Raw genomic sequence first — 288,358 nt, 5'->3', positions numbered from 1 at the left:
ATGTGTGTCATCCGACACTGTGCCCATTCTATGTGTGTTCAACATGGGTGTGCCTCAGTGGCCTTGGTCCCTGCCATACTTTGCATTTATCATGTGTTAGCTACATCTGCACACTGTCCATGGATACATGATTTAGCTTGTGCATACTCACACTGGGCATTGCCTGTGTGCCTATTCTCAAGAATATGTTGCTGATTGTTTGTGACTAATATGGATTGCCAGCCACAGGATTTGACCTTGCTGTATATTTTCAAAAGTTGCTGCCCAGTTTTTAATACCCTGATTCTGATGTTTAACTTATTGAGCGTTTTCAAACACATTAATGGAGTGATGGGGATCTTGTGCAGGAGAGGTGTGATGGACCTGCTGGTTTGGCCTTGTCAGTTCTGAACTCTGGATGTCATTTGTGAGTTAGAGTTATTACCATGCCCTTCCCCTGTGATGCTGGACAGTGCTGTCATTGGGAGCTTTACAGGCTATGTTGTTTGCTTACAGAGATGATAGTGCCTCAAAGTTTTTTGCAACATGTATGTAGGTGCAGTGTTACTCTGTTTTGTCCTAGTACACACACTATAGTACTGACATTTCCCCCATGTGGTTAAGGGTGTATCTTTCTAAGCAGCAATGATTTTGATCTTCGCAATTGCAGGCACATTATCTTAAGCATTGTCCTAATTTTGGACATGTGTGCCAATACACATGACAGCCAGTGTGTGTTATTGGCCAACAACTATATGATCTGGTGATAGATGCCCCTGTGAGGAGTGACACATTTGAAGTGATGTCACATTGATGGATGTCCCTAGACACTCCCAGCACTTGTTGAGAGTTCATAATGTTTGGAATGTGTTCATATGACAAAATGTGTAGGTTACACTTATGTGTCTGCATTATAGTTGTCCCACAAGGTAGTGCACACCACACAACATGTGCAATGTTTTAGAATGAGCAGGCAGGTTTAGAATGAGGCCAGTGTTAGTGGTTAATGGTGTGGCTTGATGTCCATAGACATGTCCCCACAGTGGTCTTGAGTGCTTGACACTCCATTGCTGCCAATTGTACAGACTGATGTGTGGCAATCCATCAAGACCTCCGTTGGAGCATGTATACGGTATATGGTCCTCGCCATTTATTTCTAACAGTGTTTTATCTTGAAGTGTGCAAACTCTCTCAATAAATGTGTCTATGTTGTTTGTGTGGATTTCCTTGTGATAGATCTTTCATGCAGGCACATACGTGTTATGTTCACAAGATGGATATTTTGCTGATGCTAAACAAGTTGATTATTTGAAGTATGCAGAGTCCGGAGATGCCAAGATTTGATGCCATTACTTCTCACCAAACACTACTTCCTGGGCTCTGGGAGTGTTGTAACCTTGTGTAGTGAGGTGTCTTACTTTGCCCTGAGGGGAAACACAACTGTGTATTTCTTTGTGAACTTGAGGTGGCATAACTTCATTGTATAGATCAGCTTTCATGTGAACAACCAGAACCTCCTCAGTGTGACTCTCACTCAAGTTTTAGGCTGGTCTGTTGTTTGGGTCCTTGTGTTCAAGTAGCATTGTGTCTATACCAACTGTGCAGTACTAGTCTTAAATATGTGCTGACTTATGTTGCTGTTACTCATGATGCATGCCATGGTTTGCAATGTGCCCAAATTATTATTGTTCATGTGTCAGATGTGTACAGGTGACTGATGCATTTTTGTTTCTTCTCCTTGCCAACAGCATCATCAACCGACACAGGAGGAGACATAAGCACAGACCAGGAAGGGGGGACACAGCTGCAGTGCCACCAGTGCTGAGGAGTTGGAGGGAGCCAGTAGCCGGAGGGTGAGGGGAGTCAGCCGGCCGCACCTTTTGAAGGCGACACTTTGCATCATGCGGACGGCTCGGCTTCTGACTCCCAGAAGTAGGGGGAATATGCAGCAACAGCTTCTTCCACCACTGTGTCTGTCGCCACCTCCTCCAGACCAATCTCCACCCTCCCAGTTGGTAGGGTCCGTGCTGCCCCCCATGTCTCCTTCATCCCCGGCACTGCAGCCCCTGCCCCTGTCTCCCCTGCTGCCCTCAGTGCCGAGTCTGTGGACCTACTCCAGCAGATTCATGTTGGTCAGACATCAATGCTGACTGTCCTCCATGGCTAAACTCAGATTTTCAAATGGTAATGAGGCGGACCATGGAATCTGTGTGCCATCACAAAGTAGCAGCTAATTATCTTGATTTGTGTGTGTTTAGTTTGCCTACAGACATTGTCCAGAAGAGTGTACATTCCGCAGTGACACATGAGATCGTCAGTACAGTTGCACAATTGTTGTGGTGACGTTTGTGCACATTTTTTTTTAAACATTCCCTTCAACGATGGCCATGCCTGCTCACAAATGAGTTTTGCTCATTAGTCTGTGCCTTCCATGCTACTCACTGTACTTGTGTTTGTAGTATGTAGTAATTCCTTCATGAACACCATCAGCCTTTTGCAAACTATGCAAATGTATGATCACAGCCTTACCCTTATGTTTGGTTTTGTCATGCGGTGTATTTGTGCACACGACTCACAATTCAGTGCTTTGTATCTAAGGGGTCTCAACCCTGTTCCTTCCATGAGAGAGTACATGTTTCACCACCTGGACATTGATATCAGGCCCGGAATATACATGACTGTGTGTTTTTGATTTATGATCTAATTCTTTGGTGTGCGGTTACATGACTATACACTGTTGAGTAAGGATGGGAGGGTGTGTAGGTTTGCTGCAAACTCCATGGCTGGATATGCATGTGGGATCTGACATCACACCCACAGATGGTCTGTCTCGCAGTGTGTGACAGAAATCTGTCCTCCATGGTGTGGGACACTGCTGTAAAGTGATGTGTTGCTATAGCACTATCAGGACTGTCACAGGTTAGGGATGTAAACATACACACATGTAGTTGTTGTATGGTGCGGATAATGCCCTCTCCTATAACTGCACACTGCCAGGAGTCCTATGCACACCCCCTCCTATGTCAGGGTACTGCTGGGAATCACATACAGCCACCCCTCCTATGTCTGGGCACTGCTGGGAGACCTCTGCATTCACCCCTCCTATGTATGGGCACTGCTGGGAGTCATGTCCAGCCACCCCTCCTATGTCTGGGCACTGCTGGGGGTCCTCTGTACTCACACATCTTATGTCGGGGCACTGCTAGGAGTAATATCCACATCCCCCTCCTATGTCTGGGCACTGCTGGGAGTCATATCCGCACCCCCCTCCTATGTCCGGGCACTGCTGGGAGTCATATCCACACCCTGATCCTATGTGTGGGCATTGCTGGGAGTCATATCCACACCCCCTCCTATGTCTGGGTAATGCTGTGAGTCATATACAGCCACCCTTCCTATGTCTGGGCACTGCTGGGAGTCATATCCATACATCCCTCCTATGTCTGGGCACTGCTAGGAGTCATATCCACACACCCGTCCTATGTCTGGCCACTGCAGGGAGTCATATCCAAACCCCCATCCTATGTCTGGGCACTGCTGGGAGTCATATCCGCACTCCCCTCCTATGTCTGGGCACTGCTGGGAGTCATATCCGCACCCCCTCATATGTCTTAGCACTGCTGGGAGTCCCCTGCACTCACCCCTCCTATGTCTGGGCACTGCTGGGAGTCATATCCACACACACCTCCTATGTCTGGGCACTGCTGGGAGTCATATTCACACCCCCCTCCTATGTCTGGGCACTGCTGGGAGTCATATCCGCACTCCCCTCCTATGTCTGGGCACTGCTGGGAGTCATATCTGCACCCCCTCCTATGTCTGGGCACTGCTGGGAGTCATATCCACACCACTCTCCTATGTCCGGGCACTGCTGGGAGTCATATCCACACCCCCTCCTATGTCTGGGCACTGCTGGAAGTCCTCTGCACTCACACCTCCTATGTCTGGGCACTGCTGGGAGTCATATCCAGCCACCCATTCGATGTCTGGGCACTGCTGGGAGTCATATCCAGCCACCCCTCCTATGTCTGGGCACTGCTGGGAGTCATATCCACACCCCCCATCTATGTCTGGGCACTGCTGGGAGACCTCTGCACTCACACCTCCTATGTCTGGGCACTGCTGGGAGCCCTCTGCACTCACACCTCCAATGTCTGGGACTGCTGGGAGTCATATCCAGCCACCCCTCCAATGTCTGGGCACTGCTGGGAGTCATATCCACAACCCCTCCTATGTCTGGGCACTGCTGGGAGTCCTCTGCACTCACCCCTCATATGTCTGGGCACTGCTGGGAGTCATATCCAGCCACCCCTCCAATGTCTGGGCACTGCTGGGAGTCATATCCACATCCCCTCCTATGTCTGGGCACTGCTGGGAGTCATATCAACGCCCACCTCCTACATCTGGGCACTGCTGGGAGTCATATCCACACCCCTCCTATGTCTGGGCACTGCTGTGAGTCATATCCAGCCATCCCTCCTATGTTTGGGCACTGCTGGGAGTCATATCCGCACCCCTATCCTATGTCTGGGCACTGCTGGGAATCACATCCTGCCACCGCTCCTATGTCTGGGCGCTGCTGGGAGTCCTATGCACTCACCCCTCCTATGTCTGAGCACTGCTGGGAGTCATATCCACAATCCCCTCCTATGTCTGGGCACTGCTGGGAGTCATGTCCACACACCCTCCTATGTCTGGGCACTGCTGGGAGTCATATACACATCCCCTCCTATGTATGGGCACTGCTGGGAGTCGTATTGGCACCCCTCTCCTATGTCTGGGCACTGCTGGGAGTCACATCCACACCCCCTCCTATGTCTGGGCACTGCTGGGAGTCCTCTGCACTCACACCTTCTATGTCTGGGCACTGCTGGAAGTTATATCCAGCTCCCCTCCTATGTCAAGAGAAGGCCCTGGCCTGGACCACATCCTTCCTCTCCGGCAGAACCCAGAGCATCCGCCTCCCACCCTTCCGCTCGAAACCCACCAAGATCTTCTGCGGCGTCCCACAGAGATATTCCCTCAGCCCGACGCTGTTCAATATCTACATGGCAGTCCCCGGGATCTGGAAAACCACAGCCGATGGAAGATCCTGCTCCTACCTCGCCGCCAAGACCTGGAACACTCTCCCAACCAACCTACGACAGACTCAGGACCTGCTGGCCTTTAGAAGACTCCTCAAGACCCGGCTCTTCGATCAGTAGTGCCCCCCCCCAGCGCCTTGAGACCCTCACAGGTATGTAGCGTGCTTTATAAATGTAATGATTGATTGATTGATGTCTGGGCACTGCTGGGAGTCATATCCAGCCACCCCTCCTATGTCTGGGCACTGCTGGGAGTCATATCCACACCCACCTCCAATGTCTGGGCACTGCTGGGAGTCCTCTGCACTCACACCTCCTATGTCTGGGCACTGCTAGCCTATGTCTGGGCACTGCTGGGAGTCCTCTACACTCACATCTCCTATGTCTGGGCACTGCTGGGAGTCATATCCAATAATAAAGTACAATTGTCCCTAAAGGAATTATTTTTACTGTCTTGTTGTTTTGAAATTACGTCACAAACGTGATCATTAATGAACATGTAGGAAAGGAATATCTGAATGTAAACAAAATAATCCAATGCATCAAAACATTATATTTATTTTCATTTGTATTCTAGTTTTTCTATCAACTTCTTTCAAAGTTTTTTGGCAACCATCACAAAGCTGATAATTTAGATTCGTATTAACAGCAATGCAAAAACACCATATACTCAAATAATGGATAGTTAAAACACCATTACAGATGATAATTCACCAGACTGTTTCATCTAGTACATCAACTCATAAATCAGAAGAATACCAAAACGGTGCTAGGTGTCAACGTTTCGGTCCCTCGTTGGTCTAGTCGATCCGTAGGACCATCATCAGGACGATGACGTTGCACAAATATACAATAATTTCTAAAAAACATAAAATACTCCTTTACTCCTACAAAAGAAGGTATCGTGTGTTTACACACAAAGAAAACAAATAATGGAACCACATACTTGGTGAAAAATGTGCTACCCAAAACCACAAATAGTGCCATATCAAAGGCATGCCACCATCCATTAGTGTGAAGGACACCATTTAAACAAAACAACACAGGAAAACTAAACTAAAAGACAACACTTTAAAACAATGTGCCACTTACATATCAGTATGAAAATTACTAGGGAGTGTCCTTTATATCGAGCAATGTCAATCTGCCCAAGTTCTGGAAAAAGCATAGAAAATCGAATTTATAGACTTATGTCCTCTGTATGCTGTTAGCAGAGATCCTGTATAGGACAACAAAATACTCACATAGTCTTAATTTATTTTCACTTCCCAACTGCAAAATGAGAGGAAAGAAGAAAGAAGAACAAACTCCTTAACTAAATGTAAAACAAGTTAAAGCCCATCCGACACCAACACACGTGTCTACTGACTTACTTCGTATTTCAAATCAGTCTCTCATCACCTGTATAATAAGCAAAGTCTCAATCTAAAATCAATAGACTCACAGAGCCCAACAACGATTCTGGAGCTTTCCACAGCGTGACTGACTTACTTATTTCGAAAACTGCCAGATCCGTGTCATTCAATCCGTGATCTTCAGCTAACCGAGTCCGAGTGCGGAACCATGCGTCTCGTTTACGTTAAGGTTAAGCAGTGGAACCTCCTAGTAGATGACGTCATAGGGCTGCAAATAAGCGCCGCCATCTTGTAATGGACTAAATGTTTCGGAAAGCGAGTAGCACTTATTGTATGGTCATTAGTTATGTCTCGCTATAGTCAACTGGATACCTATACAATAAGATCTGACAGCCCCCTTTGTGTATAAAATACGAGAATATTCGAACGAATTCGAGTTCATGGATGGCAGCAAGTTAATAAAAAGATTGAAAAACAAATCAAAGCCAGTAATGAAGGTGAACTAAATAGTCCATCACCGCCACAATAATTGATAATACTGCTGCAAACGGCTCAAACCATGACAACAGCATAAAAAAGTCGGAAATCGAATTAAGTGGTCATATTCTAATGTGGTCATATATATAGTATCTGGATCGATCCTATACGTTAAAATAGCTGCCAAAACTGAAACAGAATAACCAGGGGTAAGCCCATCTACAGGTTATAGTCGAAAATCAGCACACCTATTGGATCCAAGGGTCCCTGCATTCAAGCTGCTCAGAGCACAATTATAGAGTCGCTAGAGTATGCCATTCAACAAATGAATTTAAATCATTCTGAACTGTATTACATGTCCATATGAATTTGTTTTCTTTTTGAGTCAACAAACGATCAACATTAGTGTTCCTCCTATTGTTCTTTACAACATCCAGAACAAACCATTGCATTTGTGTAGGCATATGAGACATCAGTTGGTAATGTTCTACCAACGGTGCATTCAACACATTACAGCGAATGCGCGACGGATGCTGTACAATACGTTTTTTTACTTCCTGGGTTGTTTTTCCAATGTATGATAAAGAACATGGACACTGCATACAGTCCTTAGTCGTGACAGTGGTGGCACAAGCAGTACAATTGCCACAAGGGAAATGTCCTACCACTGGGGGAAGACCCCAGATATTTTGTATTGTCATGGGTACTGGTTCATTATAGGCCCTTACCAGGTGGTCGCAAAGATTTCTCGCCCTTTTGAAGGCGAACGGGCGTAGACTTAAATGTGCTTCAAACTTTTTAATAAGGTGCCAGTTCTTTCTTATTATCTTGGTGATAGCATTAGAATCTGTGCCAAAGGTAGTTAAACATGTTATGGGTTGCGTAACCTCAATCTCATCATGTCTGTTCTCCTCTTTGTGCACCAATGCCTGCCTATCATAGTACCATGCCCTTTTCATAGCTTTCTTTACCAGCCGGTATGGATACGACCTCAAAACCAATTTTGTGGACAGTAACTTAGCCTCCCTGAAAAAGTCTTCCCTTTTGGTGCTATTGCGTCTTATTCTTAAAAATTGACCAAAAGGGAGATTATCCCGGAGATTCCGAGGATGATGGCTATTATACTTTAGCAGAGTATTTCTGGCCGTTGGTTTTGTGTATAGGCTCATGGACAGATAGCCCTCGTCATTCTTAATTGTTAAATCTAGAAAGCTAATGGAATCTGCATTACTTTCTAATGTAAATTGTAAATGTTGATTCTGCGCATTAAGCCAAAGATGAAAATTATTAAGTTCAACTTGTTAGCCCTCCCATACAATACACACGTTATCTATGTATCTTAGATATTGGTTGAGGTTGGCAATATAAGGGGTGTTGTTAAAAATCGCCTTTTCTTCGAACGCAGCTACAAAAAGATTGGCTATATCCGGCGCAACAATTGCGCCCATTGCCACCCCTTTAACTTGACCATAGAAGTCGTTGTTAAACAAAAAGTAATTCTCCTCAAGGGCTATCTGTGCACAGTCTAAGATAAAATTGGTTGGGACCTGATGTGGACGAATCCGCTGGTTCAAGACCTCTTCAATGACCATTAAAACTTGATCTTGTGGAATGTTTGAATACAGGCTTTCAATATCCATTGTTGCCAAAATATTCACATTCTGATTATATTCCTTGCCTTCTAGTTTACAGATCACATCTCTGCTATCTTGTGTATAGGATTATGTCTTTGGGACAAAAGGTTTTAGAAAATAATCAACATATTCAGCTAGTGGTTGTAGCACTGACTGATATCCTGCCACTATGGGCCTTCCTGGTTTTTTTTTTGCTGCACTTATGAATTTTCGGCAGTGTATAAAAAGCCGGTATACTGTAGTCTTTTTTGTTCATATAATCAAACTCCTTTTTGCTTAGCCATAACCCTTCCAAACCCATGGTTGTTAGTCTTAAAATAGATTTTTTAATTCTAGCTGTGGGATCTGTCAGACGTTTTTTATAGTGTGTGGAATTACTTAGTTGTCTCAGTGCTTCTTGGTCATAGTCAGTCTTATTTTGTACAATTATCCCTCCCCTTTTATCCACCGGTTTGATGATTAGATCGTTGCGGTTGGAAAGGGATTTCAGTATGCTTTGTTCTTCTTTAGAGAAATTGAACTTAGTGTATTTTCTCTCATTGGAGTATTTTGTTTAAATTCAGATATTCCTTTCCTTCATGTTCATTAATGATCACGTTTGTGACGTAATTTCAAAACAACAAGACAGTAAAAATAATTCCTTTAGGGACAATTGTACTTTGTTATTGAATATACCCAGTCCCTACGGGATTATTGGGTGGCTCTATGGTATTTAGATTGTAATCGCAGGCGTCAGTCTGCAAGGGCCCTTTTTCATTAAAGTGGTTTGTTATATGTATACGTATCGTTAGTTCACTTGTAGATTTATTTGTTATATTTTTTTATTTGTGGTGTTGAATATTATGTTGTAAAAGTATATTACTTAAATATACTATTGTGTCCTGATGTCTGAACAAGAGACTCTGACTTATACTGATGATTATATAGCTAAAATTGCTGGGGGCCCTCACTGTTAGGTCCCCAGACCAGCATCTCAGGTCTAAATACACAACAAAGCATAGTATGAAATAATCTGGAAAGACTACACAAAAAACTCATCAGAACAGAATTACATGCAAAATTCTTGACTGACTGCCTTAATAATAACATCATCCCTATTGGGCTTCAAGTACGGAACATTCCGGTGATTTTTGTGGAAGACGAAGACTATAAAATTGGCTTTAGTTTTGTCTCCAACAAATGCTCTAGGAGTTGGATGGTCCTAAGCATAGAAACTGCATTAAAACATATTGAGAAGTTAAAACTTAAAATCGCTGAACTAGAGAAACAAATCCGTGAAGGCCCTGTAGCAACAGATACAGAGGATTTCTTAAAGAAATTATATACAGTGATAACTGACTACCAGAGAAATAATATCTTAAAGAAAACTGAGAAATTACAAAAAGACATTAAGAACTATCACAGGGAACGTACTTACCCATTCCTGAAAAATGATTTTTTTCCAACAGACTAACAGCTATAGAATTGGGTGCCTAAACACACCACTTTTTCTGATACAGGTTCCTCTAGCTCTGAGGATAGCAATCACCGAGGTGGAAATCCAAATTGTAGACCAACACGAGGTCATAACCCTTCTAGTGCCTCATCTTCTTCCCCTTTTTTATCAAGGGGCCAACAACCTCCGAGAGGGCGAGCTCGGAACCCCAGGAGAGGCTGGTATCGCAACCAGTACACCCCGGGGTTCCGACAGACTCGCAACAACTATTATGAGTGGTAGATACTTTGCCTGAGGTCATTCTGACCAATACTGGTAATGTGAATATGGAGGTAGTTCCTATTTTCAATTTGTCTACATATGAATTGAGTAGAAAAGAAATAGAGGTACTTAGCCATGGACTATCTTTTGTCCCTCCCAACAGAAATGATGTTTTCACTACAATGGTAGAAATGTATAAATTTTTCAGAACTATACGTTTAAAACATTTCTTTTCTAAATCACCAATGATTACCCCTAACACTAACATTACTGGGCTTAGATGTCCATCAACTTTCTTTCCAGCTACCAGTTTAATGCCCAAAGAAATCATCACGTTTGAAAATGTGATCCTTACGGAAATAGAACAAATGTTTCAAGAGAGAAAATACACTAAGTTCAATTTCTCTAAAGAAGAACAAAGCATACTGAAATCCCTTTCCAACCGCAACGATCTAATCATCAAACCGGCGGATAAAGGGGGAGGGATAATTGTACAAAATAAGACTGACTATGACCAGGAAGACTGAGACAACTAAGTAATTCCACACACTATAAAAAACTTCTGACAGATCCCACTGCTAGAATTCAAAAATCTATTTTAAGACTAACAACCATGGGTTTGAAAGGGTTATGGCTAAGCAAAAAGCAGTTTGATTATATGAACAAAAAAGACTACAGTATACCGGCTTTTTATACACTGCCGAAAATTCATAAGTGCAGCAAAAAAAAAACAGGAAGGCCCATAGTGGCAGGATGTCAGTCAGTGCTACAACCACTAGCTGAATATGTTGATTATTTTCTAAAACCTTTTGTCCCAAAGACAAAATCCTATACACAAGACAGCAGAGATGTGATCTGTAAACTGGAAGGCAAGGAATATAATCCGAATGTGAATATTTTGGCAACAATGGACATTGAAAGCCTGTATTCAAACATTCCACAAGATCAAGCTTTAATGGTCATTGAAGAGGTCTTGAACCAGCGGATTCGTCCACATCAGGTCCCAACCAATTTTATCTTAGACTGTGCACGGATAGCCCTTGAGGAGAATTACTTTTTGTTTAACAACGACTTCTATGGTCAAGTTAAAGGGGTGGCAATGGGCGCAATTGTTGCGCCGGATATAGCCAATCTTTTTGTAGCTGCGTTCGAAGAAAAGGCGATTTTTAACAACACCCCTTATATTGCCAACCTCAACCAATATCTAAGATACATAGATTACGTGTGTATTGTATGGGAGGGCTCACAAGTTGAACTTAATAATTTTCATCTTTGGCTTAACGCGCAGAATCAACATTTACAATTTACATTAGAAAGTAATACAGATTCCATTAGCTTTCTAGATTTAACAATAAAGTACGACGAGGGGTATCTGTCCATGAGCCTATACACAAAACCAACGGCCAGAAATACTCTGCTAAAGTATAATAGCCATCATCCTCGGAATCTACGGGATAATCTCCCTTTTGGTCAATTTTTAAGAATAGGACGCAATAGCACCAAAAGGGAAGACTATTTCAGGGAGGCTAAGTTACTGTCCACAAAATTGGTTATGAGGTCGTATCCATACCGGCTGGTAAAGAAAGCTATGAAAAGGGCATGGTACTATGATAGGGAGGCATTGGTGCACAAAGAGGAGAACAGACATGATGAGATTGAGGTTACGCAACCCATAACATGTGTAACTACCTTTGGCACAGAATCTAATGCTATCACCAAGATAATAAGAAAGAACTGGCACCTTATTAAAAAGGTTGAACCACATTTAAGTCTACCTCGGTTCGCCTTCAAAAGGGCGAGAAATCTTCACGACCAGCTGGTAAGGGCTTATAATGAACCAGTACCCATGACAATACAAAATATCTGGGGTCTTCCCCCGGTGGTAGGACATTTGCCTTGTGGCAATTGTACTGCTTGTGCCACCACTGTCACAACTAAGGGGCTGTAATTTGAATGGAAAAGAATTTGTGTTTCGTCATCATTCCAATTGTCTAACAAAAAACGTGATATACTGTATACAGTGTGCATGTTCTTTATCATACATTGGAAAAACAACCCAGGAAGTAAAAAAACGTATTGTGCAGTACCAGTCTCGCATTCGCTGTAATGTGTTGAACATTACCAACTGATGTCTCATATGCCTCCACAAATGCAATGGTTTGTTCTGGATGTTGTAAAGAACAATAGGAGGAACACTAATGTTGATCGTTTGTTGACTCAAAAAGAAAACAAATTCATATGGACATGTAATACAGTTCAGAATGGTTTAAATTCATTTGTTGAATGGCATACTCTAGCAACTCTATAATTGTGCTCTGAGCAGATTGAATGCAGGGACCCTTGGATCTAATAGGTGTGCTGATTTTCGACCATAACCTGTAGATCGGCTTAACCCTGGTGATTCTGTGTTAGTTTTGGCAGCTTTATTAACATACAGGATCGATCTAGATACTATATTTATGACCACATAAGAATATGACCACTTAATTCGATTTTCGACTTTTTTATGCTGTTGTCATGGTTTGAGCCGTTGGCACCAGTATTATCAATTATTGTGGCGGTGATGGACTATTTAGTTCACCTTCATTACTGGCTTTGATTAGTTTTTCGATCTTTTTATTAACTTGCTGCCATCCATGAACTCGAATTTGTTCAAATATTCTCGTATTTTATACACAACAGGGATGTCAGATCTTATTGTATAGGTATCCAGTTGAATATAGCGAGACATAACTAATGACCATACAATAAGTGCTACTCACTTTCCGAAACATTTAGTCCATTACAAGATGGCCGCGCTTATTTGCAACCCTATGACGTCATCTACTAGGAGATTCCACGGCTTAACCTTAACGTAAACGAGACGCGTGGTTCCGCACTCGGGCTCGGTTAGCTGAAGATCACGGATTGAACGGCACGGATCTGGCAGTTTTCGAAATAAGTAAGTCAGTCACGTTATGGAAAGCTCCAAAATCGTTGTTGGACTCTGTGAGTCTATTGATTTTAGATTGAGACTTTGCTTATTTTACAGATGATGAGAGACTGATTTGAAATATGAAGTAAGTCAGTAGACACGTGTGTTGGTGTCGGATGGGCTTTAACTTGTTTTACATTTATTTATGGAGTTGGACTAAGTAGTTTGTTCTTCTTTCTTCTTTCCTCTCGTTTTGCAGTTGGGAAGTGAAAATAAATTAAGACTATGTGAGTATTTTGTAGTCCTATACAGGACCTCTGCTAACAGCATACAGAGGACATAAGTCTATAAATTCGATTTTCTGTGCTTTTTCTAGAACTTGGGCAGATTGACATTGCTCTATATAAAGGACACTCCCTAGTAAATTTTCATACTGATATGTAAGTGGCACGTTGTTTTAAAGTGTTGTCTTTTAGTTTAGTTTTCTAGTGTTGTTTTGTTTAAATGGTGTCCTTCACACTAATGGATGATGGCATGCCTTTGATATGGCACTATTTGTGGTTTTGGGTAGCACATTTTTCACCAAGGATGTGGTTCCATTATTTGTTTTCTTTGTGTGTAAACAAACGATACCTTCTTTTGTAGGAGTAAAGGAGTATTTTATGTTTTTTAGAAATTATTGTATATTTGTGCAAAGTCATCGTCCTGATGATGGTCCTTCTGATTCTTTTGATTTATGAGTTGATGTACTAGATGAAACAGTCTGGTGAATTATCACCTGTAATGGTGTTTTAACTATCCATTATTTGAGCAAAAGGTGTTTTTGCATTGCTGTTATTAAGAATCTAAATTTTCAGCTTCGTGATGGTTGCCAAAAAACTTTGAAAGAAGTTGATAGAAAAACTTGAATACAAATGAAAATAAATATAATGTTTTGATACATTGGAGTATTTTGTTTAAATTCAGATATTCCTTTCCTACATGTTCATTAATGATCACGTTTGTGACGTAATTTCAAAACAACAAGACAGTAAAAATAATTCCTTTAGGGACAATTGTACTTTGTTATTGAATATACCCAGTCCCTAGGGGATTATTGGGTGTCTCTATGGTGTTTAGGGAGTCATATTCAGCCACCCCTCCTATGTCTGGGCACTGCTGGGAGTCCTCTGCACTCACCCCTCCTATGTCTGGGCACTGCTGGGAGTCCTCTGCACTCACACCGCCTATGTCTGGGCACTGCTGGGAGTCCTCTGCACTCACACCTCCTATGTCTGGGCACTGCTGGGAGTCATATCCACAACCCCCTCCTATGTATGGGCACTGCTGGGAGTCCTCTGCACCCACCCCTCCTACGTCTGGGCACTGCTGGGAGTCATATCCACATTCCCCTCCTATGTCTGGGCACTGCTGGGAGTCATATCCACACCCCTCCCATGTCTGGGCACTGCTGGGAGTCATATCCACACCCCAATCCTATGTCTGGCCACTGCTGGGAGTCATATCCAGCCACCCCTCCTATGTCTGGGCACTGCTGGGAGTCATATCCACACACCCCTCCGATGTGATGCACCGTAGCACAACATAAATGGCGTGTGTGCGGGTCGTATCACAATTGCAATGGTGATATACGCTAGCGTGAGATGCACCGTACCCCAACATTAATGGCGTGTGTGCGGGTCGTATCACTATTGCAATGGTGATATACGCGAGCGTGTGACGCACCGTACCACACCGTTAACGGCATGTGTGCGGGTCGTATCACTATTGCAATGGTGATATACGCGAGTGTGTGACGCACCGTACATGCACACTTCCGTTGTTGAGGTACGTTGTTCTCACCGTATGCGCCGTCGTTGGTTTCTATGCACCAGGTCGTAGGCGTACAGGACTGGGATGACACGATTGATGGGGTTCATGGCGTGTCTGTCCCGTACCTGGATGCGGTTCAGGCCGAACTCCGCTTTTACAGAAGTTTTCAGCTCCCGTAGCAATAGGGTCGTACGGAGGCTCGCCGAGACGAATCGTACTTGCTGGTCCGGAAACTGCTGCCTGTTTACGTACGGACGGCGCGTACAGCGTGACCCGGATATGAATCGTATGTATTTTTGGTTCGTATGGTGTTTGGTACAATTCGTACGGAGATATGCTTTGGGTTAGAATCGTACTTCAGCGTACGTACGGGTACGTTGTAGGTGTACGAATCGTATGGGAAAAACGAACCGTCCTGCGATTCGTGGGGGATTTTACTAGATCGGAATTGACCCCATAATGTTAGCCATAATTTCTGTACATCAGAACTCTATATACATTGACCTTGTCAAATATATACATTGCTTATCCAAACTACCCTATAGCAACCAGACTTCTGCTACCAAGAAAACTGATTCAGCGCTGCTCTCAAACAATCTTCAAAACCATCACCAAAATCCTCAGGAGCTATCACACTTCACTTGTCTATGAGGCCCATAGCACCGCAAGTTACTCATTCACGCAAATCACACTGCTCCCAAGATCAGTGAAGCCAGAGGACGAGCTGCTGGATAGCGGAGTGCCCTACTTCATTTATTAATTTAAATTCTATACATTATGTACATATGCATTTTCCTCAATTTTACCATGGTATTTAAATCTCATAAACTGCATTTAAGGTACCCCGCTGTTTGGTCAATGGATCAGCAAGTAAGAGTTGGTTTATGGACAACAAGACCCGCTTAATTCTCCATTTATTAATTTTATTTCTCTTTATGTCTTCTTCCTTCATGACCTTACGCTTAGAATTTTAATCTTTATTCAGAAAATTAGTCTAAGCATTTCTCTAATCACTTCAAGTAAAAGGATAAAATAAGTTCAATTATTTTACATTTATTAGCAGAATAGTTTAGAAATTAGAAAATTCAAAGACCTATTACCCATCTTCTTAGTCATAGAGGAAAGAACAGGATTAAACAACAAAGTTCCCAAAAACAGCCTCTCTATCTTCCTTGATGTTCATCTCCCATCAGGACTCCGACCCCATCAAAAGTTAAAGTCAGGAAAAATGTTTAAAGTCTTAACACCCAGAAAATTGATCAGTCCGGCAGAGTGTTGTGTTGCAAAAATAATTCAAAAGCAAGCTTTTTTCTCTCTTCCAAATGGCCTCTTTTTTTGTAACATTTTATTTAGCAGTTTCGTTATGGTTACAAAAGTGCGCTGGGATCAGATGAGCATAAAAACAAAAATACAAAGCAGAGTGACAAGCACGCACGGACACAAATATACATTTCCCATTAAGAAAATAACATTAACTTGGTGTACAAATGCCGCCCTGGAGAGAGTTTCTCAAATCACCCACATTCTACTATGCAATCCAGTACAATCACATTTTTAACTGAGGAGTGAAGCAAATACAATAGTGAAGCAGATCATAGCTGTGGCAACATGCCTAATACCCCGTCAGAGAATGGATTGCATCAAACGCAGTGTGCAAATTTAGCCCACACCGGTGAGTACTATTCCATTATCTGCTTGTGTGGGGGAGGTCAGTTGCCGGGTTTGTATGTATGCTCTCAAGGGCCCCCATATATCCCTAGGTCTAGAGGATGGGGGTAGTGTCATTGCATAAACTTCACCGTTTGTAGAGCAAGTTACCATACTCCTCTTCCACCCCTCCACCAAGGGATTCCTCCTACCACCCCAGTGACGAGCCACCTCCCTGTTGGCCAGAAGCAAACTAATAGCAACAAATCTGTGTGTGACCTGCGGGAACTGTACAACATATCCCAGTAGCGTGATCTCAGGCAATGGAGTTATCGGAACCTTGACCATCTCGCTCACTTTTTCATGCACGGCCACCCAATATTTTTGTACATTCAAACAGGTCCAGGCCAGGTGAGCAAAATCGGTGTTTGGGGCGTTACACCTGGTGCAATGATGTGACCTGTTAGGGTCTATTCTGTGGAGTCTGACCGGGGTTATGTACATTCGATGTAAAAACTTAAAGTGAAGCAATTTGTGCCTGCTGGCGTGGGACACCCTGCTGCTGACAGCACAGCAGGCGGCCCATTGTTCGTCTGAAAATGAGCCACCCAAGTACTCCTCCCAAACCTTGCGTATTTTATCCTCATTAACCGGTACGATAGCAGCGCATGCCTTATAGAGCTGGGACACGATGTGTACCCCTCTTTCACTGCCAATCACAGTAGTAAGCAGGGCAAGGAAGGGGGCTCCAAGGGATAATCAGGATAGATAGCCCGAAGGGCAGAGCGGATTCGAGTGAGGACAAATCTGTCCATGAAGGTGGCGTCGGGAAAGAGGTCTTTATCCTCAGGGTCGAAAGCGTGCCCGTTGGGAAATAGGTCGCCTAACTTTACGATGCCAAATTTGCAGCATGTCTTTTGTATCAACTTTTGGCCAGTGATGGGGATCATTCTAGGATTTGGGAGTGGGAGATCTGAGGAGTAGAGCAGTGGAGTGTGTGTGACGCAACACAATTGGTCCCAAGCCCAACTGTTCGTCGATGCCGGCTGGATATCCGTAGGGTCTTTGGGGAAACCTTCATTAGGATTTCCGCAAGCGGATCTGGTAAGACTAAATCAGATTCCGGCCCAAGGTAAGGGGTTCTGGCATCTGGGTGGTACTAAGCCTGTGCAAAACTGCACTGCGCAGCTAAATAATATAAACAAAGGTCGGGAACCCCGAACCCGCCTCTGTCGCAGGGGAGGGTTATCACTCTCCAGCTGACCCTGGGATGTCCGCCTCCCCATACCAGTTTTATCGAATGGGACTGCAGAATTAAAAATAACTTTTTGGTGAGCGGGATAGGGATGTTTTGGAATAAGTATTAAAATGTAGGTAGCACAATCATTTTAATTAACAATACCCGACCCGCCATGGACAGTGGGAGCTGGAGACACTTCTCAACCTGAGTCTCCAAGTTAGCAACTGCCGACCCGTAATTACGTTGAATGATCTGTTCGGTGCTGAGGTGAATGTGAATACCCAAATACTTGACAGAGTCAGTATTCCATTCCAGGGGGAATTCCAAGTCCCACTGACCGTGCTGACAGTGTGCGGGAAAATTACAGATTTGCTCCAGTTGATTCCCAAGCCAGAATATAAACCAAATCGTAAAATCTCCCGAATGAGGGGGTCTTAGTTAATCTGGGGATTGCGAACATACAACACTGTGTCATCGGCATACAATGAAACTAACAGAGGACCGGTGCTAAATTGCAACCCTCTGTGGAGATGTTTTTTTCTGAAAGTGCCTTATAAGGGGATCCATAGCTAAAATGAACAGCAGTGGTGACAGTGGGCAGCATTGCCTGGTGCCGCGTGAGAGTGTGAATGATGGGGACAATGTGCCGTTCAGTCGAAGCCGGGCAGTCGGTCAACTATATAGTAGAGCAGTGGTGGCTATAAAACCGAACGGCATTCCCATGCGCTGTATGATGGACAGAATGAAAGGCCATTCAAGGGAATCAAAGGCCTTTTCTGTGTCGAGCAGGATGGCCGCAGCAGGGGATTTGGGGTTAATTCTATGTAGGGTATTAAACAATGTGCGTAGATTGAAGGCCGTCGAGCGGTGAGGTATGAAACCAGATTGAGCAGGGGAGATTATGGATTCCATCAGAAAGGACAAATGGCTGGCCAAAGCTTTTGCCAATATTTTATAGTCCAGGTTGAGTAATGACAACGGTCGGTAGGAGCCACACAGCAGCGGGTCTTTACCTGGCTTAGGGAGCAAAATGATGACCGCTTCACTGAGAGTGGGAGGTGAGATTTGCAGTTCAAGGGCCTCTGCATACATGGCAAGGAGCTGGGTAATCAGTAAATCTTTATAGGCCTTATGAAAATCTGCACTAAATCCATCAAGCCCCGGTGCGGATGATCTCCTCAGAGCAGATATCGCCTCATCTATGCTTTCCTCCGTGATGAGGATAGCTAGGAAGTCCTGCATGAACTTTTCAAGAAACACCAGCGCGACCTCAGATAGATAACTCTCTTGATCCCTTGTGTCGGTGCCCAGCTTAGTAGTGTATAGAGCCTTGAAATAGGAAATTAATTCCTCCTGGATATCTAATGGGTCAGTGAGGTGTTGCCCAAGCACAGATTTCCATTCAGGGATGCATGCCTTTCCATAAGTGGGGCGGATAATTTGAGCCAGCAAACGGCCTGGTCGCTCGCACTTGCCGTACACTCTAGCATTATGGTACTTTCCCATATAGAGTATCTCCCTCTCAGCGTTATCTCTAAAGTCTGCCAGGAGGGAAAGTCTACGTTCGTCCAGGCTGGGCCCAGGAGTCCGAAACTGTGCAATGTCCAGCGATCCGAATTCTCGCTCTATCTGGGCAAGCATGGCGTGCAATTCTCGCAGAACTTTAGCATTTTTAGAAATGTACACCCCTCTAATGTAGGCATTAAAGCCTTCCAAAAGCATTGTGGCAGTGTCTACTGAACCAGTGTTTAGGATGAAATGGTCTTCTATCGCCTCCCTCAGATCCTCCCAAAATACCTCATTCTCAAGCGTGCGGTCAGAGAACCTCCACTGTTTTTCTAAACCTTCTGGACACGGTATCGCCAAGGTCAATAAAACTGGGAAGTGGTCTGAGTATGTCCGCGGGATCGTCTTAACTGCTTGGCACCAGTGGACTAAATCAGGTGAGACTAAGCAATAGTCTAGTCTAGTCGACGTATTGTGGCTGCTAGTGTAGTGCGTAAAGTCAGTGCGAAGAGGATTTAGCTTCCTACTAATGTCAATCAGGGGAAACTGGCCGCAAAGGGATTTTAGTGCCTTTCTAGCACGTGGTTTAGGGTCTGGAGCAGTGGGTGTGGTGTCACACAATGTATCCTGAATGATGTTAAAATCACCCCCAACCAAATGGGAACTGGGCCTTGCTGCGCCAGCCTAGAGAGCAGGGAATAATAAACGTCAGGAGAATCAACATTGGGACCATATATACAGATCAGGGCTAATTTGCAACCCAACAGGGAGCCCAGGACAATGACGTATCTACCTTCGCTGTCATGTGAAACAGAGCCATTTGTGGATGAGTATGGCTGTGCCCCTAGCGTAGTTGCTGTAATTGTCGAAATATCTATGCATGCCCCAGCCAGCGGCAAATCAGGCCTGGTCCGAGGGGGGCAGGTGTGTCTCTTGCAAGAAGGCCACGTCCACTCTTTGACGAATCAGATATTACGCAATTTGTCTTTTTTTCCTGTTGTTATTCAAGCCTTGAACATTCCAGGTAGCTAGAACAACATCTGAGGGGCCCAGCATTATGTCCCATGTGTGTCATGGGGGAATCTGGAGCGAATATTGAAAGAAAGTTGACCTTACGCACCTATCACAATCTGTAAACCGTACAGTTAGAAAAATCCCAGTGGAACTAAGTGTTGTCCCTCCCACACCCCCCTCCTCCCTCTCAGCCTCCCCGCCCAACCAGAGAGGCCAAACCATTGTTAACGAAGAACAAAGCAGCAATGAGGGTATTACTGTAATAATGGAGATAAAACATAGATAATACTTGCAGAATTCACACAACCATGTTAAGGTGAACACCTTGTGAGGTAGTGGCAATGTCCCACACAATGATGTGGCAACTGACGTATAGCGTAAGGAATGAAAGTACGAAGTCCTTGCAGTTCTCAAGACATCACATGGAGCAACACCAAAAAGCCAAATCAATTATGTCCAGCACCCGAAAAAAGTTCCAAGCTGGCATCCGAACCAGTCTGGGAGGGGGGCAGTCTGTTCTCTTTGGTAGAGGGCTTGGCATTAAGTTTGTACTTGGGGCAAAACTCCTGTACCTCTGTGGGGTTTTCAAACACACGCATTCGTCCACTCACCTCCACACGCAAGCAAGCGGGATAGAGCATGCCATATTTCAGTCCTAGGGGGCATATTACCAAGCAATAGCGATATTTATCGCTATTGCTTGGTTAGAGACAACAATTTACCGCTGAGCTGTGGTGATTTTTATCGCAGATAAACCTTGGTATTACCAAGATTTATCGCAAATGCGATAAAAATCGGCCGCAATGAATGAATATCGCTGAAAAGTCCGCGATATTCATGCATTACCGAGCTAATTCTCTTAGCCATGTTATCCACCTCCCATTGGATAACATGGCTAAGAACTGCTCAGGGCAGGTGTTAGCTTTTGGAGATATTCACGCTTAGCGCGAATATCTCCAAAAGTTGGTAATATGAGATAGCGCTGTTAGCGACTGTTTCCAGTCGATAACATCTTGGCACTCTCACTTTGCATGTCATTAGTGACAAATATCACTGACATGCAAAGTGGGGCCCAAGATGGTTGCTATCTCCTACTAGCTGTCGCTAACTGGTGTTAGCGACAGCTAGGTAATAGGGAGATAATTTTATCTCCGCTTTCTTGGCTTTTAAAGCCAAAAAAGCAGAGATAAACCCCCTTGATAATATGCCCCCAGGTTCCTTAGGGTCGCTTTGACTCCGGTGAATTTTCACCTGGCTTCTTGCACAATGATGGTGAAGTCTGGATAGAGGGATAGTTTGGACCCCTGCCACAATGTTTCGCCCTGCTCTCTAGCCAGTCGTAGCGCCGTGTTGCGGTCTCTAAAGTTCATGATCCGCACTATTATGAGTCTAAGTGGGCATACAGGGTTGTGCCTCAGCCCCAGCGATCTGTGAGAGGTTCGACCACAAAACCAGCAGTAAAGGCCTCTCTCCCAAACAGGTTGATCGGGATCGTTTCCACCAACATGTCCATGCGACCTATGACTGTAGATTCCGGGACACCCAGTATGCGCAGTTATTGCGACGGCTGCGCGCCTCCAAGTCCTCATTGTTTACCGCCACCTACTTGAGAATGCGTTCCATTCGATCGAGTCTTTTCAAGGATTGTGCCGTCCCATCCTCTAAGTCAGATGTGCAGGATTCCACCACGTCCAGCCTTCGGTCGTGAGCTTGTATCTTGGACCCCAGCTCCGCCATATGTTTGTCCAGCATGTCGAACTGTACATCCAGGGCTCGGAATCCAACCCTCATTTCTTGTAGCAATGTACCCAGTTGAGGAACATCCCCTTCCGGAGCGGGAGCTTCTGGCCACCTTCAGCCATGGAATGGGCGGGGTCCTGGGCCGCATCAGAGAAATTTTCAAATGGGGGAAGTCGCTGCTTAGGATTCTTGCGGCCCATTCCGTAGGTTCCACCACAGAGCGCCACGCAGATCCACTATCGGTGTTAATTTCGATCGAGGCCGCAGTAGGGTCGGAGAGGTAAAGGTGAACTGGGCGAGAGCTGGCGTAAATAGAAGGTGAGGATGGGCAAGCTGCAAATCTAAAGGCCCTCGGGACCAGTCAAGGGCCCAGACACGCACAACCGTGCAGTGACTGAGGTAGCGGGACAGTAAGTGTGGGGGCCTCTGAGGGACCAAGATGTAGTACACTGAAGGCGCAATGCAATCTGGTGGCTCAGCGTCTATGTTGCGGTTTCTCCACGTGCGCAGTTCCCACCATTAAAGCACACTGTTTTGTGAAGCCATCACAGGGTAGCCCAGAAGTTGCTGGCAGGCGATCAGGAGTGCAGTCACCTGAGGATCATAGCAGGATCATCGTGGTAGCAGTGGTGGGTGGTGACAGATGTGTAGACCCCGGTCAGGGACCCCTGCGGGCTCCAGGTGCAGTGATGCAACAGTATTGATGGCTGGGCAGCAGGGCCAGGCAGCCGAGCAGGTAGGTGGAGTGGCTTCAACCGCCAGTAGTGAAACATAAACGAAAGGACGCCCGTCTCCCTACATCACCTTAACTATAAATAACAATTTTCCTTTTAGCCATTCATTGTATTGACAAGTAAATGCTTGCCATAACAGATGCGCTAAATAAATTATTCAACCAGGTGCTCAAATCCAATTCGCGTCTCACTACATTTCTGTAGTAGTTATTGCCACTCAAATCCCCCTCATCTACGTTCCCAAAGGCTGCTTTCCTCGTCAGTTACTCCTTTCCGCTTCGCTATTGGTTGAGGTCGAGGATGATGCTTTGTCCCGTGCATCCTGCTCTCACGCAGACCGAGGAGTTCCCGCCACCCCGCCCCCCCACCAGTAGCTCACCTTGAAGTCCCGGAGCCTCTCGAGCTGCTCAGGGCTCAGGGCCCCGGGGTCCCTGGGCTCCAGCGCAGACTCCGTGTCCGCCATGTCCGCTGGAGGTAAGCAGGGGAAAGCGAAGGCCAAAACGCTGTCAGCCTCGCTATGGGAACCGGCCAGTCACAAGACTAAAGCCAGCAGCTCAGACGCATTTGGAGGTGTTTGATTGCTTTCATCCCAGACGTTTCTACACATGCCTAGTGATGTTGAATCATCTTCCTCTAAGCTTTGCATTGAAAATAGGTGGTTTAAGACATCCCAAGGTCAACAAGCGTGTGCGTGCCTCGCGTGGCTGCAGGGAGAGGGGACCGAGGAGGGGGCCTGCACGATTCCCTTGTGGGAGAGAGCAGCAAGGTGCGATAATTGATGATATATGGCCAGCTGCTTGCACCTGCAAGGGAATCGCCAAACGTGCATGCGTTGCCATTGAAGGCAAGGGAGCGCGTGCACGTTTTTGGGTGAAAAAGGGAACCCATGACTAAAGATCTCTTTCCTATCAGCGCATGTGCGCTGCATAGGCGAGACCTAAAAATGCATATAAAATCATACACCAGGATTTCAAGGTTCACCATTGGGATTAAGGTAAGTAGCAAGACCAGGCTCAATGTCCCAACAGTGGATTCTTGGGAGCGTCTCGGTTTCTGCCATGAGCAGGATGCTGATGTAATTGGTAGCTGGTGTGCTAGGAAGAAGGGGTCCACCTAAATGCACACTTCACAAGAGGACTTAAAGTTAAGTCTGATACGCCCCACTTAAAGGAGCAGGTTGTAACAGCCTCAAGACCACGGGAGCACAGTGGGTTAATCGGGGCCCAGGCCGGCAGGGCTGTGTGCAGAGCAGATAGGTCAGCCAGGTGGCACATGTCAGGATGTCCTTGCGGTCAGGAGCAGACAGCTTAGAAAGGTGATTTTGGGACAGCTATACCACTCACAAACTGGGTCTCAGGGGTCTCGATGTCCCTTGATGGGTGCTTGCTTCCTGGGCGGTTGGAGTCCGAATTGGACTCTTTATCTCTGTGACTGCTGTGGAAGGGTCTGTACCCCAGTAATTGGTGCGGCACAGCTCCAGTAGGTCCTGGTGTCTCCAAACTTGGACGGGAGGCAGATTTGATCCTACAGGCTTGGTGTAAAATGTTTGTTTTGAGTGCTGTGTCAGAGTCGTAGGGGAGCAGCAAGTCGGAAAATCGGATTCTGCAGGTTCAGTGCCTGTTGACTGCAGGGAAGTAGTACCTCTTCTCCAATGGAAAACTTTGAAGATTTGTCAAAGGCTAGAGCGGATCTGGGGTTCTAAGAGGCCTACAGTTCCAGGATGAGATAGCACACCATGACTGTCAAGTCCTTAAGGCAGAAGGCAGGGTTTGGCATACATTTTATGCCGCAAGGAGTCAGTCCTAGGGGCAGCAGTTCTTTGTTCTTATCTTCTTTTTATCCAACAAATCTAAGTTACAAAGTCCAGGGTGCCACCGAAATACAACATTACCGGGCATTTGATAGAGGGAGATTTATTACGGGGCAGAAGAGGCCAGGGGGCGGGGCGCAACGGCTCAGAAGCCTGCGCTGGGCTGATCGTGAAAGTGAGCTAGGGACAAAGGCTAAATTTGTACCCGGTTGTGCAGGAACGCTTGCTCTAAAAAATGGAGAAAACAGATATGGGGGCCATGGAAACTGAGGCTGAAAGTTTAACAGATTTTTTAAGAAGATGCAACTTCTAGAAACAATAATATAAAGGCATAAAAATCACATTAGTTCTATATCCAGTGCTCCGCATTCTCTGGTAGCCACATGGATTTAGATTTCAGTACTGAATACAAGCTTTCAAACTGCTAGAGAAAAAGGGTCTAAAACCTTAAAGACACCTTTATCATTTGTGGCAGAAATGCATTCAAGAAGCAAAGTATATTATCTAGGAATACTCACATCTACCTATAAGTGAGAAATCCTGCAATTACAAGTTGTATATTTCAAATGTTATAAGGAAAAAGCAATGTTAAAAGAGAGCATGGCAAATATAACAATGCACATAGCAAAACACAAGATAATACAATACAGCTAATATATATATGTATACTAAATCAATGATCAAGAGCTCTTGGAGACAACTCGCCAACCTGATGCCTACAACAGACCAGGAATTGCCCAACGATATTTCTGCGGACCTCCTTTTTATACTCTTTAAGGTGGTGAGGGGTCTATGGTAACGTCATCTTGCGCCACCTCGTGCTATTTATTCTTCCTGCGTAATTTATGGTCTGATCCGTACCCTTCCCATCCATATGTTCGGAAAGCAGCCTTTTCTCGCAAACATGGCACTTATGCTAGGCTAAAGGTCATGCCTTGTTGACTTGAAGCTTACCGTAAATTAGCTTTAGTTTTAGTTTAACAGAAAAAGCGCTTTATTGCACAAAGGGGGTACATTTTATGTGAGGATGTACCATCTGTACATCCTGTTACCACACCCATCACAGCTGCATGACACCGCTGAGGGGCTAAGTTCCTCTTTTCTCAAATACAGTTTGTGGATGTGGCCTTCAGTTATGTCGAAAGAATTGGATGGAAGTTGACCTTTAGCACACAAGCTGAGTGGGGGCTCTAAAACAGGAGGAGAAGCTTCGCAGACAAGTGGGGCTGGGTGAAGTCTTGGTCAGACCTGCTTTCTGATTTCTTAACACAAAATGGCAGTACTCTAGCCAATCTAACCAAGGCCTATAATGCTGAACAGTAGGGCCTACACAAGGGTTCATGCTAGCTAAGTGATAAGAATGTCCCAGGATATTTATATAGTAAAATCTTTCCCTCTCTCACACCCCCGTCTTGTTCATATTATTGAACATCATTAAACATCATTTGAACCGCATATTTAGCAGGCACCGGGGGGAGTGGCCATGGTGAGTCATGAAGGACCGGCTCCACAGGGCTTTTGTTCAGGACAGCTCCTAAGTCCTCATGTGGTCCCCCTAGTTTGTCACACATTGTCTCATAAGGATGTACCAAATCTCTCCCCGAGAGAAGTGGTGGGCCACTATGCACCTGGGCCTGGTACTGAGTTTCAGAAGAAACTTGTGGTGTGGGAGAGTCAGGGATGGTGAGCTCTACTATGTTTAACATTGCTACTCCTTCCTCGTCCCCTTGTTCCCTACGTATTCCAGTATATAGTCCTGAGTCTGCATAATTCATCCCAACCACTTTTGAGCTGAATCTCTTAACACAATGTATCATAATCTGTGTCCCACAACACAGCAGCAGCATCATGATTAATATTGGCATTAACAATTTCAGTACTGCAGACAGCCATGAAGGCATCCAGTCCAAATTAAACCAATTAGCAAAAAGGTCTGCTTGTGCACCTCCTTCCTCATGCATCTTTTTCCACAAATTGTCCAAGTCCTCGATAGCTTTTGTAAGTGTTCGATTATCCGCATCATTCGCTATTATAAAAGTACAACAGGACTTGCCCACCTTGGCACAGACACCACCATTCATCGCAGTTAACTGGTCTAGAACATAGCGATGTTCCAGTACCATGAGTCTCAAAGGTCGTAGTTCTTCTTTCACAGCATTGAACCCATCACAGGTGTTGTTGACAAGCTGCATCAGCTCGTACCTGGTCACTTGGAGCCAGCGAGCATTGGCCTGGAACAGGGGGATAACGCTCCCGAAGAAAAGTTCAGCATCGTTGAAAAGGCAAAATTCTTGTGGAATCTCATGAAAAGGGCAATCCAAGAAATACTTCTTGACTTCCCTTTTCTGGTGGAGGAGCAGGGTGACATCACCTGTCATCGGGTGGGTGTAAATTTTGGAAATGTTCGCTGATGGAACAACCAGATGCAATTCATGCATCGTGACAATGGAACAAAGTCCTTGTCAGTGGGGAGGCAGTTGCAGATAAATGTGTTCTCCGCTGGCCCAATAGATGTCCAGGAGGCTGGAGGTGCCATACTTAAGGTCCGAATTGAAGACTATACTGCTGCAATTAGTGTTTTGACCCACAGGAACTGTTCTGTTACCTAGGAATCAAAGGATAGAAGACTTTAGCTTGTATGCTCTTTTCGGTTTGTATGTTGTACCCTCATTGAAAGTGTATCTTCTAGTTTCCTGTGCCCATATCTCAGCACACTCCCTCCCAATATCCTTATTGATATAGTGTTTGTGCTCTTGTCCTGCAATTGGGCTACCTAAGGAGGCTGCCTTACATATCAACTCATGTGGGCCATTCCACTTGCTGTTGAAATAAATATTGGCCCGTAGGCTCAGAATTGGTCTCCACTGACAAGGGCATATGTCATGGGTATGGTTGGCCTGTTGATGTATGGGTGAGTGGCATTTTGATGGGGGTGTTGGGAAGGTGAAGTACCCTAGTGTCTTAAAGTTAGACTCCCAAACCTTCATTATGTTGGTATGCCAGGGGGGAGACAGGTAGTAGCCAAAGGCTACCTATCTTTAGGGTGTCTACACCGTTTAAGTGACTACTTCCTGTGGGAAGGGGCATTACCCTGACCCTAATTGGCTAATACACCCTGGCATCAAGATGGTGGGAAATGAAAAGTGGGCTCTGCATCACAAGCCTCACCTTAGGGGTTGTGCTGGCTGAATGGGGACCCACCTCATATTTTAACCAATGTTCCTGCCTGCCCGACAGTCAATTGTGGAGCAGGACAGGGGGGTTGGCATACCCCACTAGCTGGAGCTGCCTGATTTGCATTATGCAACATCGCCTTTGAAAATTCCCACCTCTTCAGATCATTCTGACCTGGGGTATGTGTGAAGCACCTCTGCCCAGAGCAGGCTTTGCTCCTGGCACTGGCTCCCTCCCAATGTGGTACAAAACATGTCTGGTGGAGGCAGGCTGGCTAAAACTAGTCAGAGACCACACCAGTGTTTGATAGGTTTTCAGGGGACCCTCTAAGTCAGAGGTATTCAAACTTTTTGATGCCGAGACCCCCTTGTAAAACCTTTTTAGGCTTAAGGACCCCCTTCCAACAAAAGTTTCTAGAAACTGGTACTCCTCATCATCAACAACTATCGAAAACCCTAAATGCGCCTGTTAGACCTCATCACATCCATCCATCCGTCATTCATCCACCCACACTTTCACACATCCATCCAGCCATCCTTCATCCATCCACCCTTTCATCCTTACATCCATCCTTTACCCATCCACCCTTACATCCATTCATCCATCATTTATCCACCCACCTTTTCACACATCCATCCATCACTCATCCATGCAACCTTTTATTTATCCATCCATACATCCATCCACCCTTTCATCCTTCCATCCATACATCCATCCTTCATCCATCCAGCCTTTCATCCATACATCCATCCTTCATCCATCCAACCTTTCATCCTTCATCGATACATCCATCCTTCATCCATCCACCCTTTCATCCATACATCCATCCTTCATTCACCCACCCTTTCATCCATCCATCCACCCATCATTCATCCAGCCACCATTTCACACATCCATCCATCCATCATCCATGCAACCTTTTATCCATCCATACATCCATTGCTTCATCCATGTACCGTTTCATCCTTCCTTCCATCCATACATACATCCTTCATCTATCCACCCTTTCATCCATCTATTCACCCATCATTCATCCAACCACTTTTCCCACACATCCATCATTCATCCATGCAACCGGTCATCCTTCCATCCATCCAGTCATCATTCATCCACCCACCTTTTCACATATCCATCCATCCACTCTTCATCCACCCTTTCATCCTTACATCCATACATTCATCCTTCACCCGTCCACCCTTCCATCCATCCATCCACTATTCACCCACCCACCTTTTCACACATCCATCCATCATTCATCCATGCAAGCTTTTATTTATCCATCCATACATCCATCCTTCATCCATCCACCCTTTCATCCTTCCATCCGTCCTTCATCCATCCACCCTTTCATCCATACATCCATCCTTCATCCATCCACCCTTTCATTCTTCCATCAATACATCCATCCTTCATCCATCCACCCTTTCATCAATCCATACATCCATCCTTCATTCACCCACCGTTTCATCCATCCATCCATCATTCACTAACCCTTTCATCCATCCACCCATAATTTATCCACCCACCTTTTCACACATCCATCCATCCATCATCCTTTTATCCATCCATACATCCATCCTTCATCCATCTACCGTTTCATCCTTCCTTCCATCCATACATTCATCCGTTCATCTATCCACCCTTTCATCCATCCATTCACCCATCATTCATCCACCCACTTTTTCCACACATCCATCATTCATCCATGCAACCTTTCATCCTTCCATCCATCCATCCTTCATCCATCCTCCCTTTCATCCATCCATCCATCCACTCATCATTCATCCACCCACCATTTCACACATCCATCCATCCATCATCCATGCAACCTTTTATCCATCCATCCTTCATCCATCTAATGTTTCATCCTTCCTTCCATCCATACATACATCCTTCATCCATCCACCCTTTCATCCATCCATTCACCCATCATTCATCCACCCACCTTGTCACACATCCATCCATCATGATCCATGCAACCTTTTATCCATTCACACATCCATCCATTCATCCACCCACCTTTTCTGTGCCCCTCTCATAGGGGGGGAGCGGGGTCAGCATCTCTCTGCGTCTTCTTCTTCTTCTTCTCCCATGGGAGGGCATCACTGTGCCTACCTGCTGGGGGCAGGGGCGGACAGGCTGTAACATCTCACCTGAAGAACAGACTCTCAGGAACATTTCTCCCACACAGGCGCCAGGTATGAGGGTTTGTGCTTTACCGCCTCCTCCCCCAGCCACCCTCCCCTGCCCCCCATCCCTTCCCCTCCTCGTGTATGTGAGCCAGGCTCACAAAGCCGCACCCGAGTACTTCACAGGTCTTTAAAAGACCTTTTACTTGTAAATGAGGCTTTGTTGTTTTTCACCCCTCGGCGTGAATTAGGCCTCCGCCGTGAGCACCCTCATTCAGCCCAACGCCACTAAGGCAAACTGACAATCTGCGACCCCCTTCCCAGGACTCCACGACCCCCCTGGGGGTCGCGCCCCACAGATTGAAGACCCCTGCTCTAAGTCGTCCCCTGTGTGCATTTATTATTGATTCCAACATTTGCATTGTGAGGATTTGTTAGGTAGGACTTTTTGGGCTATTTGTGGTAGTTCACACTAAGGCCCCGATAACCTTTTGTACACATAAGGTATCCATGCCAAATCTGCATCTTTTTTTGTCCAACCTTCTCAAGATTCTAAAGATACCCAGGGTTTGTTGATTCCGATGGAAGGGACCAAGAAATTAGCCAAAATTCAGCTAAATTCTGTTTTTTTGTGAATATAAGGAAATATGTGCTGCTGAAAAAGATGTCTGATTGTTTTCCCTGTAAATGGTATCAATGAAGGGTTTGCGGTGCTAAAATCACCATTTTCCTAACTTTTCGGAACAGGCAGACTTTTGTCAGATAACCAACATTTTCTCCACAGGTTTGGCATTTTACTGGCACTTAGCCTGTTTTTCTATTTTTTTGTGCTTTAAACTCCTGCCAGTTAGTGGTACAAATGGGTATGAAACCAATAATAAATCTTGGAAGGAAAGCTATACATTTCTGAAAAATGGACAACAGTCTGAATTTAGCAAGGGGTCATTTGTGTAGATCCATCAAGGATTTCCCATAGAAAGTAACAGTTGAACTTGTAAAATATTAAAATTGAATGGAAAAAACGCCATTTGTGCCTACATTTTCGACTGTAACTTATTTTAACTATGGCAGATTTTTAAAAGCAATACACTGGACCCTTATGGTTGTGGGGATATATAGGGCTTCTAGGTTCAACCCAAAATCCAAGGTACCCAGAGCCAAACTGCACCTTGCAATTGTTTTTCATTGTGTACCGGATATACAGCAAACTATTTGTTAAACTATAAAGAGTGAAAGATATGTATCAAGGAACGCTATGTATTTATGAAATAGTAACAAGATATGGAGTTTAGAGACAGTGGTTATTTGCTGATCTCTGCTCTGAATTTGTGGGTATCCACACTAGCATGTGAATTAGAGGGTATTTTTCAAAATGTCTTCTTTTTTTACACACTGTCTTACATTTGGAAGGCAGAAATGTATAGAAAGACAGCTGATAATAACACTTGTTCTACCATTTTGTGTTCCCCTAAGTCGTTCAATAAAAACTGTACCTCACTTGGGGTCAAAACGCTACATGGACACATCACATTTTTCCACTGAAAACTAAGCCTTTTTTTTAAATGTGCCTAGCTGTGGGTTTTGAGCTCTAGCTCAACCGGCATTTTGGGAAACCTAGCAAACTTGTACATTTTTGAAAACTAGACACCCAGGGAATTCCAGGATGGGGTGACTTGTGTGGCTCTCAAGGGGATCTGTTACCCAGGGTCCCTTGCAAACCTCAACCTTTGTAAAAAAAAAAAAAGAAACATTTTTCCCAAATATCTGTGATGGAAAGTTTTAGAATCTGTGGGGAGCCACAAACTTCTACCCCCCACAGCATTCTCCCAAGTCTCCTGATAACAATGGTACCTCACTTCTGTCAGGGGGGTCCCCACAAGTACCTGCTTCTTGTGGTGAGTCCTCGCAGAGAGGACACAAACTATCGCCCCCACACACACCCTACCCTGTTCTGGATAGAAAATAAACCAGGAATAGGATGTGAGTGAGGATGGCAGCCAAAAGTCTAGGGCACAAATGCTGGGGGTGTAGGTGGTGGCGGATGTCCCGCACGTGATTAGTCCCAGGGCACCAACTGGACAGGGGGACAAGGGAACACTGATTAACTACTATTCTCTTGCTCGGCAATCACAAACCACAAACACTCATATGGGACACAGCTTGCCTCCTCATATGTATAGCGGCCCTGCTGCCCTCAAGGAAAACGAAATAAGGGTATCCACTAGTACTCCTGGAAATGGACACAAGGAAAATGTCAATGCGCTCCTTAGCGCGGGTGAAAATGAAAGGTAAAGCGCTCCTGCGCTGCTAATAAGGGAAATGTCAATGCGCTCCTTAGCGCGGTGAAATGAAAGGTAAAGCGGTCCTGCGCTGCTAACAAGGGAAATGTCAATGCGCTCCTTAGCGCGGTGAAATGAAAAGCGAAGCGCTCCTGCGCTACCCACTAGGAAAGACAAAGCGCAACAGCGCGGTCAGGATCCGGACATAGGGAACGATGTACGGCTTCAGGAACCGCCGTGAAAAGTACACGAAGCACCGTACTTCGGGGAGTCGCGTCTGATAAGAGACCTCCTCCGGAAGTACTGATGACGCGGCTGCGCTTCCGGCCGTCGACTGCACCGTTGCCTTGCCGAGGCCGGAAGTGAGGATTCTTAAGACCCATACAAGTGTTTGCAACATCCAAACGGACAACAGGCAAGCGGGAAAGGGGGGGGGTGATAGAAGGGTCTAGGAACCATGACAGTGGGTAGGCCTAGTGCCCGCAACAGGAAATGGGCCAAGACACAATGTGGACACACAAATTCTTTTCAGTAAAAATGTACCCTTTTTTCACAACGTGCCAAGCTGTGAATTTGGACCCTAGCTCAGTCAGCACGTAAGGAAATCAGGCAAACCTGCATATTTTTTTTAAATTACACACCCAGGGAAATCCAGGATGGGGTGACTTGTGTGGCTCTCACGGTGTTCTGTTAACCAGAATCCATTGCAAACCTCAAACTTTGTTTAAAACAAAAATTCACATCTTCCTCACCATTCTGTGTTGGAATGTTCTGAAATCTGCATGGAGCCACAAACGTCCACCCAGCCAGCATTCACACAAGTCTCCCGATACAAATGGTACCTCACTTGTGCCGGTGGGCCAAGTACCCGTGACAGGGAAGGGCCCAAAACGTATTGTGGAGACATCAAAATTATCTATCACAAAATGACATGGTTTTGAAAGGGGGCACCTGCGTTGTTGTTTCCAGGTTTGGCAGGCAACTAGAAAAACATACAAAACCCAGACATTTCTAAAAACTAGACACCCGGGGGAGTTCAGGGAGGTGTGGCTTAAGTGGCTCCCCCAACGTTTTCCTATCCAGAATCCCATGCAAACCTCAGGCTTAGCTGAAGAAAATCAAATTTTCCCTACATATCCGTCTGGGATCACCGCAACAGCACAAATTTCCAACCAATGAGCATTCCCTTTGGTCTCCTGATAAAAATGATACCTCACTTGTGTGGGTGTCCAATGCAGACAGCCTAAAAAATGTATATACATAAAGCTTAGGGATCGCTGTGCTATCCCCTCAATTTCTACGTTTTTCCCAGTCGCAGGCCCTTGGCCCACCCACACATGTGAGGTATAATTTTACTCAGGAGACCAAGTGAAATGCTGGGTGGTTAGAAATTTGTTCCAGTGCGATGATCCCAGACAGAAATGCAGCAAAAAAACTTGATTTATTTAGCTAAATTTGAGGTTTGCTAGGGATTCTGGGTAAAACACATTGAGGGAAGCCACACCTCCCTGGACTCCATAGGATGTCTACTTTTCAGAAATGTCTGGGTCTGGTAGATTTCCCTAAATGTCCCCCGATCCTGAGACCAAAACAAAGGTGACCCCCTTGCAAAAACAGATTGTTTTGTGATAGGTAGAGGCACATGCGTTTTTGGTCCCAGGCTAGGTGGTCATCTACCAAACCCAAACATTTCTGAAAACTAGACAACCTCTGGAGTCCAGGAATGTGTGGCTTGCATGGATCTCCCAACCTTGCTTACCCAGAATCCCCTTCAAACCTCAAATTTGTCCAAACAAGTCATATTTTACTCACATTTCTGTGTGTGTAGGTTGTGAGATCACCGTGCCAGCACGCATTTCCCACCATGCAGGGTTCCCCACAGTCTCCCCATAAAATGATACCTTACTTGAATGGGTGCCCAAAGCATAGACAGGTTAAAACCATACGAAAGAAAAACTGCAATTTTGGACCCGCTTTGGTTCTCCCTCAGTTTTTCATTTTATATGTTTAAGGTTCTCTGCTATGGGCACCCACATAAGTGCTGTATCATTTTTATCAGGAGAGCGAGGTGACCGCTGCATGGTGGGAAAATTGTGCTGGTGCAGTGATCCCAAAACTTTTCCACACAGGAAAGTGTGACTTTTTAGATACATTTGAGGTTTGCAGGGGATTCTGGGTAACAAAATGCTGGTGGATCCATGCAAGCCACACCGTCTGCCAAGTGCCATCTATGTAGACGTCCAGCCAAGTGCCATCCATGCACACCATCAGCACACCACCAGCCAAGCGTCAGTCCAAATACACTTCTGGCAAAGTGCCATCCACGCACACTGCAAGCCAAGCGCCATCCACACACACCACCAGCCAAACGTCATCTACACAAACCATCAGCCAAGCGCCATCCATGAACACTGCCATCCAAGCACCATACATGCACACCACCAGCCAAATTCCATCCACACACATCTCCAGCCAAGCAACAGTCCACACACACCACCAGCCAAGAGGCAGTCCATGCACGCCGCCAGCCACACATCAAACACACACACCACCAGCCAAGCGCCATCCATGCACACAGCCAGAAAAGTGCCATCCACGTACATCTCCAGCCAAATGACAGTTAAGCATGGGCGAATTTTGCGAATCTGGCGTTCGAGAATTTGCGAATTTGCGAACTCGCAATCCGCAAAATCTGCGAATTCTCGCGAATTTGCGGATTTTTTTTGTGTGTTCGCAAGGATTTCTGCCAGTTCGCAAGGATTTCTGACAGTTTGCGAGGGTTTTGTAACAGTTCGCAATCGCGAACTTACATGTCGACTCGCAAAGGTCACGATTATGTTGTTTCTACGTCTGGTTCATCATCATAGGTTCCCAGCACCCTCTGTTTCACCCCTGCCACCCTCTGTTTTACCCATGCCACCCTCTGGTACATCAATGCCTTATGCCACCCTCTGGTTCATCATCACTGTAGATTATGGGGGGAAAAAGCAAGCACACCTGCCTGCTTCAACTGACATGAATTAATTTGGGGTTGATTCATTAATTTGTCAATGTTTTAAAATTCCAGTCTGGCACCTGCATCCTTATCTGTAATTTGCTTTCTGTTGCAGTGCAATTTTTTTTCCAGGACCTTTGTGGCCTACTTGTAGCTATTCTATGAGCCTGCTGTGAGGGTCAGAGCAGGGTCATACAATTGTTGCAACTAGCAACTGAACAATTGTTGCAACTAGCAACTGAACTTTGGAGGGGCCCTTGTCAGGAAGCACTACAGGGAACGGTTACTAATGATGAGTTTGAACCTGCTTTCACTTTTGCAAAACTCGTTTTTCTGCAGAGCAGCATTACAGCAACTTTAATGCCCCACCAAGCTTATATGTGAAAGTTGATTTCTAATCCAAAAGTTATCCAAAGAAAATCAAAAGGCCTCAAATCTAAAAAAGTGCAGGCAAATGTCAACCTGAGGAGTTATTCTGATAAAAATAATCATTTTCAGAAGGTCTATGCTGCTTGCTAGTAGATTTCTTGTGCGGAATTGCAATTTTTGTAATTTCGCGAGTGCGAGATTGTTGCTGCCCGCCGCACCTACATGTTCGCAATTGCGAACTTACACCGCAAAGAAAAAAAATCCGCTGCGTGCGAATTTGCGGATTTTGCGGGAAATTCGCAAATCTCGCGGATTGCGAATTTACCGAAAATCCGCAAAATCCGCGAGCGTAACGGATTTTCCGCCCATGCTTAATGACAGTCCATGCACACCTCCAGCCAAGTGACAGTCTACCCACACTGCCAGCCAAGTGCCATCCATGCAGACCATTAGACAAGCGTCAGAACACGCACACTGCCAGCCAACCACTAGTCCACGCACTAACTGACAGCTACACACAAGTCCACACACACCACCAGAAAAATGTAGGTTCACTCACTGTCAGCCAAACGCCAGTACACACAGATCATCAGCCGAACTCCAGTTCACACACACACAGAAACTTTTCCTAGTGTCTAGTGGTTTTCTTCTGCCCTTGGAGGCTGATGAGCCTAGAAATATCGCTGATGTGCCCCCAAGGAGGGCAGTAATGGCCAAAATGTGTGCACAAAAAAAGGGAAGCAATCATTGCCTAAGGGGCCACACACTGACATGCACATGAACATATCTCTGGTGCCTAGTAGGCTTTCTGCCCCCCTGGGAGTCAGATCGGGGAATTTTGACCCATCTGCCCCCAGGGAGGGCAGAACAACCTTGGCTATTTTTTGAGGTGGTGCACTAACATGCCCATTCTGGGCAGCCCCTATACCTAACGTACAAACAAAAAAGTCCCTGGTGCCTAGTGGGCTTTTTGTCCCCCGGGTGTGTAGATCGGGGGCTATTGTCCTCAAATGCCCCCCCCCCCCCCAGGGAGGACAGAACAGCTGTATTATTTTTGAGTGGATGGGGCACTGGCATGCCCATTTTGGCCAGGCCCTACTCTGGCAAACAAAACGTCCTGGTGCTTAGTGGGCTTTCTGCCCTCAAGGGGAGCAGACTGGGGGCTAATGCTGCCATCTGCCTCTCAGGAGGGTAGAAAGACTGTGGCTATTTTTTGGGGAGGTGTTGGGGCATTGGCATCCTCTGTCTGGGCAGCCTCCATCCCTGAACTACTTAAAAATATATATTCCCTGACTTCCTAGTGGCCGTTCTGCCCCCTGGGGCAGCTTCAGGTCTATTGCCCACAAAGTTGGCAGAAAGACTGTCCACTTGTTTTTGAGTGTGATGAGGGGCATTGGCAGGCCCATTCTGGGCAGCCCCCACTCTACTCTAGCTAAAAGAAATACTCCCTGGGACATAGTGGTCTTTCTGCCTTACGGGGTCAGATCATGGGCTATTGAAAACATGTCTCTGAAGGTTGGGGAAGCTCTTTCCCAGCTCCTGAGGCTAAAAAATAAAAAAGTATATCCCTCTGCTGTTAACAGCAGAAGGATTTCTCGGTGATGTGCAGAGGACATAACACTTACGCCCTCGGCAAACCAGCACCACAGCCAAGGGCGTAACTGTTACGTCCTCGGCACAGAAAGGGTTAAGACAAGGTTTTTGGTCCCAAACATTTTAGGGTACAGTGAAGTTATCATGGAGCTAGGAAACTCATGATGACAAGTATCCAGCCCGATGTACTCTCTATGGCTTCCCTGTGCACTTACAATATCTAAGAATAGACTTAGATATTATAGGGTCATATCTGCACATGTGATGGTGTCCGCACATGGGACATAGTGCACCCTGCCCTAGGGCTGAAAGGCCTGCAGTATGGGTAACTTACCTATACATCATGGAATCTCTGTGAGCATGGCACCCAGAGCTGTGTGCCATGTCGACTCTTCAGTTTTCTCTACACCAAGACACGCAGCCTGCAATGACAGTTTGCATGGTCTTGGTGAGGGATCTCTGGGGTGGCACAATTGGTGCAGCAACCACAGTAGACCCTCTTTAGTCCAATGCAGTAGGTACCAGGGTTACCATTTACTAGGAACTTATATGGGTGGTTGAAGTTGTACCTATTTGTGGTACAGTTTTAGGAAAAGAACATTGGTACTGGGAACCTGGTTAGCAGGGTCCCAGTACACCTCAGTCAAAGTTGCATCAAAAACTCGACAAAAAGAAGGGTGTGGGGGTACTGCAACAAGAACCCAGTTCCTCACACAAGGGCTTCCGTTTCTATCTGTGCATATCTTGCCTCTGTCGCTGTGAGTTCTTTACTTGCAAATGCCAGAGGTGCCCATCTCCCTGGCTCCATGTCCTGCGAGAGCACCACTCCAAGGTCTACTAGGCTTGCATCGACCACCAGCTCCATTCTTTTAGTTGGATCAAATTATGCCATTGTTGCCTTATCCAGGAGTGCTGACTTTACCCTCTAAAAAGCTTCTTCCTCACCTGGGCCCAACACCCAATGAGAATCCACTGTGGTCAATGCCCTCATTGGTTCCACAGTGGTTGCCAGTTTGGAAATGAACCATTCACAAATAGTGCACATTTTCAGAAAACTGTGCACCTCGGAGGAATTGCTTGGTGCCTGCTTGATGGCATGTGATTTTCTGAGGTCAACCTGCACCACATCCAGCGTGAAGACATGACTGAAGAATTTGATGGTGGTCTGAAACAATGAACACTTCTACTGATGGAGTGTAACACCTTTTTCGCATAAGCGCTTCAGGGTATCCCACAGGCATTGGTGATGTTCCACCCCTTTTTTAGAGTACATTAAAATTCCATCACTGACATTCATGACACATTACAATCTGGACAATACCTCCCTTATAGCTTTCGGGAACACCTCTGCTATGGTTGAAATGCCAAAGCTTAATCTCTTGTATCTACGCAAAGCCAAGTCTGTGGAGAATGCCATTATGTATCGTCTCTCTTCTTCTAGCTGAAGTTGGTGGTATGCAGCATTTAGGGCCAATTTTGAGAACCATCTGGCCCTATTCAAGTCAGCTATAATGTCGTCCATCATGGGAGTGATGTGCCTCTCCCACTTGATGTCCTTGCTTGGAAGGCACATGTCAATGCACAGCCGTGCATTGCCGGGTTGCTCCATGATCACCATTGGGGAGACCCAGGATATTGCACTAATGCCTTCTTGATCACCCCAAGCTCTCCAGCCTGTCCAGCTCCTGTTCCACCAGAGGCCTCAGATGGAACGGTACATGGTATGGCGTAGGGCCACCGGTTTGACAGATTTATCAACATGTATACTAAATGGTGGGGTTCACAGTAAGCCAAAACCTTTAAACAGCTCCAGGAACTGGTTCAACAGTTCGTATACTTATGCTTGCACTTTCTTGGTGAACAACACTAGACCCACTATATCTGATGTGTGACATCCCAGCAATGTGTCGGACTCTTTGTCAATTACATGGAACGCCACCATGATTAATTGGTCATTGGACTGCACGCATACCTTCATGAGTATGAGGTAGCAGGGTGTGACCCCCGGACATGTAGATCTTCATGTAGGATGTTGACATAATGGGGTTGTCATGCAGACCAGACTGCCTGCAACCACCGTAACCTTTCTCAGCCATTTTTTTTCTTAATTTTTCCCTGTTGTGCCACTGGTATTTTGCCTATCTGTGTCTTGTTCTAATTCCACCACTGTTTGTACTGTCTCGTACCTGCCTGTTCCTTTCGCCGCTGCTGCCTCTGCGGCCCCTCCCCTCCAGCCCCCCGGAATTCCCCCCCCCCCCCCTGGAATTCCCATGCTACTGCCTCCCAGCCTCTCCTGGACCTGGACCAATGCATCCTCCACCCCCGACATCAGCACCTCCATTCCAGACGGATACAAGATCCAGAGGAAAGACCATTCCAACCACCCCAGAGGGGGCCTCGCCATCGCCCACCGGAGCACCCTCCGCCTCACCACCTCCAGTGAAACCTTGCCTTCCTCCGAACACCTGCACTTCCAGATCCAGGCCACACCCAAAGCCACACTCCGAGGAACCGTCCTCTACAGCCCCTTCAGCCCCCGAATACCCTTTGCCACCACCATCACCGACTTCATCACACCACAAGCCATTGCCTCAACAAACTACATACTCATTGGAGACCTGAACATCCACCTAGACAACTCCAGCGACCCCAACTCCACTATCCTTCATGAACACCTCTCCAGCATTGGACGTAAACAACTCGTCAACACACCGACCCACAGAGCAGGACACACCCTCGACCCCATCTTCACGGCAGGAAACAGCGTTCAATTCAGCCACACAACTCAGCCACCATGGACCGACCACCACTGCATACACTTAGCCATCAACAAACCCAAGGCACCCAAACCAGCCCCACCCCCACCAAGAAGGAACTGGAGCAAGGTTACCGACGAGCAACTTAACTCCATCCTCACCCAAGACAACCACACCTGGGCACCCGAAACAAACGACACAGCCAGAGAAATCCACACCTGGATCTCCAACTTCGAAGACGAGCTCGCCCGCTACGCTACCCCAACAGACAACACCCCAGGAAAGCTGCCTGGTTCACCACCCCTCTCCAAGAAGCCAGACGCACCTGCAGACGCCTGGAGAAGAACTGGAGAAACACCAAGACAACTAAAAACCGAACCACCTACAAGGACGCCATGACGGACTACCACAACCAGATCAGAGCCACCAAGAGGTATTTCATCCACAACAAAATCCTGGCCAACTCCACCAACTCCAATGAACTTTTCAGTGTAATTCAAGAATTCACCAACCCACGCAGCAAAGCCACAGACATCACCCCATCCCAAGACCTTTGCGACAAGCTTGGAACCTATTTCAACAGACAGACAGCAGTCACGACTGAAGACACCGCCTTGACAATGAAAAGCATCCACTCTGGCCCCCACGGACCCCTGCCCCCCTCACATCTACCACAGAGCTGCAGCCGCCATCGCACCTGAACTACAACACACCATCAACACCACCTTCAAAACAGGCACCTTCCCAGATGACTAGAAAGGCTCAGAAGTCAGACCCCTGATCAAGAAGCCCACAGCTGAACCCACCGACCTCAAGAACTATCAGCCCATCTCGCTCTTCCCCCTAGCAGCCAAAGTTGCAGAGAAAACAGTCAACATGAAACTGACACGATTCATTGTAGAGAACTCCATCCTCGACCCGTCCCAATCTGGATTCCAAGGCAACAACAGCACAGATACCTCCCTACTCGCCACCACAGATGACATCCGCACCCTCCTGGACCAAGGCCATTCTGCAGTCCTCATCCTACTCGACTTATCAGCGGCCTTCAACACCGTCTCCCACCGCACACTAGTCACCAGACTACACGACGCAGGCATAGAAGGAACAGCCCTAGACTGGATCCGATCATTCCTCACTGGAAGAAGCAGAAAGGATCAGACTCCCACCATTCTTCTCCAACCCCACGAAAATCACTTGAGGAGTCCCACAGGGTTCATCCCTGAGCCCCACCCTCTACAACATCTACATGGCCCCCCTCGCAGCCCTCGTCCTACAACATGGCCTCAACATCGTATCCTACGCCGGCGACACCCAGCTCATCCTCTCCATCACCAAAGACCCCACCACTGCCAAACTCAGCTTCCAGAAAGGAATGCAAGACGTCGCAGTTTGGATGACCAACAGCTGCCTGAAGCTCAACGCCGACAAGACAGAAGTCTTAATCCTTGGTGCCAACCCTTCTGCATGGGACAGCACCTGGTGGCCGACTGCCCAGGAGGCCCGCCTACCCCTTCAGACCACACCAAGAACCTCAGCATCGTACTCAACTCATCACTCAACATTAACTGGCAGGTCAACGCTGTCACCTCCAGCCGCTTCAACACCCTCTGCATCCTCCACAAGATCTTCAAGTGGATTCTGCCTGAGGCAAGGAAAAGAGTCACCCATGCACTCATCACCAGCAGACTGGACAATGGAAACACACTCTACGCCGGCATCAACAAGTCCCTACTCCGCAAAATCCAGACAATACAGAACACTGCCGCCAGACTCGTCCTCGGCATCCCCGACACAAACACATCAGCCAACACCTACGAAGCCTCCACCGACTCCTCGTGGAGAAAAGAGTCACTTTCAAAATCCTCACTCACGCCTGCAAATGCCTACACAACAACGGACCCAAATACCTCAACGACAGAATCAACTTCCACATACCCAAAAGAAACCTCCCATCTTCCAACCTCGTACTGGCCGAAACCCAGCGCATCCACAGAGCCAGAGCAGGCAGAAAATCCTTCTCTCACATTGCAGCCAAGACCTGGAACGTGCTACCGGCAGACATCAGACGCGCCCCCTCCGTGAACACTTCAGGAAGACCCTCAAGACGTGGCTCTTTGGCTAAACAGATCTGTGGACCCCACCCCCTCTGTGCCTTGAGACCCTCACCGGTGAGTAGCACGCTTACAATTCCCTGATTGATTAATTGATTGACTAATGTTTGGTTGTCGCAGTATTTAAGCACCCTGAATTTGTTTGCTGCTTGATTTCCTTCGGCTGATCATTCGCCGTACACGTGCTGCCCAGCTCGCGGAGGCGGGCATAAAAAGTATCAGTGGACTTACCCTCTCATTGACAGGCCTAGCGAAGCTTGAATCTTTTGAAATTTGTATTTAACTGCATGTTAAAATGCATGTAGAGGTCCCTAACCGCTGCATTGTAGTCATCCACTACTACCATGTTAAGAAGAAGTTCAAACAATGTATAGATCTATTCTCCCTCATAGTGTAGCAACAGAGAGCGCTTAAGGGCACCATCATTCTCCAGGGTGGCTATGAACTAATAATTCATTCTCCCCATCCACTTTTTCCACCTAGACGCAGACGTAGCCAGGTCAACAAGTTCACTAAACAGTTGAAGTAGTCCTACCAGTGTGTTCTGCTGGGGGATCTACAGCTGTTGTTACCCATGATTTGGTGCAGCATTGTCCTCAGCTGCCACAGTCCCTGTTTAAAATAGCCCTTTTTAGGTTGCTTTCCCTTGACTATTTGCTTTTGTCCCTCCTGGTTTTCTGTTGATCTACATGCTAGACTTATAACTTTGAGTGCTTTGACACTGCCATTCAGTTCCAATGCTCTGTGCTTATCATATACATACTGGTGATTGGTGTATACATGATTGGCTGATTTGAGTTAGCTGTAAGCCAATTGTCCAGTGGTAATGCATATACCTAGGACATGTACAACAAATCTTCACATGTACCACCGGTTTGACATAATAGCGCCTTTGGGGGCAGGTTACTGTTACTCTGCTTGGCATTTAAAACTACTTTCCAAAGTTCTGCATGTGTCTCGCTACATCTGAGTACTCCCTAGGGGCAGGGTGGAGTGTAGGGTAAAGGTAGGGCATGTGCACATGTGCGCTACATGCCCTAGTGGTGAATACCACTGGATGGTGTGTTCAGTACTGTGAGGTCTGCTTCTCGCATTTATTGACATGGGAGATCTATGGAACAGCTATTGAGCTGTATTTTCTATGTGCAGAAAAGTAGCAGCATGGTGTTTGGAATTGATCAATTAGAAACAGAAAATCCTTTCTTGTGGTGAGAGTGGATTTAACATTACTAATGTGAAAATGCCATTTTGGGAAAGTGGGAATTTTAGCCTGTCTCCTATCTACATCTGGGTGAAGGGGGGACAGCTCCATTAGTGCATTCCTGATAGATGACCATAAACTAGGGGCACTCAAGGGAAACTACAGACATCTGACTCTTAGGGCCTTTCCTTGGGCGGATAAGAGGGGGTGGAATTGGCATCTGCATTCCAAGGGCAGAGCCTTGACCCCACTAAAGATATTGATCAAGCCTCCCAGGGGAGGATGGCAGAGAGGACTAAAGTTAGAGTGGGGCTTTGCATTTCAAAGCTGGCATGTTAAGCCGATCTCATTTTCAAAAGCCATTGTGGTTATAACTACTGGGGCTCTGTCCTCAGGAGTTTAGAGATGCTGTTGGGATTGGAACCGTACTACGCTGTTTCCTGTCTTGCTTCGGTGCATACCAGCTAGCCAGAAACCGCTGGGTCTAACAGTTCCCAAATCTCCAGGTGACCTCCCCACTTTCCTTGGTATCCCACTGTCTTTTGTGGACTCACTGCTCAGCAGCCAGACTTTATTCAGCTTGTCTGGGGCTCTTGGGCGATGTCCACTGATGTTTCTTTTATCCTCTTTTGATTCCTTTTAGGCTATTTTGACCCCCAAGCCGCTCTCAGCACCTGTGCATCAGCCTTTCCACTGGCCTGCGTCCAGAGGCCTTGATTACTTCTTTGCTGGCAATATTGGGTATGGTCATTAATGCTGCAGGCGGATCCGTGCCTTTCCCCAGCGCTGGGCCGATTCCTTCACTTGCAGCGTGCCACTGCCGGTGCAGAGGTGTGCAGCTGAAGCCTCAGCAGGGCCACCGTGAGCTCTCACTTTAACGTGACCTCCTATGCCTCCAGGATGATACTGTTAGAGGCTGTTGCCTCCCAGGACGGGCTGCAGCCCTTGCTCTTCACATCGTAACTCTGCACCTAGATAGTAGGCGGAATCGCCAAACCAGCAGCAAATGGTCTCACAGCTGGCCGATCACAGCAGAGTGTAGCATTTGCTCCAACTGAAGCAGAGTGGCTCCCTTGCCAAGCGGTTGACTCACTCATCATCAATGTGCATGTGAGGCCCAACCACCTGCTCGGACAGACCATGCTGCAAAATTTGCACTGAGTCAGAGTAAACCACACACATTACTGCAGTATGGGCAAAGAACACATGCTGTCTAGTACGCTTTTATTTATAGCCTCCGACCACGGCTGGCTAGAGGATGTAGTATATTGACATCCAGGGCCGAGGGCTACTCCTATAAAGTCCAGGTGACTCACTACAATAGGGAATAGTGTAGTGAAAATTCCTGGGAATGTTCTCAGTTTGCTAGAGATAGCTTGCTAAAGTGAGTAATCACATGCGGTATTACGATGGCGTTTCGAGATGGAGGACAGTGTAAACAAAGCACATGTTACCATAAACTAAATTTATCCCCTTCGCTGCGGCCGCGATTTTACCGCTGTGCGGTAAACAAAAGAACGGGGCGGGGCAGTGACGAACCCCAGCCATCATCAGCACACGCCCATCGCGGGCGTGACGGCTGGGGTTCGTCACCAGCATGGGAGAGGTTAAAATACATTTAAACGAACAAGAAGGAAAAACAGCTCTCACATCCTTGAATGTAGCAACATTTGTATAAATAAATTCAGTGTCTGAAGCGCAACTAGGATGGGAACTACATTATCTGAATATGCAGGATAGTGCTGAACAACGTGCTTTCAGAAACTGTATTGTTCTTTCTTTAGCCTGATTTGTTCAAATTGAGTGTCTTGCACACTTGTATTGAATGTATGATATCATTGTATTTTGACAATCAAAGAAGCTCTTTCTTGAGGATATTGGGCTTACTATACCCTGATCTTCATCAGTAGACAACACTATCTGTCGATCTGAATTCTGATGAAAGGCTTATTTTGTTTTAGCTGAATTGTAAATTGTTCTGCTATTTTATTATTTGAATTTTTATTCTGAGCTACATACTAATATGTGATTTAAATGACTAATGGACTAACTCCTAAACATTTATTTAACTTCTGTAATGAATTGAAAATAAAGCAGACCTATTAGCGTTGCCAATGCTTACTATGTCCACGGTGCGTTTTTAGGTGTCGCCTGTCGAAAGCTGCGCAAGCTGCGCAAGCGAAATCTTTTGTTTACAGTATGTTGGCTTTGTCCCGCCTCGGTCTTCCATTGGCTAGCTCCATAAATGGATGCTAGCCATTGGAAGAGAGAGGCGTCCGTCATTCTGCGAGGCGACTCGTGGGCGTTTCGGCGATTTTTTCTCATCCAGCCCCTTTTAGCACGTCAATGCGGCGGTTGGCGGTGTTTTTTTTTTGTATCGGCATGTTGGTTTCATTTCCAACGTGTGCCTTGCAGGGGTGGGCTGTACGATTTCGAGTTGCTAGCAGGTAAGCGGCATATTTTAATACTTTTATTTATCCCGTTCCCACCCCCCCTCCCGCTGTCCGTGAGCCCATTCACCCGCCCCCCTCTCGCTGTCCGTGAGCCCGTTCACCCGCCCCCCTCCCGCTGTCCGTGTGAACGCCCCCCCTCCCGCTGTCCGTGAGCCCGTTCACCCGCCCCCCCTCCCGCTGTCCATGTTTCTCCACCCTCCCACCCCCCGATGTGCCCCGTTTAGCTTGTGTCTCCCATCCGTGCCCCAGTGTTGTTTGCGCCCCATGTTCATTTCCCCAACCGCTTTAAAATCCCCGCCATGGTCCCCCGTTTTGCTTCCGGCCCTCTTTATCCCTGTTACTTCAGTGCCCTAAGTTGCTCCGGTCCCTTCCAGCTCCCCCCTGTTGCTTCCGCCCCTCATCTTGTGCCCCCGTGTGGCTCCCCTTCAGTTTTTTCCCCTCCACCCGTTTAAAAAAAAATAAAGTATTTTCCTTTTCAGTTACTGATCCAGCTCGGAACGGTAACTGAAAATAATAGAAAATAAGCGACTGAACAAAAACTTTCAAAAAAATTATATAGCCACAAGGCGCAGCATCTGTGATGCTATGCTGCATGGCGCACACACATTGGCGCAAAGTCGATAGGCCCCAAAGGTGCGACCTATTGGCTTTGCCAATGCGTGTTTATTGTTTTAGACAAAGCCTGGAACTGATTGTTGGTGTTCATGACGTATTTGGAGCCGCGGGGCTATGGCCTTCGGCTGCTGACTTCTCACACCTGTAGCTGAAAGTGTTCAGTTTCGGGCTCGTACTTTAGTTGTCCGTCACCTCTGCAAGAAAGGTGGTGGCCAAATTTTCCCCACCTGTTTAACAAGACCACGCAATTTCCGATTTTGTACTTACTGAGGAACTGCTGATTGCTCACGCTATTAAGGCCTTTTGGTCTGATCGGATAATATTATTCACAGTCCGTTAGGAGACCACTTTATTCCATCATGTAGAAAGCTTATTCTTATCCAGGGCTTTCACTGTGGTTTGGAATTTTGTCAATAGTATCACTGAAAACAATTTGCTCATCCTCGGGTCAATTGTCTTTGTTTTATTTATTAGGTTTTCACTTGATTTTCCTCTCTGGGGGTTGGCGTTTATTGTTCCTTTTAAGACTTCCTTTTCAACAGGCATATTACTGTGTACATTTTGATAGCTCTGATTCGGTTACAGTGTCTGCATTTTTTTAATGTCCCAATGTTCCTGATCCCGTTTTTTTTCACAAATCTCTTCTTGTTTGGGATAGCGCAGTCGCTCTGTGGCTGTGTGTGTGTGTGGCTCTGCGTGTGGCTCTGCAGGTATGTATGTGTGTGGGACTCTGTGGGTCTGTGTGTTTGTGTGGCATTTGCGAGAGATTAAGCTATTGGCATTGTAAATGACAGTGCCATTTATTTGTTTTGAAAACCAACACATAAATAACATTTTTGTCATTTACAACATACATGCCAACATTTCAGTAGAGCAAAGTGGGAGATAAAAAGAAAAAAATCAGGAGAATGGGACTTGAATCGGGTTACTGGCATGTATGGGCTTTGGAAGTGTGCTGCTGCAGGATTGGATATTTGAACGGCAAATGCACGTTTTTTTCTTACCTTTCCGAAGCATGGAGCGCAATGGCAGGCAGAGAGAGGGTGATGCATGTGTGCACGGCCTGGCAGGTTGCTAGCAGTGCATTTACCCCCACAACCCCCCGCCCGTGTGGCAGCCCAGGCACACACACAGCCGCCACCCCCCCCAATACTTTACAGGTTTTTAAAAGACCATTCCCTTGTTAATGACGCTTTGTTGGTTTTTCACCCCTTCTAGAGCCCCTGCATCATCACTCGGACTATTGCTGGACGAATTAGCACGTTACACAATACCAAGCCCTGTCAGCTGAACCCCGAGGAATCGGGTTTCTGCATGCAGGAATCGGGAGGCGGGAGACTATTTTTTATTTCTTTATTTATGCATTTTTATATAGCGCAGACTTTACCCGAAGGCGTCAGAGCGCTTCACAATAGGAACAGAGATGAAACATGATGGAAAACATTACACAAGAACAGATTACAAAAGCAGACGTTACGTTACATAAGGTAATAGTGACAATTGTGAGCAAACAAAATACATGAGGTAGTAAAAATTGTGAGCAACCAAAAAATACATGAGGTAGTAAAAAGTGCACAAGAGGAAAAAGTGACAAGTGTGCAGTTACAAGAGAAAACAGAGTATAATTTGAGGTATAATACTGCAATAAGTGCTAGACACTCAGGCACAAGAGCAAGCGTTACGTAGGCAAAGGTGGCACTTGTGCAAGTATCAAAGGTAAAAACATGTGAGAGGTAGCAAACCGTGTGTTACAAGGGCAAAGTGGTGTGTGCATCTTACAAAAGGGCACCAAACACCGTTGCATTGTAAATGCTTGTTTCATATTGTCTTTGGCAGTCCATTCTCTCTGTTCACAGTGCCATATTTTTGTAGTCCCTCATCTATCTTTCTGGCGCCAGTCCGTCTCCTGTGTTTAGAGCGCTAGTTATCGATCGTCTCCTTTCTATGTCTATGGCGCCTCAGTTCGTTATAGCCGTGTGCTGACTACCTCAAGTGGCTCTCTTGTTTTTGAGGGCAGGTTTAGGGAAGTAATAAAAGGGCATAGCACATCTCTAGATTCTTTACTTCCTCGCGCTTGGGAACTCGTCCCCTTCTCCACCTTCCAGGACATCTTCAATATTGTGCAAGTTGTAGAGAAACTTTCGCTGCTGATATAATGCATGGCAGTCTGGGGGTAAGTTGTACCCTTTCTGTGATTAAGGGATGCCTGCAATGGCTAATAACTGGCCAGTATGCAGCAGGGTTTAAGGAGGCATCTTTTGAAAGGGCGTGGCATGGTAAGGGGTGGGGAGTGATTAAAAGAGTATATGAAGTGGGCGAGAGAAACGTGTAAAAGGGGAGGGGAGGCAACCGTCAGCACGGGGGAGCCTTGGTACAACACCGGGGGCTTAAGGTTGTTTAGAGGTAAGAAGTAGAGTCTTATCACAGCTTCAAAGAAAACGATATGCAGTCGCAAAATTACCTTGATTACCTCTTCCCTGTCTAAAGCTTCTGGTGGCTAATTTGCCTCATTTTACTTTATATTTTTTTCGACTGCATGTCATTTTTGAAGCTGTGCTTTTTTGGAACATTAACTCTCATGCGTCACACCTACAGCGCCATGATTGGCGGGCCCTCTGGCACTGCTCCAGACCTTCAGGGGCTCTCGACCCTGCTGTAGTCTCACCCAGCCTGGCATGGGAGGCCAGGTCTCATTGCTCCGCTTCCCAGGGCCCAAAGCTCCAGTGCTCAACTCTGCTTTGCTGGGGCTCGAGCCCGCACCATACCACAATCCTGGATGCCGCTTGCCTTAGGCCTGCTCCATTGCACTGGGACCTGCCTCCTCTTAATATCTGCTGTGAGCACGCGCCGCCTCTCAGGCGTCCTGATCGGTGGCCCCTCCAGCACTGCTCTACACTTCCCGGGGCTTTCGGGTCGGCCTCAGAATCATCCGGCCCAGTGTGGGAGACCGGATCTCACTTGTTATAGTTTATCTTCTTCCCAAACATGACATGAACATGTTCTCCTATTTCTTTAGGGTAAATCTGAGTTGTTCAGTCTGGCCAGGAATATCATTTCTGATTTACTATGCCTGGGAATTATGTGAACTACTTGAAACATCACCAATGTTTTTCTGTTTTAAATGCAGATGTCCACTTTAACTCTGTCGGGTTTCTTCCTTTCATGTTCATGACCAAAAGTTATGATTGTTCGTATTAACCTATACATTTGCTACTTCCTGCTATTTGTACACCTGATACTTCGCCCTAGGACTTGATGACTGGTGCAGCTCACTCTAGGATTTGATTACTTTAACTGGTTGTGTCGGAAACTGTCTAGGGGCTTGTCTGGGGCCCAACAGGTTGTGACAGTAGCTTTCTTAGCACGTGGTGTTTCCAGTGCTTGCAATTAAAAAAAATAAAAGTGCAGTGCTTACTGTCCCACAGTACCTGTTTGTTCTAAGAAGTGACAGCACACTTCCATTAACCACTTGACTACTAGGGCGCCACCCTACTTACTGAATATTTTTTTGTCTCACTCGTACACTATCAGAGATATTTTATTTTCTGGAAGAAACGGAAGAGAGAGAACCCTTCAACCAATCAGGGGAGTAGAGTACTATTGACTAGTAGATATAGAGTTATACTTTGGCAGACAGTTACTTTAAATCAAAGGATTTAAGTATAGTGTTGGATGTAGCACACTCCAAAACTCATACAATAAACCTGTTGCCTGAAAACCTAAGTAGTCCAAATCTGATTTTAAGATGTTACGAGAATTTTTTTTATTTTAAAAACAAAATGATTTTTCTGTTGTACGGTTTGTAATTAAAAACATGTATTTCTATAAAAAGCACAATTTGTAACACAATTAATAATATCCTCTACGTGTATCATAAAAAACAATTCATCACAAAGTGCATAAAAAAAGATTCACATAGCCACGAAGAATATAAATAAATTATTTAAATAAGGAAAGTAATACACACACTAATGCCCCTTGTACCTATCACATACACAACAATAAACAGAGAGACAAACAAAAATAGTTCAATTTGTCATTCTACGACACATCAGGGTCACGGTATTTCTCTAAAGCAATCTTATTTGCATTTATCCTCAGCTTGTATTTAGGAATTGGTTATAGTCCCAAAGGATTGTGTCAAGCAGTGGCATTGACACGTTTCGATAAATTTCTCTTATTGTTCCACCTTTTCAAGAGGGGCATTATGCCTCTCTTGTTAGGCACTGGTTGGTTGCCTGCTAAGGTTGCTCCTGTTGGGGATACATCCTATTAGTTCTCTATTTCAATTGTGATTTAATGTCCTTCAGTTTCTAGCATATCTTTACATTTTTGCATCACATCACATTTATGTCCCAAATTTCTTAAAATATTCTTCCGTGTTGAAGAATAATTAATCAGATCTGGACTGATTTACAACCCAATGGATATTGGATATAGTATTCTATTCTATGAATTCTGAAATTGTGCACATAATTTCGTTATTAAAGGTTGTTCTAATTTTCAACCTCCCCCCATCTTTAATATTAATCATTCTATGTTTGGTGTGTGCTTTTCAGCTTGATTTACAGCAAACAAGAAAAATTAGAGAAAAGAAACGCACACTAACAGGCGATTCATTATTTTGTCTCCAGATTGCAAAATAATCAAACCTCTGCAAATAGCATTTGAATTAACAGGGAAAAGGGCAGAAAAACGTCTAGAAATGTGTACCGTTTACTGTAGGTGGAGGCTCAAAATAATGAGTGGCTGTCTTTGAAAACGAGTTTATAGGATAGCGAATAAGATGATAATGAAAGGTTTCTTCCCACTACAGATAAAATTGGAAAGCATTTTTAACTAAAATAAAACGAATATTCAAATAAGAATTAGACCTAGTAACAAGTGGCAATACAAAATTAAGGTGTTTCCCCATAAAAAGGTGAGAAAAGACATATATTTATATAAAATGGAGCAAGAGAAGATCTAAATGAGATAAATAGGCCATTTAGCGACATTTTAGTTACATCCCACAGAATTGAAAAAAGCCAATAAGAAGAGAATGCCTAATGATAATGGATTGGAACAACGGTTATAATACGTTGTAAGGTAATACATTGATTATTTGCTGTAAACCAAGCTGAAAAGCACACCCCAAGACAGACATAATGCCTGTCTTGAAAAAGATGAAGCAATAAGCAAAAGCCATTGAAACGCGTTGGCGCCACTGCTTGACCCAATCCTTTGAGACTGTAACCGATTCCTAAATACAAGCTATGGATAAATGCAAATATGATTGGTTTAGAGAAATACCGTGACCCTCATGTGTCGGAGAATGACAAATTGAACTGTCTATTTTTTTTGTCTCTGTTTATTGTTTTGTATGTGATGGGTACAAGGGGCATTAGTGTGTGTATTAGTTTCCTCATTTGAATAATTTATTTATATTCTTCGTGGCTATGTGAATCTTGTTTTTTATGCACTTTGTGATGAATTGTTTTTTATGATACACGTAGAGGATATTATTAATTGTGTTATGAATTGTGCTTTTTATAGAAAAACATGTTTTTAATTAAAAACCGTACAACACAAAAAATCATTTAGTGTTTTTTAAATAAAAAATGTTAAATCAGATTTGGACTACTTATGTTTTCAGGCAACAGGTATATTTTATTTTCTGACAGTGTGCTCTGAGGCCACCCGTTACATACAATTGGTTGATTTAATTGTCACATGCCTTTCCTTTCTTCTTAGTGGTCCACTCCATAGGCTTCCTTCTTTTAAGTGTGTTTGTTTGTTCCCTGGAGTACAGACAAATTACTTGTGTTCTTCCATTGTTAATTTTTTTAGGCACTACTTTGTCGTTAAGCACCCTACAAGAGTTCATCTTTTTGAGCTGTCTCCGTTGTGTACTTGCCCCCAGAGCTGTTCATCTGCTTGTCCCAGTAGACCCTCCCACCACTGGCCATCTGTTTCCAGAGACCCTTACTCGCTCGCCCCGTTGTCATAAATTTGTCTCTCACTCCCACGCTCTGATATCTGTATGCTTTCTCACAGAAATGCCCTTCCACCCTCTGTTGTCTGTCACAGCACCCCTCCCCCTTGTCACGTCCTTCCTCCCCCCTCAGTGTTTCCTCCCACCCTTTAGTGAACTAAAACCAGCATTGGCATAGCCAATAGGTCTCGCCTTTAGGATCTTATGAGTGTTTAGTTATCCAGCACAATATCCTTGGTGCAACAACATTAACTATTGCATGGCTAAACATTTATAAGGTCCCAAAGGCGACCTATTAGCTATGCCAATGCTTGTTTTAGGTCAAGCCTAGCAGCGCCTGCGCTGCTCTGCGTGGCATGCTGTAGCTCCTCAAGTAACATTAATTACGCCCCTCACTCCCCATTAGCTCCTTTGTGTGCCTGTCTAAATACCCTTCTGTTCAGTGGCAAATGTTTGCATTTATCCCTCATTTTAGTGGGTGTTTTCTGTCCCTGGCGACTGGCCTTACTACAAGTATTATGCCCCCTCTGCTTATTTTGATGCAGTTTTGCACTTCTTTTTCTGTTTCCGATTGCCTTTGGAACAAAAGCCTTAATCTTATCTCTTTGCCAAGCAGAAGACCGACCCTGGGCTAACTACGGAATGTGTTTGTTATTCTACTCCTTGCAGGAGTCCCTCACTGCATTAAGGTAGCCCGAGGGAAAACAAACAGTGGGCGATGCTATTAAAATAGACCATTTATTTGCTTTCTTATTTAAAAGTGCTGACCTATTTCCTAAGTAACTGACTTTGTATCAACTATACTAGCTCTTTTTATTTAAAAATGATGTTCACAAAATATAGATTTAAAGCATACATTACATAAGCAACTGCATCACTCTTTGTAAACTCTCCCTTACAACACGCAATTACTACATGCATTATATGCCACTGTGCTTTACGCCACTGTGCTTTACGCCACTGTGCTTTACGCCACTGTGCTTTACTCCTCTTTGCTTTACTCCTTTCCACTCTCTTTTACTCCTCTGCTCTTCTCCACACCACTCTACTATACTCCACTCCTTAACGCCACTCGGCTTTACTCCACGCCAATCTGCTTTGCTATATATCACTCTGCTTTTTTCCACGCAACACTGATTACTCCACGCTGCTTTATTCGACTCTGCTTTACTCCACGCCACCCTGCTTTACTCCACGCCACCCTGCTTTACTCCACGCCACCCTGCTTTACTCCACCCTGCTTTACTCCTCTCCACTCTCTTTTACTCCTCTCCACTCTTTTACTCCTCTCTGCTCTACTCCACACCACACCACTCTACTATACTCTGCTCCTTAATGCCGCTCTGCTTTACTCACGCCATTCTGCTTTACTACACGCCACTCTACTTTACTCTGCTCTGCTTTTATCTACGCTGCGCTGCCTTTTCCACGCTACGCTGCCTTACTCTACTCCTCTCAGCTTTACTCCACTCTTCTCTGCTTTACTCCACTCCACGCCGCCCTGCTTTACTCCATGCCACTCTTCTCAATACCACTCTGCTTTATGCCACTCTGCATTACTCTAGTCCACCACTCCGCTCTGCTTGATTCCACGCCGCTCTGTCTTACTCCACGCCGCTCTATCTTACTCCACGCCGCTCTGCCTTACTCCACGCCACTTTGCGTTACTCCACGCTGTAGGAGAGTAGGGTCTGCTTCCTATGGTTACCCCCACTTTTTGCTGGGTTTCACTGGTTTTTCGACTTTAGTCTGGCTGTGGCCCTGCTAATCTGGACCACAGCCTAGCTGCTATCTCTCTAAATTGATACCATGTACTTTAGGTACATACCAGATTGGTTACTGAGTTACCTTGTGACCCCCTAGTATATGGTACCTTAGGTACCAAGGGCATAGGTACCCCAGAGGCCTACCAGGGGCTGAAGCATGTCTTATGCCACCCCGGTAAGCCTTCCAAAATGGACCACAGGTCTGCACTTGCAGCCTGGGTAAGGTGGTGTAAGCACCCCTTACTAAGTTATAGTATACCTATAACTACCTATACATATAGACACATATTAACCTATAAGTCACTCCTATGGCAGGCCTGGACAATCCTGAAGGCAGAGTGCCTGGCTTTGTGTGAGAGGGTGCCCTAGCATGAGCTGAGCCCCTCTGCAGCTTTCGGAAATCCTTCCTTATAGCTGTTCTATGATATCGCCATACCATATACTCTTAAGTGCATTATACTCCTCGCAGTTAATGCTAACTTTGGTTTGGCTTTATTATAACATGTTGTGTTTGGTGTCAAACACTGGGATACTACCCCCTCAGTTCTGGTGGCGGGGGTAGCATTCCACCCTTCTAGAGGAAGAAAATATGTACACACTGGTATATCCGGTTAGAGTTTAAAAGAGCCTCAACATCACAAACTGTCTGACCTCCTGCTGCTGGACGAAACTCCGGCAGGGGAGGCCTGGACAATAGGTTTCATGTCCAGGGAGGTGCCAGCACCTCCCCAGACAGGCTTTAGTGTATTGGGGTAGGGTGGGTTGCATTCAGTGAATGTTTTTCAGACACTGCCTGGTGCACACAAGGTGCTCCATGCATTTCCTAGTTCAAACCGGTTACTGGGGCATGCAGCTCCAGCTCTAGCGTGAAACTGGACAAAGGGGATGGGGTGTAACCACCCCCTCCCATAGTCCTCCCATAGATGGGACCTTAGAGTTAGTCAATCACTTAAACTTAGTATAAGCATAGGACCCCAGTCCCTAGGATTTTAGATTACCCTGGATGAAACTCTGAAACACATCTTGGACCTTCGACATTCCATATCGACTGGAAGATGGAAGAAATCTCCCTTGGGGTCAAGGAGTGACCCCCCTGTTCAAACAGGCACCTAAGAGCATCTTGCCGGTCTGCATTTTCGAGGCTCCTGCCGTATCCCGAAGAATCTGCGACACAGGACATGGACCTCCAGACATCTCTTAGGTCGACACGAGATCCCAGCAAAGCTGAGACCCGCCGCCATCACAAGAGACGTGGGACTGGAACTCCAGGACATCCTGCAATTTTGCAACTGCACCTACTTCCCGAAGTTTCCCGTTGCAGTGCATTGGGCTATTTGTTGCCCTTGCCCAGAGCACCTTTTGCACTGAAGCTGAGAGGCCAGCACTAGTGTCCTGTGAGTCCCCTTTCTTCACCGCAGCTCGAGGCTGCTTCGCGATCTCTAGTCCGTTGGCTAGTGGGTCTCCACTAAGGACAATTCTTTGTTTCTTTGGCTTTCCTGGTTGCTCCAGACGTGACCTGACTCTCCTCCAAAGGGTGAGTCCCTCTGACCTTGCTGGTCTGCACCGAACCCAATCCTGTCGTCTTGCGAGGGTTGCTGTTGCCAAGGCTTGTTGGGTCCAATCCGGATTCTGACGCTGCAGCACATGACATCCTTTGTGGGGCAGCTCGACTTCCGGTAATTGTCAAAAACAACCTGGGTAAAGTGGACAGAATTAAAGAGCACAAAAATGATATTTTCACATCTGCGCTCCAGTGGCCCCGCAGGTGTGGCAAGAGTCATGACCCACCCCCCCCCCTAAATCTAAACTAGAAGCTGTAGTACTAAGCATCATTGAAATGGCTTCCTAAGTAAAACTCAATTCAAGTAAAATAGCTCTGTAAGATGTCGATAAATACTAACAAACAAAACCCATTAAAAGTACCTTCGTTGGCGCCCTTGCGCAACTGCTTGTAGTTGGCAGCCTGTTGTACCAGGTCCAGAAGCGTCTTGGTGAGCTGGGCATCTCCTAAAGGATAGGCCTTGGGGTTCACTTCAGGTTCAGTCTTAAACAAAAGGAGAGAGATACAACAGTAACAGTTACTGGCAATGACAGCACTCTAAATTTGGGAATGACCGCACTCTAAATTTGATTAGAGAATTGGCTAGGTTTCCTTTGATAACCTTGGTCTTTAACTTCTGTAGTAAAGCAATACTATTAGCTTGTTTTTATTACTTTAATGTACCAGCGCACGGTACAAAACAACACCAGTGTGACACGCACAATAACTAGCGGGTGGAATGTTAGTAGAATACAGTGATGGGCGATTGTTAAGTAGGAGCATGAGTTTAAGGATTGCTGGGCCCATGTTAGGTAAACTCACAGAATACGCGAGGACGTCTTCGTTTAAGAAAGTCATTAGTTAATTAGCCTTTGGTAACAGAACAGCAGCACGGAAACACCTCCTCCCGCAAAAGACCCCCTTCGCCTTTCTCCCATTTAACGGCGGTATTGTGTGAATCCCTTCACCTCCGCACCCCTTTGCCGTGACCGTACAACATTTGTATTCTCTGCCCTCCTCACCACAAACTATTGTGTTGCGCTCCCATCATCTGCTTGCAGGCGAGACTGTTGCATTGTAAATGCTTGTTTTTATCTCCTCTACTCCCCCATTTTGTCCCCTCAGATCCATCTGCCAATTCCCTCACTGTCAGTCCGATCCCAAACGACACATTTAATAGGCCCCTGACTTACCCCCTTCCTCGCCTCACTGCTAAGTAAACACCTGAGTGCGACCTCCTAACTACCTTCGACTGTGATTGACGCTCTTTTCAGCCTTCCGCCTTCACTCCTAGAGCTTAACTTTTGCCGGTGTTTGCAGGTGATCCTGACCAGCTCTCACTTGTTTTTCATCATCTGATTTTGATCCAGAGCAACAAAGACAACAGAAATGAGAGAGCGAAGAAGCAGGCAAGAGGAAGATGTGAATTAAGTGTCAAACAGAGAAAGCGAGGATGAAAAAGAACTGCCAGAAGAAAACGTAGGGGTGGAAGAAAGAGGCATGTGGTGGAATCAAGTCTTGGCGACACGGATATCAATCAGGCAACTGTGGAATTCACAAAAATACAATATAAAGGAGGGTCACGTGGAGTAGTTTAATGACTACAGCACACCCATTCCCCAAAAACTATCCAAACAACTGGAAGGGAATGCTCAGTCAGACAAAAAAGGGGGGGAAACTACAATATGTGAATGTTGAAATACTGTACGATCTATTCTGAGAGTTTGCCCATCATCTGGCTAGAATCAAGAATCCGTCAGACCACCCTCACTGGTGGTTCTTCGTCATGTGGAACTCGAGGAGATTGGGATCATGAACCACAGCTTTGGGCATGATTGCCCCACATGGTAACTGACCTCGTGCTCCTAATAGGCTCTCAGCCAAGATGGATGATCAAAGTCGTGTTGACTCTAGTGAAGTGCAGTGCTAAAGTGAGTGAAGTTAAAAATGGCTACTAGGACAAAATATATATTTATTAGGAATTGTCCAAGTGTCATACTAAAAGCAACAGCCTGATAGTGTAGTAATATCAACTATCTCGAGGCTGAGAAATATGGCCATATTTCTCATAGCCTCGAGATAGTCAGTTACCCTGTGGGGCAATCATGCCCAAAGCTGTGGTTCATGATCCCAATCTCCTCGAGTTCCACATGATGAAGAACCCCAGTGAGGGTGGTCTGACGGACTCTTGTTTCTAGCCAGATGATGGGCAAACTCTCAGAATAGATCGTACAGTATTTCAACATTCACATATTGTAGTTCCCCCCCCCCCCCCCCCTTTTTTTTGTCTGACTGAGCATTCCCTTCCAGTTGTTTGAACTGTGGAATTCAGCCATGCTGGCGGGCGGGATCCTATGAAAAACACATTTTAAAAAATTGCAAATTAAACTCTGCTGACTCCGGTTACATAATCACATCCGGTCGGCACCGCACAGCGCCAGTGCAGCAGTCTGGGACAATACTTCGCTTGTGTCATTAAGATACATAAACTTGTGATAGTTATTCTTCCCCATATACTTTTGTGGTTTACATTTATGATACATGATAGGCAGGGCTCGTGGAATTGTGTGGCAAGAAGGACCAATTTGTGCAGCGCTGTTGACAAAATTATGCCCCAAGAAAAGGAAAATAATGCGACGTAATGCAGCACATTTGAGGCTGTGTTCATTCGCAATTTTTGCATTTTAGCATTTGTTACCACTTTATAGGCAAATATTTCACCATATTAATATCAGTTTTCTACCTAAACACAGCAATTAGCAACTGAAAAGCAATCGGCCTCCGCGCTACAAAATGCCTGTCACTATGCAGCAACGTGTGTTTTAGCTTGTTTGGTAACGTTATATCTGGTTGAGCGAGAAGCAAACTTTTTTTTGTTTAAATCTGCATATTGTGCAGACGATGATAGATTTTGTGGAAAGAGTGGCAAATCCATAAGTATGTGGGCAAAGGCGCCGCTGAAAATCCGCATAATTCCAATGGACCTGGAGATGCGGAATTTCAGTCACGGTGCAAGTTCATTTTTGGGGTCGTGCCTCGGGGTGGAGGTCGCAAGGAACGACGCGTTGACAAAGGGCCAGCTTGCGCCCTGACCAGCGAGTCGCCGTAGGTGGGCCAGTCGTGCTGAATAAGCCGGCACGTCAAAGAGGTGTTTCAGGCGCTGTAATAAGGCGACCTCCTTTTGCACTCCCTCCACAGGCGCCATCCCCGTCCCCTCCCTCAGGCATCATTAATGCGAGAAGCCCCCCGGCTGAGTGAGGCTGTCTGAGAGGGGCTGCTGCCAGCAGCTTGGCTTTAATTACAGGACAGGCCCAGTCATTAGCGCGCAGCTGAAGCGCAGGGCACGCGCTGCCGCACTGATGGAGGAGGGGAGGAGGGGGCTCCCGCCAAGGACTTGCATACAGGGACCCTAAGGGCTCCATGAGATGGGAGGCGGGTCACCTCCAGCGCGTGCATCTGCTAGCAGTTTCATCCCGTTACCAACTTGTTCTTTGAGCATTGCTCCGCCATCCCATCTATTGCCACACCAGTCTCTTTCTGCTCCCTGGTGTAAATCCTTCTTCACCTCCAATTTCTGATCCGTGGAGTCCAGTAGCTCATAGCTCCCTGCCTTCCTACCATCACTGCACACTCTTCTGCCCAAGAAACACTCTCCACGTTATCGTAACTTCCTCTTCAGCGATATCCCCGAGCTGAACCCACTACACCTTCACGCCCTCCCACCCAGAACCCTCGTATCCCTACTCACCTTGACTGCAGCACATCCCTCTCGGCCCGACTGGAGCTTCACGGAGGACTATCGTACAGAAGCGCGCTTAACAGTAGGGGAAGTGACGTTACGCCCATGCGACTCCTGGCGAGTCCTCTGTTACACGTGCGAAGCCGGAAGCGTTGTAAAATAAAGACAAGAATGTGACTCTTTTAAAATTATTTACCGGTTTTTGGGAGCGGACTTCCGCGCGAGCCTGTAGGTGCTCAGAGAGACAGCTGCAAAATGGCGGCATCAAGCTTCCGATTTTTCGGAATTGGGCGCGTGGTTTTGCTGTTATGAGTGACAGACAACGTCACGGTCTAAAGAACAGCAAAACTTACGCCCCCAAATCCGAAAAAGTCGGAGCATATTCGGAGGGACTGCTCTCTCCTCCAATGGCTGGCCTCCATTTAGGAAGCCAGCCAATGGAGGGAGAGCCAAAAAGAGGGAGGGATAAAGCAGCCCTTTTACTGACAATACATCTCGGACTTCCGGTCTGCCTTTGGCAGACCGGATATTACCTCGACCTAAAGAAAAATGGCTCCAGCTGAAATACTAAATTCACCTTTCACCTTTGTAGAATCAAACTTCTCTAACTGCCACGCTCGCGTTACCTTGTTTTAATACTGTTAGTTAGGAAGAACTTTATAAACGTGAGCGACTTAAAAGGCTAGTTGAACATGTGAAATGAATGTCTTGCTACTTTACAGTCGGAGGTACCCTTGGATCTGATGCTGTTTTCTGATGTCACTGTTACTAGGGATACTAAACATCTGTTTCCCACGTTTGATTAGGCTGTGGCATGGCGATTTAATAATTTACCCTGGTGCACTACTCGGTCATCGAGGAAGTGTGTCAGTGGTCACCTATGTCCCCTACCCCACCCTCGCTTCTATTCACATACTCTTGCCTTCCAACTGCTAGTTCCAGCCAAGACCATATTCTCCCTAAAGAATTTTGGGCCTTTGTAGCACGAAAAAGGCCATCTGGTTGTCCATAACCCCTCCCTCCGTCCTGGGAATCTGTGAAACCCAGTATGTTAAGTCGCATCTGAACATCCACATCAATCTTCCGATATTTCTCTTTTTGATACAGTGTGTTGTCTAGGCACGTTCGTGAAGAACTTTAGTTCCATCTGTCATAGGCAGCTTTTTAAACAAGATGAACAATTATTCCCCTCCACCGACTGATAGTGTCCCTTATGTTAAGGTAGACACACTGGAGTCAAGCTATCCTGGCTGAAGACGGCTGATATCCAGAAACCGGTCCTAGGATGCTTGATTCCGGTCCAGGAAAGACATGGCTTGGCAGTTCGGGCTGGACTGTTCCATGAGGCAGAGGGTTAAGGTTGATTTGCATATGGCCATGTCTGAACTGGGGTGGTGTGGAGTGCCAAAAAACAATGGATTTAGGCTCAGATCTCTGTACTAGGGTGAATGTATGACATTGTTCTGCATTCTGTCCATCAACTGTTGTTTTGCAAGGTAGATGTAGGGCCCATCCTTCCCCAAAGCTTCTTGGCGCAAACTGATCGTTCTTAAAGGGTGGCTATATAGACTGGAAAAAGTGACATCATGTTTTCTGGAGAAAGGTTTCAAGGGACCAACGGATCTGTCATGCTGAAAGGAATTGCATAAGTCGACTGGCAGGGAGATAAATTGTTTGCGGGGGAAAATAGGTATCATGGTAAAAAAAACAAGCATTTGCAATGCAATAAGTCTCGCATTAGGAAAGTGTGAGCTATTGGTATTGCAAATGCCAATTTTTTAAAATGTGTTGGCTTTGAAAATATATAAATTAATAGCATTGTTATTCACAAAGCCAATAGCTTACACTTTCCTAATGCGAGTCTTATTGGCTATGGCAATGCTTGTTGGTAGCAAGCAAGGACAGTGCTGTTGAGGTGCTGAGTGATGATGTGGTTGGGCTGAGTGATGTGGTGGTGTATCATGTGGTGGTGTATTAGTGATGTGGTGGTGTCCCCAAGTGGTGTCCCCGAGTGATGTGTTGGTGTCCCCGAGTGATGTGATGGTGCCCCCGAGTGATGTGGTGGTGCCCCCGAGTGATGTGGTGGTGCCCCGGAGTGATGTGGTGGTGTCCCTGAGTGATGTGATGTGGTGCCCCTGAGTGGTGCCCATGAGTGATGTGGTGGTGGTCCTGAGTGATGTGGTGTGTGAGGGTTGTGAGGGTGAGGGGCGTGAGGGGGTGTGAGGGTGAGGGAGGGTGACGGGGTAAGGGTGTGTGAGGGTGAGGGGGTGTGAGGGTGAGGAGGTGTGACGGTGAGGAGGTGTGAGGGTGAGGGTGAGGGTCCGAAGTAAATGGTGGCAGGGTAGACATCATAAGACAGAGAGAAAAGACTGCGTTGGTCAGTTTCAGAATCAGGAGGGGCAGAGTCAGCACAGTCTGCGAGGGATCAACGTGTCTAGAGGCAAAGCATAGCGGATGTAGCATTGCAGCTAGCAAGTCAAGCGTTTTCAAGCTTAGTGTCCCTAGGGAGATGGCAACACAGCAACAGCATTTGAGGAGCAAGGCTACTGTAAACAAGCACTATAGGCTTTCACTTTCGTCCAGAAAACTAGAAAGGTGCAGAGAAAGCCGAACAAAACACTGCATCCCTGCAAAATGGATGCAAAAAAAAAAAGCTCTCGACATTGCTGTGGCGGGGGAGCGGGAGCGCATTCCTTTGAAGTCGGGGGGGGGGGGGGGCGGGGAAGTGGCAGCCTTTGAAGTCTGATGCCGAGGCACAGACGAATGGTGGTGCGCGATGTGCACGCAGGGAGCGGGTGAGCGGCAGCCTTTGCAGTCTGATGCCGAGGCACAGACAAATGGTGGTGTGTTATGTGGCTGGCGATGGTGTGCACGTGCATAGATCACAAGAACTGTATGCGATCCGCAGCCGTTTTGGTAGACTTTTCTTTTCCGCTTACTATAATCTCGCCGGAGCAATGCGCAAGCGCTTTGGCTCAGGCGAGACCTAAAAATAAGTGGAAGCATGGATGACATTCACGTTGATTTAGTAAAGTGCATAGTTAAGTTTGAGAGTGTTTTTATTTACAATTTCAAGATCTGCAGTACAATCCCGTTTGGGACTCGTGCTTCGAGATCACGCTGACATAGTTTATGCAACATTATAAGAAAAACAATCTCATCCCTCCCACCCCGTACACCTGTTCTCCACCTAAAACACTCCCCTCTTCCCACCGTCTCCAAATGTTCTTTGATCCCCAATCACACCTCAGTCTGTTTCCCACACTTCCTAAGGTGGTTGTGTCAATATTCCGCCTGTTGGACGGGTGCATTGCGGAATAGTAGTTCTCTACTTTGCAGTCATCCAGGATGCTCAGCGCTCGGAGTCACTTAGGGCACGAGAGTGAAGTAGTGTGGCTCACTGGTTAGAGGCGGCAGACCCGAGAGCAGAGGACGGCCCGGGACCAGGGTTCGATTCCCGGCGCGGCAGGTTTCTGGACCAGGGTCAGCGAACTCGATAATTCTCTCGCCTCGGTGCCCACTCTGATCAGCGATCACACTCGGCAACTCTGGGCATTAGCTTGCCTCATCTTCACTAACGGCCCCACCAGACCGCCGGGGATGCCTGGTCTCACCCTGGAGATACCCATTAAGGGACCATCTCTCAGGGAAGCCAGGAAGGGTTTCGCAGCGGTCGAAGCGCCTTGGGACCCTACGGGTAAGTAGTGCGCTATATAAATGCCAATACATTTACAATACATTTACATTTGTTGTAGTCTGAGCTAAAATAGATAAGTAGCGGCCCCATTGTTTCGAAAAGTCCCTGCCCATTCCACACACTATAAATGCTAATTTTCTCATTCCCAGGGTTTTCCACAGCCTCCCCGGCCACATCTGTTCCGACTTAGAGCCACTCTGCCCCCAACATTCTTAAGAGAGTTTGTTTTGCTAACTGGAACAGATGAGAGAACAAGCATTTACAATGCAATGGTTTCGCCTTTGGAAAAGTTAGAGTTATTGGCATTGCTCATGACATTTCCTTTTTTTTTTTTTTTACTTATAAATAAATGGCATTGTTATTTACATTGCCAACAGGTCATACGGCCCACACAGCTCTCTCAGCCCACACAGCTCTCTCAGCCCACACAGCTCTCAGCCCGCACAGCCCACACAGCTCTCTCAGCCCACACAGCCCACACAGCTCTCTCAGCCCACACAGCTCTCTCAGCCCACACAGCTCTCTCAGCCCACACAGCTCTCTCAGCCCACACAGCTCTCACAGCTCTCACAGCTCTCCCAGCTCTCACAGCTCTCCCAGCCCACACAGCTCTCGCAGCCCACACAGCTCTCGCAGCCCACACAGCTCTCGCAGCCCACACAGCTCTCGCAGCCCACACAGCTCTCGCAGCCCTCGCAGCCCACACAGCTCTCGCAGCCCACACAGCCCACACAGCCCACACAGCCCACACAGCCCACACAGCCCACACAGCCCACACAGCCCACACAGCTCTCCCAGCCCACACAGCTCTCCCAGCCCACACAGCTCTCGCAGCCCACACAGCTCTCGCAGCCCACACAGCTCTCGCAGCCCACACAGCTCTCGCAGCCCACACAGCCCACACAGCTCTCGCAGCCCACACAGCTCTCACAGCCCACACAGCTCTCGCAGCCCACACAGCTCTCGCAGCCCACACAGCCCACACAGCCCACACAGCCCACACAGCCCACACAGCCCACACAGCCCACACAGCCCACACAGCCCACACAGCCCTCACAGCCCTCACAGCCCACACAGCCCACACAGCCCACACAGCCCGCACTATTCCCGATGGACCCCTTCTATCGGGACTCCTTCAAGGGTCCTTTCTTTAAGGATCCCTTCATTATGGATCACTTCTAAGAAGATTCTTAAAAGAGGGGTACCTTGAATACCCCCCCCCCTCCCCCCAATATACAGAGGTTGCATTTGCCATACACAAAACATTGATGGCTTCCTAAGTGTTAATTATGTTCACGTATTCACGCTCCTCCCCCCCTCAGGCCCTCCAGCTGACCATTCACTAGAGGACTTCCACAGGCCAGATATTTTCACTCCTATTCGTGAAGTGGACAACACATGAGCAGGGGGTCCAGCCGGCTATGTCATTTGCCTAATAACAGCTGTCTGTGGGTGCTTAGAAGCGACTGAGCTGCGGTATGTACCGCTAGATAAAGCCTTCACTATATACTATAGGAATTATTCCCTCTACAAAATTAAAAACACTGGCGCATATTAGCAACAAGCTCGTTAAAATTATCGAAACTGCCGCTAAAACTGCGATAATTTTAACGAGCTTCTTGCTAATATGCCCCGAAGTATGTGAGTGGAGCTGAACCATTCCCAGACACTTGAAACACCAACCCGCTGCCGTCAATCACAGACCCCGGGTGCCCCGCGTCTGTAGACGCCTCTTCCCAGCACCATTAGTACCTCTGCGATCCTTTAGTTGACACCGGGCCTGGCATCCCTGTGAAGTTCTCCCACATGTCTTGAAGTAAGGAACCTTCCTCTGTAGTGTGAAGTTTCAATTGTGTTCACACACCGTTCCTCCAGTGACACGGCTAGTGCCTGCGAGAATGCTGACCCCGCCCGCCCGCCTCGCGCTCTATTCCCCAGGCGCTATAGCTCGAAGCACTCTGTCGCCTCAGACTAAATACAATATCCCCGTCTGCCCGGGACCTGTTTAGGTTACACGAAGGAGCTAAGAGGGGATTCCTTCCTCGCAGCCTCGGGCTCCTCGGCTGAAAGAGCGGGTGGAGGCTGGGGGCTCCCGTTTACATTACCAGGCTCAAACACACGAATGGTTCTAGTTTACAAAAAAAGTCCCTCGTGCGATTAATCCTGCGAGCCGAGGGCTGCTCCCTCCAAATGCCTCGTGGTCAGACTCGTGTCATCCTCTTTGGTGGTTGTCATAGTTATGTCAGTACGTTTGGTCGCCCTTCGTTTACAATCCTGTGCGACACCACTGCCTTGTAAAAAGATGCACAGCTGCAAATCACCGGGATACAGGGTTTCTTTGGGTTTTTGGTGTGGCAGCATTCGTTCTACCCTGCCTCGTATTCGGAGCACTCCTTTGCAGTTGGCACTGTCTACGGGTGGCTTCTTACCCAAAAAGACAGCTTCTAGCTTATAGGGAAGCAAGGGACACACACGTGGATCATCTTCCCAGACGTGAGCACTCAGTTCCTACCTCGCTAGGAGGCAAACCTGAGGTAAACTAAATGTACATGTAAAATCAATAACAGTCCACAATAGTAAAAGGATTACAACACCAGAAAGGAGAAGACGAAAGGGTAGCGTGCCTTAACTTATCTCCACGTTAGTGCTTTCATTTAGAGGATCACACGTGGGGTCAGTAACACTTAGGACAACTAAAGTGAAGTGTGAAGGAGGCTGCGCGACACAGCAATCCCAGCATCTCTGCAGCGCTTTAGAAAGAAGTAGGGAAGCGAGGCCCACCTTTGTAGGACAGCTTCAGCCGTGGGACGTTGTTCTTCGCACTCTGACAGCTCCCGCGCCCCAGGCAGCAGCGCTCCGAGTCCCAGGACGGCGAGTGCCAGGCTCCGGAGCCAGTCCATCCTGGAGAGGGGCCCGCGGATCTCGGGGCCACGTCGGGTCCTCACAAGTCCAAACCTCTGCAGAGCTGCAGGTAACAGGTGAATCGGGTCAGTCCATGCAGAACACTCAGGCCATTAAGAGCTCAGTGAAACAAAAGCATGTCCAAGAGAGTAAGAACGAAATCACAGAAGAAAGGCACTCCAACGCTACAAAAGGGGGGGGGATACGGCTACAGCGCCGGGCCCTGACAGCACACGTGCGGCAATGGCTGCGTACTGTGCCTAGAGCAGAGCTTCTGGCCGCGCTGCGCTGTGACACTCGCTGGAGGCAAGCACTCATCCTGCGCCCTGACTGCTGCCGGCTGAAAACACAGCACAGCGCGGGGAGCCGGGGGAGGGGGCGGAGAGGAGCAGCAGGGCCGACGCTTCCCTCCACGCAGCACGCTGAGAGATAACAGAGGACAACAGCAAGCAGCAGCAGGTCTCTCCACACTCCCGGCGCTGCCTGACAATGGGGAGCAGGCAGCCCACACTGCGCTGCGCCCCCTCCTGCCTCACCCAACACACGCAGCACATGCAGGAAGCGTTTACGGGAGGAGAGGAGGGGATGCTCGCCCGGGGCCATAAATCCACCTTCACAGACACACACTTGGCTGTTTTATAGACATCTTTCAAACGCAGCACATGCTTCTCGGAGCTCGAGCCCTGCTCCCCACACATAAAGATCTCAAGTCCTCGCGGCAGTTCTGCCTTGCTCATCGGCGGGAGGGGGGCGGGAGAGGACGTGGGGGGCGGGAGAGGACGTGGGGGGCGGGAGAGGACGAGGGGGGCGGGAGAGGACACGAACGGCGGGAGGGAGGCGGGAAACGTGCACAGGACAGCGAGGAGGGGGGAGGGGGGACGGCGGGAGGAGGGACACGGAGGAAGGCAGGACAGCAGCAAGCACGGCCCGGCCGGACCAGATTCGGGGGCGTTCCCGGCTTTTGGCTGACGTAGCATGACGTAGCCAAAAGCCAAAAATTCTCGGGAACGCCCCCGAATCTGGTCCGGCCACGACGGGCGCCTCTGTTCTAATGGCTAGCCTCCATTTATGGAGCTAGCCAATGAAACAGAGGGCGTATTCCAAGAGTCCCTTACTGAAGACTAGAGATTTCTCTGGGGGCGGAGCTTACGCTCCGTTCCCCAGTCGAAACCTAAAAATGAGAGAAAAATTGTCATCTTGGTCCGTACAATTGGAATTTGTCTGGGGCCAGGCGACCCTACAGGACCACATCAGGGCAGTAAGTTATAGCCGAACCAGTCATGGCCTCCACCCTCTGCAGGATCATTACCCAGAAGCACATCCTCTGGCATGACCAGAGGATGTTCATCACTATCCCCTCCTCACCATACCCCATTCAACAAATCTAGCTTCTACCAGTTGCCCATTTTCAACAGTATAGGGGCATCTGTAGAGAATATTTCTGAGAGCCTCTCAGCCCCTGGCACTAGATACATAGTATTTGTTTGTTCCATTATTTCTTCCTACTGGACCTGAATATACTGCACACATGAAAGAAATACATGGCACCAAGAACGATTTTGCTATAGGAGGGACCCAAGAAGTGGAACTAAGACATGCATGCATAAGAGTCTCTTGCACATACACAACTTTTGCACACATTTCCTGTATAGAGTCCGAGAAGCAGGACCGTAGCCAGGAATATAGATTATAGGGGGCATTACCCCAAGGGATGACAAAAACATAAGAGAATTAAAGAACTGGCTCATGGGTAAAGTTGTTCATGGTCATTGGAAGCAGGTCAGCAGGAATTAATTTTTATTTTTTAATACAAAAATGCTTCTTAATGTGATTGAATTTAAGGAACATACAATGCATATTTTACTTTTTTGTTTTATTCTCTCCTGAAGATTTTTATGAAAATGTGTGCTATGTAAATGTCATTGGTGAAATATCCGTGTCAATATCCACAAAAAGAGGAAGAGGTAGGTGTATGTAGAAACACACCCCTCTTGAAAAACGTAAGGTTTTTAGGTCTCGCGACCTATCGATGTGCGCAAGCGCATCGAGCGTAGCGAGAATTCATGTGGCGAAAACATCTTCAAACCAAAGGGCTTTCAGCCCCGCGGTTTTCATGAAGTTCACGTGAACATGCACGCGCATCGCATGCAAGCCCAGCCTCTCCCGCCCCCATCCGGCATCAGGCTTCTCCTCCCCTAGCAGCACTCCTCCCACACCAGCAACTCCCCCCCTCCCACACCAGCACCTCCCCTTTCTCTCCACGCAATCACAGCCTCCCCCTCCCACACCAGCACCTCCCCCCTCCCACACCAGCACCTCCCCTCTCTTTCCACGCAATCACAGCCTCCCCCTCCCACACCAGCACCTCCCCCCTCCCACACCAGCACCTCCCCTCTCTCTCCACGCAATCACAGCCTCCCCCTCCCACACCAGCACCTCCCCTCTCTCTCCACGCAATCACAGCCATGCTGCACTGCCGAGCCTGGGCTTTTCCAGCTCTTCCCTCCCACTCTCTCACTCTCCCGCCCCAACCCGACTTGTTCTTGTTCTGAACTGCAGATGTACGAAGCGCCGAGCCAACTGCACAGAAAGAGCCAGTCTCTTTGAATAACAGTCAAAAAGAGCCACAAATGAAAAACCGATCCCTTGAGTCATCTGATCACGTGCAGACGAATGACTGCTTTGGTTTCAATGACCTCGCTTTTTTTTTTTGGTTCTTGTTTGTGCGTAAATATTTGAAACAAAACAATGAAGCAATGGGAAATGGGGGAGAATTCATGTGCTCCATCGGATAGTCAAACCACCGCTTTTTTCCGTGGCGTTTTCTTCGAGTGCACGTACAGGCACGCGCATTTGGCCCATACACTTTCATGGCCATCTGTTCCTGTTCCTAATGGCCCTCCCCCCTCCCCCAGCACAGAGCGCGCATCGCGGCCGCACAGCACATCAAAGGGCTTCTCCCAGCGTGTGCTGTGCGGCTTCTCCTCCCCTAATTATGTGGCCGGCCGTACTTGTGTTTCCTGGCAGCTTCCCGGCCGATCAACTTGTATCAGTTTGCTTACGTTACCATGGTTTAAGGCACACATAATTTCCTGTATCATGCCTTGCACTCCCTACCTTCTCGGGACATTCTTTGCACTTGTAATCATAGCAAACAAGGCTACTTTCGGATCAGCTATGGTCAGACAGCTATCTTCTTCGCTGTCCTTGTTTTCGACGTTTTATGTTCTCTTACTAAGCCTTACATCAGTGACGGCCCTTCGCTAGCCTTGCACACCAAATCCTGTGATGTCACTTATATCACAGTTGCTTGAACTACATTACCTACCCATGCCACCTGAATTTGGCACACATTTTATATTCTCTTGCTGGACATCTCATGCCGTATCGTTATTTTTACTCCTCAATTTCCACACCTGGCATTAGTTTCTTTTCATGCCTTGCACCATTTTGTCATGCTTTACTCTACTCATGCCTTGCAAGCCCTGAACCTATTATCTTCCCTACCCAATCTTTCCACCTGATATCTTCACATGCCATATATCTGTATTCTCCTCCTATGCATATGCACCCGTTATCGTCTCTCACATCAGGAAGGTTTTGTTTCCCATGCCTGCTCCTTGCATCAATCTCATGCTCTGCACCTGAAATGTGACATCAAAGGCTCTGTGCCACTTTCACCCACACAGCAACACTTACAGACACACAACGCCACTCACACCCACGCAATCCCACTATCATCCACGCAACACCACACTCAACCACGCAACGCCACTCACCCAAGCAACACCACTCACACACGCAACGCCACTCATCCACGCAACCCCACTCATACTCATCCACGCAACGCCACTCATCCACACAACGCCACTCACCCACGCAACGCCACTCACCCACGCAACGCCACTCACCCACGCAACGCCACTCACCCACGCAACGCCACTCACCCACGCAACGCCACTCACCCACGCAACGCCACTCACCCACGCAACGCCACTCACTCACCCACGCTACGCCACTCACCCACGCTACGCCACTCACCCACGCTACGCCACTCACCCACGCTACGCCACTCACCCACGCAACGCCACTCACACACGCAACGCCACTCACAAAACCAATAGCTCCAACTTTCCTACTGCGAGACCTATTGGCAACGCCAGTGCTTGTTTAAAATTGCATTCGCCCACTAGATAGTGGCATGCTTCATCGTAGGGCTGCTACAACATCCCTGTGCAGATCAATGCCTGGGATAGAGCAAAGGGAGGGGGGAGACAATACAAACATATGTGTTGGAATCCATGCAGTAAACTACATACAAACAGGCAATGATAGTCTAAGTGCAAAACTACCTCAGGAATCTCTTTAAAAAATCTTTAATCATGGGTTTTCTAGATAGGATTATACATTTTGAAATGCAGATGATCTAGGGGATAATTAGGAGCCCTTTGTCTCTCCTTACTGCTTCTATGTCAACATGTTTCGGCCACTTTAACCACCCAGTAAGGGTCGTCTAACCTTACTCAAGACTAGCGCTCTCGTTCTCTTAAGTCCCTTTTCAGGTAAATATCTGGAATTCCAAGGGATATATTTATTCGCGAAAACCTTTTCCATACAATGACCTTTCATTTTTTGTGTAAACACTCTCGGATGTTTCAAGTTTTATCGGTAAAGTCTCTCAAACTGAAGTGCAAGTGGGAGCATCCCCCTGTTGTCACACTTTCATCACATGCCTCATTTTCATGCCTCTCACCGCTTCAAACACCCGAAAGTGTCTAGCCAAAAAGTGACCAGCAAGGTCCTTGTATGCAAAACGTTTTTTGCATATCAATATTAACTTGATGTTTACTATGAAACACACCATACAATTCCACACCACACAATTAAGCAGCACATAATTCATAATGACCTAGCATAATTACACTGCCCATAATACCACTAATCACATCATAATTCAACTCTACACTCTAATCACTACCACATTAATACACCCCAAATAAAATAAATCTATACCATATAGCAACAATCCACATAAACACACTCCACAAATGCCACGTAATTCCAGTCAGCTTAATTTCAATCAGCGCCACACAATTTCACCCCACACAAATCAACTCCTCACGTTTCCATTCCACACCACATAATTCAATAAGACTCCACACAATACAAATCGACATCACAATTACATAATTCACCACAGCCTAGATGTATGACGGATATTTACATGCGCAAATGGGTTTTAGGCCCGTTTGCACATGCAAAAAACCTGTGGGCCTTTATACTATCCCTATTTTGCGGGTCGTAAACAATTTGCGACTTACAAAATATAGTTAAGCGACTCTCTAGTAGGAAGGGGCATTCCCTTCCTAATAGTGACTCCAAAAGCCATGTAGGAATGTTATGCGGTCGCAAAACACTCGCAGTTTACCACCCTTCTCAGAATCGTGGAAAGCACTCGCAAATGGGATGGAGTCTTAAGGGGACCTCTTCCCCTTTGAGAATGCATGCGCTAACATGTTTTTTACAGACAGACAGTGGTCCCACGGACCACTGCCTGCCCTTAAAAAATTAAAATGAAAGGTTACATTTTTTATTTTTTAAATGCATCCCGTTTTCCTTCAGGGAAAATGGGCTGCATTTAAAAAAAAAATAACTTTTTTTAAAAGCAGTCCCAGACATGGAGGTCTGCTGACCCCAGCAGGCCACCATCCCTGGGGGTGCTAGCCATTTCCAATGGGGTAGCAAATTGTGACAGCCTCATTAATATTTATGAAGCATGCAATTTGCGATCCCATTGGGAATCGCATACAGTGTCTCAGACACTGTTCTGTATTATTGGAAATTGCGAGTCGCAAATTGCAACTCTCAATTTAGTGCACTTTTTGAGTTCCAATTTCCAGTGGTCATGCATCTGGCCCTACATACATACAATCCACACCACTTGATTCCACATCAACAGCACACAACATAATCAAACTCGACTATATAACACTCCACAACACAAAATACCATAGCGCATAATTACTCTCATAACACACAATCCCACTCCACATTAATCCAATACTGTAAATATCACATAATTATAATTACAAAATTCCACTGCACATCCTCTACAAAAAACATAAGTAAAAAATATTTACGCCGGTAGCTCTAACTCTCGTTTTCTGAATCGTAACTCTACTCAAACTAAAAAACTTAAGTAAACATGCATTTACAACGCAACGGTCTCGCCTTTGCAAAAGTTAGAGATATTGGCATTGTTAATGACAAAATTTTTATTTATATGTTGGTTTTGAAAACAGATAAATAAATGGCATTGTCATTTACAATGCCAATAGCTTATTCTCTCGCAAATGCGAGACCTATTGCATTTGCAATGCAACAGGTCACGTATTTACGCGATTTTGAGCTTTTGACATTGCGAATGACAATGCGCACACACAGAGAGCCACAGCCACACACAGAGCCACACACATACACATATTGAAAATGCAATAGGTCTCTTCTTTAGTAAATTTAAGCAATTCTGTTTTTAATAAGGTGGGTTTTTAGTTTTGCTTTTATTACTGTTTTTTAAAGTTCCATGTATATAACTTGCATATGTGTGCATCTATGTATATGTAAGCATGCATTAATATTGTTGTTCATATAGATATGCAGATGTTTATATATGTATTTATATATACATATACGTATATATATATATATATATATATATATATATATATATATTCAGTGAAAAAAACATTGGTTATAGAACATATATAGTTAGGAATTTGCATTTACAAAACCTTATTTTACTCGCATAAAACCATTGAAATTCCATATATAGTTAGATGCGCTAACTATATATCACGCACCCGCAATCCACTGCTGATGATGTCACATATTACATCATTCATGACATGGTTAGTGACATCACTGATGACATCACTGATGACATCTCAAATGACATCACTGATGACAACATCCAGTGACTGTATGTTTCTGTAAAGTTAAAATGTGTCTTACATATTGAAGAATGAGTGGATGTATAAGTGTCTGGAAGAAGGATTTAGTAGGTGCATGACTGACTGTATGAGAGAATGATTAAATGTGTCTTAATGAGTGCATGGGTTAGTGACTAAACTATCTTAATTTGTGCATCATTATATCTGTTGTTCTACAAACTGCTGCATGTGTTGATCAGTAGCTATATGAATAACTGTATGGGTTATTGATTGGTTGTCCAAGTATTTGTATGGGACACTGAGTGTGTGTGTATGGGTAGCTGGGAGGTGTGTGACTCTGTACATAGATGTGTGAGTAGTTGATTCACTATATGTATGGGTTCAAAACTGCATGTGGAAACAGCTGTATGGGCGGATGACTGTGTGCATTAGTGTATTAGTGAGTGAATGGATATCTCAGTGCTACATGTCAAAGTAAGTACATATGTAAAACACAGTACATGTGAGAGTTGACATATATAAATAACTGTGCAGAAGAGCCAGTGAATGCGTGAGTGGCTGTATGGATCATTGTGAACTTGTTTCAGGGATTGTATAACAGAGTAAATATGTGTTAGTATATGTTTGAATAAGTAAGGTGTGTATAACTGTATAGTTGAGGAAATGGAAGTGTGATTGATTGTTTGCATGACTGACTAGGTGTGTGAGTAACTCCATGGATGAGTGACAGTCTGTGACTGTCTGTTTACACTGATTGTATCTAAGGTTATATTAGAGTCTGAAGAGGTTCATGGTATTATCACATGAATGATATCATCAGTGATGTGATCAGTAATGTCATTTGAGATGTCATCAGTGATGTCATCAGTGATGTCACTAACCATGTCATGAATGATGTAATATGTGACATCATCAGCAGTGGATTGCGGGTGCGCGATATATAGTTAGCGCATCTAACTATATATGGAATTTCAATGGTTTTATGCGAGTAAAATAAGGTTTTGTAAATGCAAATTCCTAACTATATATGTTCTATAACCAATGGTTTTTTCAGTGAATTTTCAAGGTTTTGTAAATGCAAATTCCTAACTATATATGGACTATAACCTATGGTTTTTTCTGTGAATTTCAATGGTTTTTTAATAGCAAATATCAAAAGCTGTCAAATGTCAAGTACGTGATAGGTAAAAACGTTTTCGTGTTTATGCACGCTGATGTGCTTTGAACGCTGCCCCCCCCCCCTCCCCTCTTTTCTCTTAGTAGTACTCTCTCTTTGCAGATAGTGAAGGGTAGTTAACGCAGACCTTTACCCCCGTTGTAATCCGTCGTACCTGCTTGTCTCTCCATTTGATTGATTGTTATCCAAGCATTTACTGTTTTAGAATTGGTTCTCTTTGGATCATTCTCTATTTACAAACAAGCACAAAGTCGCAATACTCTGTTTAGTCTTTGCAGATAGTGAAAAATCGTGTAAAAAAATAAAAGTAATCGAGCAAAATCAGTAGACCACTAATTGGATCTCTTTTTGACCTCGCTAAAATACAAACATTAGGAACAACCCTTCATGAGAAATACGAAAATAGTGAGATGAACTGAGCTCCACACCATGATGGCTGCAAGACAGCTCGACTCCGCCACCCACCCCGCCCAAAATAACAAACCCTATGCAAATATTATAAATATATACAACACACCAGCAAAGTAACAGGGTAAAACATTTTATTAAATAACTATTTTATACTTTTTGTTGCCCGATCCGGCTAGCTCAATCGATCGAGCATGAAACTCATGCACTGATAGCAAGCGTTGAGAGTTTGTAGAACGATGGCTTCAGATTTTCTACATACGGTGTGGTGGCGCGAACTGGGAGGGGGCGTTTGGATCCTGCCCCTTCCCCAAATAAGATTTTCATACGTGAGTGTTCGTTCATGCTTTTGGTCCCTGAGTTGCTTCGATGGCACTGCCTTACACAAATGGCATAAGTCCTGGATGTTGAGTGCCATACTTCAGAGTTCTAAGCAGCGCTTGTAACACTGTCTAAACCTTATTTGCACCTGCTGCAGCTTCACTATTCAAAGTAAGTGGGGTCCGTTTGTGGACCTGACTGCATTGGAAAACAATGTGATACGGTGCCTCCCTAAACCGCTTGACGGAGGCCCCCGAGGGGCGGTGAGATGGCGCGGACTGGGAGGGGGCGCTTGGCTCCTGCCCCCTCCCCAAGTCGTGTTGCCCTGGTGTGGCCTGAGATCGCCCCCGACATAGGCGGCCGGCTCCCGGGGTCCGGCGGAATTTTTTGCCTTTTGATGACTCTTCCATTCTGGACCTTGTCCCACAATCCGTTTGACCTGAAGACACGCTGTAGTGGGGCGCCCCTTTACCGTTTTAGTTGCCATTCCGCCCGCTTTTGCTACTCTGTGCCTCTTCCGCCATTCAGCTGTTTACCGCCCGCTCTTGCGACTACAGCGTCTCGCTCACCATGTAGTTGAGTTGCTCCCGCTCTTGCGATTTAACAGAACTTTTTGGACTGCTGAAAGCGGTTGTATTCCGACCGCTGGTTGGTGGAGACATTTTGACTATATTCTGGACCTGCGTTGTCGCGTAATGCGTCATATGACGCGCCGCGTTAGCGCACCCGGAAGTGCTCCGGTGCGCAAGGCGCAGCTTCCCGGAAACGATCCAGAGCGCGCCGCGCAGCGCGTAACGTAAGCATAACAGGTCATGTGACTTGTTAATTAAAACATTTTTTTTCCCAAACGATGAAAGCCCCACCTTGTTTCTGGATGTTTCAGACTGAAGCTGGCGTCACCATGAGAGCACCACCATCTCGTAGCTCCGTCGTGGCCATTCCGCAAGCAATCATGGCAGCCGCTCCCCACCGGAAGCCTGCGGGAGTCGAGGGCCCCCAAGACTTTTGTAGAATCTTCAAGGCTGAGGGGACGCTTTCGAGAATGGGACCCAAGCCCTGGCAGACAAGCGTCCGAGTTCCAAGGTGTCCCAGGGCCATTTTACTGGACCAGGCCCAAATCCGAAGAGCCGGCCGCCATTTTAAGAGTCCTGTGGCAGCCGCCTATCGCTGCACCGCAAGAGTGGGAGCAACTCAACTACATGGTGAGCGAGACCCTGTAGCCGTAAGAGCGGGCGGTAAACAGCTGAATGGCGGAAAAGGCACAGTGTAGCAAAAGCGGGCGGAATGGCAACTGAAACGATAAAGGGGCGCCCCACTACAGCAGACGAGCCTCCGCCATGTGCTTCAAAACTGAATACGTATCTCGTGATATCAAGGTTGGGCAACCAGTACACAACAAGCAGTTACGAGTCCCATTTACACCGGCGCCATTTTGGGCGCGGCCGGGCAGGTCCAGGATCTAGTCAAACATAACAAATGAGGCTGACGTCTCTGAAGCAGTTGACGCACAGCAGGACATAGCAAATAAACATGAAGTCTCTAAAGCTGTTAACTCACTGCAGGACAAAACAAGTGAACCTGAAACCTCTGGAATAATTGTCGCTCAAAAGAACAACACACAAAACTCTGTAGAGCCTGAAGAAAGAAAAACAGAAGGGCACTGTAGTTTCAGACACACTTAACACTAATGACTTAACAAAGATATCGTCTGTTTATGAAGCAGTTATCATGTTCACAGAATTGACAAAGAAGTGTGCAGACACCAATGCTATTAAGAAACACAAGGAAATCCCTAACGCATCAGCATTCTCGGAAGAGGTTGACACAGATAACATCTTAAGGAACAAAGAAAGACAAAATAAGGATGAGGAAGTTATCACTTTAGTTTTTTCATCAGCTAGCGACAGCAAGAAACATATTGTAATGAAGATTAGAGAGGCTACGGATGGATGAATAAATTATCAAAAGAAATGGCGACTCCTCCCTTTAGCAAATTAGCTAAATCTTTGCGTAATTTGGACATTAAAGTTATATTATTGTTGTTGTTGTTGTTATCGTTATAGTTCTGGTTAATTTCCATTCAGAGTGTCCTACACAGCACCACTCTAGGTAAACACTACTTTATGTAAAACCTGGGACATAGCACTCATTGAATCTATAGTTGGTCACCATGGGGTTTAAAGAAGGGATGGTTCTTCACCTGGGTGCCTTCCACAACTCAGCACGTTGTGCTGCCTTGGGACTATTCGCACAAAAGACAGCTTCTGACCATTGTTGTTTTTTTTTGTCAAAAAATGTTTAAATATATTTACAGTTTTTGTTGCGTTCGTTATATTTAAAAGTTAATAAAGTTTTATAATCCTACTTTCTTGGAGTACTATATTTTTTTTAAAAATCGGGTGAATGGGGCCTTGAATCGGGTTATTGTCATGTGTGGGCTTTGCAAGTGTACTGCTACAGGATCGGACATTTCAAACTCAAATGCACGTTCTTTTTCTTACCTTTCCGAAGCATGGAGCGCAATAGCAGGCAGAGAAAGGGTGATGCACGTGTTGAACACTGCCTGGCCTGGCAAGTTGCTGGCAGTGCCCCCCCTCCCCGCCCGCTCCTGAAAGAGGGCACACACACACCGCCGCCCCGAGTACTTCACAAATCTTTAAAAGACCATGCGCTTGTTCATGAGGCTTAAATGGTTTATCACCCCTTCTAGAACCCCTGCATCGACCCTCTGACGTTTCCTGGAAGAATTAGCACGTAACACAATACCAAGCCCTGTCAGCTGAAACCCCCGAGGAATCGTGGGGCATATTATCAAGGGGGTTTATTTCCGCTTTTTTAGCTTTAAAAGCCAAGAAAGCGGAGATAAAATTATCTCCCTATTACCAAGCTGTCGCTAACACCAGTTAGTGACAGCTAAAAGGAGATAGCGACCATCTTGGGCCCCGCTTTGCATGTCAGTGATATTTATCACTAATGACATGCAAAGTGGGCGTGCCAAGATGTTAGCGACTGGAAACAGTCCCTAACATCGCTATCTCCTATTACCAACTTTTGGAGATATTCGCGCTTAGCGCGAATATATCTCCAAAAGCTAACACCTGCCCTGAGCAGTTTTTAGCCATGTTATCCAATGGGAGGTGGATAACATGGCTAAGAGCATTTGCTGGATAATGCATGAATATCGCTGACTTTTCAGCGATATTCATGCATTGCGGCCGTTTTTTATCGCATTTGCGATAAACCTTGCTAATAGCAAGGTTTATCTGCGATAAAATTCGCCGATGTGCGGCGATAATTTTTGTCTCTAAACAAGTTAGAGACAAAAATTATCGCTAGTTGTTGGTAATATGCCCCCGGGTTTTTGCTTGCAGGAATCGGGAGGTGGGAGACTAGCACTGAAATCAGTAGTCGCACACCTGAATCGGGAGGATTGGTATGTCTGGATTCTCTACAGCTGGGGCCATAAACTACATCCGCAGGGCTAGGTGATAGCCTGGGTCAGGCCTGGACAATCGGACACAGAGGAAGAGGAGTGTCAGAGGGTGCGGTAGTGAATAGGGTGAAAGGGAGGTGTCGGGCGGGCACAGGGTGTGATTCTCAGGGAAGAACAGCGCAGATGGGGGGAAGTATATGGCCCATGCATGAGAGAGAGAGCGGGGGTGACCAGTGCGTGGGGGAGATGCTTGCGAGGGTGGGGAGCCGTGCTGAGAATCGACGGCGTGCAGAGAGTGGGTCTGGTCAAGGCATCTAAAATGGCTGCCGTGCACGGCAAAATTGTGGCATTGGACAAAAAGGCAAGATGGCGCAGACAATGTTTATCAATAAGGATTCATTTATAACAAAATATTTACTCGCAGTGACAAAATGGTGGTCAACACTTCCTGATTTCCATCGAATCGAACGTTAACAGACGTCACGCAGCAAAAAAAAAAAAAGCTCACGCACAGCCGCTGGAAAACATGTATCAACATATATGAGCCTCCTCAGCCACCCTCAGAAAACATAAGGGATCAGGATACGTCTCCCGCACCCCCTTATACCTAGTAATTTAATTAAAACGAAACACAAAATGGCGAATTCCCGTTTCGCTACCAGTTTGCGGCCCAGTTCGCGGCCCGGGAAGCGCTTCTACCGTGAAAAATAAATTTTTTTTTATTTTCCCCACGGGACCCTTTAATAACCCCAACATCATTCCTAGGGGGTCAAGAGGGGTATACCTTGCCCCCTTTCATTAAATTCCCCCTTCGTTTTTCACCTCTTCTTCTCTCTCGATCCTACCGAGAGATAAGATGGCGGCCGCTCCGGACTGTTTAGAATGTTGACAGACACCGGAGAGCCAATCAGCTTCGCATCGCAAAGTTCCGTTTAGCGAAAAGTAAGCGGACCGGAGCGCAGCCCGGAGCGCTGTTACAGATATATATCTTGTTTTGAACGTTAATTTCTCAAAAACCACTGGAGCACATATATTGAGACCTAGCAAAGGCACATCGGGCTAACAGTCCCTACAATTTTGCCAAGTTTCGTGCAAATCCATTCAGCCGTTCGAGCTAAAAGTGAGGCCAAAGGCCCTATGGAAAAATGAATGGGAAAAACGTGTTTTGGGACCCCCCTTTTTTCTCTGCCCCCCCTTGATGAAACCCCCCCTAATTTTCAGGGGCTGCTCAGAAACAAAATGTGCCATTTTCCTGACAATTTCAGCCGATTCAGTCCACAAACGCCAAAGATATTAGACATAGAATTTTCAAAAGTTCCATAGACAAATAATCCTAACTATATATACCTACTGGCGACACGCCAGTAGGTAATATATATATATATATATAATGTCCATGAAAGTTTGAAAAACACTAATAAAGCTAAAAAGCCACCTGATTACAAACAGATTCGCTTTATGTGTAATAAAGATGAGACCTATGGCATTTTGTTCACTAGTGCCTTTAGGCAAAGAGTAAAGGGTTGGAGTAAGGTAAGACTGTTTTTGAGATTGAGTAGTATAGGGTGATTAGAGAGTGAGTAGTAGAGAATGAGTAGTAGAGAGTGATTAGAGTACTACAGAGTAGGGGTGGGCGGAATTTGCTGAATCGTGTTACGCAAATCTCCGCGAAACTGTAAAAAATCTCTGCGAACACGCATAAATTCCGCGAACACGCGGAATTGCTTGTTCTCGATGCTTTGTTACTGTTCGCGATGCTTTACCGTTCGCAATTGCTGTTTGCGTGCTCTGGGAGAAATATCTTGCGAGCACGCATTTGAGAATGCGAACAAGCAAAAAATTCGCGGAAGTCGCGGAATGCAAATTTTTGGGCAATTTCGCGTTCTCCGCGGAACGCGAAATTACCCAAATTCCGTGAGCGGAACAGAATTTACCGCCCAGGCCTACTAGAGAGTAATAGAGAGTGAGTAGTAGAGAGTTAGAAGTGTGATTAGTACAGTGAGTAGTAGAGCGTGAGCAGTAGAGAGTAATAGTAGTGAGTAGTAGTTAGTAGAGAGTGAGTAGTAGACTAATAGAGAGTAGAGTAGTAGAGAGTAGAGTAGCAGTGAGTTGTAGGCAGTAATAGAGAGTGAATAGTATAGAGTATTATAGAGTGCGTAGGCGATAGTGCGTAGTAGAGATTGAGTAGTAGAGAGTAGAGTGAGTAGTAGATATTAGATTTAGAGCGAGTAGGAGAGAAGTATAGATTGAGTAGAGATTAGAGAGCAGTAGTTGGTGAGTACTAGAGAGTACTAGAGTTTAGTAGACAGTAGTAGATAGTAGTAGATAGTGGAGAGAGTAATAGAGTTGCCAGTAGAGTGAGTAGTAGATAGTAGAGAGTAGTTAGTGTATAGTAGAGAGTGAGTAGTAAGGGAGTCAATAGAGAGTACAAGAGAGTAGTAGAGAGTGAGTAGAGGAGTAGAGAGTGAGTAGCAGAAAGGAGTAGTAGTGAGTGAGTAGTAGAGTAGTAGTGAGTAGTAGAGTGAGTACTATAGAGTAATAGTGATTAATAGAGTGAGTAGTAGAGAGTACGAGTGAGTAGTAAAGAGTGACTAGTAAAGAGTGTGAGAGTAGAGTGTGAGAGGAAGAGTGTACTAGAGTGAGTATAGTTAGTAGTAGTCAGACCCTCATGCCGCCTCGGTCCTCGCTTCTCCTCCAAGCCACTGTACATAATGCCACTGCACTCTATTCTGCTGCACGTCACTCTAGTCTATCCCACACCACTCTGTTGTACAACATGCACATAAGGACATTGCTACAGATGGAGTTCGAGAGTGTGTGCAGTAGAGTGTGTGTGTAGTAGAGTAGTAGAGTGTGTGTGTGTAGTAGAGTAGTAGAGTGTGTGTGTAGTAGAGTGTGTGTAGAAGAGGACTCCACTCACCTCTGTTTAAGCTTCTGCAGGTCATCGGTCAGGTTGTCCCGCTCCCCCTCCACGCGAGAGGTTGGTCACCATGTCCACCTGCCGCCTCAACTCGCGCATCTTCTCCTCAGTAGATCTTGCTGATGCGGGTGGGCTCCTTGCCCTTGAGCCGGTTGACCAAGACCTGGTTCTGCTGCTCCAGGAAGCGCATCTTCTTGATGTAATTGGTGAAGCGGTTATTGAGTACAAACAACCAAGCGACAAAAGGTACTGCCTAGATTTCACAATCACACGGGCTCAAACCAGAGTCCCAAAATTATCTCTAGTTGACCAAAACATACTAATTATGCCATAAAGCCACAAGAAATTTTAGGAAAAAATATTCATTTTTATGATTTTCATGATTTCAGTAAAATGATACATAGAATAGTTTAACATACAAAATACATATACAAAGTGTGAGAAGTTGGCCTTATATATGATGTTTCCAATTCTGGAACCACCTTGTATCAGTCCAAACAATCCCTTATGGTGTCTGGTTGTAAGTCAACCTTATAGAAAAGCTATCCTAGGGGTAGCATGGACTAAGCAGCCTGAAAGGCTAAACTCAAGAGTTCGTGTTAAGCGAGCTGTTTTACCAATCACAATCCTGTAATATCAAATGAAAGGACACCACACAAGTGTATATATATTATAAAAATGTGTTTATTACTAAAATAATCCCCAGTACTCTTTATGAGCAAAGGGGCACAAGCGTTAAATCAAAAGCACAGTATAACATATGAAAGTTGCACAATTATGGATGAGGGCGGGTGGTCACTCAAACCATATATTAAGAAAGTGGTATAAGAGATACCAATCGAACAGTGGTTAGGCCTAGGGCCTAGGGTATCGCTGGGAGCAGTCGGGACAAGCAATGCTGAAGTCGGGGAAAAGCCCGCGGGATTCGGGTGCAGCGCTTAAAGCACACGCATGCACCAATGCAAAGTCAATGGTGCGTAAAAGTTACACAGTTAGAGTTTAAGGATACTTCCGCTTAACCTAGAAGGATAAAACTTTAGACACAGACCCTAGAGGTGTGTACCAGTGTGGGAACACCGGTGTTGCTGAGTTACCTCACCCACAGGAAGCGGGTGCATAGGGTCGAAGTGGCGTTGGGTTTCGTCACGCAGGTTGTTGGTGCTTGAAGCTGAGATGCTGCAGGCGATGTGAAGGAGACGTGTCCAGTGTGATCCAAGGGTGTATCCGAGTCGTAAAGTACCTGAAAGCAGAGGGGACAGAGTCTGGGTCACTCAGCAGTGACCATGGTGGAACCAGGACGGAACCAGGCAATGTCGGGCGCAATCAGGTGGTTGTCGAGGAGCTTCTCTCCGCTGCCACGTGGGCTCTGGGGCATCTGCGACGTCCAGGAGCGGGTCACGAGCTATCCCACGAAGGCTCTCCCCGTCGGCGCTGTCGGCTTCAAGATCGGAGCAAACACTTGGCAAGAGCAATCCCCGCAGGACTGGAAGATTGCTTATCACTCGGACCAGGAGGGTCAGAGCGGGTGCTCCTTTTCAGAGGAGCGGGTGCAAGTCTGGAGCAACCAGAATCACAAGTCGTATTTCAAGTTTCGTCGGCACAGGGGCCACAAGCCAGCGGGCAAGTGACCGGGCCAACACGTTGAGCCAAAAGAAGCAGAAGGGCCCCACGCAGCACTCGTCGATTGTAGAGGGGTGAGCTTCGGTGCAAAAGTGGCTCAGGGCTGGGGCTTCTCAAACCCTGGTGTACAGCTTCGAGGGTCACTCGTGGGCTGCACGGTCAGCGTCTCGTGGTCTTTTCAAGATGGCGTGCCCCACGCTTCCGGTCGCCTCCACGGGTCTCCGCTCTGCAGGGACTGTGGATTGGGCTGGCAGAAGGCAGGCAAGCTTGATCTCGTTGATCTCTGTCGCTCGAGTTCCGGCAGGAACTGCAACAAAGCAGACGTCAAGGTGCTGGATGGTGCCTGTTTGCACAGGGGGGTCACTCCTTGACCACAAGGGAGATTCTTCAGTCTTCTACGTCGAGTAGGATGTCGAAGGGTCCAGAGTTTTGTTTCAAATGTTTAATCAGGATAATCTGAGTGCGTTGGCACTGCTCCCATTCTTATACCAATCTAGGGGGCTGGATTACCTGCTAGGTCCCCTCCTATGGGTGGGACCCAGGAAGGGGGTGGATACACCCCTTTCCCTTTGATCCAGGCCGCGCTGGGACTGGGGCTGGTGTGCCCCAGAACTGGTTTGGCCGGATTATGCAAGGGGAAGCCTTGTGCTCCCCAGGCAGTGTCTGGTTTCTTTCAAACCTCCCTGCTACAATCCACTATCTCCTGTCTGGGGTGGTGTAACACCTCCCTGCGACAGGAAAGCCTTTGTCCAAGCCTCCTCTGCTGAGCTTCGGTCAGCAGCAGGAGGTCAGACTTGTGTCTGTGGCAGAAGCATCCATTTTGTGGATCTGAGGCTCTTTTAAAAATCAACCGCGTTTCAGTAAAGTAACATGTCTTCTCCCTCTAGAGGGGTGGAATGCTATCCCCGTCGACAGGACTGTCGAGGGGATAGTATTCCAAATCGTATGACACCTAGGGTACATGGAGTCCATTTTACAGAGAGAGCAGATAGCCTGGGGCCCTGATTAGCAGGGAACCGGGCCAACTAAGTCGAAAACCAGCTAAACACAAGGCAAAAAATCTGGGGTAACCATAGTCCGGTAGCCACCTTCCTACACAAAGCTTTCAGAAGAAAACACAGAAGTGTCCCATACATCACTTCAAGCATGCGTGTGATTGTGAAATCTAGGCAGTAGCTTTTCTCGCTTGGTTGTTTGTAGTTTAGTCGCCTGTGCTGCTGCCTAGCATCAGATTTCAGGGGTCCCCATTTGAAGCGGTTATTGAGGTCCTACAGCTCCACCTTCTCGTTGGTCCTGGTCTGCAGGAACTCCTGGTTCATGGCGTCGGCCAGGTTGAAGTCCAGCACATCAGTGGTAGGCGGGCCGCCCGGCTGGCCCAGAAGCTGGAATATGAAGGGGCAGCTGAGCTCCTGGACACCTTGTAGGTCCTGGAGGACAGGCTGCTGGTGGAGCTCCCCTTCGAGCCCAGGGAGACACAGCTCCAGCACCCCCCTCTCATTCCGATGCCCGAGCTTACAGTAACCTCACAACAGCTGAAGGGCTTTTTTGGGATACGAGGACGTTAATGGACAGACACGCAGTGGGAAGGGGGGGAGAGCACGATTTGGCCAAAGCCAACCAGGATCTCCCACTGCTCTGTGGGGTCTGGGAGCAGCCCTGCAGCCCAAGAGGCTTGTAGGGGCATGTGGAGAACGCCAGCAATGGCACAGAGATTTACCAACAGGGAGGGATCTCGGAAGCCTGGGAGGGATGGGGCAAAGCCTGGCACCTGTCTGACAGGCAGCTCATTCGGGCCCCATCCATACCGGCCTGCATACGTCGCAGCTGTGACCTGTGTTTGATCAGAGAGTAGAGACAGGCTCTTCCCTCCACCCAGCCAGGCTTCCAGAGGTGTCCTCGAGTAGCTCGTCCTGCCCCAGCCCTGCTGGCTGGCCACAAGCCCATGGCTACCTCTATAAAGAGAAAAGAGCCTCACCCATAGGCTAAAAGTGTTCTGGATTCTCAGAATAAAAAGCGTCTGGATACCCTATCGAGTGCTTAGCTGCGCTATATAAATAAAGCTCGATAGATTGATTGGATCACGCGTCCAAGAAACTGCTGAAAATCACGATTGAAAATGAAAGTTAACTTCTGTGAAGAGCAGGATGCTTGAATCTAGAATGGACCAGTGCCGGGGGCAGCAACTCCCTCTCTAGGAGCCCCCGGGCTTCTATGCCCGAGGCTCAGAAGTATCTCGTGTTCTGTCTCCCATGCGACTCCCGAGGGTGTTGTTACTCTGTGCTGCGATGAGGTGCATACATTAACATACAGCAGACGCATTAACCCGTCAAGCTATCTTGATGATATCATATCCAGTGACCTACATTCCCCACACTTATCGCAAGCAGAAGATTTACCCCACAGTTCGGATCGAATCTAGTAACCTACATGTATTTGACCCGGTGACCTACAGTTTCAACACAGGTGCATTCACCCGCTGCACTATCTTCACGGTCTGAGGAACTTTGCTTTTAACCCCCCACCCCCAAGGAGTCAAGAGAAGCGGAGACAGAAGAGGGCCCGATAAAGACGGGCGCATTCCGGAGTGGATCGGATTAGCGCAGCAGAAGAACTCACTCCGGCCACGTGGTGTGAGTGTGAATCGGGGGCACAAGAGATAGTGAAACACAGAACACGAGAAGAAAAGTAGGAACTGAGTGGGAACCAGCAGAAAAGTTCCATGAGACGAGAGTGTGAAGCAGGGCTACAAGAGGACGACTAGAGACAGAGTGTGCAGACATCATTAAGCGTGTACCTTCAAAGCATTTCTGGTATAGTGGACAAACCTTTTTTTTTTTTTTTTTAATCAATGTCGCCGCATTGCAGGTCGCATGAAAGACATCTCTGTTGCCTCGTTCGGGGAGGTTAACCTGGGTAGAGAGTTCTGGTGCCTTTAAAGGCATGGGTCGCAGCTGAATAACAAGCGCTGGCTATGACGTATCCTTTTCTCTTTGAGCCGTCCCACTTGGACGGACTCGGCCAGACTTCCTGCTGGCGTAAAAGGTTTCTTATCATCTTTATGGGCGAAACAGATAGCCCCATAAAGAATATAAGAAACCTTTTACGCCAGCAGTAAGTCAAGGAGCCCTGTCTGAAAAGGACGGGGCTAAAAGAGAAAGAACTTCACTAGGACCTCTTCTCCAATGGCTGACCACCATTTTGCATGACCGGTGACGCCAACCAATGGAGAAGAGGGGCGGGGCTTAACCCTCGCTAGTGAAGTACACTCTAAAACATAAAATATTGCGAGCTCGACTGCGCATGTGTGCAGTACGCCATGAGAGACCTAAAACATTGTCATTTAAAATGCCAAATAGCTTTAACTTTCACAAATGCGAGACCGATTGCATTGCAAATGCTTGTTACTAACTGCTGCTCAGTTTAACCTGGAAAATCGTGTTTTCTTTCCTCTCTCTCTTACTGCAGTTAGAGGATCTTGTAAATTGAGCTGTCTGACAATCATTGTGAAACAAAAGGCTATCAGTTTGTTTTCTAACACAACATTCTAAAAGCTTGTAAACATTTCAAAATATATTACTAATTACAAAACACAGATTTAAATAGGAGCAAAACAAATAAGAACACTTTACTTGGTGATGTGCCAATGTTAAATATTTGCATAAACTCAACTTCCAAACATTATTTGTACACTATGTAGTTTTATCTGCAAAACTGCATGTCAGTAGGAAATTTGGTGGGCATTTCAAAGGAAAATATGCTGACTGCAAATGGCAGTGTGCTACCACTTCATGCTTTACTCATATATTTATTAAACATGAGTTTTTAAACATGAACTGAGAAACATTCCTGCCCCACCTTGATGAAATGCTGTTAATGAACTAAGAGGCAAGTCAGGGGTCATGTGTATCCGATCTGTGGCTAGATTTGTATTGCATATGGAGCAAATGTTTAGTCTATTAAATCAAAGAAGAGTTTTTTGTCCAGCTGACATGCTAAACTCATATTTGAGTGCTCACAAATGTGATAATGAAGAAAATTGTGACTCCGTGAATTAAAAATATTTGCCCAGGATCACATAATTTAAGACCAGTTCATGGATCAAGACCATTACATCCAGGTCGGGTAGATTATTCAAGTCACTAGATCTGCAGGTCTGGTAACATTATTCTGATTTTTTCAAGGCCTGGTAGAGCATAATATGTTACACTGCCTGCCTTCAGTGCCTCAGCTGGAATGTTGTCAGGTCCTACAGCCTTCCCATTTCGCACGTGTTTGATGTGTTGCCTTATTTCTTTCTCGGTCTACTCTAGTGGACTGGCAAGTCCGTGTGAAATTGCTGTATGTAGGATGGAGAGTGCAGCAAAGGATTATTCTGCAATTTTTGAAAGCACTTCACCCATCTTCAGTTTTGGCCTCCTTTACCCATGATTGTCTTCCCAAGTTTTTCTTTAACGGGTTTTCCTGGTTTGCTGTATCTGCTGGAGAGTTTTCTTGTTATGTCGTAGAGTTCTTTCATGTTTCCATGGCTTGCTCCTTCCTGTGTTTCTGTGGCAAAACCATCCACAAATCTTCACTTGTCTACTCTTAAGCTTCTTTTTTCTTCCTTGTTGGTTTCGGTGTATTCGCCTCGAGCTTTTGCTTTCTCTGCTCTTGTTCGGCTGCTGTTGACTGCAGTTTTCTTTTCCTTTCACTCTTGGATTTTGAGGTGATCCTCTGTGGATATCTATTCTTGATGATAGTTTTTTGTGGGAACCAGTACTACCGGGCAGATTGACATCACTGTTTGTTTGATCTCCTCCCACTGACTTTCTACTGGGTCTCTGTCATCCTCTAGTTCTTGCAGGACTTCAAACATGTTACTGAGGGTGACTGAGTATTCCCTCTGTTTCTGTGCCATTACATCGCTGGGGTTAGTTTGCCGGTTCCATCCATGCTTTCTTCAGCTTTAGCCTGGCCATGACAAGGTGATGGTTTGACGCCACGTCCAGCCTTCTCATTACTCTCACATCCTGCAGGGACCTCTGGACCTTCATGGCATTTCAGACGTGGCCGATCTGATTCTCTGATGAATGGTATGGTGATACCCATGTTGCCTTGCTTGTTCTTTTGTGTGGGAATACACTACCATCTATCACCAGAATTTTCAGGGCTCAGAGATCTGTGAGCCTTTCATCGTTCTTGTTCATGTCGCCAAGGCAATGGTTGCCCAGGACTACTTCGTACCCAGTGTTGTCGCTTCCAATCAGTATGGTGATATCTCTCTCAAGACATTTCCTCAGGATGTACTGAAGTCTGTTGTAAACATTTTATTTTCTATCTTTTTTTGCTGTCATATGTAGGTGCATAGCACTGGGTAACATTCATGTTGATCCTCTTTTCCTTTTTTAGGTTTCATCTGGGGCCGGAGCTCCTAGCTCCGCCCAGGAGAAATCTATTGTCCCTACAGTGTGGGGCTTAGTCCCGCCCTCTGTTCCATTGGCTAGCTCCATAAATGGAGGCTAGCCATTGGAACAGAGATCTGTCCGTCAAGGCCGGACCAGATTTGTGGGCGTTCCCGAGATTTTTTCCCTCTCCACCCTTTTTGCATCGTCATCGGGCGTTTTTTTTTTTTTTGGTGTTTGTTTTCGTCATTTCATGCCGACCACGGCCGCCGGAAGAAGTCCAGGTGAGTGCGTTCCTTTCCCGCCCCCCCCTCCCACTGTCCGTGTCTTTCCCGCCCCCCCCTCCCGCTGTCCGTTCCTTTCTCCCCCCCCCTCCCGCTGTCCGTTCCTTTCCCGCCCCTTCCCGCTGTCCGTGTGCCTGCCCGCCACGTTTCTGCTGTTTGTTTCACTAAGGCCAATGCATGCTGAACACTTCCTCTTTCATCAAGCTCAGTGCGGGGTCAACGCTTAGTGTGCACTCAAAGCAGTGTGTGTGTCCCAGCGCCGCACTTGTTGATGAGAATCGCCAAAGAATTAAATAAAACTCTCCTGACACTGGACCTGCATTGCCGTAGAAACCGCCTTTCCCTTTACGATGCGGCTTTCCCTTTACGAAGTAACGTGTGATTTTCGGACTGTGTGGGCGTGTGCATGAGCAGTATGTTTACTTCCTAATGAGGGCTGTGTGCCGGTACACTGGACCTGCATTGCCGTAGAAACCGGCTTTCCCTTTACGATGCAGCTTTCCCTTTACGAAGTAACGTGTGATTTTCGGACTGTGTGGGCGTGTGCATGAGCAGTATGTTTACTTCCTAATGAGGGCTGTGTGCCGGTACACTGGACCTGCATTGCCGTAGAAACCGGCTTTCCCTTTACGATGCGGCTTTCCCTTTACGAAGTAACGTGTGATTTTCGGACTGTGTGGGCGTGTGCATGAGCAGTATGTTTACTTCCTAATGAGGGCTGTGTGCCTGTACACTGGACCTGCATTGCCGTAGAAACCGGCTTTCCCTTTACGATGCGGCTTTCCCTTTACGAAGTAACGTGTGATTTTCAGACTGTGTGGGCGTGTGCATGAGCAGTATGTTTACTTCCTAATGAGGGCTGTGTGCCTGTGTCTGTATCTGTGTGGGAGTGACGTGAGCAGTTCTGTTAGTACTTGTTACTAAAGGCATGCGGAGTCGGTTCTGGACGTTATAGATGCCCCATCCGTCCACTCATCTCTCGAAAGATATCAGGCACACCACCATCCCTTCATACTACACTGGAGTATATGGCAAGTACTTTTTTTTTATAAACCGCGCAAACTCAACCTATCATGAGCACCAGTTACATTACAGGAGGACACATTCATTTTTGGTAGGCACGGGGAATTAAAGAGTTGCCCAGATTCACAGGATGGTGAGCCAGCACCAAGAGTCCAAACTAGTTCCCAGCTCCAAAGTGGGCAGCTCTGGCCTAAGTCACCCCTTGAATATATAATGTGTTCCTTGTGTTTGTGATATGCTAATTGAACACCAGTACACTTTGTAAACAAAACATGCAGTTGTTCGCATAGGGCCGGGCATATTTTAGTGGGGACGAGTTTATGATGCGTTTAAAGTGTCTGGGCGCTCAGCTTACGTTTACTGCTCATTGGCCACTTTGGCTGCCCGTTCCTCTGAAGGAATGTGCACCGTAATAAATCCATTAATGCAAATGCTGCGTGTGAATGCCTGTCACTAGCATCAAATTGGACAGAAGCTTAAGAGGCGCTTTAGGTGTAAATACTGCAGTGTTGTGTTTGGTATAGGATTTAAGATGCAATATTAATTTTTTTTGTTTAAATCTTGTACAGATATTGTATTGTTTGCTAAGAGCTGATTTTCGATAATAATGTTTTGAATAAACACAACCTGTGTGATGAATCCAAATTAGAGATATTCAGTATTGTCAGTGACTCAGCTGAGTTGGAGGGTGCGGGATCCAAATTGGGTGTCTCCCTGGCCCAAGCAATACAGAAAGTGTTACTGATTCTTACTCAACTAGCTGGCTAACAGACCTGTTGAAATGCAATCATCTTATCCCCAAACATCAGCTGATCAATTTTTGAAAATAGCCATATGTTGCTATCAAATACACATTTTCTTTTTGAGAAGAGCAAACAAAATGACTAAAGCTTAAGAAAAAATAAAATAAAATAAAACCTGTTTTGCCACAAATCTTTTCATTTTTCGTAAATACACTTTTGACAATGGCAATGTAAATGACAATGCCATTTATTTATCTGTTTTCAAAACCAACACATAAATACAAATTTTGTCATTTACAATGCCAATAGCTCTAACTTTTCCAAAGGCGAAACCATTGCATTGTAAATGCTTGTTGAAGAAGGTCACTGATTATACTGGGACCATGGGCTTTCTGTCAAATCAAGGCTCTGTTGGCCTCGGCGTTTCGCATCATTGCTACTCCCCAGTATGTTGAGTGTTCTTTCTCGTGCACAGAATTCAGCCTCATCGCTCCTGAAGCCATTCTTTTCTCTCCAGACTGTCCGTCTAGTCTCTCTGATGCCAAGCAGGGCAATGTTGTATTTCTTTTTCTCCGCTTCCACCTGGGCTGTCTTGCCTGCTCGGGCGTTGTCCTCATGTTCCATGTCCCAATTGTGATGGTCTTAGTCGAAAGCAGGTGAATCAGCTTTGTGGCTTCCAAGGATCTCTGGCTTTCACCACAATGCATCATAGCTCTCCGTGAGGAGATTGCTCTCCCTCAAAGCAGGGATATCATTTGGTCTTTGGTTGATGTTTCTGTAGCTAGGATGTTTCTTCATAGTAGGTTAGCTAGATCCACGCATAACCCTCGTCCTTTCACAGATGGACCTGGAACCGCCCATAGCAGAGTTTGTCCCGATAACGCCCGCCACATTTAGTACTTGATGGGGTGCAAATGTCAATGAGCATCGTTTCAGACTAAACATATTAATTGCACAATATTACAGTTGAGATTTAACCTTGATGTTAACCCCTTCCACACTCATGACGAGCTGGGCTCGTCATGGCGTAGCCTCCTCGCACGCTGATGCCGAGCCCAGCTCGTCATGTAAAGTGCGATTCCCAAAATCCCAGCATGCGAGCAAAATAACGCTAGCGCGCATGAGGTTAATCTGATACCTTAGTTGCAGTAGAACCTTTTGCCAAGCTTTATTTTAAACATGCCTGAGTGACTTTTTTTCTAATCGCACATACCACCCACTTAAGCACTGTGCCGTCATTCTGTCTCACGGTTTACAACACCCTTATGTTGCAGTTGTATGCCATTCATGTTTCTGAGTTATTAATTGCATGGAGTAAGTTTTAAGTGATTCTTTGGAGGACATACGTATGCCAATCAGCTGTGGACTAATATACCAGAAGATTATGGAATTAATGTTTCATAAATGTATATTTCCCCAGAAGTTAATTGTGTAGTAGATATGGATAGTTATTGGTTGAAAAAGTAATTCGGAATCCTTATGACTCAAAAGGAGCCACTCTTCCCAGCATGATACAATGCCGTTACAACTTGTACCTGGTAATATCGGAGCTCTGATATACCTGAAACGCCAACATCATTTGTGACCTCAATGCACAGCACTAAATGGGGCAAGCAGATTTTTCTAATTTCTGTAGCATTTTGCTCAGTCTATATGTACAAAGTTTATACATTTCTACATCTCTTTAGCATGCTCTATCGTCTGTCAAATTAAATGAATGTTTGCAATTGTTCCCTCAAATATTTGTTGTCAATTCGATCTAAATGTCTTTTCCACTCGGACTTTGAATAATTGGTTACTGCTTAATTAATCAACACAGAATTGTGACCAAAGTGGGAAATATGAGGACGGTCATGTTCTAATTTAACTGCAAGAAAACTTAATATCCCTTGCAAATGGTATGTTCTAGTCCTCTCCTGACTATTTCAAAAGTGAAAAATGTATGCTTCTACTGATATTGCGCTTGTAGTTCCTATTGTCATTATATGCCATCCGTTAAACCTATTGTGTATTGCAAAGTGAGAACATATGTTTTAAATTTAACAGTTTGTTATACCTAGGCTGCCGCTGAAGAATACAGAACAGAACTCTTCTGGCGTATCAGAGCACCGCGGGGCAAAACCTCAAAATTTGTGTAATGGTAAGTCCCAGCATAGCTTGAAGTCAACTTTCAGGTATACCACTACATAGTATGCTTTGCCTTCCTAAGGAAACCTTGCAGCAACAACTAAAGCAGCTTATGCCTATAAATTATTTGTACATTTCTCAACTCCCTCTGTATCTCTTTACTTGCTATGAAAGTGGATCTTTGTGCTCGAGGGGCACTTTGCCCACATCTACTACAAGACCAGACTACATGGTCACTGCAAATAGACATTCAATGTAGGCTGCATATTGTAATTCTTATCTATGTTCTCTGCTTAGTCTTTTGTAAATTTAAGGTTCTTCTAGATATTTGGGAAGATTTCAGTTTTTAACTCTCGCCATGTTAAGAAAACTAGCAATGGATGACCAGATGCTTTTGTCATTGTATTACTATTGATATCATGGATAATTTTCTCGTATTTTCATAGAAAATGTGCACAGTTACCCATCATCATTGTAAAATATGCAACACTTGTAGAATACAGTATTAAATACCAAATTACTATATCACTGGGAGTTAGTTTATGACAGCCAGGAATTCGGGACTACAAGTGATATAGATCATTGTTGGAATACTTAAAGTATGCAGTCATAATCCCTGCATTCTCCTCTGTTCTGATCATTTATTAATTCAGGGCTTGATAAATCAACAATTGCCCACTAGACAAGCAGGTTAAGTACCTTAAGAAAGGTATTCGACCCTCAAAGTATCTGCTTGACCTTCTATTCTGAAACTAGTAGAAAAATACAGATACAGTGGTCCAGGTTTGAAACTTTTCCATTATTCCTTCCTTAAATGTTATACTGCAATGCAGGCGTACTGGAGTCAATAACATGTATTAGGATGCTTGGGATATGACCATTCCATGAATGCTTTCAGAACCAAGACTGACACATGATTGGACAAGTCCCATCTCAGCTGGGATTTCTTGCCTATACCTGACAAAGGCCAGGACTGCTAATATTTTAGCTACTAGTCTGGCCTGTGACTGAGTATAAACAACCCTTTTCAAATGCAAGTCTGGTATGTCTTGTGTTCTACTCATACCAAGCTATACTAGTCATTTTCAGTCTTTCTGGTTGTGGTGCTGACTTTTAAAAAAAACTTTCTTTTCAGTTTTATTCCTATTGAAACATACAGCTTAGCATATAAACCGTATTACATTGGCATAGGCAGGAATCTGAGCAAACGTGGTATACAAACATCATATGAGTACAGGACAACATGAGTCAACTTACCTGGAGCAGTGTTAATATAGAATCAAAATTTCAGAATCCCTCTCGCAGTGATACAGGTCACAGGTGCTCCAGCAGGGAACACAACACAGATGAGGCCCCACATATCTAAAATCCCAGAGGGAAGATCGCAAACTGTGCAGTCAAATAGTGTAAGTGTGGATTCAAACATTATGAGAGTAACACAGTCCAATACTATGAGTCTCATTAAGGATGTAGGCTCATTCTCGCTCTCCTCTACAGATAATGTCTCTGCTTCGATTCCAGCCAGGTAAACCTGATATGGACCCCAAATGTCCCATGGGCGACTACAGATCAGGAGCAGTCCCCGGGAAGTATCTGACTGCTTATTACAGTATGTCATATATTTGTGCCATTCCTGTATAGTTGAAAGAGGGCCTCAGATATAACGCATTGCCACCCTGCGCTTCCTAAACAGTAAGCCTATAGCAACCAGCCGTTGAATAGTGCTACACAATAATTTATCATATCTTAGTAATGCCAAAAGCTGGTTCGGGACCAACTGTTCGACTAACGCACCCAGCTCTCTAGACACCACTCGCTAAAAGCTTGTACGCCAACTGTACACATCTAGCTTCTGCCTCGGTGCATCGTGGGCAACCAGCACTGCCACGCAGCCTGTACCTATGTAGTTTGGCTGCCATATAGTATACTGTGTGAACATATTTAAAACCAAAGCCTATGCTTTCAGAAGACCGTATTCACAAGTGAGCAGTATTATTTCCATTGATCATCGCTGATGGTGATCATTAGGTCCCTCTGCCAGTCCAGTCAATCCCCTGACAGCTCTGGTCTACGTGCTTCCACGATGATGCCAGGCTCAGAGGATGATGTTTGAGTCCAAGACGTCATAACGTTGCACTGGTCATCTAAAAAGGGTTAAGTTACCTGGACTGGGAACCCAGTAGTTGCACTAATTGTGACTATGCAGCCCAATAATACATATCCAAGTCTGGGGCGTTGAGCCACCCAATATTGTAAGGTAAGGTCAAGGTTATTCACCCTACTCTAATCTGTTTGCCCCCCTGGAGTTTATCAAACCTAGATCGGGTCAGAAGAAGCAGAAGTTTTGGGAAGAAAAAATAGTAACCGAGTAAGGACTACCACTTTCATGATAGCTACATGCCCAACAAGCAACCAGGGCAACCTCGTCCAAAGATCCACCTCTTCCGAAAGGCACTGCATTGCTCTGCCATAATTGTCTAGCATAAAAACATCTAAGTCTGAGTGAACCTGTATTCCTAGGTAACGCACCGAGTCCGTTGACCACTGTGAAGGTTATGTGGTGCTGACTTTTGACTGACTTCTTTCCAAGTCTAGGAATACAAACATTGATGAGTGCAGTGCTTGAATTAAGCTAAGCCTTTGGTATTTAATTCAGGGCCACATCCCGGTCTGTGGTATTTTTTTGGCCTACCGTGTGACATCTGAAAGGAGTCAACTGTGGTCCTGCTTCAATAGGAAAGACCATGCTGAACTGCCAGACTAGGTCTTCTCCAGATTGGAACATGAGAACCCGCAGACCAGTTACAGCTTATTTGGGTCTTGTCAGCATGTTGCAGCTTGGGCCCTATATCACAGTGAACACAAGCCCCATAATCTGGACATCTCCCCACACATATGGCCTTACACAGTAGAAAAGAAAGTCCTAGATGGAATGTTTGAATTGATTTCAGCCATTGCTAATTATGTGCCGCATCCCAGTGCATTGTTTTTTGGCCACCATGTCATCTCAGATAGAAACCAGTTAAAGAGAAATGAGTCTTTCTCCGAAAGGAACAGTCTAGCTTGAAATGCATGCCAGGTCCGGTCTGAATAGGAACACAAGCAACCTAGACCTGTTTAGGCCTATTTGGGCCTCTTCCATAATATCTAGTCTCCAATATGTTATTGGACATCGCCTAACTTTGTCATCACTGAATTGCAGTATATGTTGTGGAGCTGGCCCAGTACAGAAGCCTACTCTGCCTGCTGAGAGAGGGGCGTAAGATACCCCTATAGGTAAGAACCCCCAGAGGATTCTATGCCTGAGCGCCGGGACAGCCAGGAAGTACAGGTGAGTGTGGGAGAAACAAAGGAACAGACCAGAGTAGTAGAGCGTATCTCCCTGCTTTCTAATCTCTACTTAAACCATAACTTACATGCTTGACCAACCAAAGAGAAGGAAAGAGTGTTACAATGTACACTGCCTCCGAAGATTGCACTCAACATTTTGCATCCAGCGCTGACTCTGCCAACAAGCTGAGGATCACTGATGAATCGTTGGCACCCAAGGGCTCTTCACTTGTCCTCACATGCCAGACCTCAGGATGCTTTGGGGCCACTCCTGCAAAGTCTTCGGATTCATGGTCCGGAAGTCGGAGCAGGACTTGGGGTTGTGGTCACGCTCCAAGCAGAACAGGCACATGCGGTGCGGATTCGTCACCAACATCAGTTGGCTACAGGAACCGCAAGCCTTGAAGCTAGATGTCACGTCGGACCGGCTTTAAGGCTTGCGACTCCTGTCGCAAATTGATGTTGGTCACAGACCTGCACCTCGTGTGCCTTTGGTGCTTGGAGCGCGACCACGACCCAAAGTCGTGTGGGAGCGGTCCCGAAAGCTTCTCAAAGCCCGGCAGTCCGCTCCGTGCCGTCCAAGGTCTTGGTCGGGAGGGAGTTTGCGGGACCAGTCACGGAGCCACCACTACCACTCGTCATCGAAGTCTTCGTGTTCAGGTAAGTTGAAGCACAAGAAGAAGGTGAAGAAGGATAGTCGCTCTTCACGTTCTCCCCGTCCTGTTAAAGTCGACTCCGGCCTTTCCGGGAGTCGCAGGGCCCCAAAGGATCCAGGCCTGGATCCTAATCGGCGCCGGTCGGCCTCGTGACACCTCCTCCGGCAGCAAATCTAGTGACTACACCGTCGACGCCAGTTGTCCCCATCTGGCGTCGGCCTGGCATCCCACTCAATAAGGACATGGAGCCAAACCAACGTCGTCCGACGTTTGGACCAGCGCAGGCTGGTACTTTTGTACCCCTGTTCTCCCCTGATGTTTCCTACCGCCCTGAGTGGCTACCAGGAGAGGGTGAAGAGGACTGGGATGGGTCTGTGGACTCTCTTGCAGATCAGTAAGAGAAACCGGACTGGAGAGAGTGATTGGGTGATGCCAGTGGTCTGGGAACCTCCCCAGACCTCGGCATACTTTCTCCACCGCTGCCGTTCAATTAGGCCCTCACGGACATCCTTTTGGGCACTTGGTCCAAGCCCAACTCAGTGGCTCCTGCGGATAGGATGATTGCTTGACGCCACCGCCCAGCCCTGAGCAACTCCATTTTCCTCTCACCATCCCACCCTTGAGAGCTTGGTAGTCCAAGCCTCCACTTCCAAGGGCGCATTCCCTAACGCACAACCTGATAGGGAATCCAAGAAGCTGGACCACCATCGGAATAATGTTTTCTTTCTCCAGCTTGGGACTGCGGTCGGTAAACAAAGCATGTCTCTTGGGCTGTTATTCCTACTCATTGGAGTTGCGCAGGTGCTGCCACAGTGCCCGGATGAGGCCCGGGCCGTGCTCTCCCATGCCGTTGCCGAAGGGAGAGACACAGTGAAGTTCACCATCTGATGTGGGCTGAACACCGCTGACTCACTAGGCAGAACGATTCCCACATTGGTAGCCTTTCGATGCTACGCCTGGTTGAGGTTTACTGGCTTTTTGGGTGATGTTCCAACTACCCTTTTGGACATGCCCTTTGATGGCTGTTGCTTGTTTGGCGATAAGGTGGGCAACACGCTTGAGCGTTTGAAGGACTCTAGGGCTATGGCCGGGTGCTTGGGCCTCACATCCACCTCCCGCCCCGCCCAGCGCAGTCTGCCTTTCGCCCCTTTCGTGGCTACGGAAGGGGTGCCCTACCACATTCCTCCCAGAGCCATAGGCCTGCACAAGCCATCCAGCATATGCATGGCCTGGGATGTGGGACCCAATGCCGTGGGTCTGGGGGCCAGTAGACAGGCCAGTCCACCAGCGCTCCCACTGCAGCAGTCTCCAAACCCTCCTAGTCTGACCTTTCAGGGCCACCGTTTGCCAGGGGGCGGCAGCATTCGCCATCACCTCCCCCACTGGCACACCATCACGACGGACAAGTGGGTTTTGCAGATAGTCTGAAGGGGCTACTCCCTCCCGTTTGGAGACTTCCCCTCCATCCATGCCACCTCAGAACCATTGCATGTCAGAGGATCACTTGGACCTTCTCCAACAGGAAGTTCTGGCTCTCTTGTCCGAAAGAGCCATCAAGCTTGTTCCTGGCCCAGAAGAAGGTTGTGGTTGTTATTCTCACTACTTTCTAGTACCCAAGAAGAACAAGGGCCTGCGTCCTATCTTGGATCCCTGGAACGTCAATCGCTTCCTCTGGAAGGAGAAGTTCAAAATGCTGACCCTTGCTCGGGTCATGTCTGCTCTCGATCCAGGAGACTGGATGGGAGCATTGGGCTTGCAGGACACCTATTTTTACATCCCCGTCCTGCTGGCCCATCAGCGTTACCCATGGGTCACGGTAGGCCACGAGCACTTTCAGTTTACTGTACTCCCCTTCGGCCTTACTAGTGCCCCTCGGGTGTTCACCAAAGTGATGGCAGTGGTTGCACCTCATCCGCGCAGATCAGGGGTTCCAGTCTTTCCCTATCTCAACGACTGGCTGTTGAAGACGTGCTCGCCCCAGGCTGTCGACTCCCACCTCCAGACTACGCCAACCTCCTGCATTCGCTGGGGTTCACCAATCAATGTGCCGAAGTCAAACCTGATTCCCTATCAGAAGCTCCTTTTCATAGGAGCAGTTGTGGACACAGCGCAATTTCGGGCTTATCCTCCCAAGCAGAGAGTCCTGGATATTCGGGTTATGATTCCAATCTTTCAGCCTCTATACCGAGTTTTGGTCGGAATCGCCTTGAGGCTGCTGGGCCTCCTGCATCCTGCTGGTGGACTATGCAGGTGGCATATGCAGGCTCTGCAGTGGGACCTGAAGCTCCAGTGGGCACAGCACCAGGGGAATCTTTCCGATTGCATCCAGATCTCTGAAGGCACTGCACACCAACTACAGTGGTGGCTAACGAGCCGGGATTGGATCAACGGCAGATCCCTCTCCCTTCTCCAAGCATGGGATTTGAGAAAGTTCAGGTTTTGCTTCTGCAAAAAACTTTATCGCACTGGTTGTACTTCGGGAATTGGAAAGTGTAGGAACTGGGGTCACCAGTTCCCCGGGGTTAGCCTGGCATGAGCAGGTAGGCACCCGAAAGCTCAGTTGTTAAGTGACTACACAGCACACGCATCCACTGAGACACTAAATGCACGCAATGACTGAGTCCACACCACTGAGTTGTGATTTAAAACAATAGGCTTTTATCTGGAATAAAATGATAAAATGCATGGTAGTCAATCACTTAATACCTTCACTTAGGAAAGCATTTCATCAGGGGTGCAATGCAATAATCACTGTAACCTTACACCATAACTATTTCATTCAATTAACAACCCCTGCAGTATAGCACTTTAGGCATTTGGGCAACAGTTCCTTAGATAAGAATCAACATTTCATGAAGCCTGCCCCTGCAAGGAATTCATTCAAGAGACATTCAAGCGCATTTCATTAGGCAAAGAGATCCAAGCGTTTGGTGAAAATATGCATTTCATTAAACCTATAAAACTTGGCTTCGGCATAGAAAACATTTCCTCGGGCCAGAATAATATTTGAGTAACCACTTCCAGTAAGAACAAGCATTTCATCACGTTAGAATCACAGTTCATCACAAATCAGGCCGGAATAAACATCCCCTTATATAAATAGTAGCATTTTTTAGTACTAATGACCCATTCCTCAGGCAAAAGTAATCCTGGAATTGATCAGGGCCTTCGATGAACTCATTCCGCAGTTCAGGGGCCTTCCTCGACTAGATTAGGGCCAACGGAGCCCAGTCACCAGTTTTCCCCAGGGAGGGGCCAACTCAGGGCCTCCCGGGGCCTTCCGCCCTCCTCCCTGGGGGTTTCCTGTCTTTTCGGCTGTACTCGAGGCCCACGGGACCTAGCAACAGTTCCGGCAGGGGAGGGGCGGCCCGGGGCCTACTTCGATCTCCCTGGGGACCCCGCGTTCACTTCTGCGGCCGCCCTCCTCCCCCAGGGGGTTACCTTTTTGTCTTTGGCTCCTCAGGGAGCCCTTGCAGAGGATTCTGGTGTAGGGAGGGCCCGGGCTTCTTTGGGGGCCCTCCGGCAGTGTTGCTGGCCTTCGATCACTCCCACGGCCCGAGAACCAATCAGGGGCTGGGAGAGGAGGGGCCAGGCCAATCGCGGGGCCTGCCTTGGGGGCGCGCCAGCCAATGCCAATGGCTGCGCGGCGCTCGGCAGAGGCGGGGCAGAGAGTGCGCCCCCGTCACTTGAGGCAGAGGCCGGCTTCAGGCCTAATGCGGCCTGGTGTCACGAAGCGGCCCTCTCTTGGTCCGGAGGCCACCAAGGGGGGGGCGATTAAGGCAGCGCAGTATCACCGGGGGAGCGCCGTGGCCGCGTCTGGGTCAGACGGCCTCGGGCGTGCTTTGGTGCCGCGCGACGGCACCAAACAGCAGGCGGGAGTCCAGACAGGACAGCAGGGGCCGCGGCGGTGAGTCGGCCTGCCAGTGCACTTGGACTTCAAAGCGCCGCAGGAGGGGGGGGGTGGGCAGTTTCAGTCAGCGCTTCACAGGGGCATACAGCGCGCTTAATGGCCACAACAATCCTGGCCGTCTACTGCTTCTCCGTGGGCATAGCGCTGCTGGGCCACAGCGTGTCGCAAACAGGGAGACGCTTGCTTGATATAGCGTCTCGGGGGCACAACAGATGGGCGGCCCAGCGCTGGGATTGTCAGCAATGTTCAGGCAGATTTGGCGGTGAAGATATGGCAGGACAGCAATTCCGGCAGGTCAGTCAGGGGGAGGCAGGCAGGACAGCGCAGGCCCAGGTGAAGGCAGGGGGTGCACAGGGGCAGCACAGTCCAGTACCTGGTTGATCCCCCAGTAGTCCTGGTTAGCGCAAGTGAGCTTCTTCGTGGCGCCTGTTGGTTCTGGCGCCCTTTGGCTGAAGTGGATTCCTGTTCACTTCAGGTGGTCCCTGGGTTTCCCTCCCACCGGGCCAGATCAGTGGGCTAGCTCAGGGTTCCTCACTCTACTTGGAAGGCAGCACCTAAGCCCTGTCACTCCCAGTGGTGTAGGTCCCTGACTAGGCCCTACCGCCTAAGTCTCCTGCGTGGGTCCCCCAGGAGAGTGATGCCCCAACTGACTAAAAAGTTTCCCTCCCTTCCTTATATATGCCCAGGTCAGGTGACGACTCTCTAAGGCGGCAAAAATAGACTCCGCCTCTATTCTGGAAGGTTCCAGGGGCTTCCCCACTCTAACTATGGGCAGGCGATGGAAGGCTGGCATTGCAACAATGTTTGGGGTCCCAGTCAGCTCCTGGCAACTAGGGTGCTACTAGAAAAAGACCACGCTGCAGTAGCAGTGGCCAGTGGCAGCCATGTTTGAAGTAGAGGGCACCTGCACCTTAGCATTGATTGGCAATGGGAAGGTGCCAGGGGACCTAAGGCCAACGAAAGAAGGTAGGAAAAAATTAGGCAAGGGCGAAAAAAAGTAGGGAAAGACCACCCTAGGGCTGACAGGTCTAACATGCGTCCCCCCCCAGCCGAAAGAGGGGAGAGCTACCCAACCTCTAGGGAGTTCTCGTCACTAAGGCGGAAAAACCGGGAGAGGCCGTTGGCATTGGCGTGGTCAGCTCCGGGCTGATGTTCCATCCTAAAGTCCATCCCCTGTAGGGAAATGGACCACCTTAGTAACTTGGGATTTTCGCCTCTCATCTGCATGAGCCAGCGAAGGGGTCGGTGGTCGGTTTGAATCAGGAAGTGAGAGCCAAAAAGGTATGGCCTCCGCTTCTTCAAGGCCCAGACAACAGCGAAGGCTTCTCGCTCGATGGTACTCCATTGCCGTTCCAGAGGGAGGAGTCTTCTGGAGATGAAGGCCACAGGTTGGTCTTGGCTGTTGTTGTGGAGTTGCGATAGCACGGCGCCTACGCGTGCTCAGAGGCGTCCGTCTGCACGATTAATTCTTTCTGGAAGTCAGGAGTGGCCAGCACCGGAGCGGTGCACATCGCGCGCTTCAATGTTTCGAATGCCTCTTGGCAAGTAGCCGTCCAGATCACCTTGCGTGGCTGCTTCTTGGACGTTAGCTCTGTCCAGGGGGCTACGATGGTACCATATCCCTTGGCTAACCTGCTGTAGTATCCAGTGAGGCCGAGGAAAGCTCAGACCTCAGTTTGGGTCTTGGGGGGGCTCCCAGGTCATGATGGTCTCGATTTTTGCCTGGAGGGGTTGCACCTTACCCCCGCCCACCAGGTGTCCCAGGTACACAACAGATCCCTCTCCAATCTGGCACTTGCTAGCCTTGATGGTCAGGCCAGCACGTTGCAAAGCCTGCAGCACCTCCTGGAGATGCTGCAGATTGTCCTCCCAGGTGCTATTGAAGACAGCTATGTCATCCAGGTACGCTGCTGAGAAGGACTCCAGGCCAGACAGCACCTGGTTCACCAACCGCTGGAAAGTGGCCGGGCCATTCTTGAGCCCGAAGGGCATCACTCTGACTTGGAAGTGGCCCTCTGGGGTGGAGAACGCTGTCTTCTCCTTTGCTCCATCGGCCATGGCAATCTGCCAGTACCCTGATGCCAAGTCGATGGTGCTGAGGTACTTGGCTGCTCCCAGCCGGTCAATCAGCTCATCTGCCCATGGGATCGGGTGAGGGCCTGTCTTGGTGACAGAGTTCAAGCCCCGATAGTCCACACAGAACAAAGTTCTGGTGTGGTGCCCGGTGGGGCCGCTTTCGGTACCAACACGACCGGACTAGCCCACAGGCTGCTGGAAGGTTCGATCACCCCCAGCTCCAGCATTTTGGACACCTCACCCTGGATGATGTTCTTCACTTCCTCGGACAGCCGGAAGGACTTGGTTTTTACTGGCGGATTGTCCCCTGTGTCCACATCATGGGTACACAGATGTGTAATTCCAGGCGTGAGGGAGAACAAAGAGGCGTGCTGCGCCAATACCTGGCAGCAGTCCCTCTATTGGTCTGGGGTCAAGGATGGGGAGAGGACCACTCCCTCTACCGATCCATCCTTCTCCTGGGCCGCCAGAAGGTCAGGAAGAGGCTCACTCTCCTCCTCCTCGCTCCCATCCGTCACCATGAGGAGAGCAAGCTCTGATCGCTCATGGTGAGGCTTCAGGCGGTTGACGTGGAGCACCTGATGGGGCTGTCGGGGGGGGTCTTCAAATCCACTACGTAGGTAATCTGGCCTCAACACTCCACAATCTCGTACGGACCAGTCCACCGGTCCTGGAGGGCACTAAGCTCCCCAGGCTCCATGACCCACACCTTCTTCTGTCCAGCGTCCAAATCCACCGTGTGAGCGTTGCGGTCATACCACTCCTTCATGACGGCTTGGCTAGCCTCCAAGTTGTCTGAGGCTTCCTTCCACAGCTTGGCCATCTGGCTGCGGAATGCCAGTTTGTAGCTGACGACATCACAGGGAAGCTTCTTCGAAGTCTTCTCCCACCCCTCCTTGACAAGGCTGAGGGGTCCCCTAATGGGATGGCCATAGAGCAGTTCGAAGGGGCTGAACCCGACTTCCTTCTGTGGCACCTCGCGGTACGAAAACAGCAGGCAAGGGAGGAGGATGTCCCATTTCCGCCTCAAGTCCTCTGGCAGGCTCCGGATCATCCCCTTCAAGGTCTTATTGAAGCGCTCTACGAGCCTGTTAGTCTGGGGGTGGTAAGGAGTGGAGAACCGATAGGTCACTCCGCACTCCTTCCACATGGCCTGCATGTAGGCCGACATGAAGTTTGTGCCCCTGTCTGACACCACGACCTTGGGGAATCCCACTCTGGTAAATATCCCCATCTGGGCCCGCGCCACCACAGGTGCAGTGACGGTCCTCAGGGGAATAGCCTCTGGGTACCGAGTGGCGTGGTCCACTAACCCCAGATGAACCGGTGTCCCGCAGAAGTCGGAGGGTCCAACGGCCCAACGATGTCAATTCCGACCCGCTCAAAAGGGGTCACGACCGCCGGGAGCGGTTCCAAAGGGGCGTTCACTTTGGTCACAGTCTTGCCACTTGCCTGGCAAGTCTTGCAGTAGGTGTCAGAGGCAGCTCTCATCCTGGGCCAATAAAAATGTGAGCTAGCCTCGCAAAGGTCTTGTCCTGACTCAGGTGTCCAGCCAAGGGTATTTCATGCGCCAATTCCAACACGAAGGCCCGGTAGCATTGGGGGACCACTAAGGCCCTCGAGGATCCATGCACCGGAACCTTAGGCTCACTGTAAAGGAGGCCATCCTCCCAGTACACCTGAAAACTGCCGGTCTCCTGATCAGTCGCTTGGGCTTCGGCCTGTCGACGCATGCCTTCAAGTGTGGGGCACTCCTTCTGCGCTCGACAGAATTCCTCCTGGGTAGGCCCTCCTTCCACATGCCACTCTGCAAGGGTTGGCAAGTCCCCCACGGGAACGACATCCACCTCCACGGACTCCGGGGGTACCTCCGCGGGCTCCCCCCTCCACAACACTCTCTCCTCGTCACGACCAGCATTGGGTTGAGCCTTTGTCTCAGGCTCCAACCCAGGTTGAGTTTCTTGCCGGGCAGCCATGGTCCGCATGACCACGCAAGTCCACCCTGGTAACCCCAGCATCTCAGTGTGGGCCTTAAACTCCACTTCCTTCCAGGCGGTATGTTCCAGGTCGTTTCCTAGCAGACAGTCCACAGGCAAGGCAGGACTTATCGCAACTCTCAGCGGGCCTTTAACTCCTCACCACTCAAAGGGAACTTGAGCCACGGGATAGTAGCTCAAACTGCCGTCAGCCAACACGGCCGGATGGAACACATCAGGTACTACCTGCTCAAAGAACACCAGCCGCCACACTACGGTGATCATGCTGGCACCTGTGTCCCTCAGAGCGTCCACCTCCTCCCCATTGACCTTCACCCTCTGCTGGTACTTAGCAGTATTCGATGGTAAGGGTGTCACTGGGACCATCTCTCTATCACTACAAAATGGGAGTCTAGAGGGAAAGACAAATAAAACTAGGACGCCCTCCACTCAGTAAGCTAATCAACAACAGTCCTAGTTCTTGTGGCAATATTTGATTATTAGTCTATATACTATATGTATAGATCAGAGAGGTTGTTGTTTTTTTAAAGAGGCAATAGACTGAAACATTTGGACTATCCTTATACTGAAAGGATTCCCTCGGGTGACGAATGTCCACCGTTAGTGTTTACAGACTAATAATCAAATATTGCCACAAGAACTAGGACTGTTGTTGTTGATTAACCATCTCTCTATCCCCAAGTGAAACCAGAGTCAGGCCTGTCCACTCCACTCCCCTTCCCTATCTAGGGGCAGCTCCATCCCAAGCGCTACACTAGCCACCCTGGGACTCCTGCCACCTGTTGGGGCTCGGGACGTTTGTGACACTGGGTATCTCCCTTGTAGTGTCCAACCTCCCCGCATTCATAGCACCGGACAACTTTTGGCTGCTGACTCTTGTCAGGGTAAGTGGGCTTCGGGGAACTGGACTGAGGTGGGGTACCTACTCCTCTCCCAAACTGTCTAGTTTGTGGGCCTCGTGAGAACTCCTTTTTATCTCCCCCCTCTTTCTTCTGGGGGACGCCATCTCCCCCGGGCCCCTTTGTGTGACACCCAGGTGCTGACCCAAGTATCAACTGAAGTAGTGTGGCTCACTGGCTAGAGGCGGCAGACCCGAGAGCAGAGGACGTCCCGGGACCAGGGTTCGATTCCCGGCGCGGCAGGTTTCTGGACCAGGGTCAGCGGGCTCGATAATTCTCTCGCCTCGGTGCCCACTCTGATCAGCGATCACACTCGGCAACTCTGGGCATTAGCTTGCCTCATCTTCACTAACGGCCCCACCAGACCGCCGGGGATGCCTGATGTCACCCTGGAGATACCCATTAAGGGACCATCTCTCAGGGAAGCCAGGAAGGGTTTCGCAGCGGTCGAAGCGCCTTGGGACCCTACGGGTAAGTAGTGCGCTATATAAATGCCTATACATACATACATACAGCCTCTACTGCAAGCTCACGGGGATCAGTCAGCTTGCGGTCCACCAGATGTTTGCGCAGCTCCGGAAAACATTTATCCAAGAGGTGCTCTCTCAAAAAAAGATTGTACAGGCCCTCATAATCATGCACCTCGCTGCCACGCACCCAACCATCCAGAGCCTTTCGGGCATAGTAAGGAAAAATCCACCCAATTCTGCGTGGACAGCTTATGGCTGCCACAGAACTTCTGGGGGTACCTTTCGGGTTGAGGCCAAACTTTTTCATGAGCGCCTCCTTCATGGGGGAATACCTGAACTGGTCCGCCTTATCCAAGTACAGGAGGGTGTCCCTGACATTGGGAGGTATATAACGATACAGGCCACCTCCCCAGTGTTTCTCGGGCACCCCATGGGCGGTCAAGGCCACTTCATACGTCTCCAACCACCTAGCAATGTCATCTCCCTGCGTGTAGCTCGCTATCACCTCCTTGGGTAACCAAAATCTGGGCACCTGTTTAGCCGCTTGTACGCTGCCACCATTAGGACTTCCTGGCGCACCTAATTGCAATGCTCGCAGCTCCATTTCTTTAAGCTGGAGCTCGTGCGCCAACTTCTTTTCCTCCATTGCTAATCTTTTTTTCTCCAAAGCAAGCTTCTTATCCCCCCTCTCTCTCTCTCCCTCTCGTGCTCTAACTTGGCAAGCTCCCACTTCAATCGCCTCTCCTCCCTCCTGTCCTCATCCTCCTGCGACGACGCACTCCCCCTGGATACACTACTCCCTGCCCCGGAACGTCTTCCTGGCAACACATTGTCAGACATATCAATGTTGAACAGGCCTGGGTATTCTTGAGTGCCAGCCTCCCCTTGTGTGACCTGCCCCTCCTGTTCCCCATCCCCTCTCCCCTCTGGATGGGCCCTTACCCATGCCCTCAAGGCGGTACAGAGTTCTTCCTTTGCGGCTCTCCGCCCAACCGGCACCCCCATCCCCTGACAAAATTCCCAAATCTGCACCACTGTGTACTCCTCCAGATCGGCTAGCTGGAACTCCATTTTGCCAGGTGGGGACCCAGATTAAATCAAGGAAAGATGCTAGGACGTGGGTACAATACTGGGTCAACACAGGTCTCACAGTCTCTACAGGCTAGACAGTGGGGGGTCAATTGAGCAAGCTTGTAGGCACGATAGGTGTCCAGTCTAATTGCAGCGCACTCTGTCCCACTGGAGGGTGCTGTATAGTCACAGGTCCTGAATCCCACCACTCGCCACCAATGTAGGAACTGGGGTCACCAGTTCCCCGGGGGTAGCCTGGCACGAGCAGGTAGGCACCCGAAAGCTCAGGTGTTAAGTGACTACACAGCACACGCATCCACTGAGACACTAAATGCACGCAATGACTGAGTCCACACCACTGAGTTGTGATTTAAAACAATAGGCTTTAATCTGGAATAAAATGCAGGGTAGTCAATCACTTAATACCTTCACTTAGGAAAGCATTTAATCAGGGGTGCAATGCAATAATCACTGTAACCTTACCCCATAACTATTTCATACAATCAACAACCCCTGCAGTATAGCACTTTAGGCATTTGGGCAACAGTTCCTTAGATAAGAATCAACATTTCATGAAGCCCGCCCCTGCAAGGGATTCATTCAAGAGACATTCAAGCGCAGTTCATTAGGCAAAGAGATCCAAGCGTTTGGTGAAAATATGCATTTCAATAAACCTATAAAACTTGGCTTAGGCATAGAAAACATTTCCTCGGGCCAGAATAATATTTGAGGAACCACTTCCAGTAAGAACAAGCATTTCATCACGTAAGAATCACAGTTCATCACAAATCAGACCGGAATAAACCTCCCCTTATATAAATAGTAGCATTTTTTTTTAGTACTAATGACCCATTCCTCAGGCAAAAGTAATCCTGGAATTGATCAGGGCCTGCAATGAACTCATTCCCCAGTTCAGGGGCCTTCCTCGACTAGATTAGGGCCAACGGAACCCAGTCACCAGTTTTCCCCAGTGAGGGGTGAACTCAGGGCCTTCCGCCCTCCTCCCTGGGGGTTTCCTGTCTTTTCGGCTGTACTCGAGGCCCACAGGACCCAGCAACAGTTCTGGCAGAGGAGGGGCGGCCCCGGGGCCTCCTTCGATCTCCCTGGGGGCCCCGTGTTCACTTCTGCGGCCACCCTCCTCCCCCAGGGGGTTACCTTTTTGTCTTTGGCTCCTCAGGGAGCCCTTGCTGAGGATTCTGGTGTAGGGAGGGCCCGGGCTTATTTCGGGGCCCTTCGGCAGTGTTGCTGGCTGTTTCCGGGCCTTCGATCACTCCCACGGCCCGGGATCCAATCAGGGGCTGAGAGGAGGGGCCTGGCCACAGCAGCCAATCGTGGGGCCTGCCTTGGGGGCGCGCCAGCCAGGACCAATGTCTGCGCGGCGCTCGGCGGGGGCGGGGCAGAGAGTGCGACCCCATCACGTGAGGCAGAGGCCGGCTTCAGGCCTAAGGCGGCCCGGTGTCACGAAGAGGCGGCCCTCTCCTGGTCCGGGGGCCGCCGAGGGGGCGATGAAGGCAGCGCAGTATCACCGGGGGAGCGCAGAGGCCACATCTGAGTCAGACGGGCTCGGGTGTGCTTCGGTGCTGCGTGGCGGCTACAAACAGCAGGCGGGTCCGGACAGGACAGCATGGGCCGCGGCGGTGAGTCGACCTGCCAGCACACTCGGACTTCAAAGCGCTGCAGGGGGGGGGGCAGTTTCAGTCAGCGCTTCACAGGGGCATACAGCGCGCTTAATGGCCACAACGATCCTGGCTGTCTACAGCTTCTCCATGGGCATAGCGCTGCAGGGCCACAGCGCGTCGCAGACAGGGAGGCGCTTGCTTGATATAGCGTCTCGGGGGCACAACAGACAGGCGGCCAGCGCTGGAATTGGCAGCAATGTTCAGGCAGATTTGGCAGTGCACATGTGGCAGGACAGCAATTCCGGCAGGTCAGTCAGGGGGAGGCAGGCAGGACAGCGCAGGCCCAGGTGAAGGCAGGGGGTGCACAGGGGAAGCACAGTCCAGTACCTGGTTGATCCCCCAGTAGTCCTGGTTAACGCAAGTGAGCTTCTTCTTGGCGCCTGTTGGTTCTGGCGCCCTTTGGCTGAAGTGGATTCCTGTTTTCTTGAGGGGTGGGGGGGGGGGGGGGGGGTTGAGTTGAAGGCTTGTCAGCAGGTCACTTCAGGTGGTCCCTGGGTTCCCCTCCCGCCGGGCCATGTCAGTGGGCTAGCTCTGGGTTCCTCACTCTACTTGGAAGGCAGCACCTAAGCCCTGTCACTCCCAGTGGCCTAGGTCCCGGACTAGGCCCTACAGCCTAAGTCTCCTGCGTGGGTCCCCCCGGTCAGTGATGCCCCAACTGACTAAAAAGTTTCCCTCCCTTCCTTATGTATGCTAAGGTCAGGTGACCACTCTCTAAGGCGGCAAAAATAGACTCCGCCTCTATTCTGGAAGGTTCCAGGAGCTTCCCCACTCTAACTATGGGCAGGCGATGGAAGGCTGGCATTGCGACAATGTTTGGGGTCCCAGCCAGCTCCTGGCAACTAGGGTGCTACTAGAAAAAGACCACGCTGCAGTAGCAGGGGCCAGTGGCAGCCATGTTTGAAGTAGAGAGCACCTGCACCTTAGCATTGATTAGCAATGGGAAGGTGCCCGGGGACCTATGGCCAACGAAAAGAAGGTGGGAAAAAAATGAGGCAAGGGCGAAAAAAAGTAGGGAAAGACCACCCTAGGGCGGACGGGTCTAACAGAAAGGTATTTCCAATTCACATGGAAACTCTTGCAAATCGTGAATTACAAATAAGATGCTGTGTGAAAGAAGCTTCTCCTCCTATTTGCAATCCGGAATGCAATGTATTAATGCTTTGTGACCACAGTTGTATTTATATAGCTCTTACTACCCCTAACGAGGCATCAAAGTGTTTTTCCTGTGAGTAGCACGCTACTGCAAAACCCATAAAGATTGGTGGTGAATTAGTATAGGGAAATATGACCGTAATTTAAGTGGTGGATATAATGTCAACTAGAGGACACGTTTGGTGTGGCCCTCCAGGACTCCGTACCAGGCTCTGGACCTCAGAGTCAAATGACTGGCCTAGGCCTCAGCAAGCACTCTGGATTATCATGTTCGTTGGGCCACAAAAAGTTAGAATACCAGATATCACATACATGTGGGTCACTCAGGACAGGGGTACACATCAGAAGATCACCCAGGCGAGCATTCATTGTCCTAACACTGGCCATCACTCTTAAGGCATCACTGTAATTTCCAGCCAAGCCCACAGTAATCCATGAAAGCAGTATATTACAAATATGGTTATCTAAGCGGGCCGAGTTTGCCTGGCTTCAAGATGGCTGCATCCTGAGTAAGCTCCCGTGATTGATCGATAATGCTGCAGGAATGTGAATATCCCCTAGCAATCTAGAGTGATAATTGAAAGACTTCACAGGAACAAACGTCCCGTATCCTGACATTGCCTAGCCAATGACTATTTTTGTCCAAGGTATACGGAAGATTGCGACCAGCAGGGGCACGGCCTACCACGCATGGTGAGATGCTGTCCTCCAGCGCGAATTTAACTGCAGAGAGTGACCTGGGTGTCCATGGCTGCCAGGACTTGTGGACGTGTGAAACTGCACCAGTTGTCAGGATTGCTGAAAGGTGGGGCACGAAGACTGCTCTGCCCACATTACTGGGACGTGACCAGTGCCTCCGACCCAGTGCCGGATGAGGCCTACCTATGCTCATTGGAGCCCTGAGTGCCTTCACCTGTGATGGAGCGCTGTGGTTGCCGTGGTGTGTGTGCTGTGGTCCTGGCTGCCCCAGTCACTGCTTTGCAGCTGCGCGTTGATCCCCAGCGGCCCCAGGGATATTGTAGTGAATGGTACTGGTCCGGTAGGGCGAGGCGGGAGCAGTGCTCCCCCACCCCTGCAGAGAGAGGACAGGGCCCGCTGAAGGCATTTTATACGAGCCCTGAGGTGAGATGCACATGGTGTTGAGGCTGTGCATATGGCTGTTGACCACATCAGGCGCTGGGCCACACCAGGTAGCATTGAGGCCAGTGCAAGACACTTGCATACTAGCTTAAACTACTCAGCAACGCGACACAGAAGCTGTTTGGTGCGTTTTGTGGCGAGCGGCGCACGTTATTCGATGCATAATGGGGAAACCAGACAAGCTACAGCAAAGGCTGCAGTTCGAACAGCGCAAGTCCACCGGGACAGGAGATGAAGAAAAGGAAGGGCCTGCGACGGAGCAGGGGGCAATGAACGCTGAAGAACCAGTTACTTACCTTCGGTAACGATATATCTGTAAGAGACCTAGATCAGTTATAGATTCCTCACCTTAGAATTACCCCCTGCCTTCAGACTGGATCAGAGAATTTTTTCTTCAGCAGTACACCTGGACGTTGCTAGGTGGCTTCGGCTGACTCCATGTTCGTCATTGGCGTCGTGGTCACCGGAATGACGCTGCGATATCATCTTAGACGCCGACCCTGCGCGCTGACGTCAGTTCTTTACATGACATTCCACGCCAGAAGTGCAGAGCCATGCAGGTCACTGACCCCTGGTGCACAAAACTAGGGCCCTGCAGGAAAATCCCTTACCTTGGAAGTCAGTTTCCAGAACGGGGAGAATGGGCGGGGCGGTGAGGAATCCATGACTAATCTATCTCTTACAGATATATATATTGTTATTGAAGGTAAGTAACTTGTTTATCTGAAAGACAATTAGTTCTGAATTCCTCACCTTAGAATAGATACCCCAGCAATACCAATCCCAGTGGTGGGTCTGTAAACCAAGGTCACACCAGAAAGTCGTGGAGAACCGAACGGCCGAAGAAGCCGTCCCTCCGGACTTAGCTGTCCAGGCAGTAGTGTTTGGTAAATATGTGCAGTGAAGCCCATATACCCGCTGGGTAGATGTCATGAATCCAGGTCCAACTACAGTAATGGCTGCCAACGCCCTGATGGATTGGGCACACAACCCCACCGGAGTTTCCTTTTTCGCTGAGGAGTAGCAGATTTTGATGCAAAGAATGACTCATCAGGAGATGGTTCGTTTCTACATGACCCAACCTTTCTTAGCGCCCACAAAGCCACCAAAGAGCGGGTTATCCACCCGGAATTGCTTTGTGCGGTCCAGATAGAAGTAAAGTGCACATTTTGGATCCAGACGGTGGAGCCTCTCCTCCTCTTTAGAAGGCTACAGGAGTGGCAAGAAGGTGGGCAAAGTGATAGTCTGTCCTATGTGGAAAGAGGTAAACACTTTGGGAAGGAAAGAAGGCCTAGTGCGAAGGACAACTTTCTCCAGGAAAGGAGGTTTTGAAGAAAGAGCCTGCAGCTCACTCACCCTGCGAGCAGAGGTGACCGTAACCAGAAAGGCAGTTTTAAGAGTCAGAAGTCTGAGAGGACAGTTATGTAGTGGCTCAAAGGGAGCACACATAAGATAGGTCAGAACCAAGTTCAAGTCCCACTGAGGCATTGCAAAAGGAATTGGAGGATACAAGTGAGTAATGCCCTTAAGAAAGCGATGTACAATAAGGGACTTGAAGAGAGAAGGCTGGTCAGGAAGCCAAAGAAAGGCCGAAATGGCCGAAAGATAGCCTTTTAGAGTGCCCATAGCAGAGCCCAGCAGGGCCAAAGAAAGAATGAAGAGGAGAACCTCTGAAAGAGGGGCAGAAAGGGGATCCACAGAATTTGCTGCGCACCATGCCACAAATTTGTTACATCTACAGGCATACACCGTTTCGGTGGAAGGACGCCTGGCTGCCAAGATAACGTTACAAACTTCGGGAGGAAGGTCTAAAACTGTCGACTGTCACCACTCAATCTCCACGCAAGGAGGTGGAGGCTGGACAGGTTCTGGCGGAGGACCGTCCCCAGCTAATGCGACAGAAGATCCTCCTGAAGAGGCAGTCTGATCGGAGGATCGATGGCCATGTGTAAAAGCTCTGGATACCAGACCTATCTTGCCTAGTCCGTAGCCACAAGAATGACTTGGTCCAGTCGCGCTTGATACTCTTCAGCACTCAGTTAGAAGTGGTAAAGGCAGAAATGCGTATGTAATACTGCATTGCCACTCGCGGCGAAAAGTGCAGCTGAGCGAGGGCCGCCTGGAAAACGTGCAGAACTGCTGACATTTTTTTATGTCTCTATTTTCTTTGCCTCTCCGCCATTATACTTGACAAGCAAATAGTAAATTGCCTAGGTTGTTATTTTCACATGTCATGTCCCTGACCTATGAATTTCCTGCAGTTGTCAAACAGGGGGTCCTTGTTGTTCTCACTGAACTGCTGACATTGTGCATTCTCTTCGGTGGCAAAAAGATCTAACCAAGGCTCTCCCCACCGGTAAAAGAGACCTTGCACCACCTCCGAGTGAAGACGCAGTTCGTGATCCACTATGCACCGGCGGCTGAGTTCCTCCACCCTGGCAAGTGTTGAACCACCAGGGACATGCCCGATGTTCCAGCCACTTCCAGAGACGAAGTGCCTCCTGACATAGGGTCCACAACCCCCCCTCCCCCCCCAACCCCCCCCCGTTTGTTGCAGTACCACATGGCGTTGGTGTTGTCAGTGAATACCTGCACTACTCTGCCTTTTGACAGAAGGAAGGAATGCCTTCAGTGCAAGACGGATCGCCCGAAGCACCAGAAGGTTGATGTCGAGTCGGGACTCTACCGGCGACCAGAGGCCTCTGATCTCCGCCTCTCCCATGTGGCCACACCACCGCAGAAGTGATGCATCTGTCATCACTCCGAACTCCGGTTGAGGAAGGGAGAGGGATCTGCCATTGACCCAATCCTGGTTTGTTAGCAAGCACTGCAATTGGTGTGCAGTGCCCTCCGAGATCTGGATACAATCGGAAAGATTCCCCTGATGCTGTGCACACTGGAATTAGGTCCCACTGCCGAGCCAGCTTATGCAACCTGGCATAGTTCACCAGCAGGATGAGAGAGGTCATGTGGCCCAGTAGCCTCAGGGTCAGAGCCCCAGCATCTGATGCATATTTTGGGTGCGTTTGTGAAGCCATGTGATCTGGTGCAACGTCTGTGGTCAGGTGAATAATGGGATTCAGATGTCACATTGTGAATCTCTCCTTTCGCTCTTACTTCCCCAGTTAGTTAGCATAAACCCCTCTGTGCCCTTTGGGCATGGTGAATTTTATTTGAGTTTTGGAGGGTTGGATGGATTTGGATGGCTTATCTCATAATATTGGGCAACCTTGTGATGTTATTTTCTGGATGTGTATGTCTGATTTTCTCTTTATGAAAGTGTAATTCTTTTTAATAAAAAGCTTTTCTCTGTTAAATGTTATTGTAATGTTTATTGATATTGACAACCTTCCAGAGATGCCTCTGATTTCTCCGCAACTCCGTTTGAAATCACACACACACACACTGCAATACTTGTGTTTATGTTCAGTCCTTTGCAGACTAAGAAAGGGTACAGTATTAGTTTGTACCTGTGCTTTGCAGCTTCCTGTCTCTACATGGATTGTATTGTACTTTGTTACAATGCACTGAACCAGCAGATGTGCTTGTCCACCTAGTTGATTTTCTAATTCAATCACGTTTTGTTCGAAGAATCAGATTCATGTGTAGTTTAAAAAAAATATCTTATTATTGTTCTTATTTTGCAGAACGTTTCTGTAGACTCCACAGTTGAGACTAAGACGCTAGCCATAGACGCAGCTTTGCCACCGGTGGAGCCAGCTGTCAAACTCCTGCCTTTCAAGGAACCTAACTTTATTGTGAGTTAGTAATAGATTCTGTTAATGAAAAATGTATTTGCTTGACTAAATGACATACCCATCTTGTTGGTGAGTTGACTCCAAAGAACCCCTTCCTGTTCATCTTCACATCCTTGATGTTGCGAATTACTCTAGTATGTGATAAACTGTTTTTCTGCAGTGTTTCACAACTGATAAAATAGCAGATGCTAGGCTCAGCATCTTTAACAAGAAGCTCCTACTCTTGTTAGAATATTTTCCAGGGTAATTTGGGATATTATACATTTATTTATGATGGTTTCAGACCCTTGGTATTATTGAATGATTAAAGTTTTGTCTGGGTGGAAGTTGCGTCCCTATTGATGATCAACAGAAGGCTCTTGTCTATCAGAAAACTTAATTTAGGAGAATGGTTAATTTTGTGTGGCGGGTGGATGGATAGGTGGACTATAAAATTCTAAACCAGCAGAAAAAGGAGAACCTTGATATGTGATCTGTCATTTTACCTGATGAGAATTTCCATTTGAATCAATGAACAGACTGTCTGTCCTTGAATTTGGCGGTTTCAAGTTCCTTCGTGGGTCTGCTCTTTATTTAATGTAAGCGTAATGTGAATCTTTACAAAATTGTCCAAGCAGTGATGTTTCTGCCCTACCACTTGCCAGTTCAGAACATTGAGACTGACCCCACAAGTTAACACTACTAGGATACTAGGAAGTTAATTTGTTCAATCTCTTTGTCATGACCAGCAAAGATTCAAAAATAAAAGTTGCAGCCTTGTGAACGTGAACAATAAATGTTTACGAGTAAGAGCCTTTTTTTTGTTTTTGTTCTTTCTGACACATTACATAATTCCCCTGCTCCCCCTCTCGCCGCCCCTCACCCCACAGGCCCTATTTATGAAGAGAGCTCTATACTGGCCTGAGTCAGAGTAATCGCTTGTTATTAAATCTCTGGCTTTCATCATCTAGCTTTTAGTTAGCTCTTCTATTAACCCCTTAAGTGCTGCGTCGGTGCATTGGCCGACGGCAGCACTACCTCCCCAGTGCTGCGCACGACCATTGGATGTCCATTCAGCACTAGTTCCAATGGACAGCGCAGCACTGGGGAGGGATGTTTACTAGCATCTATGAGGTTAAAAGTCTGGTGTCACGCCTTTCGTTACTGTTGGGAAAGGAAATGTGCCTTGAATTGTTATCAGAAGGTGTACCCTGACCAAAAATTCTCTGTCCACATGTCTGTCCTGGTTTTTGTTGATTCATTGCCACAGCGCAGACAACAACCATGTGGATGGCCTCCTGTAAAATAGATTAATACCAAGAGTCGAACTCTGACCTAGAAGAGTACCTCAAGTGCTCGGTTTCTGAGAGTGACAAGCGTTGTTTTAGTGGATTTAGAACGAGTATTCTTTCCAGCAAAGAATTACAGCAAAAAGAGCAAGCCTTTTTAGTATTTTGCTTAGCAGCTTTACCTGTTTGACAGACCTGTTGTCACCAGTACAAACACCATCCAACATAAGTGGCTTTTAGATCAACCCTCTTTAGGCATTGGATTAATTTGGTAGCAATTGTAGCATTTGATGGGCTGTACGACCAAGCAATGGAAAACATCACCCCACAGCATTTCACAGAATGTTACATTAATGCATTGCAGTTCCCATTGGTGATGTGACACTTACTGCTTCGTCCAGTGGTGATGGCATCCAGTAAAAACAAGCATTTGCAATGCAATAGGTCTCGCATTAAGAAAGTGTGAGCTATTGGTATTGTAAATGACACATTTTTTTAAAGATGTGTTGGCTTTGAAAATATATAAATTAATAGCATTGTTATTCACTAAGCCAATAGCTTACACTTTCCTAATGCGAGTCCTATTGGCTATGGCAATGCTTGTTGGTAGTAAGCAAGGACAGTGCTGTTGTGGTGCTGACTGATGATGTGGTTGGGGCTGAGTGATGTGGTGGTGTATTAGTGATGTGGTCGTGTATTAGAGTGATGTTGTGGTGTCCCAGAGTAATGTGGTGGTGTCCCAGAGTGATGTGGTGGTGTCCCAGAGTGATGTGGTGGTGTCCCAGAGTGATGTGGTGGTGTCCCAGAGTGATGTGGTGGTGTCCCAGAGTGATGTGGCGGTGTCCCCCGAGTGACGTGGCGGTGTCCCCCGAGTGACGTGGCGGTGTCCCCCGAGTGACGTGGCGGTGTCCCCCGAGTGACGTGGCGGTGTCCCCAGAGTGACGTGGCGGTGTTCCCAGAGTGACGAGGGGAAAGAGAAGGATGTAAGCGTGAGTCTTTGAAGTCTGATGCGAGGCAAATGGTGGTTTGTGACGTGGCTGGTGTGGCAGGGGAGTGGGAGGCATTCCTTTGAAGTCTGATGCCGAGGCTCAGGGAGCCAATGGCAAGCCGCACACGTCGCACATGCACTGTCCAGAATCCACATTCAAAAGCCCTCTTGGTAAGCTACCCAAGATACCCAAGCCATGCCGGTATAGCATGGCTTGGGTATCTAATTCAAAGGTAAGAAATATGCAGCTAAAAGTCTGTCAGATGAGCAAGTTACTTACCTTCTGTAACACATTATCTGTTGGAGACTGTCTAAATGCAGATTTCTTACAGCCCCAACCCTTTTTCCCCCTTTTACAGACTGATTTTGTTAGGGCTAGGGCTACTCTCCTTTTCAGGGACCTAGTTTTGCACATAAGTACGTCAGTTATTTCTTTGCTCTGCACTTCTATCGTGGAAAAAACGAAAAGTACTGATGTCCGCGTGGCTCCTATATAGTTACTGCAAAATCATAACTGACTCTATTGACGACTTCACGTGGAGCTGAATGGAGCCACCTGACAGCTCGCTCAAGGGGTATTGCTTAGCTAAAGTTTCCAGATCAAGCCTGATGCCTGGGAAATTCAAAGGTAAGGAATCTTCAGCTAGATAGTCTCTATCAGATATTCCGTGACTGATGGTAAGTAACTTGTTCAACATATATTCAGGGCCCTTCCTTTACTGCAGTATTTTTGGTACATGCACTGTCAAATTCACCTCCCAAATACAAGAACTGTCGAGTTTATTGTAAGTCAGCTGGAAGTGCTGCCTAACCATCCATACTTCAGTGAAGACACCTGGGGCCGTATTGCAGATATTACAGGGGTGCAGCTACTCTGTTTGACACCAGTTAGTGATAACTTTTAATGCCCTCAAAGCTTGAAAGTAATACTTCCCTAGGATATAACCACAGGGGTCCCTGGCTCCTTACATATGAAGACACATGGGTGCTGCTGCTGTGCTGTTTGTTATCAGCTGCCACCGAGACCTGCTCATGTTTGAAGTAGGACACAGGAAGACAGTGGCTACTCGGATCACATTGGAGCCGCTCTACTCTTTGCCTTTGGCCACTGCCCAATCCCACTGCGATCTCTCTTTGGGTACGCGGCCTTCGCCCTCCCCTCGCACTACATGACCTGCGGTCACTTTATTCCCAACAGACAGTGCTTTTGGAAATTGATGAACATACACTACGCTCCATCAGCTGCTCACAGTTCCACTTATTTTGCCCAGTAGGGAGGGCAGCTGCTCTGTTCACCATCAGCAGTGACCAAGTTCCAGTCACAAGTGACGGAATGAATGAACAAACCATGCCAACCAAACCACGAGGTGATTGTAGGCCACGGGGCACACTAGGGCAGCTGCACTGTTCGCCATCGGCTGCCTGCCCCATAGTCTCACTAACCTCTGTTCCCCATCAGCTTTCTTATAGTTTCGCTATTACCCAGCTCACAAGGGTGTAGCTGAGTTGTTCACCATTAGCTGTCTCATAGTTTCACTATTACCCCGCACCCAAGGGTGCAATAGTAAAAGCTTGTACGGCTCGAAAGGTACCGGGGGATGTTTTCGGATCCGTCCTCCTGCTCAAGTTTACCAAGTGAAAATGAGCGTTCGTAAATTACAATAGCTGCATGGGGTTCGGCATACATTAACACTGTCCAATGTGAACTGTAGGAAAGGTATGTGGAACACGTCCTGAAGTAAAGAAATTCGAAATAAAGCCTACCTTTCTTGCCGATCTCTACGCGATTAAAATCTGAGGAATGTGCCAACAAAGCAATACCTTGATCTTGAGCCGGCCGGAGGTGGAGGGAGGGAAAGTGTGCCATGCACTCGTTACTGCTGATGCTGTGCAGGGTCCCCCGGAGCTTCTGAGATGATCTGGAGCAGACAAGGGGAGGGAGGGAAAGTGAAAAGGCGACATGTGCGCGTTGTGCTCAAACACCGCGAGCCGTACATGTACGCATCGCCTGTCCAGACACATGCACATCTCCTGTCCCCCATTCGGAAGCTAAATCGACAACAATAGATCTCGCAAGTGTGCAGCGCATGCGCTGCGTCGCTAGGCGAGACCTAAAAACACACCACAGTATCCGCACTACACAATAGCGCAAGAAATAAACCTCAGCACATCACAACAACACAGCTGCAGTGTGTATTGTTTTCTTGGGCTTGGATTGTCTATTATTGTGTTGTATTGCACTTGTGTGGTAGATTTGCTTTTGTGGTTTTTATAGTGCTGTATTGTATCAAGGTGGTTTAGTGGTATGTTGTGTTGCTTTTATTGTTCTGTGAGTTGTGTGTGCATTTTTGTGTTGTGGCAGTACTGAGACTTTTTTGTAGTTTATGTAGGATTGTTTTTGTGGTCTTGGCACTGTGTGTTCCTTTGTGTGTTGTGCTAGGTTGCTTGATGTGTTTTGTTTTCTATTAATGGGTTTGTTTTGTTGGGTTATATTGCTACGTTGGGGTGTTACTGATTGTGTGTAGTGATGTTTTGCTGCTTTAGTTGTTTTCGTGTTCCGTTGTGATAGTTTATATAGGTTTGTGATTGTGTTTCTCTTGTGATATTTTATGCTGTTTTGTGTGTAGTATTGTATTGTGGGGGTTATGATGGTGTTGTGTTCTTGCTGTAGCTCAAATGCAGTCCATCCGTGTTAGGTGAAGGTAGAAAGGTGAGGTCACAGTACATTGAGAGTGTGATGATAGTCGAACTTGTGGGTGCTGTGAGGTAGGTTTATCTGTTGGGATACTAGCATCAGAGGTTTGATGATGTGATTGTGAGCAGTGGCAGTTGTGGTATTACAGTGTTGTGGGCGCAGATTGGAGCTGGGATGAATGTATGATGCTGCAAAGTTATTGTGTATTTGCTGATCAGTGGTAGTTTGATAGTGGTGGGTGGTAGTAAGGTACTTTCATGTGGTAATGCATGCCTTGAAAGGGAATTATACTGAAGGTTTGTTGCATCATCAGGGTGCTGGATGGTAGTGTGCTGTTGTGATTTGTAGGTATCAAGGACCCCCTGATAAGGATGAGACTCCTGGGTCAGGGACAACAATTTTTTGTGAAGGTAAAAACCCAGGCAGACTATAAATACAAGAGCTAGCTGATTATAGGAAACAACATTCAAAAAAAAAACACAGGAAATTGATAAAAATGATTAAAGCAATGGACTGAACTGATATCAAAAAGAGATACTCTTTAATATAGTTATAAAAGATAAATGTATACATGGATTAAAAAAATTACACAATAAACAGATTAAATCATGAAGTTCATGTGATTATTTTCAATATATATAAACAGACTTCATAACATATAAAATTGATTTTTTATCTTCAAAGTGTTCTCTAGTTGCAGAGAATGAGGCTGCGTGTCGTGTGTCTACGCGTTTCGACAAAAACAATTGTCTTCATCAGGACAATATTGGATGGTCAGCCAAAAGAATTTTTTTCCTTTCTAGACAAAAAAGATACAATGATAATTTTTAAAATCAATTTGGGTTTAAGATCACAGTGCATTGCTTTTCATAAAACATAAATTTGCTCATAAATTAATCAAGTTCATCAACCTAGCTCATGTATAGATGCAAGACATATTTGAGAAAAAGTAGTAGGAACAACCATATATATATATTCCATCTTTCACAATTATCATGAACTGGACATGATCATTTTAGTTTCAAATACAGACATATATCAAAAACCTCATAGAGGTTGGTGTATCATCCATATTATTTAAAAACCTAGGAAAGTCACCCTACCTATTACTGGAAAATAAATATTTTATTTATTAACAAACACACAAGAGCCTATCGTTATTATTTCCTACGTCTTTTATCTGGGATCCTAATTAGGTTTGTTTGAGCAGATATGGGCGGAGGCCTGTATTTATAGATAGGTTTATACTGAAGGGTTGAATTGAAAAATTTGAAGGGTTGAATTGAAAACTTTAATTGGAAGTGGTAAGCAAAGGATACATAGTGTTTAGTCTAGGAGATTCTAAAAGGGATGTACTTTTGTCTTTCAGAGTTTCTACAACCTTGATGGTTCGCTAGTCACATAAAAGGTCATAGCTGATATTTGATGGAGACAACAGACCAAGGAAGGATATGTACTTAAACTGTGTCCTTATACATAAATTATTCTTACCTAAAAAGATTGGTAACCAGAAAGATATGAGGTAGTTGTAGGGAGTAAGGCACCTTTACTTCTTTTATTCAGAAAACTGGACTCGGTATGTGATAACTATGTAAAGAATAAAAATAAGTAACCCATTGAATTATTTAGTTCGTGTTGTCATTGTTTTTAAAATTAAAAACCATATACGATCCTTTCTTTTTTAATTTATTAATTGTCCCAGATGCCAATCTTACCTGTCTATGCAGTATTCACTGCCTCCATCTTACTATCACCTATCAAAAAAAAAATTTTCATCTTTTTTTGGAGCGGAGGAAGGAAAACAAAGCTTGCAGGTTCTATTTCGTCAGTACGTGGCAGTTGATAGACAGCGGTATTTGTAACTAAAGTGGAGACATAATCAAAAGAAAATGCGCTCTAATACTGCTTCTATTTATCTATTGACTTTTAAAGAGTTCATGTTTACGCTTCATCCTTACGTTTGTTATTTATCCAAGGTAGCCGTGTTCTTGCAACATTGTTGCTAGCAGTTTGTAAGACGCGGCGGTGGAAACCTTTGTTTATTTTTCCGAAATGCTCGTTTCCCACGGGGACTGCTGTTGGCGTCTCTGATGCCTGAAGTGGTCGTAGAAACGCCCCTGCATACAGAAAGGGAGGAATACCCACAGGGGAGCTAAGATTAGCGGGTATACGGCGATCTTTTTTACTTACAGAAACGAAGAACGGCTAAAGATTCAACTCTATACATATCAATTATATGAACGGTTTTAGAAAAAGGCGCGAAAAATAGCACCGGGAAATTCAAATTGATCCCTTACAGAATGCGGAGTGCGGAGTTACGAGCAAAATGATGCGGAGTTTTCACACGGTGTGAAAGGCTCTTACCTTCGCTACCAGACTGCGGCGCCTCGACCTTCCTCTACTGCTCCTGTCTGCAAAAACGATCAGACCTGTTGCATCCCTCGAGACTCTTTTATTTCGTAAAATGGCTACGCCCCTTTCTAAAAAAAAAGTCTTAAATGTATACCGCCTATTTAAAGCGATACAAAGTTAAAGCGATACAAAATAAACCGATGCTTTATCAATAAATGACCTAATCTGTGGCTTTCGGGAGGAAACGCTAAATGTATATAAACCAAAGTTACTGCTATGGGTTATGAACAGATAAAAGGGCACAACAGAAACCCTCTGCTGCATAGTCCTTAAGAAAGGGCAGTGCAGTAAAGAGCTGGTCGTTCATCAAGCGGAATATATTCATCAGACAGAGATTGCTCATGATTCGTAAGGTCATGTTAGTATTATATTATTGCATTTTCCCATGGTAATTCATGGTTTAGGCCATGATTAAAAGTTCCGAGAGTAAAAATCCAAAAGACCTCTCTTTTTTTACGGATTTTATCTCCACCTTGATTTTTTTGTAACTGTATCTTCTCTAAGATTCGCCATTTAAGTTCTTCAGGTTTATGATTATATTCTAAAAAATGGTTTACTAAAGGTGCAGTGGTTTTCTTAGTTTTGATGGCGGACCTATGTTCCGTTAATCTAGTCTTCACTGAACGGGACGTCTCTCCCACATATCCAAGATTGCAGGGGCAGACAAGTAAATACACAACGTTCTTTGTGTTACAGGTCCATAGTTCATCGGCTCTAATTTTTGTTTTGTTAAATTCCATTGTTTCACCTGTAATAATAGTGTCACGGGATTGACAGGAACCACAACGAGAGGTCCCTTTGATGGCATTTGCACCATCAATTGATTTCTGGATGAAGGGGGCATCCCTGGTCTTGCTTTTGTGGCGGGAGTGAACAATCTGATCTTTCAGGTTCTTGTTTCGCTTGTGGGCAAACATAGGTTTCTGTAGTTTTTGTTCATTTTCATTGACATTTAGTAAGTGCCAGTTTGAATTAATTATCTGTCTGACCATGGAGTCCATAGTGGAGTGTTTAGTGATGCACACTAATTTTGGATCTGTTTTTTGCTTTTGTGAATGTAACAGGGTATCCAGATCATAAAATCGGGCCCTCTTATACGCTCCTCTAATGAGTCTATGCGGATATCCTCTCTCAATGAATTTGCGTTTCATGATTTCAGCTTGAGTGTCAAAATCTTGTATGTTGGTACAGTTCCGCCTTACTCTCAGGAACTGAGAGAAGGGGATACTGTCTCTTTGACAACGGGGATGATAACTATTGAAATGCAAAAGGGTATTACGAGCGGTGGGCTTAGTGTACAGATCCACCTCAAGCAACCCTTCTTTATTTTTGATGTTTATGTCGAGAAACTCAACTTTTGATTCACTCATGTGTGCAGTGAACTTAAGGTTCGCATCTGTTAGATTTAACCATATAAGAAACTCATCCAGAGTCTGTTTCCCATCGGTCCACTGAAAGAAAATATCATCAATATAGCGATACCAATGGGAAACAGACTCGAAAAATGGTGCAATCTCATTAAAGATGAACTTACTTTCAAATAAAATCATGTAAATATTAGCTATTGATGGGGCCATTGAAGCCCCCATACTTACACCCTTTATTTGCAGAAATAGTTCTTCGCCAAATTCGAAGAAGTTTTCTTTCAACACTAAAGTTAAACAATCTTTAACGAATGGCTTCGAACAGGGAATTTTGTGCTGATCTATAAACCACATTGTGGCATCTATTGCTTCTGCTTGGGGTATATTACTGTATAGAGATTCCACGTCTAAAGTTACGAGGATATCATTGCCTTCAGAAAACGCTAGATTCTCAACTTTCGCGATCATATCTCCAGTATCTTTGACATACGATTTTGATAGTGAGATGTAGGGGCGTAATATTTGATCCAAATATTTTGACAAAGCTTCCAGAGGAGTGCCAATCGTGGAGACGATTGGTCGATATGGAGGATTTTTTTCGTCCTTATGGATCTTGGGCAGACCATAAATACACAAAATCTTTTTCTCTGAGTAATTAAGGAAGTCAAACTCTTTTTTATTTATTATACCTTCGTTCAATGCTTTGGTAGTTAGCCTATTTATTGTTTTCACTATTTTCTCCGTTGGGTTAGTTTTAATCTTTTTATAAAATGAAGGATCGTTGAGCATTTTGTTCATATTCTCTTCATATATGTTGCAGTCCACCAGGACTATTCCTCCACCTTTGTCACTACTCTTAATCACAATGGTGTCGTTGTTCTTTAATCTTTGAAGGGATTCGTATTCTTCTTTGGATATATTGTACCTTGGTTTTGGTATAAAGTTTAAAGCCTGGTCTAGTCTTTTCAAGACGACTTTTTCAAATATTCCTACTTCTGGACCCACCTGCTGTAAAGAGGGGGTGAATGTTGACGGTAGGGCCACAATGTTGTTGCTTATATTATCTAAATCTAATGGATCATTTTGCAGAAAAAACTTCTTTAGTCTTATTTTTCTTAGGAAGGAATGGATATCTTGGTAAAGTTCAAAGATATTTACTCTTGCATGGGGGACAAAAGATAAACCCTTGGAGAGGAGGGATACATCAGAGGGCTCTAGGTTATAGGTCGATAGATTGAAAATGGGGATTACATCCCGTTCCTCCAGTATTGCTTGTTCCTCGTCTCTAAATACTGTTGAGGTTGAGTGTGCTGTTGTGATGTCATTGTGCACTAATGGAGTATGGCAATGCAGTGGTAGTGCATTAGTAGTCTTGCTAGTATTGCATTAATTTTGAGTTGGTAGTGAGATGATGGTGGGCGGGTAGTATGGGGTCGTCGAAAGATGGTGTTGGTTGTGCAATACAAGACTGGTTGTGCCACGGAGGGCATTGAATGTCACTAAGTTTGCTGATTCACTGTAGTTTTTGCAATTAAAATAGTTTCTGCCTATGCCTCAAAAAACTGTAAAGGAAGCACTTGAGGTGGATTGAGAGACCTAATAGCATCAAGATAAAGAAAAGTTCTCCTCTGAAGCCTCCTTTTGGAAATCAAATGACAGTAGCTCTGGATAAAAGCTCAAGTTCTTTCCAGCCGGGTTCTAAAACTAATTACACTGATCTGAACCAATTTACGTTATGCTTCCCTTGATTTAATTTGAATATATTTACTGAAGTACACCGCATCAGTGCTCTAAAATCGAAATGGACTAGTGACAGGCTGATGTGCATAACACCTTTCTACCTTTCTCAACTAGCATTCAGGCATTGGTGGAGCAGCTGCTGGAAAGAAGAACAGAACTTGGAAGAATCTAAAACAAATTCTTGCTTCCGAAAGAGCACTGCCATGGCAACTAAATGATCCAAATTGTAAGTTGGAGCTGAAACTTCTAAATTACTGAAGCATGTGTGGAGAAATATGCGTGAATGGAGTGTGCCCTGTGTAGCAATAGTTTTTGTAATGTGTGTCAGGTAACTCATATGGTATAGCTGCACTTATGCCTTTAGTAGAGTGATGGAAAGTTGTGTTTGTGCACACCATCCTTTAAGTGATTGGCATCCATTTTGGTCTAGTATTATCCTGGGTTCTGTATGGTCTAGCACTTCCTCTTAATGGAGTTTTTTTTGTCTAGCTGTTTTGAGATTATTTTGGGAAGAGATAGGTTTTCAGAGCTTCCTAAGTACTGGTGGTTCTCAAAGATCCTTGTCTTTGGTGCCAAAAAGTACCAGAGATTTCTGGCATCCTCAGAGCAGGAAGTTCCACTAATACATTTCTTCTTACAATGGAAGGATAGCAGGATAGAAAGCTGGGACACTAGGCTTGCGCAGTGTTCTCTTCGGTGAATATCCTAAAATGTTCTTAGATGAAGGCAGGTGGTGGTGGCGGTGGTGTTTGGGATACAGAGGCTTTTGAGAGTTTAGAGTCTCGCATTGCACTTGGGCGGCCATTTAGATGTGATCACATCGAAGGAAATACAAGAGCTGTCCTGTTTATTGTAAGTGGTTCTGGGCTGGTAACGCCGTAGCAAACAGTCTGCTTCCGTGTACGGGCTGTATGTGTAAGACTACCGTCGTGCACAGCCCAATATTTGCTCACGGGTAGCCTCGCATTCAAAGGACTCTTCAAGGATTGAAACTGACCTGAGGTATGTCTTATAAGATGGTTGGGCATTTGTAAAGGATGTCTGCAGTAATTACTGAAGGTCTATGATGTTTTCGCTGTTATACGTTAAAAGTAAAATTTGCCCTGAAGTACAGTTTCACGTTACCTAGGCATGCAAAATTCAGCAAGGTAGCAATCTGGGGTAAACATTAACCCAGAGTATGGAGTTCCAGTGCCCAACAACCCACATGCACATCTTATGGGACGTCAAGGTTTCTCATATTTCCCTGGCACATCTCTTAATCCGATTCTAGGTCTTTGTCAATTACTCTTCTCCCCAGTGGGCTGAACAAAGGTCTTCCCGCACACAAGGACAATAAACCTTGCTTGACCCAGTTCCTGGCAAACGACGTGATGAGGAGAAAATCTACATCTGATAATAAGCTTGTCACACTGCATATGGACTGGGCAGGCCAAGCCCACTGGAACAAAGGAGTAAGCCTAGACCTGCAGCCAACACAAGAAGGAAAAGCAGAGAAGTCTGCAGCCAACACAGGAGGAGATCACCTATAACGATTTGGTGGGAAGTGATCAGACACTTGTCAGCTAGGGGTACAGCTGAGGCTCGCAGAGAAACCCTTACCCAGAGACAACTTGAAGTGGCCATTTTCAATTGTCCCTGGATGCTATGCAGGATGGCTGGGGCAGGGGTGGAGGGATGATGACGCATCTTAGGTAGGATCGGCTAAGGATATTCGGCCCCTAAAACATTCCACCCCTACTTAAAAACCCTTGCACAAGGGAAAGGGAGTTTAGAATCCCCTATACCTGGGAGCGACTATGGGGGAAAGGATGCACAGCTAGTAGGAGAAGCCAATTGATATTCTCAAGGTTGGACTTTGACTCCATCTAACCCCCACAACTAGGATAGGTCTCTCCAGGACCAGTGGTGCTGGTCCCCTTATGCTTCTGTGAAACAGTTGAGGAAAAGGACATTGCGTGGACCCTGGATGGCTCCCTTAGGGATCCTTTGTGCTGGCACTTGACTCTGCCGCTCACAAACAGTTTACCTGCAAGACGGCAGTCAGCAATGGGGACAGGGGAGTGCAGTTGGGAGGATGTTCTGCCTACTGCTTGTCATTGGCTGTGGAAGACGATCCCCAAGGAGAAGATTGCCTCAGGAGCACAGGCACACTGCACAGTAAAAATCCAGCTCCCAACAGAAAGAAGCACCTATTAAAAGCCAGGAGGCCTGAAGAAAACGATCCTGGTGGTTAGGGCTGGCCACCAAGAGAAAATAAGCCAAATAGGAGTCAAAGCAGCCTTACGAGACCAGAGATGTGGCTATTTAACCCCTTCGATGCTCATGACGAGCTCAGCTCGTCATGAGTTACACTGCTCGTGTGCTCATGACGAGCTAAGCTCGTCATGAACAATGGGATTTCAGAAAGTGCAGCATCTGGGATCAATTGGTGCAGCATTGATGGTGTTAAAGATTTTCCTTTTTGTAAAGAAAATGAAACAGGCACATCGCATTCTGCTGAGTTTTCTGAAAATACCCTCTGGACTGGTCTGGAACCTGGGGTAATGCGTGGGACCTCCTTCCCATACCCATTACTGCCCCTGGGCTCCATCTTTGCGGGGGATGGTGCACACAGAAGACCCGCAATGGCAACACCCTGCCTGTGCTCAATGCAGGTACAGAAGAGAGCAGAGGAGCAGGGCCCATGATTTGCTATTCTGCCCCCCTCTCCCCCATTGTCTGGTTACGTGGAGGCATAGGTGCACTCCGCTGCTATCCACCTTCTCGTTGTAACTGTATCAGCAACTACCATGGGCCACTTTCCTCAAACAGTCTTGTCAGAATAAAATAAAGCACAGTACTGGTATATGCTTATCAAGTTCCAGACACCAAAGCATGTGCCATTTGAAGGGGATGATGAGTGTGTTAGACGTTACATCTTAGTGTCCTTAGGCTCAATCCTTTTTTGTATAAATAGAATCAAGAGAGTCCTTGCTTTATAGAAAAGTTGCTCTTTATTTTGTGTAGATAAAAGCGTGAACAGCCGACACGTGTTTCGCCCCTGTGGTGTATTGCGCCAGGACTTTTTCAAGGCTGTAATAAATCACAATTAAAATTGTAAGTGTACATAATTGAGAAGAGAGCGCCTGAGACCCCAAGAACCGTGCAAAAGTTCGAAAGAGAGGTAGTATAGAGTGCAAATTCATTGGTGTGAGTTTTGATGTGTAATCACCGGGTAGGAGAAATCCCTTATGTGAGTTTTGAGAACGGGTGTGTGCATGCAGACAAAGAACGTCAGACACTGAGAGTTGCGTGCAAATTAGATACAGAACTCATGAAAGTTACATTTTTGATTAGTTAGAGGTGAGATAGTATCTAAGTGAACATGAATAAGCAAATGCCACCACAAATCTAGTTATAGAGATAGTTAGGGTATTTTACCAAAACAGAGAGATTAGAGGATGTGAAGAGAAAAAAGTTTAACATTATCTATTTCATACCTATTTACAATGTTATCAGTTCTGTAAATGTCTTCATTTTGTACACAGTATATTTCAACATTTGATCCGGTTTGTAAATCTGTTGACACAACATTTTCAATTTTTAGAAAAGAATTTTTATATTATAAAAAAACATTTTTACTGTATTCATTAAAAGCCTGCTTTTGCCTGTTTCTAAATCAACTAACAGTCTAATTCGAAGGATGCGATGTAATATACAGCCATCTATTTACGTTAATACCACTATTTCCATAAAATAGTTCATTGAAAAAAAGAGAGCTTTCCCAAACAAATCCAGAAAGGACTGGGAAATATAGCAACAAAAAAAAGGGGGTTTGTTCCTTTCTGTGGTTCCTAAATTAAAGTACGTAGTACTTAACAAGATTTGACACCCAACACTTCAATACCTCAATGACATGTACCCTAGTTTGTCCACAAAATCATTGCATAAACATATTATTCTTAAAATTCATATTTATTAAAACCTTAAAATAGCAGCATGATATGAATAACAATTTTACATATAGACATATAAAAACATAATCACATTGCATTTAAGTTTAACACAAAAAACAATAATTAAAAGTAGCAAGAATGTCGACGCGTTTCGGTGTTTACAGCAGATGGTACACCTTCCTCAGGACTACAGTAAATTCTTGAGTCTAAAAAGTATATGGGACAATCCATTAGTGTACATTCAGAGAGGATTTTTTTAAATTTTACAAAGAGGTTCTCAAAAAGTTTGCGGTGTCAAAAATAAATCATTTCTTACATAATACGCAGTATTCAATGTGCGATGACAGCATAAATCCTGGGGATAGAAAATTCTTATCCACTGTTTTAGTTCAATTCCTTCCCTTCAAGTGACCTGTGACCTGTATGCACACAGTGATTTGATTTACAATTAGTTTATTCATTTAAAGAACCAATCTATAGGCAAACCCCTTTACACCACCAGGCACATACAGGCTTACTTTGTACTTAATGGATGGGGCGTTGGTAGTACTTCTTTATATTAATTTCAGAAGGCTCAGGTTATTCGTTGAATGGGGCGTACTTTCCTTTCGCACCCTAGAATTCGCCTGATGAAACCGGAGAGCTTCTTTTTTTGTAATTGAAGCAGATTCCTTTTCTCTAAAAGGAGACATAGGGAGTACAGTTGTTATACGTTACTGTCTCCTAAGTTTTATACTGAAGAGCAATATTGGTGAATCATGCACGATATACTGAATTACACCAAAAGAAATGTATTAGGTTTAATTCAAAATACAGTTTGTTTTGTTGAGAAGGGGATTCAGGTTTGTTTTGGTTTGGAGCAGAAACGTTTAAACATTGTTTCAAAGTGCTAAGGAAACATAGTATATTCTTCCTTAAAAGCGTTCATCTTAATGTTAATTGGAGCTAGAGCATGGTTACATTATTGCAACATTGTTTTGGGAATTACTTGTAGTCCCGCTTCCCAAAGATTTGCTGTTATGGAAATTATTTCCAGCTCGCTAAACATTAGAGCCTCCAAGTGGATATTAATCAGGGCAGGCATAGCGTAGCACAAGGCGAGACATTGACAAGCAGCTCGCTAAACATTAGAGCCTCCAAGTGGATATTAATCAGGGCAGGCATAGCCTAGCACAAGACGAGACATTGACAAGCAGAGCGCTCGTTCTGCCCAAAGTCCTTACCTCCGTAATAGTAGCCACACGCCGCCTCCCTGGTAACCCGGTCTCCAGCGTCAGATGGTATACTGCGCGAGACGGGTCTTTTTATGTGGTGTGGCGGAGCAATTTTAGATAGTTAACTTGCTACACCTGGGAATTCCGAGCATGCGCATTGAATCCGATATTTTTGTAGTTTTTTGGTTGTTCCGCGTGTGCGTATGACTTCCTGCAATGAAGGAAGGACTTAGTTGCGAGGACGCACTATATATAACACGGACTTCAGATATATTGTTATGATATTATTAAAGGGATTACTGGTCTTTAACTGGTGCGGCAGAGCAATTTAGATAATGAACTTGCTGTGCCTATGCCGAGAAGTCTGCACATGCGCATTAAATCCACCATTTTTGTAGTTTTTTCCGTGTGCGTGTAATTTCCTACAGTAAAGGAAGGGCTAATGCGCGGAGGCGCACTGTGTTCGAGGCTGACTTCGGATATTTTGTTAAGATACTGTTAAAAGGATTACTGGTCTTTAGTATTTTGGGAGCTTGCCACGCGGGGATTTTTAGTGTGTACAGCGTCCAAGACAGTAGTTTATATGGTCTAGTACCGGGGCATAGTGTGGTTCCTAGATCCATAGAAATGCTACGCCATTTTAGTAGTTTTTGGGGCATATTATTGTGGTTATACAGTTTATACCACATATGAATCCTATATACCCCAGTTTTCAATGAGTGGAAGTACAATCGAATGCAGCCACAAATTATCTACATATGGAACAGTTAAATCAATTTTAAGGTGTAATAATTGTCCTGGTACCTAAGGGTAGCTGTGGTATGGAACATGGAGCATGTAAGAGGGTATAGTTCGAAAAATCCCAAAAGAAGGAGTCCACAGTGTATAAATAGCTAGTGGTTTGAGGAAAAGGATCACCAAGTAGATCCACAATTTAGAGGGAAATTTATTGAAAAACTGCTCCGGGTTGTCATCACACAGCGTCCTTTTACATTCTAATTTAGCCCACATTGTGTCATCATTTCTGTTTATGTTGATCAATATTTGGATCAGAGGCAATTTAAGTTTTCTGCTTTCACATTCAGGGCTAACATTACACAATGGTCATAGACACACAGTGTTCACAATATATACTGTGCACATTCTGTCAATTTATTTACATGCGTACATTTATATGGTTTATTTATAAATGAACAGCATTGTATATCCAAACATAACCCCACTAGAGAAGACTACAGTGTGGCTAGAATAATCATCTGACCAGTCTTTCCCATTCTTCTCTGCTGTTCAGTCCCTGAGTATAGGTACGGAATTTGGACATGAAAAATTGTTCTCTCTGCTTACGTTTAACGTCCAAATTACCTCCTCTCATATTGGTTTTTATTTTTTCCACTATGCACCACTTTATTTCATCCTCTTTATGTTTCTCGGTGATCCAATGATCTACTAGTGGGGCATTTTTCTTGTGGTTTTTCAGGGCGGACCTATGTTCAGATAAACGTAATCTAATTTCACGTCCAGTTTCACCAATATATCCTTTTTGACAGGGACATACTATTAAGTAGACCACATTAGGAGTCCTGCAGTTAACATGTTCATTCACCCAATGTGATGTACCTCCTAGTTGGATCCTATCCGATTGGATGATGGATTTACAGTGAGTGCATGACCCACACGGTTGGTTTCCTCTAATTGGTTTGCCCTGATCAATACTTAATTGTTTACTTTTGTGGGGCTCTCTATATGTCTGAACTAAACCGTTCCGGATAGTTCTATTCCTCCGGTAGGAAAAAATGGGTTTAGATAAGGGAATTCTGCCTTCTCTGTTTAGGATTGACCAATTCTTTATAATCAGGTTTTTGATCTTATAGCTCAAACCATTAAAGTTTGATACCATCACGATGTTATTCTCAGGTTCTTTTTCTTTCTTATTGCTGGTTTCAAAAAGGGATTCTCTACTTTGGTACTTGGCTCTTTTGTAGCTGTCTCTAATAAGCCTCTTGGGATAACCTCGTTGTAGTAGTTTGATTTTCAAATTCTCTGCATGTCTCTCAAAAGAGTTTTTGTCAGTGCAGTTCCTTCTTATTCTAACAAACTGACTGTAAGGAATGCCATCCTTCTGGTTTTTAGGATGGTAACTTTCATGGTGGAGCAAGGTGTTACGGTCTGAAGGTTTAACGTACAGCTCAACACATAATTTACCTTTGTCAGACTTAATCTTGATGTCTAGGAAGTCGACTGCCACTTGACTTTTATTGGCTGTGAACCTAAGATTCACATCACCGCAGTTAAGCCACTCCAAGAAATTGGACAAGTCATCCTCAGACCCTGTGCAGACTTCTCGGCATAGGCACAGCAAGTTCATTATCTAAATTGCTCTGCCGCACCAGTTAAAGACCAGTAATCCCTTTAATAATATCATAACAATATATCTGAAGTCCGTGTTATATATAGTGCGTCCTCGCAACTAAGTCCTTCCTTCATTGCAGGAAGTCATACGCACACGCGGAACAACCAAAAAACTACAAAAATATCGGATTCAATGCGCATGCTCGGAATTCCCAGGTGTAGCAAGTTAACTATCTAAAATTGCTCCGCCACACCACATAAAAAGACCCGTCTCGCGCAGTATACCATCTGACGCTGGAGACCGGGTTACCAGGGAGGCGGCGTGTGGCTACTATTACGGAGGTAAGGACTTTGGGCAGAACGAGCGCTCTGCTTGTCAATGTCTCGTCTTGTGCTAGGCTATGCCTGCCCTGATTAATATCCACTTGGAGGCTCTAATGTTTAGCGAGCTGCTTGTCAATGTCTCGCCTTGTGCCACGCTATGCCTGCCCTGATTAATATCCACTTGGAGGCTCTAATGTTTAGCGAGCTGGAAATAATTTCCATAACAGCAAATCTTTGGGAAGCGGGACTACAAGTAATTCCCAAAACAATGTTGCAATAATGTAACCATGCTCTAGCTCCAATTAACATTAAGATGAACGCTTTTAAGGAAGAATATACTATGTTTCCTTAGCACTTTGAAACAATGTTTAAACGTTTCTGCTCCAAACCAAAACAAACCTGAATCCCCTTCTCAACAAAACAAACTGTATTTTGAATTAAACCTAATACATTTCTTTTGGTGTAATTTAGTATATCGTGCATGATTCACCAATATTGCTCTTCAGTATAAAACTTAGGAGACAGTAACGTATAACAACTGTACTCCCTATGTCTCCTTTTAGAGAAAAGGAATCTGCTTCAATTACAAAAAAAGAAGCTCTCCGGTTTCATCAGGCGAATTCTAGGGTGCGAAAGGAAAGTACGCCCCATTCAACGAATAACCTGAGCCTTCTGAAATTAATATAAAGAAGTACTACCAACGCCCCATCCATTAAGTACAAAGTAAGCCTGTATGTGTCTGGTGGTGTAAAGGGGTTTGCCTATAGATTGGTTCTTTAAATGAATAAACTAATTGTAAATCAAATCACTGTGTGCATACAGGTCACAGGTCACTTGAAGGGAAGGAATTGAACTAAAACAGTGGATAAGAATTTTCTATCCCCAGGATTTATGCTGTCATCGCACATTGAATACTGCGTATTATGTAAGAAATGATTTATTTTTGACACCGCAAACTTTTTGAGAACCTCTTTGTAAAATTTTAAAAAATCCTCTCTGAATGTACACTAATGGATTGTCCCATATACTTTTTAGACTCAAGAATTTACTGTAGTCCTGAGGAAGGTGTACCATCTGCTGTAAACACCGAAACGCGTCGACATTCTTGCTACTTTTAATTATTGTTTTTTGTGTTAAACTTAAATGCAATGTGATTATGTTTTTATATGTCTATATGTAAAATTGTTATTCATATCATGCTGCTATTTTAAGGTTTTAATAAATATGAATTTTAAGAATAATATGTTTATGCAATGATTTTGTGGACAAACTAGGGTACATGTCATTGAGGTATTGAAGTGTTGGGTGTCAAATCTTGTTAAGTACTACGTACTTTAATTTAGGAACCACAGAAAGGAACAAACCCCCTTTTTTTTGTTGCCATAAAATAGTTCATAACATTAGAGCCCAGATATTCTGACCATATCGCAACCTTATCACATGATAACACTCGATGAATCGTAATTAGTCAGGTGTGATCCGGGTCATGGATTGGAGTATAGTGGGTCATGTGAAAGAATATTGGTTTGGGAATTAAGTCCCTTAGTTTCTAGGACTTGTTCGTAAGGAGTTAGGGCAGGTGTTAGTAATTGAGGAGTTTGATAGGTTTATTGAATTCAGGGTCTAGTTTGTAACATAAGAAACCTAAAGGAAAACACATTTTCAAAAGTATCAGCAAAGATTATTCAAACCTAAGGGGACTCCTTACGAACAAGTCCTAGAAACTAAGGGACTTAATTCCCAAACCAATATTCTTACACATGACCCACTATACTCCAATCCAATACCCGGATCACACCTGACTAATTACGATTCATCGAGTGTTATCCAGTGATAAGGTTGCGATATGGTCAGAATATCTGGGCTCTAATGTTATGAATTATTTTATGGAAATAGTGGTTTTAACGTAAATAGATGGCTGTATATTACATCGCATCGTTCGAATTAGACTGTTAGTTGATTTAGAAACAGGCAAAAGCAGGCTTTTAATGAATACAGTAAAAATGTTTTTTTATAATATAAAAATTCTTTTCTAAAAATTGAAAATGTTGTGTCAACAGATTTACAAACCGGATCAAATGTTGAAATATACTGTGTACAAAATGAAGAAATTTACAGAACTGATAACATTGTAAATAGGTATGAAATAGATAATGTTAAACTTTTTTCTCTTCACATCCTCTAATCTCTCTGTTTTGGTAAAATACCCTAACTATCTCTATAACTAGATTTGTGGTGGCATTTGCTTATTCATGTTCACTTAGATACTATCTCACCTCTAACTAATCAAAAATGTAACTTTCATGAGTTCTGTATCTAATTTTCACAAAATCGTGGCGACGCAACTCTGTGTCTGACGTTCTTTGTCTGCATGCACACACCTGTTCTCAAAACTCACATAAGGGATTTCTCCTACCCGGTGATTACACATCAAAACTCACACCAATGAATTTGCACTCTATACTACCTCTCTTTCGAACTTTTGCACGGTTCTTGGGGTCTCAGGCGCTCTCTTCTCAATTATGTACACTTACAATTTTAATTGTGATTTATTACAGCCTTGAAAAAGCCCTGGCGCAATACGCCACAGGGGCGAAACACGTGTCGGCTGTTCACGCTTTTATCTACACAAAATAAAGAGCAACTTTTCTATAAAGCAAGGACTCTCTTGATTCTATTTATACAAAAAAGGATTGAGCCTAAGGACACTAAGATGTAACGTCTAACACACTCATCATCCCCTTCAAATACCTTACTGTCCGAAAACTCAAGAGGTCCAGAGTTTTCTTGAGTGTGTTATCAATATCAAAATCCTGTGAAAACTGATGTGGGCTTGGATTCCTCTGTGGACCACCTCCCCTCTGTAGAAAACCAAAGCATGTGCCCTTTACTCCCACTTAATCTAGTGCCGAAATGCTGAAAAACAGAGCAACTTATGTTTTTTTAGCATTATCACTTTGGCTATCGCCATTTGAGATATTAGAAAAGTACTTGTTTGCATTCTTTCCACTGCAATAGTAGGTGGTTGGGATGCAAGTGATTACCCTTTGACTGCATGTCCACTTTGTGAGGAAGTCGTATCACTGGCAAGCGCAGCTGAACTCACATTTTGGAAATAGAGTTCCAAGCAGCCTAAGGTCTATGAGGAGATGGCAACGGAGTAGAAACAGTTGCTAGAAAAACAAAAAGGGATTTTTCTAGCCATTATGCAGGATAGTGAGTAAGAAAGGTTCTCTGGTGTGGTGCGGAGGCGAAATAGAGTCTGCATGACCGGGAGGAGGTGAAGTGGAATGGAGCCTTTGTTACCCTTTGCTAACAGAATAGAGGACAAAAGGAGCATGTAGGATGTGGTAGCAAAGTAGCTGTGCAGGCAGAACCGAGCCTGCTTGTTGTTAGAAATCGGAAAAAAAATGCTACTTAGCTAGAGGTGGGTGAGTGATATAGCAAGAGCCCAAGACCCTGCCTCTGGGGAAAGATTATTACCAGCAGCTCCTTTCCACTTTTGCTTCCAGAGTTGAAACCATAAGGCAAGCTTGGACCGATGATGAGAAAATGGCAGCGAAAGGAATGGAGCCTCCATTGTGGACAAGTGAAGAAAAAATTAAAGACATCATTGTGAGAGAATAGGTGAAAGGGAACATGCAGCCTGTTGTGGGAGATCAGGGGGAATGCATGCAGAGTTGATGAAATAGAGGGTAAAGGGAATGTTTTCTCTACTGTAAGAGTTGAGGGAAGGAACTCTTTAGGTGGTGTCAGGTGTATGGGCATAAGTAAGAGAATGATGTGTGAGGTCGAAGGTACCGATAGGTTTAGCACCCATAGACCAGCAAATCCATTTAGGCAACAGCTGGGACAAGTTGATCTTTTTACAGGACAAGCACATTTCTGTTGCTTTTAGACCACTGGACAAGTAGACTTTACCCCCCAAAAAAATCCACACCCCTGTGGAGAAAACTAGAGTGTAGCCTGTGGTTGTCTTATTCTTAAAACATATCTGCTGGATTTTATGGCTTTACGGACCTTATTTTATTGAATAATGATCCAAGTACTTTTGTCCTGTAATCTTACTTTAAAGTGCAATCTGTTGTGAAGTTTATGTATGCTGATAAAAGGGTTTAGAGCTGTGCCAGCTTCCAACTAACTTAAAAAAGCTCTTAGAGTTTTTTGGAGTCAGAATAGTAAAGTAGTCGCTGTACATATTTACAAATCCGCTGTCTCATACACTTAAAAGTTGCTAAATTGTATCTGGTTGCTGTTATGTTTTCTGACTGTACATTATGTGGAGGTAGCTTATAATGGTAACAGTGCTCCCTGGAAGATTTCCTAAAAATTGCTGAAGAATAATCTTGAGATGCCGCTCTAATAATATAGGGATTCTTACTAAAGGAAAGTGATCTAAGCCAGTGCTGATCTTCTTTTGACAGCACATTTTCCTGTTTGGTCTGACTGAATGTTCAAAGATGTATGTTGAACATGATGTAGATCTAGTAGTATAGCTAGGATTATTTAGATTTGATTTGTTGTGAAAAAATGTATTCACATTTGTGAAGGTGGGTTGTTCGAGTTGCCTGGCCAGTCAGATTAAACGCCTCTCTGAAAGAAGTTGTGCTACTATTAATCCATGTAACCAATCACTCACCCATTTGTTCATCGAGGTGCTCGTCTGGTCATCATGTGACTCATTCCGGCATTCACTCGCCACCAGTCTGCAACTTTCTACAAACATAACAGTCATTCACTGTAGTGGTGCTACAATTTCAACAAGCCAACAGCACTGGCTTTGTGAATGCCTGTAGGATTAGTTGGTCATTGGGGCTCTGCTTTGATCTCTGGCTAGCCTTAGTGTACCTCATTTGTGTGCATGTAGCTCTTGCATCCAGTAGGAAATCCTCCTTTTCAGCCTGGTAACCCCGTATTTTTCACCTTTTGCTTGTCACACCACAGTGCACGCCCTGCTAACCAATGCTAAAAGTGCCTGTGCGCCCCTTTTAAACATGGTTGAATTGGCATAGACCAGCTTGGTATATTTAGTTTACGGATAAGTTCTTAGTGTGTGGTGCCAGATGGATCCAGATCCTGAAAGTTAAATGCTAGAAGTTGACTGCTGCATCTATTATGCCATCATGTACAGTGATCGTGCAAGCATGGTTCCAGGCCTACCAGTGTAGCCTAACTGTAACAGTGTAAAGAATGTAGTTCCATGTGTCAAAATAAACCATTTGACAGGTCAAACCCTGCCATTCAAATATTAAGAAGTCGCCAATATATAGGCTTGTCGCCCGCAAGGCCACCTTCATTGTATTTACATTTCTATATGTATCACTTTTAATGTCATGTCCTTATAGGATTCAGAAAAGGGGGTGGTGATGAACAGAGTGTCCGAATTAAGCAGACCACTCTTACCCAGTCCAAAGATCAGGGCTTGATCCATCACCGTTATTTATCTCACTGCACCATCCCAGCTCAGAACCTGGCTATATGCAAATCAGTCTGTCCCTGGCCCAGTGCATCATGGGAACAGGGCAGACTAAACTACCAAGCCAATTCTTCACCAGAAAGGAGACAAGCTACCGGGGACCGGTTTCTGGCATTTCAGCCTTCTTCGGCCCGGCTTGCTTGAATCCTGATGGTGCAGTGAGAAAGGGACTCATGTCTGAGTATACCCTGCCTTCATCACCACCCCTTTTTCTGAATCATGTCCTTATAGGGGCTAGCATGCAAAAGCATAGGGCAGGCCGAGCTGCCCTATGTAGAAATCCAGAATCCAGATTAAAAATCCTAATCCTGTGCCTTTGAAATGGGACTAGCTAAAAAAATAATTAAACAACGATTTTTAATAGGTCTTAACATTCCAATTCAGTGGTGGTCAGATTTTTAATTACTATTAAGGAAAAGTAACCTGCCTGAAACATTTGCTTCCCCCACCACCCCTAGCCATTATGGGCAGACATGTCTCCTATGAACATGACTAAGAGGGTGAGGCTGTGAGCATTCTTTTGACATTACAATGTCAAAATCAGCTTGAATATCCAACCCTGCCTGCCAGGTCTGCTGGGTTTTACATATAATACAGGGGGCACACTTAAAAGGAAGCAAAACAGGATGGCGAAACTAGAGTTTACTTTATTGTTCGATTAAAAAATCATTACAATGTCATGAATAGTTTAAAATGTTTACATTAATACCATCACAATAGGAATAAAAAATATATATATATATATATATATATATATAATTCATCGAAGAAATCAATTTAAAAGCCTAATAGCCTGTTGATAAAGATAGTTTTAAACCTTAATTATCTGTTATAGTTTTTCCATCTAATCAGGTCAAATACAGACATTTACTTATAAGTGCAGCATTTAGTTTACTTTAATAATATAGTTCGTGGTTTGTGGTGGGGTTCCAAGGGTGTCAGTCCGTTTAAGTGATGAGCCCCCCACATACAATGTTTTAAGGAATTTCCAGGAGAAGGACTGGTCAGGACATATGCCGAGGCCAGGTCGGCTATTCTTTGGTAATGCATAGGATTGTAGGTTAACCATTGGTGGCTCGCAGAGCCTCGATGTTTGTAATTTGTTTTGCTGTTGCTGTAACAAACTTGGTGAAACTATTTGTGTGTATCCACTGCCTGGTTGTGGGAAACTCTACTTTTGTTTTATCAGACTTATGTCTCTGGTTTCTAGAGGGTACAGTGCTGCCCAAAACTGGATTTTAGTATTAGATGTAGGAGGACACAAAGATTACCATAGTACACACCCCACACACACCCTCAGCCTTTATAGCCCAAGTTTAGCATGGCTTAAGACTTCCACTCAAAGTAAGTAGGGTTGTCCCTAGAAACCTTTACCCCATTTGTTAAGGTGTACCCAGGAGTCTTTCTTACTTACTAGTTCATGCCAGACATAAATGTGGCATTTCCAGGCACCCACTTTTGAACACTCCTGTACCGGAGAAAGATAAGAATCCTGAACCTGCTGTCTGCGACATTGAAAGAGCCCTGAAGGACTGTACCTGCGCTTTACAGTATCTAGGAAAAAGAAGTGGACTCCAAGGGTAGTAAGGCTTACTTTCTGTGTAAGCTATAGAGACACAACTAGCTTCATGATGCCTTTTCCTGCAAATACCCAGAAGATCAATGGCAACTGGACCAAGACTGGACCCTGCTGTTTGGCATCTGCCTGACACCCTTTGAGTCTCTAAGTGCCTCCCCTGTAGTCCTAGGGGGATTTAGTAAAGTACTCCTGTAGTGAATGGGGACTTGTGAGATGCTGGCCTGGTATATGCTGTCCACTAATGTAAGTGGGCACCTTGCACCAGTCCAGACAAACCTTATGGTGATTTAAGAGGTATCAGATAACATTTGAAAGCTATCCAAGTGGTTGCTGTGGAGAGCAGCCTTCAGGCTTGGTCTTGAAGGAGTGTAAATCAGCTTGTTTTACCAGAATGCAATGTTATAGTATAGATTAAATGAAAGAGAACCACACAAGGTATTTATAAAAATATGCATTTATTATATAATACTCTCTAGTACATTCCAGTATCTCCTACAGTGATGTACACAAAGCACACAATAGTATAGCAAATAATTCACAGTAAATAGCCCTAATACACTGTGGACCCCAGGGTGGGACCAAACCATATACTAATAAAAGTGCTATAAAAACCACGACTCGAGTCTAGAAAATGTCAAGAGGACGTAGAATTGCTGGGACTCCAAGGAACCACCCAAGGGGAGTAGATAGGGACTCCATGGAGTGTTATGCAGTGTGGGAACACGACCATGTGCTCTTTACAAGTCTATGTGCAAGTTGCGGCTGGATTTTCAAAGACGAAGGGACTACAAAGAAACCCTGTGGAAGGCAGAAGGTTGGAGAGCCACCCATCCGTGGATACTGAAGTTCTGTAGTAGGGGTATCTCTGTTATAGTCATAATCTAGTGAATAGTCCCGCCCATGTGCGCGGACCCCGGAGCAATCAAAAATAATCTCTTAAGCTGTCAAAACATGCAGACCTGCATAGACACTTAAGAGAGAATTTAAAGACAGATAATGCAGCCTATATCCACAGGCTACACTGTCCAATACTTCAACAGGAAATTCCACCAAAAACCACAACAGCACAGCCTGTCCAGGGTTTTCCACAGAGAAAAACCTTGCTTTGAACAGCAAAACCCTCTGGAATGATAGAGAGGAAGGAGTGGACAGACAAGCCCCATAGGCTGCCATTATGTGGCTCAAAAACAGGATACTGTGCCTTTAAGAGAACTTCCCAGAAGCCTCACAGTATCCCAGAATGCAGTGCAGGTCCCTTTCACCTTCAGTTCTTTTTGAAGGCGTAACACGCCAGACCTGTAGCATTCCTTACATGAATATCTCTCTCCACCGGGGAGGAGGGCGGGCGCTTATGACTATAACAGAGATACCCCTACTACAGAACTGGAGTTACAGGACAGAAACTACTCCTTCTGTAGTAGGGGATCTCTGTGTATAGTCATAATCTAGTGAATAGAATGGCAAGCCCATCCCCACACCAAAGCGGCGGTGGAGAAATGAGAAATAACACCACTATTGTGCGAACAAATTTCGCAGCGAAGCCTGCCCAACCTGAGCATCTGCCCTGGTATCAGTGTCCAGACAGTAATGCTAAGCCAAGGTATGGACCGTCTTCCAAGTGGCGGCCATGCAGATTTCTGCAATCGGAACATTAAGCAGCAAAGCAGTCGCGGCAGCTTTGCCCCTGGTGGAATGAGCCTTAGGTTTACCTCCTAAGGTCGTATTAGTCTGTTGGTAACACAATAGTGTACAGGACACAATCCACCTAGAGATGGACTCTTTTGAGGTAGCAAAACCGGTCCAGACTAATTCATAATTGTGAAACAATTGATCTGAACCACGAATATCTCTGGTTTTAGCCAGATAAAATTCCAACACCCTCCTAACATCCAGGGAATGTAGGGACCTTCCCGCTGGAGATGCCGGATTCTGAACAAACGTAGGCAAAGTTATTGTCTGATTGACATGAAAACCAGAAAGAACCTTAGGAAGACATTTAGGGTGAGCATGCGTAACAACCTCAGCAGCATGAAATACAGTATAAGGTCCTTGGCAACACAACGCCTGAATACCACTCCCCCTGCGGGCCGATGTGATGGCCACGAGGAACGCCGCCTTCCAGGACAGATGCTGCAACGAAGCCCTATGAATAGGTTCAAAAGGCTCCTACATCAATCTGGACAGCACCACATTCAATTCCCATGAAGGTGAAGGAAGCCAGACAGGAGGGAATGCTTTCTTCCAGCCTTCCAAAAAATCTTTGATCACAGGGATCTGGAAGAAGGAAGTCTGAAGGGCATTTCCTGTAGGCAGTCAGCGCAGCAATAGGAACCGCAATGGAGTAGCCATTAAGGCCCGACTGCGCCAGGCGTAGAAGATACAGAAGGAAGACATCTTCCTTACACGTCGACAGGGCATGGTCCTTGGACTTGCACCAGATGCAAAAACTTCTTTCACTATTAAGCAGAAGAAGTCCTAGTGGAAGGATGCCTAGCCTCCTTCAGCATGTCCATACAAACTTCTGGTAGATTCAAATGGCCATATCACACTATCTCAGGAGCCATGCAGCCAAACTCAAAGACGAGAGGTTGGGGTGCAACGTCTGCCCCCTGAACTTTGCGAGAAGGTCCGGCCTGCAAGGCCTCCGTATGAGAGGACGGAGAGACCGGTGAAGCAGGTCCGGGGTCCGCGCACATGGGCGGGACTATTCACTAGATTATGACTATAACAGAGATACCCCTACTACAGAACTGGAGTTACAGGACAGAAACTACTCCTACCCAAGTTACCTAATCCAGAGAAGCCGGGCGCATAGGTTTGAAGTGGCGTCTGAAACTGCTATCGAACCCTATGGAGGACTTCAAAGAAGAATAAGAAAAGGAGCGTAACCCCTTTAGCCACAAGGGAACAGGGTAAGTAATCACATAAAACAAAGTTCCCTTGATTATATTTTCTATACATTTGTCATACAGCTACCTTTTCTACAGTTCTCCTAAGATTCTCAGAAGATCTCTATTAGAAATTATCGTCACTCAAAATCTCATTTACTCAGAACCCAACACTATAAGTGAAACCACAAAAGCACTTACAATCTAAAAATTTATATTATGTTGCCAAGGCGTAGGTCATCAAAAAAATGTTTTATTTTTAAAAAAGGATATTAAAAACATTTGCAAATACCCATCAGGTGTGTATATACTTCTTGTGATGGTATCAGCTGAAGAGAAGAGCCACTGCTGGAAGGGGAGAAAGTGTCCGTTGGAATCCAAACGTGGATTCTTGTCAAAGAGTACCTGAAAGCATAGGTGTAGGAAGCTAGGATCTGACTGCATGGTTACCCCCACCTTTTGCCTGGTGTTTTGCTGGTTTTTGACTAGTCTGACTGGGATCGGGCTAATCAGGACACCGGTCTATCTGCTTTCTCCCTATAATGTTAGGGAAGCCCACTCCCTTCTGTGGCACTTCCCTGTAGGAAAAGAGCAAACAGGGTAGGAGGACGTCCCATTTCCTCCGCAGGCTTTCGGGTAGACTTCTGATCATACCCTTCAAGGTTTGGTTGAACCTTTCCACGAGACCATTGGTCTGTAGTTGATAAGGAGTTGTGAACCGGTCGGTCACTCCACACTCCTACCACATTGCCCGCATATATGCTGACATGAAGTTGGTCCCCCTGTCAGACACAACTTCTTTGGGGAATCCCACTCGGGTAAAGATCCCCATCAGGGCCTTTGCCACTACTGGTGCAGTAATTGTTCAGAGGAACTGCCTCTGGATACCTTGTGGCGTGATCCACCAGTACCAGGATAAACCTGTGACCGGATGATGTCGGTGGATCTAGGGGCCCAGCAATGTCGATGCCTACCCTTTCAAAGGGGGTGCCAATGACGGGAAGTGGTTCCAGGGGAGCCTTCAGCTTCATCCCTGTTTTCCCACTGGCTTGGCATGACATGCACAACCGACAGTATGTGTTGGACGCCACCCTCATTCTAGGCCAATAAAAGTGGGGGACAAGCCGGGCAAAGGTCTTGTCCTGACCCAAGTGTCCTGCCAAGGGAATCTCGTGCGCCAACTCTAATAGGAAGGCTCGGTAACACTGTGGGACTACCAGGGCCCGTGACAACCCGTGCACTGGCGCCCTGGGCTCACTGTAGAGGAGACCATCCTCCCAGTAAACACGATCGTTCCCAGACTCGTTACCTGCTGCCTGGCCTTCAGCCTGTTGCCTCAGACCCTTGAGGTTGGGACATTCCCTCTGTCCCTTGCTCAGTTCCTCCCTGGATGGTCCTCACTCCACTCGCCACTCAGCGGGGACAGGCAAATCCTCCAACGGAACCATGTCCTCCTTCGCGGACTCCGGGTCCACCTCTGCAGGTGGCCTATCCGTCTCACGGGGCACGGACATCGAGGCAGGCTTTTCCTGTCCTCGAGATGCTCCTTAATCAGCAGCTGGGTGGGCCATTGTTCCAGGCTCCAACCCACGCGACTTCTCCTCCCGAGCAGCCGCAGACCTGGTACTCACACAGGCCCAATCAGGTGTACCCATCATCTCAGAATGAGTCCGGTATTCCACCTCCTTCCAAGCATTGTGCTCCATATCATTACCCAGCAGACAATCGACTGGCACGGCGGGGCTTACGGCAACTCGAAGTGAACCTGCAACCCCTCCCACTCAAAGGGAACCTCGGCCACAGGATAGTGGCCCATTCTGCCGTCAGCCATTGCGGCTGGATGAAGTACGCCTGGAATCACCTGCTCTGAAGACACCAGATGACTCCTTACCATAGTCATACTGGCTCCTGTATCTCTCAGAGCTTCCCCTCTATGGCCATTGATGGTGACCCATTGCCCATACTTGGTAGTATTTGAGGGCACCTGGATCTTTGGAACCATCTCCCGATCACCCAGGGCCACTAAGGTGACACCAACCCACTCCCTCCCTTTAACTAAGGGCATCTCCTCCCAGAGTGCTACACTAGCGACTCCCGGGGCATTTCCTCCAGTGGGGGGTGGTCTCTTTGGGCATTTCACGTCTCCCTTATAATGTCCAACACCACCGCACTCAAAGCAATGGACAACCCTTGGCTGCTGACTCTGGCCAGGATTAGGGTTCTTCTGCGGGTTAGCCTTAGAATTAGAAAATAAACTTTTCCCCTTAAAGTTATTTTGGGGGCCTTTGGAGAACTCCTGTTTCTTGTTATCTCCCCCCTCTTTCTTCTGGGGAGCGCCCTGTCCGGACTTCTGAGAATCTCCTCCCGTCCCCTTCATGGACACTCGGGTACTCCAGAAAATGCTCTGTTGGAGGTTTTAGTATTGTTGAACCATGAGGGTTTCAGGAGTAGAGTATCTGTGCTCCTAGAATGTCTGTTTCCTCCAGATAGTGTAAGTTTTTGGGCTAGGTAGTAGGGGGTGTTGTGGTGTAACGCCTTGTGAGTGATGCAAGCCATCTTTAGGTGAATACGAGCTCCTTCAGGTGTGGCGATATGTGGTCAAATTTCCTAGAACCTGTTATAAGTCTTGCTGCGGTGTTAAGACAGGCTTTTAGAGGAGGGGTAGAGACTTTAGGAAGCCCTGAGAGGGTAGAACAACAGTACTTCATCCTCAATATGACTAAGGACTGAAATGCAGTTTTGAGGTCTAGGTTCTCTATGAATGGCTTCATTTTTCTGAGATAGCTGAGGTGAAAGCGGGCATTTTTAGCCATCAAGTTGATGTGAGCTTGCATGATAAGGTTCTTATTCAGTGTGATTCCAAGTGATACTGTGGAGTCCACCAACGTTGGCGTGCAGTTAAGAGCCGTGCTCATTTTGGTCCATTACTTTATTTCCTGGGAGTTATGGGGGGGGATTAAAAGAAATTCAGTTTTTTGTGAGTTTATCTTGAGTAAGTTGATCTTAAACCATTGGACGATTTTTTCGAGAGCTAGATTCATTGTCTTTATCTCTTCAATGGGGGTGATCTTAATGTAAAGTTAGGTGTCGTCCGCGTACATGTGGTAGGAGATGTTCGCCTGTTGTAGTAGATCGGTAAGTGGTTTGACATAAAAGTTGATTAGTGTGGGGGATAGTGTAGAGCCTTGTGTTACTCCTAGCAGATTAAGTGAGGAGAGAGAGAGAATCTTGTCGGTCATGAACGTTTGCGTTCTGTTTTCCATAAAGGATTTGAACCATAGAAAGACTGTGCCCGAAAAGCCCATCCTGTCTTCTAATCTTTTTAGAAGTTTGTCGTGATTGACCGTATCGAAGGCTGATGAGAGGTCGAGCAGGACTAGCAGGCATGTTTCATTGTGGTCAAGGACTAAGAGGGCGCCATCTACTTACTATATGTAGGATGGCTGTTTCAGTGCTATGGCCAGGTCTGAAACCCAATTGGTGGATGTTCAGTAAATTGAAGTTTGTGATGTGTTTATTCAGTTGTTGCCGAACACATTTTTCCAAGACCTTTGCTAGCATGGGAATGTTGGTTATTGGTTGTAGGTGTTAGCTGACGTTTTTTGTAGGATAGAGGCGACCAGTTTTTAGGCATTCCGGAATGTGACCTTGTGTTAGCGAGTCATTAATGATTTTGATCCAGAGAGGGGAGATGATATGATAGATGTGGGGTAGGCAATTTGCTGGGACAGGGTTATTGAAGTGGTTGTTGAGTTTAGTAGTCGCTAGAATTTTTAAAGGCTTTTGTCTGTTCTTGCCCAAGTTATTGGACTGACATATAAGGTGGCAAATTCCATGCCACCATCACAGACCAGCACAGCCTGAGTTGGAGTTCTGACTAGGCCAGAACCCACCTCAGAGCCCAAAGGTTAACCCTACTAATCCCTTGTTCCCTGTACCACCATCTGTACTTGTGCTAAGGGGCCTAGTTACCTTAGGGGCAGTGGTGGTAGGAGGATTTTCCTTGGCTATTGGAGAATCAGCATATTTTGTCTAATGTGTTTTCCCCTTACAAAAGTAACCCCAGGGGCCTGTTTTGCCTTTTCCTTTGTTGAATTGTGACGAACATCACACTATATTAAAAGGTTCCAGAACAGAACATTAGCAACACATAAAAGGCATGAGCCATCAACAATCTGCCTCTTTTAAATGCGACTCCAAGCAGATAAGTTCAATTTCTCTCATTACTATTAACCATTTTTTATCTCTATTTTGAAGTATGATGCGGCGTTGTCGAGCGGCACTGCGTTGGTCCTCTACAGCCGTGATCCCCTGATGTGTCGATTCTTGAAGCAGCGACAGGTGCGCCGTCTGTTTCTGCAGTGGGCAGCGATGTTTGGAAATTGCTGGAGATGCATCGGGAAAACAGCCGTAAGAAGAGTGAAGCATCAATTTCTATAGTTTTGAGTTTCTTCTTGCTTCCAGCTCCCAAACAGGAGCAACAACCTACAGAGGCCCAACACTGGCACAGGCACAGGCACCTCTTAGCAGGTCAGAACTCACAGCAGCAGAGATCAGGGGAGCTGGGAGTGAAGTCTGTGTCCCTCAGACTTCAGAACAGGAGGCCAGCTAACTACAGGCCCTTGGAGATCTCCTTCAAGCAGGGAACATAGCACACAGCAAAGTCCTTCTCCTTTCCTTGTCAGAAACAGCAACTGCAGGCCAACCCCAGACACATAGCAAGGGCAGTTCTTCTCCTCAGCTCCTCTCTTTGGCAGAGGTTCCTCTTGAATTCCAGGAATTATCTAAAGTCTGGGGTTTTGGGTCTGATACTAATACCCCAAACTGTCTTTCTTCTCTTTGTGCAAAGGGCTCTGAGCCCAGTTCAAACCAGTTCTCGGGGGCACTCTGCAAGTGCACAACAACATCCACTGTCAGTGTGAGCCTTGGCCCCAGACACACTGCAGGGGGGAAGCCAACATTGTGGAAGCCATGCACAGCCCTATTCAGGTACAGGTGCTACTCCTCCCATCACTCCAAATGCAGATCAGGCCTATTCAGCCTAGTGCTGACTCTTCCAGGCTCCTGGAGCCACTGTACCGCCCCAGCCCCTGTCACTCGAAAGCTAGGCAGTCAATCCACAAACAGGCAGAGGAACACATGATAGTTGAACAAGAAAATAGCCACTTTCTAAAAGTGGTATTTTCAAACACACAATTTAAAAACCACCTTTACGTAAAAGATGTTAATAAATCCTGAGTTCAGGAATACCAACCTCCATGTTTGTATCGTATCCCTATGGGAAGATATGCTTTAAAATGTTAGAAAGCATTTCGTATGGGGCAAGATAGCCTTTCAATAGTGAAAAACAAAGTTGGCAGTATTTCACTATCAGGACATGTTACAAATACCAGTAAATGTCCTACCTTTCACATACAGTGCACCCTGCCCAGGGGGGTACCTTGGGCCTACCATAGGGATGCCCTATATATAAGAAAAGGGAAGGTTAGGGCCTGGTAAGTGGGTGCACTTGCCAAGTCAACATGGCAGTTAACAATCTGCGCACAGGCACTGCGATGGCAGGCCGAGACATTTTTTCAGAGCTACTCATGTGGGTGGCACAATTAGTGCTGCAGGCCCACTAGTAGCATTTGAGTTACCGGCCCTGGCACACTCATTGTGATTGGTTCTCCCTGATTGGCATATTTGTTTTACCAGTAGGTCCCTAGTAAAGTGCAATAACAATTTACACCGAGAGCATAAGCACTGATCAGCTGTGCTAAAGTGCCCAGAGTTCTGTAGCCAACAAACACAGGTGAAGAATAATAGGAGGAAGAAGCAAGACGTTTGGGGATAACCATGCAAAAAGGGCCATTTCCAACCGGGATGGACTGTGTAAGTTAGGTGTTCTTGGCTAAGTTTAGTGTAAGTTTGGTGTACTATGGAAAAGGGCAATGGTCAAGGCAGTATTAAAGAAACCCAGCCTCGATCAAACTTATCCTTCTAACTACCAACCTATTTCCCTTCTACCCTGGCTCAGCAAACTTCTTGAGAAGCATGTCAATTCTGTTTCGACACACTTCCTGGAATCTAACAATATACTGGACCCCACCCAGACGGGTTTTAGGCCTCGTCATGGAACAGAGATTGCTCTGATAGCAGTGACTGAGGAGGCAAGAAGGATCCTGGACGGTGGCGGGTCAGCGGCCATCGTCCTACTCGACCTAAGTACCGCCTTCGACACTGTAAATCACGACATTCTACTCCACCGCCTTGGCAGGATAGGAATCTCAGGAACGGCACTCACCTGGATGAGATCCTTTCTTACAGACAGATCCTTCCAGGTATTTGAGAAGGATTTCACCTCCTCCAGTAAACCTCTTAATTGCGGAGTGCCTCAGGGCTCCTCCCTAAGTCCCACTCTTTTTAATGTTTATCTCAGCCTTCTGGCTGATGTTGTCCGCCCCTTTGGAGTGAAAATTGTCACTTATGCGGACGACACACAGCTGGTGGTAGCGCTGGACCCACCTCTCAATTCCCACCACAGCTTACGTAATTGCTTGAAAGCAGTTGCCGCCTGGATGTCGGGCTCCTGCTTAAAACTAAACGGGGATAAAACAGAGGTAATGCTCCTGGGAAACAGCATCATTAAATCCATTGACTCCATCTGGCCCCTCTGTTTAGGCAGCCCCCCGCAACCTAAACAACAAATCAAGAGTCTCGGCATCTGGCTGGACCAAACTCTTACATTTAACCACCAAGCAACCAAGCTTGCTGCTACATGCTTCGGGCTTATGAGACTACTTCGCAAAATCCTCCCTCTCCTTCCGCTTCACTCAAGACGGATCATGGTCAAAGGACTAATTCTATCCCGCCTCGACTTCGGAAACGCCCTATACCTTGGGGCCCCACCGTCCACACTCAACAGACTTCAAATCATCCAAAACTGCGCGGCAAGAATCCTCCTCGACATCCCTCGTCGAGTCTCAGTCAAAGCCCGATAGAAGGATCTCCACTGGCTCCCTGTGATAGCGAGAATCGAATTCAAGAGCATGTGTGTAGCTCACCGCTCCTATTGGGGAACAGGCCCTACCATCAACCGCCCCTTGGTAAATGCCAATCTTCCCAATCTCCCTCTCAGATCTGTGACTTCTCACCTCAGTGCCACGTATTAGAAGAGCCAGATGTGGAGGCCGGTCGCTCTCCTACAATCTAGCCAAGATCTGGAACTCTCTCCCCCTCTCGATCAGAATCCAATCTACTCACCTTCCGAAAGCTTCTTAAAACTTGGCTTTTCAATAAAACATCTGCTTAATCTTCCCTCAGATCCACTAAATCCAGCGGATCTGGCTTAACCTATTTCCTCTGCAGTGCTGGGACGCCTCTAGGTAGCCATTGCGCTATATAAATTATTTTTCCATTCCATTGTCTATAGTACCAACGGAGGTAGTTTAGGGAGATATGAGATTTGTGCACTGTTTGTACATTGGACAGGATAGATCGAAAGTATCTTCTTGAGGGGTACATTTTCTGGGTCGACGTGGGAACCCGAGCTTATGACAGAGCAAAGTCCACTGACTGTGCTCAAGAGTGCCAACGTTTGGATGGACAATAGGAGCCTGTACCATTGAGGCTCTGATGGACACTGGGAACTTGTACATTCTTTTACCCCCTTGCTGTTGAAGAGCAGCCAGTGATTCCCCTTGCTCAATGTTAGATTTGGGGTCTCTAGTTGGCACAGGTAGGTACTTGTGACAAATAGGGACCCTTGCCTCTAGTCAAGGTAAGATGGTACACTCCTAAAATAACCCCTTGGTAGCTTGTCACGAGTAGACAGGCTTATCTCAGAGGCAGTGTGTAAAGCATGTGTTAACACATGCAGTAATCCAGTGACAACACCTCAGATGGACACCACACAGTTGTATAGTAAAAATAAGTATTCTTATATAGATTTAACACAAGACAACAAATTACAAAAATCCACAATACTGTACGTAAAATGGTAGGTTTGGCTTAGGTCTCTTTAGATCTTAAAATGCGACACTTTGAGTCAATGTAGCTTTAGAGGCGACACGCAGGGCAACGCAAAGTGTTGCAAAGATGGTGATGCGTAGAAATGTTGGTGCAAAGAAATAAAGAGGTTGTCTTCTTGATGCGGCGCACTTCTCCGATGTTGCGAGATGTCTCGACTCGATGCATCAGCTACAGCGGCAATACCCTTGTGACGACATCGGCTTTGGCGGTGACACTCTTCTCCCTCGATGCGAGAGGCTTCCACTCGATGCGATAGCTGCAGTGGTGACACCCTTTTTCAGAGATGCAGCGAGAGCGGCTTCGATGGCAGCACGCTTCTCTGTGGGCTTCTGCGGTGCAATGCGTCCGCTACAACACGCTTCCTTGATGTTGTAAGACCTTTCTTGTGATGCGGTGCAATGCTTCAGCTACAGCAGCGACACCCTTGTTCAGAGATGCAGCGGCTGCGACAGCGACACGGTTCTTCTTCGTGAGTTGCGTTTCCAGCTCATTGCGACACACAGTCCCTCAGAAGGCCCAAAACAGCAGCAGGCCCTTCCAAAGAACTCTTGGGGAGCTGGTGTTTGAAGTCTGTTGTCCTTGAGACTTCAGCAGGAGGCACGCTCTTCTCTCAAGCCCTTGGACATCCTTTACAAGTTGAATCAAGTGCACACAAAGTCCTTTCTCCTTTCTTTAGCAGTCAGACAGCTACTGCAGGCCAATCCCCCAAGCAGCACTTCAGCTTAGGGATAGTCTTTCCTCCGTTTCTTCAGGTTCCTCTCCTCAGCAAAGGTCACTTTTGGACCAACCAGAAGAGATCTAAATTCTTGGGATCAGGGTCACAATAATTATACCCCAGAATCCTTTGTCCTCTGGGGGCAGATGGGCCTTTGCCTAGTCCAAATCAGTTCTGGAGCACTCTGTTTTCATGACTCCTTCTTTCCTTTCACAGTGCAACGCAAAAACATCAGACGCCCCACAGGAGGTGGAGCCAGCGTTGTGGAGGGAAGGCACAGCCCTATTCAGGTCCCAGGTGCTGTGTTATGGGGTATTTCCTTAGCGCCGCCATTTCCTCTCTGTGAAGGGTTAGGCTTTCTGCTCTCACCCAGTTATCAAAAGAGCCACGCCAATCCTCTGCTTGTGGAGGTTCGCTGCATTTCCAGCGCTTAGTGATTAACCTCTTAGCTGTAATAAGCCCAAGGTCCCAGAATCTAGAGGGGACTTAGTTTGCTTCGTCCTTTTATACAGACCCAAAATACACGTTTCCCATGTGTGTTGCATTTCCCTTCCAACACCGTTCGTAAGGGAAGCAGTCACGGTGTACCAACATAACTGCAGTGCGGGGCATGACCACAGCATACGTAAGAGGTCTGCATCTACAAGTGTAGATCTCGGGCATGCGGATGTCGTGGTGTTGAAGTATTGGTTAAGTTTATCAGGCGATAAATATGCGGGATGTATAATGTAAAGCTGTATAAGTTTGAAGCGAGAGTTGTGCGGGATGTTCGTAGTGCCGGCCAGCACAATCGCCCATTCTTTATCCGTCCACGCCCGCCCCCTGTCTGCCGCCCATTTGTCTCTTAGGCTCTGGAAAGGACACTGCCTGCGCAAGCCAATGACAGCATGTGAGCCATTCCCCATAACGTGTAAGTATTGCACCAGTAAATGTGTTGGTGGCTCTCTGGAGAGGTCGCCCCAAGCTCGTGTTAGCATGCGTGTAATTGCTGCATATAGGAGGAACTGCCCTGCCGGGAGGCCCGTGTCCGCAACCAATGTCTCAAAAGGAAGTAAAACCCCTTCTGCATATAGGTCTCCCACCGTATCCACCACGGCTTGTACCAGGGTGTCCAGTGCCGTTTCCGTGATGACATCTCTGTCCCTGGGTGTTCCCAATAATGGTAGAATCGGGGTTTATGTTATCACTGCGCTTGTGAGTTTCAGGCTTCTCGTGTAGCATTTGCGTGCAACTGCCAAGTGTAACTGCGACGGCCAGGAAGCCCTGGTTAAAGGGTGAAACAGTGTGTGAACATGCGTCCTGGGCTTGTCCTACCTCATACTTGCAATGCACCCTGCCCTTGGGCCTACCATAGGGATGGATGATATGAATAAAAGGGAAGGTTTTGGTACTGGAAAGTGGGTGCACGTGCTCCGTCAACATGGCAGTACCAGACTGCACACAGGCTCTGCAATGGCAGACCTTAGACACATTTTTACTGGCTGCTTCTGTGGGTGCCACAAGCAGTGCTGCAAGCCCACCAGCAGCATTTGGTTTACAAGCCCTGGGCACTCCTGGTGCACTGTACTAGGGTCTGATGGGTAAACCAAACCAGCCAATCATGGAATCACATATTCATACATTAATATATAATAGGGAGAGCATATGCACTTTAGCTCTGATCAGCAGTGGTAAAGTGCCAGAGTCCTAAAATAGCCAACAGGTCAGAAAACATATAGGAGGAAGGCAAAAGGTTCAGGGATGACCCTGCAAAAAGGGCCAAGTCCAACACTCGTACATGCATATTTTGGTCTACCAAGAAAAAGATATTATGTGCTATTCTTGTGCTATTACTGCTATTGATTCTGGTTGGGGTGTCCTGGGTTTTGGAATGTGATCAGAATGCACCGTCCTGTATTAACCATAAGGTTGTTTCTCAAGTTCGCACAAAAAGGACAGCCCCCAGTAATGTGTTTCTAGACACACATAAAAGTTATTGTGGGTTACTGAGTCTGTTACTAGCTTATCCATTGTCACTTGGTTATTACATTTGTACTTCTACAAAATCAGGGTGCAGAGTATAAGGAGTATTTGGGTTTGGTTATCCAGGCTAATGTCTATATTATTGAAAACCACGAGGCATAGGTTATCCGGGATGTAACAACAATACTTATTGTGGACATTTCTACTTGGAGCAACAGAATGTAACACTGGTGGGTTGGCATTTAAAAGACTTGACAGTTCCCCGAGAAGCTGGTTATTACCCTGTATGTTGCCCAATTGTTAATTTTACTAACCTCATTCTGTATGCTATTTTCTCAGGGATAATTCTGCGTAAGGGTAAGTACTCTATGGTAGATCCAAAGGACCATCGTACCGTTAAATGGAATTCCAGGTATGCTGATATAGATTATGATAGGCCTATTTATGCGCACCCAGGGTTTTTCTCTTTATCTAATGGGACTTATTCTAATATGCATAATGGTACAAATTATGTGGCCCTTGGGAAGGTGTTGCCTCTAGGTGTGCCTTGCCAACATGCAAATCCTAAGTTTAAATGGGTTAAAGGAACACTGACAAAGGAATTTTGCAAAGAGGTGACAGATCTTGAAGTCAATAATTATAGTAATGGTATCCCTTTGGGCGATGGTTCCCAATCTGTACGCCGCGGCTTCCTATTGGGCCCTCCAGACTAGCCAGGGGCGCCGCGCTCCAAAGGTTTCAGAATTTCGATTTCAAGCCATAAATTGCTGGTAACATCACAGAACTGTGAGTTATTTAGTAAAAGCAGAAAACCTCTTTATCCACCAGATGGCAGCAGAGCACTCTTTATTAAGAGCGCAAAACTGAAAGTTACTGTTGGAGATGGGTTACTCAAATTTCCTGCTTAAGAAGCCAGCAACAAACAAGAGCAGCTGCGTGGCAAAAGGTCACCCCATTACCAATCCACAACCTGAGTGACAGTAGTCATGGCAGCAGGCTGCTATAGAACACAGGAAGGAAAAGCGATTTGTAATGAAGCTACCCTAGAATATATAGGGCCCATTTTGAATTTGTGTAGCTGGAGCCCAACTATCATTGTACTGGATATAAGTAGTACTCTCCAGGCTTCTACAGTCCTGAAATACATTTGGAGGAGGAGGCAAAACGTTTAGTTGTTTTTCCTGCAGGATTAGGGAATTACTCCAGAACTGAGGAAAAAACAGTGCTGCTTTGAAATTAAAAAGAGCAAGAAGAAACAGTACCTACCCCAGCATGGAGAAAATTTGCCTTGCTCCTGGAAAGCTGGAGTCTAGCGGCTCTGAGTGGTAGTAAAGTGAATCGACTGAGAGAGGCTGGAGAATAGTGACCACTGCTCAGCTTGACTGAGATCTGCTCTGAGGCACCCTATATTCCACCACACCTGCTGCTGCTCTACCTGCATTTCCCCGACAATCAGTGATGAGCCCATCAGGGCCTGCGTACCTTCTCACCACCCACTCCAACAGTTTTCCTATGGTGAGGGGCCAGAGAGTGATTCATAGCCACCTATGCACATTTGTTCAAAGACCAGCAGCAATAAACCTCAGTTTGTCCCTCATACCAGTGGAGCACCTTCGACCTCTACATTGGCTTGGCAGTTCTGACGGTGCCAGTTATTTCTGATGAATGACTGCAGCACTGTAGAACACATCTGCTCATCAGGAGCACACACCCTGAGCAAATATGAAATTGAGATGGGAAGAAAGCACAACCAACCCCCAGCATTGATTGTGCTAGAGCAGCACAGTTCCACAAATGCTCCCATTTTTTTTTCTCACTCCTAAGCACACCTACACATTTAAACCAGGTTTCCCTTTTTTTCAATGATAGACATATGTAACACAATAAAAGTATGTCAACAATTTTGTCTTCAATTCAAATCCTTGCCTCGCTTTATTCAGATTTCTTCCAAACAGCCAACGCGTTTCGTCGCTATAGGCAGTAATCCTGCGACTTTCTCAGGGCTATAGATTCCAATGAAGTTCTTTTCTGCGCTGTGATATTTCCAACCCACACATGGGGTCTGCCGAAAGTGGAAGTCGCTATATATGCGCAACTCCTCGTTAAATTCACTCGCGAGTAGTCATCATTTCTTTCTGCTAAGTCAGCATAACTTATTGCTGCTCCGAACAGTTTCCTGTCCCAATTGTATCGATGAATACTTTCGGCAGAACCCATGTGGGGGTTGGAAATATCACCGCGCAGAAAAGCAGTTCATTGGAATCTATAGCCCTCAGAGTCGCAGGATTAGTGCCTATAGCGACGAAACGCGTTGGCTGTTGTTGGCTGTTTGGAAGAAATCCGAATAAAGCGAGACAAGGATTTGAATTGAAGACCACATTTTTGGCTTATACTTTTATTGTGTTACATATGTCTATCATTGAAAAAAAGGGAAACCTGGTTTAAATGTGTACGTGTCCTTAGGAATGAAAATGTTTTATTTTGAGAGTCTTATCTCTCGACTAATGGAGTTTGGTGGTTCTCCATTCCTTTAAGCACCGTGAAATCAATTCTGGAGTAAATATATATTTAGTGCGAATCTAACCTTAGGCGCCCTATACCTATAAACATAACCACGCTGCGTTTATTTTGTCCACCAATGCTGCCCAACAAGAATATTGTATTCCATCTGCTGCAGAACCAGGTTAGATATAGCCTTACAAAACTGTGCCATGACTTTGCGCTTTGAGTACAAAGATAAACTTGCCATTAAAGCTGTATTTCTATCATAGATGGTCAGACAGCCCACAGCGTAGTTTTAGCTACAAAGTAGCCACAAGCATGTACTCTGAGAACAGATTGCAATATTTGGCTTCCTGAATTTATAAAGTACATCTTGTGAGAAGTTGACCTGATATATAATGTTCACTATTCTAGTGAGCACTTTGTATCAGTCCAAACAACCCTTATTGATGATTGGTTGTAAGTCAACCTTATAGACCAGCTATCCTAGTAGCATGGATACGAGCAGTCTTCGGGCTAAACTCTAGAGGGCGTGTTAAGCCAGCTGTTAAACCATCACATATACCCCTTGAACACCAAGTGAAAGGACACCACACAAGTGTTATGAAAATAAACAGTGTATTTATTTAGAGCACAACAGCCCTGTACTCTTTGAGGACAGGGTACTAAGCACACAACAAAACTCTTACGAAAATACTTTAAGTTGCACAATTTACACAAATGCCCGAGGGGCACGAAAAACCATATACTACAAAAGTGGAATGCGAAATTACTAGCAGGTAAGTACTGGACTAATAGGCTTTGGAATCGCTAGGACTACGTTACTGAACCTTCAGATTACTAGTAGGAGGCCTAGGGGACTCGGGTGCAGAGTGTGCACTCTCATGCGGGATGCGGGACAAAGTCTATGGAGGCTAGTAAAAGCAAAGTTAGGGTTCTCGGGCGAACCCGACTAGTTAGGCTGAAAACGAAAAAGGATCTGGACCCTTGGATAGTGAGGCTATGCTGGGGCACCGAAATGCCGAAGTTACCTAGCCCAGGGGCTGCGGCTGCATAGGTCTGGAAAGACGTCGGGAATCCTCGTTGCAGTCTATGGAGCCTGAAAGAAGAAGTTGCTGGCAGGCGACCAGTGAAGATTGTTCGGTGGATCCAAGCCTGGATCGAAGATGGAGGACACCTGTAAGCAGAGGGGACCAAGTTCTGAATCACTAGCCAGTGATTAGATGGGCACCAGGATGGCACCGGCTGAAGTCACCTCGACCAGGTGAGTGGGCGACGCTGGGCTCTGCAGTCTCACGGACCAGGAGGCGTTGTCGGCGACCAGGATGGAGGTGCGAGCTGTCCCACGATGGTTGCTGCTGTCGACGTCGCTGGACCGAGGATTGGGGCAACAAGTCTTGGCAAATTCAAGCCCACGCGGTGGACCTAAAATGGCGTCTGGAGTGGACCAGGAGGGTCCGGGGTGCTCCTCTTTTGGAAGGGAGCAAGAGCCAGTCTGGAGCAACCAGACCAGCAGTGGTGATGTCGTCGGTCGTCGTCGGGAAGGCCACAAGCCAGCGGGCTAGTAGCCAGACAACGCGGTGAGCAGCAAAAAGCAGAAGGGCCCCACGCAGATCTGGTGGATGCTGGAGGGCTGAACTTCGGTGCTGGAGCTGCTCAGGGTTGGGGCTTCTCGGACCCCAAAGCACTCACTCGAGGATCCCTCGGCGGTCGTGCTGGATAGAAGTCGTGCAGTTCTGATGATGGCCGGTCCCTCGAGGTCTCGTCGCACCTACGGTTCTCAGCTGAGCTGTAGAGGTAGATAGAGGTCAGAGGTGCCAGGGAAGCCGGGTCTCGTCGTGCTGGTCGGTCGGATTCCGGAGGAAGGACGTGCAGCAAACCGCAGGTGCAGGGTGACTACTCCTTAGTCACAAGGGAGAAATCTTCAGAAGAAGTCGAGAGTTCCTTTAGTAGAAAGTAGTTTCTTGATTCAAAGATGATCTAATTTGGAAGGGGGCCCGCTCCTGTCTTTATACTAGGAAAAGGGGCTGGCATGCGACTAGGTCCTGTAAACAAAAGAAGGGGGTTCCCCGTGGGTGACTTTAAGATATGGGCAGGTCGTAGGGGGAAAAGACTAATGTGAATAGAACAAAAAAGAACACCCTGCCTCGGGATATAATGGCCCTAACTAGAGGGTCCAACAAGTATATATGGAGGGGTGATTAACCTAGGAGTTGACACTACACACAACAATCACAAGGTCAATCCAAATAGACTCTACAGATCATATTAGAAATATATATATTTTTATTTCTTTTGGGATAACAAGGATATAAAAAGTAGATAGTACTTTCGTATCACAAATACATTTAGAGCATAAAAAAAGACAAACATTGATATGGGGGCAACAACGAAAGGGAAAATAGGGCTACATTAAGACCTACCCAGTACCAGCCACACTTCAAACACACTGTCTCACTTACTTCAGTCTCTTCTCACTCTGTCTCATCTTATACCATTCACCTTTCATTCTTCCATTCATTCTTCTAATCCTGGCGAGTACAACACATAGGTGGTTAATGTGTTGTATGGATCGGGGTGTTGGTCCAGGTAGATGATTTTTACTACGGGTCCTGATGTAATTAGGACAATGACCGTATTCCTGGAGACACAAGCCGACGCGCGTTTCGGTGACAGGCCAATGAGGCCACACCTTCGTCAGGGCTAGGGGCAGTATACTGGGAGGGACACAAGGGTAAAATCTGTATGATTATTTATCTCTGTTGTTGTCCCCATATCAATGTTTGTCTTTTTTTATGCTCTAAATGTATTTGTGATACGAAAGTACTATCTACTTTTTATATCCTTGTTATCCCAAAAGAAATAAAAATATATATATTTCTAATATGATCTGTAGAGTCTATTTGGATTGACCTTGTGATTGTTGTGTGTAGTGTCAACTCCTAGGTTAATCACCCCTCCATATATACTTGTTGGACCCTCTAGTTAGGGCCATTATATCCCGAGGCAGGGTGTTCTTTTTTGTTCTACTCACATGCGACTAGGTCCTGCCCATGGGTGGGACCAGGAAGGGGGGTGGTTACACCCCTCTCCCATGCCGGACTTTCCCCAGCTCAGGGGCTGGTGTGCCCCTGGAACTGGTTCTAGCCGGCAGATGCATAGTGAGCACCGGGGTGCCACTTGCAGTCACCTTCCTCTAAAGCCCTGCCTACCCAGGATACACAAAACCCTGTCTGGGATGGTGCTAGCACCGCCCCTGACAGGAAACCCTTTGTCCAAGCTCCCCTCGCTGGAAGGACTCCCAGCTGCAGGAGGTCAGACTTGTGTCTGTGGTGGCAGCATCCATTTTGTGATGCTGAGGCTTGAGTTAACTTTAACCGGGGTTCACAGTTACATACATGTCGTGTCCCTCTAGAAGGGTGGAATGCTAACCCCGTCGCCAGAATTGGCGAGGGGTTAGTATTCCAATTCGTATGACACCTTACTCGACATGTTTTGATAAAGCGATACCAAAGATAGCATATAACCGCGAGGATTATAATGCACTTAAGAGTATATGGTATGCGTTATCATGGAACAGCTATTAGGACTTGGTTCCGCAAGCTGCAAACGGGCTCAGCTCATGCCAGAGCACCATCTCACACGATTCCAAGCACTCTGCCTTCAGGATTGTCAAGGCCTGCCATAGGAGTGACTGATAGGAATCTGTGTGTCCATTTTAGGGTTAGATATAGGTATACTATATCTAAAGCAAAGGGTGATTACACCACCTTGCCCCAGCTGTCGTGCAGCCAGTTGTGTCAAATTTAGATGGCCAGCCAGGGGTGGCATAATACATGCTGCAGCCCCTGGTAGGCCCTGGGTACACCTATGCCCTGAGTTACAGGGTCTGATAAGGTGGCCCAGTACCAATTGGTAAATGCACCTAAGGTACACGGAATCCATTTTAGAGAGAGAGCAGTGGGCCTGGGGCCCTGAATAGCAGGGTCCCAGGTCAACTAAGTCGGAAAACCAGCAAAACACCAGGCAAAAAGTTGGGGGCAACCATAGTCAGGTATCCACCTTCCTACACATCTTCCTAAAGTTAATTACGTCATTTCTTCATGGAGAAAAGTGCAAGTACTCCCGAGGCCGGGCTTGCATCCATCCACCAGCCAAAAAAAAAATCTGCATAATATGGAGCCACGGCCAACGGCCAATAAGCCAAGGGAGCCATGGGTTGAAAAGGTTTGGGAACCAATGCCTTTGGTTATATTCCTTCCTCCATTATTACCTTTGGTGGTACTGCAGTTGCCACTGGTGAAAAAGCTCTTGAATATTTTGGATGTAAGCTGCCGATACTGCCCAACTCCACAGTAGCTGCTCTGTGTGACATCACCACCCAATTGGGAAGTATGCACATAGATTTCGAGCAAACTAGATATGCTGATTTCATCCTAGCTAAGAGCGGTGGTGTGCGCGCAGTAGTAGGAGACTAGTGTGTAGTCGGGATCACTAATATGGAAAAGAACATTACCCAACACATTTTAGACATCCTAGAAAATGTTAAAGGAATGGAGAGTGGGAACTGGAGTAGGTAATTTTTTGGTGAATGGGGTTGGATCCTTGAAAAAGTGATTTATTTTCTTTTGATTTCTTTCTGTGTCCTGGTCCAGTGTCTTCCCTTATGTTGCTCTTATTGCACCAGCCTTCCCGCCCCTAGGAGAATATTGATTCTTGATGCTAATGCAACAATTAGGAGTCAAAATGAAGTAGAAGACCACATGCAAATAGATGAGGGTCTTTTTGAGACTTCTTCTCTCCTTACTGTTTCCCTTCCTAAAGCTGAAAATATGGAGTACTTTTAAAACAATGTATTCATGATTTATCAAATTTCTGTAGTAGGGGATCTCTGTGTATAGTCATAATCTAGTGAATAGTCCCGCCCATGTGCGTGGACCCCGGCAATCAAAAACAATCTCTTAAGTTGTCAAATCATGCAGAAACTGCAAAGACACTTAGGAGAGAATTTAAAGACAAATAATGCAGCCTATATCCACAGGCTACACTGTCCAGTACTTCAACTAGAAATTCCACCAAACAACACCACACACAACACAGCCTGCCCAGTTTCTACCATAGAGAAACTTGCCTCCACCAGTAAAAGACTCTGGAATGATAGAGAGGAAGGCATGGACAGACAAGCCCCATAGGCTGCCATTATGTGGCTTAAATAGGATACTGTGCCTTTAAGAGAACTTTCCAGAACTCTCTCCCAGTATCCCAGAATGCATAGCAGGTCCCTCTTACTTTCAGTTCTTTTTTCCGGCTCCTGCTAACAGGACCCTGGCATTGAGCTCTCCCTTGTTTCAAGGGTTTATTGGATTTTTGTCACTTTTTTGTATAAAAGTGTTTGAGTATATCTTTCTTGGTGCTTCTCTTCTCTCCTGTGTGTTGGTTCAGGCTTTTTAGGGCTCTAAAATGCCTGGTCTTTTCAACAAATGCCCAGCATGTGGAAGGAAGAAGGCCAAGAGTGATCCACACGACGTCTGCATCGTCTGTCTCCCTGACGCACATATCCCTGAAGACTGACATCTGCCAGCAATTTTCAGCAAGGACCCTGAGGGACAGGCTAAAGATCAGGCTTCAAGGCCTTGAAGAGAGACGACTGCAGGCTGCAGGTGGGTCTGGGCAGGCTGGGAAGGTTCCCTCTGCCTCTGCTGAGGCCTCTGGGGGGCTCCCCAGAGGCAGGAAGGCCAGCAAATGGTCCTGGTCGGCGTCGATTGCATCGACGACGTCGAGAGGAATGACGGTGTGTTCCCCATCTCCCCGGGGCTCTGGGTCGAGACGGCGTGAAGATTCGACGTCGAAGGGCCTGGATAGGCCGCCGTCGAAACCACCGTCGACTGCATCTTCATCGTCTACGTCGGAGTCGACCTATCGACGACGAAGACGGAGCGACAAGCATCGACGCTCGCCGTCGAGGCGACACCGCCGATCGCCGTCGAGACAACGGTCGGTGTCGAGGGGATCCTCGACGTCGAGGACCTCGAAGGAGGAATCGACGGTCGACGTCGCGGAGGCGGCGTTCGGCGTCAAGAAGGAAGAGGTCGACGTCGCGGAGGCGGCGTTCGACGTCGTGGAGGAAGAGATCGACGTTGCGGAGGCGGCGTTCGACGCCGGAGTCGCGGAGGCGACATTCGACGCCGGAAAAGCGACGCTCAACGTCGAGAAGGAAGAGATCGGCGTCTAGGAGTCGCTCCACCTCTCCTAAGCGGCGCAAGAGGAGTTCTGGCGCCAGAAGTCAGGCTGGATATAGGGGAGGCCGCAAGAGGAAGCAATCGCCTGCTGAAGGGGCTGGGTCACAGTCCCCTTCGCCGAAGAAGTCACCGGCCTCGGTGTACTCGGTGGTGTACACACCAACTCGGCCTAGGTCGCCCCCTCCTCCTGTACCTAAGGAGGACCCTCCCACCAACCCTCCACTTCCGCCAGGCCGACCACTACCACCTCTTCCACCGCATGGGCCTGCCCCTCGGTCAGTGATACCTCTGGTCCCTCCGCCGAGGTCGACGGCATTACCACCTCTGCCGACCCCTCCTAAGGGGACTCCGAAACCTAGACTCCAGGAGGAACCGAGGAAGACACCCCCACAGAAACCTGTGGAACGTCCACGGGGCGGGAGATCACGCTCTCGCTCCAGGAGGAAGGAGAGATCGCGCCAAAGGTCGTCCACGCGGTCGAGACACCGCCATAGGAGGCACAGATCTCGCTCTCGCACGAGGTCCTCCGGGACCAGGGACTACTCTCCGACCTTGTCGGGATCACCGGACACGAGGGTGTCTCCGATTGATGACCTGGTGGCGTTCCATGTTCTTTTGAGAGGCGCTGCAAAATTGGGCGTATCTTTAACGGTGCCCACGCCTAAGACAGCAGTCATTTTCGAGACGCTGCACCAGAAACACCTGTCTCGTCCACTGCTGCCTCTGGTGCTGGGCCTGGAGGAACCGGCCATGGACCTTTTTCTCACCCCTGCGGTGACGAAGGCGGCCCCATCGAGATTGCTGAAAAAATACCGGGCTCCCGATTCGGACCCGGCCTTTCTAAGGGCGGAACCTCCTCCGGATTCTGTGATTGTGACGGCGGCCCGCAAACATGCCACCACCCCGTCATCCACGATTCACCTAGATAAAGAGTCTAGATGGATGGATTCAGCTGGAAGGAAAGTATGTGGGACATCGGCGACCTCTATGAAGGGTGCGAGTGCCACGGCTTTGTTGGGACTCTACAACCGTGCCCTCTGGGACTCCCTCCAGCAGTTTGCGGAACACCCGCCTCGCGAGAAGCGGGAAGACTTCCAGGAAGTGCTGAATGAAGGGATGCTGGTTGCGAATTTAGATTATCAGCGCTGCAGCAGACTCATCCCTATTAGCGGCACATGGTTTTTGCCATGGGGTTAACCAGCGACGTCGCGCCTGGCTCCGCCTTACGTCACTAAAACCGGACGCACAACAAAGGATAGCCAACCTTCCTTTCTCTGGCGAGACCCTTTTTGGGAAGCATGCGGATGACGAAATGGCCCGCATGAAGGCGGAGGCCGAAACGCTCACGGCTGTGGGCCTGGAGAAGCCCAAAGAAGCGAAGAAATCATTCCGCCCATTCCAATGGCGGTTCGGTGGGCAGGGCAGAGGACGTGGCCAACCTTCGGGACAGTCACAGCAACATCAACAGTTCCGTAAGCCGTTCCAGAAACGCCAGAAGGGCAGAGGAGGCCAACAGTTGGCTCCAGCGACCAAAGGCCCGGCCGGGTCTGGGCCCTGAGCACTTACTTCCCCCGGATCTGTTACCCACCCTGGTAGGGGGAAGCATTCAATTTTTTCTGGCAGAGTGGAGAAAAATTACTCAGGACAAGTGGGTGCTGAATATTGTTTGCAATGGATACAGTCTTCGGTTCACCAGCCCGCCTCCAGCAATTCCACCGGTCAGCTCGCAGTTTCAGATGCGCGAGCTTCTGGCGGAGGCAGATACCCTGTTAAGGAAAAGGGCGATTGAAGACGTACCTCTGTCTCAGAGAGGAAGAGGTCTGTACTCCCGGTTCTTCCTGGTTCGCAAGAAGGACAAGAACGAGTTCAGGCCCATTCTGGACTTGCGACAGGCAAACAGATGGATTCGCAGGGAAAAGTTTCGCATGCTGTTGTTGACTGACTGACTGACTGAAGTTTTAATTAAGGGCTCGAATGCCGCGGCGTCTTGGCGCTGTAGAATAGAAGGTGATGTGAGACAGATCAGGGCAGGGAGAACAGCCATGTTTTCTGGGATTTTCTGAATCTCAGTTTGGAGGCTTGTGAGCGAAGTTCGACAGGCAATGAGTTCCAGAGTTTGGATGCCTGATTAGAAAATGATTTTCCACCCCAACGCACTTTCCGGATTCTAGGCACGCAGACCAGGTCTTGATTGGCCGATCTTAGAGTTCGGTTGGGCACATAGCGCGGGAGGAGTTTGGCCAGAACATCTGATCCTTTTCCGTGAACGGCTTTGTGGGCCAAGCAGAGGGCCTTAAACTGGACTCTGCGCTTAATTGGCAGCCAGTGCAGCTCTCGAATGGCCCGGGAGGTGGGGTGACGCTTTGGCAGGTTCAGGAGAACCCTGGCGGCCGCGTTCTGGATAGCCTGCAGTTTGATCAATTGCTTCTCTCCCGTACCGAGATAGAGAGTTGCAATAGTCAACCCGAGACATTACTAGGGCAGCAATGACAGTCTTTTTTAAGGTGGGTGGAATAAAGGGCAAGATCTTTCTAAGTACCTTCATCATATGAAAACAAGCTGAAGTGACTTGGTTCACCTGCGCTGTGCAGGAGAGGTTTTTGTCCAGTAAGAATCCGAGGTTTCTGACCTTCTCGGCTGGGGTAGGACAACAGCCGGCTTCCGGGGGCCACCATAGCTGACTCCATATCGAGGGCTTCTGACCGAATTCTATGATTTCAGTCTTCTCAGTATTTAATTTGAGGAAGTTTTGGCTCATCCAGTTTTTTACACTGAGAAGGCAATTCCTGAAACGGCCTGCGGTTGCTGCAATGGAATCGGAGACCGACACTATGATTTGCGTGTCGTCTGCATAAGACACTAATCTCAAGCCATGGGATTTTATCAGTTTCGCCAAGGGGGTGACATATAAATTGAACAAGGTTGGTGATAATGCCGACCCTTGTGGGACTCCTCCGGGAAGAGTAAATTCCTCTGATTTAAGTCCATCCCAGTGGACTTGTTGGATTCTGCCTGTCAGAAATGATGCTAAGAGGGCTAGAGCGGCATCGGAGATGCCCAGATTTTCCAGACGACTCAGTAGGACCGAATGATTGAAGGTGTCGAACGCTGCGGTTAAATCAAGTTATATGAAGGCCGTTCTTCCACCGTCGTCCATGGTCTTCCTGATATCCTCTGTTGCCATGATAAGGGCTGACTCAGTTGAATGGCATGCTCGAAAGCCATGTTGTGTAGAGTCAAGAAGATTATTCTTTGTAAGGAAAGTCATCAGTTCTAAGTTCATGGCTTTCTCGAGGATTTTAGCTGGTAGAGGCAGACAGGAGATGGGTCGATAGTTTTTAGTTTCGGAGGGATTGAGTGAGTCTTTTTTCAGAATCGGGCGGATACAGGCCTTCTTCCAGATTGAGGGGAAGGAGTTCGAGCATATAGCCTTGTTTAATAGAGGTCAATACTCCAGTTATAGCTAATGGAATAGAATGCAAAATGTGCGGAGGGCATGGATCCAATGGAGATCCTGATTTCATCTGTAGGAGAAGGTCCCCGACCTCTGACTCCTTTAGCATAGGAAACCTAGGAAAGACAGGGAAAGTGGGAAGTGAAGATTCCTCAGTGTCCACTGCCGGGACCTGGGTAGGAGTGACCGAGATGTTAAGGCTGGTATTGGAGTTGGTGGCTACGGTGCCGAGACCGTCATAAACAGCCTGTACTTTGCTCTGGAAAAAAGCAGCAATATTCCCGACAAAGTTCTGGTCCGGTGTAAATATAGTGTCTCGCTGGGTTTTTGCCAGAAGGGTAACAGTCTTAAAGAGCTCTCTGGCAGAGTTGGGGGCTTCTTGGATTCTGGTGGTGTAGAATGTGGATTTGGCCTGAATAATCGCTGCCTTATACTCTTGCATCAGATTTATCCTCAGTTGCAACAGGGAGACTGGCTATGTGCTATAGACGTACAGGATGCGTACTTCCATGTGCCCATTGCACACAAACACAGGAAGTTCCTGCGGTTCCAAGTCGGCGCTAATCATTATCAATACACAGTACTCCCATTCGGACTAAAGTCTGCGCCGAGAACGTTCTCGAAGTGCATGGCGGTGGTAGCAGCACACCTACGGAAGAACAAGGTCTTTGTCTACCCAAACCTGGACGATTGTTTGATCAAGGCATTCTCCTTCTCGGAAGCGCGAGCACACTTCCAGAAGACGTGCGTTCTCTTGAACAAGCTGGGGTTACACATCAACATGTCCAAGTCGGTCCCGACTCCGGTCCAATGCATACAGTACTTGGGAGCCTCCATCAATACGCTGTCAGCAAGCGTGTCTCCTTCGGAAGAGCGACGATTATCACTCCTTTTGGAAGGCTCAGGCTCTTATGACAACTCCATCTACAACAGTGAGGACGGTGTCTTCTCTACTGGGATCGATGGCCTCTTGTATCTTCCTGACGCCACACGCATGGCTGCACATGAGACTGCTGCAGGAGTGCTTGGAAGACCAGTGGGATCAGAGGAAAGGATCTTGGGACGACAAGATACGACTGTCTCTGCATGCTCTTCAGTCTCTAAAGTGGTGGTGTTCAGCAGAGAATCTCCTCAGAGGGGTTCCCTTCCACAAGGACATTCCCACGCAGACTGTCGTGACGGATGCTTTTCTCCTGGGGTGGGGAGCGCACTCCGAAAGCCTACAGATTCAAGGAACGTGGTGCCCGATGGAGGCCACGTATCGCATCAATTTCCTGGAACTCAGAGCTGTGCACTTGGCACTGAAGGCCTTTCGTCCGTCCTTTCAGACCAACTCTCTGCTTGTACAGACGGACAATACCACCACGATGTATTACCTCAACAAGCAGGGGGGCTCGAGATCACGCACTCTGTCGCAGGAGGCGCAGACGATCTAGCACTGGCTTTTGGCCAGAGGACTGACGATAACGGCTACTCGTCTGCCAGGTGTGCAGAATGTTCAGGCAGACGCACTGAGCAGACTGGTTCAGGAAAACCACGAGTGGGTCATAAACAACGACGTACTAGGAGAAGGTGGGGAACTCCAGACGTAGATCTGTTCGCCACTGACGAAAACAGCAAATGCCGAGACTCCCCCTCCAGGTACTACCAGCAGGGGACGCTAGGGAATGCGTTGTGGATCAACTGGTCGAACAGCTTTCTGTATGCTTTTCCGCCCATTCCCCTGATTCCGGCGGTGCTCATCAAGCTGGCCCAGTCCAGGGCTCGGATGATACTCATTGCCCCGGAACGGCCCAGACAGTGGTGGTTCACGGACCTGCTTCACCGGTCTCTCCTTCCTCACATTCGGACCTTCTCACGAAGTTCGGGGGACGGATGTTACACCCCAACCTCTCGTCTTTGAGTATGGGGGCATGGCTCCTGAGATAGTGCAATATGGCCATCTGAATCTGCCCGATGATTGCATGGACATACTGAAGGAGTCTAAGAGACCTTCCACTAGGACTTCCTATGCTTACAAGTGGAAGAGGTTCTGTATCTGGTGCCAGTCCAAGAACCATGACCCTACGACATGCAAGGAAGATGTCATCCTTCCTTACCTTCTACATTTGGTGCAGTCTGGACTTAATGTTCATTCCATTAAGGTTCATCTCGCTGCATTGACTGCCTACAGGAAATGCCCTTCACAGACTTCCTTCTTCCAGGTCCCTGTGATCAAAGACTTTTTGGAAGGCTTGAAGAAAGTATTCCCTCCTGTCAGGCTTCCTTCGCCTTCATGGGAACTGAATGTGGTGCTGTCCAGGTTGATGAAGAAGCCTTTTGAACCTATTCATAAGGCTTCGTTGCAGCACCTGTCCTGGAAGGCGGCGTTCCTCGTGGCCATTACATCGGCCCGCAGGGTGAGTGAAATTCAGACGTTGTGTTGCCAAGAACCTTGTACTGTATTTCATGCTGCTAAGGTTGTTATGCGTACTCACCCTAAATTTCTTCTCAAGGTTATTTCTGATTTTCATGTCAACCAGGCCATAACTTTGCCTACGTTTTTTCAGAATCCTTCGTCTCCAGCGGAAAGGTCTCTCCATTCCCGGATGTTAGGAGGGTGTTGAAATTTTATCTGGATAAAACCAAAGATATTCGTAGGTCTGACAAGTTGTTTATCAATTATGGATCAGTCAGGACGGGTCTTGCTACCTCTGAGCAGTCCATTTCTAGGTGGATACAATTGTGTTACCAAAAAGCTAAAAAGACCTTAGGAGGTAAGCCTAAGGCTCATTCCACCAGGGGCAAAGCTGCCACGACAGCCTGGCTCCGTAACGTGCCGATTGCTGAAATCTGCAAAGCAGCCACTTGGAAGTCGGTTCATACCTTTGCTAAGCATTACTGTCTGGACACTGATGCCAGGGCAGATGCTCAGGTTGGACAGGCTTCGCTGCGGAATTTGTTTGCACAATAGTGGTGTTAATTTCTTTCTCCACCGCCGCTTTGGTGTGGGAATGGGCTTGCCATTCTATTCACTAGATTATGACTATACACAGAGATCCCCTACTACAGAAGGAGTAGTTTCTGACCTGTAACTCCAGTTCTGTAGTAGGGGTATCTCTGTTATAGTCATAAGAGCCCGCCTTCTTCCCCGGTGGAGATATTTCTTCATGTAAGGAATGCTACAGGTCTGGCGTGCTACGCCTTCAAAAAGAACTGAAAGTAAGAGGGACCTGCTATGCATTCTGGGATACTGGGAAAAAGTTCTGGAAAGTTCTCTTAAAGACACAGTATCCTATTCAAGCCACATAATGGCAGCCTATTGGGCTTGTCTGTCCATGACTTCCTCTCTATCATTCCAGAGTCTTTTACTGGTGGAGGCAAGTTTCTCTATGGTAGAAACTGGGCAGGCTGTGTTGTGTGTGGTGTTGTTTGGTGGAATTTCTAGTTGAAGTACTGGACAGTGTAGCCTGTGGATATAGGCTGCATTATTTGTCTTTAAATTCTCTCAAGTGTCTTTGCAGTTTCTGCATGATTTGACAATTTAAGAGTATTTTTGATTGCCGGGGTCCACGCACATGGGCGGGACTATTCACTAGATTATGACTATAACAGAGATACTGAAAAAACACAAATGACAATGGGTCAAGGAAAAGAAGAAGCTATCTGAAAGACTGTGTGCTATCGATGGGATACAATCTATGAATCCACAGTGTTCATGGTGAAAAAATATATGTTCCCATCAGATACCCGTCCTGTACCGCCCTACATCATTTGGGATCCTTCACCCGAAGGAAGTGGAAATGAATCCACTATGGATTAGGTAGATTGCAGCCTAATCGTGCTGAAGGATGCAGTGATATGTAGAGGAAAATTATATGGTGGTATCAGGGGGTAAAAATAACTAGCAGTGCAGAGAGAAAGAATGCCATGTGTAGCATGTGACTGAGTGAATTAATATTGGGTTGTGGGAGTGGAAAAAATGAATTTAATGGAATCCTACCCACACCCAAGGTTAAAAAACAGTGCAGAGTAGTGTTACAAATAACTACTTAGGTGTAATCTAGGTCGACCTGTTTCTGCAGAGAAAATATGCAAAAACAACAGGTGATGGACCGAATGTGGATCAATGTCACACACTCACCCCAGTCCAAAGATCTGGGCCCAAATCCATCGTTTTTTTGCACTCCACACCACCCTGGGTTAGACAATGGCGATATGCAAATCAGCTCTGACCCTGTGCCCCATGGGAACAGTCCAGTCCGAACTACAAAAGCCATGTCCTTCCCAGAACGGAACCAAGCATCCGAGGACCGGACCGGTTTCGAGGTAACACCTCTCATCAGCCCGGCTAGCTTGACTCCAGTGGTGTGGAGTGCCTGGGACCCACGTAAGGACATGGCTTTTGTAGTTCGGACTGGACTGTTCCCATGGGGCACAGGGTCAGAGCTGATTTGCATATCGCCATTGTCTAACCCAGGGTGGTGTGGAGTGCAAAAAAACGATGGATTTGGGCCCAGATCTTTGGACTGGGGTGAATGTGTGACATTGATCCACATTCGATCCATCACCTGTTTTCTTTGCAATTGCCGCCATAAGTGCGCTGGGGATGCTCAGACGTGGGTCCCAGGCACTCCACACCACTGGAGTCAAGCTAGCCGGGCTGATGAGAGGTGTTACCTCGAAACCGGTCCGGTCCTCGGATGCTTGATTCCGTTCTGGGAAGGACATGGCTTTTGTAGTTCGGACTGGACTGTTCCCATGGGGCACAGGGTCAGAGCTGATTTGCATATCGCCATTGTCTAACCCAGGGTGGTGTGGAGTGCAAAAAAACGATGGATTTGGGCCCAGATCTTTGGACTGGGGTGAATGTGTGACATTGATCCACATTCGATCCATCACCTGTTTTCTTTGCAATTGCCGCCATAAGTGCGCTGGGGATGCTCAGACGTGGGTCCCAGGCACTCCACACCACTGGAGTCAAGCTAGCCGGGCTGATGAGAGGTGTTACCTCGAAACCGGTCCGGTCCTCGGATGCTTGATTCCGTTCTGGGAAGGACATGGCTTTTGTAGTTCGGACTGGACTGTTCCCATGGGGCACAGGGTCAGAGCTGATTTGCATATCGCCATTGTCTAACCCAGGGTGGTGTGGAGTGCAAAAAAACGATGGATTTGGGCCCAGATCTTTGGACTGGGGTGAATGTGTGACATTGATCCACATTCGATCCATCACCTGTTTTCTTTGCATCTGCAGAGAAAATAGGCTCACAAGATACCTGTCTGCTTCATCAGGACCTTAAACAGAAATGTGCTACTGCTGGTAAGTGTATACAAAGTGATTATAATCATATCACCTGATATCGCCAGTCGGGATGATCCAGATGGTCACCAACATGAAAAATGAACGAGACAAACATACACATAGAGACACACAGAATTATTAACGATAGCTTCAAACACAGAGAAAATCTCGTGATAGTGTACGTTTACCAAACAATATTGGCCATGAGTTGCTTGCTAAGTCAACATGAGTATAAGGCGACAGGGGCCTTTTGGAAAAGGTTAAAGTAATCCTTGTGGTCACTCACCCACGCTCTGTGGAATGAGCTCTCCACCTCACCCGGCTACAGCTGAGGTACAAATGGAGCCCCGCTCTATTAAGTGCAAAGGAAAGAAACAAATCATGAAAGAGGAAGAGCTCAATGAAGCCTATGTGTCAAACACACCTTTTTTTTGGAAGAATGCTTTACTTCTAGCGGTTTTGCTATCATTGTATCTAGCGCAGTAAATGTAGAAAAAAGTGCTGTCTTTTGCATTTTGGAAATGCACATCAATTCCAAACTTGTATGTGCTAGATCGACTTCCAATAGGCAAATGGGGGAAGATCAGACAATTTACCCGTCTGTGTATATAACGGGTGTTTAGACCAGAGGTAGGAAACTGAGCGCGTTGTAATGGGCGTTCCTTCCTCTTAGTGCTTATCATCCCATGTGCAGGTGATAACCGCTATACCAATAGTGCCTGTCTATGTATGTAACGGGTGTCTAAACCAAAAGTTACGTACTGCGAGCGCTCTAATAAGTACATCGAGCATGCCTGTCAGTGCTCTTGCTATTACATGCCGAGGCTCGATAGCAATGGCTGTTGCCCTCTTCGTTAGTATTATGTGCCCCCGCGCTTACCTGTCCATCAGTACTCCTCGCCGGAGAACTATTTTTCCTACGAAGAATCCCTATTTCTACAGATTAGCGGGACTAGTATGGGCAGCGTTTTTGCCCCTAGTCTCGCTAATCTGTACGTGCACCATTTTGAACAGCAGCACGTGCTCGCAGACACCAACCCCCACCTTAGGTGTCTGCGAGCTTGGAAACGTTACATTGATGACATCTTCGTGGTGTGGCGCGGAGATGAAATCCAACTCAAAGAATTTCATGAGTGGTTAAATCAGAAGAACCGCTATCTCAAATTCACGATGGAATTCAATACATGCAGACTGGCCTTCTTAGACCTACAGATCATTGGTACACCAACTGGCCTTGTATCAGAGCTTTATCAGAAACCAATGGCACGCAATTCTTTGTTAAATTACCATAGTTGCCACCCCAAATCCCTTCGGGACAATCTGCCCTACGGGCAATTTTTGCGGATACAGAGGAACTGTACAACCAAAGTTTCCTTTGAGACACATGCAAAGAACCTAACACGAGATCTTCTAGACAAAGACTATCCTAAGAAACTGGTACATCGATCCCAAAAATGAGCAGCAAATAATAATAGAGTAGCCTCTTAGAGATAATGCCTCCCAAAGAAAAGACAGAGCGAATGACCTGTGTTACAACGTTTGGAACACGATCCAACCAAATCACCAACATCATTAAAAAACACTGGGGCATCCTCAACACGGGAAAAGATAAACTGCCGGTCCCCATATTTGCCTTCAAAAGGGGCCAAAACCTAAAGGACAGACTGGTCCATACAAGACCAAGAATAGAACTTCCAAGAACGAGGGGTACTTTGTGGGACATGCCCGCTGTAACCGGACATCATCCGTGTGGACAGTGTGCAGCATGCCCGCAAACATGCAAATCCACTGAGATTAACATTGGCACCGAACACCCATGGGAACAACGCAGGTTTACGAACTGTAACAGTTCTAACCTCATTTATTTAATTAGCTGCCCTTGTGATAAGAAATACGTGGGCATGACCACCAGGAAAATAAAGATCAGGATCTCAGAGCACAAGAGCTCTATACGTTGCAATAAACAGACGACGCGTATGACTAAGCACTTTCTAGAAGCCCAACATGCTCCAACAGATCTTCACTGGACAGTGCTAGAACAACCAGTAATTCCCAAACACATCGCAGACATAAGCACCTTCCTACATAGGAGAGAACAACGATGGGTGTTTAAATTACAAACGGACAGAACAGGTCTTAATGAGGACATTCCATGGATGTCGCTGTAGGCTACTGCTACACTGTCCATCTCACATAGTTGTTCCTGCACCAGTCATACAAAAGTCCAGTTCGGATGGGATGCATACAATAGATGCTGAAATGCTGTACAAGACCTGAATAAATCTCAAATATGCTATCAATACACATTTGACAAATTTGCTTTGGTAAATTAAACTAAATAACCGATATAAAAACATATAGAACCTAGCCATTTGTGTGTTGTTCATGAGACCCACTGATCAATTGCTCAGCATCCGCCTTATCTTGTGGCCATGGCCGCGTATTACTAACATTATGTACCTTCCTAGACCAGCAGCCAGACCTACCAAATACCGACTGGTATATTAGGCATACTGTCATAAACAACTGCCTAATTATCTGCCTGCCAGTGCCACGCACTACTAACATTTTATACCCTTTCATGGTTAGCAAAAAGGGAACCGATTGCCTGCATTACCGGTATAATTGTCTACTGACAATATTTAAATAAACATCTCTTCTTGAGTGCTTTTTCCGTGTTTTTGGGGCTGACATATCATTGCAGCACACCATAATGCCCCTTACCGATAAAATTGTCTAACGACAATATTTAAATAAACATTTCTTCGTGAGTGTTTTTTTCCGTGATTGTGGGGCTGACTCATCACTGCAGCACACTACAATGCCCATCATACTATTAGCCTGCACACGCGCTATCGAGTGCGCCTGTGTAGTTCTGGCGCATGCGACGGAACCGGTCATGTGACCGCCCCGTCGATTGCCGGAAAGAAGTTCAAATAGTCGCTTCCTGTCCGTCTTGGTACCTCCCACCGACAGCCTAGACGGAGGCGAGGAGTACCGACGGACAGGTAAGCGCGGGGGGCACATAATACTAACGAAGAGGGCAACAGCCATTGCTATTGAGCCTCGGCATGTAATAGCAAGAGCACTGACAGGCATGCTCGATGTACTTATTAGAGCGCTCGCAGTATGTAACTTTTGGTTTAGACACCCGTTACATACATAGACGGGCACTATTGGTATAGCGGTTATCACCTGCACATGGGATGATAAGCACTAAGAGGAAGGAACGCCCATTACAACGCGCTCAGTTTCCTACCTCTGGTCTAAACACCCGTTATATACACAGACGGGTAAATTGTCTGATCTTCCCCCATTTTCCTATTGGAAGTCGATCTAGCACATACAAGTTTGGAATTGATGTGCATTTCCAAAACGCAAAAGACAGCACTTTTTTCTACATTTACTGCGCTAGATACAATGATAGCAAAACCGCTAGAAGTAAAGCATTCTTCCAAAAAAAAGGTGTGTTTGACACATAGGCTTCATTGAGCTCTTCCTCTTTCATGATTTGTTTCTTTCCTTTGCACTTAATAGAGCGGGGCTCCATTTGTACCTGAGCTGTAGCCGGGTGAGGTGGAGAGCTCATTCCCCAGAGCGTGGGTGAGTGACCACAAAGATTACTTTAACCTTTTCCAAAAGGCCCCTGTCGCCTTATACTCATGTTGACTTAGCAAGCAACTCATGACCAATATTGTTTGGTAAACGTACACTATCACGAGATTTTCTCTGTGTTTGAAGCTATTGTTAATAATTCTGTGTGTCTCTATGTGTATGTTTGTCTCGTCCATTTTTCATGTTGGTGACCATCTGGATCATCCCGACTGGCGATATCAGGTGATATGATTATAATCACTTTGTATACACTTACCAGCAGTAGCACATTTCTGTTTAAGGTCCTGATGAAGCAGACAGGTATCTTGTGAGCCTATTTTCTCTGCAGAAACATGTCGGCCTAGATTATACCTAAGTAGTTATTTGTAACACTACTCTGCACTGTTTTTTAACCTTGGGTGTGGGTAGGATTCCATTAAATTCATTTTTTCCACTCCCACAACCCAATATTAATTCACTCAGTCACATGCTACACATGGCATTCTTTCTCTCTGCACTGCTAGTTATTTTTACCCCCTGATACCACCATATAATTTTCCTCTACACATCACTGCATCCTTCAGCACGTTTAGGCTGCAATCTACCTAATCCATAGTGGATTCATTTCCACTTCCTTCGGGTGAAGGATCCCAAATGATGTAGGGCGGTACAGGACGGGTATCTGATGGGAACATATATTTTTTCACCATGAACACTGTGGATTCATAGATTGTATCCCATCGATAGCACACAGTCTTTCAGATAGCTTCTTCATTTCCTTGACCCATTGTTATTTGTGTTTTTTCATTGTCTTGTAGGGATCATAACAATGCAAGGTCACTAAATATCCCCCTGACACACCCTCCTTATCATATTGTTATAACAGAGATACCCCTAGTACAGAACTGGAGTTACAGGACAAACTACTCCTTTGTCTTTTTGCTCTCATATAAAATGTTTAGCTTGTGCTAAAAGGAGGGTCTTGGAATAAAAAAATTAGGCTTTCACATTGTTTTGGGTAAGTTAGCATTCCTGGTGCCATTTTGTGTATGGGAACCGTTTTGTATCATGATCGAAACCAGTCCTTTGCATTTCCAAGAAACGCCTTCTCTAGGTTGTTTCTTCAGAGCAGAGTTTTGCTACACTAATGAATGCACTGTTCTTATTAGCATGTACCTTTCCTTAGATGCAAGCCTACTCCCACTTGTCTAGTGGTGAGTATAGGTAGTGACCTTGATTAGTAGATTATGTGTACTTGGCCCCAGAATCGAAACTTACACCTTTGTAATTTACTGTCCAGCTGCATTTCTCTGGGAAATTCCATGGTGGGTGTGCTCTCATTGGTTCCGAAGTGTACATAGGGTATTGTTATGCTTGCTGATGTCAGTCCCTCTGCAGCAATCCTAAGTGACTGGGCAGATTGGGCTCCACTCTGAGTGTACTTTAATAAACAGATATTGGTTTGTATTCTCTACTGTCTGACTGACTTCATTTTAGTAGAAGGCCAAAAGGTGGTCATTAGTGACCCGAGTGACCTGAATCAGCCCACTTCCTTCAAGGAAATTAAAGATGAACCTCATTTGAACCCACAGGCCGGAGGCACAGGTGAGAGGACCTCAGGCAGCTTCACAAAACAGGCCACGGAGCACACGATGGTTGGTTCTAGATCTTTGTAGGAAGAGTTGTCAGAGGTTGGAGCTACTTGGATCACAATGCACTTGTCGCAGGATTGCCAACAAGCACATGCACTTGAAAATGTATGCAGTGTACAGGGGTTCGGGTATTAAAGCCCCCACAAGGATGCCCCCACAAGGGATTCTGACCACAAACTCGGTGAGAGGGCAGCTCGGACATCTAGGGACGTAGAAACCCACCTCCTGTGTTGCATAGCCTTTCGGAGTCCATAGGAGCTCGGGATCAGCAGAGTTACGGTACAAGCAAATGCAGGGGACTAACCCCTTCTCTACAAGGGAAATTATCTTCAGGTGTATTGGATGCTCCACAGGACCTGTGTGGATCCTGTACAGGCACAGACCATGCCGCAAACTGAGAAGGAAACAAAGTGAGGCCCAAAGTCCAGAGTGCTCAGACGGTTAAGTGCAGTGGTTTCAGTTCTGAATCTTGTCCTCGTCGAATCTAGGGTCCTACAGCCAGGTAACCCTTAAGTACCAACAGGAGAGCGTTGGAAAGATTCAGGGGAGGGTCTGGACTGAGGGGAGATTACTCCCATGTCCTTTGTCCAGTTTTGTGCCAGAGCGAGAGCCAACAGCTCCCAGGACTGGTTTGACCTAGTCAATGCACAGGAACACCAAATGTGCCCCTCATGCAGACTTTCAGTCACTGGTAGACTCACCCACCCAGCCCTAATACACTAAATCCTGTCTGGGGGGTGGTCACACCTCTCTGTGACAGGATGCCTATTGTTCTGCCTTCCCCTGCTCGAGCTTGGCTCAGCTGCAGGAGGGCAGAAATGTTCTCTGGTTGGCAGCAACCATTTAGTGCTGTCCAGGGCTAGACTGCTGGTACTGTGATCACTAGGAGCCCCACGAAGGAAGCTTCTGAGGGGTGGAATCATACCACCCACACCGGTTACCAGTGTGGGAGGTATGATTCCAACATCTTTGACACTAAACACGATAGGGTTTGTTTCAGCCGTTTTACAGTTGGTCAGTATGCGGTCGCGTGATGCCCCTCTATATGTTGCATATGGCTGCTTCACTGACAAGCTGGGAGAATGGACTCCGTGGCTGCAGGGGTGTCCTGCTCATGCAGGGGCACCCTCTCACTTAAAACCTATACGTCACCCCTCTAGCAGGCCTTTAAAATCATGAGGGCAGGGTACTTGATTCTAAGTGCAATGACCCTTAGATATAGTAAACCTATATCTTAAGTAAGTGGTGCATGCTCCAACTTACACAGGCTGCAATGACAGGCCTGTAGTTCCATTTTGCATAGCCTCTTATGGGTGGCATAATACATGCTTTAGCCCGTTTAGCCCGTGGGAGGCCTCTGGGGTACTATGCCCTGGGTACATGTGTACTATATACTAGGGACTGACTAGGGTAGCCCAGTATCCAATCTTGAATTTACCTAAACATGTAACACAACAGTTTAGGGCGAACGCAGATTGAGATCCTGCTAATCAGACTAGTCAAAAACAGCATTACAGCTAGCAAAAAGTGGGGGTAACTATTAGAAGCAGTTCAAAGATAAAATCTTTGAACAGGACTAACCTGATTGGTGTATCAAACCTGCGCTCTTTGTCAAATTGCGCCTAAGTTCTGGTTTACAACTGACTATTATTAGCACTTTATGCTTCTTTGCGCTATTCCTTCTTAAAACTATAAAAAATGTATTTTTTTCTGTTGCCCTTACTGGATTTTTGTAATTTTGTTTATTGAATGTTACTCTACTTGTCTACTTCGGTTAGAGATTTTTATTGTTTTTATGACTGTTTTGGTACTTCATGAATACACTACACATATCCCAAGTTAAGCCGGTCTACTCTGTGCCATAGCCATGAGGGGTTTGAGCTCAGGTAAATTTAGTGATTTTTTGGGCTCACCCTGACGAAGGTTGTGATTATTCCTTGAAGTGGATAGACACCAACCGCAGAAAAGAATCCAATTTCTTACAGCCTCTATGCCCAGAATCTACAGAAACTGGCTCTGATGGCAACAGTGTGATGGGCAAAGATGTTTTAACCAATACCTGTGAGGGGGACTGTGTTCAGGCTTTATCACTGACATTTTTTCTCAGTCCCCATAACTGAGGTCCTTCACCCTAATCATTTCTGGGATCTTATGTTAAAGTTTTTGTGGGTGGTATGGTTCGCATTGGACTTGGTGAATTACGTTTTGGACACCCCTGTATGTACTGCACATAGTGCTTTCCATTGTAAAAACAGATTGGGTTTATCTAGAACATACCAGAGTTCATTTATGTCCTTCCCAGTCCCCTCCTAGTCACTATCGTTCCTCATTAATGGAGGAGGTGTCAAGCCCAGTCCATTTACCGGAGTAGGGGTGTCCAGTCTGCAAAGTAACCCACCCATCTTCTGTTAATGTGTTATTGACATCTCACATAAATCTAGGGATAGGTGATCAAGTATGTGCGAGCCCGATATACAAATCACCATTGGCCCTGCGGCCTGCCGAAAACTGTGTGATGTGGGGGTTTAGCACAGGGGGTAGGCTGGCTGTGGGGAGTTGGACGCGCACCCTGTGGCGAATGCTGTCCACAGCCAAAGGCTCAACGGGGATTTGCCATATGTATGATAGTAAAATAATAATTTGAGTTAAAAAAAAAAGTAAAAATTCATTTAAAAAACACAAAGGTTACAAGTGACATAGTTTGGTATCTTACTTTGCATAAAAGACTCATAAATTCACTGAAAAAACAAAAGTTAAAGTGACGTTCAAGGTAGGTGAACATGACAGTCTAAATGTAACATTTTAAACTAAAGAAAATGCTGTTAGTCAACAGTTATATAGTTATTTCAAGTAACTATAACTCGCATCCTCACAATGCACTGCTTATGACTTTACATATTACAGCACTCATGACATGGCCTGTGACATCATTTATAACATTACTGATGACCACTGAACTGACATCATTGAAGACAACACTGTACATGGCAGGGACACAAGTTATAATTACTTGAAATAACTATAGCTGTTAAATATCAGTGGTTTGCAATAGGACCACTGTAGGCGTGGGAGTAGGGACGACCGGGACACCAAGTAATGGGGTTAAAGAGGGTTTTATTTTTATCGCTCTTGCAGGTTTGGACATCAACGTCTTTCTATTTCTAAGTGTTAGTCTCTCTCGGGCGAACACGCTGGGGTCCGTGGCGCTGGTGTTCTATTCTCCTTAAACAGGCGTTGAATGCCTGTTCTCCCCGGTGTCTCCTCGAAGGGGTGTTTTCTCCGCTGCCTCAGGCTCGGGTGCATGTAAGAAAACCAACAGAAAGGGAGCCGTTAGTGTCCTGTCCTCTATGGGGTTGCACCAGTGGGACCGGGGTAAGTGAGGGAAACCCAGTGTTTCGTGCCTCCGAATATTTACAGTGCTGGGGGGGTGCCAGTGAGGTGGGGTAGACAAGGTAGGTACAGGGAGGGAGGGGGGAGCGGATGGGACGGGAGAACAACACAGGGTAGGAACGAACAGGGACTATTTGCACTATGTTACACGCTTTCACTTCGCCTCCCCAACCAAGCTGCCCAACGCCGCCGTACCTGTGACAGCCACACTCCTCCCTCGGGAGCGTGGCACGGCGGTCCGCAGGGTCGTTGGCCTCCTGGCTTCCCTCCACCTTCCGCCTCTTCGTCTCCTCCGCGATGTTCCTCCGGGCTGGCTTTCTCCACGCACTCTTCGGTTTCGTCTCCGTTCTCCGTTCCTCTTGCTTCCGCCTGTCTCTCCTCCTCCGGGGTGCTTGCACACCCAACGAACGTCACTTCCCTGCTTTTGGCCAATCGGGATGCTCTGACGTCCATCGGGGGTGTGTCCTCCTCCTCTGCGGCGAACGCCCAGTTAAAGGAGCCGCTGTTGCTGTTGTTGTCTTCCGGATTGCGCCGCTCTTCGTCCCACCGTCCTGACTGAAAAGAAGGAGTCGGTGGATGGTCAGCAGGGTGAGGGTTCCACCATTCATGCGAGGTAGGCGCCCCTACCTCGTTACAACCACTCTAAGCTTTTGGCTTTTTTCAGTGAATTTCTGAGTTTAAAAAAAAAGGAAAGTAAGATCTATTGCCGTACCTAACTATAACGTCACTTTGATAAAAGGTTAGATTGACAGTGTTTGTGTGTATAAATGTGTGTGATGCCTGCATTAGTGTCCTGATATTTCTATTACTGTACATGTTACTATTTTCTAAAACAGACATTTTTTATTTGAATGAATACAGTCTTGAATTAAAAATTAAGAGGCCCTTTCCTCATAAGACTAACTTGAGCATGCCAACATTAATTTAAAGCAGACCTGGTTTAAAGGTATGCAACTAAATCCAGGAAACAGAATAACTTTTATTCATGCTTTGTTGTCCATTTGTTGGTTTTCGTTTTTTCCAGACTTTACTATTGAGGCACCACCTTCCTTCAAACCAGCCAAAAAGTATTCAGATATCTCAGGTCTTCCAGTGAGTGCAAATCTTTTTTCCTTCTACCATTTAACTTTATTTGACTTGGGGAAAGTGTGCTTTTTTGTTAACTTTCTTTCCCTTTTTGTAAGCAGCTTAACTTTTCACTACTGATAGAATGTAAACTTTCTGTTAAGAAAGCTAGGAAATGTTATATTAAGGATACAGATGTGAGGATTATGCTTTCTTCCTTCTATCAATGACACATTTTCCAAAACGGCAGCCATTTGAAAACATACACCAAATAAACAAGCTTTCCCAGAAGCACCTGGGAACCCAGAGACTTAACCTCTTCCCTAAGGAACATGGAGTCGACATAAATCCTACAACTTCTTCTTTCTTCGTGCATAAGCAATTTCTTCCTAACTCTTCTTCGGAGTCACTTACCCCTATTCATAAAAACAAGCCAAATTATAACTGCAGCATTTTATAACTCAAAATACACTGCTGCTCTCTATCTTGTCCCACAATCTATGCATTCCATTAACAACCATGATAAAGATTTCCTTCTCGTCTCAATTAAATACATGCATTTTCCAAGAATCAATAACAAAAACTTTTTTTTTACTTGCTGTTAACAGGAGGGATACAGAAGCTTTATTGCTGGGTGGGGTAATCCTCACCTCCTTGTCCCTAATGGAATTGAAACTTTCAGTTTCAAAAGCTAGGAAATGTGATTTCTATCACAGGACCGGAGGGGAGGATCACGATAGTTTAAACCTTGTTCCCCACAATCCTAGCCACTTCTACAACTGCCTAAAAGTAAAATCTCTTAAATATAGAACAAGACTAACCTGCAGGATTCATCCCTTAGCCCCAGGCAGAACACTTTTGAGGCCATTGCCCCTCTAGCCTAATGTGCCCTAAACCTCTTTTTGTCCGTACCAGCCTCCTGACACAGAACACCCTTCATGCTACAGTTGGCAATAAGATCACTTCATATGGTGTGCACAATGCATTGAGCAACTGCCTTTCCACAGTAGGTCTTACATCCTCAGTCACGTCCTCAAGCACTTTCAAGCCTTTCACCACACACAATTAAGGAGCGTCATCAAATGCTCTATTTTTCTGCTACAGATCATAATGGTCACCACATCTGAGGTATAAACTTTCCCTGTGACATGGCTGACCCTTACGTTTGAGGCCATCCGACGGACACAAGACTCAAAAAATAGGACTAGTTTCCCAAAAGTATCCAGAGCTTCTGAAAATGAGTATCGATCCTCCGATCATGCTTCCCCTTTGCGAGGATCTTCTGTCCCAGCAGAAGCGGAGGGTTCTCCACTCAAACCTGTCAACTCTCCCTCTCAATTTGTGAAGATTGAGCGGCTACAGTTGATAGCTTTTGAACTTGATCCCGAAGTATGCAACGTTACTTTGGCAGCCATGCGTCCCTCCACTAAGACAGTATACGCCTGCCATTTACTTATATTGTACAGGAAGGTCTATAGATCCTCTTTCTGCTCCTCTTTTTTACTGTTCTTCTTTCCAGTCTTACCCTTGCCCAGCAGGGCTCTCCTTTGGGTACTCTTTAGGGTTATCTTTCTGCTCTTTCTCTGTTGAAATCCCCAATTGTAAACAGGTTCTTAAAAAGGGCTGGGTCAGTTTCCACACACACCTTTTGTCATGCCGCAGTGGGACCTCAATTTGGTCCTCACTTTTCTTATGTGTGCTTATTGCTAGCCCTTGCACCACTGTCCCCTCCGGCTGCTTACCATCTAGACGGCCATTCCAGGGTCAATAACTTCTGCCCGGTTTGTGAGTGAGTAACAAGCGTTCTCATGTAAGCCCCCCAATATGATGACTTTGTAAGAAATGAAGCACAATTTTATCTACAAAAGGTACTGACCCCATTCCATCTAGGTGAATCTATCACTCTGCCCACCTTTTTTTGCTCCTCCGCACCCCTCTAAAGAAGATGAGCGTCTGGACCCAAAAAGAGCGTTGTTGTTCTACCTTGGACGACCAACTGTTTGTGGGGTATGTGGGAGCTAAGAAAGGTTGGGCAGTACAGAAATGGACAATTTCCTGCGGGGTTGTTCTCTGCATTAAGATATGGCTTGGCTAAGAAGCTGCTTCATGAGAGCTTACCGTTACACTCCACCAGGGGAAAGGCTGCGACCACGGCATTAACTCTGGGTGTCTCAGTCCTGGGCCTCTACGAGGCAGCAACGTGGGCATTTCTGCACTAGTTTGCCAAGCATTACTGCCTGGACAGTCCGGTCCTCAGGGACTGGCATTTTGCCCGTTCAGTCCTGATAGACTTTCTAGTGTAGAGGTTTGTGCGCAACCCACCACCAGGATGGTATAGCTTGGGTATCTATTCAAAGGTAAGAAATCTGCAGCTTGAATCTATCAGATGAACAAGTTACTTACTTTTGGTAACATTTGAGACAGTAGCTGCTGATTCCTTTCAGACCCACCCATGCCTCCCCGCTCTGCGTACTTTTACCTTAGAATATCCCCAGGCGTCAGACTGGATCCGGAAATGTTTGCGTAGCAGTACCCTTGCGCGTCGGTAGGCGTCGTCTGCGGCTCCGCGTCCGTCGTCGGTGCTGTGATGACGTCATCGGAGTACTTAGACGCCGCCTCCGCGTGCTGACGTCAGTTCTTATTTTTTTCCGCGCCAGCAGCGCAGATCCGGAAAAAAGTGGTACCTTAGTCACTTTTTGACTGACTTTTTTTAGATCTTTTTGATAATTTCTCGAGTTGTTGACTTCGATCGGTGCCGATAGGGATGCCAGGTTTTAAGCCTTGTGGGGACTGCGACCGACTGATGTCGGTCACCGACCCTCACCGTCGGTGCCTCCACTGCCTCGGCGTCGATCATGACGACAAGACCTGCTCCGACTGTTGGGCCTTGACCTCAAAGGCTAGGCGGGCGCGGTCCCGCAAGCAGCTCGAGCTCAGACAGTCGGCCCCGCGCCGTGAAAGGTCCCGGCCCGGACGGAGGTCGAGGGACCAGTCGCAGGGGCGGAGCCATCATAGCTCCGGGAGTCAACATCCCTCCTCAGGTAAGCACAAGAAGTCGAAGAGACGTCATTGCTCTTTCGACTCCCCCCGACGCTCGTGCGGTGTGGCCGGGGGTTCGGGTGACACCGCCCACGCGGCTCCGTCGGAGTCGCAGGCGTCGCAACCTGCCCCATACCCTCCAGTCCCTGGGCAGCAAGCGACGCTGGAGGAGAACAAGCGTTTCCTCATGGCCATGAGGTCCCTCTCTCCTCCGACGGGTTCCGCTGTGCCTTCGGGCCCAGCGGACCCCTCTGGGGGCCCTAGCGGGTTGGGTGCTTCGGCCCCGACGCCGCTGGGTGCTTTGGCCCCGGCGCCGCAGGGCCGCACTGGATCCACTTCTGGATCCGGATCGTCACCGGACGACCTCACCGGCGCCGGTTCCACAGGTGTCACCTCCGGCGCCGTCCTCTGGCGGCGCCGTCCCCAATACCTCCCTTGACCCGTTTCCGGCGTCTGAGAGTCCCCGCTAGGCTCCGCTCTCGACGCCGCTTGGGGAGTTTTACTTCAATGAACCGGCCCCATCCTTTGACAACCCTGAGTATCAGGAGATGGGTGAAGAGGAGTATTGGGACGGGTCTGAGGACCCTCCGACACATGAGTGTCAGTCCCAAGAGGACTGGACCGGTGGACTTGGGGATGCCAGTGGTCTGGACACTTCGCCAGACACTGGTTTTGTGTCTCCCCCCCCCCCCCCCCCCCCACCCTCTACCGTGGCTACGGAGGAGGGGGGCAACCTTCAGTGTGGTGTTGACGCGGGCAGCCAAGGCCTTGGGCCTTGAGCTCCCCGTCGTGGCCGTGAGGACTAATCTCCTCACTGAGGTCCTTAAACCGCAGTCAAGCTCAACGGAGCCTCTGCTGCCGTTAAATGAGGCCTTGACAGACGTTCTTTTGGGCACTTGGTCCAGGCCCACTACAGGCCAGCCTGTAGATAGGAACGTGGCGAGACGCCGGCCCCGGGCGACCCTTGTTTCCTGTCCACCCACCCCACCCGAGAGTCTAATCATCCAGGCCTCTAATTCCCAGACCGCATTCCTGTCGGCTCCGCCTGATCGGGAATCCAAGAGGTATGAGAATTATGGAAAGAAAATATTCTCCTCCCTTAGTTTGGGACTGCGGTCTTCCAACACCGCATGCCTTTTGGGCTGTTACACCCACTCCCTGTGGGACACGGTTGCGGACGTGCTGCCACAATGTCCGGCGGAGGTCAAGGCTAAACTCGCCTAAGCCCTTGCGGAGGGTCGAGATGCGGCACGTTTCTTTATCCGGTGTGGACTGGATACCACCGATTCACTGGGCAGAGCGATGGCAACGACGGTGGCGATTCGTCGCCAGGCTTGGTTGAGATCCGCCAACTTTTCGGCCGATGTCCAGAATACACTCATGGACATGCCATTTGATGGCCGTCGCTGGTTTGGCGACAAGGCAGACCATGCGCTTGAGCACTTTAAGGACTCCAGGGCTACGGCCAAATCCTTGGGCCTCTCGGCCCGCGCCAGCAAATGGGTGCCTTTCGCTCCTTTCGTGGCCAAGGTAGGGGCGCCCCCACACGTGCTGCCAGCCACGCACCGCAGACTAACATCCAACGCAGGTGGCGGCCGTGGAAATCGCCCACACCTTCCCCCGCAGCATCCGCCTCAAACCTTCCTAGTCCGTGCTTTCAGGCCCATGTGACGCCAGTAGGGGGCAGGGTTCGCCATCACCACTCCCACTGGCGCACTGTCACATCGGACAGGTGAGTGCTGCAAATCGTCCGAAGGGGCTACTCCCTCCCCTTCGAGATGACCCCTCAAGCTATGCCACCGCAATACCACCGCGTATCGGGGGATCATCTGCGGCTTCTGCAGGAGGACGTTACGGCCCTCCTGGCCAAGGGGGCCATCGAGCACGTTCCTGGGCCAGAAGTAGGGTGTGGTTGCTACTCCCACTACTTTCTGGTACCCAAGAAGGGCAAAGGGGGCCTACTCCCTATCTTGGACCTACGGAACATCAACAGCTTCCTCCGGAAGGAGAAGTTCAAGATGCTGACACTGGCTCAGGTCTTAGCTGCCCTGGACCCAGGAGACTGGATGGTAGCATTGGACTTGCAGGATGCTTATTTTCACATCCCCGTCCTGCCGGCCCACCGGCGCTACCTGCGGTTCACGGTAGGCCACAAGCACTTTCAGTTTACCGTACTCCCCTTCGGCCTTACCAGCGCCCCACGGGTGTTCACGAAAGTGATGGCGGTGGTCGCACCTCATCTGCGCTGGTTAGAGGTTTCAGTCTTCCCTTACCTCGACGACTGGTTGTTGAAAGCGGGCTCGTCCCAGACAGTCGTCAGCCACCTCCAGACGACGGCAGACCTCCTGCACCAGCTGCAATGTGCCGAAGTCACACCTGTGCCCCTCTCAGAAGCTCCTCTTCATCGGAGCGGTTCTTGACTCGGCGCAGTTTCGGGTCATCCTTGTGGCTCCGGACTGGGCACGAAGGTACTGGTATCCCGAGCTACTCAGTATGTCAGTCGATCCCCCCCCGGTTCGTCTGCCTCTTCAGGAGGACCTTCTGTCGCAGAAACAGGGGACGGTCCTCCACCTGAACCTGTCCAGTCTCCACCTCCATGCTTGGAGATTGAGCGGCGACAGTTGAGGCCATTTGACTTGCCTCCTGAAGTCTGTAATATCATTCTGGCAGGCAGGTGTCCCTCTTCTAAGTCGGTATACGCCTACAGGTGGAACAGATTTTTGGCATGGTGCACAGCAAAGGCTGTGGATCCTCTCTCTGCCCCTCTTTATGAGGTTCTTCTCGTCCTTCTTTCTCTTGCCAGCAGGGCTCTGATCTGGGCACTATCAAGGTCTACCTTTCTGCCCTTTCTGCCTTTCTGAGGCTGCCTGATCAAGCATCTTTGTTCAAGTCCCCTATTGTAACTCGCTTTCTGAAAGGCATCACACACACATTTCACCCTGTTCCCTTCGTGATGCCTCAATGGGACTTGAACCTGGTTCTTACTTAGCTGATGTGCGCTCCCTTTGAGCCACTTCACAACTGTCTTACCCGCTTTCTTACTTTGAAGACTGCTTTCCTGGTTGCCATCACCTCTGCCAGGAGAGTGAGTGAGCTCCAGGCTCTTTCCTCTAAACCTCCTTTCCTTTCTGTCTATTCGGACAAGGTTGTGTTGCGGATAGGTCCTCTTTCCTGCCCAAGGTTGTCACAGCCTTCAACATTGGGCAGTCCATCACCTTGCCCACCTTCTTTCTGCCTCCGCATCCCTCAAAGGAGGAAGAGCGGCTCCACCGTCTGGACCCAAAACGTGCGCTTTCATTCTATTTGGATCGCACACGCCAGTTCCGGGTGGATGACCAACTCTTTGTTGGTTACGTGGGCGCTAAGAAGGGACGGGCGGTGCACAAACGGACCATCTCTCGGTGGGTCGTCTTGTGTATCAAGGCTTGTTACTCCTTGGCAAGGAAGGAGCCTCCTTTTGGGCTGAGGGCCCAATCCACTCTGGCCACGGCGGCTACCACTGCCCTGGGTCGGGGAGTCCCCTTGCAGGACATCTGTCAGGCAGCTACGTGGGCCTCGCTGCACACTTTCGCAAGACACTACTGCCTGGACAGCCAAGTCCGGAGGGATGGCTTCTTTGGCTGTTCCGTCCTCCAGGACTTTCTGGTGTGATTATTGGTTCGCAGACCCACCACCGGGGTTGGTATTGCTGGGGTATCTATTCTAAGGTAAGGAATCTAATAATACCCTGTTTCTTTCAGATGAACAAGTTACTTACCTTCGCTAACGATATATCTGTAAGAAACAGTAGTTAGTATTAGATTCCTTACCGCCCCACCCATCCTCCCCGTTCTGCGAACCGATATCTAGGGTTAAGGTCATCCCCTTTCAGGGCCCTAGTTTCAATTGCACCAGTGTTGGTTTTTGACATGGCTCTGCGTTTTTGACGCCGAAAAGCTGTGTCTAAGAACTGACGTCACACGCGGAGGCGGCGTCTAAATACTCCGACGACGTCATCACTGCGCCGACGACGGACGCGGAGTTGCAGACGGCGCCTACCGACACGCAAGGGTACTGCTACGCAAAAATTTCCAGATCCAGTCTGACGCCAGGAGATTTTCGAAGGTAAGGAATCTAATACGAACTACTGTTTCTTACAGATATATTGTTACCGAAGGTAAGTAACTTGTTCGTTAGGGCTAGGGTTGTTCCCATTTTCAGGGCCCTAGTTTTGACACTATCAAATTAAACACTTCAGGGCTCTTCACTTCTGGTGTGGAAAAGTAAAAAGTACTGACCTCTGCATGCCTGGGTGGCGCCTATATAGGTGACCGCAATGTCATAACCTGACTGTGCACGCAAAGAGGTATTTCTCGAGCAAATGTTTCCTGATCCATCCTGACGCCTGGGAAGTTCAGAGGTAAGGAATGTGCAGCTAGCTATTGTCACTACCAGAGAAGGCATTACTGCAGGTAAGTAACCTGTACATAACCTGTTCACCATGACCGTGAAATAATATGGCTCTACAACACTTTAGTAAGACATGTGTGAAATTGTGTTTGTAACTACAGTTGCTTTAAGTAGAGTGCATAGATCCAATTCCATGTTACTTTCACAGTTCAACAAAATTGACACTAGAAAAACACTGTTTACTGTTTCACAGTTTGAATGTTGCAGTGAGCCTGCATAGGAAAACAACTACCTCACTGTACAGATTAAATCTCTTGCATTCCAGTTTTGATTAAACAATTTTTTTAATACAAATATGCATGGAAAATACCATGTAATTATCCATGTGTGCAAATGCACAGACTAGAATATACTATTGATAACCATCGCTGAGTGTCTGGAGGAGCATGATAACCCAGTTGAGGCTTTGCCTCTCGTGAGTCATGGCTACTTCCAAAGGCAAACAATCATAATCTTATCTTATCTTATCTTAGGTGCAATTTATAAAGCGCACTGACACCGAAGCTTCCTGGCGCTGAGAGGGCAAGTGAGGGGGGAGCACAGGAGGCGGAGTACTAGCAGAGGGTGGGGAAAAGATGAGTTTTTAATAGTTTTCTGAATTTCAGGAGGGAAGGGGAGGATTTGATTGAAAGAGGAAGAAGGTTCCAAAGCACCGGAGCTAGGTAACAGAAGCGGCGACCGCCGAATTTCTTAGTTTTGCTTTTAGGGGTGACTAGCAGATCACGGTGGGCTGATATGAGGTTGCGTGTTGGGCAGTGAGATTTGAGGAACGTGGGGCCAGAGCAATGAAGGGCTTTGAAGGTGAGGCATGCCACCTTAAAGGCGGCCCTTTGGTCAATAGAGAGCTAGTGGAGGCTGATGAGCAGAGGCGTGGCTGATTGCCATCGGGGGGTTCCATGGATTAGGCGGGCCGCTTGATTCTGGACAACTTGGAGACGTTGTAACAGAAATTGTGAAAGACCATGATAGATGGAGTTAGAAAAATCCAGACGGGAAAGTACAAGTGAGATGACAGTTTGGGTAAGTGCTGCGGGGGGAAGAAGGTGACGGACTTTGCGAATCCTCCGAACTTGGTACATGCAAGATGAAACTACCGCTCCAACTTGAGCTTTGAGGGAGAGTTCGGCGTCAATGGTTACGCCCAGAATCTTTACTGTTTTAGCTGGAGTGGGGGGGAGCCAAACTCCGGATGCCAGAACTGCGGGCCCCAGTGGGTGTGACTGAGTCCAGGGAGGAGGAGCTCGGTTTTGCCGGGGTTCAACTTCAATTGGTTCTGGTTCATCCAGAGTTGGATGTGGATCAAGGCTCCATGGAAAGTTTTAATGGCATGTGGAGAGTTGAGTGAAAAAATGATTTGTAGGTCGTTGGCGTAGTTATAAGTGATAATGTCCCATTTTAGAAGAGACTGAATCAGTGGCCGAAGATATAAATTGAATAGGAGCGGGAAGAGGGAGGAGCCCTGGGGGACTCCTCAGGACGTGGGAGTTGTTTTGGCAGTGTAGGTGATAGAGCGCGCAGTTCACCCGGGTCACCAATTTCTTACACGCACTGGGCCCCGGCGTGCATTTGATTCCAATCAGTGATTCTCGTGAACCGGGTGAGATCCTGGCACGCTACTATGAGTAATCAATGGTTTCAGGATTACCTCTGCTTACCATGCACCTGACTTACCACAGGCACAAACTTACGATGGACCTGGAGCTAAAAGGGAAAATAGTAGACAGGACCTTAAAACATTTCTTTACGTCCATATATTTTATCCACTTTTCTGTAAAATAACCACAGACACCTGATGAAGTTTAACACTTTATATGAAAATTCAAAAAGAAGATGCCAAGACAATAAGTGATATGCAGAACACTATGTCAAACATTAATATCAACACCAATAGGTAACTTTGCACGAAGAAAATCACGACCATTAAGATATATGGGAAAACTAGAGGTGGGATCTTGGCATAGAACTAATCACTGCAATTTTATACTAAGACAGGAGTTATGGGGGACCTAAAACATGTACTTATCCTTATCACTTAAGACTATTCTTACTAAGTTCACTGCAAACCACTAAAGGAAAGGGAAAAATGGGAACAAGCTATTATTTATGACAAAATCAATGAACTCCTAAAGGAGGGGGGGAGAGAAGGAACCCAACTAAATCAGACACATATACTGAATGTTTCAACGGCAATAGAGCAATATCACAGGTAGAATGCTTTTATAGATTGTACGAAAGAGCGAGAGAGAGAGAGAGAGAGAGAACAAGATCCCAAGAATACGCAAACCCACAGACAATATTTACCTAATTCAGATTTGAGACCAACCCTGGCCACGGGTCAGTTGGGAAGACGGAGACAAGGACCCTCAGAAAAGGCACACCAGAATGCGAACAGGTACAACCCACGGACAGATCAGGACAGGATACCCCTCAGGTTCGGGTCAAAAGACTGGGCCTCCCAGGGAAAACGACCAACACCCACAGCTTCGGACAGCAACGCCTGCGTTACCCCTTTCTGCAAGTAATCCGCCAGAAACCCCGATTGGATTTTCGAATCTCCCAGCAAAGTGCTTCGCCAGCACTTAGGAATTTCCACCCCTTAGGAGCTTGTGGAAAGTATGGACAAAGTGCTCCGCAGCACTTTCAGAATGAGCACCTATTGAGATCGTAGGGTCAGTGACAGGTCTGCTACTCGGACAAGTCGGACAATTTTCATAAGCTAAACTAGAGTAATTATACAGTTCTGGGGACCCTCAGACCACCCACTAATGTTGCAAGTGACAGTTTCCCATATTTTGATTGGTCAGGAGAGGTGGTGCGATCATTACCACCTCCTAAAATTCAGCTTTCCCAGATTTAATATTCAGGTTTGCATACCCGCCCCCTGGGTTCACGTTCCCATCCATAGAGTACAACAGAAAGTATGAGCGCATAAGACAGTTGCAACAAGTTTGTTAAATTCAAGGTGATTGTCCATATTGTGTGCTGGGTTCTCAGGCGCATTTTGCTTCAGGAGCCAGCTGGCTTGGTTCAGCTTCTGCGCAGTCGAGTTTCTCCCAGGTCACATGGCAAAACCCAGAGGAGCTTCAAATATGGTGTAGCTTAAGAACTCCCATCCCCAAAAGACGCGGTACATGAAAAATAAGCGAAAACAAATTAATATCACATCCAGAATGATCACACTGTATACCATGAAAAATCTTATCCCACCCTTACTTTATAATGACTATAGCATTAAGTTTTAGTGCGAAAAGATAGATAGGCTAAAGCAACAGCAATAGCAGAGAGCGTGGTGAGAGTCAAGCGGCCATTTAGCAATAGTGCGCATGTGCACAGAACTCCCTCCAGAATGCGAGTGCGTCACATCACATGGGTATGACCGACGCATGCGCAGACTGAATTTCAGCGAAGCAACCATTTTCCTTAGTGCAAGCTTCGTTAATATGAAAAAGACATACAGGCAAGCATCCGGGGACACCCGCGTGTTTGGGAAAAAACGTGTAATAAACGACAATAATGATTTTAGTAATATTATACATTTTGGCGAGGTTCTTGCACGGGGCAAGGCGCTTCACGTGCAAATCCTTGCTCCATCAATCCCCTCTTTGATGATATTTACTATCATCACTACATAATGGAAACAGATGCCAACTTTTCTCATTCATCCACATCACTCATTTCTATTTCAATGAATTTATTGTTCAGTTTTCTTTCAGCTTCTCTATGAGAGTGGTGATTTTTCGCCTTTTTGTAGATAGAATTCTTTAATTCTTCTAATTCCAGTTCATCAATATTTCTTTTCACCCCTCTTTGATTTACTGTGTATTTCTTTTTACACTTCTGACATTTGCAGCAGATAAAAATAATCAATATAATTATACCTATCACAACTATTGGCATCAGTATTTTCCACAACAGGTTTCTACCTAAGTTAGCAAACCAACTACCTATAGAGGAGAGACCTCCAGTCAGTCTTGTCCAGGCACTGTCAACCTCCAATGGTTTGAGTTCCTTTTCCAAATTAGTTATGTTCTTCACATATTGTTTTAATTCGATACTTTTATCTGGAATGTAAGTGCAACAATGTTGCGCCTTCAGCATTCTACAGACCCCGCCCTCTTTTGCTAATAGGGTGTCAAGGGCAAGACGGTTTTGTAAAACCATTGATCTGATCGCAACCATTTCAGTATTGACCAGCAGGAATCCAGCAGCAGTGTCCGTTGATAACCGGTCCACTACCGTAGACAATTTGCAGATTCTATGGGTGTTCAGAACTACCCCCATTCCAGGTATCAGTGCACTGAAAATATCACCTATAACTTCACCTACACTTTCGCGCTTACTACGCACTAAGCCATTAGTTTCTTCATCGCTTCCAGCTGCATTATTCACATGGTATATTTTCGGGAAAACAATGCCAAAGTAGCAGCTTCCATACCAGTGATCCGGCAATTTGAAATAAGCCTTGTTCCCACATATATAATATATTCCGGGAAACACAGGTTCTGACCCATTTTTGAAATCCCAACCTCCAATTACCTTGTAATTATGTTCACACTCGCTGGAACCGATGAATTCATTGTTATAGTACTCTGTCTTTTCCCTATGGATACAAAGTTTCCCCTTTCGTTCAAAATCCAGCAACAAGGCAGGATTAGCTTCGCCTTGCGAGGTGTTATCCATGTGTTCAGCCCACCTAGGGACTCTATCTTTATCGTCATTTGCTTTCTTCTGAAACTTTTCTCTCCTTCTGTCTGCCATCTTTATGAACATCTTTTCCTGCTCTTGCAGAGAACAGGTCAGATTAGATTCTCTTGCTTCATTTAGATCTATATTACCTATAGTCAGAAAATATTCTCCCATATAACGGGTCACGTCACTGGTAGTATGTACACGGTTCAAGTGCTTTCTAACAGGAAGTTCAGAAAAAACTACGTCATCATTTGAATAATAGTATTGCAAGGTGCTTCTATAGAACAAGCTAGCTAAAATACTACAGGAAATTCCATAGGTTAACGGTAGGTGGTGATATGTCACACCTTCAGCTACTGAGGTAGGTAGCTTCATGCAGACATAACAGTCTTCTATTTCCATAGCTTCTACGTAATGCACTAACAAGTTAGCAAAAACATTTAGGTGTGTTCTGTTTTTCATTTTGTGAAAATGTAGTCCATCCTCATCTGATGCTTCTAAGTTAGGTCGTGTATGTGTCGAGCCTACTAGTTTGTCGCGTCTTTCTAAGCTTCGTGGTGTTTCTGCAGTCGGGTCAGCCCCTACGTCTACTGCCTCAGGTTCGGTAGGGGAAAGGTTAGGATTCTTATTTATCATAAACGGTAAGAAGATTGTTAGTCCTATCCATATTATTATTAGCACAGCTACGCTACATAAGCATACTTTACAGCAAGTTTTTAGACACCCACATCTGGATCTCCCAGAGACACTCGGATCAGACATTCTGGCTTACAGGTGGCTTTCGCTGCCCCTCTTCGTTTCTTTGCACCAAAGGCTCACTTCTGGGTTTTCAAGGAGGGTCTTCGTCAGAGCTTCGATCAGCAATGGACTCGTCTTCACTGTTGCCACTATGGTGTGGTTCGTCTATTTCTTCCAACACATAGTAAGTCCACTCAGGGCTTCGATACCGTTTGCTCTGTTTCTTTATTCTGTCGCTTTTTCTCAGCGATTTTCCTTGGGCTGTCCTTTTTTCACTTTGAGCCCTCTTTCGGTCTTTGTCGTTTTCTGCGACTGTCTTCAGTCTGAGCCTCAGTCTTTTTACGTATCGGGGTGCACTTCTGCCTCCTTTCCTCCCAGTAGTTGAGGAAACTTGCCCTTCTTCGTGCACTCTTTTTATTTTTTGTTGTGGCACATCTGTTTCCCTACCTGACTGACTAGTTCCAGGTCTTTCATCTATCTCTTCTGCCTGGTCCCTATTCTGACCCTGCTCAGATTCAAATCGCACTTTCTTTTTATTTTTGGTTGCTGTTGTTTCCGCTGTCTGAGCACTTTGATCTAGTTCTATCTGTTCCTGTTCATGCTCTTCGATCCCTTCGCTTTCTTCTGCATGAACGTCAGCCCTAATTACTATCTGTCCCTTTCCAGACTCCGGAGTTCCAGGAGGAGTCTTGATGCCTTGATCTGACCCTACTTGGCCTACTTCCTGATCAGGTGTGATGTGATTCTCGTGGACCTGATCTGCTTCGTCTATTTCTAACTCACCTGGACTATCCCACTCACTGTCTAAGTAGGAATATTTCCGGGTTCGTATTGGATCATAAACCGGGTCGTCTGCGGGATACCATTCAATGCCTTGACTTGTGCTCGGCAGCTCGATGTCAGCTAGTTCTGGACTTTCCTCTTCGGAAGCCTCATCAGCTGTGCTGCCTTCAGCTTCAGTCGCGTTTTCTCCAGCTACCCGCTTGGTGTGGCTGGCGTGGATCCACTTCGGTACGCCCGCACACTTTACAGCAGTTGTAGTGACGAGGATCACTTGTCGTGGCTTTCCCCACCTCGGTTTCAGGCAACTGCTCCGGGTGTGTTTCTTTAATGCCACCCAATCTCCTGGATGCAAGTTGTGTGCTGGAGTCTTTGGCCACTCGTCTTCTGTCTCTCCAATCTGCTGAGAGAGAGAACGCACTTGGTCACCCAGCTGCTTGCAGTATTCTAGCACCATATCATCAGAAATGCTTAGCAGTTTGTGTCCGGGTACCCATGCCTGCCGCATCACTCTTCCCATCAACACTTCATGGGGACTCAGGCCAGTCTTTCGGTTCGGGATACTTCTCAAACTCATCAGCACAAGGGGTAAAGCCTCTATCCAGTTCATTTTTGTGGAATCACACATTTTTCCCAACCTGGACTTCAGGGTGCCGTTTATTTGTTCCACTACTCCAGAAGCCTCTGGATGGTAGGCACAATGTAGTCTTTTCTTCATTTTGAATGCTTTACAGAGTTCTTCTAGCACATCGTTGGCAAAATGCCCACCTTGGTCCGTTTCGATAGTCTCTGGGATTCCATACCTAGGTATCAACTCCCTGAGCAACAGCTTAGCTGTAGTTAGGGCATCAATTTTCTTTGCTGGGTAAGCCTCCACCCACCTGGAGAACAGACAAACTATGACTAGGATATATCTATATCCTTTGCAATTTGGCATGGTTACAAAGTCTGCCTGCATTCTTACAAAGGGTCCTACTGCCTTCCCAATTGTACTCTGTTTTACTACAGTCTTCTTTCCTGCATTAAATTGCTGACACACTAGGCACCTCTGGCAAAACCTTTCCGCCTGGTTCCTGAACTTTGAGTTACAGAACACCTGTTCAAACACCCGACACATAGCGTCTCTTCCCATATGTGTTGGTTCATGTATCATTCTGACCATGGGGTCTACCAGGCTGTCAGGCAGTACAGGTACCCCAGCCGGATTTACCACCACACCATCCTCTCTCAACTTGCATTCATTTGCTGCCCACCTGCCTTTCTCTTGCCTGTCTGTTGCCTGTTGCAACTCCTTTAGTTCCTCCCACGTTGACACATTCTCAAACAACATAAGTTGGCAGCTGTTTCCACTCCACAATGCAATTTGGAGAGACATTTGATGTCGGGCACAAAACTGTGCCATTTGGTCAGCGTATCTATTACCGGCGGTCACATCATCATTTCCTGATCTGTGAGCCGCACACTTGACCACAGCCAATTCTTTGGGCAATTGGATAGCTTCCAGTAAGTTATGCACCACTTTTCCATTTCTGATAGGGGTGCCGGAGGAAGTCATGAATTCTCTTTGCAACCACAACTGGCCGAAGTCATGAACAACCCCGTAACAATACTGGCTGTCGGTGTACACAGTTATTCTTTTGTTCTTACCCCTCTTACAGGCTCTGGATAACGCGATGAGCTCTGCCACTTGTGCAGATTTCACCTCGCTTAGGTATGATGCCTCTATGGTCTTCGTCAATGTAACCACAGCGTAGGCAGCACTCAGGCCCCCATTCTCATGTCTTAAACACGAGCCATCTACGAACATTGTCTCATCCCCATCAAGTAATGCTATTTCACGAATGTCTGGACGGGGCTTTGTACTGAACTCAGTCAGATCAACGCAATTATGGTCCCCTTCTTCTTTTGATTCTATATCCAGGGGGACAGGTAACAGTGTCGCTGGGTTCAGGACATTGCACCGGGAAATGGTGACGTTTTCAGCACCAATCAGGATTCTTTCATACTTAGTCAGCCGACTAGGTGTGAGGTACTGGGTCTTAGTTCTAGTTAGCAGGATTACAACAGAATGAGGAACATATACAGTGACGTGATGTCCCATGACAATGTTCTCACTCTGTTCCAGACTGACACAAGTAGCAGCAACTGCCTTCAGACACCCCGGCAATCCAGCAGCCACCGGATCTAGGGTGGCCGAAAAATAGGCCACTGGGCGTCTAACTAATCCGTGCTCCTGAGTCAGGACTGAAAGAGCACAATTTTCTCTGGTGTCACAGAATAGTTCAAAAGATTTAGAGTAGTCCGGCATACCTAATGCAGGAGCGGTACATAGGCAATTTCTCAATGTTACCCAAGCATTCATGCTTTCACTGTCCCAGCTGACGGGGTCTTCTACTCCTTTCTTGGTCATGTTTATCAGGGGCCTGGCCAGTGCAGCAAATCCTACAATCCATTGTCTACAGTAACCCACAACTCCTAGAAACATTCTTACCTCTTTCTGAGTTTTGGGCAGTTCCATTGCTCTAATTATTTTGATTCTTTCAGTAGTTACTTTCCTGATTCCTTTTTCTATCTGGTGCCCCAGATACTTCACTGAGTTTTTACAAAACTGCAATTTGTCAGGCGACACTTTATGTCCTCCCTTTCCTAGGTGATTCAGCAAGGCAATGGTGTCAGTGACACAGTCAGTTTGGGTTTTAGATGCCACTAACAGGTCATCTATGTACTGCACCAGAACAGACTCTCTTGGCAGCACTAGGGATTCAAGGCACTTTTTCAGTATCTGGTTGAAAATCGATGGACTCTCGGTGTACCCCTGAGGGACACGATTCCAGACATAGATATGGCTGTCGAATTCAAAACTGAAAAGGAATTTGCTTTCAGGATGTAATGGGATGGAAAAGAATGCGTGGCACAGATCAATGACAGTGAACCATTCTGCATTCCAGGGAATCTGATAGAGAATTACTGCAGGGTTAGGTACAATAGGACAGCAAGGTACAACAATTTGGTTTACCTTGCGCAGATCCTGCACTACCCTGTACTTCCCACTAGGCTTTTTGATCCCAATGATAGGCGAGTTACAGGGGCTGCTCATCACTTCTTCTATGATTTCGGCTTCGAGCAGCCGGGTAATTTCAGTCGCCACTCCTGCTTTCACTTCTGCACTCATCTTATACTGTCTGGTTTTGGGGTATATAGCATTCGTTTTTATTGCTATTTTAACTGGGTCCACATTTGCCATCAGGCCTACATCTTTTCCTGTGAAATCCCACACTTCTGGTACTACTCTTAATTGGAGCTCTTCAGGTAAATCTTCAATTGTCAATGTCTTTATATCAGCATCTTGTCTGACTAACATTAGTTTGTATAGGCCATCTTCATCGGGGGTCTGAATTTCGACACCATTTGGTGTGCAGTAGATGGTACAACGCATCTTGCACAACAAATCACGTCCTAGCAAGTTTACGGGACTGGAATCACAGACCACAAATCTGTGCATTTCCTTGAAATTTCCTATAGAAATTTCCATTGGTTCAGTTACTGGAGTACTTATTATTTGATTTGAGACTCCCACTACTTGGATTGCTTCTCCCGAGAGGGGTAGGTTAGGAACATCCACTGTTCTTACAGTAGATCTGGTAGCACCAGTGTCCAACAGAAAGGTGACATCTTTTCCTTCCACCTTTCCTTCAATGTATGGTCCAGTCTGGTCTACCGGTAAGGAGGCGCCAAGCACGCACTCCCCATCCTCCCCCCTAAGGCCCCGTCAATCTTGATCTTCACAGAGGAAGGTGTCATTTATCAAATACTGTGGAATGACTGCGTTGCTTTCATTCTCGACCTCCCATACTTCCGCCCTTTCATTCTGCTGACCCTGATTCTTAAAATTCTGTCTAGGAGCGCGAGGCACTGGGGGTAATTTTACCTGTTGCTGGTTCTTTCTCGTCCCCTCTTTCGGCACCTGTGGATTTAAACCATTTACAGGGGCATTACCGGCCTGTAGGTGTGGACACTCGTCTCTCCAATGCCCTATCTGGCCGCACCCATGGCACGGGAATTTCTTCATGGCTTCTTCTCTACTCATTTTAGTGCGGGGCTTCCCTCCTCCCCCAGCAGTGGCATTCTGAGCATTTTTATCAGAAGTCAATCTACTTAACTGCTTTTCTTGCTGTTCGGCTAATTTCACCTGTGCCCACATTACCTTCTCCTTGAGGGCCTTCCTTTTGTTTTCGATTTCATCTTCGCAATATTTTGCATATTTCAGGACAGTATCTATTGGTTCTCCCTGCCAACTGATTTTATTGTCTCTAATCCATTGGGAAATTTCAGGCCTTAATCCTAGCACAAATCTGTAACTGAAATGTGTCATGTCTTTCAGGTCCACATTGTCGATACCACTGTATGTTTAAAACACTTGCAGTAGCCTTTCATAATAGGAGTGAACATTTTCATCACGTTCTTGGGTGGTTCTGTCTATTCGGGTCCAATCTGTTTCCTTTGCGGGAACCTTTTTCTTAAGGTACTGTATGACCTGGTCATATTTCCTCATTACATCAGGTGAGGGAGCTCCGGTTTTCTCATCTCTGGGATATTCATCATTAGGCCAATCAATTTCTATCTTACATTCGGTCCATAGATCTACAGGGACCACAATGTCGAAAAACCCATCCAGGTCTTTCAGCAGACATTTCTGAACTTTTATGAAGCGTTCTACCTGTCTGTACCAGTCAACTGGCTTCTCCCGTAATTTCGGGAAGTCATTGGTAAATGACACAATATCCTGTCGGGACCAAGGGACATGAACATATTTTCCTCCCGGGACCTCCCTCATGGGGCACAATTTTTCGGCTGGTGTTACTTCCTTTAATAAGAATTCCGAAGTCACTGACCCAGCCCTGCTGTTTTCCTTTTTCTTTGCCCACCGGGTTCTCCATTTCCCCACTTCGCCCCACTTCTGCAGGAGTTTTAACAATTCCTTCACCTGGACCTGTTTTCCCATTACATTCAGGCTTTCTAAATCTTTGTCTGAAAAATCCACTCTGTAAGGTTTCTGAAGGATTTTGGAGCGACTAACATCTATTCCCATTTCTTCTGCTGTATCCATTATTTTTTCATGGAGCGACCTAGCACTCCGGGTAAGATTTTTACTGATAAACAGCAACTCTTCTTCGTTATACGAGCTTAGGCGCTCTACTCCTACGTTTCCAGCCATCATTTCTTCTATTTCTATTCTCAATTTATATATTTCTAATGCTTTAGGTTGGGGAGTGGCCTCCTTCTCTAGCTCCTTTGTCCATCTGTCCAATTCTTCAGGGGAAACTAAAGTGGCACTCCTAATTCCCGTTGCACTTTCAATTCCCACCTCCTTTGGTCTGGGCTGACTTCTTGTCCCTATTACACTGGCCCTTGATTCCCTTATGGGCAGATCCATCAAACTCCCAGATTCACACTCACTCTCTTGATCCTCATCTATGAATATCTCCTTCTTCAAAGTCGGGATGCTAGAAGTGGGCAGCATCGAGGGGAGACCAGGAGGCTGGGGACTGGTCATGTCATTTCTATACAGTGGAATAGCTGGACCAATAGTTACTGGAATAGTCAAGGAATCGGGATGGGGCTGCATTTGGGTAATGGTTCGAATTAACTCATCTCGCTGTTTAGTCAGGACCTCTCTCTCTTTTTCCCCTAATACCTTTCCAGTAGATTTGTCATGCAATACCTGGGGTACTAAGGACGGATAAATACTCGGAGCGGTCGGAGTGACCAGTCGCGGAGGATCTTCTCCGAATGGCTGATAATTTGGGACTGTTGGTTTGGGTCTGCAAAACCCGTCCCTTCCACTGGTTTTACTGTCTGTCCCGGTTCCATCTGTATCACTATCTCTCCTACATCTGGGATACTTTGCAAAGGGATTTCGAGAGGGCACAGGTTCTGAGTCTGCATCATAGGGAGGTGGATTTTTCATTAGCAAATCTTCCAAATGGTCATCATCCAAGTCCCCCATAGGAGCTAGGTGATGGGTCTTTTCTTTGCTTTTTCCTTTCCTTTCCTCAACCACCCCCATCATCGGGAATAGCCCTTCAGTTATCATAGACTGCCTCCACTGTTTCATTTTCTGCTCTTTAGTTGGCGTTGGAAGCTTAGGATACCATTTACTCACTCCCTTATCCATCCTGGGTTTATCTCGCTCTGCAGCCTCAATCTCCCATTCCTCCAGAGCTTCGTACTGGGTCAACCTAGGTCTGGGGTGCAATTCATTCATGCGGGTCCTTAAGTTAAACAGGATCCGACCATTAAAAGTACCTTCAACAGGGAATGCTAGAACTCCGTCATTTACTGTATATTTTGCCCAATTCTCTAACCAGACACAAGTATGATACCCTTTATCAAACATCATGAAAGAAGCAGGCGTATTCGGCGGGGGAATGAGCACACCTTCCCTCGTTCTAATGGGCTTGTCGGCTTTGAAAAAATTCTTTATTTTGTCAGAAAATGACAATTTCCTTTTTATTCCGTACATCATGTGTGGTCTACCTCGCATAAGCTGATCCTTATAAAATCCTAGGTACTTTGGATTCGGTATAAAATCTGGATACCACATATAATCTTCGGGACTTTCCTTAAACTCGGCTTGATCAATTTTGTTTACCTTTGAGCTTCCAATGCTAGCGCGACTTCTATTTCGCACTACCCAATCAGGTCAGTGAATACAAAAATTCCTAGCCAATGGGTGCGCGGCCTTTTCGTGAGACCGAGTCTCACTCTGCGGCACTCACCCCTCCTTCACAAATTCAGCTTCACTACACGCCCGCTGTCTTGACCAATACCAGCGCGGCACGGAGTGACGTCAGAGCAGCTCTCCGACTGACTCCCTCCTTTACAAGGTAACGGAAACTTTTAACTCTTCCTAAAGTGCAACTGCAAAACTTAGTTACTAACACACAACGTCTGCCACTATGTCTGAGTGTTCTAAAAAGATAGAAAAACTTCCTTTTACTGCAAGTAAACCACTTCTGTCTACTTCTCATTCACTCTGGGTAGACTTCTTTGCCTAACCTCGCACTCGAGTAATATAGAACCCGTTATTCTTCCGACTCATCCACTGTCATCAGGGATATGTACTGAGCCGGGATTTCACCAGTGAACTATTTTACTTACCAGACAAGCCTCGGAGACCCTACTACTCCTTCCGTATGCGACCCTTACTAGGTGATATCGCAATGAAAGTTTTATACCGGACTCGTAGCTATCAATTATTCAGATATAACAAAAGATCCTAATTAGTGCTTCTAGTTATTCATTTAACCCTGCACTAATGATTCAGACCCTAGTGACTTCAACAGCTAACCGGATTCTGCTCACCGTTAGCTAAAATACTTCCCCGGGGATTCGGACTACACTGAACATCCACAAACAATTCTGGGTTAATTCAACATTTATAGCAGCAATGTAAAAATCATATACCTTTACATATAAAATTTTAAAACATTTCAAAAAATTTCAAACAATATAAAAACTCAGCAGCACATTATTTTCACGGTTTGTTTCTTAACTTTCCCTGTCTACCTAATCTAGCTAGTCCAAACCATCCTCTGGCTGCCAGAAAATTACTGATAGAGCGCGCAGTTCACCCGGGTCACCAATTTCTTACACGCACTGGGCCCCGGCGTGCATTTGATTCCAATCAGTGATTCTCGTGAACCGGGTGAGATCCTGGCACGCTACTATGAGTAATCAATGGTTTCAGGATTACCTCTGCTTACCATGCACCTGACTTACCACAGGCACAAACTTACGATGGACCTGGAGCTAAAAGGGAAAATAGTAGACAGGACCTTAAAACATTTCTTTACGTCCATATATTTTATCCACTTTTCTGTAAAATAACCACAGACACCTGATGAAGTTTAACACTTTATATGAAAATTCAAAAAGAAGATGCCAAGACAATAAGTGATATGCAGAACACTATGTCAAACATTAATATCAACACCAATAGGTAACTTTGCACGAAGAAAATCACGACCATTAAGATATATGGGAAAACTAGAGGTGGGATCTTGGCATAGAACTAATCACTGCAATTTTATACTAAGACAGGAGTTATGGGGGACCTAAAACATGTACTTATCCTTATCACTTAAGACTATTCTTACTAAGTTCACTGCAAACCACTAAAGGAAAGGGAAAAATGGGAACAAGCTATTATTTATGACAAAATCAATGAACTCCTAAAGGAGGGGGGGAGAGAAGGAACCCAACTAAATCAGACACATATACTGAATGTTTCAACGGCAATAGAGCAATATCACAGGTAGAATGCTTTTATAGATTGTACGAAAGAGCGAGAGAGAGAGAGAGAGAGAGAACAAGATCCCAAGAATACGCAAACCCACAGACAATATTTACCTAATTCAGATTTGAGACCAACCCTGGCCACGGGTCAGTTGGGAAGACGGAGACAAGGACCCTCAGAAAAGGCACACCAGAATGCGAACAGGTACAACCCACGGACAGATCAGGACAGGATACCCCTCAGGTTCGGGTCAAAAGACTGGGCCTCCCAGGGAAAACGACCAACACCCACAGCTTCGGACAGCAACGCCTGCGTTACCCCTTTCTGCAAGTAATCCGCCAGAAACCCCGATTGGATTTTCGAATCTCCCAGCAAAGTGCTTCGCCAGCACTTAGGAATTTCCACCCCTTAGGAGCTTGTGGAAAGTATGGACAAAGTGCTCCGCAGCACTTTCAGAATGAGCACCTATTGAGATCGTAGGGTCAGTGACAGGTCTGCTACTCGGACAAGTCGGACAATTTTCATAAGCTAAACTAGAGTAATTATACAGTTCTGGGGACCCTCAGACCACCCACTAATGTTGCAAGTGACAGTTTCCCATATTTTGATTGGTCAGGAGAGGTGGTGCGATCATTACCACCTCCTAAAATTCAGCTTTCCCAGATTTAATATTCAGGTTTGCATACCCGCCCCCTGGGTTCACGTTCCCATCCATAGAGTACAACAGAAAGTATGAGCGCATAAGACAGTTGCAACAAGTTTGTTAAATTCAAGGTGATTGTCCATATTGTGTGCTGGGTTCTCAGGCGCATTTTGCTTCAGGAGCCAGCTGGCTTGGTTCAGCTTCTGCGCAGTCGAGTTTCTCCCAGGTCACATGGCAAAACCCAGAGGAGCTTCAAATATGGTGTAGCTTAAGAACTCCCATCCCCAAAAGACGCGGTACATGAAAAATAAGCGAAAACAAATTAATATCACATCCAGAATGATCACACTGTATACCATGAAAAATCTTATCCCACCCTTACTTTATAATGACTATAGCATTAAGTTTTAGTGCGAAAAGATAGATAGGCTAAAGCAACAGCAATAGCAGAGAGCGTGGTGAGAGTCAAGCGGCCATTTAGCAATAGTGCGCATGTGCACAGAACTCCCTCCAGAATGCGAGTGCGTCACATCACATGGGTATGACCGACGCATGCGCAGACTGAATTTCAGCGAAGCAACCATTTTCCTTAGTGCAAGCTTCGTTAATATGAAAAAGACATACAGGCAAGCATCCGGGGACACCCGCGTGTTTGGGAAAAAACGTGTAATAAACGACAATAATGATTTTAGTAATATTATACATTTTGGCGAGGTTCTTGCACGGGGCAAGGCGCTTCACGTGCAAATCCTTGCTCCATCATAGGGACCCAGGCGGACCGCCTGTGTTCTTCCCGTAAGGAAGGACTTGACCCACTCAAGGGCAATGCCCTGGATGCCTGCCTGCTCGACACGGTGGAGAAGGATGTTGTGATCCTCCGTGTCGAACGCGGCTGACAGATCCAGTAGGACGAGGGCTTGGGGGATCCCCGCGTCCGCGTTACTCCTGAGTGTGTCAAGGACTGCCAGGATGACGGCCTCTGTGGAGTGGGCGGGTCTGAAGCCGGCCTGATTCGGCTCAAGATAGCGGGAGGATTCTATAAAATTTGACAGGCACCGGGTGACATGGGCCTCCATAAGTTTGGAAAAGTATGGGAGAAGGGAAATGGGGCGATAATTCGACGGCTCCGCAGTGTCAGCGCCGTTTTTTTTTTAGAAGGGGTACTAGGATGGCCTCCTTAAAGGAGGTTGGACAGATGCCGCTGCTGAGAGATCTGTTAAGTAAGTGTAAAATACAATCTGGCAGATTAAGACATATGTTCCGCAGGACAGACGGAGGACAGCAGTCGTTCGGGGAGCCAGATTTCACGGGGATGGCTAGTTCCGCTAGGGAGGTAGGATCTAGAACAGGAAAGGTGATAAAAGTCGAGGAGTTGTTAGGGGAATTATCCGGTGGGGGTGCCTGGGATGGATTTTTTGATTTTTGTGATCTTTTCTAGAAAGAAGTTCAGGGTGTCACAGGTATCCTGGGTGGGGGTCTGGGCTGGGAGGGTTCTGTCGTCTGTAGTTAGCTCATTCAAGACTCTGAACACCTCCTTGGATTTGTCGGCTGCCGAAGAGATCCTGTTGGAAAAGTGTTTTGGCTGAACTGATAGCTGTTTTAAAGTCTTTACGTGCGGCCAGGTAGGACTGTCTGGCAGAGTCAGAGTAGTCACGTCTCCAGGTACGTTCTAACTGGCGTATTTTTTGTTTCTGAGCCTTGAGGTCGTCCGAGAACCACCTATGGGAGTTCCGATGCCTGGTACGGGGGAATTTGACTAGGGGGGGCAAACCGGTCACTGGCTGACTCTAGCCAGGATCCGATGTCTTGTTCTAATCCATCGATATCATTTTAGTCGTGAATGGCTGGGCAGGAGTCGGCCAGGGCGGTGAGGAAACCCTGGGAGTCGTATGTGCTCCATTTCCTAGAAAGGCCACCGGCCATCAGGGGGGCAGGAATCTGACCGGCAACTATGATGGTAGTGTCCACCAGATGGTGGTCAGACCAGACACAAGGAAGTATGTCTGGTGGGGACAGAGCCAGGTTGCAGGTCCAGATCTTGTCCAAAATATGTCCCTTAATGTGAGTGGGTTGGGAGATATATTGAGTGAGATTTAGATTTTTAAGAGTCTCAAAGAACTCGGTGGCATGGGAGCCGGCGTTAATGTTGCCGAACCAATAGTTTAGATCGCCGAAGATAGCGAAGCGGGAGTGCAACGTTAACAGGGTAGACAATTGTTCATTCATAATGGAGGAAAAGGATGGCATCGGATGTGGAGGCTGGTATAGAAGGAGGAAAGTGAGGGGGCCGGTGTCAGTTTGCACGCTGATAAGTAAGTTATCCACCTCAGGGAGGGGGAGAGAGTAGGAGGAGATAGAATTCAGGCATTTAGATATAATGGCTGCTACCCCACCCCCAGGCCGGTCGCCGGGGCGGTCGGCGTGGAGAATATAATAATCAGGGGGGAGGGCGGCCAGGATGTCCGGGAGGGATTCTGATGTGAGCCACGTTTCTGTGAGCAGAAGCATATCAGGATTAGAATTGGATAACAAGATGAAAATGTCCTCAGTGTTTCACTAGCGAGCGGGTATTCAAATATGATACCCTGATGGACGTGGTGTTCCTGATCAACATAGCTGGAGGTAAGCGTCCACAAGGATGGAGTTGGTCGGGGGGCATAAGGCCAACGGAGGATATGCGACGCATAGCTGTGGAAGATGGCGTGGTGGCTGTATTCTGTAGATCTGAGTGATTGAGGTGAATACCTGATAGGATGGTCAGCGTGGCATGCCCTAAGGCCCGTCCTGGCGCGGGCAGGAGCAGACGGGCTTGCCTTTGGCGCGCCCGCTGCGCTTGTCCGCTGCGCGTACGAGAGATGCACATAATTTGTAGGCGTGGAAGGCAACGTCGGGGGGGCGTGGCCTCAAAAAGGGGCGTGGCCTCGGTCTTCGCCGAGATGAAGATGACGGCGTGGAGAAATTGTAGGCGGTGGGGGCCGCAGCAGCGCTAAATCCGCTGCATGGGACCAACTAGAGGTGTCTGAGGGCGAGTGCACACAAGGTAAAGTGACAATTTCACACAAGAGAAAGTTTTTTAAAATTGCTAAAATTGCTCTCGGCTTCCGCCTCAAGAGCACGATCTGTCTCGGTGCCTGGCGCTTGTATTCAGCGCTTTATAAGGCGATGTAGTATAATTACTAGCATAATCAGTGTGTGTGTGTGTGTGTGTTTTTCTAGGCCTGAAATTTAAGATGCCACCTGGCAGCTCCCCATGAAATAAAGGGGTTTCAAGTTATTTTCCACAAAATGGAGAATAACACTGATTCTAGAATAACTGGAAGGGGGGGGGGGGGGTCTAATGCACAATTGGACCAAAGGAAACCAGCCCAAGTCTGCAGCCATTTACCATTGGAGCAGGTGGTAATGTTCAGGGGGAATTATTTTTGCTTATGGGGGGAGGTATCCTACTTGCCCCCACCCCAGCAATTCCCCCAGTTCACATTTAGAGCAGTCTATGGTATAAAGTTGAGGTTCCTCAAAGTGCTTCTCCCTTTTCAATCCGCCTTTTGAACTGGGACTGACAGCTCAGGAATTCTCCAAAAGCTGTCTTCCCTTCAGTATCTGTAAAATCATCCCATAGTGCTGTTAGATTTGCATTCAATGAGTAGAATTTCTTGAAACTGCTCTTTGTTAATTAAGATATGAACTTCCTTCAAGACGTTCTTGCTTAGCGCCTGCTAGTAATACAAATATTTATGTATGCAAGAGAGTCTTACAGTTATCGGACCGTGTGCCCTCTCAAAGTTGTGTAACTACATAAATTATTGTAATCCTTCCAATTTAACATATTATCTATAATATAGTATTAATGTACATCCCTGGTCTTCCTTGAGAGTGCCTAAATTTGTCATCACTATGTACCAGAATAAAGTAATTTGTACATTTGTCAATGTGCCGTATCACACGCACATATACTCAAGAACCTTTGGGTCCAAAAGAATTCTTTGTAATCCTACAACATTCCATGAAAGTTATGCAGACCAGAGAACCATTCAGGCTCCTCTCTGCACCTCCAAGAGTTGGCAACTGAAAACAAACGAAGTGTATCTTCAACCTCTAGACATTTTTACACTATATCTGATAAAAGAAATCTTCCCTATTCTGGGGATCTGCTTTACCTTCACAAAGAGCTGCAAGTGTTCTAACCTTTCATGATTAACCCCTTCCAATGCAGATTGGAAACATTTTGGAATTGTTTGTAGGTTATTCAAGGCAGGTGAATAATTAAGTAGACACATTTCCACACATTACATCTATTGTAGTAACCCTGTGGTGTCACAAACTGTACTCAGTTTGCAATGTATTGATATAACCCATTCAACTAAGACTTGTACATGGCACTCTGGTCACTTCAGGAGTACAGTACAGTTCTTGTGCTAGAGACTCATTCAAAATATTAAACATCAAAGAAGTTTTTTTTCTGAGGGGTTTGTGGATTAAGATCATGTATGTATGTATGTATGTATAGGCATTTATATAGCGCACTACTTACCCAGAGGGTCCCAAGGCGCTTCGACCGCTGCGAATCCCTTCCTGGCTTCCCTGAGAGATGGCCCCTTAATGGGTATCTCCAGGGTGAGACCAGGCATCCCCGGCGGTCTGGTGGGGCCGTTAGTGAAGATGAGGCAAGCTAATGCCCAGAGTTGCCGAGTGTGATCGCTGATCAGAGTGGGCACCGAGGCGAGAGAATTATCGAGTCCGCTGACCCTGGTCCAGAAACCTGCCGCGCCGGGAATCGAACCCTGGTCCCGGGCCGTCCTCTGCTCTCGGGTCTGCCGCCTCTAACCAGTGAGCCACACTACTTCACTGCTGTGCACATTTCCCCTGTTTATTAGGGTTATTGTGTGTACTCGCCACAGTATTTTTAATAGTGTTTAAGGAAATAGCCATTTAACTGAAAAGGGACAATCTGCAGCTGGGAATAATACTTCAATATAAATCTTTATTTGGTAGATACAATCACCATATAAGAATACAGATAAAAAAAGAATATCAAATTCATGATTGAAAACTACATTTGAGTAACCAATTAATTAAACCATTGTTAAAGCCTTTAAATTTTATGCAGCGTCAGCCGGCTTTTTTATATTTATAATTCCTTCCAAATTTGTATACATGTGCTGTTCTGTCACAATTTCTACGGGCTGTTATCACTCAGAGGAAGCTGCAATAGTGGGAAAAGAACACTGTCTTATCTGAACGGTATTGTTTTTAACAGTTTTATTAGTTTTTAATCTGACTATTGTGTATATTTTATTGTGTATTCTTTTATGATTCACTTTGTTATATCTGATAAAGCTTATTTTCGATATCCGGTCCAAACCTTGTTCAAACCCAAGCTCTGCATTCACAGAAAAGGCTGTGGTAGGCTGGTAAACCTGAAGCAACTTACGTAAAAAATTGTTCCCCATTGTTTGGATCCGCTCCAACGTGGCATACCCCTAGAACTCACTGCCATAACAAAGCTGTGCAATACACTTGGCTTGATAGATTCTTACCAGATCTCTTGGCGCCATGGAGCCAAGCCTATGAGCAAAACTAGAAACCGCCCCCATTGTTTTTACAGACTCGGATGTTAACAATTCTTGGAAACCTTTAATTGAGGCAAAAAGATCAAATAAAACACCCAAGTAAGGGAACGCCTTCATTTTGCTCAGGGTAAAATTGGATATCTTAAATTTTTATTTATTTATTTTATTTAAAGAGTTTTATATAACGCTGGCTAGACCCGAAGGTATCAGAGCGCTTCACATGAGAATCAACAATGTATCAGAAAAAGATCAACAATTACACCATACATCAAAAAAAAAAGCAGTATATTAGGAGAGGAGGGAAAGGAGAGAGAAAAGTAATGGAGGGGGCAGGGAAGGTGCATAAGGGAGGATAAGGGAAGAGACAAGAAGGAGAGACGAAAGGAAGTCTGTCTCAAGACCGACTGGGTAGGTGACAACCAAGGAGGGAGTCCTCGGTCCATCTCCCCTATAGCTAAACCAGGTAGCTCCATCTGGCATCAGACAAAATAGTTCAGTCTCAATACATTGAGAGAGGAGAGAATGAGAGACATAAATAGAGGGAGGATGCAGGAAGAGACAACAGGAAAGACGAAAGGAAGTCTGGCTAAAGACCGACTGGGTAGGTGACGTCCAAGGAGTAAATCTCCGACCTGTCTCCCCATAGCACTGGCTAGACCTGGAGGTATCAGACGCTTTACATGAAGTTCCAGAATGTTACATCAGTTACAAGTTACATATGTTGCAAAAAAACATTTAAAGAGCATAGATGATGAGATAAAATGAGTGTAGACTGGTAAGGGAGTAAGGTAAAAGGGTAGGAGGGAGATACAGAGGAGAGAAGACGAAAAGTCTGCCGAAAGTCTGTTTGGGTAGGTGACGGCCGAGGGGAAAGCCCACAGCCCATCTCCTCTATAGCTATCAAGGTAGCTCCACCGGGCATCGGCCAAACTGCTAGGTCTCAACGGTCAGTGGCAAGTTCACAGATTCCATGCCCTGATGGGTGAGCCGGATGAGGGTTATGCTTGAGGTCTGGTCAATGTCCAATTGTGTCCAAGAGTATTAGCACAACGTGGTAAAGGACCACTGTGGCAGACAGCCTGGGGTCAGGCAAGGGATTCTGCCCCTTGTGTTTCATTCTGCCGGTCCCCATTTTCATCTTTCCCCTATGTATTCACAAGGCCCTAAGGTTAGTCGCACAGCTTCTCGAGGTGTCTCCTAGGCTGTTTCAGTAGGAGACTTCTCCTCGATGCCTATTCAGCTGCCATTTAGGGTCCGGGGTGCAGGAAGAGAGATCGCCAGAGGCGGCACCGAAGCAGGCTCTCAGGGGTGAACGCTGTGTGATCCCCGCTTTCAATGGGGGGTGTTTGGCGCCGGCCCAAGCTGCTCCATGGCACAACAGTGTCCGTTTGCTTCCAGAGGAGTGGAGTATTGTAATGATGCAGCTGCAAAGGGGGACAGGCGGCTGCCATTTTAAGATCCGGCGGTGCGCCTCCGGTTTCACTCTCACTCGTTCATAGAATTCGTGAAGGGACCCCCCTCACCCCAGCATCGTTTCTTCGAGGGGTCAGGGGCCTGGAGGGGGGGGGGGGGGCTGGGGTGAATAGGTTTCCACCGCCACCTCCTGTTGCTGTTCAAAATGTGCTGTACAATTAAGATGGGGGGGATGATGAACAAAGCTCATCCCTGCTTACAGCTACATGTATTTCTGAGCTCCAGAAATATGTATGGTATCTCCGCTGCGGCCGCAGCTCCTTTTTGTAAGCAGAGACCGGGTCCTATGCCACCTTATGCTCCCTGGTGAATGTCCATAGCTGGCGCCATTTTGGAGTCAGGCATGCGATGGTCTGCTTCTTATACCCAATATATCAATGTGTGTTGCCAAAAGGTCTATTGAAGATTGTCGGGAGCCCTCGGCCACCCATATTCACCAACTGGACTCCCGGTCCCCCCCTCCACTACCATTACATATGACTTCGAAAAGTTAACCGACAAGTCAACGTGCCCCATAAGAGACACATACATAGCCAACAGTAAATACAATCTGTGTGCGGCCTGACCCATAAGGACCGCATCATCTGACTATATTAAGACCGGGAGAAATCTATCACCAACCCTAGCCACAGTCAGCCGAAACTCAGCTCTAGGCCATTCACATAAAAGTGAACAAAAAGGGGAAGTATACACCCCTGACGAACCCCAGCGCTCTTCAGAAACAAGCATTGGCATAGCCAATAGGTTTCGCCTTTGGGACCTTATAAGTGTTTAGCCATTCAACAGTTGATGTTGTTGCACAAAGAATATTGTACTGTATAACTAAACTCTTATAAGGTCTCACAGGCGAGACCTATTGGCTATGCCAATGCTTGTTAAAACTAGAAACTGTGGGCAGAGCAGCAGTAGTAAGTAAAGAATATTCCACTTTTTACACAGTAATACATCAATATCATATATGATCATATATGATCCATAGTAAGCGCAAGTAATTAATTTTACGAGCTGATGACCAAGATAATCCTTAATTTTGCTTCAACGACCCTAAAAGGCTCTCAAAACGTACAATCCTTTGCTCCTTACGGAGTAAGGAGGGGGTAGGCAAAGATATTTGCGAGACAGCTTTCAGTAAATGGCCATTTTGCGTGTGTCTCACATGTGCTATAGACGTGTTCACAACGATTGCCTTTTTATTGTTCAACTACCAGGTGAAAGCATAGTCTGCACTTCATACATGTCCTCCTCTTGGCCCAAAGGCCACAGGCCACTGAGCACTTTGGAAATCCAGGACGCGCAGTGGGAATCCATCACTCGCACAAGCCTCGCGCACATCTCACAGAGGCTGTGAAGGTCTTCGCAGCGTACAACTTCACTGCAGGCAGAGCTCAGCGCTCCACCCCAGGTGTGCGACACCTTAACCGACACCAGTGCCTGTCCTCGAAGGGAGCGTGGGAGCTCCTTGCATAAACAGTCCTCTCGCACGACTCAGGAAGGTCCCAGGTGAATAAAGAGCGCGCGGATGGTAAACATTGGCAAGAAGTCCTGACTAGGGGTGCCACTGGTTTTCATGCCTTTGGCCTGACCAGTGATGCCGTATCCAGCTCAAGCATGCCCCCAGCTAGGGCAGGGCAAAGCCGGCAGCGGGGGTGGGGTGGTGCTGGTAAAGAGCTTTTGCTGTGGAGGTGGGGTGTGAAGGGCAGGGGTGATAGTGTTCTAGGTTGGCCCTGTGCCTTTAAGAGGAGCCACACCCGTCTGCTATTGATGCTGCTGGCTGGCCGGGGTTCCTGCTTACTCCTGCCTCTGACGTCCCAGCTGCTCCTGGCATCCTTCAGTCTGCTTTCCACACTGCCCTCCCTCGCAGCTCCCTTTGTCCGCTTAAGAACACACCATGAGCGGGGTAGCGGCCACGCTGGCCAAGGAGCGGGCTCTTGCAGGTGGCCTGGGCACCAACGAGCAGGCGATCAAGTACTTGCAGCAGGACTTCGAGGCGTTGCGCGCCGAGTGCCTGCAGTCGGGCCAGCTCTTGAAGGACATCTTGTTTCTGGCCATTTCCTCCTCCCTGGGCTTCAAGGAGCTGGGACCCGGCTCCTCCAAGGTGCAAGGCGTGAAGTGGAAGCGGCCCACGGTAAGTTGGTTTGACGGCACTTCATGGAGGAAGGGGCCGCGGCTACCTGTGGGCAGCTGAGGACGATGATATGGAGAGAGTGTACGAGGAAGGCGTCGGGGTGGAGACTTGCAAAGTGAGGAGCAGAGACTCGGCGAGTGTCCCGAAGTGAGGGGGTCAAACTGTTAGATGGGGAGAGTTCATTAGTGAGTGCGAGGAACCGTGAGGGGGTGGGGTAGTGAAAAAAAGAGGGACTGTGGAGTGTGAAGGGGTGGCCAGTGTGAGACTAGGACAACAAGCGCACGCCTCGCGCTGAAGGGGGGGAAAAAAGAAGAAGCGGCAGGAGGAGGAGAGGAGAGAGGAGGGGGCTGCGCCAGTTTCCCTTGCGGGAGCGAGCAGGAATCATATGTTTGTAATTAATACATGGTTTGAAAGCTCGCTCCCGCAAGGGAATCTCCAAACAGGCACGCTTTGCATTCAAAGCAATGCAATTCGTGCACGTTTTTGACAGCAAAGCTGAAGCGATTGCTAAAGGTCTTTTCCTATGCAGCGCATGCTCGCTGCGTAGGCGAGACCTAATGAGTGAGTCAATGCTGCACCGAGGCTGAATGGAGATCAGCTAAAAGGGCCAGAATACTTGGATCAACCCTCATCTCACTGAGCAAGGGCCAGAGTTTCACTTGGTTCACCCTATCAAATGCATACGTAAAGTCCATAAATGCCAGATGTAAGAGTCAGACAGTCCACCGTCTATTTATTAATGATTAGATGGAGGTTAAGACATTGATCTGAAGTTGACCTCCCCACCCTAAAACCATATTACATATCACTCAGAATATTGTTTTCTTCTGCCAAGTCGCCCAACCTATTTAAAATCGCCCTCCCCGATATCTTGATAATTGCATCCAATAGAGATATTGGTCGATAATATTGTGGGTTCTCTTTGTTCACCTTCTTAAAAATGGGAACGATCATGGCAGTGGCCTATGAGGGTAACAACCCCTCCTGTGCAGCTCCATTCAAGACCTGCGTTAAGATTGGGGGCCAGACATCTATGATTGCTTTAACCCCTTTCATGCGGCTCCCAGCCGTCATCAGCACACGAGCACCGTAGTGCATGACGGCTGGGGGCTGTCATCAGCATGGAAGGGGTTAAACAGATCTGGTGGTATACTGTCAGCGCCCTGGCCCTTGTTGCTGGACAAGGCAAGAATTCCTTGTGTGACTTCCTCTAGGGTGAAGAACACTTGGTTACTAACTGTAAAAGGTACAATGGGGTTGTAACACCACCACGCCCCCTGATATAAATGCCCTCAAAATGTACTGTTGTTCTGGGATGTGATGGCATAAGAGCAGGCCAGAGCCCTCTGCAAACCAAGGCCTGTTAACTACACTCTAAAAGAGACGGCTGGCCCCCATCTCACAGGCTGGACAGAGCTCTTGAGTACGAAGCTGAAGGCTAGATTTTTCAGATTTCTCGTCTTCCAGTAGCTGTGTAGCTGCCACTAATGCTAGTTCACCTGCGAAACACTGTTGTTTCTTCAGTAAAACCACTCCAGGCACCTTACCTTCTTGTCTGAACTGAAAGCAGACCAGATTCAGAAATTGGTCTTGGTAATTTACTCTCTGCTTAATTTTGCCAATTAGGACATTGCTCCCAAGGATCAATCCCTCGGGCATCTTCCTTGCAAGAGGTTGCATTTTGGGTACGGGAGCTTCAGTTCAGTAATGGAAGTGAGGATAAATACCAGATGCATGAGTCTTCATTTGTGAAGATGGCTTAAGGGCTCCAGAAGCTTGGGAACTGCAAGCATCCTGCTTATGGTTCATAACCATTGTGAGAAGTTGGCCTGGTATATGCTATCCACTAATTAAAGTGGGCATCTTGCACCAGTCCAAACAACCCTTATGATTTGTGAGGTCAAAGATAACCTTTAGAAAACTATCCTAGTGGTAGCTGTGGAGAGCAGCCTTCAGGCTTAATCTTGAAGGAATGTAAATCAGCTTGTTTTACCAGAATATCTCCTCCTATATTGATTAAATGAAAGGAGAACCACACAGTAGTTATATAAAAATATTTATTTATTAATATAACCCTCTCTACTATCCTGTACACAAGGATAGAACACACCGCACACAATACAAGATCAATAAAAGAGTTGTAAATAGCACAATACACATTGGGTTCCAGGGAGAGACCAAACCATATACTAAAATAGTAGTATAACAATCACAACTTGAGTCAAGACACTAAGCATGTAGAATCGTTGGGACTCCAAGAAACCACCCAAGGTGATTAGACTGGGACCCCACGGAGGACGGGTGTAGTGTGCGAACACGACTGCGGGCTCCATACAATTCTATGTGAAAGTCACGGTTACTGTTTTAAAGTTTAAGGACCCTTCTAAGAGGACTTCGAGCAAACCCTTTGGCACTTAAGAGGTTGGAGAGCCAACCCACCTGTGGATACTGTGGTAGCAGAGTTACCTATCCCAGAGGAGCTGGGTGCATAGGGCTGGAGTGGTGTCAGGCACCGCTGTCGTTCTCAACGGAGAGCTGTGAAAATGTACTGCTACTGTGAAGGTGAAGAGGGTCCAGAGCCTGGATTTTGGAAGGAAGGAAGGAACCTGAAAGCAGACTGGACAGAGTCTGGGTCACTGCAGGGTGACCAGGGGCTCGGTAGACGGATGCCCACCAATGTTGGGTGCTTCAGGTGTGAAGAAGGGATGCTTGACTCTGCAGCCACGAGGACCAGGATAAGTTGAAGAGGACCAGGAGCCGAAGGTGAGCTGTGCCACGAAGGACGTTGGGTGGTGAGGGATCGGTGTCTGACTGGAGCACCAGCAAGCCTTGGCAAAAGCAACCCACGGAGGAAGGTTAAGTCGGTTACGGTGTGGACGAGCAAGGTCCAGGAGACTCACCAAGCAATGTGGAGTCAGGGCACATCTGGAGCAACCAGGGAAGCCCAACAGAAGATTACCCTCAGGGGGACCCACAGACCAAAGGACCAGGAGTTGCTAGGGGATGTCGAGCAAGATTGCAAAGTATCAGCCTATGAAGCACTCTGTGCGAGGAGGCCTTAGTTCTTTGGTGCAAATACTGCTCAGGGTCAGATCTACACTGAGTCCAATGCCTAAGCTCGAATCGCAAACAAGCATATGCAACTGCAAATGGATGTGGTGCACAGGGGTTCGGGTTATGCAGTCCCCACGAGGGTTACTGTCCTCAAACTTGCTGAGAGGGCAGATCGATCTCAGGGACCTTCAGAAACCCACCTCCTGTTTTGCTGAAATCTTCGGAGTCTGCAGGAGCAGCAGGTCGGTCAGTTGCGTTACAGTGCCTGCAGTTGCAGGGGAGTGACTCCTTTGCTCCAAGTGAGATTCTTCAGTTGTCCTTAGTGCACCACAGGTCCTGCACGGAGCCTGTAACGAGCAATGGCACAGACAAAGCTTTGGACGGAGAGGTAGACTGGACTTCAACTGGGCCCGACTTAGGGTGTCCTGGCGGTCGAAGGTCAGTGGTTTCTTCTTATAGAATCTTGTCCACGTAAAATCTAAAGTATCACAGCCAGGTAAGCTCTTATGTACCCATGGGAGAGGGTTGGACAGATTTCGGGTACCCTCCTAGGCGAGGGACAGGACAGAGAGGTGGTTACACCCATGTCCTTTGTCCAGTTTAGCGCCAGAGTAGGAGCCAATGGCTCCCAGAACTCATTTGAGCTGGACTATGCACTGGGAGCACATTTGGTGTCCCTGTGCAGACTTTCAGGCACCCAGCCCCAATACACTAAATCCTGTCTTGGAGTTGGTCACACCTCCCTGTCACAGGATGCCTATTGGGCTGCCTTCCCCTGCTCGAGATTGGCTCAGCAGCATGAGGGCAGAAATGTCTCTGGTTGGCAGCATCCATTTTGTGCTGTCTGGGTCGAGAAGGCTGGCACCGGATAGACCTGTGACCCCACGAAGCTTTGTTCTGAAGGTTGGAATCATACCTCCCACACCTGTTACCGGTGTGGTGGTATGATTCGAGGGTGTTTGATACCAAACATATGTTTCTATGCAGCTGTTTTTAAGATAGCATTTACCGCGCGGTTATAATACACCTCTACCTATGTGTCCGGCTGAGTCACAGACCACCCGGGAGAATGGTCTCCGAAGAGCCTTGCTGCTCGCTTTTGTTTATTTAAACCTGTTATATTTGATAGAGAGCATGTGTTCTCTGAGAACTCGTGCATGTAGATTTCCTTCTGACATTTTTCCACTCTTCCCCATGCTTTCTTAACTCTGGATACATTAATCTGGAAGTTAGGCATGCTTTGCTCTTTTCCCTTATTACCACTATGGATGTACCTTTTGATAATCAACAATTCAGGTGTAAAGACGATAATGATAGCGGCTGCCCATATGTAGAACAACTTGTGTCACACAATGCTACACTCTGCCTGAATGTAAGATGGGCTCCATATACTCAGAATATGTAGCGCCGGAAGTGCATTGCATACATCTGTTCATTGCTTTCTCTGTATCTATGCAGAATTTGACCATGATGTTCTACCAAACAGGTTTACATATGCCTAAACTGCCCAATGTTCCTTTTTTCTCTCATATCAGACTGGGTTGCAGTGGAATCTGCCAACATGTAAAGAATGGGAAAGAGTCCGAATGTAATAGTAGGGGAAAGTTATCTTCATGCTTACTTCCAGCACTTTGGTTATTTGCAATTATTAATGACCATCTGATCCCTCAGCCTTTGACCACAATACTCACACTGATTGGTTGATGAATCGGTGCTTACACACAAGAACGGGGCGTGCCTCATTTGATTCATGAATGGTTGTGTGGTACTGACATGTAAAGATGTGACGTAAAAGTACCAGAAGTAGTTTCTGGCCCCACCACTAGGTGGCCATGTACCCATATTCTGTTAAAAAGAAAGAGCGTAAGGACTAAGAAGAATAGAGTTATCATGAAGGTATCCATGTAGCTTAAGCTTTGCTTATTCACTCATTGCGAGAAAAGAGTATGAGTTACAACTGACAAACTACCATGTTCTTCTAGTAGAGCTTTCCCTCAATACCATTTAGATCGTATGCAAAGGAAACTGAATTAGAGACTAGACATTCTTCGTGCACCCCACTTGGACCTCTCTGAAGCAGTGACCAACATAAATAAAGATAACTCCAGTAGAGAACCTAAAATCTGGGTTCTCTACTGGAGTCCGGGTTCATGTAGGACTCTCATGGTAAATGATAAAACTGTATCATATTCCTTCTTATGAGGATGATTACCAGCGGAGCCCTCGAAAGCTGTGTTTGACCAATGTGGCAAGGTTAGAGTTAAAACTAGATCCGGGATAGTCTTTCCGCTAGAAAGATGCTGAAGATACATCTACCACTCTGGTCGATCTGGTACTCTTAGTTCTGTAATATCATCGCGCTGTACCAACCACATGTTTATTTAATCAATGAGAGGGGCTTATTTTTCCCTGAACTGGGAGTAGCAAGAAATTCTGAATTTTCAGAGCAGTGTGACATTTTTTTACTTTATTTTTATGTCTGTTATTGTCTTTACTAATAAAGTCTTCAAGATCATATTATAATAGTCATAAAATGTGAGAAATAAAATGTTTCTTTTTTTTCAGGCAAATTACACGGACCCTCAAAGCAAATTGAGATACAGTACAATTGAAGAATTTAATTATATCCGTATGCTCCCAACAGATGTTATTACAGGTTACCTTGCCTTAAGGAAAGCAACCAGTGTAGTTCCATAGAAGTCTTAACGACAGAAAGAATAATCTTTGAGAAGAATTCTGGCTAATATTACATATGATTGTCAAGAAAGGAGCGCAAATTCTTCCTTATGTATAATCACATTTTGTTATTAAATTAAATACTTTCATCAACCAGAATGCTTTTTAGTATTTCTTACCGAAGTAAACATTGTGTATTGTTACTCTTGTGGTCTAGAATACATATAAGAGTTCTAGATTTGAATGTGTGTGATATATACTCAATCATCATGCTGTTTTTTTCATAGTAAAACAGTCCCTTGTGCTTCTGTTGGAATAGTGGAAATACTCCCTGGCAGTCGGAATGATACACCACATAGCATGAGGTGAGAGTGTAATACTCCTCTGGGTGGAGCTACCATCCACTCTATTTTAAAGACTTGGTAACAATATGTTTCGCAGACAGATTTTTAGGTCTGGTTTGACAGAGCAGCTAACAGGAATGTGGCTATAAACCTCATGCTTGTGTATTATGTTATCATGGAGACTAATAAACGGACATTGAGTGGATGTCTGCACACCCATCAAAGGCACTTGACCATGTGAATTTTACTACATGGATACCATTTGTTGAGAAACGTATACACGAAGACTGATTTTTTTTTTTAAAAAAGCACAACGCAGCACCGCAACTGCATTGCGCGAGAGAGAGCAGAGCAGCATCATACCTAGTAAGATATGATGCTGTTAACTGCAGCCTACAGTGTGCTAGCACAGGTAAAGAGGAAATATGAGAGAATATAGAGAAATCGAATATGTGAACAGAATATTGTGTCAAAATATCGGGGACCAAAATATGAAGAGGGTAAGTGCAATGAGGTAAGTATAGATTTACTATTAACTCTATCATCAAGGTACATATATGTGCAGTTAAGTATAGTTAAAGTTTGCTTACCTTCACAATATTTTTGTCCTCGATATTCTTGGCACAATGTTTTATCTCTAGTTTGCGCAGACTTTAGGCTACTATGTGCTAATGAACACATCCTTGTACCATAGTACAAGGGTATGTACCTTCCATAAGGAATTGTTCTTATACTAGGAGAGACCCTTTCCAGTATAAAAACTATCCTTTAACACTTTTCCTGCTTGTATGTGTGTTGTACAATGCAGCACATATGCAAGGTAGGAAAAACAAGGAGTTAAATAATTTGCAGGAGTGTACAATTTGTAAAATCCCTGCGAGTGTTCTTAGATAGGGATTTTCATCCAAACCCATGGTTGCTTGCATGAAAGCACCCATGTACCTCCGATGGAATGCCCCCTTGACGCAAAGTAACACAATGGAGTGCATAGCACAACTTTGCGTTACTTTGGGAAACTATCCAACAGAAATACTGAGTTGGGTCAGGTTTACGCTACAAAGAAATGCAAACCTGGGGCCAAGCATTAGTTAATCAGGTGCTAAACGCCAACCTTAAGTTGTAAATAACCCTCTTTAAATTTTGTGTTGCACGCAATTCTTTAAAAGGATCTAGTCATTTCTGCAGCCCTCTTTCAACTAGATATCGGAGCTCTCATTGGCACTCTCAGGACATAGTACAAGGTGACCCACTGGTAGATACAAATGGTGTTAAAAAGGGGTTGACTTCTCGCTGCACTCAACTCTTTAAACTGATGCTATTTCTTTGGGTGGTATGTAACTTTTACAAACAATCATTTGATAGAAATTAGCATATTGCTAAAAGGTAAACTCAAAATAGTGACTCACTATTTAGAAATCAAAGCATTTGTGATTAAAATGCATGGTATTTATTTAGCAGGTGCAAAACACATTGAATTATGAATTTCCTAAACAGATGGTAACTAGGTGCAAAGTATAAAAGGAGTGCCAAAGTGCCTTGCAATCTTTCACAATGGCTGCATTGTATACTGTAGTGAGGAGAATGCAAATTCTAGAAGGTTGACACAGGAGGAGGAGGAGAAGAAAAAAGATTCATGCAAAGGGTCCCTTTAATGCTATGGCATCGCATTTGGGCAAAGGAAGAAGCAGCTCTAAATCGTTCCATTGTTTTCGATTGTTTAAAATTGGATCACTTCAGGAAAATCCCTTGGATTTCATATATTAGTGATTTCCTGGGGAAACTTGGACTTCCAGACTGCTTTGAAAGCCCTAGTAATATAGCCAAAATACCGAGGACTAAGTTGAAAAAATAAAGCTTATCTCATCTGTACTTAGTCAGAGATAATATGGAGAGGGGAAAAAAAGGGTTGTTGACTATTCATTACTGATTTGTAAACCAGGCTTTGCGCCATACCTCTCTTTTTGTTTTAATCACATCAAAATGTTTTATTTGAGAAGATTTAGGATGGGTACCTCCCACCTATTGTCATATCCACGAGACGCATATTGTGACGCCAACCTGGAATTGTGCCCATGCGTCTCAGAGTGCACTGGTCTGACTAAGACGTGCTTTCTTTAAACCACTTTTACGATTTTTAAACATTCGTAAGTGTCAGGCCGCGTTAAATCATCTTCAACTGTTAAATGACAAATTTATTTGTTTAATGGTGTACAAGTATATTTCCACGGCTGTCCCGCAGCGGAATGTTGTTGGAAAATGATCATTATGTATATGAATTATATCATTTAGATCATTCATGCTCATTTTTTGAGTTTTTTTGCGTGGAAATAGAACATGACATTGTCTTACATATAATTTTAACTATCTGCAACTACCATTATCATGGACTCATGATTATCTGTTGGTATTTTATCTTATCATGAATTGTTTGATGAAATGTATTTTATGACGTTTTCTTTTATGGCTGGTTTTCAGCCAAATAAAGACTTTTGATGATACTGTAGTGAGGAGAATGCAAATTCTAGAAGCTTGACTAAGGATGAGGAGGAGAAGAAAAAAGATTTATGCAAAGGGTGACTTTGGTAAACCTGTATCTGAGCAAACTGACAAGGAGGTTTATGCCAAACAGGTTATTTGGAGCTTACAAAAATTGAACCCGGTACTTAGCAGGCCTACCCAGAGCAGTGAAGCAATACCTACACATATTCAGGTATTGTGCAGTTTACACCTGCTAGCTTGTGGGAGCTACTAACCCACTGTGGCTTTTACAGGTGGAATTTCACAGAGTACTTTGTGTGGTTTTCAGGAGTTTTCTAGAGGCAATATTGTCTACAAAGAATTCCCACATTTCCTTCCCTAGTACAGAGTGTAGGAAAGTAGGATCTGTTTTTTATGGTTACCCCCACTTTTTGCTTCATGTTCTACTGTTTTTGACTAGTCGTACTGGGGTCCGGATTAAGGAGAAAGCAGATTGACTGGGATCCTGCTAAACTATTACGTTCTGTACTTAGATACACGCCAGATTGGATACTAGGGTGCCCTTGTCAGTCCATAGTATATGGTACCCATGGCCTAGATATTCCAGAGGCCTACCCTGGGTTGAAGTAGATATTATGCCAACCATGAAAGGCCATTCAAAATGCAACTACAGGTCTGCCATTGCAGCCTGTGTAAGGTGGTGCATGCACCACTTACTTAGATATAGGTTTTAAGTGCGGTGACCCTTAAGATATAGATTTACTATAAGTCACCCCTAAAGCAGGCCTTAACAGTCATGAAGGCCGGGTGCTGGGTATTACGTGAGAGGGTGCCCCTGCATGAGCAGGACACCCCTGCAGCCTATGGAGTCCATTCTCCCGGGTAGCTAGTGCTACAGCCATTTACGACATAGAGTGGCATTATGCAACTTTGTGATGAACTTCTCTGACACCAAGCACGATAGGGTTCGTTGCAGCTGTTTTAAACATATTGGAATCATACCCCCACAGCGGTAACCATTGTGGGAGGTATGATCATTGGGTCCCTGGTGTTCCCGGTACCAGTCTACTAGCCCCGGGCAGCACAAAATGGTTGCTGTCGACCAGAGACCCATTTCTGCCCTGCTTGAGTCCAGCTCAAGCAGAGGAAGACAAAACAATAGGCATCCTGTCACAGGGAGGTGTGACCACCTCCCAGACAGGATTTATTGTATTAGGCCTTGGTGGGTGCGCTTGCCAGCAATGGAAAGTCTGCATGAGGGGCACATTTGGTGTCCCTGTGCCTAGTCCTGTTCAAACAAGTCCTGGAGGCTTTGGCTCCTGCTCTGGTGCAAAACTGGACAAAGGACATGGGAGTAACCTCCCCACTATCCAGACCCTCCCCTGGGAGGGTCCCCTAAATCTGTACAACCTTCTCCCGTGGGTACATTAGGACTTACCTGGCTGTAGGACCCTAGATTCGATGTGGAAAAGATTCGGAATCCGAAACCACTGAACTTAGTCTCCCTCTCCGTTTGGGCCAGACTTCGACCATCTGGACACACAAAGTCCAGACTGAAGCATCAACTGTGCCCTTGCATCATACTGGATCTGTGCAGGACCTGTGGAGCATCAAGGACAACTGGAGATACCGCCGTTGGAGTGAAGCACTGCAACCCTGCACATCTGTGTTTGCACATCAGGTGGCATAGTGCAGATGACAATAATACACGCTTTTGAAAACACAACATATCACCACCAATAATACCACCCCCAAGCAATACCACCACCGGCGATACCAGTGCCACCACCACCAATACTACCATCACCATCAGTACCACCACCATCAGTACCGCCACCAAAACCAGTACCACCATCAGTACCAATACCACCACCACCAGTACCCCCACCAATACCACCACCTCCAATACCACCCCCCACCAGTACCCCCACCAATACCACCACCACCCACCAGTACCACCATCACAACAACCAGTACCACCACAAGTACCGTCACCACCAGCAGTATATGTCTAACCAGTACCACCACAAACAGTACCAAAACCAGTACCACCACCAGTGCCAGTATCACCACACAGTACCACCATCAATACAACCATTGCCACCACAAGTACCACCACCACCAGCAGTACCAGTACAACCAGTCACACCACCACTAGTGCCACCACCACCCACCAGTACCACCAAAACCAGTACCACAACCAGTACCACCACCACCCACCAGTACCACCACAACCAGTACCACCACCACCCACCAGTACCACCACCACCCACAGTACCACAACAACCCACCAGTACCACCACAAGTACCGCCACCACCAGCAGTACCAGTACAACCACTACCAGTACCACAACTATCAGTACCACAATTACCACTAGTACCACCACCAGTACCACCACCCAAACCAGTACCACCACAAGTACTGCCGCCACCAGTACCACCACCACCAGTGCGACCACCACCAGTACCACCACAAACAGTACCAAAACCAGTACCACCACCCACCAGTACCACCACCACCCACCAGTACCACCAGTACCACCACCACCCACCAGTACCACCACCACCCACCAGTACCACAAGTACCGCCACCACCAGCAGTACCAGTACCACCACCACCAGTGCCACCAACTCCAGTACCACCAAAAACGGTAGCAAAACCAGTACCACCACCACCACCATTGCCACAATCACCAGTACCACCACCACCAGTACAACCACCACCCACCAGTACCACCTCCAGTACCACCACAAACGGTACTGGTTATACTGGTGGTGGTACTGTTTGTGGTGGTACTGGTGGTGGTACTGGTTATACTGGTGGTGGTACTGGTTGGTGGTGGTACTGGTTATACTGGTGGTGGTACTACCACCACCAGTATAACCAGTACCACCACCAGTGCCACCTCCAGTACCTCCACAATTACCGCCAACACCACCGTCACCACAACAAGTACCACCAACAGTACAGCCAGTGCCACCACCACCACTACCAAAATTACCACTAGTACCACCACCAGTACAGCCAACCCCAACAATACCACCACCCTCCACCAGTACCACAACCAGTACCACCACCATCACCAGTACCACCACCAGTGCCACGCCCAGTAACACCAGTACTACAAGTACCACCACCATCACCACAACCATTACCACCACCAGTGCCACCACCAGTATCTACAGTACCACCGCCAATACAACAAGTACCACCACCAGTACCATCACTAGTACCAATACCATTACCACCATCAATACCACCACCAGTACAACCAGTACCACCACCAGTACAACCACTACCACCACCAGTTTCACCACCACCAGCAATACCAACAACGCCAATATCACCACCACAAGCACCACCAAAACCAGTGCCACCACCAGTACCACCACCAGTACCACCACCAACCATTACCACCACCAGTACAACCAGTACCACCACCAGTACAATCAATACCACCACCATTACCACCATCACTCCCACCAATACCACCACCTCCAGTTCCATCACCACTACCACAAGCTCCATCAGCACCACCAATACTACCACCAGTGCCACCAGTACCACAACTACCAATACCACAATTGCCACCAGTGCCGCCACCAGTACCACCACCATTGCCACCACCACCATCAGTGCCGCCACCAGTACAACCAGTACCACCACTAACCAGTACCACCACCAGTACAACCAGTACCACCACCATCACCAGTACCAACACCACCATTGCCACCACCAGTACCACCACCACCACAATCAGTACCACCAAAACCAGTACCAACACCAGTACCATCAAAACCAGTACCACCACCAGTACAACCAGTACCACCACCAGTGCCACCACCACCACCAGTGCCACCAAAACCAGTGCCACCAAAACCAGTGCCACCACAACCAGTGCCACCAAAACCAGTACCAGTACAACCAGTACCACCAAAACCAGTACCACCACCACTGCCACCAGTACCACAACTACCAATACCACAATTGCCACTAGTACCACCACCATTGCCACCACAACCAGTACCACCACCTGTACAACCAGTGCCACCACCACCAGAACCTCCAGTACCACCACACACAATACCACAACCAGTACCACCACCAGTACCACTACCACCCACCAGTACCACCACAAGTATCGCCACCACCAGTACAACCAGTACCACCACCCACCAGTACCACCACCACCCACCAGTATCACCACAAGTACTGCCACCACCAGCAGTACCACCAGTAACACCACAAGTACAACCAGTACCTCCACCAGTACAACTAATACCACCACCAGTACAACCACCACCAGTACCTCCAGTACCACCACCACCACCACCAGTACCTCCACAAGTACCGCCAGCAGTACCAGTGCAACCAGTACCACCAGTACCACCACCACAACCAAAACCAGTACCACCACCACCAGTTCCACCCCACCAGTACCCCCACCATTACCAGTACCACCACCAATACCCCCCCACCCACCAGTACCACCACCTGTACCACCATCACCACCACCACCAGTAGTACCACCACCACCCACCAGTACTACCACCTCCCACCAGTACCACCAGAAGTACCACCACCACCCACCAGTACCTCCACAAGTACCGCCAACACCAGCAGTACAAGTACCACCACCACCAGTACCACCGCCACCACCCACCAGTACCACCACCACCACCCACCAATACTACCACCAGTACCACCAGCAGTACTACCACCATCACCACCACCACCAGTAGTACCACCAGCAGTACCACCACCACCCACCAGTACCTCCACAAGTACCGCCAACACCAGCAGTACCAGTGCCACCACCCACCAGTACCACCACCACCCACCAGTACCTCCACAAGTACCGCCAACACCAGCAATACCAGTACCACTCACCATTGCCACCACCACTCACCATTGCCACCACCACTCACCAGTACCACCACCACCACCAGTACCACCACCACCACCAGTACCACCACCATTGCCACCAACACCAGTATCACCACAACCACAAGTACCACCACCTCCACCAGTACCACCACCACAACCAGTACCACCAAAACCAGTACCACCAAAACCAGTACCACCACCACCAGTGCCACCCCCACCAGTACCACCACCCACTAGTACTACAAGTACCGGCAACACCAGCAGTACCAGTACCACTACCACCAGTGCCACCACCACCAGTAACACCACCACCCACCAGTACCACCACCAGTATCACCACCACCAGCAGTACCACCACCAGTGCCACCACCACCAGTACCACCACCTCCAGTACCAGTACCACCACCACCAGTATCACCACAAGTACTGCCACCACCAGCAGTACCAGTACAACCAGTACCACCACCAGTACAACCAGTACCACCAAAACCAGTACCACCACCAGTACAACCAGTACCACCACCATCACCAGTACCACCACCATCACCAGTACCACCACCACCTACCAGTACCACCACCATCACCACAACCGGTACCACCACCAGTAAAATCAGTACCTCCAGTACAACCACTAACCGTACTACCACCACCAACCACCAGTAACACCACAAGTACTGCCACCACCAGCAGTACCAGTATAACCAGTACCACCACCAGTGCAACCACCACCAGTACAACCAGTATCGCCACAACCACCAGCACCACCAGCACCACCACCAGTACCACCAAAACCAGTACCACTGTCACAACCAATGCCACCGCCAGTACCACCACCATCACCAGTACCACCACCATTGCCACCAGTACAACCAGTGCCACCACCACCAGTACCACCACCAGTACCTCCAGTACCACCACCAGTATCACCACCAAAACCAGTACCGCCACCAGTACAACCAAAACCAGTACCACCACCAGTACAACCTGTACCACCACCACCATTGCCACCAGTACCACCACCACCAGTACCACCACCATTGCCAGCACCACCACCAGTACCACCACCACCACCACCACCGCCACCACCAGCAGTACCACCACCATCACCACAAGTACCGCCACCACCAGCAGTACCAGTACCACCACCACCAGTGCCAACACCCACCAGTACCACCACCACCCACCAGTACTACCACTAAGCATGGGCGAAATTTGCGAATTCGCGATCCGCGAATTGGTGCGAAAACGAACCCTCAATCCGCAAAATCCGCGAATTGGTGCGAATTTGCTGTTTTTGCCAGTTTGCGAGGGTTTTGTACAAGTTCGGGAACGGGAACTTGCGTGGTCGCAACGGTCGTGACCATGTTTCTACGTGTCCAGCTGGTTTGCGACCCTGTGGTTCATCGCGTCCACCCTCCGGTTCATCACTGCCACCCTCTGGTTCACCAATGCCAACCTCTGGTTCACCAATGCCACCCTCTGGATCATCACTGTCCCCCTCTGGATCATCACTGTCCCCCTCTGGTTCACCACTGTCCCCCTCTGGTTCACCACTGTCCCCCTCTGGTTCACCACTGTCCCCCTCTGGTTCACCACTGTCCCCCTCTGGTTCACCACTGTCCCCCTCTGGTTCATCACTGTCCCCTCTGGTTCATCACTGTCCCCTCTGGTTGATCACTGTCCCCTCTGGTTGATCACAGCCACCCTCTGGTTGATCACAGCCACCCTCTGGTTGATCACAGCCACCCTCTGGTTGATCACTGCCACCCTCTGGTTGATCACTGCCACCCTCTGGTTGATCACTGCCACCCTCTGGTTGATCACTGCCACCCTCTGGTTGATCACTGCCACCCTCTGGATCATGACTGCCACCCCCTGCTTCACCAGTGCCACCCTCTGGTTCATGACTGCCACCCTCTGGTTGATCACTGCCAACCTCTGGTTCAAGGCTGTCGATTGGGGCAGGGAGGTTGAATGAAACTAGACACTGCTGGGGCACACAAGGTGTCCCATGCAAAGTCCAGTTCAAACCGGTGCTGGGACTCGCCAGCCACAGCTCTGGTGTGAAACTGGACAAAGGGAAAGGGGTGTAACCACCACCCCCTTCCTGGGTCCCACCCATAGGAGGGACCTAGCAGGAGATCCAGCCCCTAGATTTGGAATAAAGGTAGGAGCTGTGCCAATGCAGACCAGATCATCCTGACTGAAACTTTGAAATGAAACTCTGGACCCTTCGACATCCCACTCGACGTGGAAGACTGAAGAATCTCCTTTGTGGTCAAGGAGTGGCCACCCTGTGTAAGCAGGCACCATCAGCGCATCAAGATTTTCTTTACCGTTTTCCGCCGCCGCAGTGCTCGAACAACAGAGATCGACAAGACCCAGACTCCCAAATATCCAACAGCCCGATCCACAGTCCTGGCAAAGCTGAGACCCGTGGAGGCGACGAGAGACGTGGGACCGGCCATCTTGAAGAGTCGACAAAGTACTTCCTGTGCAGCTCCGGAGGCACCCTAGACGCTGTTCTTTGGGGTTTGAGAAGCCCCAGCCCCAAGCAGCCTGTGCTTCAAAGATCACCCCTCCACACTCACCGAGTGCTGCGTGGGGCCCTTTTCCACTTTTCCTGCTTGACATGTTATCCGGTCACTTGCCCGTTGGCTAGTGGCCTCTGTGACGACGATCCATCAAAACTACACTGCTGGTCTGGTTGCTCCAGACTGGCCCTAGCTCCCCTGAAAAGGAGCCATCGATCTGACCTTCCTGATCTGATCCAGAAGACATCTTCAAGTCCTGCTTGGGTTTCATTTGCCAAGGTTTGGTGACTCCAATTCGAGAACCGACGGCAAGAGCCTTTGTGGGACAGCTCGTGTCCACCAGCTGGTCATCTTCGATCCTTCCTGGTCCACGTGGCAGCGGAGACAAACTACTCGACAGCACCTGATTGCAACCCTACACTGCCTGGTTCCGTCCTGGTTCCGTCCTGGTTCCATCCTGGTCACTGGCTAGTGACCTAGACTCTGTCCCCTCTGCTTTCAGGTACTCTACATCTTCGATCCACCCTTGGATCCAACCGGACTCTTCTCTCCTGGCCGCCCGCAGCATCCTTTCCTTCCTGGCTCCATATAACTCCACGAAGAAACCCGGCGCACTTTGGCACCTATGCACCCGCTTCCTGTGGGCGAGTTAACGAGATTACACCGGTGCTCCTATAGTGGTTTACACCTCTAGTGTCCTTCTTTTTAGTGGCTAAGTTCTAGTCCAGTCGGAAGACTCCTAAACCTATATCTTTCTGATTTTTACGCACCATTGACTTGTATGGTAAACGCATTTGCCTATAGACACTGCACCCGCATCCTGTGGGCCTCCCATGTCCTAACCTTCGTTAGTCCAGTGTAGGCCCAGCGATGCCCTAGGCCCTAGGCTGTTCATTGTTCGTGAAGTGGTACTTATACCACTTTCTTAATATATGGTTTGAGTGGCCACCCTGCCTATCCATAATTGTGCATCTTATTGTATGTTATTCTGTGTTCTTTGTTTAACGCTTGTGCTCCTGTGCTCATACAGAGTCAAGGGGATTATTCTAGAAATAAATACATATATTTTATAATATATAATTTGTGTGGTTTCCTTTCATTTGGGATTTAAAGGATTGCATATGGTAAAACAGCTGGCTTCACATGCCCTCTTGAGTTTAGCCTAAGACTGCTTTTGTCCATGCTACCACTAGGATAGCTGGTCTATAAGGTTGACTTACAACCAATCACCATAAGGGTCGTTTGGACTGGTGCAAGGTGCTCACTAGAATAGGGATCATCATATACCAGGCCAACTTCTCACACACAGCACCCTCTGGTTCGCCACTGCCACCCTCTGGTTCGCCACTGCCACCCTCTGGTTCATCCTTGCCACCCTCTGGTTCATCCTTGCCACCCTCTGGTTCATCCTTGCCACCCTCTGGTTGATCACTGCCACCCTCTGGTTGATCACTGCCACCCTCTGGTTGATCACTGCCACCCTCTGGTTGATCACTGCCACCCTCTGGTTGATCACTGCCACCCTCTGGTTCGCCACTGCCACCCTCTGGTTCGCCTTCGCCACTGCCACCCTCTGGTTCGCCACTGCCACCCTCTGGTTCGCCACTGCCACCCTCTGGTTCGCCACTGCCACCCTCTGGTTTATTCACCACTACCACCCTCTTGTTCACCACAGTAGATTATGGGGGGAAAGCAAAGCACACCTTCTCAGCCTCAACTGAGATGATTTAATAGGGGGCTGGTTAATGTGTCACTGAATTTGTGCTTCAAGTCTGGCACCTGCTTCCTTAGCTGTAAGACCTTCCTGTTGCAGTTATTTTTTTTTACAGGAGCATTGTGCCATACTTGTAACTATTCTCTGACCCTGCTTTGAGGGTCAGAGCAGGATCATAGAATAGTTGAAAGTAGGCAACTGAACTCTGGAGGGGCCCCTCAGGAATCACTACAGGGAATGGTTACAAATTAGCTTGAACTTTTGCACCTGCTAAGTGCTTTCATTTTTCCAAAATTTGTTTTTCTGCCATTTCGCGAGATTTGCGGGACGCGAAATCGAACTTGCAATCCGCAAATTCGTGCTAATTTGTGGATTTATCTTTTTTTTGCGTGCTCGGACGTTTTTTTGCTTATTCGCGGACCGCTTGCAGCGCACCGACCCCGAGGTTGCCCATGAGGTCGTGTACAGGCGCGGCCATCTTGTTTGCGTGACCTGTTTCCGTTTCTGGGCGCTCGTTGCAAGCTCGCGTCGTATGCGGCGCGCGATTACGTATTCGTGGGCGTTTTTGCATGCTCGCGGGGAAAATATTGCGTGAACTTACCCACGCGGTCCTCTATGGGCGCGGCCATCTTGTTTTTCATTCACTGCTATGGTTTTGGGCATGCTACCTTTCTATCCACCTTACATCTTTGTAATCCTATGTTTTTCTGAACTTTTTTTGTTTTGCTTATCTCTTTTCAATTTCCTACATCTATATTTTGTGTTTTTTTTTACTTTTTGTTACTTTATTACCTACTTTATTTCTTTCGCTCTCTCTCTTATTTTTTCTCACACCTATTCTTCTTTCCTTCTTCTTGTGCCCAGGACCATGGCTAAGGGAGGCGACAAGGTGAAGGGCCCAGCACCCCGTACCCGGCTCCCTCGCGGGCGTTGGAGGGGGGAGGAAGTGCAGCCCAGGGAGATCTTCTCTGCAGTGGAGGTGGCCGCCTTGATGGTTTTTGTCCAGGTCCACCTCCCTAAGACCGTTGCAGCAGGTGGGTGGATTGCTTCCGGTTACATCCTCCGGGAGCGTCGCCAGCTATGGGAGAAGGTGTGCCGGCGCATGTGTAAGGAGTCTGGGGTCCGGCACACCTACCACCAAGTGACGCACTGGTGGAGTGACATCTTGGACCGGGAGCATGACCTGCTCGGTGTGGAGATCCCTGGGCTTTTTTAAGTAGCTAATTAATAACTATTTTTTTCCTTCTGCTCTGTTATATTTCTAATCTATTTTTTTCCTGAAGAGTATGAATGCAGCTGATTAGACTACATTGCAGGTAAATTAATGTTTAAATAGCTTCTGTCATTGCAGGTGCTCGCCTGGTTATTGGCGTTGCTACTATGCTTACTTGTTTGCAACTTTTTTGTCATTTGAGAGCATTACTACGTAACGTTAGAGACAGTAGACTCCAGTCTAGTCCTTCTTTGTACTCCTGCTGCTGCCACTTTGAAGAGATAGTGGTGGATTGATACGTTGAGTATATTAGTTATTACTTGTTCTAGGACATTTGTTAGTGGTCGGCAAACATGATGACGGACTGTGTCTGTCACGCAATGTCTCGTGCTGCTGATTGATGGCAGTCGTAGTAGAACCTTTTTGTTGCTGATGTAGTTAGTGAATTACATAACTTTCTTATTAGACGGTCTGCGAATCCGGCAATACTGTACTACTATCCTCTTAGTTGACCATATCAGATGCAATTGATGATTTATTTCCCCGACATAATTTTAGATTGAGTACAAAGAAATCAAATATTTCCCAAAAAACAATCATCCATGTTGTGTTTCTTTATTTCATGATCACCAGTAACTCCCAGGGGCAAGGCGAAAGACTCCGGTGGCAGAAGTTGGACAGGAGCAGTCCCTTGCAGGCTCTTCTGCTGGCCCCAGTAAGTTGTTTTATTGTTATATTAATACTTATACTTCCCTAACTTTTACAGCTCCTATTCATTATAAACGGGTTCCTAATAATTCTATGTTTTACTACAAAATAGTCTTTGATCTTCTTCTAATGTAGACTACTTTCTACATTCTTATCCTGCCTCTACCATCACTCTCTGTGCTACTACTATTTACAATTATGAGTCTGTCTGTGTAGGTAGCTAAGCTTGCCCATTCGTCAAACGGTGTGAAACAAAACTCTGATACAGCAATAGCTCTAGGCACTGAGTGCAGTCCTCTGGGTTGCCCTTGCTGTCTATTCCAGTCTTCTTAATGTAAGTGTTCTGACAATTTGCAACAACAAAATGTAAATGTTTACACCAAGTGAAAAGTAGCAGTGTCCTTTTTTGATTTGAGAAGGGCACATCCCATACCGCTAGTGTTTCAGGGACTATTCTGCACACAAAGATGTATGGACAAGATGATGGGTGCAGTTTGACTTTCGACATACCTCAGTCCGAACCGAAGTTGAACCCCCAATCCCCTGACCGACTATCTAGAACAGGGGTCCTCAAACTGGTCCTGGAGGGCCGGATCCATGCCAGATTTTTGGGATATCCCCATTGAGATACATGTAGTGTTTTTTAAAAATCTGGCATGGATCCGGCCCTCCAGGACCGGTTTGGGGACCCCCTGATCTAGAATGACTGACCAAGGATTTTACGACCCAGAGGAACAGAAGAAGACTACCTCCAAGTCCCGGCCTATCGGAGTCACTGAAACATGACTGCCAAGTGCAGTAGTTCAAACCTTTCCGCTCACTCACTCGTAAACAAAAACCACACAGTGTTTGTTAGTTTTAAAGTTTTATTTTCAATTAAGAAATAAACTTTATTTCTTTATTTTTAATAGCGTAGTGTTCTGATGGATGAAGATGACGTTAAAGTTGCAACAACATTCCCATGAATGAAATTAGTATGACTCGAAATTAATAATAGTTAACAGACACATGAAATAATTAGAATAACTGTGCGGGAGCCCCCACCTTCTTTAAAGTACTTAAAGGACTGCTGGTGATGACTTAGTAGTAGTTGGTGAATTGTCTGGCAGAAGGGCAATGGAATCTTCTTTCTGTAATGAGAAAAATGGTGCCCCTTAAGCAAGCATTCATCAGTTGTCTTAAGAAGAAGTGTAGCATTTAATGGAATAAGCATATAAAAGGTTAACACCCTCCCCAAAACCGTTCCTTTTTTTCAATCCCAGTAATAAAAAATGTGTTATGTAACATTTTCTTCTGTTACGAGACAAAATAGGGGGTTGTGTATGGCATCTGAAAATATGACATGTTTTTCCTAGACGTCACAACATCTGACGCGGCACAGATGACCACCAGTGCCGGGGCCAGCAGTGCGGAGGGGTCCACTCAGGATGCGGCGACGCAAACAGGAGGAGCTGGGGGGAAGACTCAGCGGCGGCAGAAAGTTATTATACTCCTTACTTATTGAAATTTTTTTGAGTAGCCTCGCAAAGGAGTGTATGATGTACTGTACAGTAGTACACAGTACACTAGTATAAGTACACTGTACTGTCAAGAACATTTACTAATTTAGAACTACTTTTTGGGCTATCACGGAGAAGACAGTCAACCTTGACTTTTAATAGCATTTGCGGCGGTACTTCTCTGGTAACCAATGGCCCCCTCTATTTCACTTCAACTCAGCTGGAAAATGTTTATTGTGAAGCCAAGTCATATCAGATGAAGTTTAGGGATGTGAAGAACGAAAAGTTAAAGAAGGGTGAAACAAAGGACGAGCGAGTCTTAGTATTTATGACTGTAAAGAATGGTTTTGCTGAATGCAATTCAACATAAGAAGACAGCGGTTTTCAAAATATAATGAAAAGGGTGTTAGTTGGTTTTTGACAAAAAAGACATTTTGGTACATTTGAGACATTAAGAAGAATCATAGACGTACTTTCGAAGCCTGGATGTTATCTTCTTTATCCTCCTCGTCGATAGCAGAGGTGTATGATGTAGTAGAGCAGACGCTGAGTGGAAGAAGTATGGCCAGTGGCAGTGCCACCCCTATAGAAAAGTAAGACATTCAGATCCCCACTTGCATGTACTGCTTAAAGTACTGCGAGTCTGCATCATCATGGCCTGTGTCTGTATTTCTTGGGTGAAAGCTGAGTGAGCTGCCATTATGGCGGCTAGCACAAGTTCACGTACCAGTGATTTCTTTTGCAACTCAAGAGAAAAAAAGTTTTAAAAAAGGCCTTTTTTAGGACTCTCTGACTATGTATGTAGTAGTAAGCCCATTCATAGTGCTGCTAGTGGAATTCCTGAAACTCCCTGTAAGGTCACAGGCTTACAAAGACGGCAGAAAGATACATGCCAAAATGGTATACTGTTACAACAGGTATCTGTGCACACGTCGCCTTTTACAGAGTAAATGCTGTAGGTGAAGAAAAACTTCTATCAAGACTACTTCCACATTGTTTGTCTGTTGGTTGTGTTTGATTACCTACAGCATTTACTCTGTAAAAGGTGACTTGTGCACAGATACCTGTTGTATCAATTATGTTTGGATCTTGACCCTAATTGGAGGTTTAGGTTCTTCCTCCTATCTGGGGCACCCTCAAAATAGTGGTTAGAAATTATAAATAACGTCACATACGGGAGGCACCAGTTGTAGATCGACAATCAAAAAAAACCTGGTCCGTTATCTTCAAAATGTTATATTGTGTTTGCTACTTGCTGGTGTTACTGATGCTGGTGTTACTGAGTGACAACTTTATGTTGAATTACTTTGACTTTATGTTAAAGACTATTGGCTACAGTATTTTTCTCTCTTTTTTCATAGATGCTACTCCAAAAAAGCTCACCCGTAAGGAGATGGCTGTCCGGGCCAGGGCACGTAAGCTGGAGGCTATTTGTGTCGAGTATCAATGGTTTTGGGCTCGGGAGCATGAGGAGGACAACACTACAACAACCTCCAGTACATCCTCCTCCACTGCCCCTGGGTCCACCAGCCACAAGCCTACAGCCAAACGGAGCCGTGGCCCGACAGCCTCCCGCCGCCGCCGCACAGCAGCAAAAACAAGAGCTGCCCCCCCTAGAGCCTGGATGGTACGTCAGCGCCGCCTCTGAAAGCGAGTGGACTATCTGGAGCGGTTGGCCGAAAAACATCAGCGCCAGCTCCGGGACATTCGCCAAGAGCTGCGAGACGTGCAGCACCAGCTGTCCAAACTACGCCACCGGAGGAAGTGACTGTCCCTTGCCCCTTTTTTAAAGAATGTTGGAGGGGGGTGGGAATTGGGTTTTTGGGAAAGGGTACTTTTTGATTTTTGGACATTGGTTTGGCTAGGGAGGGGGGTGAGTTGGGGTAATTTATTTTATTTTTGTGACACAACAACATCCATAATTTATATTTCTTAATAATTATATTTTTCATTCCAAAACACAGTATACGCGCTCATATTATTTTGTGTGGGGGTTGGCGGTGGTTACTGGACGTTTGGTTTTTCAAACTTACCAGCATGAATGAAACATCTTGTCCTGAAATGTACCAAAATGCAAGTAACCGAGTTAGTCAATTCAGTAGCCCTACTACTGTACTTTACTAGTTGTACTGTCAGTCTCTGCATTCCTCCCAACTTAGTCCTAGCCCATTATTCTACTACCTCTCCAATATGCTTATCTTACCTGTGATTTGCGAATCACGGTTGGTGAATAAGGTTGGTTGTTGACTTGAATCCTCGACGGATGCAATATCATTGTTGTGCTGGTAGCAGTAGTGGTACACACTGGCAGTATCACCATATGAAAAAAAGAGGAAATTAAACATTGAGTAGCCTGAGCGTAGCATTAGAAACAGTACAATAGCTAGTACGGTACAGAACAGTGCCCTAAATTGTAGCCTAAGCAGTGCAAACGTAAGGTAAGCATTAATCATTTCATTGTTAACGTCGTGTAGGAGGAGGATGTTCTTATCAATCCACGATGGCGCACATGAACTTCTGGTTGCTTTGACCTTATCCTCCCCAGCAAGTGTGTGGAATTTATTGTTGTTGACAGTCACACCTCAATGAAATACCACACAGCCCGGGGGAAGAGGGTTAGGGTTTGAAAATTGGACGGGAATGGGGGTTTTTGGGAAAGTTTGGTAGAGAGGAAAAAAAACACTGCATGGACAGTCAAACAACAAATGAAGAGAAACACATTTTTGGATTAGAAGATATTGATAAATCTTGAAAGGGACATAAAGGAAGTGCACTACTGCATGCCAGAAGTACTAAATGGATGGTTAGGTTACTGAAAAGTAGTACTGCAACTTACTAGTAACTACGAAGAAACAAGTTGACAATACAGGGCTGCAGTCATTACGCAATTTCACTTGCCTCTCTGCCCTCAGAGAGAATAAACACTTAGAACATTAAATTAGTGTTAAACATAGCAAAGATGTATCTAATTGCTGGAGGGAGGGATGAATTTGAAGCAGAGATCAAACAAACGCACAGTCACACTCGTAGAAGTAAGTTCAAGTTCACAACAATATCATTTAAAAGATGAGGAGAATTTTGGATACTGTTACTGTTTTTTTTAGTTGTCCCGTTGAATTTGTGAAGTCGATGCATCCAGCCATTCCTCTTATTCGCGGTACTCCTTCATTCCATCGGATGCCCCGTCGATCAATCTTGGTGACTAGACACACTGTCCACTGCCTGCCTGAAGCGGATTTGCGGATCGCTAATTGAAAGCCTGAGTAGTACATCGATGGCACAGGGTAAAAGCCTGCCTGTAATTGATGATGGAAAAATACAACTGTAAGTGTTAAAGACACCTCAGAGAAAAAAATATGTAAGGCACGCGCTGTGTAATGCAAAAATTATACTATCACTTTCAGAGATGACAATCCCCAAAATCTAGAACACCCCACATTACCCTCCCAAAAACGTGCAGAATACTGCTGCTACCTCACAGAGGCCTAATTTCAAATTGTGTCAAAACGCACTCAGAAAGTATGCCCAAAACCCCCCTTTCCCACCATGGATTATGTTCAAACGACTTGCAATCAAAATTAGACATTACAAAAAGTTTTCCAAGACCCCACCCAGTCGTAAAAATCTATAACCCCCGCCCAAACACATGCAATATGTTAGAAATGGGATCCCTGGCTGGCCAGGGCTTCAGCCAAAGTCAGTCAGAGACCACCACTCCTAAGTCAGGGCAAGGGAGTTACACGCCAAGATAACCCCTGCTCACCCTGTAGGTAACGTGGCGTGAGCAGTCAAGGCTAAACTTGGAGGCAATATGAGTTAAGTATTTGCGCACGCACCCCAGCAACAACACCCAAGGCCCACCACAAAGGAAACTCCACACAAGGTTATATATAAAAATAGCCTTTGTATTATACCAAAACACATTAGATAAAACACACACTTTACAATGTGCCAACAGGCACGGGCAGAATTTACAGGGGATATTTACAAGACAGGGTCACCTGGACCACTGTCAGGAATCAGCACTTTTAGAACTTAGAATACAATACTTGTAGCACAAAAATAGAACATAAAGTACACAACCAGTAACTACTGGTAACCAGGACCTAACTAGCACCACCTGTACTAGCAAGAACAACCAACTGAATATCACCATACATGTAGGGGTATAGACCTGGAGACAAAACACATGATGCATAAACATACATTCAGAGGTGCAGGGAAGGAAAACAGATGATGTATCAACACACGTTCAGCGGTGTAAGGAACAAGGCACATGATGCATCAACAACACATTCAGAGGTGCAGCAAAGAACACTTCGCATAAATCACATTAGTACAGAACTTACATCAAAGTCCAGGGTCCAGGTTGCGCCACTGCGCCAAAACCTAAACGTAGCAGCTGCCCACAAAGTGCTGGGCAGCTCTAGAGGATGATGAGGGGCATCGTGGGAGCCTCACGGGCTCTGAGCAAAAGCACTGTTCCCCAAGAGCCTCTCTGGGGCTTTACCTCAACTGTGGGCTGGGAGCCATGCAGGGCTCAACAAATAGGTCCCCCACGAGCCTCACTGGGCTCGCACTTCAAGGAATGCCCGGAGCCTCACAGGCTCGAAATAGGGATGCCACTGAGAGCCTCTCTGGCTCCAAATATGCACTGCCGTTGGAGTCCCCCTCTCTGGGGACTCGAAGTGAACAAACTGCGGCAACCAAGAGCCTCTCGGGGCGCGGGAAACAAGTGGGGCGCCTTGAGGCTTCTCGGGCTCCAAAACAACTAACTCCGCAGAAGGGAGGGGGCGGGCACCGGCAATGTGCCCCGACCCCCCCCCCTTTCTTTAACACACACACGGTCCCCACTCACCGGTCTGCCCTCACAGGGTTGTCTTCTCTCTGCTGCAGGCTCTCGGTGTCCGGGCGGCGGTAGCGCTCGGCGGGGCTCTCTCTCCTCATGGGAGCCCCGCCTTCCTCATGCGCCCGCTTCGCTGTTCACCCGGTTCCCCCATCTCGGGACCGGGCCTTCATCGGCTCGCGCTTGGCTTGGTTGGCGACGCCGGGGCCCTCCCCAGCTCACGGTAGCCCCGGGCCGCGGAGGGAACTTCACTTCCTCACTTTCCTCGGGTACTCGAGGAGGTGGTACTTCCGGCCGGGCCGCGCTGCCATTGGGCGGCCGGCCAACCACTTCCGGGTCGTCACGGGCAGCACGGCGGCCCGTCTGGGCATTGTAGGCGGGGGTTGAACTCACCGAGGGGTAGGCTCTCTCGAGGGAATTCGTAACCGGGGCAAGCGGCAGCAACTGAAGACGGCAATGAGCGGGGTGGCACCCGCGCCGCTCGGCCACCACTCGGGGTGACAAATGCCGGGTGGGCACCGGCTAAGGTACATGGAGCGCTCTCAAGCGCCTAGCGACAATGCAGCGCTTCCAGGCGCTATAGGTGAAAGAAGAGATAAAGCGCTCCCAGCGCTTAGTGGGCAAAATAAAGCAAAATAGGCTCCAGCAAAAGGTCCTGGGCATCAGGAGGGGCATGCAGGGCCCAGGGGCCAGCGCACAGGGCAGGAGACAGCCCCCATGGTGGTCCCTCCTGGGCCCCACCAGCAGCAGCCCCCTCCTATCAGGATCCTGGAAGAGAACAACCTCTGTGGGGACACAGCCCCATTTTTATACACCGAAAACCTTTGTCTGTAGGTGCAGGGTGGGGGCAGAACCAGTCGCAGCTGGTCTGTGAGCACTGTTGATGGCTCAACCACCCCTTTCATTCATCAGGCAGGCTAGGGTCATCAGTCGCACCACAGGGGGCGGAGCCAGCATTGTGTGGGGAAAACCCAGCCTCATTCAGGACACAGGCGTAGCCCCTCCCTCACATCAGCATGCTATTCTCTCCATTCACCACCGGGGCAGACCCACACAGACTCCTGGAGCCTGGCATCCCAGCCAGCTCCAGCCAATCACACGCCAGCACCTTCACAGCACATACACAGCCATGTCTAGAAGTGGCACTTCCCCACTAGACACATACGTGCCACACATACCATTGCTCAGCATTCACTCTCATGAGTTCGCACATACCAAACTCGTGCATGCACACCTCACGCATCAGGAACTACCAGGGACACAGACATTCCCCATGCATTCCTATGGGAGGGCAGGCCAACCTTACTCCACGCACTCAGAGTGCGCACGCACTTTCCACTGGGACACAGTGAAAATGCGCAGAACCCAAAAAAATCACCATCACCAGGTCACCATTAAAAGCAAAAAGTTCAGGGGTGAACCTGCCAGAAGGGCCAAGTCCAACACAATACAATACTGCTAACCCTAACGAGCCCTAAGTTAATAATAGTGGCAAATGCTTTCTTTAACTAGGCCAAATCCCCCCTTTCCCACCATGGATTTTCTTCAACCCACTTGCAACCAAGATTACACATTCCCACGAGTGCTGTAAGACCCCAGAACCCAGTTGCAAAAATCTAGAACACCCCCAAACACATGGAATACTGCTTCTAGTGCTAACCCAAATGAACCCTAAGTTACAAAAAGTGCTAAAAGGCTTTTCAGCATGGATTGTCTCCAAACCACTTTTATCCGGTATTAGACCTTCCCAGCAATGGCCCAAGACCCGCCAACCCACCCGCAAAAAAGCACAACACCCCCAAACAGGCAAAAATGGAAAATCTCATACTTACAATATTTTTCGGCCCTCTTTCAATTCTGTCCAAACGCGCTGTGCAGCTAGGCCATAACTCCCGTTTTCCACCATGGATTTACTGAAAAACAAATGCAATCAAAATTAGACTGTGCAGCAGTGCTCCCAGACCCCAAAACCCACCCACAAACACCCGGAACCCCCCCAAACAGCACCTCAAAGACAAGCAAGTCCGCATAAACGCAAAAAAAATTTCACCTCTGATTTTGTCCAAACCACTTTTATCTGGTATTAGACCTTCCCAGCAATGGCCCCAGAGCCATCAACCCAGGCGAAAACAAGTAGAAGACCCCCAAAAATGGGCACTTAGAAATTTTCAGGCAAATTTCCAAAATCACTCCGGGCGCGCTCTGCAGCTAGGCACTAACTCCCCTTTGCTACCATGGATTTGGTTCAAACCACTTGCAATCAAAAGTATCCATACCCAGTGTTTCTCCAAGACCCCAAAACCCACCAACAAACACCAGGAAGCCCCCCAAACAGGCCCCCAAAAACGCTAAATTGAGCAAAATGTCAGAAAATGCAAAAACTTTTTCCTCATGGATTTTGTCCAAACCCCTTTTATTCGGGATTAGACCTTCCCAGCAATGGCCCCAGAGCCGTCAACCCAGGCGGAAACAAGTAGAAGACCCCTAAACAGCCAAAAAGCAAAACTTCAAAAATGGGCACTTCGACATTTTCAGGCGAATTTCCAAAATCACTCCGCGAGCGCTCTGCAGCTAGGCCCTAACTTTCCTTTGTCACCATGGATTTTCTTCAAACCACTTGCAATCACAAGTATCCATACCCAGGGTTGCTCCAAGACCCCTAAACCCACCCACAAACACCAGGAAGCCCCCCAAACAGGCCCCCAAAAACATGATAGTGAGCAAAAAGGCAAAAACATTTTCAACTCTGATTTTCTCTAAACCACTTTTTTACGGTATTAGACCTTCCCAGCAATGCCCCAAGACCCGCCAACCCACCCGCAAAATAGCACAACACCCCCAAACAGGCAAAAAGCAAAAATGGAAAATCTCATACTTACAATTTTTTTCGGCCTTCTTTCAATTCTGTCCAAACGCGCTGTGCAGCTAGGCCATACCTCCCGTTTTCCACCATGGATTTCCTGAAAAACAAATGCAATCAACATTAGACTGTGCCAGCAGTGCTCCCAGACCCCAAAACCCACCCACAAACACCAGGAACCCCCCCCAAACAGGCCCCCGAAAACATGATGGTGAGCAAAAAGGCAAAAACTTTTTCAACTCTGATTTTCTGCAAAACACTTTTATCCGGTATTAGACCTTCCCAAAAATGCCCCCAGACCCGTCAACCCAGGCGGAAACAAGTAGAAGACCCCCAAACAGCCAAAAAGCAAAACCTTAAAAAGTGAGACTTAGCAAATTTCGGGCCAACCTGAAATTCTGTCCAAATGCGCTGTGCATATAGGCACTAACTCCCGTTTTCCACCATCGATTTCCTGAAAAACAAATGCAATCAACATTAGACTGTGCCAGCAGTGCTCCCAGACACCCCGACCCAGCACCGCAAATGTAGAACACACCCAAATAAACCCAAAAACCTTCAATACTGGTATATTGAAAACTTGGCAAATTGCGCTGTTCACAAAAAACAAACAGCAATTGGTTTCAACAGAGACAGACAGCCATTGCTGTCCACTGCATGCCATCTTCTCATTATTCATTACCTGTTCTACTTTATGTCTGCATCTTCTTCGGAAAGTGAGGGCCCACAGGGCAGCCTCTCCTGTAAATTTCAGAAGTAGGTCTGTCAACAATCAGCAAGCATGTAGTCAGTCAGTTATTTCAGTCCCACTTGAGGGGACTCGTCTACGAAGACAAAGTTTGTTTTTTCTCCATAATCCATCCATCTTCCTTGAGTGAAATGAATAGGGGGAGTCTGGAGGAGGAGGATAGAGGAGCATGATTGAATTGTGAACTTGTGAACATCTGAATGCAGACTGCGGCACCTTCAAATCAATACTGAAAATAAGATGACGACAGTGCTGATGATGGACTTATTGTGATTAGTTGATTAGAGTTTTGTTGTGGTAAAAGTAGCAAAACAAAGAAAGACACACAGGAATAAAAGTGAATAAGTACGGGAAAAAAAGGAAGTAATTATCAGTCCTCGTTGTCAGGGAAGCAGAGCTCGTCCTCCAAGTCTATGAATTGAGACGGGAGTAGGTCTGGTGACCGAGAAGAGCTTCCGTCGTCGTCGTCACCTAAGTCGGTGTCCTCTTCTTCCTGCGCGCATTCACGTATTTTGTAATCGGGTGGTATGAAGTGCTGATTCATCTTGATTATTTGTAACCTCTCCACATTTTTGGGCAAAAGGCGGGTCCTTTTTGAAGTAACAATAGCACCAGCAGCACTGAAATCTCGTTCAGAAGACACGCTTGCGAGTGGGCAAGACAAATAATTTAGAGCCAGGTTGGTGATCAGTTGCCATTTTGAGCTTTTCGTATACCAATATCCCAATAGGTTCTCATTATGACAGACCTCTGTTGGGTCATCCAGAGAGGCCTGCACCACCGACTCAAGGTTCTCCAGGGTTTATCCACTTTGCGCACCATCTGCGACCTTTTCATCAGTGGACCGAGCTAACCCTTGCTGAGTTAGCCAATCCCCTTCCGACAATATTGGTTTGCGGCCTGGTGCAAGTGAAGATGATGATATGGTTGCTGGTGTCGTTAACGGCTGTGAGGGTAAGTGACTCCCTTCAGCCACGGATTGAGAAGTGGAACTTGACGCCGGATGGCCTGCTAATTCAGTTGTACTTGTGCTGCCTCCTTGAATTTTCTGCTGATCTTTGTCGAACCGCCTGGCTGACACAGCTAGCCAACGTTTGTACTTTGAAACATCTGCTTCATCAAAAGGAATGAATGATTTGCTGGCCACTGCCTTTTTGTACCATGGATCAAGAATAGTGGCACAAATGTAATGTTGTTCTGTATGTATCTTTTTAAGCCTTTCATTGTCAAGGAGGCGGCATAATAACTTCTGCACCAAACCATATGCTTCTCGCTTCTCACCATCATCTCGGAACGTTGAAGACACCTCCTTCAGTTGGTGCTCTAGCATGCGCAACAATGGGATAGCTTTGCTCAAAGAACAGTCCTCCCTTCTGACTTCACGCGTGAAGAGCTCAAAAGGACGAAGCATGTTTGTCAGGCTTGCAATTAGCTTCCATTCCTCCAACTCTAGCATCAAGTCTCTGTGAGCAGCACCCAGTTTAAAGACAAACTCATGTATTACCTCCCACTGCTCATACAGACGCTCAAGCATGTAAAAGGTTGAGTTCCAACGTGTTGCCACCTCCTGGATTAGTCCTTTGACTGGCAGTTTACGTTCATATTGAAGGCCCCTCAGCTGCTTCCGGGCCTTAAAAGAATGGTTGAAATGGGTGCAGATTTTTTGGCAGGTGGTCAGTACTTTGACGACTGGTTCTTCTGCTTTCAAGAAGGCTTGCACCACGATGTTAATACAGTGCGCCAAGCACGGCACTCTGAAGTAGCCACCGTCGTCCATGGCCTTAACTATATTACTGCCATTATCCGTGGAAACATAACCAACTGTGCGGTTTCTTGGATGCAGCCATTCTTTGACCTTCCTGTTTAACTCATCCAAAAGGTTAGGTGCAGTGTGAGATTTCTCCATGGCAAACATGCCTACTGTTGCACATTTGGAAGTAGCTTTAAAAACGTTCTCCGTGTCAACATCTTTGTGTTTTAACTGTTTTTCGACCCCTGCAAAAGAGACCCAGTGTGCAGTGATGCACATGTGATCAAGGGCTTGGCAACTGGTCCACATGTCTGTTGTCATGTGCATAGTGTGAACAGCACTCTTCAGAATGCGTCAATCACCTTCAGCACATCTTGATGTAGTGCTGGAACAGCAACCCTTGCAAATTAGAACCTGCTAGGAACCTTCCATTTAGGGCAGACTGTTGCCACCAATTCACAAAAACCCACTCCTTCCATGAAAGAGAACGGGAGAAGGTCCAGCGCTAGCATTTTAGCCAGCTTGGCGTTATACAGACGCACGGTTGGGTGGTTGCGTTCAAATGGAGGTTCCGACGAAAACATGCTGGTAATGGTGGGCTGGACCATTTTACGTGATGATGATGATGCAGACTTCAAACCAGTTAGGCTCAGTGATTTAGTTTTTTGCATTGGTGTCTGTCCCAGACTCTTAGTGGGCCTCATACATGTTGCTGGGGTAGAGGGTGTGGGCGCTACCACTGCAGTGCTGCTGCTAGGGGTACTGGGTGTATCAGAAAAAATGGCTGTTGCTTCTTCACTTCCCCCCTGCACGATCAGACTCTCATAATCATCAGATGCAATATAAAGGGATACATTTGGATTTGTTTTGGCTTCCTCAATGTCACTTAGGTGCTTATACCACTGGATAGGGTGGTGTAGTTTGAGATGACCTCTCTGGCCTCCGGTACCATAGTTGGAACCAAGCTTACCCCGACTAACTAATACTTTACAAATCGAACAAACTACCATGTTTTCCGCCTTTTTGCTAACAGTAAAGAAGTCCCAAACTGGGGAATGGAGATGTCTACTGGTGGTGGAGGAGCTACTTTGACTTTCAATGCCAGATGAAGTGGAGGATGGGCGTGGCTGAATTTGTTTCTGTAGTTGACTTACAGCACCACTACTTGAGGTAACGGAGGTCGAGCTGGATGGAGGTCCATGCCGGCCCTTCTGACGAAAATATGGAAGCTGTAGGTCGTTTTGGTGTTGTAGTTAACTGCGTTGACTGGTGGTACCAGTGCCACACCGCTCGCATGATCATCCCGCTCAGCAGCCATTCGGGATAGGGTTAAAATGTCTGTCTGCTCCATGCCCGCTGGGGCTGGAGTGACGTCTGTGCTGACTGGCTCGTCGTCAGACTGTTCATCAGCAGCACAAGACAACACTTCTGGTTCGTCGTCATCACCCATAACTCGAAGCCTTGCGGGAACCTTCCTTTTAGGCTTAGCTACCTTTGTCGGCCTATGGTGTGCCTCACTGTCAGACTGCATTGCTGGGTTCCAATCAAGATCAAGGTCATCAGAATGAAGGGGGCTTGAAGAAGAACTTGTAGTAGCAGCAGCCCTCCTTAACATTTTTCTTGCTGGGGATCTGGAAAGCAATGGATCATCCTCAAGAGGAGTGGATTCCTGGGATGATTCTTCCACTTGAATATCAATTTCCTCATGTGCCCCTACTTCTGGAGGAACAAGCGTTGTAGGCAACTGTGCCGCTCCATGAACCTCTAGTGGCACCTCTCCATGCACCTCTACTTGCCCCTCTCCTTGTGCATGTACTTGCGCCTCTCCTTGCCCATGTACTTGCGCCTCTCCTTGCCCATGTACTTGCGCCTCTCCTTGCCCATGTACTTGCGCTTGTACTAGTTGCACTTGTGGTTGTCGTTGCGGCTGTGATTGTTGAACACTCGCCAGCTGAGTTACACCCGACGTTGATTGGATGGTACTTTCTTGTGATGAGCCAACATCACTGGTCTATGGTGATTGAACAACCAAAGTGGCTGCCTTTGCGGCACTCATGTGCTTGGGCCTACCTTGGCGTGGTGGCACTGACCCCAATGAGGCGGAGGTGCTGCTTCCGGCTTGGTCCCTGGCGGACACCGCTGCTGCTGCAGGCGTAGTTTTTTTTTATCCCAAAAAAGGTGTTGGTGGGCACACCCGTCTGCTTGGTAGTTGGTGCCACTTGCTTCTTCTGCTCCTTCTTACTGGCAGTGGCACTGGCAACTTTCTTCGCTGAGGCGCTACGGCCACCTTTCTTTGGGCCAATCTTCTTTAGATGTCAGAACAGCAGGCTGCAGTTGCACGAGTTGCAGAGTTGTCTTGTCTGTGGCCACACGTGACGTCGCGTGACGTTATGCTGCACACACCGCTGTAGGACTGCTTCCTGGCACTGGTGGTTCTCTTGTGCACCTAAAAGAAATGGAAGAAAGAGGAACATCAGTTATACACCCCAAATAGTCGAAAACACACACAAATCACCACATTCCAATGCCATCCATGCCCACCATGATGTTTACATTAAAGAGACCCCACAGAAAGACTCAGTCCATGCACCACTCACTACCCCTGGGAAAAAGGCCCCAACAGCAGCCAAAAAAATCGAAAAACACACGAAAATCAGCACAATCCCATGCCATCCATGCCCTCAATGATGTTTAAATTCAAGACACCCCACAGAAAGACTAGGCCCATGCACCACTCACTACCCCTGGGCAAAATGGATGAAAGCTAGGCAAAATGGGTGCAGGCCTGAGAACACTGCCTACCTTCAAAATGGCCCCTTGCCCCCCAGCACATGGCCAGGGCCTGCCTGTACCAGCACTCAAAATGGCCCCCACCCACATGGCCAGTCCCCATCAACACCCCAAAAAATCGAAAAACACACAAAAATCACCACAATCCATTGCCATCCATGCCCTCCATGATGTTTATATTAAAGAGACCCCACATAAAGACTCAGTCCATGCACCACTCACTACCCTTTGGCAAAAGGCCCCAACAGCAGCCCAAAAAATCGAAAAACACAAACATTCTGCACAATCCCATGCCATCCATGCCCTCAATGATGTTTAAATTCAAGACACCCCACAGAAACACTAGGCCCATGCACCACTCACTACCCCTGGGCCTACTGGATACTGTGGCTAGCTACCCACCACAATATATATTTTGTTAAAGCTGTGAAAAAAGTTTTAGAACTGGAGTTGCCTCAACTGCAATGCCCAAAACAAACAACACCAACTTACTTGTAAAATCTCAAGTCCAAAAGTGATCCAAACTCCAAAGTCCAAAAAGTCCTCAAATACAAATATCCACCAGCAGCAAGAAAAAGTAATCCTTCCAGCTCCAGATCCAAATGAAGTGACCAGGACATGGACAAAGCACTGGGAGGAGCCTGCTGGACAAGAACAGGAAGTTGGAGACTCTGGGGCACTTCCTTCCTCCCCCCTCCCCCCCAAAAAAATGGACTCCTTGCCCCAAAAAGTGCAGCCAATTGTCAATCAGAGGAGTTATTCTGATCAAAATCATCATTTTCACAAGGTTTAAGCTTCCTGCGGTGGATTTCTTGTGCAGAATTGCAATTTTTGCAATTTCGGGAACTCGAGCTGTTCAAACCTCCCGCTGGAAGTCAGCTGCGCGCCGTCGCGGGCATTTATGATGTACTCGCGTTGTCAAAATCTCGTCGTGCAAGATGGCAAGCCGCGATGACGTAATTGCGTTCGAAAAACTCTCACGAGATCACGCAGCTAGATCAAAAATGGCGCAGCACACGCAAAACCGGGAGAAAAATAACTCGTCAGGCTCAGAGTCAACGCAGCATGCGCGATATTGTATTTTTCAAGCACGACCAAGCAAAATAATTCGTAGCTTGCGAATTTGCAGATTTTTGGGAAAATTCGTGAGATTCGCTGATCGCGAAATCGCCAAAACTCCGCTAATTCGCCCGCGAAATGGATTTTACGCCCACGCTTAACTACCACCACCCACTAGTACCACCAGCAGTACCACCACCACCCACCAGTACCTCCACAAGTACCGCCAACACCAGCAGTACCAGTACAACCAGTACCACCAGTGCCATCACCACCAGTACCACCACCATCACCAGTACCACCACCATCCACCACAAGTACCGCCACCACCAGTAGTACCACCACCAGTGCAACCACCACCAGTACAACCAGTACCACCACCACAACCAGTACCACCAAAATCAGTACCACCACCACCAGTGCCATCCCCCCAGTACCACCACCACCCACCAGTACCCCCAACACCAGCAGTACCAGTACAACCAGTACCACCAATGCCACCACCACCACGACCAGTACCACCAAAACCAGTACCACCACCAGCAGCAGTACAACCAGTACCACCACAACCAGTACCACCACCAGTACAACCAGTACCACCAAAACCAGTACAACCAAAACCAGTACCACCACCAGTACAACCTGTACCACTACCACCAGTACAACCACCACCATCACCAGTACCACCACCACCAAAACCAGTACCACAACCAGTACCACCACCACCAGTACCTCCAGTACCACCACAAACAGTACCACCACCAGTACAACCAGTACCACCAACAGTAAAACCAGTGCCACCACCACCAGCAGTGCCACCACCCACCAGTGCCACCACCACCACCCACCAGTACCACCACATGAACCGCCAACGCCAGCAGTACCAGTACCAGTACCACCACCACCAGTACCACCACTACAACCAGTGCCACCTCCACCAGTACCACCACCCACCAGTACCACCACCATCACCATAACCAGTACCACCACCAGTGCCACCACCACCATTCCGGGATTTAACCCATAGATCAATCTTCAGTCCTAGAGCGACGAGCAGGGGACCCAACAGCTCAAAAAAGAACTCTGCTCCCTGAGTATTTAAACTCTGATATTTTGGAACTTGTTAATTTGGAACCAGGCGTGAAATAATATATGCTGTACATGTGAAAATAGCCTTGAGGAAGCCCCGGGGCAAATCGCCAATAGGGGGCGAAACACGTGTCGGCTGTCCGTGTTTCTCATCAAACAATAAAGATGTTGCACTGCACTCTAAAGGATTTCTGGTCTTGTATGACAACCTTAAAGAACGGATATTAATCCAAATAAGTACTTGTTGATCTCTTTTGGAGTACACACTCTTCTTTTGTCAAACCTGTCTTCTTTTATGAAGCTCAAGAGGTCCAGAGCTTCGAGTGTGTCTCCAACCACCTAAAAAAGGAGCTTATATAAGCGTTGTTTAAACTTGGGAATCTATGGACCTTTCTGTTTTGCTGATCATCTTAAGCCACCACCACCAGTGCCTCCAGTACCACCACAAACAGTACCACCACCAGTACAACCAGTACCACCGGCAGTACCACCACAAGTGCCACCACCATCAGCAGTACCACCACCAATACCACCACCAGTGCCACCACCATCAGTGCCACCACCAGTACCACCACCACCCACCAGTACCTCCACAAGTACCGCCAACACCAGCAGTACCAGTACAACCAGTACCACAACCACCACCACCAGTACCACCACCACAACCCGTACCACCAAAACCAGTACCACCACCAGTGCCACCTCCACCAGTACCACCATCACCATAACTAGTACCACCACCAGTACAACCAGTACCACCACCAGTGCCACCAACACCAGTACCTCCAGTACCACCACAAACAGTACCACCAGTACTACCACCGGTACCACCACTACCACCATCAGTATCACCCAAACCAGTACCACCACCAGTACAACCAGTACAGCCACCCGTACAACCAGTACCACAACCAGTACAAGTACCACTACCAGTGCCACCACCACCAGTGCCAGCCCCACCAGTACCACCACCATCACCAGTACCACCACCAATACCACCACCACCAGTGTCACCACTACCAATACCACTACCACCAGTACCACCACCACCACAAGTACCTCCAGTACCACCACAAACAGTACCACAACCAGTATCACCAAACCCAGTACCACCACCAGTACCACCAAAACCAGTACCTCCAGTACCACCACAAACAGTACCACCACCAGTACCACCAGTACCACCAAAAACAGTACCACCACCAGTACAACCAGTACCACCGCCAGTACAACCAGTACCACCACAAGTGCCACCACCATCAGCAGTACCACCACCAATACCACCACCAGTGCCACCACCATCAGTGCCACCACCAGTACCACCACCACCACCCACCAGTACCTCCACAAGTACTGCCAACACCAGCAGTACCAGTACAACCAGTACCACAACCACCACCACCAGTACCACCACCACAACCCGTACCACCAAAACCAGTACCACCACCAGTGCCACCTCCACGAGTACCACCACCACCATAACTAGTACCACCACCAGTACAACCAGTACCACCACCAGTGCCACCAACACCAGTACCTCCCATACCACCAGTACCTCCAGTACCACCACAAACAGTACCACCAGTACCACCACCACCACCGGTACCACCACTACCACCATCAGTATCACCCAAACCAGTACCACCACCAGTACAACCAGTACCGCCACCAGTACAACCAGTACCACCACCAGTACAAGTACCACTACCAGTGCCACCACCACCAGTGCCACCCCCACCAGTACCACCACCATCACCAGTACCACCACCAATACCACCACCACCAGTGCCACCACTACCAATACCACCACCACCAGTACCACCACCACCACAAGTACCTCCAGTACCACCACAAACAGTACCACAACCAGTATCACCAAACCCAGTACCACCACCAGTACCACCAAAACCAGTACCTCCAGTACCACCACAAACAGTACCACCACCAGTACCACCAGTACCACCAAAAACAGTACCACCACCAGTACAACCAGTACCACCACCAGTACAACCAGTACCACCACCAGTGCCACCACCATCAGCAGTACCACTACCAATACCACCACCAGTACCACCACCCACCAGTACCTCCACAAGTACCACCAACACCAGCAGTACCAGTACAACCAGTACCACAACCACCAGTACCACCACCACCAGTACCACCACCTGTGCCACCAACACCAGTACCACCAGTACCTCCAGTACAACCACAAACAGTACCACCACCAGTACAACCAGTACCACCACCACCACCACCACCAGTACCACCCAAGCCAGTACCGCCACCAGTACAACCAGTACCACCAAAACCAGTACCACCACCAGTACAAGTACCACTACCAGTGCCACCAGTACCACCACCACCAGTACCACCACCATCACCACCACCAGTACAACCAGTACCACCATCACCAGTACCACCACCAATACCACCACCACCACCAGTGCCACCATTACCAATACCACCAGTACCACTAGTACCACCACCACCACCACCAGTACCTCCAGTACCACCACAAACCGTACCACCACCAGTACAACCAGTACCACCAAAACCAGTACCACCACCAGTACCACCAAAACCAGTACCTCCAGTACCACCACAAACAGTACCACTACCAGTACAACCAGTACTACCAAAACCAGCCCCACCAAAACCAGCCCCACCACCTGTACAACTAGTACCACCACAACCTGTACCACCAAAAAGAGTACCACCGCCAGTACAACCAGTACCACCGCCAGTACCAACACCACCAGTGCCACCACCACCTGTACTACCACCAGTACCTCCAGTACCACCACAAACAGTACCACCACCAGTATCACTGCCAGTGCAACCAGTACCACCAAAACCAGTACCACCACCAGTACAACCAGTGCCACCACCAGTGCCACCACCATCACCAGTACCACCACTAATACCACCACCACCAGTGCCACCACCACCAGTACCACCCACCAGTACCATCACCACCCACTAGTACCATCATCACAACCAGTACCACCACCAGTACAACCAGTACCACCAGTACAACCAGTACCACCACCACAACCAGAACCACCAAAACAAGTACCACCACCAGTGCCACCCCCACCAGTACCACCACCACCCACCAGTACCACCACCAGTGCCACCACCACCAGTACCTCCAGTGCTACCACAAACAGTACCACCAAAACCAGTACCACCGCCAGTACAACCAGTACCACCAAAAACAGTACTACCACCAGTACAAACAGTAGCACCACCAGTGCCACCACCAGTACAACCAGTACCACCACCAGTGCCACCACCACCAGTACCACCACCACCAGTACCTCCAGTACCACCACAAACAGTACCACCACCAGTACAACCAGTACCACCACCAGTATCTCCACAAGTGCCACCACCATCACCACAACCAGTACCACCACCAGTACAACCAGTACCACCACCAGTGCCACTACCATCACCACAACCAGTACCACCACCAGTGCCACCATCAGTACCACCACTAGTGCCACCACCAGTACCTCCAGTACCACTACCAGTACAACGAAAACCAATACCACCAGCAGTACAGACAGTACCACCACCAGTACAACCAGTATCACCAGTGCCACCACCACCACCAGTACAACCAGTACCACCGCCATTACAACCAGTACCGCCACCACCAGTATCACCACCACCAGTGCCACAACCAATACCACCACCAATACCACCAGTACCACCAGTGCCACCAGTACCACCACCAGTACCACCATCACCACAACCAGTACCACCACCAGTGCCACTACCAGTACCACCAAAACCAATACCACCACCAGTACAACCAGTACCACCACCAACCAGTATCACCACAAGTACAACCAGTACCACCACCATCAACAGTACCACCACCAATACCACCACCACCAGTGCCATCACCACCAGTGCCACCACCACTAACCAGTACAACCACGACTCACCAGTACGCCCACAAGTACCGCCAACACCAGCAGTACCAGTACAACTGTTCCACCACCACAGTACCACCAGTGCCACCACCAGTTCCACCACCACAACCAGTACCACCACTACCAGTGCCACCCCCACCAGTACCACCACCAACCAGTACCACCACCATCACCATCACCACAACCAGTACCACCACCAGTACAGCCAGTACCACCACCAGTGCCACTACCATCACCACAACCAGTACCACCACCAGTGCCACCACCAGTACCACCACTAGTGCCACCACCACCACCAGTACCTCCAGTACCACCACCCGTACAACGAAAACCAATACCACCAGCAGTACAGACAGTACCACCACCAGTACAACCAGTATCACCAGTGCCACCACCACCACCAGTACAACCAGTACCACCGCCATTACAACCAGTACCGCCACCACCAGTATCACCACCACCAGTGCCACAACCAATACCACCACCAATACCACCACCACCAGTGCCACCAGTACCACCACCAGTACCACCATCACCACAACCAGTACCACCACCAGTGCCACTACCAGTACCACCAAAACCAATACCACCACCAGTACAACCAGTACCACCACCAACCAGTATCACCACAAGTACAACCAGTACCACCACCATCAACAGTACCACCACCAATACCGCCACCACCAGTGCCACCACCACTAACCAGTACAACCACGACCCACCAGTACACCCACAAGTACCGCCAACACCAGCAGTACCAGTACAACTGTTCCACCACCACAGTACCACCAGTGCCACCACCAGTTCCACCACCACAACCAGTACCACCACTACCAGTGCCACCCCCACCAGTACCACCACCAACCAGTACCACCACCAACTAGTACCACCACCATCACCATCACCACAACCAGTACCACCACCAGTACAACCAGTACCACCACCAGTGCCACTACCATCACCACAACCAGTACCACCACCAGTGCCACCACCAGTACCACCACTAGTGCCACCACCACCAGTACCTCCAGTACCACCACCAGTACAACGAAAACCAATACCACCAGCAGTACAGACAGTACCACCACCAGTACAACCAGTATCACCAGTGCCACCACCACCACCAGTACAACCACTAGTACAACCAGTACCACCGCCATTACAACCAGTACCGCCACCACCAGTATCACCACCACCAGTGCCACAACCAATACCACCACCAATACCACCACCACCAGTGCCACCAGTACCACCACCAGTACCACCATCACCACAACCAGTATCACCACCAGTGCCACTACCAGTACCACCAAAACCAATACCACCACCAGTACAACCAGTACCACCACCAACCAGTATCACCACAAGTACAACCAGTACCACCACCATCAACAGTACCACCACCAATACCACCACCACCAGTGCCACCACCACCAGTGCCACCACCACCCACCAGTACAACCACCACCCACCAGTACGCCCACAAGTACCGCCAACACCAGCAGTACCAGTACAACTGTTCCACCACCACAGTACCACCAGTGCCACCACCAGTTCCACCACCACAACCAGTACCACCACTACCAGTGCCACCCCCACCAGTACCACCAATAAACCAGTACCACCACCATCCCCACAACCAGTACCACCACCAGTGCCACCACCACCAGTACCACCACCACCAGTGCCACCACCACCACCAGTACCATCCACCAGTACAACCACCAGTACCACCACCAGTATCACTACCACCACCAGTACCACCATCACCACAACCAGTATCACCACTGTTAGAATTGGGGGTCTCTGGTTGGCGCAAGTATTCATTTGTGACAAGCAGGGACCCTCTCCTCTAAGTCAGGGCAAAGGATGACCCTTTAGAATTAACCTTGCTCACCCTCGTGTTGTGGCGTGAGCAGCCAAGGCTATTCTCCAGGCGTTTCTGAGTTAAGCATTTGTAATAACACACACAGTAAATATACCAATCCCCCCACAAATGGACACCAGGCTGTAGTTATATAAAAATAAGTTCTTTTTATGTAGAAATAAATATATGCAGGCAAGTATTATAACGTTTTTTAGGTAAGCCACAAGATTGTAAATATAAAAGTTCTCTTTATTACAGTTCAAATGTTTCTTCATAGTTCAATTCACTTAAAAACAGTTCTTTAAAAATGCTCTGAGTTCCTGGAGGCCTCTCTGGGGCTCCTGGGACGCTTCGTAGCGCTTCACATGCTTTCCCGGGGGAACTGGGCCAGACCCTACCACGACTCACGCATCTCGCGGTGTGGGTTGAATGGAGACCAGAGAGGGGACTCGAGAAACCCTGGGCCTTTTCCGGAGGTGGGGGCTCTCAGCTGCAGTGAGGAGCAGGGAGGCGATTAGAGGAGCCTCGGAGAAACCCAGGGCCTTTTCCGGAGGTGGGGGCTCTCGAGCCTCGGAGAAACCCTGGGCCTTTTCAGAGGTAGGCACGTACCTTTGTGATCAGGGGAAATGAAACGTTGTGGGCCCGAGCCCGGTGAAGATCCTTGGGAGGAGGCATCCGAACTTCGGGGGATCTGTTCTCTGGGTCTTTGGGGTCCGATGGGGGCTTCAGGCGGGAGCGTGGGGGGCACACCAGCAAGCCTCCAAAGGCGAGGTGACTCTGCGATTTCCCACAGCGGGGGAAGGGCGGCTCGGCAGAGCGAGCTCTTCCTCAGCAGAGACGGGGAAACACAGTTGGTCACGGCCTCGAGGAGGGGCACCAAGGTCACGGCTCCAGCGGGGCAGAAATCCTCACAGATACCGGCAGACGGGCAGAGAGCAGGTTGAGCCAGATGATCCTGTGGCTCAGGTCAGGGGGCAAGCTCTCTTCCAGGCCCTTGGAGAAAATTTCTAGCACAAGTCAGCAAAGTCTTTTCAGCAAGTCTTTTCCTCTCTTTCCTCAGCAAGGCAAGCAGCAGGCCAGTCCTTCCAGCGTCGTCTTCTCCTTCTAGTTGGGCAGAGGTTCTTTGTGGGAAACAGGATTCTGATTTACAAGGAGCAGGGCTCCTACTTTTATACAGCATTTCATTTGTCTTTTCAGGCCAGGGGGGCCTTTGCATAGTCCATTTCAGTGTTGAAGCACTCTGTTGTGCAGTTCCTGGCTTTTCCTTTCAGTGTGAGGGGCAGGCACATCAGACGCTCCACAGGAGGTGGAGCCAGCATTGTGTGGACAGGGGCAGCCAGGAGTACCTTGTTGACAGTGTTTCGCCTTTCCTGGGCCAGGTGTCGGCTGAGTCATCAGTCGCTCCCCAGGGGGCGGAGCCAGCATTGTGGTGGTAGAGCACAGCCCTATTGAGAGTCCAGGGGCACTCCCACCTCCCACCAAGGTGTGATCCTTGCATTCACCACCTGTCATCCACCAGCCCTGTCACTTACATAACCCAGACAGTCAGATACACATCCTAGCAGAGGCGGGCTGAAATGGTTAGGCAAGCAAATGCTAGCTTTCTAAAAGTAGCATTTGCAAACACAGGATATTAAAATAAACTTTACTAAAAGATGTATTTTATTATTCTGAGTTCGGGCATACTAGACTTGACTTTCTACCATGTTCCCTGAGCCTGCTGGGATTATAGGGTGTAATAACTCGAGCAGCTCATCTGGCCTAAGAGAACAGGTAGCCTTACAATAGTGAAAAACGAATTTGGCTGTAATTCACTATTAGGACATGCCACCCACATCAGGGCTTGTCCTACCTTACACTTACAATGCACGCTGCCCTAGGGCCTACCATAGGGGTGACTAATATGGAGTTAATGGAAGGTTTAGAGGCTGGCAAGTGTGTGCACTTGCCCAGCCAGCATGACAGTACCAGGCTGCACGCAGGTTCTGCAATGGCAGACCCTAGACACATTTTCACAGGCTGTGTCTGTGGGTGGCGCAACCAGCGCTGCAGGCCCACCAACAGCATTGGCATTTACAAGCCCTGGCACTCCTGGTGCACTTTACTGGGAACTGACAGTAAATCCAATGAACCAATCATGGAAATCAATCACATATACACTTTATATAGGGAGCACTTGCACTGTGGCACGGATTGGCCGTGGCGCAGTGCCCTGAGCGGCGGACACCAGCAAAAACATCTGAGGCACATCAGCAAAAAGTGGAAGGGAAACTCACGCCAAGGTGCCAGGTCTAACAACCACCAGTACCACCAAAACCAGTACCACCACCATCACAACCAGTACCACCACCAGTACAACCACCACCAGTGGCGCCACCACCCACCAGTACCACCACCATCACCAGTACCACCACCAATACCACCAGTGCCACCACTACCAGTACCACCGCTGCCACTAGTACCACCACCAGTACCACCACCAGTACCACCAAAACCAGTACCACCACCAGTACAACCAGTACCACCACCAGTGCCACCGCCACCACAAACAGTATCACCACCAGAACCACCAAAACCAGTACCACCACCAGTACAACCAGTACCACCACCATCACCAGTACCACCACCAATACCACCACCACCAGTAGCACCAACACCCACCAGTACCACCACCAGTACCTCCACCAGTACAACCAGTACCACCACCATCACCACCAATACCACCACCACCAGTGCCACTACCACCATACCACCACCCACCAGTACCACCACCATCACCACAACCAGTACCACCACCAGTGCCACCATGACCAATACCACCACTACCACCAGTACCTCCAGTACCACCACAAACTGTATCACCACCAGTACCACCAAATTCAGTAAGCCCACCAGTACAACCAGTACCACCACCAGTACCACCACCAATACCACCACCACCAGTGCCACCATCACCAGTAGCACCACCACCCACCAGTACCACAACCAGTACCTTCACCAGTACAACCAGTACCACCACCATCACCACCACCACCACCAATACCACCACCACCACCACCAGTGCCACTACCACCAGTACCACCACCACCCACCAGTACCACCACCATCACCACAACCAGTACCACCACCAGTGCCACCACCACCAATACCACCACCAGTACCTCCAGTACCACCACCCACCAGTACCACCACCATCACCACAACCAGTGCTACCACCAGTACCACCAAGACCAGTACCACAACCAGTACCACCACCATCACCAGTACCACCACCAATACCACCACCACCAGTAGCACCACCACCCACCAGTACCACCACCAGTGCCCCCACCACCAGTACCTCCACCAGTACAACCAGTACCACCACCATCACCACCAATACCACCACCACCAGTGCCACTACCACCATACCACCATCACCACAACCAGTACCACCACCAGTGCCACCACCACCAATACCACCACCACCACCACCAGTACCTCCAGTACCACCACAAACTGTATCACCACCAAATCCAGTAAGCCCACCAGTACAACCGGTACCACCACCAGTACCACCACCAATACCACCACCACCAGTGCCACCATCACCAGTAGCACCACCACCCACCAGTACCACAACCAGTACCTCCACCAGTACAACCAGTACCACCACCAATACCACCACCACCACCAATACCACCACCACCAGTGCCACTACCACCAGTACCACCACCACCCACCAGTACCACCACCATCACCACAACCAGTACCACCACCAGTGCCACCACCACCAATACCACCACCAGTACCTCCAGTACCACCACCCACCAGTACCACCACCATCACCACAACCAGTGCTACCACCAGTACCACCAAGACCAGTACCACCACTATCACCAGTACCACCACCAATACCACCACCACCAGTGCCACTACCCCCCAGTACCACCACCAGTACAACCAATACCACCACTAGTGCCACCCCTACCAGTACCACCACCAGTACAACCAATACCACTACCATTGCCACCACCACTAATACCACCACCACAACCAGTACCAATAAAACCAGCACCACCACCAGTACAACCAGTACCACCAAAACCAGTACCACCACCAGTACAACCTGCACCACTAGTACCACCACCATTACCACCACCAGAACAACCACCAGTGCCACCATTGCCACCACCAGTACCACCACCATCACCACAACCAGTACCACCACCAGTGCCACCACCACCACCACCACCCACCAGTACCACCACAAGTACCAGTACAACCAGTACCACCACCACCATCAGTACCATCACTAGTACCACCACCACTACCAATACCACCATTACCACCATCAATACCACCACCAATACAACCAGTACCACCACCAATACAGCCACCAACACCAATATTACCATCAATACCAGTAACACTACCACCACCAGTGCCACCACCACCAGCAATACCACCACCGCCAATACTAATATCACCACTAGTACCACCACCACCAGCACCACCACCAGTGCCACCACCATCACCAGTACCATCACCAGTACCACCACCAGTACCACCATCACCACCAACAGAACCACCACCAGTACCACCATCATCACAACCAGTACCAACACCAATACGGCCACCAACACCAATACTACCATCAATACCAGTACCACTATCACCACCAGTGCCACCACCACCGCCAATACCAATGTCACCACTAGTACCACCAGCACTACCACCGGTACCACCACCAGCACCACCACCCCTAAGCAGTACCACTACCAGTACCACCACCAGTACAACCAATACCACAACCAGTGCCACCACTACCAGTACCACCACCAGTACAACCAATGCCATCACCACTGCCACCAGTACCACAACTATCAATACCACAATTGCCACTAGTACCACCACCACCAGCACCAGTTCAACCAGTACCAGTGCCACCACCACCAGTGCCACCACCAGTGCCACCACCACCAATACCACCACCACAACCAGTACCAACAAAACCAGTCCTACCACCACCAGTACAACCAGTGCCACCACCAGTACCACCACCATTGCTATTACCACCATCACCGAAATCCGTGCCACCACTGCCACCAGTACCACCACAAACAGTACCACCACCAGTACAGCCAGTACCACCACCAACCAGTACCACCACCATCACCAGTACCACCACCAGCACCCACCAGCACCACCACCACCAGTACCAACACCAGTGCCACCACCACGAGTACCATCAGCATCACCAGTACCACCACCAGTACCACCACCACCCACTAGTACCACCACCACCCAACAGTACCACCAAAACCAGTACCACCACCACCAGTACCTCCAGAACCACCACCAGTAAAACCAGTACCACCAAAACCAGTACCACCACCTGTACAACCCGTGCCATCACCACCAATGCCACCACCACCAGTACCACCACCACCCACCAGTACCAGTACCACCACCAGTGCCACCACCACCAGTACCATCACCAGTGCCACCACCACCAGTACCACCACAAGTACCGCCACCACCAGCAGTTCCTGTACAACCAGTACCACCATTGCCACCACCACCAGTGCCACTACTGCCAGTACCACAATTAGCACTAGTACCACCACCAGTACCACCACCACCAGTACCATCCCCCACCAATACCACCACCAGTACCACCACCATCACCAGTACCACCACCATTACCACCACCATTGCCACCACCAGTTCCACCACCACATCAGCCACCACCACCACTACCAGTACCACAATTAAAACTAGTACCACCACCCCAACAATACCACCACCACCCACCAGTACCTCCACAAGTACTGCCAACACCAGCAGTACCAGTACAACCACCACCAGTACCAGCACCAGTACAACCACGACAACCAAAACCAGTACCACCACCACCAGTGCCACCCCCACCAGTACCACCACCACCCACCAGTACCACCACCATCACCACAACCAGTACCACCACCACCAGTGCCACCCCCACCAGTACCACCACCACCCACCTGTACCACCACCATCACCACAACCAGTACCACCACCATTGCAACCAATACCACCACCACCAGTGCCACCACCCACCAGTACCACCACCACTTACCAGTACCTCCACAAGTACCTCCAACACCAGCAGTACCAGTAAACCAGTACCACCACCACCAGTACCACAAGTGCCACCACCACCAGTACCACCACCACAACCAGTACCACCAGTACCACCACCACCAGCACCACCCCACCCGTACCACCACCACCACCCACCAGTATCACCATCATCACCACAACCAGTACCACCACCAGTACAACCAGTACCGCCACCAGTGCGACCAACACCAGTACCACGACCACCACCAGTACCTCCAGTACCACCACAAACAGAAGCACCACCAGTACCACCACCAGGGCCACCACCAGTACCACCACCATCACCACAACCAGTACCACCACCAGTACAACCAGCACCACCACCAGTACCTCCAGTCCCACCACAAACAGTACCACCGCCAGTACAACCAGTACCACCAAATCCAGTACCACCATCAGTACAACCAGTGCCACTACCATCACCAGTACCACCACCACCCACCAGTACCACCAAGATCACAACAACCAGTACCACCACCAGTGCCACCACCAATACCTCCAGTGCCACCACCAATACCTCCAGTACCACCACAAACAGTACCACCACTACAATTGCAGCTACCACTACCAGTACCACCATCACCAGTACAACCAGTACCACCAAAACAAGTAACACCACCACCAGTACCACCACCTGTGCCACCACCAGTACCACCACCAGTGCCACCACCACTAGTACCACCACCACCAGTACCACTATTGCCACCTCCACCAGTACCACCACCACCAGTACCAGTACCACCACCAATACCACCACCACCAGTACCACCACCAGTACCACCACCAGTACTACCACCACCAGTACCACCACCATCACCAGTACCACCACCAGTGCCACTACCACCAGTGCCACCACCACCAGTACCACCACCCACTAGTACCACCACCATCACCAAAACCAGTACCACCACCAGTACAACCAGTACCACTGCCAGTACCACCACCAGTGCCACCACCACCACTGCCACCAGTACCACCACTACCAATACCACAATTGCCACTAGTACCACCACCAGTGCCACCACCACCAGTGCCACCACCACCAGTGCCACCACCACCACTGCCAGCAGTACCACTACTATCAATACCACAATTGCCACTAGTACCCCACCAGTGCCACCACCACCAGTGCCACAACCAGTACCACCACTACCAGTACCACCACTGGTACCACCAATACCACTACCACCACCAATACCACCACCAGTACAACCGGTACCACCACCAGTAAAACCAGTACCACAAAAACCAGTACCACCACCAGTACAACCAGTACCACCACCACCTCAACCACCACCACCAGTACTACCCACCAGTACCACCACCAGTGCCACCACCACCCACCGGTACCAGTACCAGTACCATCACCAGTGCCACCACCACCAGTACAATCACCAGTGCCATGACCACCAGTACCACCACCACCCACCAGTACCACCACCATCACCACAACCAGTACCACCAACAGTACAACCAGTACCACCACAAACAGTACCACCAAAACCAGTACCACCGCCAGTACAACCAGTATCACCAAAAACAGTACCACCACCTGTACAAACAGTACCACCACCGGTACCACTACCACCACCAAAACCACCACCAGTACAACCAGTACCACCACCAGTACAAACAGTACCACCAAAACCAGTACCACCACCAGTACAACTAGTACCACCACCACCAGTACCACCACCACCTCAACCACCACCACCAGAACCACCCACCAGTACCACCACCAGTGCCACCACCACCAGTACCATCACCAGTGCCACGACCACCAGTACCACCACCACCCACCAGTACCACCACCATCACGACAACCAGTATCACCACCAGTACCACCACCAGTGCCACCACCACCACCAGTACCACCACCAGTACCTCCAGTACCACCACAAACAGTACCACCAAAACCAGTACCACCACCAGTACAACCAGTACCACCAAAAACAGTACCACCACCAGTACAAACAGTACCACCACCACTGCCACCACCAGTACAACCAGTACCACCACCAGTGCCCCCACCACCAGTACCACCACCACCACTAGTACCTCCAGTAGCACCACAAATAGTACCACCACCAGTACAACCAGTACCACCACCAGTATCTCCACAAGTGCCACCACCATCACCACAACCAGTACCACCACCATCACCACAACCAGTACCACCACCACCAGTACCACCACCAGTACAACCACTACCACCACCACCAGTACCACCACCACCACCTCAACCACCACCACCCACCACCCACCAGTACCATCACCAGTGCCACCACCACCAGTACCATCACCAGTGCCACAACCACCAGTACCACCACCACCCACCAGTACCATCACCAGTGCCACCACCACCAGTACCATCACCAGTGCCACAACCACCAGTACCACCACCACCCACCAGTACCACCACCATCACCACAACCAGTACCACCACCAGTAACACCAGTACCACCACCAGTGCCATCACCAGTGCCTCCAGTACCACCGCCAGTACAACCAGTACCACCAAAAACAGTACTACCACCAGTACAAACAGTACAACCACCAGTGCCACCACCAGTACCACCACAAACAGTACCACCACCAGTACAACCAGTACCTCCACCAGTATCTCCACAAGTACCACCACCATCACCACAACCAGTGCCACCACCAGTACAACCAGTACCACCACAAGTGCCACCTCCACCACCAGTACCTCCAGTACCACCACCAGTACAACCAGTACCACCAAAAACCAATACCACCACCAGTACCTCCAGTACCACCACCCACCAGTACCACCACCATCACCACAACCAGTACTACCACCAGTACCACCAAGACCAGTACCACAACCAGTACCACCACTATCACCAGTACCACCACCAATACCACCACCACCAGTGCCACTACCCACCAGTACCACCACCACCCACCAGTACCACCACAAGTACCGCCACCAACAGTGCCACCACCACCAATGCCACCACCACCAGTACCACCACCAGTACAACCAATACCACCACCAGTGCCACCCCTACCAGTACCACCACCAGTGCAACCAATACCACTACCCTTGCCACCACCACTAATACCACCACCATAACCAGTACCAACAAAACCAGCACCACCACCAGTACAACTAGTACCACCAAAACCAGTACCACCACCAGTACAATCTGCACCACTAGTACCACCACCAGTACCACCACCAGAACCACCACCGGTGCCACCATTGCCACCACCTGTACCACCACATTCACCACAACCAGTACCACCACCAGTGCCACCACCACCACCAGTACCACCACCACCCACCAGTACCACCACAAGTACCAGTACAGCCAGTACCACCACCACCACCAGTACCATCACTAGTACCACCACCACTACCAATACCACCATTACTACCATCAATACCACCACCAATACAACCAGTACCACCACCAATACGGCCACCAACACCAATACTACCATCAATACCAGTAACACTACCACCACCAGTGCCACCACCGCCAGCAATACCACCACCGCCAATACTAATATCACCACTAGTACCACCACCACCAGCACCACCACCAGTGCCACCACCATCACCAGTACCATCACCAGTACCACCACCAGTACCACCATCACCAGAACCACCACCAGTGCCACCATCATCACAACCAGTACCAACACCAATACGGCCACCAACACCAATACTAACATCAAAACCAGTACCACTACCACCTCCAGTGCCACCGCCAATACCAATGCCACCACTAGTACCACCAGCACTACCACCGGTACCACCACCAGCACCACCACCCCTAAGCAGTACCGCTACCAGTACCACCACCAGTACAACCAATACCATCACCACTGCCACCAGTACCACAACTATCAATACCACAATTGCCACTAGTACCACCACCACCAGCACCAGTACAACCAGTACCAGTGCCACCACCATCAGTGCCACAACCAGTACCACCACCAGTGCCACCACCACTAGTACCACCACCACAACCAGTACCAACAAAACCAGTACTACCACCACCAGCACAACCAGTGCCACCACCAGTACCACCACCATTGCTACTACCACCATCACCACAATCAGTACCACCACCAGTGCCACCACTACCACCAGTACCACCACAAACAGTACCACCACCAGTACAGCCAGTACCACCACCAACCAGTACCACCACCAGTACAACCGCCAGTACCACCACCACCACCAGTGCCACCACCACCAGTGCCACTACCACCAGTACCACCACCAGTACAACCTATACCACCACCACCAGTACAACTAGTACCACCAATGCCACCACCACCAGTGGCACCACCAGTACCAACACCATCACCAATACCACCACCACCAACACCACCAGTACCACCACCATTGCCACCACCACCAGTACCACCATCATCACCAGTACCACCACCACCCACCAGTACCACCAACACCAGTGCCACCACCACCAGTGCCACCACCAGTACCACCACCACCCACTAGTACCACCACCACCCACCAGTACCACCAAAACCAGTACCACCACCTGTACAACCAGTGCCATCACCACCAATGCCACCACCACCAGTACCACCACCACCCACCAGTACCAGTACCACCACCAGTGCCACCACCACCAGTACCATCACCAGTGCCACCACCACCAGCAGTTCCTGTACAGCCACTACCACCATTGCCACCACCAGTGCCTACCAGTACCACAATTAGCACTAGTACCACCACCAGTACCACCACCACCAGTACCATCCCCCACCAATACCACCACCAGTACCACCACCATCACCAGTACCACCACCATTACACCACCATTGCCACCAATAGTTCCACCACCACATCAGCCACCACCACCACTACCAGTACCAGTACCACAATTAACACTAGTTCCACCACCAGTACCACCACCCCAACTATACCACCACCACCCTCCAGTACCTCCACAAGTACCGCCAACACCAGCAGTACCAGAACAACCACCACCAGTACCAGCACCAGTACCACAACAACAACCAAAACCAGTACCACCACCACCAGTGCCACCCCCACCAGTACCACCACCACCCACCAGTACCACCACCACCCACCACCATCACCACAACCAGTACAACCACCATTGCAACCAGTACCACAAGTGCCACCACCACCAGTACCACCACCACAACCAGTACCACCAGTACCACCACCACCAGCGCCACCCCACCCGTACCACCACCACCCACCAGTATCACCACCATCACCACAACCAGTACCACCACCAGTACAACCAGCACCACCACCAGTGCCACCAACACCAGTACCACGACCACAACCAGTACCTCCCCAGTACCTCCAGTACCACCAGTACCACCACCATCACCACAACCAGTACCACCACCACAACCAGTACCACCAGTACCACCACCACCAGCACCACCCCACCCATACCACCACCACCCACCAGTATCACCACCATCACCACAACCAGTACCACCACCAGTACCACCACCAGTGCCACCAACACCAGTACCACGACCACCACCAGTACCTCCAGTACCACCACAAACAGTAGCACCACCAGTACCACCACCAGGGCCACCACCAGTACCACCACCATCACCACAACCAGTGCCACCACCAGTACAACCAGCACCACCACCAGTACCTCCAGTCTCACCACAAACAGTACCACTGCCAGTACAACCAGTACCACCAAATCCAGTACCACCATCAGTACAATCAGTGTCACTACCATCACCAGTACCACCACCACCCACCAGTACCACCGCCATCACAACAACCAGTACCACCACCAGTGCCACCACCAATACCTCCAGTGCCACCACCAATACCTCCAGTACCACCACAAACAGTACCACTAACACCATTGCAGCTACCACTACCAGTACCACCATCTCCAGTACAACCAGTACCACCAAAACCAGTACCACCACCACCAGTACCACCACCTGTGCCACCACCAGTACCACCACCAGTGCCACTACCACTAGTACAACCACCACCAGTACCACTATTGCCACCTCCACCAGTACCACCACCACCTCAAACACCACCAGTGCCACCACCACCAGTACCACCACCATCACCTCGACCACCACCAATACCACCACCACCAGTACCACCACCACCACCAGTACCACCACCCAGTAGTACCACCACCACCAGTACCACCACCAGTACCACTATTGCCACCTCCACCAGTACCACCACCACCTCAAACACCACCAGTGCCACCACCAGTACCACCACCAGTGCCACCACCAGTGCCACCACCACCAGTACCACCACCCACTAGTACCACCACCATCACCACAACCAGTACCACCACCAGTACAACCAGTACCACCACCAGTGCAACCAGTACCACCACCAGTGCCACCACCACCACTGCCAGCAGTACCACTACTACCGATACCACAATTGCCACTAGTACCACCACCAGTGCCACAACCAGTACCACCACTACCAGTACCACCACCGGTACCACTAATACCACTACCACCAACAATACCACCACCAGTACAACCGGTACCACCACCAGTACAACCAGTACCACAAAAACCAGTACCACCACCAGTACAACCTGTACCACCACCACCAGTACCACCACCACCAGTACCACCACCACCTCAACCACCACCACCAGTACCACCACCAGTGCCACCACCACCATTACCACCACCACCCACCAGTACCAGTACCATCACCAGTGCCACCACCACCAGTACCACCACCACCCACCAGTACCACCACCATCACCACAACCAGTACCACCACCAGCACAACCAGTACCACCACCAGTGCCACCACCACCAGTACCACCACCAGTACCTCCAGTACCACCACAAACAGTACCACCAAAACCAGTACCACCTCCAGTACAACCAGTACCACCACCAGTACAAACAGTACCACCACCGGTACCACCAATACCACTACCACCACCAAAACCACCACCAGTACAACCAGTACCACCACCAGTACAACCAGTACAACCAGTACCACCAAAACCAGTACCACCACCAGTACAACCACTACCACCACCACCAGTACCACCACCACCTCAATCACCACCACCAGTACCACCCACCAGTACCACCACCAGTGCCACCACCACCAGTACCACCACCACCCACCAGTACCAGTACCATCACCAGTGCCACCACCACCAGTACCATCACCAGTGCCACGACCACCAGTACCACCACCACCCACCAGTACCACCACCATCACCACAACCAGTACCACCACCAGTACAACCAGTATCACCACCAGTACCACCACCAGTACCACCACCAGTACCTCCAGTACCACCACAAACAGTACCACCAAAACCAGTACCACCACCAGTACAACCAGTACCACCAAAACAGTACCACCACCAGTACAAACAGTACCACCACCACTGCCACCACCAGTACAACCAGTACCACCACCAGTGCCACCTTCACCAGTACCACCACCAGTACCTCCAGTACCACCACAAACAGTACCACCACCAGTATCTCAACAAGTGCCACCACCATCACCACAACCAGTACCACCACCATCATCACAACCAGTACCACCACCACCAGTACAACCAGTACCACCACCACCTCAACCACCACCACCAATACCACCCACCAGTACCACCACCTGTGCCACCACCACCAGTGCCACCACCACCCACCAGTACCAGTACCAGTACCATCACCAGTGCCACCACCACCAGTACCATCACCAGTGCCACGACCACCAGTACCACCACCACCCACCAGTACCACCACCATCACCACAACCAGTACCAACACCAGTACCACCACCAGTGCCACCACCAGTACCTCCAGTACCACCGCCAGTACAACCAGTACCACCAAAAACAGTACCACCACCAGTACAAACAGTACCACCACCAGTGCCACCACCAGTACAACCAGTACCACCACCAGTACCACCACAAACAGTACCACCACCAGTACAACCAGTACCTCCACCAGTATCTCCATAAGTGCAACCACCATCACCACAACCAGTACCACCACTAGTACAACCAGTACCACCAGTGCCACCACCATCACCACAACCAGTACCACCACCAGTGCCACCACCAGTACAACCAGTACCACCACAAGTACCACCACCAGTACCTCCAGTACCACCACCAGTACAACCAGTACCACCAAAACCAATACCACCACCAGTACAACCAGTACCACCACCAGTACAACCAGTATCACCACCACCACCAGTGCCACCACCATTACTACCACCAGTACAATCAGTACCACCGCCATTACAATCAGTACCGCCACCACCAGTATCACCACCACCAGTATCACCACCAATACCACCACCACCACCTTTGGCACCACTACCAGTACCACCACCAGTACCACCATCACCACAACCAGTACCACCAGTACCACCACCAGTACAACCAGTACCACCACCACCAGCCAGTATCACCACCAGTACAACCAGTACCACCACCATCACCAGTACCACCACCAATACCACCACCACCAGTGCCACCACCACCAGTGCCACCACCACCCACCAGTACCACCACCACCCACCAGTACCACCACAAGTACCGCCAACACCAGCAGTACCAGTACAACCGGTACCACCACCACCACTACCACCAGTGCCACCACCAGTACCACCACCACAACTAGTACCACCAAAACCAGTACCACCACTACCAGTGCCACCCCCACCAGTACCACCACCACCACCACCCACCTGTACCACCACCATCACCATCACCACAACCAGTACCACCACCAGTACAACCAGTACCACCACCAGTACAACCAGTATCACCACCACCAGTGCCACCACCACCACCAGTACCACCACCAGTACAACCAGTACCACTGCCATTACAACCAATACTGCCACCACCAGTATCACCACCAGTGCCACCACCAATACCACCACCAGTGCCACCACTACCACCATCACCACAACTAGTACCACCACCAGTACCACCAAAACCAATACCACCACCAGTACAACCAGTACCACCACCGACCAGTATCACCACCAGTACCACCACCATCACCAGTACCACCACCAATACCACCACCACCACCAGTGCCACCACCAGTGCCACCACCACCCACCAGTACCACCACCACCCACCAGTACCACCACAAGTACCACCAACACCAGCAGTACCAGTACAACCGGTACCATCACTACCAGTACCACCAGTGCCACCACCAGTACCACCACCACAACTAGTACCACCAAAACCAGTACCACCACTACCAGTGCCACCCCCACCAGTACCACCACCACCCACCAGTACCACCACCATCACCATCACCACAACCAGTACCACCACCAGTACAACAAGTACTACCACCAGTACAACCAGTATCACCACCACCAGTACCACCACCAGTACAACCAGTACCACCGCCATTACAACCAGTACTGCCACCACCAGTATCACCACCACCAGTGCCACCACCAATACCACCACCACCAGTGCCACCACTACCAGTACCACCATCACCACAACCAGTACCACCACCAGTTCCACCAAAACCAATACCACCACCAGTACAACTAGTACCACCACCAACCAGTATCACCACCAGTACAACCAGTACCACCACCATCACCAGGACCACCACCAATACCACCACCACCAGTGCCACCACCAGCAGTGCCACCACCACCCACCAGTACCTCCACCACCCACCAGTACCACCACAAGTACCGCCAACACCAGCAGTACCAGTACAACTGGTACCATCACCACCAGTACCACAAGTGCCACCACCAGTACCACCACCACAACTAGTGCCACCAAAACCAGTACCACCACTACCAGTGCCACCCCCACCAGTACCACCACCACCCCCAGTGCCACCACCACCAGTGCCACCACCCACCAGTACCACCACCCACCAGTACCACCCAACAGTACCACCCACCAGTAATACCACCACCAGTACCACCACCACCACCACCAGTACCACCATCACCACAACCAGTACCACCACTGTTAGAATTGGGGGTCTCTGGTTGGCGCAAGTATTCACTTGTGACAAGCAGGGACCCTTTCCTCTAAGTCAGGGCAAAGGATGACCCTTTAGAATTACCCTTGCTCACCCTCTAGGTGCGTGACATGAGCAGCCAAAGCCATTCTCAAGGCGTTTCTGAGTTAAGCATTTGTAATAACACACGCAGTAAATATACCAATCCCCCCACATATGGACACCAGGCTGTAGTTGTATAAAAATACGTTCCAGTGCCACCACCAGTACAACCAGGACCTCCACAAGTGCCACCACCAGTACCTCCAGTACCACCACCAGTACAACCAGTACCACCAAAACCAATACCACCACCAGTACAACCAGTACCACCACCAGTACAACCAGTATCGCCACCACCACCATCACCACCACCAGTACAACTAGTATGACCGCCATTACAACCAGTACCGCCACCACCAGTATCATCACCACCAGTGCCACCACCAATACCACCACCACCAGTGGCACCACTACCAGTACCACCACCAGTACCACCATCACCACAACCAGTACCACCACCAGTACCACCAAAACCAATACCACCACCAGTACAACCAGTACCACCACCAACCAGTATCACCACCAGTATAACCAGTACCACCACCATCACCAGTACCACCACCAATACCACCACCACCAGTGCCACCATCACCAGTGCCACCACCACCCACCAGTACCACCACCACCCACCAGTACCACCACAAGTACCGCCAACACCAGCAGTACCAGTACAACCAGTACCACCACCACCAGTACCACCAGTGCCACCACCAGTACCACCACCACAACTAGTACCACCCAAACCAGTACCCTCACTACCAGTGCCACCCCCACCAGTACCACCACCACCCACCAGTACCACCACCATCACCATCACCATCACCACAACCAGTACCGCCACCAGTACAACCAGTACCACCACCAGTACAGCCAGTATCACCACCACCAGTGCCACCACCAGTACCACCACCAGTACAACCAGTACCACTGCCATTACAACCAGTACTGCCACCACCAGTATCACCACCACCAGTGCCACCACCAATACCACCACCACCAGTGCCACCACTATCAGTACCACCAAAACCAATACCACCACCAGTACAACCAGTGCCACCACCAACCAGTATCACCACCAGTACAACCACCACCTGTGCCAACACCGCCAGTGCCACCACCACCCACCAGTACCACCACAAGTACCGCCAACACCAGCAGTACCAGTACAACCGGTACCATCACCACCAGTACCACCAGTATCACCACCAGTACCACCACCACAACTAGTACCACCAAAACCAGTACCACCACTACCAGTGCCACCCCCACCAGTACCACCACCACCCTCAGTACCACCACCACCAGTGCCACCACCACCAGTGCCCCCACCACCAGTGCCACCACCACCAGTACCACCACCCACCAGTACCACTCACCAGTACCACCAACAGTACCACCACCACCACCACCACCAGTGCCACCATCACCACAACCAGTACCACCACTGTTAGAATTGGGGGTCTCTGGTTGGCGCAAGTATTCATTTGTGACAAGCAGGGACCCTCTCCTTTAAGTCAGGGCAAAGGATGACCCTTTAGAATTACCCTTGCTCACCCTCTAGGTGCGTGGCGTGGGCAGCCAAAGCTATTCGCGAGGCGTTTCTGAGTTAAGCATTTGTAATAACACATACAGTAAATATACCAATCCCCCCACAAATGGACACCAGGCTGTAGTTATATAAAAATACGTTCTCTTTATGTAAACATATATATATGCAGGCAAGTATTTATCACAAGACCATTAATAACGTTTTTTAGGTAAGTCACAAGATTGTACATAGGCAAGTTCTCTTTGTTACAGTTCAAATGTTTCTTCTTAGTTCAATTCACTTAAAAACAGTTCTCTTTGTTCTTTAAAAATGCTCTGAGTCCCTGGAGGCCTCTCTGGGGCTCCTGGGACACTTCGTAGCGCTTCACGTGCTTTCCAGGGGCAACTGGGCCAGACCCTACCACGACTCGCGCATCTCGCTGTGTGGGTTGAATGGAGACCAGAGAGGGGCCTCGAGAAACCCTGGGCCTTTTCCGGAGGTGGGGGCTTTCAGCTGCAGTGAGGAGCAGGGAGGCGATGAGAGGAGCCTCGGAGAAACCCTGGGCCTTTTCCGAAGGTGGGGGCTCTCGAGCCTCGGAGAAACCCTGGGCCTTTTCAGAGGTAGGCACGTACCTTTGTGATCAGGGGAAATAAAACGTTGTGAGCCCCCGAGCCCGGTGAAGATCCTTGGGAGGAGGCGTCCGGACTTCGGGGGATCTGTTCTCTGGGTCTTTGGGGTCCAATGGGGGCTTCAGGCGGGAGCGTGGGGGGCACACCAGCGAGCCTCCAAAGGCGAGGTGACACAGCGATTTCCCACAGCGGGGGAAGGGCGGCTCGGCGGAGCGGGGCTCTTCCTCGGCAGAGACGGGGAAACACAGTTGGTAACGGCCTCGAGGAGGGGCTGGGGGGCACCAAGGTCACGGCTCCGGCGGGGCAGAAATCCTCACAGTTACCGGCAGACGGGCAGAGAGCAGGTTGAGCCAGATTATCCTGTGGCGCAGGTCAGGGGGCAAGCTCTCTTCCAGGCCCTTGGAGAAAGTTTCTAGCACAAGTCAGCAAAGTCGTTTCAGCAAGTGTTTTCCTCTCCTTCCTCAGCAATTCAAGCAGCAGGCCAGTCCTTCCAGCGTCATCTTCTCCTTCTAGTTGGGCAGAGGTTCTTTGTGGGAAACAGGATTTTGATTTACAAGGAGCAGGGCTCCTACTTTTATACAGCATTTCATTTGTCTTTTCAGGCCAGGGGGCCTTTGCATAGTCCATTTCAGTGTTGAAGCACTCTGTTGTGCAGTTCCTGGCTTTTCCTTTCAGTGTGAGGGGCAGGCACATCATATGCCCCACAGGAGGTGGAGCCAGCATTGTGTGGACAGGGGCAGCCAGGAGTACCTTGTTGATAGTGCTTCGCCTTTCCTGGGCAATGTTTCGGCTGAGTCATCAGTCGCTCCCCAGGGGGCGGAGCCAGCATTGTGGTGGCAGAGCACAGCCCTATTGAGAGTCCAGGGGCACTCCCACCTCCCACCAAGGTGTGATCCCTGCATTCACCACCTGTCATTCACCAGCCCTTTCACTCACATAACCCAGACAGTCAGATACACATCCTAGCAGAGGCGGGCTGAAATGGTTAGGCAAGCAAATGCTAGCTTTCTAAAAGTAACATTCGCAAGCACAGGATATTAAAATAAACTTTACTAAAAGATGTATTTTATTATTCTGAGTTCAGGCATACTAGACTTGACTTTCTACCATGTTCCCTGAGCCTGCTGGGATTATAGGGTGTAATAAGTCCAGCAGCTCATCTGGCCTAAGAGAACAGGTAGCCTTACAATAGTGAAAAACAAATTTGGCTGTCATTCACTCTTAGGACATGCCACACACATCAGGGCTTGTCCTACCTTACACTTACAATGCACCCTGCCCTAGGGCCTACCATAGGGGTGACTAATATGGAGTTAAGGGAAGGTTTAGAGGCTGGCAAGTGTGTGCACTTGCCCAGTCAGCATGACAGTACCAGGCTGCACGCAGGCTCTGCAATGGCAGACCCTAGACACATTTTCACAGGCTGCTACTGTGGGTGGCGTAACCAGCGCTGCAGGCCCACCAGCAGCATTGGCATTTACAAGCCCTGGCACTCCTGGTGCACTTTACTGGGAACTGACAGTAAATCCAATGAACCAATCATGGAAATCAATCACATATACACTTTACATAGGGAGCACTTGCACTGCGGCATGGATTGGCCGTGGTGCAGTGCCCTGAGCGGCGGACACCAGCAAAAACATCTTAGGCACATCAGCAAAAAGTGGAAGGGAAACTCACGCCAAGGTGCCAGGTCTAACAACCACCAGTACCACCAATACCACCAAAACCAGTATCACCACCATCACAACCAGTACCACCACCAGTGCCACCACCACCAGTGCCACCACCACCCACCAGTACCACCACCATCACCAGTACCACCACCAATACCACCACCACCAGTGCCACCACGACCAGTACCACCACTGCCACTAGTACCACCACCAGTATAACCAGTAACACCACCAGTACCACCAAAACCAGTACCACCACCAATACAACCAGTACTGCCACCACCACCAGTACCACCACCACCAGTACCTCCAGTACCACCACAAACAGTATCACCACCAGTACCACCACCAGTACAACCAGTACCACCACCATCACCAGTACCACCACCATCACCAGTACCACCACCAATACCACCACCACCAGTGCCACCACCACCAGTAGCACCACCACCCACCAGTACCTTCACCACAACCAGTACCACCACTAGTGCCACCACCATCAGTACCTCCACCAGTACAACCAGTACCACCACCACCACCACCACCAATACCACCACCACCAGTGCCACTATCACCATACCACCACCACCCACCAGTACCACAACCAGTACCACCACCAATACCACCACCACCACAACCAGTGCCTCCAGTACCACCACAAACAGTATCACCACCAGTACCACCAAAGCCAGTACCACCACCAGTACAACCAGTACCACCACCAGTACCACCACCATCACCAGTACCACCACCAATCCCACCATCACCAGTGCCACCATCACCAGTAGCACCACCACCCACCAGTGCCACCACCATCACGACAACCAGTACCACCACGAGTACAACCAGTACCACCACCAGTACCACCACCAATACCACCACCACCAGTGCCACCATCACCAGTAGCACCACCACCCACCAGTACCACAACCAGTACCACCACCAGTGCCACCACCACCAGTACCTCCACCAGTACAACCAGTACCACCACCAATACCACCACCAGTGCCACTACCACCAGTACCACCACCACCCACCAGTACCACCACCATCACCACCACCATCACCACAACCAGTACAACCACCAGTGCCACCACCACCAATACCATTACCAGTACCTCCAGTACCACCACCTACCAGTACCAACACCATCACCACAACCAGTACTACCACCAGTACCACCAAAACCAGTACCACCACCAGAACAACCAGTACCACCACTATCACCAGTACCACCACCAATACCACCACCACCAGTGCCACCACCAACCAGTACCACCACCACCCACCAGTACCACCACAAGTACCACCACCACCAGTGCCACCACCACCAATGCCACCACCACCAGAACCACCACCAGTACAACCATTACCATCACCGCTACAACCAGTAGCACCATCTCCAGTGTAACCACCACCAGTGCCACCAACACCAGTGCCACCACCACCAGTACAACCAGTAGCACTGCCAGTACAACCAGTACCACCACCACCAGTGCCACCACCACCAGTACCACCACCAGTACAACCAATACCACCACCAGTGCCACCCCTACCAGTACCACCACCAGTACAACCAATACCACTACCATTGCCAGTACCACCAAAACCAGCACCACCACCAGTACAACCAGTACCACCAAAACCAGTACCACCACCAGTACAACCTGCACCACTAGTACCACCACCAGTACCACCACCACCACCAGAACCACCACCAGTGGCACCATTGCCACCACCAGTACCACCACCATCACCATCACCACAACCAGTACCACCACCAGTGCCACCACCACCACCAGTACCACCACCCACCAGTACCACCACAAGTACCAGTACAAACAGTACCACCACCACCACCACCAGTACCATCACTAGTACCACCACCACTACCAATACCACCATTACCACCATCAATACCACCACCGATACAACAAGTACCACCACCAATACGGCCACCAACACCAATACTACCATCAATACCAGTACCACTACCACCCACCAGTACCACCACCACCCACTAGTACCACCACCACCCACCAGTACCACCAAAGCCAGTACCACCACCACCAGTACCTCCAGAACCACCACCAGTAAACCCAGTACCACCAAAACCAGTACCACCACCATTACAACTAGTGTCATCACCACCAGTGCCACCACCACTAGTGCAACCACCACCAGTACCACCACCACCCACCAGTACCAGTTCCACCACCAGTGCCACCACCACCAGTACCATCACCAGTGCCACCACCACCAGTGCCACCACAAGTACGGCCACCAGCAGCAGTACCTTTACAGCCAGTACCACCATTGCCACCACCACCAGTGCCACCACTACCAGTACCACAATTAGCACTAGTACCACCACCAGTACCACCACCACCAGTACCACCCCCCCACCAATACCACCACCAGTACCACCACCATCACCAGTACCACCACCATTACCACCAATACCACCACCATTGCCACCACCAGTTCCACCACCACCTCAGCCACCACCACCACTACCAGTACCAGTACCACAATTAACACTAGTACCACCACCAGTACCACCACCCCAACAATACAACCACCACCCCCCAGTACCTTCACAAGTACCGCTAACACTAGCAGTACCAGTACAACCACCAGTACCACCACCACCAGTACCACCACCACCCACCAGTACTATCACCACAACCAGTACCACCCCCACCACCAGTGCCAACCCCACCAGTACCACCACCACCCACCAGTACCACCACCATCACCACAACCAGTACCACCACCATTGCAACCAGTACCACCACCACCAGTGCCACCACCCACCAGTACCACCACCACCCACCAGTACCTCCACAAGTACCGCCAACACCAGCAGTACCAGTACAACCAGTACCACCACCACCAGTACCACAAGTGCCACCACTACCAGTACCACCACCACAACCAGTACCACCAAAACCAGTACCACCACCACCAGTGCCACCCCACCCGTACCACCACCACCCACCAGTATCACTTCCATCACCATCACCACAACCAGTACCACCACCAGTACAACCAGTACCACCACCAGCACCAGTACCACGACCACCACCAGTACCACCACAAACAGTAACACCACCAATACCACCACCAGGGCCACCACCAGTACCACCACCATCACCACAACCATTACCACCACCAGTACAACCAGTACCACCACCAGTACCTCCAGTACCACCACAAACAGTACCACGGCCAGTACAACCAGTACCACAAAACCAGTACCACCATCAGTACAACCAGTGCCACTACCGTAACCAGTACCACCACCACCCACCAATACCACCACCACCAGTACTACCACCACCAGTACCACCACCAGTACCACCATCACCACAACCAGTACCACCAAAACCAGTACCACCACCAGTACAACCAGTACCACCACCATCACCAGTACCACCACCAATACCACCATTACCAGTGCCACTACTACCAGTACCACCACCAGTACAACCAGTACCACCACCATTGCTGCTACCACTACCAGTACCACCACCACCACCAGTACAACCAGTACCACCAAAACCAGTAACACCACCACCAGTACCACCACCACCTGTGCCACCACCACCAGTGCCACCACCACTAGTACCACCTCAACCAGTACCACCACCACCATCACCAATACCACCACCACCAGTACCACCCACCAGTACCACCACCAGTACAACCACCACCACCACCAGTACCACCACCATCACAGTACCACCACCAATACCACCACCACCAGTACCACCACCCACCAGTACCACCACCATCACCACAACCAGTACCACTACCAGTACAACCAGTACAACCAGTGCAACCACCACCGGTACCACTGCTACCACCACCCCTGCCACCAGTACCACCACTACAATACCACAATTGCCACTAGTACCACCACCAGTGCCACCACCACCAGTGCCACCACCACCAGTGCCGCCACCACCACCACTGCCAGCAGTACCACTACTTCCAATACCACAATTGCCACTAGTACCACCACCAGTACCACCACCACCAGTGTCACCACCACCAGTGCCACAAACAGTACCACCACTACCAGTACCACCACCGGTACCACCAATAACACTACCACCACCAATACCACCACCAGTACAACCGGTACCACTACCAGTACAACCAGTACCACCGAAACCAGTACCACCACCAGTACAACCAGTACCACCACCACCAGCACCACCACCACCAGTGCCACCACCACCAGTACCACCCACCAGTACCACCACCAGTGCCACCACCACCAGTACCACCACAAGTACCGCCACCACCAGCAGTACCAGTACAACTAGTTCCACCATTGCTACCACCCCCAGTGCCACCACTACCAGTACCACAATTAGCACTAGCACCACCACCAGTACCACCGCCCCACCAGTACCACCACCAATACCACCACCACCAGTACCACCACCAGTACCACCACCACAGTACCACCACCAGTACCACCATCACCACAACCAGTACCACCAAAACCAGTACCACCACCAGTGCCACCACCACCAGTACCACCACCATCACCAGTACCACCACCACCAGTGCCACCACTACCAGTACCACCACCAGTACAACCGGTGCCACCACCAGTACCACCACCATTGCTACCACCATCACCACAACCAGTACCACCACCAGTACCACCACCACTACCTCCAGTACCACCACCAGTACAGCCAGTACCACCACCAACCAGTACCACCACCAGTGCAACCAGTACCACTGCCAGTACAACCAGTACCACCACCACCAGTGCCACCACCACCAGTACCACCACCAGTACCACCATCACCACAACCAGTACCACTAAAACCAGTACAACCAGTACCACCACCAGTACCACTGCCACCACCACCAGTGCCACCACTAGTACCACCACCAATACCACCACAACCAGTACCACCAGTACAACCAGTGCCACTACCAGTACCACCCACCAGTACCATCACCAGTACCACCACCAGTACCACCACCATCACCAGTACCACCACCAATACCACCACCAGCAGTGCCACCACCAGTACCACCACCACCCAACAGTACCACCAATACCACCACCACCAGTGCCACCATCACCACCCACTAGTACCACCACCAGTACCACCAAACCCAGTACCACCACCAGTACAACCAGTACCACCACCAGTGCCACCACCACCCGTACCACCACCATCACCAGTACCACCCCCACCAGTACCACCACCAGTACTGCATACACTGCATACTGTTAATTAACAGTGACTTGTGGGACTGTTCCCCAGGAGGTGAGTATGGGGCAATGTCCAAGGCAACACAAACAGCTCACTGTCTCTGCTGGGCTGCGCAACCACACTAGTACCATTGGCTCACTTCAACTCACTTCAAGGCTTGGAGTGACGGGTGCAGTGATTCTTTCCAGTGTCTGGTTTTTGGCAGTCCGGAGACCTCACACGGGTTCTTGGATGCCTGCAGGATGCAGGGGAGCAGTTCTGCTACGCCATGGGAGACTTTTGGTTATTTTTCAAAGACAGGTAGTCTTACTGCAGCTTTGACTCCAAACACATGGGAAAAGTCTTCTTTGGCGCAGTTCTTGATCAGGGATGTAGACAGGCCAGCGGGGTTGGGGCCAAATCAGCTGCTTCTTATCCTTGTCTCTGCTTTTGCAGCTCTTTGGTCCTTCTTCTTCTTAGAGAAAGGGTCTCCCCTGACAACCTAACGCCCCTGAGATGCAGATTCCTAAGTTCAGTAGTTTGTATTCACCCTAAAGATAAGTAGCCCATTGGCTACTACCTAGCACTCGCATCACTCTCATATGACCACTTCTGTTGGGAAGTGGGCATAATCCTGACCATGGTTGGTTAATTCTCTCCAAGACAATATGGATTAATCCAGGTGGGGTGCCCACATTCAGCTGGCACCACTCTGACGAAAGGGGTCCACATCACCTTCCCCACCCTAAATCTAATTTTCCAACCTGTGCTCGCACCAAATGTGAAGCAGGACAGATGGGGCTGGCCACCTCTCCTAGGAGGGAAACTAGAATTGGATGCAAAAGGCAGAGGGTCTGTTGTAAAGATCCTTTGCCTTGGCAGGTTAATCTGGTGGCCATCTCATGGGAAGATGTGGAAGACACCACCTGTCAGGAGGCCATAAACCTGGTCAGCTCTGAAAGCAAAGGCCCTCACCCTGCTGGGGTCACTTTTTCATCTCTGGTTTAAGCCAGCTTAACACCACTCAGCCAGCCCACCAACAGTTAGAGGTGCACCCTGAAACCGTACTGAGGTGCCCTCTGGGTGCATGTTTTGATGAACTCACACTGATTCCAGTGTTTCATATCAAATATCTTTCATTGATAAATCCAACATCCCTTTTTCCAGTGAAGCGGTGATGTAGCTGGGTAACTCTTTTAAGCCAGTGCCCAGTGTGAGAAGTTGGCCTGGCATATGCTGTCCACTAGTTTTACTGGGCACCTTGCGCCAGTCCAAACAACCCTTATTGATGATAGGTTTAAGACAACCTTTATTGAAAGCTATCCTAGTGGTAGCCTGAAGGCTGCTCGCCATAGCAAAATCTTGAAGGAGTGTAAAGCAGCTTGGTTTACCAGATTATAACCTCTTGAATGACCAAATGGTGAGTGTTTAGAAATAAATACATATATTTTATATATACCTTGTGTGGTTCTCCTTTCAGAGTCCAAGAAACACAATATATGGTTTGATCCGCCTCTGGGGCCCATTGTATATTGTGCTATTTACTGTTGTTTTAGAACTGTGATATTAAGAAAGTGGTATAAGAACCACAACATGGCGATTCTATATGCTCTAGGCCTTGTGTCTAGTCGAGACCCCAAGGAACCACCCAAGGTAATGACACAGGGGACCCACGGGGGATGTGTGAAGTGTGAAAACACGGCTGTGAGCTCCGTTAGCTTCTATGGGGAAAGTCTTAGTTGGAATTTTAGAGTTAAAGGACACTTAGGAGAGGACTTTGAGCAAACCCCTTTAGACTTAAGGGGTTTTAGGGCCAACACCAACAGGAACACCATAGTACTCGAGTTACCTCACGCAGGGAAGCCGGGTGCAAAGGTGTCAAACTGTGTCGGGAAATGTTGTTGATTGCAGCAGATCGTCATTGAAAAGTGCTGCTGCTGGGTGATCCAAGTCTGGATCAAAGATGTGAAGAACCTGAAAGCAGAGGTGAAAGAGTCTGGGTCACTTGTACGATAGACAAATGCCCACTGATGTTGGGTGCTTCAGGTGCGAAGAAGTGAAGCTTTATTCTCCAGCCACATGGACCAGGAGGTGTCGACGATGACCCGGAGCTGGATTTGTGCTGGCCCACGAAGCATTTCGAGTGCTGCGATGTCGGGGCTCAGATTGAACCCAACAAGCCTTGGCAACAGCAACCCATGCAGAAAAAGAAAAGATGCTTCGGTACGGACCAGCAAGGTCTGGGAGACTCACCAGGTGGTGGAGAGTCAGGGCACCAGTTGACAGACTAGTGATCCCAAAGGGACCTCAAGAGAAAACCAGCTCACTGAACACTCGTGTAGTGTAGGCAGGCAATCTTTAGTGCAAATGCTGCTCGGGGTCAGGGCTACAAGTAACCCAAAGCTCAGCTTCAGAGGTTGCCTCAAAGCTGATGCTTCTGCAAATGGTTGTGGTGTCCATGGATTTGGATTGCACGGTCTTCCACGAAGGATGCGGGCCTCAGAATTTCTGAGTGCACAGATCGAAGAATTTTGCAACACAGGAGGTGGGTTTCTGAGGTCGGAGTAACTCCTTTACTCCAAGGGAGATTCTTCAGTCATCTAGCACGTTGTAGATCATCGATGTTCCAGGATTCAGTATCAGAGTTTTATCCAGGTAAATCTAAAGTCCTGTAGCCAGGGGTTCCTAGCTAATACCCAAGGAAGGGCTGGGACAAACTCTAGGGACCCACCTATGGGAAGGTCAGGAAAGAGGGGTGGCTACACCCATTTGTTTGTCCAGTTTCGCACCAGAGCAGGGGCTGGTAGCCCCTGCAACCACTTTGCACTGGGGGCACATTTGGTGTCCCTGTGCATAGCCCAGTTCAGACTTCTAAGCACTCTTGGAGTGCACTAACCCAGCCCCAATACACTAAAGCCTGTCTGGGAGGTGGTTACACCTCCCTAGGACAGGAAACCTATTGTCCAGGCCTCCCCTGCTGGAGTTTCATCCAGCAGCAGGAGGCCAGACTCGTGTCTGTGGTTGGCAGCCTCCATTTTGTGATGCCAGGGCTCTGTTAGGACTGGTATACCCAGTACCAGCTGTCATGTCACTCCCTCTAGAAGTGTGGGATCATACTCCCACACTAGTAACTGGTGTGGGGGTATGATTCCAAAGTGTTTGACACCAAACACAACATGTTTCCATTTAGCCATTCCAAAGTTAGCATTTACCGCAAGGTTATAATGCACTTAAGAGTATATGGTCTGGCTGCATCACAAACAACCCCAGCATAAAGGTTCTGAAAGCTGCAGAGGGGCTCTGTTCATGCATGGGCCCCCTCTCACATGAAACCCAGCACTCAGTCATGGCAGGCCTTAACAATCCTGAAGGTAGATAGGTTTACATGTGCAAAGATATAGGGAGATATAGTGAACCTATATCTCAATAAGGCGTGCATGCACCACCTTCCCCAGGCTGCAGTAAAAGACCTGTGGTGTCATTTTGGAAGGCTTCCCAGGGGTGGCATAATACATGCTTCAGGCCCTGGTAGGCTTCTGGGGTACCTATGCCCTGGGTACATAGTGCACCATATACTAGGGACTTATAAGGGTACCCCAGAATCCAATCTGGAATGTACCTAAAGTATTGGTATCAATTTAAGGGGGAAGCAGATAGTTTGGCTGGGATCCTGCTATTCAGGACCCCAGCCTAAGCCGAAAACAAGCAAAACACTAGGAAAAAAGTGGGGGCAACCCTGCAGTCAGATTCCACCTTCCTACTAAGCATGGGCGGAAAATCCGTTACGCTCGCTTACGGATTTTTTTTCTTTGCGGTGTAAGTTCGCAATTGCGAACATGTAGGTGCGGCGGGCAGCAACAATCTCGCACTCACGAAATTACAAAAATTGCAATTCTGCACAAGAAATCTACTAGCAAGCAGCATAGACCTTCTGAAAATGATGATTTTTATCAGAATAACTCCTCATGTTGACATTTGCCTGCACTTTTTTGGATTTGAGGCCTTTTGATTTTCTATGGATAACTTTTGGATTAGAAATCAACTTTCTCATATAAGCTTGGTGGGGCATTACAGTTGCTGTAATGCTGTTCTGCAGAAAAACGAGTTTTGCAAAAGTGAAAGCAGGTTCAAAAGTTCAAACTCATCATTAGTAACCGTTCCCTGTAGTGCTTCCTGACAAGGGCCCCTCCAGAGTTCAGTTGCTAGTTGCAACAATTGTATGACCCTGCTCTGACCCTCACAGCAGGCTCATAGAATAGCTACAAGTAGGCCACAAAGGTCCTGGAAAAAAAAATTGCACTGCAATGGAAAGCAAATTACAGATAAGGAAGCAGGTGCCAGAGTAGAATTTTAAAAAAGTGACACATTAATAAATCAACCCCAAATTAATTCATGTCAGTTGAAGTAGGCAGGTGTGCTTGCTTTTTCCCCCCATAATCTACAGTGATGATGAACAAGAGGGTGGCATTGATGTACCAGAGGGTGGCATGGGTGAAACGGAGGGTGGCAGGGGTGAAACAGAGGGTGCTGGGAACCTGTGATGATGAACCAGATGTAGAAACAACATAATTGTGACCGCTGCGAGCCGACATGTAAGTTCGCAATTGCGAACTGTTACAAAACCCTCGCGAACTGTCAGAAATCCTTGCGAACTAGCAGAAATCCTTGCGAACACACAAAAAAAATCCGCAAATTCGCGAGAATTCGCGGATTTTGCGGATTGCGAGTTCGTAAATTCACAAAATTCGCGAATGCCAGATTCGCAAAATTCGCCCATGCTTACTTCCTACACCCAGCATGTGTTTTAAGAATGCCCTGTATAAGTGAACAGGGAGGCCGTTTGATTACTGCTAGTACAAGGGCATATCTACTCGTGCAGTTAGGGTGTACTATAATATATTTACTGCATGCATACTGTAGGCCTTACAGGCCTAAGACAGGCCCTCATTCATGCAGTATTGGTAAGACATTCTGTGTCTTCAGGCATGACACATAGGGATGTATAGGGATCTAGGTGGTAGCAGTCTCAGGTAGGTCGCTTGCCAGATGCGCTCATTGGCGTTGGGCCACAGTTTGTCTGAAGTGCATCTCCTATACTCCTTGTGGGGGTTTAGTAACTTCCCCTTCATGTGTGGTTTATTAATCTAATGCATACTCCATAAGTTTGTGATTGGTATAGGGTCAATTCTAACTAGTGCACATTCTTTACCAACCCACCCTTGAGTTGCCTAGTACTTTTGGTCCTGAAGAATTGTTTCTTGTCTATTGAATGTCTAATAATGATCACTACATGTCGACGTCCACGTAACCTCTTCGAGCTAGCATAGAGCATTGTATCCACTCCTGGCCACTTCTTGTTTTTAACATACCAGAGCAATCCAGTTAATAAATCGCCTTTTGGGTTGTCTCTGGTTGAAAGTGCTATACATAACTTGTCAGTCAGGGCTGTGTTTTGGCCCCTACCCTCTTTTCTTTGTTTATTAATAATGTTTTCTCATATTACTCTGAGTACCCAACCGATGCCCCTATTCTTGCTGGTATGAGGGTTCCACTTTTAATGTTTGCAGACGATACTTAAATTTTATCTAAAACACAATCGGGTCTGCAACGAGCCCTCAATAGATTCACTTTATTTTGCAATGACCATGAACTAGCAGTGAATGTTGATAAGACTAAGGTCATGGTGCTGCATAAACATAAAATTGTGAAAGGCAGAGTAGAAATGAATAGCGCACCTTTGGAGCAAACTGACACTTTTACGTACCTGGGTGTAAAGATGAGTAAGAGGATGAATTGGAAGCCTCAGATAGATTTACTAGCCCTTAGGCACAATCAACTAGCAGGGGCCCTCTTAAAAGAGTACGGGCTGTCTTGCACTAAACCGGTAGGTCCAGCATTAGTCATATATAATGGGAAAATCAGGGCTTCCATAATTTATGGTGCAGAACTATGGGGCTTCAAAAATCTAGTCCCCTTAGTTCTAGACCAAAATAAATGCTTGAGATCCTTGACTGGCCTTCCCCAATCGTCTCCCCTCAAGCCTCTACTTTTAGATTTGGAATGCATTTCCATCGAGGAGGCAGCGGGATTTAGACCCCTTGCGTATTGGAGACGGCTAGGGACAACCCCTGAGTTAGTATCCTATGCCAAAGCAGTCAAGCATATCAGAGAGGCTGATATGTCCTCAAACATTAACTGGCTGAAAAACATTAAGGTCACACTATTTGACATGGGACTTAGGCATTTGTGGGAGGACCCAGAAGGGAATCAGTTCCCATCAAAAAATTATTTTAAATCTCTATATAGGAACATGGTGGTGGACAGTGCTTCCCTGACAGGTCCCTTTTTTGGTCATAAGGACCAATATCTGTTGGAGGCCTATTGGGATGTCATTACGAGTCCTGGTGACAGTAAACTGTATCACCAATTTAGAGTGGGCACCCTCCCCTTAAAAACTATACTCCATGTATTATTTGTGTGCCCTGCATATAAGGGTCCCCGCAAAAAATGGCTAAAGCCGATCTGTCTAAAGATCTGTCTAAATATTGGCCCAAGATAAAGCCAAATAGCATTGCGAATTTAAAAGACAGATACAAGGGAACCTGTGGTCATAGCTATGGCAAAATTTTTGAGCTGGACATGGGCCCTCAGAAGGAGTAGTTTGGTTGCCAATATAGGCTCTATTCTGCATTAATGAAGTGAACATTATTATGATTGATGTTTCCCATCTGATAGGTATTTTGGTCGTATTGCTTTTATGTGGTTCCCTTTTGATATAGATAATGAATGCAAATATTATTTATTTATATATATATATATATATATATATATATATATATATATATATATATATATATATATATATTCAATGAAAAAACCATTGGTTTTAGGCCATATATAGTTAGGAATTAGCATTTACAAAACCTTATTTTACTCGCATAAAACCATTGAAATTCCATATATAGTTAGAAGCGCTAACTATATATCGCGCACCCGCAATCCACTGCTGATGATGTCACATATTACATCATTCATGACATGGTCAGTGACATCACTGATGACATCACTGATGACATCTCAAATGACATCACTGATGACATCACTGATGACAACACCCAGTGACTGTATGTTTCTGTAAAGTTAAAATATGTTTCACATATTGAAGAATGAGTGGATGTATAAGTGTCTGGATGAAGAATTTAGTAGGTGCATGACTGACTGTATGAGTGAGTGATTAAATGTGTCTCACTGAGTGCATGGGTTAGTGACTAAACTGTCTTAATTTGTGCATCAGTATGTTTGTTGTTGTGTAAGCTGCTGCATGTGTTGATCAGTAGCTATAAGAGTGGCCATATGGGTTATTGATTGGTTGCCCAAGTATTTGAATGGGAGGCTGAGTGTGTGTGTGGGTGGCTGGGAGGTGCGTGACTCTGTGCATAGATGTGTAAGCAGTTGATTCACTAGGAGTATGAGTTCAAGAGTGCATGTGGAAACAGCTATATGGGCGGTTGACTATGCATGGGTGTGTTGGTGAGTGAATGGATTTCTCATTGCTACATGAGCAAGTAAGTACGTATGTAAAACACAATACATGTGAGAGTTGAGATATATAAATAACTGAACATAAGAGCCAGTGAATGTGTGAGTGGCTGTATCGATCACTGTGAGCTTGTATCAGGGATTATATAAGAGAATAAATATGTGTTATTATATGTTTGAATAAGTAAGATGTGTATAACTTTATAGTTGAGGAAATGGAGGTGTGATTGATTCTTTGCATGACTGAGTAGGTGTGTGAGTAACTCCATGGATGAGTGACAGTCTGTGAGTGTCTGTTTATACTGAGTGTATGTAAGGTTATATTAGAGTCTGAAGAGGTTCATTGTATTATCACATAAGTGATGTGATCAGTGATGACAAATGAGATGTCATCAGTGATGTCATTTGAGTTGTCATCAGTGATGTCATCAGTGATGTCATTTGAGATGTCATCAGTGATGTCATTTGAGTTGTCATCAGTGATGTCATTTGAGATGTCATCAGTGATGTCATCAGTGATGTCACTGACCATGTCATGAATGATGTAATATGTGACATCATCAGCAGTGGATTGCGGGTGCGCGATATATAGTTAGCGCTTCTAACTATATATGGAATTTCAATGGTTTTATGCGAGTAAAATAAGGTTTTGTAAATGCTAATTCCTAACTATATATGGCCTAAAACCAATGGTTTTTTCATTGAATTTTCAAGGTTTTCTAAATGCAAATTTCTAACTATATATCCACTATAACCTATGGTTTTTTCTGTGAATTTCATTGGTTTTTTAATAGCAAATATGAAAAGCTTTAAAATGTCAAGTACGTGATAGATAAAAACATTTTCGTATTTATGCACGCTGATGTGCTTTGAACGCTGCCCCCCCCCCTCCCCTCTTTTGTCTTAGTAGTACTCTCTCTTTGCAGATACTGAAGGGTAGTTAACGCAGGCCTTTACCCCCGTTGTAATCCGTCGTGCCTCCTTGTCTCTCCATTTGATTGATTGTTGTCCAAGCATTTACTGTTTTAGAATTGGTTCTCTTTGGATCATTCTCTATTTACAAACAAGCAC

The 288,358-nt window shown here is 47.5% G+C and overlaps 1 protein-coding gene across 4 annotated transcripts; it reads left to right on the top strand.

Moving 5' to 3' along the window:
- The first annotated feature begins 48,257 nt into the window (after positions 1-48,257).
- On the top strand, positions 48,258-218,252 carry LOC147723070 (INO80 complex subunit C-like). 4 transcript variants are annotated; one of them, XM_086965429.1, is made up of 6 exons: positions 48,258-48,493; positions 92,244-92,337; positions 114,352-114,462; positions 125,044-125,155; positions 180,524-180,591; positions 217,989-218,252. In XM_086965429.1, the coding sequence occupies exons 2-6, from the start codon at positions 92,335-92,337 to the stop codon at positions 218,118-218,120; spliced, it is 426 nt and encodes a 141-aa protein (XP_086821555.1). In that variant the 5' UTR covers positions 48,258-48,493; positions 92,244-92,334; the 3' UTR covers positions 218,121-218,252. The 4 variants fall into 4 exon arrangements, with proteins under 4 accessions (XP_086821555.1, XP_086821554.1, XP_086821557.1 ...); XM_086965428.1 differs by having other exon boundaries at positions 48,286-48,493; positions 92,258-92,337; XM_086965431.1 differs by lacking the exon at positions 48,258-48,493 and adding an exon at positions 48,623-48,723 and having other exon boundaries at positions 92,258-92,337.
- Positions 218,253-288,358: the final 70,106 nt, after the last annotated feature.

Source organism: Lissotriton vulgaris, chromosome 4_1 (genome assembly GCF_964263255.1).
Source record: "Lissotriton vulgaris chromosome 4_1, aLisVul1.2, whole genome shotgun sequence".
Lineage (NCBI taxonomy): Eukaryota > Metazoa > Chordata > Amphibia > Caudata > Salamandridae > Lissotriton > Lissotriton vulgaris.
Note: the sequence above shows the minus strand (reverse complement) of the source record. Positions and strands in the feature narration are given on the sequence as shown.

Bases quoted from the DNA above. Each gene is read 5' to 3' on its own strand.
- LOC147723070 (XM_086965429.1), top strand. The intron at 125,156-180,523 runs GTAAGTTGGAGC...CGTTTTTTCCAG, and splicing joins GCAACTAAATGATCCAAATT to ACTTTACTATTGAGGCACCA. The intron at 180,592-217,988 runs GTGAGTGCAAAT...CTTTTTTTTCAG, and splicing joins CAGATATCTCAGGTCTTCCA to GCAAATTACACGGACCCTCA.